The sequence below is a fragment of the Schistocerca americana genome, chromosome 8 (genome assembly GCF_021461395.2).
Source record: "Schistocerca americana isolate TAMUIC-IGC-003095 chromosome 8, iqSchAmer2.1, whole genome shotgun sequence".
Taxonomy (NCBI): Eukaryota; Metazoa; Arthropoda; class Insecta; order Orthoptera; family Acrididae; genus Schistocerca; species Schistocerca americana.
In genome coordinates, this window is record NC_060126.1 from 12,682,740 (window position 1) to 12,971,097 (window position 288,358).

Below are 288,358 nucleotides of genomic sequence, written 5' to 3' on the forward strand. Positions count from 1 at the left end.
CTCTCCTGTGAGTCCAGTTTTAGATTCCGATGCTTCACTTCAGGTATATACCTTGCACCTTCTTATGGACGATGAAACACAGAAATTTCATCGGAAATTAATACAAAAGGCACAATGCCGACTTAAGTAAAAGAGGACTGTCACTCTCTCTTTCTATGATTTGAACCTCTCCTGTGAGTCCAGTTTTAGATTCCGATGCTTCTCTTCAGGTTTACTGTATACCTTGCACATTCTTATTGACGATGAAAGACAGAAATTGCATCGGAATTAAATTCAAAAGGCACAATGCAAACTAAAGTACAACAGGACTGACACTCTCACTTTCTATGATTTGAACCTCTCCTGTGATTCCAGTTTTAGATTCCGATGCTTCTCTTCAGGTTTACTGTATCCCTTGCACCCTCTTATTGACGATGAAACACAGAAATTGCATCGGAATTAAATTCAAAAGGCACAATGCCGATTTAAGTACAAGAGGACTGACACTCTAACTCTCTATGATTTGAACCTCTCCTGTGAGTCCAGTTTTCGATTCCGATGCTTCACTTCAGGTTTACTATATATCTTGCACCTTCTTATTGACGATGAAACACAGAAATTGCATCGGAATTAAGATCAAAATGCACAATGCCGACTTAAGTACAAGAGGACTGACACTCTAACTTTCTATGATTTGAATCTCTCCTTTGAGTCCAGTTTTAGATTCCGATGCTTCACTTCAGGTTTACAGTAACCCTTGGACCTTCTGATTGACGATGAAATACAGAAATTGTATCCGAATTTAATACAAAAGGCACAATGCCGATTTAAGTACAAGAGGACTGACCCTCTCAATTTCTATGATTTGAACCTCTCCTGTGAGTCCAATTTTAGATTCCGATGCTTCACTTCACGTTTACTGTATACCTTGCACCTTCTTATTGACGATGAAACACAGAAATTGATTCCGAATTTAATACAAAAGGCACAATGACGACTTAAGTACAGGAGTACTGACACTCTCCCTTTCTATGATTTGAACCTCTCCTGTGAGTCCAGTTTTAGATTCCGATGCTTCACTTCAGGTTTACCGTACCCCTTAGACCTTATTATTGACGATGAAACACAGAAATTTTATCGGAATTTAATACAAAAGGCACAATGCCGACTTAAATACAAGAGGACTAACACTCGCAATTTCTATGATTTGAACCTCTGCTGTGAGTCCAGTTTTAGATTCCGATGCTTCACTTCAGGTTTACCTTATACCTTGGACCTTCTTATTGACGATGACATACAGAAATTGCATCCGAATTTAATACAAAAGGCACAATGCCGTCTTAAGTAAAAGAGGACTGACACTCTCTCTTTCTATGATTTGTACTTCTCCTGTGAGTCCAGTTTTAGATTCCGATGCTTCACTTCAGGTTTACTGTATACCATGCACCTTCTTATTGACGATGAAACACAGAAATTGCATGGGAATCAAATTTAAAAGGCACTATACCGACTTAAGTACAAGAGGACTGACACTCTAACTCTGTATGATTACAACCTCTCCTGTGAGTCCAGTTTTAGATTCCGATGCTTCATTTCTGGTTTACTGTTTACCTTGCACCTTCTTATTGACGATGAAACACAGAAATTGCATCAAAACTAAATTCAAAAGACACAATGCCGACTTAAGTACAAGAGGACAGACACTTTAACTATCTATGATTTGAACCTCTCCTGTGGGTGCAGTTTTAGATTCCTGTGCTTCATTTCAGGTTTACTGTATCCCTTGGTCCTTCTTATTGACGATGAAACACAGATATTTCATCGGAATTTAATACAAAAGGCACAATGCCGACTTACGTAAAAGAGGACTGTCACTCTCTCTTTCTATGATTTGAACCTCTCCTGTGAGTCCAGTTTTAGATTCCGATGCTTCACTTCAGGTTTACTGTATACCTTGCACCTTCCTATTGACGATGAAACACAGAAATTGCATCGGAATTAAATTCAAAAAGCAAAATGCCGATTTAATTACAAGAGGACTGACACTCTAACTCTCTATGATATGAACCTCGCCTGTGAGTCCAGTTCTGGATTCCGATGCCTCACTTCAGGTTTACTGTATACCTTGCACCTTCTTCTTGACGATGAAACACAGAAATTGCATCGGAATTTAGTTCAAAAGGCACAATGCCGACTTAAGTACAAGAGGACTAACACTCTAACTTCTTGTGATTTGAACTTCTCCTGTGAGTCCAATTTTAGATTCCGATACTTCACTTCAGGTTTACTGTAACCCTTGGACTTTCTTATTGACGCTGACATATAGAAATTACATCCGAATTTAATACAAAAGGCACAATACCGACTAGTGTACAAGAGGACTGACACTCTCCATTTCTATGATTTGAACCTCTCCTGTGAGTCCAGTTTTAGATTCCGATGCTTCACTTCAGGTTTACTGTATCCCTTAGACCTTCTTATTGACGATGAAACACAGAAAATTCATCGGAATTTAGTACAAAAGGCACAATGCCAACTTAAGTACAAGAGGACTAACACTCTCACTTTCTATTATTTGAACCTCTCCTGTTTGTCCAGTTTTAGATTCCGATGCTTCACTTCAGGTTTACTGTATACCTTAGACGACCTTGTTGGCGATGAAATACAGAAATTGCATCCGAATTTAATACAAAAGGCACAATGCCCACTTAAGTAAAAGAGGACTGACACTCTCTCTTTCTGTGATTTGAACCTCTCCTGTGAGTCCAGTTTTAGATTCCGATGCTTCACTTCAGGTTTACTGTATACCTTGCACCTTCTTATTGACGATGAAACATAGAAATTGCATGGGAATTAAATTTAAAAGGCACAATGCCAACTTAAGTACAAGAGGACTGACACTCTAACTCTCTATAACTTGAAACTCTCCTGTGAGTCCTGTTTTAGATTCCGATGCTTCACTTCTGGTTTACTGTATACCTTGCACGTTCTTATTGACGATGAAACACAGAAATTGCATCGGAATTAAATTCAAAAGACACAATGCCGACTTAAGTACAAGGGGACAGACACTCTAATTTTCTATGATTTGAACCTCTCCTGTGAGTCCAGTTTTGGATTCCGATGCTTCACTTCAGGTTCACTGAATCCCTTGGACCTTCTTATTGACGATGAAACACAGAAATTTCATCGGAATTTAATACAAAAGGCACAATGCCGACTTAAGTACAAGAGGACTGACACTCCAACTTTCTATGATTTGAACCTGTCCTATGAGTCCGGTTTTAGATTCCGATGATTCACTTCAGGTTTACTGTATACCTTGCACATTCTTATTGACGATGAAACACAGAAATTGCATCGGAATTAAGTTCAAAAGGCACAATGCCGACTTAAGTACAAGAGGACTGACACTCTCCCTTTCTATGATTTGAACCTCTCCTGTGAGTCCAGTTTTAGATTCCGATGCTTCACTTCAGGTATATACCTTGCACCTTCTTATGGACGATGAAACACAGAAATTTCATCGGAAATTAATACAAAAGGCACAATGCCGACTTAAGTAAAAGAGGACTGTCACTCTCTCTGTCTATGATTTGAACCTCTCCTGTGAGTCCAATTTAGATTCCGATGCTTCTCTTCAGGTTTACTGTATACCTTGCACATTCTTATTGACGATGAAACACAGAAATTGCATCGGAATTAAATTCAAAAGGCACAATGCCGACTTAAGTACAACAGGACTGACACTCTCACTTTCTTTGATTTGAACCTCTCCTGTGATTCCAGTTTTAGATTCCGATGCTTCTCTTCAGGTTTACTGTATCCCTTGCACCTTCTTATTGACGATGAAACACAGAAATTGCATCGGAATTAAATTCAAAAGGCACAATGCCGATTTAAGTACAAGAGGACTGACACTCTAACTCTCTATGATTTGAACCTCTCCTGTGAGTCCAGTTTTAGATTCCGATGCTTCACTTCAGGTTTACTGTATACCTAGGTCCATCTTATTGACGAGGAAACACAGATATTTCATCGAAATTTAATACAAAAGGCACAATGCCGACTTAAGTAAAAGAGGACTGTCACTCTCTCTTTCTATGATTTGAACCTCTCCTGTGAGTCCAGTTTTAGATTCCGATGCTTCACTTCAGGTTCACTGAATCCCTTGGACCTTCTTATTGACGATTAAACACAGAAATTTCATCGGAATTAAATTCAAAAGGCACAATGCCGACTTAAGTACAAGAGGACTGACACTCTAACTCTCTATGCTTTAAACCTCTCCTGTGAGGCCAGTTTTTAATTCCGATGCTTCAATTCTGGTTTACTGTATACCTTGCACCTTCTTATTGACGATGAAACACAGAAATTGCATCGGAATTAAATTCAAAAGGCACAATGCCGACTTAAGTACAAGAGGACTGACACTCTAACTTTCTGTGATTTGAACCTCTCCTGTGAGTCCAGTTTTAGATTCCGATGCTTCACTTCAGGTTTACTGTATACCTTGCACCTTCTTATTGACGATGAAACACAGAAATTGCATCGGAATTAAATTCAAAAAGCACAATGCCGATTTAATTACAAGAGGACTGACACTCTAACTCTCTATGATTTGAACCTCGCCTGTGAGTCCAGTTCTGGAATCCGATGCCTCACTTCATGTTTACTGTATACCTTGCACCTTCTTCTTGACGATGAAACACAGAAATTACATCGGAATTAAGTTCAAAAGGCACAATGCCGACTTAAGTACAAGAGGACTAACACTCTAACTTTCTATGATTTGAACATCTCCTGTGAGTCCAATTTTAGATTCCGATACTTCACTTCAGGTTTACTGTAACCCTTGGACTTTCTTATTGACGATGACATACAGAAATTACATCCGAATTTAATACAAAAGGCACAATACCGACTAGTAAACAAGAGGACTGACACTCTCCATTTCTATGATTTGAACCTCTCCTGTGAGTCCAGTTTTAGATTCCGATGCTTCACTTCAGGTTTACTGTATCCCTTAGACCTTCTTATTGACGATGAAACACAGAAAATTCATCGGAATTTAGTTCAAAAGGCACAATGCCAACTTAAGTACAAGAGGACTAACACTCTCACTTTCTATGATTTGAACCTCTCCTGTTTATCCAGTTTTAGATTCCGATGCTTCACTTCAGGTTTACTGTATACCTTGGACGACCTTGTTGGCGATGAAATACAGAAATTGCATCCGAATTTAATACAAAAGGCACAATGCCGACTTAAGTAAAAGAGGACTGACACTCTCTCTTTCTGTGATTTGAACCTCTCCTGTGAGTCCAGTTTTAGATTCCGATGCTTCACTTCCGGTTTACTGTATACCTTGCACCTTCTTATTGACGATGAAACATAGAAATTGCATGGGAATTAAATTTAAAAGGCACAAAGCCAACTTAAGTACAAGAGGACTGATACTCTAACTCTCTATGACTTGAAACTCTCCTGTGAGTCCTGTTTTAGATTCCGATGCTTCACTTCTGGTTTACTGTATACCTTGCACGTTCTTATTGACGATGAAACACAGAAATTGCATCGGAATTAAATTCAAAAGACACAATGCCGACTTAAGTACAAGAGGGCAGACACTCTAATTTTCTATGATTTGAACCTCTCCTGTGAGTCCAGTTTTGGATTCCGATGCTTCACTTCAGGTTCACTGAATCCCTTGGACCTTCATATTGACGATGAAACACAGAAATTTCATCGGAATTTAATACAAAAGGCACAATGCCGACTTAAGTACAAGAGGACTGACACTCCAACTTTCTATGATTTGAACCTGTCCTATGAGTCCGGTTTTAGATTCCGATGCTTCACTTCAGTTTTACTGTATACCTTGCACATTCTTATAGACGATGAAACACAGAAATTGCATCGGAATTAAGTTCAAAAGGCACAATGCCGACTTAAGTACAAGAGGACTGACACTCTCCCTTTCTATGATTTGAACCTCTCCTGTGAGTCCAGTTTTAGATTCCGATGCTTCACTTCAGGTATATACCTTGCACCTTCTTATGGACGATGAAACACAGAAATTTCATCGGAAATTAATACAAAAGGCACAATGCCGACTTAAGTAAAAGAGGACTGTCACTCTCTCTTTCTATGATTTGAACCTCTCCTGTGAGTCCAGTTTTAGATTCCGATGCTTCTCTTCAGGTTTACTGTATACCTTGCACATTCTTATTGACGATGAAAGACAGAAATTGCATCGGAATTAAATTCAAAAGGCACAATGCAAACTAACGTACAACAGGACTGACACTCTCACTTTCTATGATTTGAACCTCTCCTGTGATTCCAGTTTTAGATTCCGATGCTTCTCTTCAGGTTTACTGTATCCCTTGCACCCTCTTATTGACGATGAAACACAGAAATTGCATCGGAATTAAATTCAAAAGGCACAATGCCGATTTAAGTACAAGAGGACTGACACTCTAACTCTCTATGATTTGAACCTCTCCTGTGAGTCCAGTTTTGGATTCCGATGCTTCACTTCAGGTTTACTATATATCTTGCACCTTCTTATTGACGATGAAACACAGAAATTGCATCGGAATTAAGATCAAAATGCACAATGCCGACTTAAGTACAAGAGGACTGACACTCTAACTTTCTATGATTTGAATCTCTCCTGTGAGTCCAGTTTTAGATTCCGATGCTTCACTTCAGGTTTACTGTAACCCTTGGACCTTCTGATTGACGATGAAATACAGAAATTGTATCCGAATTTAATACAAAAGGCACAGTGCCGATTTAAGTACAAGAGGACTAACCCACTCAATTTCTATGATTTGAACCTCTCCTGTGAGTCCAATTTTAGATTCCGATGCTTCACTTCACGTTTACTGTATACCTTGCACCTTCTTATTGACGATGAAACACAGAAATTGCATCGGAATTAAGTTCAAAAGGCACAATGCCGACTTAAGTACAAGAGGACTGACACTCTCCCTTTCTATGATTTGAACCTCTCCTGTGAGTCCAGTTTTAGATTCCGATGCTTCACTTCAGGTATATACCTTGCACCTTCTTATGGACGATGAAACACAGAAATTTCATCGGAAATTAATACAAAAGGCACAATGCCGACTTAAGTAAAAGAGGACTGTCACTCTCTCTGTCTATGATTTGAACCTCTCCTGTGAGTCCAATTTAGATTCCGATGCTTCTCTTCAGGTTTACTGTATACCTTGCACATTCTTATTGACGATGAAACACAGAAATTGCATCGGAATTAAATTCAAAAGGCACAATGCCGATTTAAGTACAAGAGGACTGACACTCTAACTCTCTATGATTTGAACCTCTCCTGTGAGTCCAGTTTTAGATTCCGATGCTTCACTTCAGGTTTACTGTATACCTAGGTCCATCTTATTGACGAGGAAACACAGATATTTCATCGAAATTTAATACAAAAGGCACAATGCCGACTTAAGTAAAAGAGGACTGTCACTCTCTCTTTCTATGATTTGAACCTCTCCTGTGAGTCCAGTTTTAGATTCCGATGCTTCACTTCAGGTTCACTGAATCCCTTGGACCTTCTTATTGACGATTAAACACAGAAATTTCATCGGAATTAAATTCAAAAGGCACAATGCCGACTTAAGTACAAGAGGACTGACACTCTAACTCTCTATGTTTTAAACCTCTCCTGTGAGGCCAGTTTTTAATTCCGATGCTTCAATTCTGGTTTACTGTATACCTTGCACCTTCTTATTGACGATGAAACACAGAAATTGCATCGGAATTAAATTCAAAAGGCACAATGCCGACTTAAGTACAAGAGGACTGACACTCTAATTTTCTGTGATTTGAACCTCTCCTGTGAGTCCAGTTTTAGATTCCGATGCTTCACTTCAGGTTTACTGTAAACCTTGGACTTTCTTATTGACGATGACATACAGAAATTACATCCGAATTTAATACAAAAGGCACAATACCGACTAGTGTACAAGAGGACTGACACTCTCCATTTCTATGATTTGAACCTCTCCTGTGAGTCCAGTTTTAGATTCCGATGCTTCACTTCAGGTTTACTGTATCCCTTAGACCTTCTTATTGACGATGAAACACAGAAAATTCATCGGAATTTAGTACAAAAGGCACAATGCCAACTTAAGTACAAGAGGACTAACACTCTCACTTTCTATGATTTGAACCTCTCCTGTTTGTCCAGTTTTAGATTCCGATGCTTCACTTCAGGTTTACTGTATGCCTTGGACGACCTTGTTGGCGATGAAATACAGAAATTGCATCCGAATTTAATACAAAAGGCACAATGCCGACTTACGTAAAAGAGGACTGACACTCTCTCTTTCTGTGATTTGAACCTCTCCTGTGAGTCCAGTTTTAGATTCCGATGCTTCACTTCTGGTTTACTGTATACCTTGCACCTTCTTATTGACGATGAAACATAGAAATTGCATGGGAATTAAATTTAAAAGGCACAAAGCCAACTTAAGTACAAGAGGACTGATACTCTAACTCTCTATGACTTGAAACTCTCCTGTGAGTCCTGTTTTAGATTCCGATGCTTCACTTCTGGTTTACTGTATACCTTGCACGTTCTTATTGACGATGAAACACAGAAATTGCATCGGAATTAAATTCAAAAGACACAATGCCGACTTAAGTACAAGAGGGCAGACACTCTAATTTTCTATGATTTGAACCTCTCCTGTGAGTCCAGTTTTGGATTCCGATGCTTCACTTCAGGTTCACTGAATCCCTTGGACCTTCTTATTGACGATGAAACACAGAAATTTCATCGGAATTTAATACAAAAGGCACAATGCCGACTTAAGTACAAGAGGACTGACACTCCAACTTTCTATGATTTGAACCTGTCCTATGAGTCCGGTTTTAGATTCCGATGCTTCACTTCAGGTTTACTGTATACCTTGCACATTCTTATAGACGATGAAACACAGAAATTGCATCGGAATTAAGTTCAAAAGGCACAATGCCGACTTAAGTACAAGAGGACTGACACTCTCCCTTTCTATGATTTGAACCTCTCCTGTGAGTCCAGTTTTAGATTCCGATGCTTCACTTCAGGTATATACCTTGCACCTTCTTATGGACGATGAAACACAGAAATTTCATCGGAAATTAATACAAAAGGCACAATGCCGACTTAAGTAAAAGAGGACTGTCACTCTCTCTTTCTATGATTTGAACCTCTCCTGTGAGTCCAGTTTTAGATTCCGATGCTTCTCTTCAGGTTTACTGTATACCTTGCACATTCTTATTGACGATGAAAGACAGAAATTGCATCGGAATTAAATTCAAAAGGCACAATGCAAACTAACGTACAACAGGACTGACACTCTCACTTTCTATGATTTGAACCTCTCCTGTGATTCCAGTTTTAGATTCCGATGCTTCTCTTCAGGTTTACTGTATCCCTTGCACCCTCTTATTGACGATGAAACACAGAAATTGCATCGGAATTAAATTCAAAAGGCACAATGCCGATTTAAGTACAAGAGGACTGACACTCTAACTCTCTATGATTTGAACCTCTCCTGTGAGTCCAGTTTTGGATTCCGATGCTTCACTTCAGGTTTACTATATATCTTGCACCTTCTTATTGACGATGAAACACAGAAATTGCATCGGAATTAAGATCAAAATGCACAATGCCGACTTAAGTACAAGAGGACTGACACTCTAACTTTCTATGATTTGAATCTCCTCTGTGAGTCCAGTTTTAGATTCCGATGCTTCACTTCAGGTTTACTGTAACCCTTGGACCTTCTGATTGACGATGAAATACAGAAATTGTATCCGAATTTAATACAAAAGGCACAATGCCGATTTAAGTACAAGAGGACTAACCCACTCAATTTCTATGATTTGAACCTCTCCTGTCAGTCCAATTTTAGATTCCGATGCTTCACTTCACGTTTACTGTATACCTTGCACCTTCTTATTGACGATGAAACACAGAAATTGATTCCGAATTTAATACAAAAGGCACAATGACGACTTAAGTACAGGAGTACTGACACTCTCCCTTTCTATGATTTGAACCTCTCCTGTGAGTCCAGTTTTAGATTCCGATGCTTCACTTCAGGTTTACCGTACCCCTTAGACCCTATTATTGACGATGAAACACAGAAATTTTATCGGAATTTAATACAAAAGGCACAATGCCGACTTAAATACAAGAGGACTAACACTCGCAATTTCTATGATTTGAACCTCTGCTGTGAGTCCAGTTTTAGATTCCGATGCTTCACTTCAGGTTTACCTTCTACCTTGGACCTTCTTATTGACGATGACATACAGAAATTGCATCCGAATTTAATACAAAAGGCACAATGCCGTCTTAAGTAAAAGAGGACTGACACTCTCTCTTTCTATGATTTGTACTTCTCCTGTGAGTCCAGTTTTAGATTCCGATGCTTCACTTCAGGTTTACTGTATACCATGCACCTTCTTATTGACGATGAAACACAGAAATTGCATGGGAATCAAATTTAAAAGGCACTATACCGACTTAAGTACAAGAGGACTGACACTCTAACTCTGTATGATTTCAACCTCTCCTGTGAGTCCAGTTTTAGATTCCGATGCTTCACTTCTGGTTTACTGTTTACCTTGCACCTTCTTATTGACGATGAAACACAGAAATTGCATCAAAACTAAATTCAAAAGACACAATGCCGACTTAAGTACAAGAGGACAGACACTTTAACTATCTATGATTTGAACCTCTCCTGTGGGTGCAGTTTTAGATTCCAGTGCTTCATTTCAGGTTTACTGTATCCCTTGGTCCTTCTTATTGACGATGAAACACAGATATTTCATCGGAATTTAATACAAAAGCACAGTGCCGACTTAAGTAAAAGAGGACTGTCACTCTCTCTTTCTATGATTTGAACCTCTCCTGTGAGTCCAGTTTTAGATTCCGATGCTTCACTTCAGGTTTACTGTATACCTTGCACCTTCTTATTGACGATGAAACACAGAAATTGAATCCGAATTTAATACAAAAGGCACAATGCCGACTTAAGTACAAGAGTATTGACACTCTCCCTTTCTATGATTTGAACCTCTCCTGTGAGTCCAGTTCTGGATTCCGATGCCTCACTTCAGGTTTTATAAAATAAATAAAATAAAATAAAATAAAATAAAATATTAATTATTTTTTATCTGTCTGATTGGCTCTCCTATGAGTCGTCAGGTTTTGATTATTCGGTATCAGACGCTTGACAATGGCTTTTTCGTAAAGGCAATGTTACTCGTAGTTGACCGTGAAATAAAACTGAAATAATCGGACTTCGTAATTAAATCGTTTCCAAAGACTGCTGCGGTAGGTGCGGACTCATAATCTAAATCTCAATATTACAATAATTTGCCAGCCATGCCAAAACGTCGTACAGAGGTGATTGTCTACTAAACAAAAAATTACACAGTTAGTTAAATCAGATATATTCAATGAATAAGCCTACAGTTCATAATCCTACTTACTTTTATAAATATAAATTCTTTACAGAATCGAGTGCCTAGTATGGTTGCAATTTTCTATATCATGAAATATGGCGGTGTGCCAGACAATAAACTAAAATACGTGCTTCTCGCACCACTTCAACGAGAGCTCTCCCTTTTTTTTTTAATCAAACATACGACTAACGAAAATGTACTTTTGTTTTATCAGCGACACAGCGCTGCAGTTGTGTGCCATAGGCTTTATTTATTTGTCACTGATTATTTATTTAATTAATATCTCGCGTTTCCGAGGAAACTCACGCTCGGCATGCAAATGTGCCTTTATATTGCCCCCTGAATTGCGAGGCGAAAGGACACACCTGCAGGCGAGCAATTCACCTAAAGGCACAAGAAAATCTAAAGTTATCTACAACTATTTACATGACTTACATTATACTGTATATTATACACAAAATTTGAATGACGCGCGTGCGCCGAAAAAGTTCTTATGTTGGCAAAACAGAGTGCGCGCATGCGCAGAAGCGTCTGTGTAACTACGGCACTGCCGTTATTTCGTAAATTTAGATCACGCGGCACAGTATTGCAGTTCATATTGTTCGTGTGCGCGCGCATTTCTTAGTCGTTGCACAAAGAAAATATTCCACCAAGATTACATATGAAGACTACATTCTATGACAGGTAACTTAGTTTTAAAATTACAATATTTGTTATAATACAATACAACTTTAGATTGTTGAATGTTCTTAGTTACATAGCATTGCAATGAAATGCTTCAAAGAAAAATGTCCGTATTTTTCAGGTGCGTTGACCTATACACATGGTGTCGTTATCACAGTTCATATTCATCTGCTGCACAATAATTTTTTACAGGTTAGTATCGTCGTGGTAAAGTTTTTTTGATCACAGTAACATCGTTGTATAACAACGTGATTGATACATAAGCATGTCCATTTCCTATTTCCATTATAGTCGTTGTGATGCAGTTCGTTGTGACAAAAAGCATTGTTTATTACAGATCAGACGTGACCCGTCGAGTAATTAGTCCATATGCAGTTCGTTTTCGATATTCCGTGGAAGCTTGGTTGCAGAACCTCGGACGGCACATAGCTGGCGTCGATCCTTGGACAGTCCAGGTAAGCGTGTCCGTCACATTTCGAGAACATTTCATTCCCTGAAGTTCCAACCAAAATTCTTCCACCCGTCGTGTTGTTTTCTGGACAGGCACTTTGTGTCCATTTAATCCAGTTAACATCTTGAAGTTGGGTACTGTAGTAATGTCGCTAGACGATGCACGAATTATGCACTTCACATATTCAGTTTTTTTTTTTTTAAATATAGCTCACCTAAATGTTCGTGGTTACTCATCAAAGAAATCGTTCATCGCGTTAACAAAGGTACGATGCATCATGAATGTCATTAACAGTTTCTTTCACATAGGTTTCTGCGTAGTTGCAGACTTAGTAATGTACGTTAATGTCCGTGAATAGTGGTTCACTACGCAATTTTTTTTTTTTTTTTAAAAAAAGTTTTTCACATTTTGGCACTCGTTATCGTTCAAATTTTCACACAGTAACAGTTACATTATACATCAGTTTAAAAAAAACATAAGTAATAATACATACACACGTCACATATTTTCTTAGCATAAACATAATACAGTTGCACATAAACATGTTTACATCATCATTACATAGCTATAGGTTATTACATTGTGTCATATTTGATTACATGAATTGCAGATATTTACATCCTCTTTAGCGGTTTTGCTGGGATATTATCGATGTTTTTTGTGATGTCATCTGAAATTAAGATAGGTTAGACACAACATTCATTACATCAGTAGGCAAGACCAGGCGTTTTCGCTACTCAATAAATATTCAAAATAGTAAGAGAGAGAAAATGTTCGATTCCTCGCGTTTTGTGCGTGTGTGTAGAGTGTCTGTGTGGCCTTGACTACTGATAGATGCTTTTCGTGTTGAGAGATGTGCGTCTAATCTATTTCTCAAAGTAAAAGATCGCTTCACAGATGACGTCTGTCAGTTCGTCAGGTGTCATACCAAGTCAGTGGTACCTACAATAACAAATGTTCCGTGAAAAATTAATATGTCATTCACTGCTACGTAATCATAAATTTTACTTTAATATTCAGTCTTCTCGGTGGAGCCGCGGCGTTGAAAGATAAGTTCTTCTGTCTTCAACTGCGACTCTGGAACGCTGAAATGAAAATTTCTATACTACTTATTATCTGTGTTGTAGCAACAGAGTTTTTCGAGTTGCTTAGCAATATTTTGATGGGTATGACTTTTACATTATTCAGCATGAAATGCTCTAAGATCTCGGTGTGCGTATAGCCCAATAATTTTGTTAGTTCTACGATGTTGTAACAGATACGCACCAGGGTGCGGTATGTTAACAATTATATAAGGTCCTTCATATAGCAGACGCCACTTAGCGTTGCGTCGTTTGAGTGCAACAGATTTATGATGAGTACGAAGTAGTACAAGCATTCCTACCTCGAATTTTTGTTTTCTTTTTATTATGTTTCTGTGATGTTTGTTTCGTATCTGTGCGTGATGTGTCAGCGTAGTCAATACTTCTTTTATTTTCTGTTCAGGTGTGATTTCCTTGTCTGACAACTTAGGTAATGGTTCTATCCACTGATCGTTCTGTTTGCAATTGAACATGATCTCGTTAGGTGTGTAATTTGTATCGTAAATATTTAAGTTATAGTGTACGTCTTCGAAAAGACTTAGGTAGGACACCCAATTAGTATGTTTTGATGAAATATAGGTCCTCATGAATCGATTTAATTCTCGGAAAAGTCTCTCAGTCGCGTTACATTGTGGACTAAACCTCGAAATAAATATACTCTTAATGTTATTGTCCTTCAAGAAATTTCTCCATTTGTACCCAGAGTAGTATGCTGCATTATCTGACAGAATTGCTTTAGGTTTTCCCACGTGCGTCAGGTAATCACTTGAGAATCTTCGTATTATAGCATTTGCAGTGGCGGATTTTAAAGCATAAAGTTTTACGTGTTTAGAAAATATATCGTAAAAAGCTAAGATATATTTGACGCCTCCAGAGCTTGCTGGATGCGGTCCACTAATGTCAGTACACAGAATTTCCAGGGGTCTACCAGGTAAAATAGAATGTAAATCTGTTTTTGTGGATAAATTCTGAGGTTTTGATTTTTGACATATGACACATGTTTTTAGTTCCCTGTAAATTTTTCTTCTCATATTGCTAAAATAACAGTATGTACTGAGCTTTGCCAAACACTTTTTCGTCCCATAATGACCCCAAACTAAGTGTGTGTGCCAAATTAGATTACGTTCAGACTCTTTGGGAATGCATACACACCAGTTAGTAGCATTTGGATGTCGGCGGTAAAATAACACATCATTGTGTAACTCGTAATACTGAGTCAAAGGATGGTTGTGTTTTTCTACCAGTAATGTTATTATCTTATACCAGTGAGGATCAGATTTTTGTAATTCAGCCATGTTTCTGCACATATCAATATAATATTGGTGATACTGCTTGTCTTGCATTAAGAGAATCCTGTAGTCATTTATATTTTCTAAGTCACTGTTGGTATCATTCATACCTTGTGGAAGTCTAGACAAAGTGTCTGGAATGGTGTTGTCCTTACCTCTTATGTACTTAATTTCAAAAGAGTAGTTCTGAAGTGTAACTGCCCATCGTGATAGTCTAGGATGTACAAGTTTACAAGTTAACAAAAATGTCAGGGCCTGGTGATCGGTGTAAATTACCGTATGTTTTCCAAATAAATAATAATTGAATTTCTTGAATGCCCATACTATGGAAAGTGTTTCTAACTCAGTAGTGGAGTATGTACGCTCACATTCAGTTAGAGTGCGACTCGCAAACCCAATAATTCTTATCTGTTCCTCCTCTTTATTCTTTACAACTTGAAATAAGCAACAGCCCAAGCCAGTACGTGAAGCGTCACAAGTCATACAAAAATCTAAATTGAAATCTGGATGGCTCAAAATGTTAGCATTCACTAAAGCATGTTTAATTGTATTAAAGTCATTCTGGCACTGTTCTGACCAGATCCAAACTTGATTCCTTCTGAGTAGATTTAGCAGATGTTTACTGTTCAAAAGTGGTTGTGGCAAAAAACGTCTGAAAAATGAACATAGCCCAAGGAATGATTTTAACTGCTTTTTAGTTCGAGGGCTAGGAAAGTTTCTGATAGCATCTAATTTACTGGGATCCGGACGTATGCCCTGTGAATTAATGATATGTCCTAAATACTTTATCTCACTGCAACCAAATTTTGATTTTCTTAGGTTGGCTGTGACTCCAGCTTGTGCAAATTTTTCTAAAATTCTTTGAAGTGTGTCAACGTGTTCATTCCAGGATTGTGTAGCTATCAGTATATCATCTACATAGTGTGTGACTGTCTCAACTAAATCGTCGCCAAGCACGGTATCCAGGGCTGTAATGAATACCCCAGAGCTGACATTCAGTCCGAAGGGTAGAACACAAAACTGATAGGTTCGCCCCCCGAACATAAATGCAGTATATTTCCGAGAATCAGGAGTGATACCCACCTGCCAAAACGAATTAGCGAGATCTATTGTGGAAAAATATTTTGCATCTAGAAATTTCTGTAATTGCTCTTCTAAATTTTCAGGTTTTGTGTGAACCGGTAAAATTATTTCATTAATAGCTCGTGCGTCTAACACTAACCTAATGCCTCCATTTGATTTTTTGACAACAAGTAGAGGACTACAATAAGGTGAGGTGGATGGTTCAATGACCTTCCAGTCTAACATTTGTTTTAATTCTTGCCACACAGCAGGTCGTTGAGATAACGGTACGTTATATGTCTTATGGTAGAAGATCTTGTGAGGCTTAACTTCAATCTTGTACACATACGTGTTGATAACACCTAATCGTTTGGTAAAAACTTGTAAATATTTGGATAACACTTCCTGTAGTTTTATACGTTCATGTACACTGAGAGCTGTAGCTTCACTTATCTTATGATCAAGCAATGTTTTCAAGTCCATTAGCTCTCTGTCAGATGAGTGTGTTTGCATGTCTTGAATGTCTTTGTCAAGTACTAACTGTACCTTGTACCCTGTACAGTGTTTGTCATGCTTTAGAGTTCTCCTGTCCAAATCAATAATAATTACCCTGCTTTTATCATTTAAAATACATTTACCTTTGGAGAAGTCTATAATGCAGTCCTTCTCGCTCATAATATCTATTCCTAATATGCAATTAGTCACAAGGTTTTGTACAACCAGGAATGGCCATTGTACGGTTCCATTACCTATTTTAACGTTTACAAAAACTTGCTTCGTAACCCTACATGACTTATTACCTAGTGCAGTAGTTATTTTACAGTTTTGGGCAGGAAACTCAGGCACAGGTTCCAATTCACACATCTTTTTATAAAAATTAAAAGATAAAACGCTCACAGCTGCACCTGTATCTAGGATAATAGTAGTTGGAATCCCACCTACTACACCAGTAGTGGATGCTAAAACAATTTCATTTGTGTTTAAACGACATTGTGTACTGTCTTGTAAAAGTTCATCTGATATATTGTTATTGTGGTTGTATCTTATAAATAAAACAGGTAGTTTTTGTTTAGAATTACTCGGCATATCATTATTCTGTTGTTCAAGTGTGATGTCAAATAACTGATTAACATTGAAGCCGCCCCCCAAGGATTCTTCAGCCACGACCTGGGGCAAAGTAGTGACTGTTTCTAGTTTGTTGGATTATCATTTGTACTAGGTACTGACACAGATTGAGGTTGTGCATCAGGTGTCATTTCTATTATATTCACATTCGGATATTGCCTATTATGATCTCCAAACTTTTGCGGTTGTTGTTGCTGTTGCGCATTATAACTTACCTGTCGGTCGTAAGGTATGCTCCAATTTTGACCTGGTGGCTGCTGTGGTAAAGCAGAGTTTGAATGAAAGTACTGATCGTTACGAGTCCAACCTTGATGCTGTCTTGGCTCGTAGTTATTATTATTTCTATTTCTGTTTGTGTTTTTGTTATTACCTTTGTATCCGTTGTTACCGTTGCAGTTATTACCGCGGTGCCTTTTGTATGGATTGCCGCATGAAATGTTATTACTGTTGTAACTATTGTTCGTATTGGAATACGCGTGTTGATTTTGATTTCCGTACTGAGACGGCATGTGAGTTTGCTGTTTTTGTTGTACCGCGTATCCAACTGTGGGCGCGCCAGAATTGTGTTGGCAAGCCTGCATGTTTTGCATACCACTAGTGTAAACATTGTGGCTGCTGTTTTGCCGCGCGAAGCGCTGATCTTCAAGTAACATGTCAACCGAATCTAAAGCTGTTAAAAAATAATCTGAATCGTCATCCGGGATATGTAGAAGTTTTTCCTTAATGTTGAAAGGCAATTTGGCCTTCAACGCTCGGAGTATATCACGTGTTGCGACTGGTTCGTCTAAAAAATGTCCCATGTTCAAGTATTTTTCAAAATATCTGCGTAAGTTACCATTTTTACTGTTAAAAGTTTCAGGTTCTAAAATTTGTCTCCTGAGTTGCTCCTGGACGGATTGCGACCAGAATTTGTTCAGAAAGGCACGCTCAAACTCACTGTACGTGGTACATACGTCAGCTTGACTGTATGCCCAGACAGCTGCATCGCCTTGGATGTAACCGACAATATATGAAATCTTTTTCCGGTCACTCCAAGTGCGTGGAAATGCGTTACTAAAAGATTTAAGAAAAATCACCGGATGAATGGTTCGTTTCTCTGGGATAAAAGCCTGAAATTGCCTGTGTTTTATTAAGCTTTCGTCTTCCTTTGCATTATGATATGGATTTGTTCCACTGTAATTACTGCAATGCTCAGCTGGCGAGTAATTACGATAATGTTGCTGTGGTTTACCATGATAATAGCTTGTGTTTGTGGTTGCACGTCGTGGTATGTGTTGTAGTCGTGGTGTGTTTTGTTCTTGTGTGTTTGTGGTGTGCGGTATGTGTGCGTCATACTCGAATGTATATTGGTTTCTGAACTGTACATTTTGACTGATATTTTCGTTACATTCAGACTGTGGTTGATCGGTGAATTGTCTCATGGGTGCAGTGACGGATTGTACTGCGTCACTAATCAGCTGTTTGTTATTAGTGATGTATTCCGCTACGGAGTCGTGCACAATTGTTGGTAAATTTTCACGTATGCATCTATCAAAATGTTTGTCTTTGTTCTCTACCCAATCATGAAATTCTTTATTAATATTTTGAAAATGAGCTGTGGCATCAGATTGTAAGATGTCAGTCAGGTGTTGTTCAACATCGTCAAATTTATTCTGCACGTCAGTAATTCGTTTTTCAAGGTTGTCGTGTACTGAAGGATATGTTTGAATTTGTTCAGTAAGAGCTTCACACGTGACATTAAGGTTTTTTAATTGTGTCTGTAAAAGTGCTACGTCATTTGTAGTCTTTTCTTGTCTCGTATTAAGCTTGGAAAATTTCGTACTGAGTTCAGTCATCTGTTCGGTCAGTGTGGCGTCTATAAGTTCCACACGTTTACACAAAGTGTCATTACATGCCTTGATTGCTATGAGATCAGATTTAATTTCGTCATTTTGTGTCTTTAACTGTTCATTTTGTGTCTTTAAGGTTGCCATGTTTTCCGCGTTCTGCATCCTTAAGGTTGCCATATTTTCTGCGTTTTGTTTCATTAGCATTTGTAACATGTTGGCAATGTTTACTGTTTGCAAGGTCTCTGCCCCCGCCGCGTCATTAGACGTGACGTCATGTATTAACATGGGCTCTGACTGAGACTTTGAAATTTTTGTGGTGGACGGCCTATTGTCAAAATTTCCGTTGACACTTGCGTCAATATTTGATGTATCGTCACTACCGGTTGCTGTCGTAAAGTCATTTTCTAACATTTGTCTCTCGTCCGAGTCGGATTGCGTCTGAATAGTACGTCTTTGCTGTTCCATTTTTGCGTATTGTTTTCTAGTTATTACCATGCCACACGTGCTATATATTTCAAGAAATTAATGTTTGACACTGGTTTTAAAATAAAATGCAGTTGAGCATGAATCGGTCGTAGCAACAATGGCTGTCTGTTAATTTAAAAATATAAACTGAATTTGAGATTATTGGTAATGGCTGCTGGCCATGTTACATGATGTCGTACAGAAGTCGGCCATATTGTACACTCGTGTATTGGTATTCTTGCATACGTTATTGTTTAAGGAAAAATACTGAGAATGGAATTTATCACTGAAACTGTTATGCGGAAAAGAAACACTACAGAATTTTACTGAAAAGCTAATACACTGAATTATACGTCTGGTCAAGCCTGCTAATGCAAAGATGCTGCGTCTTACCTTATTTTGCTGGAAGCTTCTTTGCGTCTTCCCGCAAAATTTTATAATTGGCAAATATCTTCTGATTTTTTTTTTATTTCTCATATAGTCAAGTCCAGGACCAGAAGGTTGATTTTTCACATGAAACAAAGAGAACAATGTAACAAATGACAAAATAACAAGTCCGACACGCAGTCGCCAATATAAAATAAATAAAATAAAATAAAATAAAATATTAATTATTTTTTATCTGTCTGATTGGCTCTCCTATGAGTCGTCAGGTTTTGATTATTCGGTATCAGACGCTTGACAATGGCTTTTTCGTAAAGGCAATGTTACTCGTAGTTGACCGTGAAATAAAACTGAAATAATCGGACTTCGTAATTAAATCGTTTCCAAAGACTGCTGCGGTAGGTGCGGACTCATAATCTAAATCTCAATATTACAATAATTTGCCAGCCATGCCAAAACGTCGTACAGAGGTGATTGTCTACTAAACAAAAAATTACACAGTTAGTTAAATCAGATATATTCAATGAATAAGCCTACAGTTCATAATCCTACTTACTTTTATAAATATAAATTCTTTACAGAATCGAGTGCCTAGTATGGTTGCAATTTTCTATATCATGAAATATGGCGGTGTGCCAGACAATAAACTAAAATACGTGCTTCTCGCACCACTTCAACGAGAGCTCTCCCTTTTTTTTTTAATCAAACATACGACTAACGAAAATGTACTTTTGTTTTATCAGCGACACAGCGCTGCAGTTGTGTGCCATAGGCTTTATTTATTTGTCACTGATTATTTATTTAATTAATATCTCGCGTTTCCGAGGAAACTCACGCTCGGCATGCAAATGTGCCTTTATAGTTTACTGTATACCTTGCACCTTCTTCTTGACGATGAAACACAGAAATTGCATCGGAATTTAGTTCAAAAGGCACAATGCCGACTTAAGTACAAGAGGACTAACACTCTAACTTTCTGTGATTTGAACTTCTCCTGTGAGTCCAATTTTAGATTCCGATACTTCACTTCAGGTTTACTGTAACCCTTGGACTTTCTTATTGACGCTGACATATAGAAATTACATCCGAATTTAATACAAAAGGCACAATACCGACTAGTGTACAAGAGGACTGACACTCTCCATTTCTATGATTTGAACCTCTCCTGTGAGTCCAGTTTTAGATTCCGATGCTTCACTTCAGGTTTACTGTATCCCTTAGACCTTCTTATTGACGATGAAACACAGAAAATTCATCGGAATTTAGTACAAAAGGCACAATGCCAACTTAAGTACAAGAGGACTAACACTCTCACTTTCTATGATTTGAACCTCTCCTGTTTGTCCAGTTTTAGATTCCGATGCTTCACTTCAGGTTTACTGTATACCTTGGACGACCTTGTTGGCGATGAAATACAGAAATTGCATCCGAATTTAATACAAAAGGCACAATGCCGACTTAAGTAAAAGAGGACTGACACTCTCTCTTTCTGTGATTTGAACCTCTCCTGTGAGTCCAGTTTTAGATTCCAATGCTTCACTTCAGGTTTACTGTATACCTTGCACCTTCTTATTGACGATGAAACATAGAAATTGCATGGGAATTAAATTTAAAAGGCACAATGCCAACTTAAGTACAAGAGGACTGACACTCTAACTCTCTATAACTTGAAACTCTCCTGTGAGTCCTGTTTTAGATTCCGATGCTTCACTTCTGGTTTACTGTATACCTTGCACGTTCTTATTGACGATGAAACACAGAAATTGCATCGGAATTAAATTCAAAAGACACAATGCCGACTTAAGTACAAGGGGACAGACACTCTAATTTTCTATGATTTGAACCTCTCCTGTGAGTCCAGTTTTGGATTCCGATGCTTCACTTCAGGTTCACTGAATCCCTTGGACCTTCTTATTGACGATGAAACACAGAAATTTCATCGGAATTTAATACAAAAGGCACAATGCCGACTTAAGTACAAGAGGACTGACACTCCAACTTTCTATGATTTGAACCTGTCCTATGAGTCCGGTTTTAGATTCCGATGCTTCACTTCAGGTTTACTGTATACCTTGCACATTCTTATTGACGATGAAACACAGAAATTGCATCGGAATTAAGTTCAAAAGGCACAATGCCGACTTAAGTACAAGAGGACTGACACTCTCCCTTTCTATGATTTGAACCTCTCCTGTGAGTCCAGTTTTAGATTCCGATGCTTCACTTCAGGTATATACCTTGCACCTTCTTATGGACGATGAAACACAGAAATTTCATCGGAAATTAATACAAAAGGCACAATGCCGACTTAAGTAAAAGAGGACTGTCACTCTCTCTGTCTATGATTTGAACCTCTCCTGTGAGTCCAATTTAGATTCCGATGCTTCTCTTCAGGTTTACTGTATACCTTGCACATTCTTATTGACGATGAAACACAGAAATTGCATCGGAATTAAATTCAAAAGGCACAATGCCGACTTAAGTACAACAGGACTGACACTGTCACTTTCTTTGATTTGAACCTCTCCTGTGATTCCAGTTTTAGATTCCGATGCTTCTCTTCAGGTTTACTGTATCCCTTGCACCTTCTTATTGACGATGAAACACAGAAATTGCATCGGAATTAAATTCAAAAGGCACAATGCCGATTTAAGTACAAGAGGACTGACACTCTAACTCTCTATGATTTGAACCTCTCCTGTGAGTCCAGTTTTAGATTCCGATGCTTCACTTCAGGTTTACTGTATACCTAGGTCCATCTTATTGACGAGGAAACACAGATATTTCATCGAAATTTAATACAAAAATCACAATGCCGACTTAAGTAAAAGAGGTCTGTCACTCTCTCTTTCTATGATTTGAACCTCTCCTGTGAGTCCAGTTTTAGATTCCGATGCTTCACTTCAGGTTCACTGAATCCCTTGGACCTTCTTATTGACGATTAAACACAGAAATTTCATCGGAATTAAATTCAAAAGGCACAATGCCGACTTAAGTACAAGAGGACTGACACTCTAACTCTCTATGTTTTAAACCTCTCCTGTGAGGCCAGTTTTTAATTCCGATGCTTCAATTCTGGTTTACTGTATACCTTGCACCTTCTTATTGACGATGAAACACAGAAATTGCATCGGAATTAAATTCAAAAGGCACAATGCCGACTTAAGTACAAGAGGACTGACACTCTAACTTTCTGTGATTTGAACCTCTCCTGTGAGTCCAGTTTTAGATTCCGATGCTTCACTTCAGGTTTACTGTATACCTTGCACCTTCTTATTGACGATGAAACACAGAAATTGCATCGGAATTAAATTCAAAAAGCACAATGCCGATTTAATTACAAGAGGACTGACACTCTAACTCTCTATGATTTGAACCTCGCCTGTGAGTCCAGTTCTGGAATCCGATGCCTCACTTCATGTTTACTGTATACCTTGCACCTTCTTCTTGACGATGAAACACAGAAATTGCATCGGAATTAAGTTCAAAAGGCACAATGCCGACTTAAGTACAAGAGGACTAACACTCTAACTTTCTATGATTTGAACTTCTCCTGTGAGTCCAATTTTAGATTCCGATACTTCACTTCAGGTTTACTGTAACCCTTGGACGACCTTGTTGGCGATGAAATACAGAAATTGCATCCGAATTTAATACAAAAGGCACAATGCCGACTTAAGTAAAAGAGGACTGATACTCTCTCTTTCTGTGATTTGAACCTCTCCTGTGAGTCCAGTTTTAGATTCCGATGCTTCACTTCAGGTTTACTGTATCCCTTAGACCTTCTTATTGACGATGAAACACAGAAAATTCATCGGAATTTAGTACAAAAGGCACAATGCCAACTTAAGTACAAGAGGACTAACACTCTCACTTTCTATGATTTGAACCTCTCCTGTTTGTCCAGTTTTAGATTCCGATGCTTCACTTCAGGTTTACTGTATACCTTGGACGACCTTGTTGGCGATGAAATACAGAAATTGCATCCGAATTTAATACAAAAGGCACAATGCCGACTTAAGTAAAAGAGGACTGACACTCTCTCTTTCTGTGATTTGAACCTCTCCTGTGAGTCCAGTTTTAGATTCCGATGCTTCACTTCCGGTTTACTGTATACCTTGCACCTTCTTATTGACGATGAAACATAGAAATTGCATGGGAATTAAATTTAAAAGGCACAATGCAAACTTAAGTACAAGAGGACTGATACTCTAACTCTCTATGACTTGAAACTCTCCTGTGAGTCCTGTTTTAGATTCCGATGCTTCACTTCTGGTTTACTGTATACCTTGCACGTTCTTATTGACGATGAAACACAGAAATTGCATCGGAATTAAATTCAAAAGACACAATGCCGACTTAAGTACAAGAGGACTGACACTCCAACTTTCTATGATTTGAACCTGTCCTATGAGTCCGGTTTTAGATTCCGATGCTTCACTTCAGGTTTACTGTATACCTTGCACATTCTTATAGACGATGAAACACAGAAATTGCATCGGAATTAAGTTCAAAAGGCACAATGCCGACTTAAGTACAAGAGGACTGACACTCTCCCTTTCTATGATTTGAACCTCTCCTGTGAGTCCAGTTTTAGATTCCGATGCTTCACTTCAGGTATATACCTTGCACCTTCTTATGGACGATGAAACACAGAAATTTCATCGGAAATTAATACAAAAGGCACAATGCCGACTTAAGTAAAAGAGGACTGTCACTCTCTCTTTCTATGATTTGAACCTCTCCTGTGAGTCCAGTTTTAGATTCCGATGCTTCTCTTCAGGTTTACTGTATACCTTGCACATTCTTATTGACGATGAAAGACAGAAATTGCATCGGAATTAAATTCAAAAGGCACAATGCAAACTAAAGTACAACAGGACTGACACTCTCACTTTCTATGATTTGAACCTCTCCTGTGATTCCAGTTTTAGATTCCGATGCTTCTCTTCAGGTTTACTGTATCCCTTGCACCCTCTTATTGACGATGAAACACAGAAATTGCATCGGAATTAAATTCAAAAGGCACAATGCCGATTTAAGTACAAGAGGACTGACACTCTAACTCTCTATGATTTGAACCTCTCCTGTGAGTCCAGTTTTGGATTCCGATGCTTCACTTCAGGTTTACTATATATCTTGCACCTTCTTATTGACGATGAAACACAGAAATTGCATCGGGATTAAGATCAAAATGCACAATGCCGACTTAAGTACAAGAGGACTGACACTCTAACTTTCTATGATTTGAATCTCTCCTGTGAGTCCAGTTTTAGATTCCGATGCTTCACTTCAGGTTTACTGTAACCCTTGGACCTTCTGATTGACGATGAAATACAGAAATTGTATCCGAATTTAATACAAAAGGCACAATGCCGATTTAAGTACAAGAGGACTGACCCTGTCAATTTCTATGATTTGAACCTCTCCTGTGAGTCCAATTTTAGATTCCGATGCTTCACTTCACGTTTACTGTATACCTTGCACCTTCTTATTGACGATGAAACACAGAAATTGATTCCGAATTTAATACAAAAGGCACAATGACGACTTAAGTACAGGAGTACTGACACTCTCCCTTTCTATGATTTGAACCTCTCCTGTGAGTCCAGTTTTAGATTTCGATGCTTCACTTCAGGTTTACCGTACCCCTTAGACCTTATTATTGACGATGAAACACAGAAATTTTATCGGAATTTAATACAAAAGGCACAATGCCGACTTAAATACAAGAGGACTAACACTCGCAATTTCTATGATTTGAACCTCTGCTGTGAGTACAGTTTTAGATTACGATGCTTCACTTCAGGTTTACCTTATACCTTGGACCTTCTTATTGACGATGACATACAGAAATTGCATCCGAATTTAATACAAAAGGCACAATGCCGTCTTAAGTAAAAGAGGACTGACACTCTCTCTTTCTATGATTTGTACTTCTCCTGTGAGTCCAGTTTTAGATTCCGATGCTTCACTTCAGGTTTACTGTATTCCATGCACCTTCTTATTGACGATGAAACACAGAAATTGCATGGGAATCAAATTTAAAGGGCACTATACCGACTTAAGTACAAGAGGACTGACACTCTAACTCTGTATGATTTCAACCTCTCCTGTGAGTCCAGTTTTAGATTCCGATGCTTCACTTCTGGTTTACTGTTTACCTTGCACCTTCTTATTGACGATGAAACACAGAAATTGCATCAAAACTAAATTCAAAAGACACAATGCCGACTTAAGTACAAGAGGACAGACACTTTAACTATCTATGATTTGAACCTCTCCTGTGGGTGCAGTTTTAGATTCCAGTGCTTCATTTCAGGTTTACTGTATCCCTTGGTCCTTCTTATTGACGATGAAACACAGATATTTCATCGGAATTTAATACAAAAGCACAATGCCGACTTAAGTAAAAGAGGACTGTCACTCTCTCTTTCTATGATTTGAACCTCTCCTGTGAGTGCAGTTTTAGATTCCGATGCTTCACTTCAGGTTTACTGTATACCTTGCACCTTCTTATTGACGATGAAACACAGAAATTGAATCCGAATTTAATACAAAAGGCACAATGCCGACTTAAGTGCAAGAGTATTGACACTCTCCCTTTCTATGATTTGAACCTCTCCTGTGAGTCCAGTTTTAGATTCCGATACTTCACTTCAGGTTTACTGTATCCCTTGGACCTTCTTAATGACGATGAAACACAGAAATTTCACCGGAATTTAATACAAAAGGCACAATGCCGACTTAAGTAAAAGAGGACTGTCACTCTCTCTTTCTATGATTTGAACCTCTCCTGTGAGTCCAGTTTTAGATTCCGATGCTTCACTTCAGGTGTATACCTTGCACCGTCTTATGCACGATGAAACACAGAAATTTCATCGGAATTTAGTACAAAAGGCACAATGCCGACTTAAGTAAAAGAGGACTGTCACTCTCTCGTTCTATGATTTGAATCTCTCCTGTGAGTCCAGTTTTAGATTCCGATGCTTCTCTTCAGGTTTACTGTATACCTTGCACCTTCTTATTGACGATGAAACACAGAAATTGCATCGGAATTTAATACAAAAGGCACAATGCCGACTTAAGTACAAGAGGACTGACACTCTCACTTTCTATGATTTGAACCTCTCCTGTGATTCCAGTTTTAGATTCTATTGCTTCACTTCAGGTTTATACCTTGCACGGTCTTATGGACGATGAAACACAAATATTGCATCGGAATGAAATTCAAAAGGCACAATGCAGACTTAAGTACAAGAGGACTGACACTCTAACTCTCTATGATTTGAACCTCTCCTGTGAGTCCAGTTTGTGATTCCGATGCTTCACTTAAGGTTTACTGTATACCTTGCACCTTCTTATTGACGACGAGACATAGAAATTGCATCGGAATTAAGTTCAAAAGGCACAATGCCGACTTAAGTACAAGAGTTCTGACACTCTCCCTTTCTATGATTTGACCCTCTCGTGTGAGTCCAGTTTTAGATTCCGAAGCTTGACTTCACGTTTACTGTATCCCTTAGACCTTCTTATTGACGATGAAACACAGAAATTTCATCGGAATTTAATACAAAAGGCACAATGCCGACTTAAGTACAAGAGGACTAAAACTCGCACTTTCTATGATTTGAACCTCTCCTGTGAGTCCAGTTTTAGATTCCGATGCTTCACTTCAGGTTTACTGTATACCTTGGACCTTCTTATTGACGAAGAAATACAGAAATTGCATTCGAATTTCATACAAAAGGCACAATGCCGCCTTAAGTAAAAGAGGACTGACACTCTCTCTTTCTATGATTTGAACCTCTCCTGTGAGTCCAGTTTTAGATTCCGATGCTTCACTTCAGGTTTACTGTATACCATGCACCTTCTTATTGACGATGAAATTTAGAAATTGCATGGGAATTAAATTTAAAAGGCACAATGCCGACTTAAGTACAAGAGTACTGACACTCTCCCTTTCTATGATTTGAACCTCTCCTGTGAGTCCAGTTCTAGATTCCGATGCTTCACTTCAGGTTTACCGTATCCCTTAGACCTTCTTGTTGACGATGAAACACAGAAATTTCATCGGAATTTAATAGAAAAGGCACAATGCCGACTTAAGTACAAGAGGACTAACACTCGCACTTTCTATGATTTGAACCTCTGCTGTGAGTCCAGTTTTAGATTCCGATGCTTCACTTCAGGTTTACTGTATACCTTGGACCTTCTTATTGACGATGAAATACAGAAATTGCATCCGAATTTAATACAAAAGGCACAATGCCGACTTAAGTAAAAGAGGACTGACACTCTCTCTTTCTATGATTTGAACTTCTCCTGTGAGTCCAGTTTTAGATTCCGATGCTTCACTTCAGGTTTACTGTATACCATGCACCTTCTTATTGACGATGAAACACAGAAATTGCATGGGAATCAAATTTAAAAGGCACTATACCGACTTAAGTACAAGAGGACTGACACTCTAACTCTGTATGATTTCAACCTCTCCTGTGAGTCCAGTTTTAGATTCCGATGCTTCACTTCTGGTTTACTGTTTACCTTGCGCCTTCTTATTGACGATGAAACACAGAAATTGCATCAAAACTAAATTCAAAAGACACAATGCCGACTTAAGTACAAGAGGACAGACACTTTAACTATCTATGATTTGAACCTCTCCTGTGGGTGCAGTTTTAGATTCCAGTGCTTCATTTCAGGTTTACTGTATCCCTTGGTCCTTCTTATTGACGATGAAACACAGATATTTCATCGGAATTTAATACAAAAGCACAATGCCGACTTAAGTAAAAGAGGACTGTCACTCTCTCTTTCTATGATTTGAACCTCTCCTGTGAGTCCAGTTTTAGATTCCGATGCTTCACTTCAGGTTTGCTGTATAACTTGCACCTTCTTATTGACGATGAAACACAGAAATTGAATCCGAATTTAATACAAAAGGCACAATGGCGACTTAAGTACAAGAGTATTCACACTCTCCCTTTCTATGATTTGAACCTCTCCTGTGAGTCCAGTTTTAGATTCCGATACTTCACTTCAGGTTTACTGTATATCTTGGACCTTCTTAATGACGATGAAACACAGAAATTTCATCGGAATTTAATACAAAAGGCACAATGCCGACTTAAGTAAAAGAGGACTGTCACTCTCTCTTTCTATGATTTGAACCTCTCCTGTGAGTCCAGTTTTAGATTCCGATGCTTCACTTCAGGTTTTCTGTATACCTTGCCCCTTCTTATTGACGATGAATCACAGAAATTGCATCGGAATTTAATACAAAAGGCACAATGCTGACTTAAGTACAAGAGGACTGACACTCTCACTTTCTATGTTTTAAACCACTCCTGTGATTCCAGTTTTAGATTCCGATGCTTCACTTCAGGTCTATACCTTGCACCGTCTTATTGACAATGAAACACAAAAATTTCATCGGAATGAAATTCAAAAGGCACAATGCCGACTTAAGTACCAGAGGACTGACACTCTAACTTTCTATGATTTGAACCTCTCCTGTGAGTCCAGTTTTAGATTCCGATTCTTCACTTCAGGTTTACTGTATCCCTTGGACCTTCTTATTGACGATGAAACACAGAAATTTCATCGGAATTTAATACAAAAGGCACAATGCCGACTTCAGTACAAGAGGACTGACACTCTCCCTTTCTATGATTTGAACCTCTCCTGTGAGTCCAGTTTTATATTCCAATGCTTCACTTCTTGTTTACTGTATACCTTGCACCTTCTTATTGACGATGAAATAGAGAAATTGCATCAGAACTAAATTCAAAAGACACAATGCCGACTTAAGTACAAGAGGACAGACACTTTAACTATCTATGATTTGAACCTCTCCTGTGGGTGCACTTTTAGATTCCAATGCTTCATTTCAGGTTTACTGTATCCCTTGGTCCTTCTTATTGACGATGAAACACAGAAATTTCATCGGAATTTAATACAAAATGTACAATGCCGACTTAAGTAAAAGAGGACTGTCACTCTCTCTTTCTATGATTTGAACCTCTCCTGTAAGTCCAGTTTTAGATTCCGATGCTTCACTTCAGGTTTACTGTATACCTTGCACCTTCTAATTGACGATGAAACACAGAAATTGAATCCGAATTTAATACAAAATTCACAATGCCGACTTAAGTACAAGAGTACTGTCATCCTCCCTTTCTATGATTTGAACCCCTCCTGTGAGTCCAGTTTAAGATTCCGATACTTTACTTCAGGTTTACTGTATCCCTTGGACCTTCTTATTGACGATGAAAACAGAAATTTCATCGGAATTTAATACAAAAGGCACAATGCCGACTTAAGTAAAAGAGGACTGTCACTCTCTCTTTCTATGATTTGAACCTCTCCTGTGAGTCCAGTTTTAGATTCCGATGCTTCACTTCACGTTTACTGTATACCTTGCACCTTCTTATTGACGATGAAACACAGAAATTGAATCCGAATTTAATACAAAAGGCACAATGACGACTTAAGTACAGGAGTACTGACACTCTCCCTTTCTATGATTTGAAATTCTCCTGTGAGTCCAGTATTAGATTCCGATGCTTCACTTCAGGTTTACCGTATCCCTTAGACCTTATTATTGACGATGAAACACAGAAATTTTTTCGGAATTTAATACAAAAGGCACAATGCCGACTTAAATACAAGTGGACTAACACTCGCAATTTCTATGATTTGAACCTCTGCTGTGAGTCCAGTTTCAGATTCCGATGCTTCACTTCAGGTTTACCTTATACCTTGGACCTTCTTATTGACGATGACATACAGAAATTGCATCCGAATTTAATACAAAGGGCACAATGCCGTCTTAAGTAAAAGAGGACTGACACTCTCTCTTTCTATGATTTGTACTTCTCCTGTGAGTCCAGTTTTAGATTCCGATGCTTCACTTCAGGTTTACTGTATACCATGCACCTTCTTATTGACGATGAAACACAGAAATTGCATGGGAATCAAATTTAAAAGGCACTATACCGACTTAAGTACAAGAGGACTGACACTCTAACTCTGTATGATTTGAACCTCTCCTGTGAGTCCAGTTTTAGATTCCGATGCTTCACTTCTGGTTTACTGTATACCTTGCACCTTCTTATTGACGATGAAACACAGAAATTGCATCAGAACTACATTCAAAAGACACAATGCCGACTTAAGTACAAGAGGACAGACACTTTAACTATCTATGATTTGAACCTCTCCTGTGGGTGCAGTTTTAGATTCCAATGCTTCATTTCAGGTTTACTGTATCCCTTGGTCCTTCTTATTGACGACGAAACACAGATATTTCATCGGAATTTAATACAAAAGCACAATGCCGACTTAAGTAAAAGAGGACTGTCACTCTCTCTTTCTATGATTTGAACCTCTCCTGTGAGTCCAGTTTTAGATTCCGATGCTTCACTTCAGGTTTACTGTATACCTTGCACCTTCTTATTGACGATGAAACACAGAAATTGAATCCGAATTTAATACAAAAGGCACAATGCCGACTTAAGTACAAGAGTACTGACACTCTCCCTTTCTATGATTTGAACCTCTCCTGTGAGTCCAATTTTAGATTCCGATACTTCACCTCAGGTTTACTGTATCCCTTGGACCTTCTTAATGACGATGAAACACAGAAATTTCATCGGAATTTAACACCAAAGGCACAATGCCGACTTAAGTAAAAGAGGACTGTCCATCTCTCTTTCTATGATTTGAACCTCTCCTGTGAGTCCAGTTTTAGATTCCGATGCTTCACTTCAGGTTTACTGTATACCTTGCCCCTTCTTATTGACGATGAATCACAGAAATTGCATCGGAATGTAATACAAAGGGCACAATGCTGACTTAAGTACAGGAGGACTGACACTCTCACTTTCTATGATTTGAACCACTCCTGTGATTCCAGTTTTAGATTCCGATGCTTCACTTCAGGTTTATACCTTGCACCGTCTTATTGACAATGAAACACAAAAATTGCATCAGAATGATATTCAAAAGGCACAATGCCGACTTAAGTACCAGAGGACTGACACTCTAACTTTCTATGATTTGAACCTCTCCTGTGAGTCCAGTTTTAGATTCCGATTCTTCACTTCAGGTTTACTGTATCCCTTGGACCTTCTTATTGACGATGAAACACAGAAATTTCATCGGAATTTAATACAAAAGGCACAATGCCGACTTCAGTACAAGAGGACTGACACTCTCCCTTTCTATGATTTGAACCTCTCCTGTGAGTCCAGTTTTAGATTCCGATGCTTCACTTCAGGTGTATACCTTGCACCGTCTTATGCACGATGAAACACAGAAATTTCATCGGAATTTAATACAAAAGGCACAATGCCGACTTAAGTAAAGGAGGACTGTCACTCTCTCGTTCTATGATTTGAATCTCTCCTGTGAGTCCAGTTTTAGATTCCGATGCTTCTCTTCAGGTTTACTGTATACCTTGCACCTTCTTATTGACGATGAAACACAGAAATTGCATCGGAATTTAATACAAAAGGCACAATGCCGACTTAAGTACAAGAGGACTGACACTCTCACTTTCTATGATTTGAAGCTCTCCTGTGATTCCAGTTTTAGATTCTATTGCTTCACTTCAGGTTTATACCTTGCACGGTCTTATGGACGATGAAACACAAATATTGCATCGGAATGAAATTCAAAAGGCACAATGCCGACTTAAGTACAAGAGGACTGACACTCTAACTCTCTATGATTTGAACCTCTCCTGTGAGTCCAGTTTGTGATTCCGATGCTTCACTTCAGGTTTACTGTATACCTTGCACCTTCTTATTGACGACGAAACATAGAAATAGCATCGGAATTAAGTTCAAAAGGCACAATGCCGACTTAAGTACAAGAGTACTGACACTCTCCCTTTCTATGATTTGAACCTCTCCTGTGAGTCCAGTTTTAGATTCCGATGCTTCACTTCAGGTTTACTGTATCCCTTAGACCTTCTTATTGACGATGACACACAGAAATTTCATCGGAATTTAATACAAAATGCACAATGCCGACTTAAGTACAAGAGGACTAAAACTCGCACTTTCTATGATTTGAACCTCTCCTTTGAGTCCAGTTTTAGATTCCATTGCTTCACTTCAGGTTTACTGTATACCTTGGACCTTCTTATTGACGAAGAAATACAGAAATTGCATTCGAATTTCATACAAAAGGCACAATGCCGCCTTAAGTAAAAGAGGACTGACACTCTCTCTTTCTATGATTTGAACCTCTCCTGTGAGTCCAGTTTTAGATTCCGATGCTTCACTTCAGGTTTACTGTATACCATGCACCTTCTTATTGACGATGAAACTTAGAAATTGCATGGGAATTAAATTTAAAAGGCACAATGCCGACTTAAGTACAAGAGTACTGACACTCTCCCTTTCTATGATTTGAACCTCTCCTGTGAGTCCAGTTTTAGATTCCGATGCTTCACTTCAGGTTTACCGTATCCCTTAGACCTTCTTATTGACGATGAAACACAGAAATTTCATCGGAATTTAATAGAAAAGGCACAATGCCGACTTAAGTACAAGAGGACTAACACTCGCACTTTCTATGATTTGAACCTTTGCTGTGAGTCCAGTTTTAGATTCCGATGCTTCACTTCAGGTTTACTGTATACCTTGGACCTTCTTATTGACGATGAAATACAGAAGTTGCATCCGAATTTAATACAAAAGGCACAATGCCGACTTAAGTAAAAGAGGACTGACACTCTCTCTTTCTATGATTTGAACTTCTCCTGTGAGTCCAGTTTTAGATTCCGATGCTTCACTTCAGGTTTACTGTATACCATGCACCTTCTTATTGACGATGAAACACGGAAATTGCATGGGAATCAAATTTAAAAGGCACTTTGCCGACTTAAGTACAAGAGGACTGACACTCTAACTCTGTATGATTTGAACCTCTCCTGTGAGTCCAGTTTTAGATTCCGATGCTTCACTTCTGGTTTACTGTATACCTTGCACCTTCTTATTGACGATGAAATAGAGAAATTGCATCAGAACTAAATTCAAAAGACACAATGCCGACTTAACTACAAGAGGACAGACACTTTAACTATCTATGATTTGAACCTCTCCTGTGGGTGCAGTTTTAGATTCCAATGCTTCATTTCAGGTTTACTGTATCCCATGGTCCTTCTTATTGACGATGAAACACAGAAATGTCATCCGAATGTAATACAAAATGCACAATGCCGACTTAAGTAAAAGAGGACTGTCACTCTCTCTTTCTATGATTTGAACCTCTCCTGTGAGTCCAGTTTTAGATTCCGATGCTTCACTTCAGGTTTACTGTATACCTTGCACCTTCTAATTGACGATGAAACACAGAAATTGAATCCGAATTTAATACAAAAGGCACAATGCCGACTTAAGTACAAGAGTACTGTCATCCTCCCTTTCTATGATTTAAACCCCTCCTGTGAGTCCAGTTTTAGATTCCGATACTTTACTTCAGGTTTACTGTATCCCTTGGACCTTCTTATTGACGATGAAAACAGAAATATCATCGGAATTTAATACAAAAGGCACAATGCCGACTTAAGTAAAAGAGGACTGTCACTCTCTCTTTCTATGATTTGAACCTCTCCTGTGAGTCCAGTTTTAGATTCCGATGCTTCACTTCAGGTTTACTGTATACCTTGCCCCTTCTTATTGACGATGAATCACAGAAATTGCATCGGAATTTAATACAAATGGCACAATGCCGACTTAAGTACAAGAGGACTGACACTCTCACTTTCTATGATTTGAACCACTTCTGTGATTCCAGTTTTAGATTCCGATGCTTCACTTCAGGTTTATACCTTGCACCGTCTTATTGACAATGAAACATAAAAATTCCATCGGAATGAAATTCAAAAGGCACAATGCCGACTTAAGTACCAGAGGACTGACACTCTAACTTTCTATGATTTGACCCTCTCCTGTGAGTCCAGTTTTAGATTCCGATTCTTCACTTCAGGTTTACTGTATCCCTTGGACCTTCTTATTGACGATGAAACACAGAAATTTCATCGGAATTTAATACAAAATGCACAATGCCGACTTCAGTACAAGAGGACTGACACTCTCCCTTTCTATGATTTGAACCTCTCCTGTGAGTCCAGTTTTAGATTCCGATGCTTCACTTCAGGTGTATACCTTGCACCGTCTTATGCACGATGAAACACAGAAATTTCATCGGAATTTATTACAAAAGGCACAATGCCGACTTAAGTAAAAGAGGACTGTCACTCTCTCGTTCTATGATTTGAATCTCTCCTGTGAGTCCAGTTTTAGATTCCAATGCTTCTCTTCAGGTTTACTGTATACCTTGCACCTTCTTATTGACGATGAAACACAGAAATTGCATCGGAATTTAATACAAAAGGCACAATGCCGACTTAAGTACAAGAGGACTGACACTCTCACTTTCTATGATTTGAACCTCTCCTGTAAGTCCAGTTTTAGATTCCGATGCTTCACTTCAGGTTTACTGTATCCCATAGACCTTCTTATTGACGATGCAACACAGAAATTTCATCGGAATTTAATACAAAAGGCACAATGCCGACTTAAGTACAAGAGGACTAAAACTCGCACTTTCTATGATTTGAACCTCTCCTGTGAGTCAAGTTTTTGATTCCGATGCTTCACTTCAGGTTTACTGTATACCTTGGACCTTCTTATTGACGAAGAAATACAGAAATTGCATTCGAATTTAATACAAAAGGCACAATGCCGACTTAAGTAAAAGAGGACTGACACTCTCTCTTTCTATGATTTGAACCTCTCCTGTGAGTCCAGTTTTAGATTCCGATGCTTCACTTCAGGTTTACTGTATACCATGCACCTTCTTATTGACGATGAAATTTAGAAATTGCATGGGAATTAAATTTAAAAGGCACAATGCCGACTTAAGTACAAGAGGACTGACACTCTAACTCTCTATGTCTTTAACCTCTCCTGTGAGTCCAGTTTTAGATTCCGATACTTCACTTCTGGTTTACTGTATACCTTGCACCTTCTTATTGACGATGAAACACAGAAATTGCATCAGAACTAAATTCAAAAGACACAATGCCGACTTAACTACAGGAGGACAGACACTTTAACTATCTATGATTTGAACCTCTCCTGTGTGTCCAGTTTTAGAATCCAATGCTTCATTTCAGGTTTACTGTATCCCTTTTTCCTTCTTATTGACGATGAAACACAGAAATTTCATCGGAATTTAATACAAAAGGCACAATGCCGACTTAAGTAAAAGAGGACTGTGACTCTCTCTTTCTATGATTTGAACCTCTCCTGTGAGTCCAGTTTTAGATTCTATTGCTTCATTTCAGGTTTATACCTTGCACCGTCTTATTGACAATGAAACACAAAAATTGCATCGGAATGAAATTCAAAAGGCACAATGCCGACTTAAGTACCAGAGGACTGACACTCAAACTTTCTATGATTTGAACCTCTCCTGTGAGTCCAGTTTTAGATTCCGATTCTTCACTTCAGGTTTACTGTATCCCTTGGACCTTCTTATTGACGATGAAACACAGAAATTTCATCGGAATTTAATACAAAAGGCACAATGCCGACATAAGTAAAAGAGGACTGTCACTCTCTCTTTTTATTTTTTGAACCTCTCCGGTGAGTCCAGTTTTAGATTCCGATGCTTCACTTCAGGTTTACCGTATACCTTGCCCCTTCTTATTGACGATAAATCACAGAAATTGCATCGGAATTTAATACAAAAGGCACAATGCCGACTTAAGTACAAGAGGACTGACACTCTAACTTTCTATGATTTGAACCTTTCCTGTGAGTCCAGTTTTAGATTCCGATGCTTCACTTCAGGTTTACTGTATCCCTTGGACCTTCTTATTGACGATGAAATACAGAAATTGCATCCGGATTTAATACAAAAGGCACAATGCCGACTTAAGTACAAGACGACTGACATTCTAACTTTCTATAATTTGAACCTCTCCTGTGAGTCCAGTTTTAGATTCCGATGCTTCACTTCAGGTTTGCTGTATACCTTGGACCTTCTTATTGACGATGAAATACAGAAATTGCATCCGAATTTAATACAAAAGGCACAATGCCGACTTAAGTAAAAGAGGACTGACACTCTCTCTTTCTATGATTTGAACTTCTCCTGTGAGTCCAGTTTTAGATTCCGATGCTTCACTTCAGGTTTACTGTATACCATGCACCTTCTTATTGACGATGAAACACAGAAATTGCATGGGATTCAAATTTAAAAGGCACTATGCCGACTTAAGTACAAGAGGACTGTCACTCTAACTCTGTATGATTTGAACCTCTCCTGTGAGTCCAGTTTTAGATTCCGATGCTTCACTTCTGGTTTACTGTATACCTTGCACCTTCTTATTGACGATGAAACAGAGCAATTGCATCAGAACTAAATTCAAAAGACACAATGCCGACTTAAGTACAAGAGGACAGACACTTTAACTATCTATGATTTGAACCTCTCCTGTGGGTGCAGTTTTAGATTCCAATGCTTCATTTCAGGTTTACTGTATCCCATGGTCCTTCTTATTGACGATGAAACACAGAAATTTCATCGGAATTTAATACAAAAGGCACAATGCCGACTTAAGTAAAAGAGGACTGTCACTCTCTCTTTCTATGATTTGAACCTCTCCTGTGAGTCCAGTTTTAGATTCCGATGCTTCACTTCAGGTTTACTGTAAACCTTGCACCTTCTTATTGACGATGAAACACAGAAATTGAATCCGAATTTAATACAAAAGGCACAATGCCGACTTAAGTACAAGAGTACTGTCACTCTCCCTTTCTATGATTTGAACCCCTCCTGTGAGTCCAGTTTTAGATTCCGATACTTTACTTCAGGTTTACTGTATCCCTTGGACCTTCTTATTGACGATGAAAATAGAAATTTCATCGGAATTTAATACAAAAGGTACAATGCCGACTTAAGTAAAAGAGGACTGTCACTCTCTCTTTCTATGATTTGAACCTCTCCTGTGAGTCCAGTTTTAGATTCCGATGCTTCACTTCAGGTTTACTGTATACCTTGCCCCTTCTTATTGACGATGAATCACAGAAATTGCATCGGAATTTAATACAAAAGGCACAAAGCCGACTTAAGTACGGGAGGACTGACACTCTCACTTTCTATGATTTGAACCACTCCTGTGATTCCAGTTTTAGATTCCGATGCTTCACTTCAGGTTTATACCTTGCACCGTCTTATTGACAATGAAACACAAAAATTGCATCGGAATGAAATTCAAACGGCACAATGCCGACTTAAGTACCTGAGGACTGACACTCTAACTTTCTATGATTTGAACCTCTCCTGTGAGTCCAGTTTTAGGTTCCGATGCTTCACTTCAGGTGTATACCTTGCACCGTCTTATGCACGATGAAACACAGAAATTTCATCGGAATTTAATACAAAAGGCACAATGCCGACTTAAGTAAAAGAGGACTGTCACTCTCTCGTTCTATGATTTGAATCTCTCCTGTGAGTCCAGTTTTAGATTCCAATGCTTCTCTTCAGGTTTACTGTATACCTTGCACCTTCTTGTTGACGATGAAACACAGAAATTGCATCGGAATTTAATACAAAAGGCAAAATGCCGACTTAAGTACAAGAGGACTGACACTCTCACCTTCTATGATTTGAACCTCTCCTGTGATTCTAGTTTTAGATCCAATTGCTTCACTTCAGGTTTATACCTTGCACCGTTTTATGGACGATGAAACACAAATATTGCATCGGAATGAAATTCAAAAGGCACAATGCCGACTTAAGTACAAGAGGACTGACACTCTCCCTTTCTATGATTTGAACCTCTCCTGTGAGTCCAGTTTTAGATTCCGATGCTTAACTTAAGGTTTACTGTATCCCATAGACCTTCTTATTGACGATGAAACACAGATATTTCATCGGAATTTAATACAAAAGGCCAATGCCGACGTAAGTACAAGAGGACTAAAACTCGCACTTTCTATGATTTGAGCCTCTCCTGTGAGTCCAGTTTTAGATTCCGATGCCTCACTTCAGGTTTACTGTATCCCTTGGACCTTCTTATTGACGATGAAATACAGAAATTGCATCCGGATTTAATCCAAAAGGCACAATGCCGACTTAAGTACAAGACGACTGACACTCTAACTTTCTATAATTTGAACCTCTCCTGTGAGTCAAGTTTTAGATTCCGATGCTTCACTTCAGGTTTACTGTATACCTTGGACCTTCTTATTGACGATGAAACACAGAAATTGCAACGGAATTTAATACAAAAGGCACAATTCCGACTTAAGTACAAGAGGACTGACACTCTCACTTTCTATGATTTGGACCTCTCCTGTGAGTCCAGTTTTAGATTCCGAAGCTTCACTTCAGGTTTACTGTATACCTTGCACCGTCTTATTGACGATGAAACATAAAAATTGCATCGGAATTAAATTCAAAAGGCACAATGCCGACGTAGGTACAAGAGGACTGACACTCTAACTTTCTATGATTTGAACCTTTCCTGTGGGTCCAGTTTTAGATTCCGATGCTTCACTTCAGGTTTACTGTATACCTTGCACCGTCTTATTGACGATGAAACACAGAAATTGCATCCGAATTAAATTCAAAAGGCACAATGCCGACAAGTACAAGAGGACTGATACTCTAACTTTCTATGATTTGAACCTCTCCTGTGAGTCCAGTTTTAGATTCCGATGCTTCTCTTCAGGTTTACTGTATACCATGCACCTTCTTATTGACGATGAAACACAGAAATTGCATCGGAATTAAATTCAAAATGCACAATGCCTTCTTAAGTACAAGAGGACTGACACTCTATGATCTGAACCTCTCCTGTGAGTCCAGTTTTAGATTCCGATGCTTCACTTCAGGTTTACTGTATACCTTGCACCTTCTAATTGACTATGAAATACAGAAATTGCATCCGAATTTAATAAAAAAGGACCAATGCCGACGTAAGTACAAGACGACTGACACTCTAACTTTCTATAATTTGAACCTCTCCTGTGAGTCAAGTTTTAGATTCCGATGCTTCACTTCAGGTTTACTGTATACCTTGGACCTTCTTATTGACGATGAAACACAGAAATTGCAACGGAATTTAATACAAAAGGCACAATTCCGACTTAAGTACAAGAGGACTGACACTCTCACTTTCTATGATTTGGACCTCTCCTGTGAGTCCAGTTTTAGATTCCGAAGCTTCACTTCAGGTTTACTGTATACCTTGCACCGTCTTATTGACGATGAAACATAAAAATTGCATCGGAATTAAATTCAAAAGGCACAATGCCGACGTAGGTACAAGAGGACTGACACTCTAACTTTCTATGATTTGAACCTTTCCTGTGAGTCCAGTTTTAGATTCCGATGCTTCACTTCAGGTTTACTGTATACCTTGCACCGTCTTATTGACGATGAAACACAGAAATTGCATCCGAATTAAATTCAAAAGGCACAATGCCGACAAGTACAAGAGGACTGACACTCTAACTTTCTATGATTTGAACCTCTCCTGTGAGTCCAGTTTTAGATTCCGATGCTTCTCTTCAGGTTTACTGTATACCATGCACCTTCTTATTGACGATGAAACACAGAAATTGCATCGGAATTAAATTCAAAATGCACAATGCCTTTTTAAGTACAAGAGGACTGACACTCTATGATCTGAACCTCTCCTGTGAGTCCAGTTTTAGATTCCGATGCTTCACTTCAGGTTTACTGTATACCTTGCACCTTCTAATTGACTATGAAATACAGAAATTGCATCCGAATTTAATAAAAAAGGACCAATGCCGACTTAAGTACAAGACGACTGACACTCTAACTTTCTATGATTTGAACCTCTGCTGTGAGTCCAGTTTTGGATTCCGATGCTTCACTTCAGGTTTACTGTATGCCTTGCACCTTCTTATTGACGATGAAACACAGAAATTGCAACGGAATTTAATTCAAAAGGCACAATGCCGTCTTAAGTACAAGACGACTGACACTCTAACTCTCTATGATTTGAACCTCTCCTGTGAGTCCAGTTTTGGATTCCGATACTTCCCTTCAGGTTTACTGTCTACCTTGCACCTTCTTATTGACGATGAAACACAGAAATTGCATCGGAATTAAATTCAAAAGGCACAATGCCGACTTAAGTACAAGAGGACTGACACTCTAACTTCCTATGATTTGAACCTCTGCTGTGAGTCCAGTTTTAGATTCCGATGCTTCACTTCAGGTTTACTGTATACCTTGCACCTTGTTATTGACGATGAAACACAGAAATTGCATCGGAATTTAATACAAAAGGCACATTGCCGACTTAAGTACAAGAGGACTTACACTCTCACTTTCTATGATTTGAACCTCTCCTGTGATTCCAGTTTTAGATTCCGATGCTTCACTTCAGGTTCATACCTTGCACCGTCTTATTGACGATGAAACACAAAAATTGCATCGGAATTAAATTCAAAAGGCACAATGCCGACTTAAGTACAAGAGGACTGACACTCTAACTTTCCATGATTTGAACCTCTCCTGTGGGTCCAGTTTTAGATTCCGATTCTTCACTTCAGGTTTACTGTATCCCTTGGACCTTCTTATTGACGATGAAATACAGAAATTGCATCCGCATTTAATACAAAAGGGCACAATGCCGACTTAGGTACAAGAGGACTGACACTCTAACTTTCTATGATTTGAACCTCTCCTATGAGTCCAGTTTTAGATTCCGTTGTTTCACTGCAGGTTTACTGTATACCTTGCACCTTCTTATTGACGATGAAACTTTGAAATTGCATAGGAATTAAATTCAAAATCACAATGCCGACTTAAGTACAAGGGGACTGACACTCTAACTCTCTATGATTTGAACCTCTCCTGTGAGTCCAGTTTTGGATTCTGATGCCTCACTTCAGGTTTACTGTATACCTTGCACCTTCTTATTGACGATGAAACACTGAAATTGCATCGGAATTAAATTCAAAAGGCACAAAGCCGACTTCAGTACAAGAGGACTGACACTCTCACTTTCTATGATTTGAACCTCTCCTGTGAGTCCAGTTTTAGATTCTGATGCTTAACTTCAGGTTTACTGTATACCTTGCACCGTCTTATTGACGATGAAACATAAAAATTGCATCGGAATTCAATTCAAAAGGCACAATGCCGACGTAAGTACAAGAGGACTGACACTCTACCTTTTTATGATTTGAACCTCTCCTGTGAGTCCAGTTTTAGATTCCGATGCTTCACTTCAGGTTTACTGTATACTTTGCACCTTCTAATTGACTATGAAATACAGAAATTGCATCCGAATTTAATACAAAAGGCACAATGCCGACTTAAGTACAAGAGGACTGACACTCTAACTTTCTATGATTTGAACCTCTGCTGTGAGTCCACTTTTGGATTCCGATGCTTCCCTTCAGGTTTACTGTCTACCCTGCACCTTCTTATTGACGATGAAACACAGAAATTGCAACGGAATTAAATTCAAAAGGCACATTGCCGACATAAGTACAAGACGACTGACACTCTAACTCTCTATGATTTGCACCTCTCCTGTGAGTCCAGTCTTGGATTCCGATGCTTCCCTTCAGGTTTACTGTCTACCCTGCACCTTCTTATTGACGATGAAACACAGAAATTGCATCGGAATGAAATTCAAAAGGCACAATGTAGACTTTAGTACAAGAGTACTGACACTCTAACTTTCTGTGATTTGAACCTCTGCTGTGAGTCCAGTTTTAGATTCAGATGCTTCACTTCAGGTTTACTGTATACCTTGGACCTTCTTATTGACGATGAAATACAGAAATTGCATCCGAATTTAATACAAAAGGCACAATGCCGACTTCAGTAAAAGAAGACTGACACTCTCCTTTCTATGATTTGAACCTCTCCTGTGGGCCCAGTTTTAGATTCCGATGCTTCACTTCAGGTTTACTGTATACCTTGCACCTTCTTATTGACGACGAAACACAGAAATTGCATCGGAATTAAATTTAAAAGGCACAATGCCGACTTGAGTACAACAGTACTGACTTTCTAACTATCTATGATTTGAACCACTCCTGTGGGTCCAGTTTTAGATTCCGATGCTTCACTTAAGGTTTACTGTATCCCTTGGTCCTCCTTATTGCCGATGAAACATAGAAATTGTATCCGAATTTAATACAAAAGGCACAATGCTGACTTAAGTAAAAAAGGACTGACACACTCCCTTTCTATGATTTGAACCTCTCCTGTGAGTCCAGTTTTAGATTCCGATGCTCAGTTCAGGTTTACTGCATACCTTGCACCTTCTTATTGACGAAGAAACACAGAAATTGAATCCGAATTTAATACAAAAGGCACAATGCCGACTTAAGTACAAGAGGACTGACACTCTCCCTTTCTATGATTTGAACTTCTCCTGTGAGTCCAGTTTTAGATTCCGATGCTTCACTTCAGGTTTACTGAATCCCTTGGACCTTCTTATTGACGATGGAACACAGAAATTTCATCGGAATTTAATACAAAAGGCACAATGCCGACCTAAGTAAAAGAGGACTGTCACTCTCTCTTTCTATGGTTTGAACCTCTCCGGTGAGTCCTGTTTTAGATTCCGATGCTTCACTTCAGGTTTACTGTATACCTTGCCCCTTCTTATTGACGATGAATCACAGAAATTGCATCGGAATTTAATACAAAAGGCACAATGCCGACTTAAGTAAAAGAGGACTGACACTCTAACTTTCTATGATTTGAACCTCTCCTGTGAGTCCAGTTTTAGATTCCGATGCTTCACTTCAGGTTTACTGTATACCTTTGACCTTCTTATTGACGATGAAACACAGAAATTGCAACGGAATTTAATACAAAAGGCACAATTCCGACTTAAGTACAAGAGGACTGACACTCTCACTTTCTATGATTTGGACCTCTCCTGTGAGTCCAGTTTTAGATTCCGATGCTTCACTTCAGGTTTACTGTATACCTTGCACCGTCTTATTGACGATGAAACATAAAAATTGCATCGGAATTAAATTCAAAAAGCACAATGCTGACGTAGGTACAAGAGGACTGACACTCTAACTTTCTATGATTTGAACCTTTCCTGTGAGTCCAGTTTTAGATTCCGATGCTTCACTTCAGGTTTACTGTATACCTTGCACCGTCTTATTGACGATGAAACACAGAAATTGCATCCGAATTAAATTCAAAAGGCACAATGCCGACAAGTACAAGAGGACTGACACTCTAACTTTCTATGATTTGAACCTCTCCTGTGAGTCCAGTTTTAGATTCCGATGCTTCTCTTCAGGTTTACTGTATACCATGCACCTTCTTATTGACGATGAAACACAGAAATTGCATCGGAATTAAATTCAAAATGCACAATGCCTTCTTAAGTACAAGAGGACAGACACTCTATGATCTGAACCTCTCCTGTGAGTCCAGTTTTAGATTCCGATGCTTCACTTCAGGTTTACTGTATACCTTGCACCTTCTAATTGACTATGAAATACAGAAATTGCATCCGAATTTAATAAAAAAGGACCAATGCCGACTTAAGTACAAGACGACTGACACTCTAACTTTCTATGATTTGAACCTCTGCTGTGAGTCCAGTTTTGGATTCCGATGCTTCACTTCAGGTTTACTGTATACCTTGCACCTTCTTATTGACGATGAAACACAGAAATTGCAACGGAATTTAATTCAAAAGGCACAATGCCGTCTTAAGTACAAGACGACTGACACTCTAACTCTCTATGATTTGAACCTCTCCTGTGAGTCCAGTTTTGGATTCCGATACTTCCCTTCAGGTTTACTGTCTACCTTGCACCTTCTTATTGACGATGAAACACAGAAATTGCATCGGAATTAAATTCAAAAGGCACAATGCCGACTTAAGTACAAGAGGACTGACACTCTAACTTCCTATGATTTGAACCTCTGCTGTGAGTCCAGTTTTAGATTCCGATGCTTCACTTCAGGTTTACTGTATACCTTGCACCTTCTTATTGACGATGAAACACAGAAATTGCATCGGAATTTAATACAAAAGGTACATTGCCGACTTAAGTACAAGAGGACTTACACTCTCACTTTCTATGATTTGAACCTCTCCTGTGATTCCAGTTTTAGATTCCGATGCTTAACTTCAGGTTCATACCTTGCACCGTCTTATTGACGATGAAACACAAAAATTGCATCGGAATTAAATTCAAAAGGCACAATGCCGACTTAAGTACAAGAGGACTGACACTCTAACTTTCCATGATTTGAACCTCTCCTGTGGGTCCAGTTTTAGATTCCGATTCTTCACTTCAGGTTTACTGTATCCCTTGGACCTTCTTATTGACGATGAAATACAGAAATTGCATCCGCATTTAATACAAAAGGGCACAATGCCGACTTAGGTACAAGAGGACTGACACTCTAACTTTCTATGATTTGAACCTCTCCTATGAGTCCAGTTTTAGATTCCGTTGTTTCACTGCAGGTTTACTGTGTACCTTGCACCTTCTTATTGACGATGAAACACTGATATTGCATAGGAATTAAATTCAAAATCACAATGCCGACTTAAGTACAAGGGGACTGACACTCTAACTCTCTATGATTTGAACCTCTCCTGTGAGTCCAGTTTTGGATTCTGATGCTTCACTTCAGGTTTACTGTATACCTTGCACCTTCTTATTGACGATGAAACACTGAAATTGCATCGGAATTGAATTCAAAAGGCACAATGCCGACTTCAGTACAAGAGGACTGACACTCTCACTTTCTATGATTTGAACCTCTCCTGTGAGTTCAGTTTTAGATTCTGATGCTTAACTTCAGGTTTACTGTATACCTTGCATCGTCTTATTGACGATGAAACATAAAAATTGCATCGGAATTCAATTCAAAAGGCACAATGCCGTCGTAAGTACAAGAGGACTGACACTCTACCTTTTTATGATTTGAACCTCTCCTGTGAGTCCAGTTTTAGATTCCGATGCTTCACTTCAGGTTTACTGTATACTTTGCACCTTCTAATTGACTATGAAATACAGAAATTGCATCCGAATTTAATACAAAAGGCACAATGCCGACTTAAGTACAAGAGGACTGACACTCTAACTTTCTAAGATTTGAACCTCTGCTGTGAGTCCACTTTTGGATTCCGATGCTTCCCTTCAGGTTTACTGTCTACCCTGCACCTTCTTATTGACGATGAAACACAGAAATTGCAACGGAATTAAATTCAAAAGGCACATTGCCGACATAAGTACAAGACGACTGACACTCTAACTCTCTATGATTTGCACCTCTCCTGTGAGTCCAGTGTTGGATACCGATGCTTCCCTTCAGGTTTACTGTCTACCCTGCACCTTCTTATTGACGGTGAAACACAGAAATTGCATCGGAATTAAATTCAAAAGGCACAATGCCGACTTAAGTACAAGTGTACTGACACTCTAACTTTCTGTGATTTGAACCTCTGCTGTGAGTCCAGTTTTAGATTCAGATGCTTCACTTCAGGTTTACTGTATAACTTGGACCTTCTTATTGACGATGAAATACAGAAATTGCATCCGAATTTAATACAAAAGGCACAATGCCGACTTCAGTAAAAGAGGACTGACACTCTCCTTTCTATGATTTGAACCTCTCCTGTGGGTCCAGTTTTAGATTCCGATGCTTCACTTCAGGTTTACTGTATACCTTGCACCTTCTTATTGACGACGAAACACAGAAATTGCATCGGAATTAAATTTAAAAGGCACAATGCCGACTTGAGTACAACAGTACTGACTTTTTAACTATCTATGATTTGAACCACTCCTGTGGGTCCAGTTTTAGATTCCGATGCTTCACTTAAGGTTTACTGTATCCCTTGGTCCTCCTTATTGCCGATGAAACATAGAAATTGCATCTGAATTTAATACAAAAGGCACAATGCTGACTTAAGTAAAAAAGGACTGACACACTCCCTTTCTATGATTTGAACCTCTCCTGTGAGTCCAGTTTTAGATTCCGATGCTCAGTTCAGGTTTACTGCATACCTTGCACCTTCTTATTGACGATGAAACACAGATATTGAATCCGAATTTAATACAAAAGGCACAATGCCGACTTAAGTACAAGAGGACTGACACTCTCCCTTTCTATGATTTGAACTTCTCCTGTGAGTCCAGTTTTAGATTCCGATGCTTCACTTCAGGTTTACTGAATCCCTTGGACCTTGTTATTGACGATGGAACACAGAATTTCATCGGAATTTAATACAAAAGGCACAATGCCGACTTAAGTAAAAGAGGACTGTCACTCTCTCTTTCTATGGTTTGAACCTCTCCGGTGAGTCCAGTTTTAGATTCCGATGCTTCACTTCAGGTTTACTGTATACCTTGCCCCTTCTTATTGACGATGAATCACAGAAATTGCATCGGAATTTAATACAAAAGGCACAATGCCGACTTAAGTAAAAGAGGACTGACACTCTAACTTTCTATGATTTGAACCTCTCCTGTGAGTCCAGTTTTAGATTCCGATGCTTCACTTCAGGTTTACTGTATCCCTTGGACCTTCTTATTGACGTTGAAATACAGAAATTGCATCCGCATTTAATACAAAAGGGCACAATGCCGACTTAGGTACAAGAGGACTGACACTCTAACTTTCTATGATTTGAACCTCTCCTATGAGTCCAGTTTTAGATTCCGTCGTTTCACTGCAGGTTTACTGTATACCTTGCACCTTCTTATTGACGATGAAACACAGAAATTGCATCGTAATTAAATTCAAAAGGCACAATGCCGACTTCAGTACAAGAGGACTGACACTCTCACTTTCTATGATTTGAACCTCTCCTGTGAGTCCAGTTTTAGATTCCGATGCTTAACTTCAGGTTTACTGCATACCTTGCACCGTCTTATTGACGATGAAACATAAAAATTGCATCGGAATTAAATTCAAAAAGAACAATGCCGACGTAAGTACAAGTGGACTGACACTCTAACTTTCTATGATTTGAACCTCTCCTGTGGGTCCAGTTTTAGATTCCGATGCTTCACTTCAGGTTTACTGTATACCTTGCACCGTCTTATTGACGATGAAACACAGAAATTGTATCCGAAATAATTCAAAAGGCACAATGCCGAAAAGTACAAGAGGACTGACACTCTAACTTTCTATGATTTGAACCTCTCCTGTGAGTCCAGTTTTAGATTCCGATGCTTCTCTTCAGGTTTACTATATACCATGCACCTAATTATTGACGATGAAACACAGAAATTGCATCGGAATTAAATTCAAAATGCACAATGTCTTCTTAAGTACAAGAGGACTGACACTCTATGATCTGAACCTCTCCTGTGAGTCCAGTTTTAGATTCCGATGCTTCACTTCAGGTTTACTCTATACCTTGCACCTTCTTATTGACGAAGCATCATAGAAATTGCATCGGAGTTATATTCAAAAGGCACAATGCCGACTAAAGTACAAGAGGACTGACACTCTAACTTTCTATGGTTTGAACATCTCCTGTGAGTCCAGTTAAAGATTCCGATGCTTCACGTCAGGTTTACTGTATACCTTGGACCTTCTTATTGACGATGAAACACAGAAATTGCATCGGAAATAAATTCAAAAGGCACAATGCCGACTTAAGTACAAGATTACTGACACTCTAAATTTCTATGATTTGAACCTCTCCTGTGGGTCCAATTTTAGATTCCGTTGCTTCACTTCAGTCTTACTGTATACCTTGCACCTTCTTATTGACGATGAAACACAGAAATTGCATCCGATTTTAATACAAAAGGGACAATGCCGACATAAGTACAAGAGGACTGACAATCTCCCTTTCTATGATTTAAACCTCTCCTGTGAGTCCAGTTTAAGTTTCCGATGGTTCACTTCAGGTTTACTGTATCCCTTGAACCGTCTTATTGACGATGAAACACAGTACTTGCATCCGAATTTAATACAAAAGGCACAATGCTGACTTAAGTAAAAGAGCACTGACACTCTCACTTTCTGAGATTTGAACCTCTCCTGTGTGTCCAGTTCTTGATTCCGATGCTTCACTTCAGGTTTACTGTATTCCTTGGACCTTCGTATTGACGATGAAACACAGAAATTGCATCTGAATTTAGTACAAAAGACACAATGCCGACTTAACTACAAGAGGACTGACACTCTCACTTTTTATGAATTGAACCTCCCTGTGAGTCCAGTTCTAGATTCCGATGCTTCACTTCTGGTTTACTGTATCCCTTGGACCTTCTTATTGACGTTGAAACATAGAAATTGCATCCGAATTTAATACAAAAGGCACAATGCCGACTTAAGTAAAAGAGGACTGACACTCTCTCTTTCTATGATTTGAACCCCTCCTGTGGGTCCAGTTTTAGATTCCGATGCTTCACTTCCGGTTTACTGTATACCTTGCACCTCCTTATTGACGATGAAACACAGATGTTGCATCCGAATTTAATACAAAAGGCACAATGCCGACTTAAGTACAAGAGGACTGACAATCTCCCTTTCTATGATTTGAACCTCTCCTGTGAGTCCAGTTTAGGTTTCCGATGGTTCACTTCAGGTTTACTGTCTACCCTGCACCTTCTTATTGACGACGAAACACAGTAATTGAATCAGAATTTAATACAAAAGGCACAAGGCCGACTTAAGTACAAGAGGACTGACACTCTCCTTTCTATGATTTGAACCTCTCCTGTGGGTCCAGTTTTAGATTCCGATGCTTCACTTCATGTTTCCTGTATACCTTGCACATTCTTATTGACGACGAAACACAGAAATTGCAACGGAATTAAATTCAAAAGGCACATTGCCGACTTAAGGACAAGACGACTGACACTCTAACTCTCTATGATTTGCACCTCTCCTGTGAGTCCAGTTTTGGATTCCGATGCTTCCCTTCAGGTTTACTGTCTACCCTGCACCTTCTTATTGACGATGAAACACAGAAATTGAATCCGAATGTAATACAAAAGGCACAATGCCGACTTAAGTACAAGAGGACTGACACTCTCCTTTCTATGATTTGAACCTCTCCTGTGGGTCCAGTTTTAGATTCCGATGCTTCACTTCATGTTTCCTATATACCTTGCACATTCTTATTGACGACGAAACACAGAAATTGCATCGGAAGTAAATTTAAATGACACAATGCCGACTTGAGTACAACAGTACTGACTTTCTAACTATCTATGATTTGAACCACTCCTGTGGGTCCAGTTTTAGATTCCGATGCTTCACTTAAGGTTTACTGTATCCCTTGGTCCTCCTTATTGCCGATGAAACATAGAAATTGCATCCGAATTTAATACAAAAGGCACAATGCTGACTTAAGTAAAAAAGGACTGACACTCTCCCTTTCTATGATTTGAACCTCTCCTGTGAGTCCAGTTTTAGATTCCGATGCTTCAGTTCAGGTTTACTGTGCATACCTTGCACCTTCTTATTGACGATGAAACACAGAAATTGAATCCGAATTTAATACAAAAGGCACAATGCCGACTTAAGTACAAGAGGACTGACACTCTCCCTTTCTATGATTTGAACCTCTCCTGTGAGTCCAATTTAGATTCCGATGCTCACTTCTGGTTTACTGAATCCCTTGGACCTTCTTATTGACGATGAAACACAGAAATTTCATCGGAATTTAATACAAAAGGCACAATGCCGACTTAAGTAAAAGAGGACCGACACTCCAACTTTCTATGATTTGAACCTCTCCAGTTAGTCCAGTTTTAGAACCCGATGCTTCACTTCAGGTTTACTGTATTCCTTGCACCTTCTTATTGACGATGAAACACAGGAATTGCAACGGAATTAAATTCAAAAGGCACATTGCCGCCTTAAGTACAAGACGACTGACACTCTAACTCTCTATGATTTGCACCTCTCCTGTGAGTCCACTTTTGGATTCCGATGCTTCCCTTCAGGTTTACTGTCTACCCAGCACCTTCTTATTGACGATGAAACACAGAAATGGCATCGGAATTAAATTCAAAAGGCACAATGCCGACTTAAGTACAAGAGGACTGACACTCTAACTTTCTGTGATTCGAACCTCTGCTGTGAGTCCAGTTTTAGATTCAGATGCTTCACTTCAGGTTTACTGTATTCCTTGGACCTTCTTATTGACGATGAAATACAGAAATTGCATCCGAATTTAATACAAAAGGCACAATGCCGACTTCAGTAAAAGAGGAGTGACACTCTCCTTTCTATGATTTGAACCTCTCCTGTGGGTCCAGTTTTAGAGTCCGATGCTTCACTTCAGGTTTACTGTATACCTTGCACATTCTTATTGACGACGAAACACAGAAATTGCATCGGAATTAAATTTAAAAGACACAATGCCGACTTGAGTACACCAGTACTGACTTTCTAACTATCTATGATTTGAACCGATCCTGTGGGTCCAGTTTTAGATTCCGATGCTTCACTTAAGGTTTACTGTATCCCTTGGTCCTCCTTATTGCCGATGAAACATAGAAATTGTATCCGAATTTAATACAAAAGGCACAATGCTGACTTAAGTAAAAAAGGACTGACACTCTCCCTTTCTATGATTTGAACCTCTCCTGTGAGTCCAGTTTTAGATTCCGATGCTCAGTTCAGGTTTACTGCATACCTTGCACCTTCTTATTGACGATGAAACACAGAAATTGAATCCGAATTTAATACAAAAGGCACAATGCCGACTTAAGTACAAGAGGACTGACACTCTCCCTTTCTATGATTTGAACCTCTCCTGTGAGTCCAGTTTTAGATTCCGATGCTTCACTTCAGGTTTACTGAATCCCTTGGACCTTCTTGTTGACGATGAAACACAGAAATTTCATCGGAATTTAATACAAAAGGCACATGGCCGACTTAAGTAAAGGAGGACTGTCACTCTCTCTTTCTATGATTTGAACCTCTCCTGTTAGTCCAGTTTTAGATTCCGATGCTTCACTTCAGGTTTACTGTATACCTTGCACCTTCTTATTGACGATGAAACACAGTAATTGCATCGGAATTTAATACAAAAGGCACATTGCCGACTTATGTACAAGAGGACTGACACTCTCACTTTCTATAATTTGAACCTCTCCTGTGATTCCACTTTTAGATTCCGATGCTTCACTTCAGGTTTACTGTATACCTTACACCTTCTTATTGACGATGAGACACAAAAATTGCATCGGAATTAAATTTAAAAGGCACAATGCCGACTTAAGTACAAGAGGACTGACACTCTTACTCTCTATGATTTGATCCTCTCCTGTGAGTCCAGTTTTAGATTCCGATGCTTCACTTCAGGTTTATACCTTGCACCGTCTTATTGGCAATGAAACACAAAAATTGCATCGGAATGAAATTCAAAAGGCACAATGCCGACTTAAGTACCAGAGGACTGACACTCTAACTTTCTATGATTTGAACCTCTCCTGTGAGTCCAGTTTTAGTTTCCGATTCTTCACTTCAGGTTTACTGTATCCCTTGGACCTTCTTATTGACGATGGGACACAGAAATTTCATCGGAATTTAATACAAAAGGCACAATGCCGACTTAAGTAAAAGAGGACTGTCACTCTCTCTTTCTATGGTTTGAACCTCTCCGGTGAGTCCAGTTTTTGATTCCGATGCTTCACTTCAGGTTTACTGTATACCTTGCCCCTTCTTATTGACGATGAATCACAGAAATTGCATCGGAATTTAATACAAAAGGCACAATGCCGACTTAAGTACAAGAGGACTGACACTCTCCCTTTCTATGATTTGAACCTCTCCTGTGAGTCCAGTTTTAGATTCCGATGCTTCACTTCAGGTTTACTAAATCCCTTGGACCTTCTTATTGACGATGAAACACGGAAATTTCATCGGAATTTAATACAAAAGGCACAATGCCGACTTAAGTAAAGGAGGACTGTCACTCTCTCTTTCTATGATTTGAACCTCTCCTGTGATTCCAGTTTTTGATTCCGATGCTTCACTTCAGGTTTACTGTATACCTTACACCTTCTTATTGACGATGAGACACAAAAATTGCATCGCAATTAAATTTAAAAGGCACAATGCCGACTTAAGTACAAGAGGACTGACACTCTTACTCTCTATGATTTGATCCTCTCCTGTGAGTCCAGTTTTAGATTCCGATGCTTCACTTCAGGTATATACCTTGCACCGTCTTATTGGCAATGAAACACAAAAATTGCATCGGAATGAAATTCAAAAGGCACAATGCCGACTTAAGTACCAGAGGACTGACACTCTAACTTTCTATGATTTGAACCTCTCCTGTGAGTCCAGTTTTAGATTCCGATTCTTCACTTCAAGTTTACTGAATCCCTTGGACCTTCTTATTGACGATGAAACACAGAAATTTCATCGGAATTTAATACAAAAGGCACAATGCCGACTTAAGTAAAAGAGGACTGTCACTCTCTTATTCTATGGTTTGAACCTCTCCTGTGAGTCCAATTTTAGATTCCGATGCTTCACTTCACGTTTACTGTATACCTTGCACCTTCTTATTGACGATGAATCACAGAAATTGCATCGGAATTTAATACAAAAGGCACAATGCCGACTTAAGTAAAAGAGGACTGACACTCTAACTTTCTATGATTTGAACTTCTCCTGTGAGTCCAGTTTTAGATTCCGATGCTTCACTTCAGGTTTACTGTATCCCTTGGAACTTCTTATTGACGTTGAAATACAGAAATTGCATCCGCATTTAATACAAAAGGGCACAATGCCGACTTAGGTACAAGAGGACTGACACTCTAACTTTCTATGATTTGAACCTCTCCTATGAGTCCAGTTTTAGATTCCGTTGTTTCACTGCAGGTTTACTGTATACCTTGCACCTTCTTATTGACGATGAAACACAGAAGTTGCATAGGAATTAAATTCAAAAGCACAATGCCGAGTTAAGTACAAGAGGACTGACACTCTAACTCTCTATGATTTGAACCTCTCCTGTGAGTCCAGTTTTGGATTCTGATGCTTCACTTCAGGTTTACTGTATACCTTGCACCTTCTTATTGACGATGAAACAAAGAAATTGCATCGTAATTATATTCAAAAGGCACAATGCCGACTTCAGTACAAGAGGACTGACACTCTCACTTTCTATGATTTGAACCTCTCCTGTGAGTCCAGTTCTAGATTCCGATGCTTAACTTCAGGTTTACTGTATACCTTGCACCGTCTTATTGACGATGAAACATAAAAATTATATCGGAATTAAATTCAAAAGGCACAATGCCGACGTAAGTACAAGAGGACTGACACTCTAACTTTCTATGATTTGAACCTCTCCTGTGAGTCCAGTTTTAGATTCCGATGCTTTACTTCAGGTTTACTGTATACCTTGCTCCGTCTTATTGACGATGAAACACAGGAATTGTATCCGAAATAATTCAAAAGGCACAATGCCGACAAGTACAAGAGGACTGACACTCTAACTTTCTATGATTTGAACCTCTCCTGTGAGTCCAGTTTTAGATTCCGATGCTTCTCTTCAGGTTTACTATATACCATGCACCTTCTTATTGACGATGAAACATAGAAATTGCATCGGAATTAAATTCAAAAAGCACAATGTCTTCTTAAGTACAAGAGGACTGACACTCTATGATCTGAACCTCTCCTGTGAGTCCAGTTTTAGATTCCGATGCTTCACTTCAGGTTTACTCTATACCTTGGACCTTCTTATTGACGATGAATTACAGAAATTGCATCCGAATTTAATACAAAAGGCACAATGCCGACTTAATTAAAGAGGACTGACACTCTCTCCTTCAATGATTTGATCCTCTCCTGTGAGTCCAGTTTTAGATTCCGATGCTTCACTTCAGGTTTACTCTATACCTTGCACCTTCTTATTGACGATGCAACATAGAAATTGCATCGGAGTTAAATTCAAAAGGCACAATGCCGACTAAAGTACAAGAGGACTGACACTCTAACTGTCTATGGTTTGAACCTCTCCTGTGAGTCCAGTTAAAGATTCCGATGCTTCACGTCAGGTTTACTGTATACCTTGGACCATCTTATTGACGATGAAACACAGAAATTGCATCGGAAATAAATTCAAAAGGCACGATGCCGACTTAAGTACAAGATTACTGAAACTTTAACTTTCTATGATATGAACCTCTCCTGTGGGTCCAGTTTTAGATTCCGTTGCTTCACTTCAGTCTTACTGTATACCTTGCACCTTCTTATTGACGATGAAACACAGAAATTGCATCCGATTTTAATACAAAAGGGACAATTCCGAATTAAGTACAAGAGGACAGACAATCTCCCTTTCTATGATTTGAACCTCTCCTGTGAGTCCAGTTTAAGTTTCCGAAGGTTCACTTCAGGTTTACTGTATCCCTTGAACCTTCTTTTTGACGATGGAACACAGTACTTGCATCCGAATTTAATACAAAAGGCACAATGCTGACTTAAGTAAAAGAGGACTGACACTCTCACTTTCTGCGATTTGAACCTCTCCTGTGTGTCCAGTTCTTGATTCCGATGCTTCACTTCAGGTTTACTGTATACCTTGGACCTTCGTATTGACGATGAAACACAGAAATTGCATCTGAATTTAGTACAAAAGGCACAATGCCGACTTAACTACAAGAGGACTGACACTCTCACTTTCTATGATTTGAACCTCCCCTGTGCGTCCAGTTCTAGATTCCGATGCTTCACTTCTGGTTTACTGAATCCCTTGGACCTTCTTATTGACGTTGAAACACAGAAATTGCATCCGAATTTAATACAAAAGGCACAATGCCGACTTAAGTAAAAGAGGACTGACACTCTCACTTTCTAGGATTTGAACTTCTCATGTGAGTCCAGTTATAGATTCCGATGCGTCACTTCAGGTTTACCGTATACCTTGCACCTTCTTATTGACGATGACACACAGAAATTGCATCCGAATTTAATACAAAAGGCACAATGCTGACATAAGTACAAGAGGACTGACACTCTAATTTTCTATGATTTCAACCTCTCCTGTGAGTCCAGTTTTAGATTCCGATGCTTCACTTCGGGTTTACTGTATACCTTGCACCTTCTTATTGACGATGAAACACAGAAATTGCATCGGAATTAAATTCAAAAGGCACAATGCCGACTTAAGTACAAGAGGACTGACACTCTAACTTTCTATGATTTGAACCTCTCCTTTGAGTCCAGTTTTAGATTCCGATGCATCAATTCAGCTTTACTGTATCCCTTGGACCTTCTTATTGAAATACAGAAATTGCATCCGAATTTAATACAAAAGGCACAATGCTGACTTAATTAAAGAAGACTGACACTCTCTCTTTCAATGATTTGAACCTCTCCTGAGAGTCCAGTTTTAGATTCCGATGCTTCACACAGGTTTACTGTATACCTTGCACCTTCTTATTGACGATGAAACACAGAAATTGCATCGGAATTAAATTCAAAAGGCACAATGCCGACTTAAGTACAAGAGGATTGACACTCTAACTTTCTAAGATTTGAACCTCTCCTGTGAGTCCAGTTCTAGATTCCGATGATTGACTTCAGTTTTACTGTATACCTTGCACCTTCTTATTGACGATGAAACATAGAAATTGCACCGGAACTAAATTCAAAAGGCACAATGCCGACTTAAGTAAGGAGGACTGACACTCTCACTTCCTATGACTTGAACTTGTCCTGTGAGTCCAGTTATAAATTCCGATGCGTCACTTCAGGTTTACCGTATACCTTGCACCTTCTTATTGACGATGAAACACAGAAATTGCATCGGAATTTAATATACAAAAGGCACAATGCCGACATGAGTACAAGAGGACTGACACTCTAATGTTCTATGATTTCAACCTCTCCTGTGAGTCCAATTTTAGATTCCGATGCTTCACATCAGGTTTAATGTATACCTTGCACCTTCTTATTGACGATGAAACACAGAAATTGCATCGGAATTAAATTCAAAAGGCACAATGCCGACTTAAGTACAAGAGGACTGACACTCTAACTTTCTAAGATTTGAACCTCTCCTGTGAGTCCAGTTCTAGATTCCGATGATTGACTTCAGTTTCACTGTATACCTTGCACCTTCTTATTGACGATGAAACATAGAAATTGCATCGGAACTAAATTCAAAAGGCACAATGCCGACTTAAGTACAAGAGGACTGACACTCTCACTTCCTATGGTTTGAACTTGTCCTGTGAGTCCAGTTATAAATTCCGATGCGTCACTTCAGGTTTACTGTATACCTTGCACCTTCTTATTGACCATGAAACACAGAAATTGCATCGGAATTTAATACAAAAGCCACAATGCCGACATAAGTACAAGAGGACTGACACTCTCTCTTTCTATGATTTGAACCTCTCCTGTGAGTCCAGTTTTAGATTCCGATGCTTCACTTCAGGATTAATCTATACCTTGCACCTTCTTATTGACGATTAAACATAGAAATTGCATCGGAGTTAAATTCAAAAGGCACAATGCCGACTAAAGTACAAGAGGACTTACACTCAAACTTTCTATGGTTTGAACGTCTCCTGTCAGTCCAGTTAAATATTCCGATGCTTCGCGTCAGGTTTACTGTATACCTTGCACCTTCATATTGACGATGAAACACAGAAATTGCATCGGAATTAAATTCAAAAGGCACAATGCCGATTTAAGTACAAGATTACTGACACTCTAACTTTCTATGATTTGAACCTCCCCTGTGGGACCAGTTTTAGATTCCGTTGCTTGACTTCAGGTTTACTGTATACCTTGCACCTTATTATTGACGATGAACCACAGAAATTGCATCCGAATTTAATACAAAAGGCACAATGCCAAATTAGGTACAAGAGGACTGACAATCTCCCTTTCTATTATTTGAACCTCTCCTGTGAGTCCAGTTTAAGTTTCCGATGTTTCACTTCAGGTTTACTGTATCACTTGAACCTTCTTATTGACGATGAATCACAGTAATTGCATCCGAATTTAATACAAAAGGCACAATGCTGACTTAAGTAAAAGAGGACTGACACTCTCACTTTCTGTGATTTGAACGTCTCCTGTGAGTCCAGTTTTAGATTCCGATGCTTCACTTCTGGTTTACTGTATCCCTTGGAACTTCTTATTGACGATAAAACACAGAAATTGCATCCGAATTTAATACATAAGGCACAATGCCGACTTAAGTAAAAGAGGACTGACACGCTCACTTTCTATGATTTGAACTTCTGCTGTGAGTTCAGTTTTAGAATCCGATGCGTCACTTCAGGTTTACCGTATACCTTGCACCTTCTTATTGACGATGACACACAGAAATTGCATCGGAATTTAATACAAAAGGCAAATTGCCGACATAAGTACAAGAGGACTGACACTCTAACTTTCTATGATTTCAACCTCTCCTGTGAGTCCAGTTTTAGATTCCGATGCTTCACTTCAGGTTTACTGTATCCCTTGGACCTTCTTATTGACGATGAAATACAGAAATTGCATCCGAATTTAATACGAAAGGCACGATGCCGACTTAAGTAAAAGAGGACTGACACTCTCACTTTCTATGATTTTAACCTCTCATGTGAGTCCAGTTTTAGATTCCGATGCTTCACTTCAGGTTTACTGTATACCTAGCACCTTCGTATTGACGATGAAACACAGAAATTGCATCGGAATTTAATACAAACGGCACAATGCCGACTTAAGTAAAATAGGACAGACACTCTCACTGTCTATGATTTGAACCACTCCTGTGAGTCCAGTTTTAGATTCCGATGCTTCACTTCAGGTTTACTGTATACCTTGCACCTTCTTATTGACGATGAAACGCAGAAATTGCATCCGAATTTAATACAAAAGCCACAATGGCGACTAAAGTACAAGAGGACTGATACTCTCACTTTCTAGGATTTAAACCTCTCCTGTGGGTCCAGTTTTAGATTCCGATGCTTCATTTCAGGTTTACTGAATCCCTTGGACCTTCTTGTTGACGATGAAACTAAGAAATTGCATCCGAACTTAATACAAAAGGCACAATGCCGACTTAAGTAAAAGAGGATTGAGACTCTCCCTTTCTATGATTTGAACCTCTCCTGTGAGTCCAGCTTTAGATTCCGATGCTTCACTTATGGTTTACTGTATCCCTTGGTCCTTCTTATTGACGATGAAAGACAGAAATTTCATCGGAATTTAATTCAAAAGGCACATTGCCGATATATGTAAAAGAGGACTGTCACTCTCTCTTTCTATGATTTGAATCTCTCCTGTGAGTCCAGTTTTGGATTCCGATGCTACACTTCAGGTTTACTGTATCCCTTGGACCTTCTCATTGACGATGAAACACAGAAATTGCATCCGAATTTAATACATAAGTCACAATGCCGACATAACTACAAGATGAATGACACTCTAACTTTCTATGATTTGAAATTCTCCTGTGAGTCCAGTTTTAGATTCCGATGCGTCACTTCGGGTTTACCGTATACCTTGCACCTTCTTATTGGCGATCAAACACAGAAATTGCATCGGAATTTAATACAAAAGGCACAATGCCGACATAACTACACGATGAATGACACTGTAACTTTCTAAGATTTGAACCTCTCCTGTGAGTCCAGTTTTAGATTCCGATGCTTCACGTCAGGTTTACTGTATCCCTTGGACCTTCTTATTGACGATGAAATACAGAAATTGCATCCGAATTTAATACAAAAGGCACAATGCCGACTTAAGTAAAAGAGGACTGACACTCTCTCTTTCTATGATTTGAACCTCTCCTGTGAGTCCAGTTTTAGGTACCGATGATTCACTTCAGGTTTACTGTATACCTTGCACCTTCTTATTGACGATGGAATACGGAAATTGCATCCGAATTTCATACAAAAGGCACAATGCCGACTTAAGTGAAAGAGGACTGATACTCTCTCTTTCTATGATTTGAACCTCTCCTGTGAGTCCAGTTTTAGATTCCGATGCTTCATTTCAGGTTTACTGAATCCCTTGGACCTTCTTATTGACGATGAAACTAAGAAATTGCATCCGAATTTAATACAAAAGGCACAATGCCGACTTAAGTAAAAGAGGAGTGACACTCTCCCTTTCTATGATTTGAACCTTTCCTGTGAGTCCAGCTTTAGATTCCGATGCTTCACTTATGGTTTACTGTATCCCTTGGTCCTTCTTATTGACGATGAAAGACAGAAATTTCATCGGAATTTAATTCAAAAGGCACATTGCCGACATAAGTAAAAGAGGACTGTCACTCTCTCTTTCTATGATTTGAATCTCTCCTGTGAGTCCAGTTTTGGATTCCGATGCTACACTTCAGGTTTACTGTATCCCTTGGACCTTCTCATTGACGATGAAACACAGAAATTGCATCCGAATTTAATACATAAGTCACAATGCCGACTTAAGTAAAAGAGGACTGACACTCTCACTTTCTATGATTTGAAATTCTCCTGTGAGTCCAGTTTTAGATTCCGATGCGTCACTTCGGGTTTACCATATACCTTGCACCTTCTTATTGGCGATCAAACACAGAAATTGCATCGGAATTTAATACAAAAGGCACAATGCCGACATAACTACAAGATGAATGACTTTCTAACTTTCTATGATTTGAACCTCTCCTGTGAGTCCAGTTTTATATTCCGATGCTTCACGTCACGTTTACTGTATCTCTTGGACCTTCATATTGACGATGAAATACAGAAATTGCATCCGAATATAATACAAATGGCACAATGCCGACTTAAGTAATAGAGGACTGACACTCTCTCTTTCTATGATTTGAACCTCTCCTGTGAGTCCAGTTTTAGGTACCGATGATTCACTTCAGGTTTACTGTATACCTTGCACCTTCTTATTGACGATGAAACACAGAAATTGCATCGGAATGAAATTCAAAAGGCACAATGCCGTACAAGAGGACTGACACTCTAACTTTCTAAGATTTGAACCTCTCCTGTGTGTCCAGTTCTTGATTCCGATGCTTCACTTCAGGTTTACTGTATACCTTGGACCTTCGTATTGACGATGAAACACAGAAATTGCATCTGAATTTAGTACAAAAGCCACAATGCCGCCTTAACTACAAGAGGACTGACACTCTCACTTTCTATGATTTAAACCTCCCCTGTGAGTCCAGTTCTAGATTCCGATGCTTCACTTCTGGTTTACTGTATCCCTTGGACCTTCTTATTGACGTTGAAACACAGAAATTGCATCCGAATTTAATACAAAAGGCACAATGCCGACTTAAGTAAAAGAGGACTGACACTCTCACTTTCTAGGATTTGAACTTCTCATGTGAGTCCAGTTTTAGATTCCGATGCGTCACTTCAGGTTTACCGTATACCTTGCACCTTCTTATTGACGATGACACACAGAAATTGCATCGGAATTTAATACAAAAGGCACAATGCCGACATAAGTACAAGAGGACTGACACTCTAATTTTCTACGATTTCCACCTCTCCTGTGAGTCCAGTTTTAGATTAAGATGCTTCACTTCAGGTTTACTGTATACCTTGCACCTTCTTATTGACGATGAAACACAGAAATTGCATCGGAATTAAATTCAAAAGGCACAATCCCGACTTAAGTACAAGAGGACTGACACTCAAACTTTCTATGATTTGAACCTCTCCTTTGAGTCCAGTTTTAGTTTCCGATGCATCAATTCAGCTTTACTGTATCCCTTGGACCTTCTTATTGAAATACAGAAATTGCATCCAAATTTAATACAAAAGGCACAATGCTGATTAATTAAAGAGGACTGACACACTAACTTTCAATGATTTGAACCTCTCCTGAGAGTCCAGTTTTAGATTCCGATGCCTCACACAGGTTTACTGTATACCTTGCACCTTCTTATTGACGATGAAACACAGAAATTGCATCGGAAGTTAATTCAAAAGGCACAATGCCGACTTAAGTACAAGAGGACTGACACTCAAACTTTCTAAGATTTGAACCTCTCCTGTGAGTCCAGTTCTAGATTCCAATGATTGACTTCAGTTTTACTGTATACATTGCACCTTCTTATTGACGATGAAACATAGAAATTGCATCGGAACTAAATTCAAAAGGCACAATGCCGACTTAAGTACAAGAGGACTGACACTCTCACTTCCTATAATTTGAACTTGTCCTGTGAGTCCAGTTATAAATTCCGATGCGTCACTTCAGATTTACCGTATACCTTGCACCTTCTTATTGACGATGAAACACAGAAATTGCATCGGAATTTAATACAAAAGGAACAATGCCGACATGAGTACAAGAGGACTGACACTCTAATTTTCTATGATTTGAACCTCTCCTTTGAGTCCAGTTTTAGATTCCGTTGCTTCAATTCAAGTTTACTGTATCCCTTGGACATTCTTATTGACGATGAAATATAGAAATTGCATCCGAATTTAATACAAAAGGCACAATGCCGACTTAATTAAAGAGGACTGACACTCTCTCTTTCTATGATTTGAACCTCTCCTGTGAGTCCAGTTTTAGATTCCGATGCTTCACTTCAGGATTAATCTACACCTTGCACCTTCTTATTGACGATGAAACATAGAAATTGCATCGGAGTTAAATTCAAAAAGCACAATGCCGACTAAAGTACAAGAGGACTTACACACTTACTTTCTATGGTTTGAACCTCTCCTGTGAGTCCAGTTAAATATTCCGATGCTTCACGTCAGGTTTACTGTATACCTTGCACCTTCTTATTGACGATGAAACACAGAAATTGCATCGGAATTAAATTCAAAAGGCACAATGCCGACTTAAGTACAAGATTACTGACACTCTAACTTTCTATGATTTGAACCTCCCCTGTGGGTCCAGTTTTAGATTCCGGTGCTTGACTTCAGGTTTACTGTATACCTTGCACCTTCTTATTGACGATGAAACACAGAAATTGCATCCGAATGTAATACAAAAGGCACAATGCCGACTTATTTACAAGAGGACTGACAATCTCCCTTTCTATTATTTGAACCTTTCCTGTGAGTCCAGTTTAAGTTTCCGATGGTTCACTTCAGGTTTACTGTATCACTTGAACCGTCTTATTGACGATGAAACACAGTAATTGCATCCGAATTTAATACAAAAGGCACAATGCTGACTTAAGTAAAAGAGGACTGACACTCTCACTTTCTGTGATTTGAACCTCTCCTGTGAGTCCAGTTTTAGATTCTGATGCTTCACTTCAGGTTTACTGTATGCCCTGCACCTTCTTATTGACGATGAAATACAGAAATTGCATCCGAATTTAATACAAAAGCCACAATGCCGACTTAAGTGCAAGAGGACTGATACTCTCTCTTTCTAGGATTTAAACCTCTCCTGTGAGTCCAGTTACAGATTCCGATGCTTCACTTCAGGTTTACTGTATCCCTTTGACCTTCTTATTGACGATGGAATACAGAAATTGCATCCGAATTTAATACAAAAGGCACAATGCCGACTTAAGTAAAAGAGGACTGATACTCTCTCTTTCTATGATTTGAACCTCTCCTGTGAGTCCAGTTTTAGATTCCGATGCTTCATTTCAGGTTTACTGAATCCCTTAGACCTTCTTATTGACGATGAAACTAAGAAATTGCATCCAAATTTAATACAAAAGGCATAATGCCGACTTAAGTAAAAGAGGATTGACACTCTCCCTTTCTATGATTTGAACCTCTCCTGTGAGTCCAGCTTTAGATTCCGATGCTTCACTTATGGTTTACTGTATCCCTTGGACCTTCTTATTGACGATGAAATACAGAAATTGCATCCGAATTTAATACAAAAGGCACAATGCCGACTTAAGTAAAAGAGGACTGACACTCTCACTTTCTATGATTTGAAATTCTCGTGTGAGTCCAGTTTTAGATTCCGATGCGTCACTTCAGGTTTACCGTATACCTTGCACCTTCTTATTGACGATCAAACACAGAAATTGCATCGGAATTTAATAAAAAAAGGCACAATGCCGACATAACTGCAAGATGAATGACACTCTAACTTTCTATGATTTGAACCTCTCCTGTGAGTCCAGTTTTAGATTCCGTTGCTTCACGTCAGGTTTACTGTATCCCTTGGACCTTCTTATTGACGATGAAATACAGAAATTGCATCCGAATTTAATACAAAAGGCACAATGCCGACTTAAGTAAAAGAGGACTGACACTCTCTCTTTCTATGATTTGAACCTCTCCTTTGAGTCCAGTTTTAGGTACCGATGATTCACTTCAGGTTTACTGTATACCTTGCACCTTCTTAAATGACGATGAAACATAGAAATTGCATCGGAATTAAATTCAAAAGGCACAATGCCGTTTTAAGTACAAGAGGACTGACACTCTAACCCTTTTGTGATTTGAACCTCTCCTGTGAGTCCAGTTTTAGATTCCGATGCTTCACTTCAGGTTTACTGTATACCTTGGATCTTCATATAGACGATGAAACACACTAATTGCATCCGAATTTAATACAAAAGGCACAACGCCGACTTAAGTAAAAGAGGACTGACGCTCTCACTTTCTATGATATGAACTTCTCCTGTGAGTCCAGTTTTAGATTCCGATGCGTCACTTAAGGTTTACCATATACCTTGCACCTTCTTATTGACGATGAAATCCAGAAATTGCATCCGAATTTAATACAAAAGGCACAATGCCGACTTAAGTAAAAGAGGACTGACACTCTCTCTTTCTATGATTTGAACCTCAACTGTGAGTCCAGTTTTAGGTACCGATGATTCACTTCAGGTTTACTGTATACCTTGCACCTTCTTATTGACGATGGAATACGGAAATTGCATCCGAATTTCATACAAAAGGCACAATGCCGACTTAAGTAAAAGAGGACTGATACTCTCTCTTTCTATGATTTGAACCTCTCCTGTGAGTCCAGTTTTAGATTCCGATGCTTCATTTCAGGTTTACTGAATCCCTTGGACCTTCTTATTGACGATGAAACTAAGAAATTGCATCCGAATTTAATACAAAAGGCACAATGCCGACTTAAGTAAAAGAGGATTGACACTCTCCCTTTCTATGATTTGAACCTCTCCTGTGAGTCCAGCTTTAGATTCCGATGCTTCACTTATGGTTTACTGTATCCCTTGGTCCTTCTTATTGACGATGAAAGACAGAAATTTCATCGGAATTTAATTCAAAAGGCACATTGCCGACATAAGTAAAAGAGGACTGTCACTCTCTCTTTCTATGATTTGAATCTCTCCTGTGAGTCCAGTTTTGGATTCCGATGCTACACTTCAGGTTTACTGTATCCCTTGGACCTTCTCATTGACGATGAAACACAGAAATTGCATCCGAATTTAATACATAAGTCACAATGCCGACTTAAGTAAAAGAGGACTGACACTCTCACTTTCTATGATTTGAAATTCTCCTGTGAGTCCAGTTTTAGATTCCGATGCGTCACTTCGGGTTTACCGTATACCTTGCACCTTCTTATTGGCGATCAAACACAGAAATTGCATCGGAATTTAATACAAAAGGCACAATGCCGACATAACTACAAGATGAATGACTTTCTAACTTTCTATGATTTGAACCTCTCCTGTGAGTCCAGTTTTATATTCCGATGCTTCACGTCACGTTTACTGTATCTCTTGGACCTTCTTATTGACGATGAAATACAGAAATTGCATCCGAATTTAATACAAATGGCACAATGCCGACTTAAGTAATAGAGGACTGACACTCTCTTTTTCTATGATTTGAACCTCTCCTGTGAGTCCAGTTTTAGGTACCGATGATTCACTTCAGGTTTACTGTATACCTTGCACCTTCTTATTGACGATGAAACATAGAAATTGCATCGGAATTATATTCAAAAGGCACAATGCCGTTTTAAGTACAAGAGGACTGACACTCTAACCCTTTTGTGATTTGAACCTCTCCTGTGAGTCCAGTTTTAGATTCCGATGCTTCACTTCAGGTTTACAGTATACCTTGGATCTTCATATTGACGATGAAGCACACTAATTGCATCCGAATTTAATACAAAAGGCACAACGCCGACTTAAGTAAAAGAGGACTGACGCTCTCACTTTCTATGATATGAACTTCTCCTGTGAGTCCAGTTTTAGATTCCGATGCGTCACTTCAGGTTTACCGTATACCTTGCACCTTCTTATTGACGATGAAATACAGAAATTGCATCCGAATTTAATACAAGAGGCACAATGCCGACTTAAGTAAAAGAGGACTAACACTCTCACTTTCTACGATTTGAACTTCTCATGTGAGTCCAGTTTTAGATTCCGATGCGTCACTTCAGGTTTACCGTATACCTTGCACCTTCTTATTGACGATGACACACAGAAATTGCATCGGAATTTAATACAAGAGGCACAATGCCGACATAAGTACAAGAGGACTGACACTCTAATTTTCTATGATATCAACCTCTCCTGTGAGTCCAGTTTTAGATTCCGATGCTTCACTTCAGGTTTACTGTATACCTTGCACCTTCTTATTGACGATGAAACACAGAAATTGCATCGGAATGAAATTCAAAAGGCACAATGCCGTACAAGAGGACTGACACTCTAACTTTCTAAGATTTGAACCTCTCCTGTGTGTCCAGTTCTTGATTCCGATGCTTCACTTCAGGTTTACTGTATACCTTGGACCTTCGTATTGACGATGAAACACAGAAATTGCATCTGAATTTAGTACAAAAGCCACAATGCCGCCTTAACTACAAGAGGAATGACACTCTCACTTTCTATGATTTAAACCTCCCCTGTGAGTCCAGTTCTAGATTCCGATGCTTCACTTCTGGTTTACTGTATCCCTTGGACCTTCTTATTGACGTTGAAACACAGAAATTGCATCCGAATTTAATACAAAAGGCACAATGCCGACTTAAGTAAAAGAGGACTGACACTCTCACTTTCTAGGATTTGAACTTCTCATGTGAGTCCAGTTTTAGATTCCGATGCGTCACTTCAGGTTTACCGTATACCTTGCACCTTCTTATTGACGATGACACACAGAAATTGCATCGGAATTTAATACAAAAGGCACAATGCCGACATAAGTACAAGAGGACTGACACTCTAATTTTCTACGATTTCCACCTCTCCTGTGAGTCCAGTTTTAGATTAAGATGCTTCACTTCAGGTTTACTGTATACCTTGCACCTTCTTATTGACGATGAAACACAGTAATTGCATCGGAATTAAATTCAAAAGGCACAATGCCGACTTAAGTACAAGAGGACTGACACTCAAACTTTCTATGATTTGAACCTCTCCTTTGAGTCCAGTTTTAGATTCCGATGCATCAATTCAGCTTTACTGTATCCCTTGGACCTTCTTATTGAAATACAGAAATTGCATGCAAATTTAATACAAAAGGCACAATGGTGACTTAATTAAAGAGGACTGACACTCTAACTTTCAATGATTTGAACCTCTCCTGAGAGTCCAGTTTTAGATTCCGATGCCTCACACAGGTTTACTGTATACCTTGCACCTTCTTATTGACGATGAAACACAGAAATTGCATCGGAAGTTAATTCAAAAGGCACAATGCCGACTTAAGTACAAGAGGACTGACACTCAAACTTTCTAAGATTTGAACCTCTCCTGTGAGTCCAGTTCTAGATTCCAATGATTGACTTCAGTTTTACTGTATACCTTGCACCTTCTTATTGACGATGAAAGATAGAAATTGCATCGGAACTAAATTCAAAAGGCACAATGCCGACATAAGTACAAGAGGAGTGACACTCTCACTTCCTATAATTTGAACTTGTCCTGTGAGTCCAGTTATAAATTCCGATGCGTCACTTCAGATTTACCGTATACCTTGCACCTTCTTATTGACGATGAAACACAGAAATTGCATCGGAATTTAATACAAAAGGGACAATGCCGACATGAGTACAAGAGGACTGACACTCTAATTTTCTATGATTTGAACCTCTCCTTTGAGTCCAGTTTTAGATTCCGTTGCTTCAATTCAAGTTTACTGTATCCCTTGGACATTCTTATTGACGATGAAATATAGAAATTGCATCCGAATTTAATACAAAAGGCACAATGCCGACTTAATTAAAGAGGACTGACACTCTCTCTTTCTATGATTTGAACCTCTCCTGTGAGTCCAGTTTTAGATTCCGATGCTTCACTTCAGGATTAATCTACACCTTGCACCTTCTTATTGACGATGAAACATAGAAATTGCATCGGAGTTAAATTCAAAAGGCACAATGCCGACTAAAGTACAAGAGGACTTACACACTTACTTTCTATGGTTTGAACCTCTCCTGTGAGTCCAGTTAAATATTCCGATGCTTCACGTCAGGTTTACTGTATACCTTGCACCTTCTTATTGACGATGAAACACAGAAATTGCATCGGAATTAAATTCAAAAGGCACAATGCCGACTTAAGTACAAGATTACTGACACTCTAACTTACTATGATTTGAACCTACCCTGTGGGTCCAGTTTTAGATTCCGGTGCTTGACTTCAGGTTTACTGTATACCTTGCACCTTCTTATTGACGATGAAACACAGAAGTTGCATCCGAATTTAATACAAAAGGCACAATGCCGACTTATTTACAAGAGGACTGACAATCTCCCTTTCTATTATTTGAACCTCTCCTGTGAGTCCAGTTTAAGTTTCCGATGGTTCACTTCAGGTTTACTGTATCACTTGAACCGTCTTATTGACGATGAAACACAGTAATTGCATCCGAATTTAATACAAAAGGCACAATGCTGACTTAAGTAAAAGAGGACTGACACTCTCACTTTCTGTGATTTGAACCTCTCCTGTGAGTCCAGTTTTAGATTCTGATGCTTCACTTCAGGTTTACTGTATGCCCTGCACCTTCTTATTGACGATGAAATACAGAAATTGCATCCGAATTTAATACAAAAAGCACAATGCCGACTTAAGTAAAAGAGGACTGACACTCTCTCTTTGTATGATTTGAACCCCTCCTGTGGCTCCAGTTTTAGATTCCGATGCTTTACTTCAGGTTTACTGTATACCTTGCACCTTCTTATTGACGATGAAACACAGATGTTGCATCCGAATTTAATACAAAAGGCACAATGCCGACTTAAGTACAAGAGGACTGACAATCTCCCTTTCTATGATTTGAACCTCTCCTGTGAGTCCAGTTTAGGTTTCCGATGGTTCACTTCAGGTTTACTGTATACCTTGGACCTTCTTATTGACGATGAAACACAGAAATTGCATCCGTATGTAGTACAAAAGGCACAATGCCGACTTAAGTACAAGAGGACTGATGCTCTCAGTTTCTATGATTTGAACCTCTCCTGTCAGTCCAGTTTTAGATTCCGATGCTTCACTTCTGGTTTACTGTATCCCTTGGAACTTCTTATTGACGATAAAACACAGAAATTGCATCCGAATTTAATATATAAGGCACAATGCCGACTTAAGTAAAAGAGGACTGACACGCTCACTTTCTATAATTTGAACTTCTCCTGTGAGTTCAGTTTTAGAATCCGATGCGTCACTTCAGGTTTACCGTATACCTTGCACCTTCTTATTGACGATGACACACAGAAATTGCATCGGAATTTTATGCAAAAGGCAAATTGCCGCCATAAGTACAAGAGGACTGACACTCTAACTTTCTATGATTTCAACCTCTCCTGTGAGTCCAGTTTTAGAGTCCGATGCTTCACTTCAGGTTTACTGTATCCCTTGGACCTTCTTATTGACGATGAAATAAAGAAATTGCATCCGAATTTAATACGAAAGGCACAATGCCGACTTAAGTAAAAGTGGACTGACACTCTCACTTTCTATGATTTAAACCTCTCATGTGAGTCCAGTTTTAGATTCCGATGCTTCACTTCAGGTTTACTGTATACCTAGCACCTTCGTATTGACGATGAAACACAGAAATTGCATCGGAATTTAATACAAAAGGCACAATGCCGACTTAAGCAAAATAGGACAGACACTCTCACTTTCTATGATTTGAACCTCTCCTGTGAGTCCAGTTTTAGATTCCGATGCTTCACTTCAGGTTTACTGTATACCTTGCACCTTCTTATTGACGTTGAAACACAGAAATAGCATCCGAATTTAATACAAAAGCCACAATGCCGACTTAAGTACAAGAGGACTGATACTCTCTCTTTCTAGGATTTAAACCTCTCCTGTGAGTCCAGTTACAGATTCCGATGCTTCACTTCAGGTTTACTGTATCCCTTTGACCTTCTTATTGACGATGGAATACAGAAATTGCATCCGAATTTAATACAAAAGGCACAATGCCGACTTAAGTAAAAGAGGACTGATACTCTCTCTTTCTATGATTTGAACCTCTCCTGTGAGTCCAGTTTTAGATTCCGATGCTTCATTTCAGGTTTACTGAATCCCTTAGACCTTCTTATTGACGATGAAAGTAAGAAATTGCATCCAAATTTATTACAAAAGGCATAATGCCGACTTAAGTAAAAGAGGATTGACACTCTCCCTTTCTATGATTTGAACCTCTCCTGTGAGTCCAGCTTTAGATTCCGATGCTTCACTTATGGTTTACTGTATCCCTTGGACCATCTTATTGACGATGAAATACAGAAATTGCATCCGAATTTAATACAAAAGGCACAATGCCGACTTAAGTAAAAGAGGACTGACACTCTCACTTTCTATGATTTGAAATTCTCGTGTGAGTCCAGTTTTAGATTCCGATGCGTCACTTCAGGTTTACCGTATACCTTGCACCTTCTTATTGACGATCAAACACAGAAATTGCATCGGAATTTAATACAAAAGGCACAATGCCGACATAACTGCAAGATGAATGACACTCTAACTTTCTATGATTTGAACCTCTCCTGTGAGTCCAGTTTTAGATTCCGTTGCTTCACGTCAGGTTTACTGTATCCCTTGGACCTTCTTATTGACGATGAAATACAGAAATTGCATCCGAATTTAATACAAAAGGCACAATGCCGACTTAAGTAAAAGAGGACTGACACTCTCTCTTTCTATGATTTGAACCTCTCCTTTGAGTCCAGTTTTAGGTACCGATGATTCACTTCAGGTTTACTGTATACCTTGCACCTTCTTAAATGACGATGAAACATAGAAATTGCATCGGAATTAAATTCAAAAGGCACAATGCCGTTTTAAGTCCAAGAGGACTGACACTCTAACCCTTTTGTGATTTGAACCTCTCCTGTGAGTCCAGTTTTAGATTCCGATGCTTCACTTCAGGTTTACTGTATACCTTGGATCTTCATATAGACGATGAAACACACTAATTGCATCCGAATTTAATACAAAAGGCACAACGCCGACTTAAGTAAAAGAGGACTGACGCTCTCACTTTCTATGATATGAACTTCTCCTGTGAGTCCAGTTTTAGATTCCGATGCGTCACTTCAGGTTTACCATATACCTTGCACCTTCTTATTGACGATGAAATCCAGAAATTGCATCCGAATTTAATACAAAAGGCACAATGCCGACTTAAGTAAAAGAGGACTGACACTCTCACTTTCTGTGATTTGAACCTCTCCTGTAAGTCCAGTTTTAGATTCTGATGCTTCAATTCAGGTTTATTGTATATCTTGCACCTTCTTATTGACGATGAAACACAGAAATTGCTTTGGAATTAAATTCAAAAGGCACAATGCCGATTTAAGTACATGAGGACAGACACTCTAACTTTCTAAGATATGAACCTCTCCTGTGAGTCCAGCTCTAGATTCCGATGCTTCACATCAGGTTTACTGTATACCATGGACCTTCTTATTGACGATGAAACACAGAAATTGCATACGAATTTGGTACAAAAGGCACAATGCCGACTTAAGTACAAGAGGACAGACACTCTCACTTTCTATGATTTGAACCTCTCCTTTGAGTCCAGATTTAGGTTCCGATGCATCAATTAAGGTTTACTGTATCCCTTGCACCTTTTATTGAAATACAGTAATTGCATCCGAATTTAATACAAAAGGCACAATGCTGACTTAAATAAAGAGGAATGACACTCTCTCTTTCAATGATTTGAACCTCTCCTGTGAGTCCAGTTTTAGATTCCGATGCTTTACACAGGTTTACTGTATACCTTGCACCTTGTTATTGACGATGAAACACAGAAATTGCATCGGAAGTTAATTCAAAGGGCACAATGCCGACTTAAGTACATGAGGACTGACACTCTAACTTTCTAAGATTTGAACCTCTCCTGTGAGTCCAGTTCTAGATTCCGATGATTGACTTCAGTTTTTCTGTATACCTTGCACCTTCTTATTGACGATGAAACATGGAAATTGCATCGGAACTAAATTCAAAAGGCACAATGCCGACTTAAGTACAAGAGGACTGACACTCTCACTTCCTATGATTTGAACTTGTCCTGTGACTCCAATTATAAATTCTGATGTGTCACTTCGGGTTTACCGTATACCTTGCACCTTCTTATTGACGATGAAATACAGAAATTGCATCCGAATTTAATACAAAAGGCACAATGCCGACTTAAGTAAAAGAGGACTGAAACTCTAATTTTCTATGATTTGAACCTCTCCTTTGAGTCCAGTTTTAGATTCCGATGCCTCAATTCAAGTTCACTGTATCCCTTGGACCTTCTTATTGACGATGAAATACAGAAATTGCATCCGAATTTAATACAAAAGGCACAATGCCGACTTAATTAAAGAGGACTGACACTCTCTCTTTCAATGATTTGAACCCCTCCTGTGAGTCCAGTTTTAGATTCCGATGCTTCACTTCAGATTTACTCTATACCTTGCACCTGTTTATTAACGATGAAACATAGAAATTGCATCGAAGTTAAATTCAAAAGGCACAATGCCGACTTAAGTACAAGAGGACTGACACTCTAACTTTCTATGGTTTGAACCTATCCTGTGAGTCCTGTTAAATATTCCGATACTTCACGTCAGGTTTACTGTATACCTTGCACCTTCTTATTGACAATGAAACATAGAAATTGCATCGGAATGAAATTCAAAAGGCACAATGCTGACTTAAGTACAAGACTACTGACACTCTAACTTTCAATGATTTGAACCTCACCTGTGGGTCCAGTTTTAGATTCCGTTGCTTGACTTCAGGTTTACTGTATACCTTGCACCTTCTTATTGACGATGAAACACAGAAATTGCATCCGAATTTAATACAAAAGGCACAATGCCGACTTAAGTAAAAGAGGACTGACACTCTCACTTTCTATGATTTCAATTTCTCCTGTGAGTCCAGTTTTAGATTCCGATGCGTCACTTCAGGTTTACCGTATACCTTGCACCTTCTTATTGACGATCAAACACAGAAATTGCATCGGAATTTATATACAAAAGGCACAATGCCGACATAACTACAAGATGAATGACACTCTAACTTTCTATGATTTGAACCTCTCCTGTGAGTCCATTATTAGATTCCGATGCTTCACGTCAGGTTTACTGTATCCCTTGGACCTTCTTATTGACGATGAAACTAAGAAATTGCATCCAAATTTAATACAAAAGGCATAATGCCGACTTAAGTAGAAGAGGATTGACACTCTCCCTTTCTATGACTTGAACCTCTCCTGTGAGTCCAGCTTTAGATTCCGATGCTTCACTTATGGTTTACTGTATCCCTTGGACCTTCTTATTGACAATGAAATACAGAAATTGCATCCGAATTTAATACAAAAGGCACAATGCCGACTTAAGTAAAAGAGGACTGACACTCTCACTTTCTATGATTTGAAAATCTCGTGTGAGTCCAGTTTTAGATTCCGATGCGCCACTTCAGGTTTACCGTATACCTTGCACCTTCTTATTGACGATCAAACACAGAAATTGCATCGGAATTTAATACAAAAGGCACAATGCCGACATAACTACAAGATGAATGACACTCTAACTTTCTATGATTTGAACCTCTCCTGTGAGTCCAGTTTTAGATTCCGATGCTTCACGTCAGGTTTACTGCATCCCTTGGACCTTCTTATTGACGATGAAATACAGAAATTGCATCCGAATTTAATACAAAAGGCACAATGCCGACTTAAGTAAAAGAGGACTGACACTCTCTCTTTCTATGATTTGAACCTCTCCTTTGAGTCCAGTTTTAGGTACCGATGATTCACTTCAGGTTTACTGTATACCTTGCACCTTCTTAAATGACGATGAAACATAGAAATTGCATCGGAATTAAATTCAAAAGGCACAATGCCGTTTTAAGTAAAAGTGGACTGACACTCTCACTTTCTATGATTTAAACCTCTCATGTGAGTCCAGTTTTAGATTCCGATGCTTCACTTCAGGTTTACTGTATACCTAGCACCTTCGTATTGACGATGAAACACAGAAATTGCATCGGAATTTAATACAAAAGGCACAATGCCGACTTAAGCAAAATAGGACAGACACTCTCACTTTCTATGATTTGAAATTCTCGTGTGAGTCCAGTTTTAGATTCCGATGCGTCACTTCAGGTTTACCGTATACCTTGCACCTTCTTATTGACGTTGAAACACAGAAATAGCATCCGAATTTAATACAAAAGCCACAATGCCGACTTAAGTACAAGAGGACTGATACTCTCTCTTTCTAGGATTTAAACCTCTCCTGTGAGTTCAGTTACAGATTCCGATGCTTCACTTCAGGTTTACTGTATCCCTTTGACCTTCTTATTGACGATGGAATACAGAAATTGCATCCGAATTTAATACAAAAGGCACAATGCCGACTTAAGTAAAAGAGGACTGATACTCTCTCTTTCTATGATTTGAACCTCTCCTGTGAGTCCAGTTTTAGATTCCGATGCTTCATTTCAGGTTTACTGAATCCCTTAGACCTTCTTATTGACGATGAAACTAAGAAATTGCATCCAAATTTATTACAAAAGGCATAATGCCGACTTAAGTAAAAGAGGATTGACACTCTCCCTTTCTATGATTTGAACCTCTCCTGTGAGTCCAGCTTTAGATTCCGATGCTTCACTTATGGTTTACTGTATCCCTTGGACCTTCTTATTGACGATGAAATACAGAAATTGCATCCGAATTTAATACAAAAGGCACAATGCCGACTTAAGTAAAAGAGGACTGACACTCTCACTTTCTATGATTTGAAATTCTCGTGTGAGTCCAGTTTTAGATTCCGATGCGTCACTTCAGGTTTACCGTATACCTTGCACCTTCTTATTGACGATCAAACACAGAAATTGCATCGGAATTTAATACAAAAGGCACAATGCCGACATAACTGCAAGATGAATGACACTCTAACTTTCTATGATTTGAACCTCTCCTGTGAGTCCAGTTTTAGATTCCGTTGCTTCACGTCAGGTTTACTGTATCCCTTAGACCTTCTTATTGACGATGAAATACAGAAATTGCATCCGAATTTAATACAAAAGGCACAATGCCGACTTAAGTAAAAGAGGACTGACACTCTCTCTTTCTATGATTTGAACCTCTCCTTTGAGTCCAGTTTTAGGTACCGATGATTCACTTCAGGTTTACTGTATACCTTGCACCTTCTTAAATGACGATGAAACATAGAAATTGCATCGGAATTAAATTCAAAAGGCACAATGCCGTTTTAAGTCCAAGAGGACTGACACTCTAACCCTTTTGTGATTTGAACCTCTCCTGTGAGTCCAGTTTTAGATTCCGATGCTTCACTTCAGGTTTACTGTATACCTTGGATCTTCATATAGACGATGAAACACACTAATTGCATCCGAATTTAATACAAAAGGCACAACGCCGACTTAAGTAAAAGAGGACTGACGCTCTCACTTTCTATGATATGAACTTCTCCTGTGAGTCCAGTTTTAGATTCCGATGCGTCACTTCAGGTTTACCATATACCTTGCACCTTCTTATTGACGATGAAATCCAGAAATTGCATCCGAATTTAATACAAAAGGCACAATGCCGACTTAAGTAAAAGAGGACTGACACTCTCACTTTCTGTGATTTGAACCTCTCCTGTAAGTCCAGTTTTAGATTCTGATGCTTCAATTCAGGTTTATTGTATATCTTGCACCTTCTTATTGACGATGAAACACAGAAATTGCTTTGGAATTAAATTCAAAAGGCACAATGCCGATTTAAGTACATGAGGACAGACACTCTAACTTTCTAAGATATGAACCTCTCCTGTGAGTCCAGCTCTAGATTCCGATGCTTCACATCAGGTTTACTGTATACCATGGACCTTCTTATTGACGATGAAACACAGAAATTGCATACGAATTTGGTACAAAAGGCACAATGCCGACTTAAGTACAAGAGGACAGACACTCTCACTTTCTATGATTTGAACCTCTCCTTTGAGTCCAGATTTAGGTTCCGATGCATCAATTCAGGTTTACTGTATCCCTTGCACCTTTTATTGAAATACAGAAATTGCATCCGAATTTAATACAAAAGGCACAATGCTGACTTAAATAAAGAGGAATGACACTCTCTCTTTCAATGATTTGAACCTCTCCTGTGAGTCCAGTTTTAGATTCCGATGCTTCACACAGGTTTACTGTATACCTTGCACCTTGTTATTGACGATGAAACACAGAAATTGCATCGGAAGTTAATTCAAAGGGCACAATGCCGACTTAAGTACATGAGGACTGACACTCTAACTTTCTAAGATTTGAACCTCTCCTGTGAGTCCAGTTCTAGATTCCGATGATTGACTTCAGTTTTTCTGTATACCTTGCACCTTCTTATTGACGATGAAACATGGAAATTGCATCGGAACTAAATTCAAAAGGCACAATGCCGACTTAAGTACAAGAGGACTGACACTCTCACTTCCTATGATTTGAACTTGTCCTGTGACTCCAATTATAAATTCTGATGTGTCACTTCGGGTTTACCGTATACCTTGCACCTTCTTATTGACGATGAAATACAGAAATTGCATCCGAATTTAATACAAAAGGCACAATGCCGACTTAAGTAAAAGAGGACTGAAACTCTAATTTTCTATGATTTGAACCTCTCCTTTGAGTCCAGTTTTAGATTCCGATGCCTCAATTCAAGTTCACTGTATCCCTTGGACCTTCTTATTGACGATGAAATACAGAAATTGCATCCGAATTTAATACAAAAGGCACAATGCCGACTTAATTAAAGAGGACTGAGACTCTCTCTTTCAATGATTTGAACCCCTCCTGTGAGTCCAGTTTTAGATTCCGATGCTTCACTTCAGATTTACTCTATACCTTGCACCTGTTTATTAACGATGAAACATAGAAATTGCATCGAAGTTAAATTCAAAAGGCACAATGCCGACTTAAGTACAAGAGGACTGACACTCTAACTTTCTATGGTTTGAACCTATCCTGTGAGTCCTGTTAAATATTCCGATACTTCACGTCAGGTTTACTGTATACCTTGCACCTTCTTATTGACAATGAAACATAGAAATTGCATCGGAATGAAATTCAAAAGGCACAAAGCTGACTTAAGTACAAGACTACTGACACTCTAACTTTCTATGATTTGAACCTCACCTGTGGGTCCAGTTTTAGATTCCGTTGCTTGACTTCAGGTTTACTGTATACCTTGCACCTTCTTATTGACGATGAAACACAGAAATTGCATCCGAATTTAATACAAAAGGCACAATGCCGACTTAAGTAAAAGAGGACTGACACTCTCACTTTCTATGATTTCAATTTCTCCTGTGAGTCCAGTTTTAGATTCCGATGCGTCACTTCAGGTTTACCGTATACCTTGCACCTTCTTATTGACGATCAAACACAGAAATTGCATCGGAATTTATATACAAAAGGCACAATGCCGACATAACTACAAGATGAATGACACTCTAACTTTCTATGATTTGAACCTCTCCTGTGAGTCCGTTATTAGATTCCGATGCTTCACGTCAGGTTTACTGTATCCCTTGGACCTTCTTATTGACGATGAAACTAAGAAATTGCATCCAAATTTAATACAAAAGGCATAATGCCGACTTAAGTAAAAGAGGATTGACACTCTCCCTTTCTATGACTTGAACCTCTCCTGTGAGTCCAGCTTTAGATTCCGATGCTTCACTTATGGTTTACTGTATCCCTTGGACCTTCTTATTGACAATGAAATACAGAAATTGCATCCGAATTTAATACAAAAGGCACAATGCCGACTTAAGTAAAAGAGGACTGACACTCTCACTTTCTATGATTTGAAAATCTCGTGTGAGTCCAGTTTTAGATTCCGATGCGCCACTTCAGGTTTACCGTATACCTTGCACCTTCTTATTGACGATCAAACACAGAAATTGCATCGGAATTTAATACAAAAGGCACAATGCCGACATAACTACAAGATGAATGACACTCTAACTTTCTATGATTTGAACCTCTCCTGTGAGTCCAGTTTTAGATTCCGATGCTTCACGTCAGGTTTACTGCATCCCTTGGACCTTCTTATTGACGATGAAATACAGAAATTGCATCCGAATTTAATACAAAAGGCACAATGCCGACTTAAGTAAAAGAGGACTGACACTCTCTCTTTCTATGATTTGAACCTCTCCTTTGAGTCCAGTTTTAGGTACCGATGATTCACTTCAGGTTTACTGTATACCTTGCACCTTCTTAAATGACGATGAAACATAGAAATTGCATCGGAATTAAATTCAAAAGGCACAATGCCGTTTTAAGTACAAGAGGACTGACACTCTAACCCTTTTGTGATTTGAACCTCTCCTGTGAGTCCAGTTTTAGATTCTGATGCTTCACTTCAGGTTTACTGTATACCTTGGATCTTCATATAGACGATGAAACACACTAATTGCATCCGAATTTAATACAAAAGGCACAACGCCGACTTAAGTAAAAGAGGACTGACGCTCTCACTTTCTATGATATGAACTTCTCCTGTGAGTCCAGTTTTAGATTCCGATGCGTCACTTCAGGTTTACCATATACCTTGCACCTTCTTATTGACTATGAAATCCAGAAATTGCATCCGAATTTAATACAAAAGGCACAATGCCGACTTAAGTAAAAGAGGACTGACACTCTCACTTTCTGTGATTTGAACCTCTCCTGTGAGTCCAGTTTTAGATTCTGATGCTTCAATTCAGGTTTACTGCGTATCTTGCACCTTCTTATTGACGATGAAACACAGAAATTGCTTTGGAATTAAATTCAAAAGGCACAATGCCGATTTAAGTACATGAGGACAGACACTCTAACTTTCTAAGATTTGAACCTCTCCTGTCAGTCCAGCTCTAGATTCCGATGCTTCACTTCAGGTTTACTGTATGCCATGGACCTTCTTATTGACGATGAAACACAGAAATTGCATACGAATTTGGTACAAAAGGCACAATGCCGACTTAAGTACATGAGGACTGACACTCTAACTTTCTAAGATTTGAACCTCTCCTGTGAGTCCAGTTCTAGATTCCGATGATTGACTTCAGTTTTTCTGTATACCTTGCACCTTCTTATTGACGATGAAACATGGAAATTGCATCGGAACTAAATTCAAAAGGCACAATGCTGACTTAAGTACAAGATTACTGACACTCTAACTTTCTATGATTTGAACCTCACCTGTGGGTCCAGTTTTAGAGTCCGTTGCTTGACTTCAGGTTTACTGTATACCTTGCACCTTCTTATTGACGATGAAACACAGAAATTGCATCCGAATTTAATACAAAAGGCACAATGCCGACTTAAGTAAAAGAGGACTGACACTCTCGCTTTCTATGATTTCAATTTCTCCTGTGAGTCCAGTTTTAGATTCCGATGCTTCACGTCAGGTTTACTGTATCCCTTGGACCTTCTTATTGACGATGAAATACAGAAATTGCATCCGAATTTAATACAAAAGGCACAATGCCGACTTAAGTAAAAGAGGACTGACACTCTCTCTTTCTATGATTTGAACCTCTCCTTTGAGTCCAGTTTTAGGTACCGATGATTCACTTCAGGTTTACTGTATACCTTGCACCTTCTTAAGTGACGATGAAACATAGAAATTGCATCGGAATTAAATTCAAAAGGCACAATGCCGTTTTAAGTACAAGAGGACTGACACTCTAACCCTTTTGTGATTTGAACCTCTCCTGTGAGTCCAGTTTTAGATTCCGATGCTTCACTTCAGGTTTACTGTATACCTTGCATCTTCATATAGACGATGAAACACACTAATTGCATCCGAATTTAATACAAAAGGCACAACGCCGACTTAAGTAAAAGAGGACTGACGCTCTCACTTTCTATGACATGAACTTCTCCTGTGAGTCCAGTTTTAGATTCCGATGCGTCACTTCAGGTTTACCATATACCTTGCACCTTCTTATTGACGATGAAATCCAGAAATTGCATCCGAATTTAATACAGAAGGCACAATGCCGACTTAATTAAAGAGGACTGACACTCTCTCTTTCAATGATTTGAACCCCTCCTGTGAGTCCAGTTTTAGATTCCGATGCTTCACTTCAGGTTTACTCTATACCTTGCACCTGCTTATTAACGATGAAACATAGAAATTGCATCGGAGTTAAATTCAAAAGGCACAACGCCGACTTAAGTACAAGAGGACTGACACTCTAACTTTCTATGGTTTGAACCTATCCTGTGAGTCCTGTTAAGTATTCCGATGCTTCACGTCAGGTTTACTGTATACCTTGCACCTTCTTATTGACAATGAAACATAGAAATTGCATCGGAATGAAATTCAAAAGGCACAATGCTGACTTAAGTACAAGATTACTGACACTCTAACTTTCTATGATTTGAACCTCACCTGTGGGTCCAGTTTTAGATTCCGTTGCTTGACTTCAGGTTTACTGTATACCTTGCACCTTCTTATTGACGATGAAACACAGAAATTGCATCCGAATTTAATACAAAAGGCACAATGCCGACTTAAGTAAAAGAGGACTGACACTCTCGCTTTCTATGATTTCAGTTTCTCCTGTGAGTCCAGTTTTAGATTCCGATGCGTCACTTCAGGTTTACCGTATACCTTGCACCTTCTTATTGACGATCAAACACAGAAATTGCATCGGAATTTATATACAAAACGCACAATGCCGACATAACTACAAGATGAAAGACACTCTAAGTTTCTATGATTTGAACCTCTCCTGTGAGTCCAGTTTTAGATTCCGATGCTTCACGTCAGGTTTACTGTATCCCTTGGACCTTCTTATTGACGATGAAATACAGAAATTGCATCCGAATTTAATACAAAAGGCACAATGCCGACTTAAGTAAAAGAGGACTGACACTCTCTCTTTCTATGATTTGAACCTCTCCTGTGAGTCCAGTTTTAGATTCCGATGATTCACTTCAGGTTTACTGTATACCTTGCACCTTCTTATTGACGATGAAACATAGAAATTGCATCGGAATTAAATTCAAATGGCACAATGCCGTTTTAAGTACAAGAGGACTGACACTCTAACCCTTTATGATTTGAACCTCTCCTGTGAGTCCAGTTTTAGATTCCGATGCTTCACTTCAGGTTTACTGTATACCTTGGATCTTCTTATTGACGATGAAATACAGAAATTGCATCCGAATTTAATGCAAAAGGCACAATGCCGACTTAATTAAAGAGGACTGACCCTCTCTCTTTCAATGATTTGAACCCCTCCTGTGGGTCCAGTTTGAGATTCCGATGCTTCACTTCAGGTTTACTGTATAAATTGCACCTTCTTATTGACGATGAAACATAGAAATTGCATCGGAACTAAATTCAAAAGGCACAAGCCGACTTAAGTACAAGAGGACTGACACTCTCACTTTCTGTGATTTGAACCTCTCCTGTGAGTCCAGTTTTAGATTCCGATGCTTCAATTCAGGTTTACTGTATACCTTGCACCTTCTTATTGACGATGAAACACAGAAATTGCATTGGAATTAAATTCAAAAGGCACAATGCCGACTTAAGTACAAGAGGACTGACACTCTAACTTTCTAAGATTTGAACCTCTCCTGTGAGTCCAGTTCTAGATTCCGATGATTGACTTCAGTTTTACTGTATAAATTGCACCTTCTTATTGACGATGAAACATAGAAATTGCATCGGAACTAAATTCAAAAGGCACAATGCCGACGTAAGTACAAGAGGACTGACACTCTCACTTCCTATGATTTGAACTTGTCCTGTGAGTCCAGTTATAAATTCCGATGCGTCACTTCAGGTTTACCGTATACCTTGCACCTTCTTATTGACGATGAAACACAGAAATTGCATCGGAATTTAATACAAAAAGCAAAATGCCGACATGAAAACAAGAGGACTGACACTCTAATTTTCTATGATTTGAACCTCTCCTTTGAGTCCAGTTTTAGATTCCGATGCTTCAATTCAAGTTTACTGTATCCCTTGGACCTTCTTATTGACGATGAAATACAGAAATTGCAACCGAATTTAATACAAAAGGCATAATGCCGACTTAATTAAAGAGGACTGACCCTCTCTCTTTCAATGATTTGAACCCCTCCTGTGAGTCCAGTTTTAGATTCCTATGCTTCACTTCAGGTTTACTGTATCCCTTGGACCTTCTTATTGACGATGAAACACAGAGTTTGCATCCGAATTTAATACAAAAGGCACAATGCCGACTGAGGTACAAGAGGGCAGACACTGTAACTTTCTATGATTTGAACCTCTCCTGTGAGTCCAGTTTTAGATTCCGATGCTTCATTTCAGGTTTACTGTATCCCTTGGATCTTCTTATTGACGATGAAACAAAGAAATTGCATCCGAATTTAATACAAAGGGCACAGTGCCGACTTAAGCAAAATAGGACAGACACTCTCCTTTTCTATGATTTGAACCTCTCCTGGGAGTCCAGTTTAAGTTTCCGATGATTCACTTCAGGTTTACTGCATCCCTTGAACCTTCTTATTGACGATAAAACACAGTAATTGCATCATTATTTAATAAAAAAGGCACAGTGCTGACTTAAGTAAAAGAGGACTGACACTCTCACTTTCTGTGATTTGAACCTCTCCTGTGAGTCCAGTTTTAGATTCCGATGCTTCACTTCAGGTTTACTGTTGCCTTGCACCTTCTTATTGACGATGAAACACAGAAATGGCATCGGAATTAATTTCAAAAGGCACAATGCCGACTTAAGTACAAGAGGACTGACACTCTAACTTTCTAAGATTTGAACCCCTCCTGTGAGTCCAGTTCTACATTCCGATGCTTCACTTCAGGTTTACTGTATACCATGGACCTTCTTATTGACGATGAAACACAGAAATTGCATACGAATTTATTACAAAAGGCACAATGCCGACTAAAGTACAAGAGGACTGACACTCTCACTTTCTATGATTTGAATCTCTCCTGTGAGTCCAGTTTTAGATACCGATGCTTCACTTCTGGTTTACTGTATCCCTTGGACCTTCTTATTGACGATGAAACACAGAAATTGCATACGAATTTAATACAAAAGGCACAATGCTGACTTAAGTGAAAGAGGACTGGCACTCTCACTTTCTGTGATTTGAACCTCTCCTGTGAGTCCAGTTTTAGATTCCGATGCTTCACTTCAGGTTTACTGTATGCCTTGCACCTTCTTATTGACGATGAAATACAGAAATTGCATCCGAATTTAATACAAAAGGCACAATGCCGACTTAAGTAAAAGAGGACTGACACTCTCTCTTTCTATGATTTGAACCCCTCCTGTGAGTCCAGTTTTAGATTCCGATGCTTCACTTCAGGTTTACCGTATACCTTGCACCTTCCTATTGACGATGAAACACAGAAATTGCATCGGAATTTAATACAAAAAGCAAAATGCCGACATGAGTACAAGAGGACTGACACTCTAATTTTCTATGATTTGAACCTCTCCTTTGAGTCCAGTTTTAGATTCCGATGCTTCAATTCAAGTTTACTGTATCCCTTGGACCTTCTTATTGACGATGAAATACAGAAATTACATCCGAATTTAATACAAAAGGCAGAATGCCGACTTAATTAAAGAGGACTGACCCTTTCTCTTTCAATGATTTGAACCCCTCCTGTGAGTCCAGTTTTAGATTCCGATGCTTCACTTCAGGTTTACTGTATCCCTTGGACGTTCTTATTGACGACGAAACACAGAGTTTGCATCCGAATTTAATACAAAAGGCACAATGCCGACTGAAGTACAAGAGGGCAGACACTCTAACTTTCTATGATTTGAACCTCTCCTGTGAGTCCAGTTTTTGATTCCGATGCTTCATTTAAGGTTTACTGTATGCCTTGTACCTTCTTATTGACGATGAAACACAGAAATTGCATCGGAATTAAATTCAAAGGGCACAATGCCGACTTAAGTACAAGAGGACTGACACTCTAACTTTCTAAGATTTGAACCTCTCCTGTGAGTCGAGTTTTAGATTCCGATGCTTCACTTCAAGATTACTGTATACCATGGACCTTCTTATTGACGATGAAACACAGAAATTGCATACGAATTTATTACAAAAGGCACAATGCCGACTTAAGTACAAGAGGACTGACGCTCTCACTTTCTATGATTTGAATCTCTCCTGTGAGTCCAGTTTAAGTTTCCGATGGTTCACTTCAGGTTTACTGTATCACTTGACCCTTCTTATTGACGATGAAACACAGTAATTGCATCCGAATTTAATACAAAAGGCACAATGCTGACTTAAGTAAAAGAGGACTGACACTCTCACTCTCTGTGATTTGAACCTCTCCTGTGAGTCCAGTTTTAGATTCCGATGCTTCACTTCAGGTTTACTGTATGCCTTGCACCTTCTTATTGACGATGAAATACAGTAATTGCATCCGAATTTAATACAAAAGGCACAATGCCGACTTAAGTAAAAGAGGACTGGCACTCTCTCTTTCTATGATTTGAACCCCTCCTGTGAGTCCAGTTTTAGATTCCGATGCTTCACTTCAGGTTTACCGTATACCTTGCACCTTCTTATTGACGATGAAACACAGAAATTGCATCGGAATTTAATACAAAAAGCAAAATGCCGACATGAGTACAAGAGGACTGACACTCTAATTTTCTATGATTTGAACCTCTCCTTTGAGTCCAGTTTTAGATTCCGATGCTTCATTTCAAGTTTACTGTATCCCTTGGACCTTCTTATTGACGATGAAATACAGAAATTACATCCGAATTTAATACAAAAGGCACAATGCCGACTTAATTAAAGAGGACTGACCCTTTCTCTTTCAATGATTTGAACCCCTCCTGTGAGTCCAAATTTAGATTCCGATGCTTCACTTCAGGTTTACTGTATCCCTTGGACGTTCTTATTGACGATGAAACACAGAGTTTGCATCCGAATTTAATACAAAAGGCACAATGCCGACTGAAGTACAAGAGGGCAGTCACTCTAACTTTCTATGATTTGAACCTCTCCTGTGAGTCCAGTTTTAGAATCCGATGCTTCATTTCAGGTTTACTGTATCCCTTGGACCTTCTTATTGACGATGAAAGACAGAAATTTCATCGGAATTTAATTCAAAAGGCAGAATGCCGACATAAGTAAAAGAGGACTGTCACTCTCCCTTTCTATGATTTGAACCTCTCCTGTGAGTCGAGTTTAGGTTTCCGATGGATCACTTCAGGTTTACTGTATACCTTGGACGTTCTTATTGACGATGAAACACAGAAATCGCATCCGAATGTAGTACAAAAGGCACAATGCCGACTTAAGTACAAGAGGACTGATGCTCTCAGTTTCTATGATTTGAACCTCTCCTGTGAGTCCAGTTTTAGATTCCGATGCTTCACTTCTGGCTTCCTGTATCCCTTGGTCCTTCTTATTGACGATGAAAGACAGAAATTTCATCGGAATTTAATTCAAAAGGCAGAATGCCGACATAAGTAAAAGAGGACTGTCACTCTCTCTTTCTATGATTTGAATCTCACCTGTGAGTCCAGTTTTGGATTCCGATGCTTCACTTCAGGTTTACTGTATCCCTTGGACCGTCTCATTGACGATGAAACACAGAAATTGCATCCGAATTTAATACATAAGGCACAATGCCGACTTAAGTAAAGGAGGACTGACACTCTCAGTTTCTATGATTTGAAATTCTCCTGTGAGTCCAGTTTTAGATTCCGATGCGTCACTTCAGGTTTACCGTATACCTTGCACCTTCTTATTGACGATCAAACACAGAAATTGCATCGGAATGAAATTCAAAAGGCACAATGCTGACTTAAGTACAACATTACTGACACTCTAACTTTCTATGATTTGAACCTCACCTGTGGGACCAGTTTTAGATTTCGTTGCTTGACTTCAGGTTCACTGTATACCTTGCACCTTTTTATTGACGATTAAACACAGAAATTGCATCCGAATTTAATACAAAAGGCACAATGCCGACTTAAGTAAAAGAGGACTGACACTCTCACTTTCTATGATTTGAAATTCTCCTGTGAGTCCAGTTTTAGATTCCGATGCGTCACTTCAGGTTTACCGTATACCTTGCACCTTCTTATTGACGATCAAACACAGAAATTGCATCGGAATTTATATACAAAAGGCACAATGCCGACATAACTACAAGATGAATGACACTCTAACTTTCTATGATTTGAACCTCTCCTGTGAGTCCAGTTTTAGATTCCGATGCTTCACGTCAGGTTTACTGTATCCCTTGGACCTTCTTATTGACGATGAAATACAGAAATTGCATCCGAATTTAATACAAAAGGCACAATGCCGACTTAAGTAAAAGAGGACTGACACTCTCTCTTTCTATGATTTGAACCTCTCCTGTGAGTCCAGTTTTAGATTCCGATGATTCACTTCAGGTTTACTGTATACATTGCACCTTCTTATTGACGATGAAACATAGAAATAGCATCGTAATTAAATTCAAAAGGCACAATGCCGTATTAAGTACAAGAGGACTGACACTCTAAACCTTTATGATTTTAACCTCTCCTGTGAGTCCAGTTTTAGATTCCGATGCTTCATTTCAAGTTTACTGTATCCCTTGGACCTTCTTATTGACGATGAAATACAGAAATTACATCCGAATTTAATACAAAAGGCACAATGCCGACTTAATTAAAGAGGACTGACCCTTTCTCTTTCAATGATTTGAACCCCTCCTGTGAGTCCAAATTTAGATTCCGATGCTTCACTACAGGTTTACTGTATCCCTTGGACGTTCTTATTGACGATGAAACACAGAGTTTGCATCCGAATTTAATACAAAAGGCACAATGCCGACTGAAGTACAAGAGGGCAGTCACTCTAACTTTCTATGATTTGAACCTCTCCTGTGAATCCAGTTTTAGATTCCGATGCTTCATTTCAGGTTTACTGTATCCCTTGGACCTTCTTATTGACGATGAAACAAAGAAATTGCATCCGAAATTAATACAAGGGGCACAATGCCGACTTAAGCAAAATTGGACAGACACTCTCACTTTCTATGATTTGAACCTCTCCTGCGAGTCCAGTTTAAGTTTCCGATGGTTCACTTCAGGTTTACTGTATCCCTTGAACCTTCTTATTGACGATAAATTACAGTAATTGCATTCGTATTTGATACAAAAGGCAATATGCTGACTTAAGTAAAAGAGGACTGACACTCTCACTTTCTGTGATTTGAACCTCTCCTGTGAGTCCAGTTTTAGATTCCGATGCTTCACTTCAGGTTTACTGTATGCCTTGCACCTTCTTACTGACGATGAAACACAGAAATTGCATCGGAATTAAATTCGAAGGGCACAATGCCGACTTAAGTACAAGAGGACTGACACTCTAACTTTCTAAGATTTGAACCTCTCCTGTGAGTCCAGTTCTAGATTCCGATGCTTCACTTCAGGATTACTGTATACCATGGACCTTCTTATTGACGATGAAACACAGAAATTGCATACGAATTTATTACAAAAGGCACAATGCCGACTTAAGTACAAGAGGACTGACACTCTCACTTTCCGTGATTTGAATCTCTCCTGTGAGTCCAGTTTAAGTTTCCGATGGTTCACTTCAGGTTTACCGTATCACTTGACCCTTCTTATTGACGATGAAACACAGTAATTGCATCCGAATTTAATACAAAAGGCACAATGCTGACTTAAGTAAAAGAGGACTGACACTGTCACTTTCTGTGATTTGAACCTCTCCTGTGAGTCCAGTTTTAGATTCCAATGCTTCACTTCAGGTTTACTGTATGCCTTGCACCTTCTTATTGACGATAAAATACAGAAATTGCATCCGAATTTAATACAAAAGGCACAATGCCGACTTAAGTAAAAGAGGACTGACACTCTCTCTCTCTATGATTTGAACCCCTCCTGTGGGTCCAGTTTTAGATTCCTATGCTTCACTTCAGGTTTACTGTATACCTTGCACCTTCTTATTGACGATGAAACACAGATGTTGCATCCGAATTTAATACAAAAGGCAAAATGCCGACTTAAGTACAAGAGCACTGACAATCTCCCATTCTATGATTTGAACCTCTCCTGTGAGTCCAGTTTAGGTTTCCGATGGATCACTTCAGGTTTACTGTATACCTTGGACCTTCTTATTGACGATGAAACACAGAAATTGCATGCGAATGTAGTACAAAAGGCACAATGCCGACTTAAGTACAAGAGGACTGATGCTCTCAGTTTCTATGATTTGAACCTCTCCTGTGAGTCCAGTTTTAGATTCCGATGCTTCACTTCTGGTTTACTGTATCCCTTGGTCCTTCTTATTGACGATGAAAGACAGAAATTTCATCGGAATTTAATTCAAAAGTCAGAATGCCGACATAAGTAAAAGAGGACTGTCACTCTCTCTTTCTATGATTTGAATCTCACCTGTGAGTCCAGTTTTGGATTCCGATGCTTCACTTCAGGTTTACTGTATCCCTTGGACCGTCTCATTGACGATGAAACACAGAAATTGCATCCGAATTTAATACATAAGGCACAATGCCGACTTAAGTAAAAGAGGACTGATACTCTCACTTTCTATGATTTGAAATTCGCCTGTGAGTCCAGTTTTAGATTCCGATGCGTCACTTCAGGTTTACCGTATACCTTGCACCTTCTTATTGACGATCAAACACAGAAATTGCATCGGAATTTATATACAAAAGGCACAATGCCGACATAACTACAAGATGAATGACACTCTAACTTTCTATGATTTGAACCTCTCCTGTGAGTCCAGTTTTAGATTCCGATGCTTCACGTCAGGTTTACTGTATCCCTTGGACCTTCTTATTGACGATGAAATACAGAAATTGCATCCGAATTTAATACAAAAGGCACAATGCCGACTTAAGTAAAAGAGGACTGACACTCTCTCTTTCTATGATTTGAACCTCTCCTGTGAGTCCAGTTTTAGATTCCGATGATTCACTTCAGGTTTACTGTATACCTTGCACCTTCTTATTGACGATGAAACATAGAAATTGCATCGGAATTAAATTCAAAAGGCACAATGCCGTATTAAGTACAAGGGGACTGACACTCTAACCCTTTATGATTTGAACCTCTCCTGTGAGTCCAGTTTTAGATTCCGATGCTTCACTTCAGGTTTACTGTATACCTTGGATCTTCTTATTGACGATGAAACACACTAATTGCATCCGAATTTAATACAAAAGGCACAACGCCGACTTAAGTAAAAGAGGACTGACGCTCTCACTTTCTATGATATGATCTTCTCCTGTGAGTCCAGTTTTAGATTCCGATGCGTCACTTCAGGTTTACCGTATACCTTGCACCTTCTTATTGACGATGAAATACAGAAATTGCATCCGAATTTAATACAAAAGGCACAATGCCGACTTAAGTACAAGAGGACAGACACTCTCACTTTCTTTGATTTGAACCTCTCCTTTGAGTCCAGTTTTAGATTCCGATGCATCAATTCAGGTTTACTGTATCCCTTGCACTTTCTTATTGAAATACAGAAATTGCATCCGAATTTAATACAATAGGCACAATGCTGACTTAATTAAAGAGGACTGACACTCTCTCTTTCAATGATTTGAACCTCTCCTGTGAGCCCAGTTTTAGATTCCGATGCTTCACACAGGTTTACTGTATACCTTGCACCTTCTTATTGACGATGAAACATAGAAATTGCATCGGAACTAAATTCAAAAGGTACAATGCCGACTTAAGTACAAGAGGACTGACACTCTCACTTCCTATGATTTGAACTTGTCCTGTGAGTCCAGTTATAAAATCCGATGCGTCACTTCAGGTTTACCGTATACCTTGCACCTTCTTATTGACGATGAAACACAGAAATTGCATCGGAATTTAATACAAAAAGCAAAATGCCGACATGAGTACAAGAGGACTGACACTCTAATTTTCTATGATTTGAACCTCTCCTTTGAGTCCAGATTTAGATTCCGATGCTTCATTTCAGGTTTACTGTATCCCTTGGACCTTCTTATTGACGATGGAACAAAGAAATTGCATCCAAATTTAATACAAAGGGCACAATGCCGACTTAAGCAAAATAGGACAGACACTCTCACTTTCTATGATTTGAACCTCTCCTGTGAGTCCAGTTTTAGATTCCGATGCTTCACACAGGTTTACTGTATACCTTGAACCTTCTTATTGACGATAAAACACAGTAATTGCATCCGAATTTAATACAAAAGGCACAATGCTGACTTAAGTAAAAGAGGACTGACACTCTCACTTTCTGTGATTTGAACCTCTCCTGTGAGTCCAGTTTTAGATTCCGATGCTTCACTTCAGGTTTACTGTATGCCTTGCACCTTCTTATTGACGATGAAACACAGAAATTGCATCGGAATTAAATTCAAAAGGCACAATGCCGACTTCAGTACAAGAGGACTGACACTCTAACTTTCTAAGATTTGAACCTCTCCTGTGAGTCCAGTTCTAGGGTCCGGTGCTTCACTTCAGGTTTACTGTATACCAAGGACCTTCTTATTGACGATGAAACACCGAAATTGCATACGAATTTATTACAAAAGGCACAATGCCGACTTAAGTACAAGAGGACTGATACTCTCACTTTCTATGATTTGAATCTCTCCTGTGAGTCCAGTTTTAGATACCGATGCTTCACTTCTGGTTTACTGTATCCCTTGGATCTTCTTATTGACGATGAAACACAGAAATTGCATACGAATTTAATACAAAAGGCACAATGCTGACTTAAGTAAAAGAGGACTGACACTCTCACCTTCTGTGATTTGAACCTCTCCTGTGAGTCCAGTTTTAGATTCCGATGCTTCACTTCAGGTTTACTGTATGCCTTGCACCTTCTTATTGACGATGGAATACAGAAATTGCATCGGAACGTAATTCAAAAGGCACAATGCCGACTTAAGTAAAAGAGGACTGACACTCTCTCTTTCTATGATTTGAACCCCTCCTGTGAGTCCAGTTTTAGATTCCGATGCTTCACTTCAGGTTTACCGTATACCTTGCACCTTCTTATTGACGATGAAACACAGAAATTGCATCGGAATTTAATACAAAAAGCAAAATGCCGACATGAGTACGAGAGGACTGACACTCTAATTTTCTATGTTTTGAACCTCTCCTTTGAGTCCAGTTTAAGTTTCCGATGCTTCAATTCAAGTTTACTGTATCCCTTGGACCTTCTTATTGACGATGAAATACAGAAATTGCATCCGAATTTAATACAAAAGTCACAATGCCGACTTAATTAAAGAGGACTGACCCTCTCTCTTTCAATGATTTGAACCCCTGCTGTGAGTCCAGTTTTAGATTCCGATGCTTCATTTCAGGTTTACTGTATCCCTTGGACCTTCTTATTGACGATGAAACAAAGAAATTGCATCCGAATTTAATACAAAGGGCACAATGCCGACTTAAGCAAAATAGGACAGACACTCTTACTTTCTATGATTTGAACCTCTCCTGGGAGTCCAGTTTAAGTTTCCGATGGTTCACTTCAGGTTTACTGTATCCCTTGAACCTTCTTATTGAGGATAAAACACAGTAATTGCATCCGAATTTAATACAAAAGCACAATGCTGACTTAAGTGAAAGAGGACTGACACTCTCACTTTCTGTGATTTGAACCTCTCCTGTGAGTCCAGTTTTAGATTCCGATGCTTCACTTCAGGTTTACTGTATGCCTTGCACCTTCTTATTGACGATGAAACACCGAAATTGCATCGGAATTAAATTCAAAAGGCACAATGCCGACTTAAGTACAAGAGGACTGACACTCTAACACTCTAAGATTTGAACCTCTCCTGTGAATCCAGTTCTAGATTCCGATGCTTCACTTCAGGTTTAGTGTATACCATGGACCTTCTTATTGACGATGAAACACCGAAATTGCATACGAATTTATTACAAAAGGCACAATGCCGACTTAAGTACAAGAGGACTGACACTCTCACTTTCTATGATTTGAATCTTTCCTGTGAGTCCAGTTTAAGTTTCCGATGGTTCACTTCAGGTTTTCTGTATCACTTGATCCTTCTTATTGACGATGAAACACAGTAATTGCATCCGAATTTAATACAAAAGGCACAATGCTGACTTAAGTAAAAGAGGACTGACACTCTCACTTTCTGTGATTTGAACCTCTCCTGTGAGTCCAGTTTTAGATTCCGATGCTTCACTTCAGGTTTACTGTATGCCTTGCACCTTCTTATTGACGATGAAATACAGAAATTGCATCCGAATTTAATACAAAACGCACAATGCCGACTTAAGTAAAAGAGGACTGACACTCTCCCTTTCTATGATTTGAACCTCTCCTGTGAGTCCAGCTTTAGATTCCGATGCTTCACTTATGGTTTACTGTATCCCTTGGTCCTTCGTATTGACGATGAAAGACAGATATTTCATCGGAATTTAATTCAAAAGGCACAATGCCGACATAAGTAAAAGAGGACTGTCACTTTCTCTTTCTATGATTTGTATCTCTCCTGTGAGTCCAGTTTTGGATTCCGATGCTTCACTTCAGGTTTACAGTATCCCTTGGACCTTCTCATTCACGATGAAACACATAAATTGCATCCGAATTTAATACATTAGGCACAATGCCGACTTAAGTAAAAGAGGACTGACACTCTCACTTTCTATGATTTGAAATTCTCCTGTGAGTCCAGTTTTAGATTCCGATGCGTCACTTCAGGTTTACCGTATACCTTGCACCTTCTTATTGACGATCAAACACAGAAATTGCATCGGAATTTAATACAAAAGGCACAATGCCGACATAACTACAAGACGAATGACACTCTAACTTTCTATGATTTGAACCTCTCCTGTGAGTCCAGTTTTAGATTCCGATGCTTCACGTCAGGTTAACTGTATCCCTTGGACCTTCTTATTGACGATGAAATACAGAAATTGCATCGGAATTAAATTCAAAAGGCACAATGCCGTTTTAAGTACAAGAGGACTGACACTCTAACCCTTTTGTGTTTTGAACCTCTCCTGTGAGTCCAGTTTTAGATTCCGATGCTTCACTTCAGGTTTACTGTATACCTTGGATCTTCATATTGACGATGAAACACACTAATTGCATCAGAATTTAATTCAAAAGGCACAACGCCGACTTAAGTAAGAGAGGACTGACGCTCTCACTTTCTATGATATGAACTTCTCCTGTGAGTCCAGTTTTAGATTCCGATGCGTCACTTCAGGTTTACCATATACCTTGCACCTTCTTATTGAAGATGAAATACAGTAATTGCATCCGAATTTAATACAAAAGACACAATGCCGACTTAAGTAAAAGAGGACTGACGCTCTCACTTTCTGTGATTTGAACCTCTCCTGTGAGTCCAGTTTTAGATTCCGACGCTTCAATTCAGGTTTACTGTATACCTTGCACCTTCTTATTGACGATGAAACACAGAAATTGCATTGGAATTAAATTCAAAAGGCACAATGCCGATTTAAGTACATGAGGACTGACACTCTAACTTTCTAAGATTTGAACCTGTCCTGTGAGTCGAGCTCTAGATTCCGATGCTTCACTTCAGGTTTACTGTATACCATGGACCTTCTTATTGACGATGAAACACAGAAATTGCATACGAATTTGGTACAAAAGGCACAATGCCGACTTAAGTACAAGAGGACAGACACTCTGACTTTCTATGATTTGAACCTCTCCTTTGAGTCCAGTTTGAGATTCCGATGCATCAATTCAGGTTTACTGTATCCCTTGCACCTTCTTATTGAAATACAGAAATTGCATCCGAATTTAATACAAAAGGCACAATGCTGACTTAATTAAAGAGGACTGACACTCTCTCTTTCAATGATTTGAACCTCTCCTGTGAGTCCAGTTTTAGATTCCGATGCTTCACACAGGTTTACTGTATACCTTGCACCTTCTTATTGACGATGAAACACAGAAATTGCATCGGAATTAAATTCAAAAGGCACAATGCCGACTTAAGTACATGAGGAGTGACACTCTAACTTTCTAAGATTTGAACCTCTCCTGTGAGTCCAGTTCTAGATTTCGATGATTGACTTCAGTTTTTCTGTATACCTTGCACCTTCTTATTGACGATGAAACATAGAAATTGCATCGGAACTAAATTCAAAAGGCATAATGCCGACTTAAGTACAAGAGGGCTGACACTCTCAGTTCCTATGATTTGAACTTGTCCTGTGAGTCCAGTTATAAATTCCGATGCGTCACTTCAGGTTTGCCGTATAACTTGCACCTTCTTATTGACGATGAAACACAGAAATTGCATCGGAATTTAATACAAAAGGCACAATGCCGACATAACTACAAGATGAATGACACTCTAACTTTCTATGATTTGAACCTCTCCTGTGAGTCCAGTTTTAGATTCCGATGCTTCTCTTCAGTTTTACTGTATCCCTTGGACCATCTTATTGACGATGATACACAGAAATTGCATCCGAATTTAATACAAAAGTCACAATGCCGACTTAAGTACAAGAGGACTGACACTCTAACTTTCTATGATTTGAACCTCTCCTGTGTGTCCGGTTTTAGATTACGATGCTTCACTTCAGGTATACTTTATCCCTTGGACCTTCTTATTGACGATGAAACACAGAAAATGCATCCGAAGTTAATACAAAAGGCACAATGTCGACTTAAGTACAAGGGGAGTGACACTCTAACTTTCTATGATTTGAACCTCTCCTGTGAGTCCAGTTTTAGATTCCTATGCTTGACTTCAGGTTTACTGTATCCCTTGGACCTTCTTATTGACGATGAAACACAGAAATTGCATCCGAATTTAATACAAAAGGCACAATGCAAACTTAAGTACAAGAGGACAGACACTCTAACTTCTTTGATTTAAACCTCTTCTGTGAGTTCATTTTCAGATTCCGTTGCTTCACTTCAGGTTTACTGTATCCCTCGGACCTTCTTATTGACGATGAAACACAGAAATTGCATCCGAATTTAATTCAAAAGGCACAATGCCGACTTAAGTACAAGAGGACAGACACTCTAACTTTCTTTGATTCAAACCTCTCCTGTGAGTCCAGTTTTTGATTCTGATGCTTCACTTCAGGTTTACTGTATCCCTTGGGCCCTCTTATTGACGATGAAACACAGAAATTGCATCCGAATTTAATACAAAAGGCACAATGCCGACTTATGTACAAGAGGACCGACACTCTATCTTTCTTTGTTTTAAACCTCTCTTGTGAGTCCAGTTTTAGATTCCGAAGCTTTACTTCAGGTTTACTGTATCCGTTGGACCTTCTTATTGACGATGAAGCACAGAAATTGCATCCGAATTTAATACATAAGGCACAATACTGACTTAAGTACAAGAGGACTGACACTCTAACATTCTATGATTTGAACCTCTCCTGTGAGTCCAGTTTATATTCCGATGCTTCACTTCAGGTTTACTGTATCCCTTGGACCTTCTTATTGACGATGAAACGCAGAAACTGCATCAAAATTTAATACTAAAGGCACAATGCCGACTTAAGTACAAGAGGACTGACTCTCTAACTTTCTATGATTGGAACCTCTCCTGTGAGTTGAGTTTTAGATTCCGATGCTTCAGTCAGGTCTACTGTATACCTTGGACCTTCTTATTAACGATGAAGCACAGAAATTGCATCCGAATTTAATACAAAAGGCACAATGCCGACCTTAGTACAAGAGGACTGACACTCTAACTTTCTATGATTTGAGCCTCTCCTGTGGGTCTAGTTTTAGATGACGATGCTTCACTTCAGGTTTACTGTATCCCTTGGAAGTTCGTATTGACGATGAAACACAGAGATTGCTCCCGAATTTAATACAAAAGGCACAATGCCGACTTAAGTACAAGAGGACTGACAGTCTAACTTTCTATGATTTGAACCTCTCCTTTTAGTCCAGTTTTAGATTCCGAATCCTCAATTCAAGTTCACTGTATCCCTTGGACCTTCTTATTGACGATGAAATACAGAAATTGCATCGGAATTTAATACAAAAGGCACAATGCCGACATAACTACAAGATGAATGACACTCTAACTTTCTATGATTTGAACCTCTCCTGTGAGTCCAGTTTTAGATTCCGATGCTTCTCTTCAGTTTTACTGTATCCCTTGGACCATCTTATTGACGATGATACACAGAAATTGCATCCGAATTTAATACAAAAGTCACAATGCCGACTTAAGTACAAGAGGACTGACACTCTAACTTACTATGATTTGAACCTCTCCTGTGTGTCCGGTTTTAGATTACGATGCTTCACTTCAGGTATACTTTATCCCTTGGACCTTCTTATTGACGATGAAACACAGAAAATGCATCCGAAGTTAATACAAAAGGCACAATGTCGACTTAAGTACAAGGGGAGTGACACTCTAACTTTCTATGATTTGAACCTCTCCTGTGAGTCCAGTTTTAGATTCCTATGCTTGACTTCAGGTTTACTGTATCCCTTGGACCTTCTTATTGACGATGAAACACAGAAATTGCATCCGAATTTAATACAAAAGGCACAATGCAAACTTAAGTACAAGAGGACAGACACTCTAACTTCTTTGATTTAAACCTCTTCTGTGAGTTCATTTTCAGATTCCGTTGCTTCACTTCAGGTTTACTGTATCCCTCGGACCTTCTTATTGACGATGAAACACAGAAATTGCATCCGAATTTAATACAAAAGGCACAATGCCGACTTAAGTACAAGAGGACAGACACTCTAACTTTCTTTGATTCAAACCTCTCCTGTGAGTCCAGTTTTTGATTCTGATGCTTCACTTCAGGTTTACTGTATCCCTTGGGCCCTCTTATTGACGATGAAACACAGAAATTGCATCCGAATTTAATACAAAAGGCACAATGCCGACTTATGTACAAGAGGACCGACACTCTATCTTTCTTTGTTTTAAACCTCTCTTGTGAGTCCAGTTTTAGATTCCGAAGCTTTACTTCAGGTTTACTGTATCCGTTGGACCTTCTTATTGACGATGAAGCAGAGAAATTGCATCCGAATTTAATACATAAGGCACAATACTGACTTAAGTACAAGAGGACTGACACTCTAACATTCTATGATTTGAACCTCTCCTGTGAGTCCAGTTTATATTCCGATGCTTCACTTCAGGTTTACTGTATCCCTTGGACCTTCTTATTGACGATGAAACGCAGAAACTGCATCAAAATTTAATACTAAAGGCACAATGCCGACTTAAGTACAAGAGGACTGACTCTCTAATTTTCTATGATTGGAACCTCTCCTGTGAGTTGAGTTTTAGATTCCGATGCTTCAGTCAGGTTTACTGTATACCTTGGACCTTCTTATTGATGATCAAACACAGAAATTGCATCCGAGTTTAAAACAAAAGGCACAATGCCGACTTAAAACAAGAGGACTGACACTCTCACTTTCTATGATTTGAAGCTCTCCTGTGAGTCCAGTTTTAGATTCCGATGCTTGACTTCAGGTTTACAGAATACCTAACACCTTCTTATTCACGATGAAACATAGCAATTGCATCCGAATTTAATACAAAAGGCACAATGCCGACTTAAGTACAAGAGGACTGACACTCTAACTTTCTATGATTAGAACCTCTCCTGTGAGTCCAGTTTTTGATTCCGATGCTTCACTTCAGGTTTACTGTGTACTTTGGACCTTCTTATTGACGACGAAACACAGAAATTGCATCCGAATTTAATACAAAAGTTACAATGCCGACTTAAGTACAAGAGGACAGACACTCTAACTTTCTTTGATTTAAACCTCTCCCGTGAGTCCAGTTTTTGATTCCGATGTTTCACTTCAGGTTTACTGTATCCCTTGACCTTCTTATTGACGATGAAGCACAGAAATTGCATCCGAATTTAATACAAAAGGCACAATGCCGACCTTAGTACAAGAGGACTGACACTCTAACTTTCTATGATTTGAGCCTCTCCTGTGGGTCTAGTTTTAGATGACGATGCTTCACTTCAGGTTTACTGTATCCCTTGGACCTTCGTATTGACGATGAAACACAGAGATTGCTCCCGAATTTAATACAAAAGGCACAATGCCGACTTAAGTACAAGAGGACTGACAGTCTAACTTTCTATGATGTGAACCTCTCCTGTGAGTCCAGTTTTAGAATCCGATGCTTCTCTTCAGTTTTACTGTATCACTTGGACCATCGTATTGACGATGAAACACAGAAATTGCATCCGAATTTAATACAAAAGTCACAATGCCGACTGAAGTACATGAGGACTGACACTCTAACTTTCTATGATTTCAACCTCTCCAGTGTATCCAGATTTAGATGACGATGCTTCACTTCAGGTATACTGTATCCCTTGGACCTTCTTATTGACGATGAAACACAGATATTGCATCCGTAGTTAATACAAAAGGCACAATGTCGACTTAAGTACAAGGGGAGTGACACTCTAACTTTCTATGATGTGAACCTCTCCTGTGAGACCACTTTTATATTTCCGATGCTTCACTTCAGGCTTACTGTATCCCTTGACCTTCTTATTGACGATGAAGCTCAGAAATTGCATCCGAATTGAAAACAAAAGGCACAATGCTGACCTTAGTACAAGAGGACTGACACTCTAACTTTCTATGAATTGAACCTCTCCTGTGAGACCACTTTTATATTTCCGATGCTTCACTTCAGGCTTACTGTATCCCTTGACCTTCTTATTGACGATGAAGCACAGAAATTGCATCCGAATTTAATACAAAAGGCACAATGCCGACCTTAGTACAAGAGGACTGACACTCTAACGTTCTATGATTTGAACCTCTCCTGTGGGTGTAGTTTTAGATGACGATGCTTCACCTCAGGTTTACTGTATCCCTTGGACCTTCTTATTGACGATGAAACACAGAGATTGCTATCGAATTTAATACAAAAGGCACAATGCCGACTTAAGTACAAGAGGACTGACAGTCTAACTTTCTATGATGTGAACCTCTCCTGTGAGTCCAGTTTTAGATTCCGATGCTTCTCTTCAGTTTTACTGTATCCCTTGGACCATCTTATTGACGATGAAACACAGAAATTGCATCCGAATTTAATACAAAAGTCACAATGCCGACTGAAGTACAAGAGGACTGACACTCTAACTTTCTATGATTTGAACCTCTCCTGTGTGTCCAGTTTTGGATTACGATGCTTCACTTCAGGTATACTGTATCCCTTGGACCTTCTTATTGTTGATCAAACACAGAAATTGCATCCGAATTTAATTCAAAATGCACAAAGACGGCTTACGTACAAGAGGACTGACACTCTCATTTTCTATGTTTTGAACCTCTCCTTTGAATCCAGTTTCAGATTCCGATGCTTCACTCCAGGTTTACTGTATCCCTTGGACCTTCTTATTGATGATGAAACACAGAAATTGCATCCGATTTTAATACAAAAGGCACAATGAGGACTTAAGTACAAGAAAACAGACACTCTCACTTTCTTTGATTTAAACCTCTCCTGAGAGTTCATTTTTAGATTCCGTTGCTTCACTTCAGGTTTACTGTATCCCTTGGACCTTCTTATTTACGATGAAACACAGAAATTGCATCCGAATTTAATACATAAGGCACAATGCTGACTTAAGTACAAGAGGACTGACACTCTAACATTCTATGATTGGAACTCTCCTGTGAGTCCAGTTTAAATTCCGATGCTTCACTTCAGGTTTACTGTTTTCCTTGGACCTTCTCACTGACGATGAAACGCATAAATTGCATCCGAATTTAATACAAAAGGCACAATGCCGACTTAAGTACAGGAGGACTGACACTCTAACTTTCTATGATTGGAACCTCTCCTGTGAGTCCAGTTTTAGATTCCGATGCTTCACTTCAGGTTTACAGTATACCTAAGACCTTCTTATTGACGATGAAACACAGAAATTGCATCCGAATTTAATACAAAAGGCACAATGCCGATTTAAGTACAAGAGGACTGGCACTCTAACTGTCTATGATTTGAACCTCTCCTGTGAGTCCAGTTTTAGATTCCGATGCTTCACTTCAGGTTTCCTGTATACCTGGGACCTTCTTATTGACGATGAAACACAGAAATTGCATCCGAATTTAATACAAAAGTCACAATGCCGACTGAAGTACAAGAGGACTGACACTCTAACTTTCTATGATTTCAACCTCTCCAGTGTGTCCAGTTTTAGATGACGAAGCTTCACTTCAGGTATACTGTATCCCTTGGACCTTCTTATTGACGATGAAACACAGATATTGCATCCGTAGTTAATACAAAAGGCACAATGTCGACTTAAGTACAAGGGGAGTGACACTTTAACTTTCTATGATGTGAACCTCTCCTGTGAGACCACTTTTATATTTCCGATGCTTCACTTCAGGCTTACTGTATCCCTTGACCTTCTTATTGACGATGAAGCTCAGAAATTGCATCCGAATTGAATACAAAAGGCACAATGCCGACCTTAGTACAAGAGGACTGACACTCTAACTTTCTATGATTTGAACCTCTCCTGTGAGACCACTTTTATATTTCCGATGCTTCACTTCAGGCTTACTGTATCCCTTGACCTTCTTATTGACGATGAAGCACAGAAATTGCATCCGAATTTAATACAAAAGGCACAATGCCGACCTTAGTACAAGAGGACTGACACTCTAACGTTCTATGATTTGAACCTCTCCTGTGGGTCTAGTTTTAGATGACGATGCTTCACTTCAGGTTTACTGTATCCCTTGGACCTTCTTATTGACGATGAAACACAGAGATTGCTATCGAATTTAATACAAAAGGCACAATGCCGACTTAAGTACAAGAGGACTGACAGTCTAACTTTCTATGATGTGAACCTCTCCTGTGAGTCCAGTTTTAGATTCCGATGCTTCTCTTCAGTTTTACTGTATGCCTTGGACCATCTTATTGACGATGAAACACAGAATTTGCATCCGAATTGAATACAAAAGTCACAATGCCGACTGAAGTACAAGAGGACTGACACTCTAACTTTCTATGATTTGAACCTCTCCTGTGTGTCCAGTTTTAGATTACGATGCTTCACTTCAGGTATACTGTATCCCTTGGACCTTCTTATTGACGCTGAAACACAGAAATTGCATCCGAAGTTAATACAAAAGGCACATTGTCGACTTAAGTACAAGGGGAGTGACACTCTAACTTTCGATGATTTGAATCTCTCCTGTGAGTCCAGTTTTAGATTCCTATGCTTCACTTTAGGTTTACTGTATCCCTTGGACCTTCTTATTGATGATCAAACACAGAAATTGCATCCGAATTTAATTCAAAATGCACAAAGACGGCTTACGTACAAGAGGACTGACACTCTCATTTTCTATGTTTTGAACCTCTCCTTTGAATCCAGTTTCAGATTCCGATGCTTCACTTCAGGTTTACTGTATCCCTTGGACATTCTTATTGATGATGAAACACAGAAATTGCATCCGAATTTAATACAAAAGGCACAATGCCGACTTAAGTACAAGAGGACAGACACTCTCACTTTCTTTGATTTAAACCTCTCCTGAGAGTTCATTTTTAGATTCCGTTGCTTCACTTCAGGTTTACTGTATCCCTTGGACCTTCTTATTGACGATGAAACACAGAAATTGCATCCGAATTTAATACATAAGGCACAATGCTGACTTAAGTACAAGAGGACTGACACTGTAACATTTATGATTGGAACTCTCCTGTGAGTCCAGTTTAAATTCCGATGCTTCACTTCAGGTTTACTGTATCCCTTGGACCTTCTTACTGACGATGAAACGCATAAATTGCATCCGAATTTAATACAAAAGGCACAATGCCGACTTAAGTACAGGAGGACTGACACTCTAACTTTCTATGATTGGAACCTCTCCTGTGAGTCCAGTTTTAGATTCCGATGCTTCTCTTCAGGTTTACAGTATACCTAAGACCTTCTTATTGACGATGAAACACAGAAATTGCATCCTAATTTAATACAAAAGGCACAATGCCGATTTATGTACAAGAGGACTGACACTCTATCTTTCTTTGTTTTAAACCTCTCCTGTGAGTCCAGTTTTAGATTCCGATGCTTCACTTAAGGTTTACTGTATCCGTTGGACCTTCTTATTGACGATGAAGCACAGAAATTGCATCCGAATTTGATACATAAGGCAAAATGCTGACTTAAGTACAAGAGGACTAACACTCTAACATTCTATGATTGGAACACTCCTGTGAGTCCAGTTTAAATTCCGATGTTTCACTTCAGGTTCACTGTATCCTTTGGACCATCTTACTGACGATGAAACGCAGAAATTACATCCGAATTTAATACAAAAGGCACAATGCCGATTTAAGTACAAGAGGACTGACACTCTAACTCTCTATGATTTGAACCCCTCCTGTGAGTCCAGTTTTAGATTCCGATGCTTCACTTCAGGCTTCCTGTATACCTGGGACCTTCTTATTGACGATGAAACACAGAAATTGCATCCGAATTTAATACAAAAGGCACAATGCCGACTTAAGTAAAAGAGGACTGACACTATATCTTACTATGATTTGAACCTCTCCTGTGAGTTGAGTTTTAGATTCCGATGCTTCACTTCAGGTTTACTGTATACCTTGGACCTTCTTATTCATGATCAAACACAGAAATTACATCCGAATTTAATACAAAAGGCACAATGCCGACTTAAGTAAAAGAGGACTGACACTCTCACTTTCTATGATTTGAACCTCTCCGGTGTGTCCAGTTTTAGATTCCGATGCTTCACTTCAGGTTTAATGTATACCTAAGACCTTCTTATTGACGATGAAACACAGAAATTGCATCCGAATTTAATACAAAAGGCAAAATGCCGACTTAAGTACAAGAGCACCGACATTCTAACTTTCTATGATTTGAACCTCTCCTGTGAGTCCAGTTTTAGATTCTGATGCTTCACTTCAGGTTTACTGTATACTTTGGACCTTCATATTGACGATGAAATACAGAAATTGCATCCGAACTTAATACAAAAGGCACAATGCCGACTTAAGTACAAGAGGGCTGACACTCTAACTTTCTATGATTGGAACCTCTCCTGTGAGTCCAGTTTTAGATTCCGATGCTTCACTTCAGGTTTACTGTATACTTTGGACCTTCATATTGACGATGAAATACAGAAATTGCATCCGAACTTAATCCAAAAAGCACAATGCCGACTTAAGTACAAGAGGACTGACACTCTAACTTTCTATGATTTGAACCTCTCCTGTGAGTCCAGTTTTAGATTCCGATGCTTCACTTAAGGTTTACTGTATACCTCGGACCTTCTTATTGACGATGAAACACAGAAATTGCATCCGAATTTAATACAAAAGGCACAATGATGACTTAAGTACAAGAGGGCAGACACTCTAACATTCTTTGATTTAAACCTCTCCCGTGAGTCCAGTTTTTTATTCCGATGCTTCACTTCAGGTTTACTGTATCCCTTGGAACTTCTTATTGACGATGAAACACAGAAATTGCATCCGAATTTAATACAAAAGGCACAATGCCAACTTAAGTACAAGAAGACAGACATTCTAACTATCTTTGATTTAAACCTCTCCTGTGAGTCCAATTTTAGATTCCGATGCTTCACTTCAGGTTTACAGTATACCCAAGACCTTCTTATTGACGATGAAATACAGAAATGGCGACCGAATTTAATACAAAAGGCACAATGCCGACTTAAGTACAAGAGGACTGACACTCTAACTTTCTATGATTTGAACCTCTCCTGTGAGTCCAGTTTTAGATTCCGATGCTTCACTTCAGGTTTACTGTATCCTTTGGACCTTTTTATTGACTATGAAACACAGAAATTGCATCCGAATTTAATACAAAAGGCACAATGCCAACTTAAGTACAAGAGAACAGACACTCTAACTATCTTTGATTTAAACCTCTCCAGTGAGTCCAGTTTTAGATTCCGATGCTTCACTTCAGGTGTAGAGTATACCTATGACCTTGTTATTGACGATGAAATACAGAAATTGCATCCGAATTTAATACAAAAGGGACAATGCAGACTTAAGTACAAGAGGCCTGACACTCTAACTTTCTATGATTTGAACGTCTCCTGTGAGTCCAGTTTTAGATACCGATGCTTCACTTCAGGTTTACTGTATACCTTGGACATTCGTATTGACGATGAAACACAGAAATTGCATCCGAACTTAATACAAAAGGCACAATGCCGACTTAAGTACAAGAGGACAGACACTATAACTTTCTTTGATTTAAACCTCTCCAGTGAGTCTAGGTTTAGATTGCGATGCTTCAGTTCAGGTTTACTGTATCCCTTGGACCTTCTTATTGACGATGAAACACAGAAATTACATCCGAATTTAATACAAAAGGCACAATGCCGACTTAAGTACAAGAGGACCGACACTCTATCTTTCTTTGTTTTAAACCTCTGCTGTGAGTCCAGTTTTAGATTCCGATGCGTTACTTCAGGTTTACTGTATCCCTTGGACCTTCTTATTGCCGATGAAACACAGAAACTGCATCCGAATTTAATACAAAAGGCACAATGCCGACTGAAGTGCAAGTGGACTAACACTCTAACTTTCGATGATTGGAACCTCTCCTGTGAGTGCAGTTTTAGATTCCGGTGCTTCACTTCAGGTTTACAGTATACCTAAGACCTTCTTATTGACGATGAAACACAGAAATTGCATCAGAATTTATTACAAAAGGCACAATGCCGACTTAAGTACAAGAGGACTGACACCGTAACTTTCCATGATTTGAACCTCTCCTGTGAGTCCAGTTTTAGATTCCGATGCTTCACTTCAGGTTTACTGTCTCCCTTGGACCTTCTTGTTGACGATGAAACACAGAAATTGCATCCGAATTTAATACAAAAGGCACAATGCCAAATTAAGTACAAGAGGACAGACGCTCTATCTTTCTTTGATTTAAACCTCTCCTGTGAGTCCAGTTTTAGATTCCGATGCTTCACTTCACGTTTACTGTATACCTTGGACCGTCTTTTTGACGATGAAATACAGATATTGCATCCGAATTTATAACAAAAGGCACAATGCTGACATAAGTACAAGAGGACTAACACTCTATCTTTCTATGATTTAAACCTCTCCTGTGAGTCCAGTTTTAGAATCCGATGCTTCACTTCAGGTTTACTGTATCCTTTGGACTTTTTATTGACGATGAAACACAGAAATTGCATCCGAATTTAATACAAAAGGCACAATGCTGACATAAGTACAAGAGGACTGACACTCTATCTTTCTATGATTTAAACCTCTCCTGTGAGTCCAGTTTTAGATTCCGATGCTTCACTTCAGGTTTACTGTATACCTTGGCCCTTCTTATTGACGATGAAACACAGAAATTGCATCCGAATTTAATACAAAAGGCACAATGCCGACTTAAGTACAAGAGGACAGACACTCTAACTTTCTTTGACTTAAACCTCTCCTGTGAGTCCAGTTTTTGATTCAGATGCTTCACTTTAGGTTTACTGTATCCCTTGGGCCTTCTTATTGACGATGAAACACAGAAATTGCATCCGAATTTAATACAAAAGGCACTATGCCGACTTATGTACAAGAGGACCGACACTCTACCTTTCTTTGTTTTAAACCTCTCCTGTGAGTCCACTTTTAGATTCCGATGCTTTACTTCAGGCTTACTGTATCCCTTGGACCTTCTTATTGACGATGAAACACAGAAATTGCATCCGAATTTAATACAAGAGGCACAATGCCGACTTAAGTGCAAGAGGACTGACACTCTAACTTTCGATGATTGGAACCTCTCCTGTGAGTCCAGTTTTAGATTCCGATGCATCACTTCAGGTTTACAGTATACCTTGGACCTTCTTATTGACGATGAAACACAGAAAATGCATCCGAATTTAATACAAAAATCACAATGATGACTTAAGTACAAGAGGACAGACACTCTAACATTCTTTGATTTAAACCTCTCCCGTGAGTCCAGTTTTTTATTCCGATGCTTCACTTCAGGTTTACTGTATCCCTTGGAACTTCTTATTGACGATGAAACACAGAAATTGCATCCGAATTTAATACAAAAGGCACAATGCCAACTTAAGTACAAGAAGACAGACATTCTAACTATCTTTGATTTAAACCCCTCCTGTGAGTCCAATTTTAGATTCCGATGCTTCACTTCAGGTTTACAGTATACCCAAGACCTTCTTATTGACGATGAAATACAGAAATTGCAACCGAATTTAATACAAAAGGCACAATGCCGACTTAAGTACAAGAGGACTGACACTCTAACTTTCTATGATTTGAACCTCTCCTGTGAGTCCAGTTTTAGATTCCGATGCTTCACTTCAGGTTTACTGTATCCTTTGGACCTTTTTATTGACTATGAAACACAGAAATTGCATCTGAATTTAATACAAAAGGCACAATGCCAACTTAAGTACAAGAGAACAGACACTCTAACTATCTTTGATTTAAACCTCTCCAGTGAGTCCAGTTTTAGATTCCGATGCTTCACTTCAGGTGTAGAGTATACCTATGACCTTGTTATTGACGATGAAATACAGAAATTGCATCCGAATTCAATACAAAAGGGACAATGCAGACTTAAGTACAAGAGGCCTGACACTCTAACTTTCTATGATTTGAACCTCTGCTGTGAGTCCAGTTTTAGATTCCGATGCGTTACTTCAGGTTTACTGTATCCCTTGGACCTTCTTATTGCCGATGAAACACAGAAACTGCATCCGAATTTAATACAAAAGGCACAATGCCGACTGAAGTGCAAGTGGACTAACACTCTAACTTTCGATGATTGGAACCTCTCCTGTGAGTCCAGTTTTAGATTCCGGTGCTTCACTTCAGGTTTACAGTATACCTAAGACCTTCTTATTGACGATGAAACACAGAAATTGCATCCGAATTTATTACAAAAGGCACAATGCCGACTTAAGTACAAGAGGACTGACACCGTAACTTTCTATGATTTGAACCTCTCCTGTGAGTCCAGTTTTAGATTCCGATGCTTCACTTCAGGTTTACTGTCTCCCTTGGACCTTCTTGTTGACGATGAAACACAGAAATTGCATCCGAATTTAATACAAAAGGCACAATGCCAACTTAAGTACAAGAGGACAGACGCTCTATCTTTCTTTGATTTAAACCTCTCCTGTGAGTCCAGTTTTAGATTCCGATGCCTTACTTCACGTTTACTGTATACCTTGGACCGTCTTTTTGACGATGAAATACAGATATTGCATCCGAATTTATTACAAAAGGCACAATGCTGACATAAGTACAAGAGGACTGACACTCTATCTTTCTATGATTTAAACCTCTCCTGTGAGTCCAGTTTTAGATTCCGATGCTTCACTTCAGGTTTACTGTATCCTTTGGACCTTTTTATTGACGATGAAACACAGAAATTGCATCCGAATTTAATTCAAAAGGCACAATGCTGACATAAGTACAAGAGAACTGACACTCTATCTTTCTATGATTTAAACCTCTCCTGTGAGTCCAGTTTTAGATTCCGATGCTTCACTTCAGGTTTACTGTATACCTTGGCCCTTCTTATTGACGATGAAACACAGAAATTGCATCCGAATTTAATACAAAAGGCACAATGCCGACTTAAGTACAAGAGGATAGACACTCTAACTTTCTTCGACTTAAACCTCTCCTGTGAGTCCAGTTTTTGATCCAGATGCTTCACTTTAGGTTTACTGTATCCCTTGGGCCTTCTTATTGACGATGAAACACAGAAATTGCATCCGAATTTAATACAAAAGGCACTATGCCGACTTATGTACAAGAGGACCGACACTCTACCTTTCTTTGTTTTAAACCTCTCCTGTGAGTCCACTTTTAGATTCCGTTGCTTTACTTCAGGCTTACTGTATCCCTTGGACCTTCTTATTGACGATGAAACACAGAAATTGCATCCGAATGTAATACAAAAAGCACAATGCCGACTTAAGTACAAGAGGACTGACACTCTAATTTTCTATGATTTAAACCACTCCCGTGGGTACAGTTTTTGATTCCGATGCTTCACTTCAGGTTTACTGTATCCCTTGGACCTTCTTATTGACGATGAAACTCAGAAATTGCATCCGAATTTAATACAAAAGGCACAACGCCGACTTAAGTACAAGAGTACCGACACTCTATCTTTCTTTGATTTAAACCTCTCCTGTGAGTCCAGTTTAAATTTCGATGCTTCACTTCAGGTTTACTGTATCCCTTGGACCTTCTTTTTGACGATGAAATACAGAAATTGCATCCGAATTTAATACAAAAGGCACAATGCCGACGTACGTACAAGAGGACTGACACTCTAACTTTCTGTGTTTTGAACCTCGCCTGTGACTCCAGTTTTAGATTCCGATGCTTCACTTCAGGTTTACTCTATCCTTTGGACCTTTTTATTGACGATGAAACACAGAAATTGCATCCGAATTTAATGCAAAAGGCACAATGCCAACTTAAGTACAAGAGGACAGACACTCTAACTATCTTTGATTTGAACCTCTCCTGCGAGTCCAGTTTTAGATTCCGACGCTTCACTTCAGGTTTAGAGTATACCTATGACCTTGTTATTGACGATGAAATACAGAAATTGCATCCGAATTTAATACAAAAGGCACAATGCCGACTTAAGTACAAGAGGACAGACACTCTATCTTTCTTTGATTTAAACCTCTCCTGTGAGTCCAGTTTTTGATTCCGATGCTTCACTTTCAGTTTACTGTATCCCTTGGGCCATCTTATTGACGATGAAACACAGAAATTGCATCCGAATTTAATACAAAAGGCACTATGCCGACTTATGTACAAGGGGACCGACACTCTATCTTTCTTTGTTTTAAACCTCTCCTGTGAGTCCAGTTTTAGATTCCGATGCTTTACTTCAGGTTTACTGTATCCCTTGGACCTTCTTATTGACGATGAAACACAGAAACTGCATCGGAATTTAATAGAAAAGGCACAATGCCGACTTAAGTGCAAGTGGACTGACACTCTAACTTTCAATGATTGGAACCTCTAATGTGAGTCCAGTTTTAGATTACGATGCTTCACTTCAGGTTTACAGTATACCTAAGACCTTCTTATTGACGATGAAACACAGACATTGCATCCGAATTTAATACAAAAGGCACAATGCCGACTTAAGTACAAGAGGACAGACGCTCTAACTTTCTATGATTTGAACCTCTCCTGTGATTCCAGTTTTAGATTCCGATGCTTCACTTCAGGTTTACTGTATACCATGGCCCTTCTTATTGACGATGAAACACAGAAATTGCATCCGAGTTTAATACAAAAGGCACAATGCCGACTTAAGTAAAAGAGGACAGACACTCTAACTTTCTTTGATTTAAACCTCTCCAGTGAGTCCAGTTTTAGATTCCGACGCTTCACTTCAGGTTTACTGTATCCCTTGGACCTTCTTATTGACGATGAAACACAGAAATTGCATCCGAATTTAATACAAAAGGCAAAATGCCGACTTAAGTACAAAAGGACAGACACTCTAACTTTCTTTCATTTAAACCTCTCCCGTGATTCCAGTTTTTGATTCCGATGCTTCACTTCAGGTTTACTGTATCCCTTGGACCTTCTTATTGAGATGAAACACAGAAATTGCATCCGAATTTAATACAAAAGCCACAATGCCAACTTAAGTACAAGAGGATAGACACTCTAACTATCTTTGATTTAAACCTCTCCTGTGAGTCCAGTTTTAGATTCCGATGCTTCACTTCAGGTTTACTGTATCCCTTGGACCTTCTTATTGACGATGAAAGACAGAAAATGCATCCGAATTTAATACTAAAGTCACAATGCCGACTTAAGTACAAGAGGACTGACACTCTAACTTTCTATGATTGGAACCTCTCCTGTGAGTCCAGTTTTAGATTTTGATGCTTCACTTCAGGTTTACAGTATACCCAAGATTTTCTTATTGACGATGAAATACAGAAATTGTATCCGAATTTAATACAAAAGGCACAATGCCGACTTACGTACAAGAGGACTGACACTCTAACTTTCTGTGATTTGAACCTCGCCTGTGAGTCCAGTTTTAGATTCCGATGCTTCACTTCAGGTTTACTGTATACCTTGGACCTTCGTATTGACGATGAAACACAGAAATTGCATCCGAACTTAATACAAAAGGCACAACGCCGACTTAAGTACAAGAGGACAGACACTCTAACTTTCTTTGATTTAAACCTCTCCAGTGAGTCTAGTTGTAGATTGCGATGCTTCACTTCAGGTTTACTGTATCTTTTGGACCTTCTTATTGACGATGAAACACAGAAATTGCATCCGAATTTAATACAAAAGGCACAATGCCGACTTAAGTACAAGAGGACAGACACTCTAACTTTCTTTGATTTAAACCTCTCCTGTGAGTCCAGTTTTTGATTCCGATGCTTCACTTTCAGTTTACTGTATCTCTTGGGCCATCTTATTGACGATGAAACACAGAAATTGCATCTGAATTTAATGCAAAAGGCACTATGCCGACTTATGTACAAGGGGACCGACACTCTATCTTTCTTTGTTTTAAACCTCTCCTGTGCGTCCAGTTTTAGATTCCGATGCTTTACTTCAGGTTTACTGTATCCCTTGGACCTTCGTATTGACGATGAAACACAGAAACTGCGTCCGAATTAAATACAAAAGGCACAATGCCGACTTAAGTACAAGAGGACTGACGCTCTAACTTTCTATGATTTGAACCTCTCCTGTGAGTCCAGTTTTACATTCCGATGCTTCACTTCAGGTTTACTGTATACCATGGCCCTTCTTATTGACGATGAAACACAGAAATTGCATCCGAATTTAATACAAGAGGCACAATGCCGACTTAAGTACAAGAGGACAGACACTCTAACTTTCTTTGATTTAAACCTCTCCAGTGAGTCCAGTTTTAGATTCCGATGCTTCACTTCAGGTTTACTGTATCCCTTGGACCTTCTTATTGACGATGAAACACAGAAATTGCATCCGAATTCAATACAAAAGGCACAATGCCGACTTAAGTACAAAAGGACAGACACTCTAACTTTCTTTCATTTAAACCTCTCCCGTGATTCCAGTTTTTGATTCCGATGCTTCACTTCAGGTTTACTGTATCCCTTGGACCTTCTTATTGAAGATGAAACACAGAAATTGCATCCGAATTTAATACAAAAGGCACAATGCCAACTTAAGTACAAGAGGATAGACACTCTAACTATCTTTGATTTAAACCTCTCCTGTGAGTCCAGTATTAGATTCCGATGCTTCACTTCAGGTTTACTGTATCCCTTGGACCTTCTTATTGACGAAAAAGACAGAAACTGCATCCGAATTTAATACTAAAGTCACAATGCCGACTTAAGTACAAGAGGACTGACACTCTAACTTTCTATGATTGGAACCTCTCCTGTGAGTCCAGTTTTAGATTTTGATGCTTCACTTCAGGTTTACAGTATACCCTAGACTTTCTTATTGACGATGAAATACAGAAATTGTATCCGAATTTAATACAAAAGGCACAATGCCGACTTAAGTACAAGAGGACAGACACTCTAACCTTCTTTGATTTAAACCACTCCCGTGGGTCCAGTTTTTGATTCCGATGCTTCACTTCAGGTTTACTGTATCCCTTGGACCTTCTTATTGACGATGAAACACAGAAATTGCATCCGAATTTAATACAAAAGTGACAATGCCGACTTAAGTACAAGAGGACTGACACTCTAACTTTCAATGATATGAACCACTCCTGTGAGTCTAGTTTTAGATTCCGAAGCTTCACTTCAGGTTTACTGTATCCCTTCGACCTTCTTATTGACGATGAAACACAGTAATTGCTACCGAATTTAACACAAACGGCACAATGCCGACTTAAGTACAAGAGGACAAACACTCTAACTTACTTTGAGTTAAACTTCTCCTGTGAGTCCAGTTTTAGATTCCAATGCTTCACTTCACGTTTACTGTATCCCTTGGACCTACTTATTGTCGACGAAGCACAGAAATTGCATCCGAATTTAATACCAAAGGCACAATGTCGACTTAAGTACAAGGGGAGTGACACCCTAACTTTCTATGATTTGAACCTCTCCTGTGAGTCCAGTTTTAGATTCCGATGCTTCACTTCAGGTTTACTATATACCTTGGACCTTCTTACAGACGATGAAACACAGATATTGCATCCAAATTTAGTACAAAAGGCACAATGCCGACTTAAGTACAAGAGGACTGAAACTAGAACTTTCTATGATTTGAACCTCTCCTGTGAGTTGAGTTTTAGATTCCGATGCTTCGCTTCAGGTTTACTGTATAACTTGGACCTTCTTATTGATTATCAAACACAGAATTTGCATCCGAATTTAATACAAATGGCACAATGCCGACTTAAGTACAAGAGGACTGACACTCTTACTATCCATGATTTGAACCTCTCCTGTGAGTCCAGTTTTAGATTCCGATGCTTCACTTCAGGTTTACTGTATCCCTTGGACATTCTTATTGACGATGAAGCACAGGAATTGCTTCCGAATTTAATACAAAAGGCACAATGCCGACTCAAGTACAAGAGGACAGACACTCTAACTTTCTTTGATTTAAACCACTCCTGTGAGTCCAGTTTTAGATTCCGATGCTTCACTTCAGGTTTACTGTATCCCATGGACATTCTTATTGACGATGAAACACAGAAATTGCATCCGAATTTAATACAAAAGGCACAATGCCGACTTAAGTACAAGAGGACTGACACTCTAACTTTCTATGATTGGAACCTCTCCTGTGAGTCTAGTTTTAGATTCCGATGCTTCACTTCAGGTTTACAGTATACCTAAGACCTTCTTATTGACGATGAAACACAGAAATTGCATCCGAATTTAATACAAAAGGCACAATGCCGACTTAAGTACAAGAGGACTGACACTCTAACTTTCTATGATTTGAACCTCTCCTGTGAGTCCAGTTTTAGATTCCGATGCTCCACTTCAGGTTTACTGTATCCCTTGGACCTTCTTATTGACGATGAAACACAGAAATTGCTACCGAATTTAATACAAACGGCACAATGCCGACTTAAGTACAAGAGGACTGACACTCTAACTTTTTATGATGTGAACCTCTCCTGTGAGTCCAGTTTTAGATTCCGATGCTTCTCTTCAGTTTTACAGAATACCTTGGACCTTCTTATTGACAATGAAACATAGAAATTGCATCCGAATTTAATACAAAAGGCACAATGCCGACTTAAGTACAAGACGACTGACACTCTATTTTTCTGTGATTTGAATCTTTCTTGTGAGTCCAGTTTTAGACTCCGATGATTCAGTTCAGATTGACTGTATCCCTTGGACTTTCTTATTGACGATGAAACACAGAAATTGCATCCGAATTTAATACAAAAGGCACAATGCCGACTTCAGTACAAAAGGACTGACACTCTAACTTTCTGTGATTTGAACCTCTCCTGTGAGTCCAGTTTTAGATTCCGATACTTCACTTCAGGTTTACTGTATCCTTTGGACCTTTTTATTGACGATGAAACACAGAAATTGCATCGAAATTTAATACAAAAGGCACAATGCCGACTTAAGTACAAGAGGACTGACACTCTACCTTTCTATAATTTGAACCTCTCCTGTGAGTCCAGTTTTGAATTCCGATGCTTCACTTTAGGTTTACTGTATACCTTGGACCTTCTTATTGTCGATGAAACACAGAAATTGCATCCGAATTTTTTACAAAAGGCACAATGCCGACTTAAGTACAAGAGGACAGACACACTAACTTTCTTTGATTTAAACCTCTCCTGTGAGTCCAGTTTTTGATTCCGATGCTTCACTTCAGGTTTACTGTATCCCTTGGACCTTCTTATTGACGATGAAACACAGAAACTGCATCCGAATTTAATACAAAAGGCACAATGCCGCCTTAAGTGCGAGAGGACTGACACTCTAACTTTCGATGATTGGAACCTCTCCTGTGAGTCCAATTATAGATTCCGATGCTTCACTTCACGTTTACAGTAATACCTAAGACCTTCTAATTGACGATGAAACACAGAAATTGCATCCGAATTTAATACAAAAGGCACAATGCCGACATAAGTACAAGAGGACTGACACTCTAACTTTCTATGATTTGAATCTCCCCTGTGAGTCCAGTTTTAGATTCCGATGCTTCACTTCAGGTTTACTGTATACCTTGGACCTTCTTATTGACGATGAAACACAGAAATTGCATCCGAATTTAATACAAAAGGCACAATGCCGACTTAAGTACAAGAGGACAGACACTGTAACTTTCTTTGATTTAAACCACTCCAGTGAGTCCAGTTTTAGATTCCGATGCTTCACTTCAGGTTTACTGTATCCCTTGGACCTTCTTATTGACGATGATACACAGAAATTGCATCCGAATTTTATACAAAAGGCACAATGTCGACTTAAGTACAAAAGGACAGACACTCTAACTTTCTTTGATTTAAACCTCTCCCGTGATTCCAGTTTTTGATTCCGATGCTTCACTTCAGGTTTACTGTATCCCTTGGCCCTTCTTATTGACGATGAAACACAGAAATTGCACCCGAATTTAATACATAAGGCACAATGCCAACTTAAGTACAAGAGGACAGACCCTCTAACTATCTTTGATTTAAACCTCTCCTGTGAGTCCAGTTTTAGATTCCGATGCTTCACTTCAGGTTTACTGTATCCCTTGGACCTTCTTATTGACGATGAAACACAGAAACTGCATCCGAATTTAATACTAAAGTCACAATGCCGACTTAAGTACAAGAGGACTGACACTCTAATTTTCAATGATTGGAACCTCTCGTGTGAGTCCAGTTTTAGACTCCGATGCTTCACTTCAGGTTTACGGTATACCCAAGACTTTCTTAATGAGGATGAAATACAGAAATTGCATCCGAATTTAATACAAAAGGCTCAATATCGACTTAAGTACAAGAGGACTGACACTCTAACTTCCTATGATTTGAACCTCTCCTGTGAGTCCAGTTTTAGATTCCGATGCTTTACTTCAGGTTTACTGTATACCTTGGACCTTCTTATTGACGATGAAACACAGAAATTGCATCCGAATTTAATACAAAAGGCACAATGCCGACTTAAGTACAAGAGGACAGACACTCTAACTTTCTTTGATTTAAACCTCTCCAGTGAGTGCGGTTTTAGATTCCGATGCTTCAATTCAGGTTTACTGTATCCCTTGGACCTTCTTATTGTCGATGATTCACAGAAATTGCATCCGAATTTAATACAAAAGGCACAATGCCGACTTATGTACAAGAGGACAGACACTCTAACCTTCTTTGATTTAAACCAGTCCCGTGGGTCCAGTTTTTGATTCCGATGCTTCACTTCAGGTGTAATGTATCCCTTGGACCATCTTATTGACGATGAAACACAGAAATTGCATCCGAATTTAATACAAAAGGCACAATGCTGACTTAAGTAAAAGAGGACCGACACTCTATCTTTCTTTGATTTAAACCTCTCCTGTGAGACCAGTTTAAATTTCGATGCTTCACTTCAGGTTTACTGTATCCGTTGGACCTTCTTATTAACGATGAAACACAGAAATTGCATCCGAATTTAATACAAAAGGCACAATGCCGACTTCAGTACAAAAGGACTGACACTCTAACTTTCTGTGATTTGAACCTCTCCTGTGAGTCCAGTTTTAGATTCCGATACCTCACTTCAGGTTTACTGTATCCTTTGGACCTTTTTATTGACGATGAAACACAGAAATTGCATCGAAATTTAATACAGAAGGCACAATGCCGACTTAAGTACAAGCGGACTGACACACTAACTTTCTTTGATTTAAACCTCTCCTGTGAGTCCAGTTTTTGATTCCGATGCTTCACTTTAAGTTTACTGTATCCCTTGGGCCTTCTTATTGACGATGAAACACAGAGATTGCATCCGAATTTAATACAAAAGGCACTATGCCGACTTATGTACAAGAGGACCGACACTCTATATTTCTTTGTTTTAAACCTCTCCTGTGAGCCCAGTTTTAGATTCCGATGCTTTACTTCAGGTTTACTGTATCCGTCGAACATTCTTATTGACGATGAAACACAGAAACTGCATCCGAATTTAATACAAAAGGCACAATGCCGACTTAAGTGCGAAAGGACTGACACTCTAACTTTCGATGATTGGAACCTCTCCTGTTAGTCCAGATTTAGATTCCGATGCTTCACTTCAGGTTTACAGTATACCTAAGACCTTCTTATTGACGACGAAACACAGAAATTGCATCCGAATTTAATACAAAAGACACAATGCCGACTTAAGTACAAGAGGACTGACACTCTAACTTTCTATGATTTGAGTCCCTCCTGTGAGTCCAGTTTTAGATTCCGATGCTTCACTTCAGGTTTACTGTATACCTTGGACCTTCTTACTGACGATGAAATACAGAAATTGCATCCGAATTCAATACAAAAGGCACAATGCCGACTTAAGTACAAGAGGACAGACACTCTAACTTTCTTTGATTTAAACCTCTCCAGTGAGTCCAGTTTTAGATTCCGATGCTTCTCTTCAGGTTTACTGTATCCCTTGGACCTTCTTATTGACGATGAAACACAGAAATTGCATCCGAATTTAATACAAAAGCACAATGCCGACTTAAGTACAAAAGGACAGACACTCTAACTTTCTTTGATTTAAACCTCTCCCGTGATTCCAGTTTTTGATTCCGATGCTTCACTGCAGGTTTACTGTATCCCTTGGACCTTCTTATTGACGATGAAACACAGAAATTGCATCCGAATTTAATACAAAAGGCACAATGCCAACTTAAGTACAAGAGGACAGACACTCTAACTATCTTTGATTTAAACCTCTCCTGTGAGTCCAGTTTTAGATTCCGATGCTTCACTTCAGGTTCACTGTATCCCTTGGACCTTCTTATTGACGATGAAACACAGAAACTGCATCCGAATTTAATACTAAAGTCACAATGCCGACTGAAGTACAAGAGGACTGACACTCTAGCTTTCTATGATTGGAACCTCTCCTGTGAGTCCAGTTTTAGATTCCGATGCTTCACTTCAGGTTTACAGTATACCCAAGACTTTCTTATTGAGGATGAAATACAGAAATTGCATCCGAATTTAATACAAAAGGCACAATATCGACTTAAGTACAAGAGGACTGACACTCTAACTTTCTATGATTTGAACCTCTCCTGTGAGTCCAGTATTAGATTCCGATGCTCCACTTCAGGTTTACTGTATACCTTGGACCTTCTTATTGACGATGAAACACAGAAATTGCATCCGAATTTAATACAAAAGGCACAATGCCGACTTAAGTACAAGGGGACTGACACTCTAACATTCTATGATTTGAACCTCTCCTGTGAGTCCAGTTTAAATTCCGATGCTTCACTTCAAGTTTACTGTATCCGTTGGACCTTCTTATTGACGATGAAACACAGAAATTGCATCCGAATTTAATACAAAAGGCAGAATGCCGACTTAAGTACAAGAGGACTGACACTCTCACTTTCTATGATATGATCCTCTCCTGTGAGTCCAGTTTTAGATTCCGATGCTTCACATCAGGTTTACTGTATCCCTTGACCTTCTTATTGACGATGAAGCACAGAAATTGCATCCGAATTTAATACAAAAGGCACCATGCCGACTTAAGTACAAGAGGACTGACACTCTAACTTTCTGTGATTTGAACCTCGCCTGTGAGTCCAGTTTTAGATTCCGATGCTTCACTTCAGGTTTACTGTATGCTTTGCACCTTTTTATTGACGATGAAACACAGAAATTGCATCCGAATTTAATACAAAAGGCACAATGCTGACTTAAGTACAAGAGGACTGACACTCTATCTTTCTATGATTTGAACCTCTCCTGTGAGTCCAGTTTTAGATTCCGATGCTTCACTTCACGTTTACTGTATTCCTTGGACCTTCTTATTGACGACGAAACACAGAAATTGCATCCGAATTTAATACCAAAGGCACAATGTCGACTTAAGTACAAGGGGAGTGACACTCTACCTTTCTATGATTTGAACCACTCCTGTGAGTCCAGTTTTATATTCCGATGCTTCACATCAGGTTTACTATATACCTTGGACCTTCTAATAGACGATGAAACACAGAAATTGCATCCAAATTTAATACAGAAGGCACAATGCCGACTTAAGTACAAGAGGACTGACACTAGAACATTCTATGATTTGAAGCTCTTCTGTGAGTCCAGTTTTTGATTCCGATGCTTCACTTTAAGTTTACTGTATCCCTTGGGCCTTCGTATTGACGATGGAACAGAAATTGCATCCGAATTTAATATAATAGGTACAAGGCCGACTTATGTACAGGGGGACCGACACTCTATCTTTCTTTGTTTTAAACCTCTCCTGTGAGTCCAGTTTTACATTCCGATGCTTTACTTCAGGTTTACTGTATACCTTGGACCTTCTTATTGACGATGAAACACAGAAATTGCATCCGAATTTAATACAAAAGGCACAATGCCGACTTAAGTACAAGAGGACAGACACTCTAACTTTCTTTGATTTAAACCTCTCCAGTGAGTGCGGTTTTAGATTCCGATGCTTCAATTCAGGTTTACTGTATCCCTTGGACCTTCTTGTTGTCGATGATTCACAGAAATTGCATCCGAATTTAATACAAAAGGCACAATGCCGACTTATGTACAAGAGGACAGACACTCTAACCTTCTTTGATTTAAACCAGTCCCGTGGGTCCAGTTTTTGATTCCGATGCTTCACTTCAGGTGTAATGTATCCCTTGGACCATCTTATTGACGATGAAACACAGAAATTGCATCCGAATTTAATACAAAAGGCACAATGCTGACTTAAGTAAAAGAGGACCGACACTCTATCTTTCTTTGATTTAAACCTCTCCTGTGAGTCCAGTTTAAATTTCGATGCTTCACTTCAGGTTTACTGTATCCGTTGGACCTTCTTATTAACGATGAAACACAGAAATTGCATCCGAATTTAATACAAAAGGCACAATGCCGACTTCAGTACAAAAGGGCTGACACTCTAACTTTCTGTGATTTGAACCTCTCCTGTGAGTCCAGTTTTAGATTCCGATACCTCACTTCAGGTTTACTGTATCCTTTGGACCTTTTTATTGACGATGAAACACAGAAATTGCATCGAAATTTAATACAGAAGGCACAATGCCGACTTAAGTACAAGCGGACTGACACACTAACTTTCTTTGATTTAAACCTCTCCTGTGAGTCCAGTTTTTGATTCCGATGCTTCACTTTAAGTTTACTGTATCCCTTGGGCCTTCTTATTGACGATGAAACACAGAGATTGCATCCGAATTTAATACAAAAGGCACTATGCCGACTTATGTACAAGAGGACCGACACTCTATATTTCTTTGTTTTAAACCTCTCCTGTGAGCCCAGTTTTAGATTCCGATGCTTTACTTCAGGTTTACTGTATCCGTCGAACATTCTTATTGACGATGAAACACAGAAACTGCATCCGAATTTAATACAAAAGGCACAATGCCGACTTAAGTGCGAAAGGACTGACACTCTAACTTTCGATGATTGGAACCTCTCCTGTTAGTCCAGATTTAGATTCCGATGCTTCACTTCAGGTTTACAGTATACCTAAGACCTTCTTATTGACGACGAAACACAGAAATTGCTTCCGAATTTAATACAAAAGACACAATGCCGACTTAAGTACAAGAGGACTGACACTCTAACTTTCTATGATTTGAATCCCTCCTGTGAGTCCAGTTTTAGATTCCGATGCTTCACTTCAGGTTTACTGTATACCTTGGACCTTCTTATTGACGATGAAATACAGAAATTGCATCCGAATTCAATACAAAAGGCACAATGCCGACTTAAGTACAAGAGGACAGACACTCTAACTTTCTTTGATTTAAACCTCTCCAGTGAGTCCAGTTTTAGATTCCCATGCTTCACTTCAGGTTTACTGTATCCCTTGGACCTTCTTATTGACGATGAAACACAGAAATTGCATCCGAATTTAATACAAAAGCACAATGCCGACTTAAGTACAAAAGGACAGACACTCTAACTTTCTTTGATTTAAACCTCTCCCGTGATTCCAGTTTTTGATTCCGATGCTTCACTGCAGGTTTACTGTATCCCTTGGACCTTCTTATTGACGATGAAACACAGAAATTGCATCCGAATTTAATACAAAAGGCACAATGCCAACTTAAGTACAAGAGGACAGACACTCTAACTATCTTTGATTTAAACCTCTCCTGTGAGTCCAGTTTTAGATTCCGATGCTTCACTTCAGGTTTACTGTATCCCTTGGACCTTCTTATTGACGATGAAACACAGAAACTGCATCCGAATTTAATACTAAAGTCACAATGCCGACTGAAGTACAAGAGGACTGACACTCTAACTTTCTATGATTGGAACCTCTCCTGTGAGTCCAGTTTTAGATTCCGATGCTTCACTTCAGGTTTACAGTATACCCAAGACTTTCTTATTGAGGATGAAATACAGAAATTGCATCCGAATTTAATACAAAAGGCGCAATATCGACTTAAGTACAAGAGGACTGACACTCTAACTTTCTATGATTTGAACCTCTCCTGTGAGTCCAGTATTAGATTCCGATGCTCCACTTCAGGTTTACTGTATACCTTGGACCTTCTTATTGACGATGAAACACAGAAATTGCATCCGAATTTAATACAAAAGGCACAATGCCGACTTAAGTACAAGGGGACTGACACTCTAACATTCTATGATTTGAACCTCTCCTGTGAGTCCAGTTTAAATTCCGATGCTTCACTTCAAGTTTACTGTATCCGTTGGACCTTCTTATTGACGATGAAACACAGAAATTGCATCCGAATTTAATACAAAAGGCAGAATGCCGACTTAAGTACAAGAGGACTGACACTCTCACTTTCTATGATTTGATCCTCTCCTGTGAGTCCAGTTTTAGATTCCGATGCTTCACATCAGGTTTACTGTATCCCTTGACCTTCTTATTGACGATGAAGCACAGAAATTGCATCCGAATTTAATACAAAAGGCACCATGCCGACTTAAGTACAAGAGGACTGACACTCTAACTTTCTGTGATTTGAACCTCGCCTGTGAGTCCAGTTTTAGATTCCGATGCTTCACTTCAGGTTTACTGTATCCTTTGCACCTTTTTATTGACGATGAAACACAGAAATTGCATCCGAATTTAATACAAAAGGCACAATGCTGACTTAAGTACAAGAGGACTGACACTCTATCTTTCTATGATTTGAACCTCTCCTGTGAGTCCAGTTTTAGATTCCGATGCTTCACTTCACGTTTACTGTATTCCTTGGACCTTCTTATTGACGACGAAACACAGAAATTGCATCCGAATTTAATACCAAAGGCACAATGTCGACTTAAGTACAAGGGGAGTGACACTCTACCTTTCTATGATTTGAACCACTCCTGTGAGTCCAGTTTTATATTCCGATGCTTCACATCAGGTTTACTATATACCTTGGACCTTCTAATAGACGATGAAACACAGAAATTGCATCCAAATTTAATACAGAAGGCACAATGCCGACTTAAGTACAAGAGGACTGACACTAGAACATTCTATGATTTGAAGCTCTTCTGTGAGTCCAGTTTTTGATTCCGATGCTTCACTTTAAGTTTACTGTATCCCTTGGGCCTTCGTATTGACGATGAAACAGAAATTGCATCCGAATTTAATATAATAGGTACAAGGCCGACTTATGTACAGGGGGACCGACACTCTATCTTTCTTTGTTTTAAACCTCTCCTGTGAGTCCAGTTTTACATTCCGATGCTTTACTTCAGGTTTACTGTATCCCTTGGACCTTCTTATTGACGATGAAACACAGAAACTGCATCCGAATTTAATACAAAAGGCACAATGCCGACTTAAGTGCGAGAGGACTGACACTCTAACTTTCGATGATTGCAAACTCTCCTGTGAGTCCAGTTTTAGATTCCGATGCTTCACTTCAGGTTTACAGTATACCTAAGACTTTCTTAGTGACGATGAAACACAGAAACTGCATCCGAATTTAATACAAAAGGCACAATGCCGACTTAAGTACAAGAGGACTGACACTCTAATTTTTTTCTATGATTTGAACCTCTCCTGTGAGTCCAGTTTTAGATTCCGATGCTTCACTTCAGGATAACTGTATACCTTGGACCTACTTATTGACGATGAAACACAGAAATTGCATCCGAATTTAATACAAAATGCAAAATGCCGACTTAAGTACAAGAGGACAGACACTCTAACTTTCTTTGATTTAAACCTCTCCAGTGAGTCCAGTTTTAGATTCCGATGCTTGACTTCAGGTTTACTGTATCCCTTGTACCTTCTTATTGACGATGAAACACAGAAATTGCATCCGAATTTAATACAAAAGGCACAATGCCGACTTAAGTACAAAAGGACAGACACTCTAACTTTCTTTGATTTAAACCTCTCCCGTGATTCCAGTTTTTGATTCCGATGCTTCACTTCGGGTTTACTGTATCCCTTGGACCTTCTTATTGACGATGAAACACAGAAATTGCATCCGAATTTAATACAAAAGTCACAATGCCAACTTAAGTACAAGAGGACAGACCCTCTAACTATCTTTGATTTAAACCTCTCCTGTGAGTCCAGTTTTAGATTCCGATGCATCACTTCAGGTTTACTGTATACCTTGGACCTTCTTATTGACGATGAAACACAGAAATTGCATCCGAATTTAATACAAAAGGCACAATGCCGACTTAAGTACAAGAGGACAAACACTCTAACTTTCTTTGATTTAAACCTCTCCAGTGAGTCCAGTTTAAATTTCAATGCTTCACTTCAGGTTTACTGTATCCGTTGGACCTTCTTATTGACGATGAAACATAGAAATTGCATCCGAATTTTATACAAAAGGCACAATGCCGACTTAAGTACAAGACGACCGACACTCCAAATTTCTGTTATTTGAACCTCTCCTGTATGTCCAGTTTCAGATTCCGATGCTTCACTTCACGTTTACTGTATCGATTGGACCTTCTTTTTGACGATGAAATACAGAAATTGCATCCGAATTTAATACAAAAGGCACAATGCCGACTTATGTACAAGAGGACTGACACTCTAACTTTCTGTGATTTGAACCTCGCCTGTGAGTTCAGTTTTAGATTCCGATGCTTCACTTCAGGTTTACTGTATCCTTTGGACCTTTTTATTGACGATGGAACACAGAAATTGCATCCGAATTTAATACAAAAGGCACAATGCTGACTTAAGTACAAGAGGACTGACACTCTATCTTTCTATGATTTGAAACTGTCCTGTGAGTCCAGCTTTAGATTCCGATGCTACACATCAGGTTTACTGTATCCCTTGGACCATCTTGTTGACGATGAAACACAGAATATGCATCCGAATTTAATACAAAAGTGACAATGCCGTCTTAAGTACAAGAGGACTGACACTCTAACTTTCTATGATCGGAACGTCTCCTGTGATACCAGTTTTAGATTCCGATGCTTTACTTCAGGTTTACTGTATACCTTGGCCCATCTTGTTATCGATGTAACACAGAAATTGCATCCGAATTTAATACAAAAGGCACAATGCCGACTTAAGTACAAGAGGACAGACACTCTAACTTACTTTGATTTAAATTTCTCCTGTGAGTCGAGTTTTAGATTCCGATGCTTCACTTCAGGTTTACTATATACCTTGGACCTTCTTATGGACGATGAAACACAGAAATTGCATCCAAATTTAATACAAAAGGCACAATGCCGACTTAAGTACAAGAGGACTGACACTAGAACTTTCTATGATTTGAACCTCTCCTGTGAGTTGAGTTTTAGATACCGATGCTTCGCTTCAGGTTTACTGTATAAATTGGACCTTCTTATTGATGATCAACCCAGAAATTGCATCCGAATTTAATACAAAAGGCACAATGCCGACTTAAGTACAAGAGGACTGACACTCTCACTATCTATGATTTGAACCTCTCCTGTGAGTCCAGTTTTAGATTCCGATGCTTCACTTCACGTTTACTGTATCTCTTGGACCTTCTTATTTACGACGAAACACAGAAATTGCATCCGAATTTAATACCAAAGGCACAATGTCGACTTAAGTACAAGGGGAGTGACACTCTAACTTTCTATGATTTGAACCTCTTCTGTGAGACCAGTTTTTGATTCCGATGCTTCACTTTAAGTTTACTGTATCCCTTGGGCCTTCTTATTGACGATGAAACACAGAAATTGCATCCGAATTTAATACAAAAGGTACTATGCCGACTTATGTACAAGAGGACCGACACTCTATCTTTCTTTGTTTTAAACCTCTCCTGTGAGTCCAGTTTTAGATTCCGATGCTTCACTTCAGGTTTACAGTATACCTAAGACCTTCTTAGTGACGATGAAACACAGAAACTGCATCCGAATTTAATACAAAATTCACAATGCCGACTTAAGTACAAGAGGACTGACACTCTAACTTTCTATGATTTGAACCTCTCCTGTGAGTCCAGTTTTAGATTCCGATGCTTCACTTCAGGTTTACTGTATCCCTTGGACCTTCTTATTGACGATGATTCACAGAAATTGCATCCGAATTTAATACAAAGGCACAATGCCGACTTAAGTACAAGAGGACAGACACTCTAACCTTCTTTGATTTAAACCACACCCGTAGGTCCAGTTTTTGATTCGGATGCTTCACTTCAGGTGTACTGTATCCCTTGGACCTTCTTATTGACGATGAAACACAGAAAATGCATCCGAATTTAATAGAAAAGGCACAATGCCGACTTAAGTACAAGAGGACCGACACTCTATCTTTCTTTGATTTAAACCTCTCCTGTGAGTCCAGTTTAAATTTCAATGCTTCACTTCAGGTTTACTGTATCCGTTGGACCTTCTTATTGACGATGAAACATAGAAATTGCATCCGAATTTTATACAAAAGGCACAATGCCGACTTAAGTACAAGACGACCGACACTCCAAATTTCTGTTATTTGAACCTCTCCTGTATGTCTAGTTTCAGATTCCGATGCTTCACTTCACGTTTACTGTATCGATTGGACCTTCTTTTTGACGATGAAATACAGAAATTGCATCCGAATTTAATACAAAAGGCACAATGCCGACTTATGTACAAGAGGACTGACACTCTAACTTTCTGTGATTTGAACCTCGCCTGTGAGTTCAGTTTTAGATTCCGATGCTTCACTTCAGGTTTACTGTATCCTTTGGACCTTTTTATTGACGATGGAACACAGAAATTGCATCCGAATTTAATACAAAAGGCACAATGCTGACTTAAGTACAAGAGGACTGACACTCTATCTTTCTATGATTTGAAACTGTCCTGTGAGTCCAGCTTTAGATTCCGATGCTACACATCAGGTTTACTGTATCCCTTGGACCATCTTATTGACGATGAAACACAGAATATGCATCCGAATTTAATACAAAAGTGACAATGCCGTCTTAAGTACAAGAGGACTGACACTCTAACTTTCTATGATCGGAACGTCTCCTGTGATACCAGTTTTAGATTCCGATGCTTTACTTCAGGTTTACTGTATACCTTGGCCCATCTTATTATCGATGTAACACAGAAATTGCATCCGAATTTAATACAAAAGGCACAATGCCGACTTAAGTACAAGAGGACAGACACTCTAACTTACTTTGATTTAAATTTCTCCTGTGAGTCGAGTTTTAGATTCCGATGCTTCACTTCAGGTTTACTATATACCTTGGACCTTCTTATGGACGATGAAACACAGAAATTGCATCCAAATTTAATACAAAAGGCACAATGCCGACTTAAGTACAAGAGGACTGACACTAGAACTTTCTATGATTTGAACCTCTCCTGTGAGTTGAGTTTTAGATACCGATGCTTCGCTTCAGATTTACTGTATAAATTGGACCTTCTTATTGATGATCAACCCAGAAATTGCATCCGAATTTAATACAAAAGGCACAATGCCGACTTAAGTACAAGAGGACTGACACTCTCACTATCTATGATTTGAACCTCTCCTGTGAGTCCAGTTTTAGATTCCGATGCTTCACTTCACGTTTACTGTATCCCTTGGACCTTCTTATTTACGACGAAACACAGAAATTGCATCCGAATTTAATACCAAAGGCACAATGTCGACTTAAGTACAAGGGGAGTGACACTCTAACTTTCTATGATTTGAACCACTCCTGTGAGTCCAGTTTTGGATTCCGATGCTTCACATCAGGTTTACTATATACCTTGGACCTTCTTATAGACGATGAAACACAGAAATTGCATCCAAATTTAATACAAAAGGCACAATGCCGACTTAAGTACAAGAGGACTGACACTAGATTATTCTATGATTTGAACCTCTTCTGTGAGTCCAGTTTTTGATTCCGATGCTTCACTTTAAGTTTACTGTATCCCTTGAGCATTCTTATTGACGATGAAACACAGAAATTGCATCCGAATTTAATACAAAAGGTACTATGCCGACTTATGTACAAGAGGACCGACACTCTATCTTTCTTTGTTTTAAACCTCTCCTGTGAGTCCAGTTTTAGATTCCGATGCTTCACTTCAGGTTTACAGTATACCTAAGACCTTCTTAGTGACGATGAAACACAGAAACTGCATCCGAATTTAATACAAAATTCACAATGCCGACTTAAGTACAAGAGGACTGACACTCTAACTTTCTATGATTTGAACCTCTCCTGTGAGTCCAGTTTTAGATTCCGATGCTTCACTTCAGGTTTACTGTATACCTTGGACCTACTTATTGACGATGAAACACAGAACTTGCATCCGAATTTAATACAAAATGCACAATGCCGACTTAAGTACAAGAGGAAAGACACTCTAACTTTCTTTAATTTAAACCTCTCCAGTGAGTCCAGTTTTAGATTCCGATGCTTCACTTCAGGTTTACTGTATCCCTTGTACCTTCTTATTGACGATGAAACACAGAAATTGCATCCGAATTTAATACAAAAGGCACAATGCCGACTTAAGTACAAAAGGACAGACACTCTAACTTTCTTTGATTTAAACCTCTCCCGTGATTCCAGTATTTGATTCCGATGCTTCACTTCAGGTTTACTGTATCCCTTGGACCTTCTTATTGACGATGAAACACAGAAATTGCATCCGAATTTAATACAAAAGGCACAATGCCAACTTAAGTACAAGAGGACAGACCCTCTAACTATCTTTGATTTAAACCTCTCCTGTGAGTCCAGTTTTAGATTCCGATGCTTCACTTCAAGTTTACTGTATACCTTGGACCTTCTTATTGACGATGAAACACAGAAATTGCATCCGAATTTAATACAAAAGGCACAATGCCGACTTAAGTACAAGAGGACAGACACTCTAACTTTCTTTGATTTAAACCTCTCCAGTGAGTCCAGTTTTAGATTCCGATGCTTCACTTCAGGTTTACTGTAACCCTTGGACCTTCTAATTGACGATGATTCACAGAAATTGCATCCGAATTTAATACAAAAGGCACAATGCCGACTTAAGTACAAGAGGACAGACACTCTAACCTTCTTTGATTTAAACCACTCCGGTAGGTCCAGTTTTTGATTCCGATGCTTCACTGCAGGTTTACTGTATCCCTTGTACCTTCTTATTGACGATGAAACACAGAAATTGCATCAGAATTTAATACAAAAGGCACAATGCCGACTTAAGTACAAGAGGACTGACACTCTAACTTTCTGTGATTTGAACCTCGCCTGTGAGTTCAGTTTTAGATTCCGATGCTTAACTTCAGGTTTACTGTATCCTTTGGACCTTTTTATTGACGATGTAACACAGAAATTGCATCCGAATTTAATAAAAAAGGCACAATGCTGACTTAAGTACAAGAGGACTGACACTCTATCTTTCTATGATTTGAACCTCTCCTGTGAGTCCAGTTTTAGATTCCGATGCTTCACTTCAGGTTTACTGTATCCCTTGGACCATCTTATTGACGATGAAACACAGAAATTGAATCCGAATTTAATACAAAAGTGACAATGCCGTCTTAAGTACAAGAGGACTGACACTCTAACTTTCTATGATCGGAACGTCTCCTGTGAGTCCAGTTTTAGATTCCGATGCTTCACTTCAGGTTTACTGTATACCTTGGACCTTCTTATTGACGATGAAACACAGAAATTGCATCCGAAATTAATACAAAAGGCACAATGCCGACTTAAGTACAAGAGGACAGACACTCTAACCTTCTTTGATTTAAACCACTCCCGTAGGTCCAGTTTTTGATTCCGATGCTTCACTTCAGGTGTACTGTATTCCTTGGACCTTCTTATTGACGATGAAACACAGAAATTGCATCCGAATTTAATACAAAATGCACAATGCCGACTTAAGTACAAGAGGACTGACACTGTAACTTTCTTTGATTTAAACCTCTCCAGTGAGTCCAGTTTTAGATTCCGATGCTTCACTTCAGGTTTACTGTATCCCTTGTACCTTCTTATTGACGATGAAACACAGAAATTGCATCCGAATTTAATACAAAAGGCACAATGCCGACTTCAGTACAAAAGGACAGACACTCTAACTTTCTTTGATTTAAACCTCTCCCGTGATTCCAGTTTTTGATTCCGATGCTTCACTTCAGGTTTACTGTATCCCTTGGACCTTCGTATTGACGATGAAACACAGAAATCGCATCCGAATTTAATACAAAAGGCACAATGCCAACTTAAGTACAGGAGGACAGACCCTCTAACTATCTTTGATTTAAACCTCTCCTGTGAGTCCAGTTTTAGATTCCGATGCTACACTTCAGGTTTACTGTATCCCTTGGACCTTCTTATTGACGATGAAACACAGAAACTGCATCCGAATTTAATACTAAAGTCACAATGCCGACTTAAGTACAAGAGGACTGACACTCTATCTTTGTATGATTTGAACCTCTCCTGTGAGTCCAGTTTTAGATTCCGATGCTTCACTTCAGGTTTACAGTATACCGAAGACTTTCTTATTGAGGATGAAATACAGAAATTGCATCCGAATTTAATACAAAAGGCACAATGCTGACTTAAGTACAAGAGGACTGACACTCTAACTTTCTATGATTTGAACCTCTCCTGTGAGTCCAGGTTTAGATTCCGATGCTTCACTTCAGGTTTACTGTATACCTTGGACCTTCTTATTGACGATGAAACACAGAAATTGCATCCGAATTTAATACAAAATTCACAATGCCGACTTAAGTACAAGAGGACAGACACTCTAACTTTCTTTGATTTAAACCTCTCCAGTGAGTCCAGCTTTAGATTCCGATGCTTCACTTCAGGTTTACTGTATCCCTTGGACCTTCTTATTGACGATGATTCACAGAAATTGCATTCGAATTTAATACAAACGGCACAATGCCGACTTAAGTACAAGACGACAGACACTCTAAATTTCTGTTATTTGAACCTCTCCTGTACGTCCAGTTTCAGATTACGATGCTTCACTTCACGTTTACTGTATCGATTGGACCTTCTTTTTGACGATGAAATACAGAAATTGCATCCGAATTTAATACAAAAGGCACAATGCCGACTTAAGTACAAGAGGACTGACACTCTAAATTTCTGTGATTTCATCCTCGCCTGTGAGTCCAGTTTTAGATTCCGATGCTTCACTTCAGGTTTACTGTATCCTTTGGACCTTTTTATTGACGATGGAACACAGAAATTGCATCCGAATTTAATACAAAAGGCACAATGCTGACTTATGTACAAGATGACTGACACTCTATCTTTGTATGATTTGAACCTCTCCTGTGAGTCCAGTTTTTGATTCCGATGCTTCACTTCAGGTTTACTATATACCTTGGACCTTCTTATAGACGATGAAACACAGAAATTGAATCCGAAATTAATACAAAAGGCACAATGCCGACTTAAGTACAAGAGGACTGACACTAGAACATTCTATGATTTGAACCTCTCCTGTGAGTCCAGTTTTTGATTCCGATGCTTCACTTTAAGTTTACTGTATCCCTTGGGCCTTCTTATTGACGATGACACACAGAAATTGCATCCGAATTTAATACAAAAGGCACTATGCCGACATATGTACAAGAGGACCGACACTCTATCTTTCTTTGTTTTAAACCTCTCCTGTGAGTCCAGTTTTAGATTCCGATGCTTTACTTCAGGTTTACTGTATCCCTTGGACCTTCTTATTGACGATGAAACACAGAAACTGCATCCGAATTTAATACAAAAGGCACAATGCCGACTTAAGTGCGAGAGGACTGACACTCTACCTTTCGATGATTGGAACCTCTCCTATGAGTCCAGTTTTAGATTCCGATGCTTCACTTCAGGTTTACTGTATACCTTGGACCTACTTATTGACGATGAAACACAGAAATTGCATCCGAATTTAATACAAAATGCACAATGCCGACTTAAGTACAAGAGGACAGACACTCTAACTTTCTTTGATTTAAACCTCTCCAGTGAGTCCAGTTTTAGATTCCGATGCTTCACTTCAGGTTTACTGTATCCCTTGTAATTTCTTATTGACGATGAAACACAGAAATTGCATCCGAATTTAATACAAAGGGCACAATGCCGACTTAAGTACAAAAGGACAGACACTCAAACTTTCTTTGATTTAAACCTCTCCCGTGATTCCAGTTTTTGATTCCGATGCTTCACTTCAGGTTTACTGTATCCCTTGGACCTTCTTATTGACGATGAAACACAGAAATTGCATCCGAATTTAATACAAAAGGCACAATGCCAACTTAAGTACAAGAGGACAGACCCTCTAACTATCTTTGATTTAAACCTCTCCTGTGAGTCCAGTTTAAATTTCGATGCTTCACTTCAGGTTTACTGTATCCGTTGGACCTTCTTATTGACGATGAAACACAGAAATTGCATCCGAATTTAATACAAAAGGCAGAATACCGACTTAAGTACAAGAGGACTGACCCTCACACTTTCTATGATTTGATCCTCTCCTGTGAGTCCAGTTTTAGATTCCGATGCTTCACTTCAGGTTTACTGTATAACTTGACCTTCTTATTGACGATGAAGCACAGAAATTGCATCCGAATTTAATACAAAAGGCACAATGCCGGCTTAAGTACAAGAGGAATGACACTCTAACTTTCTGTTATTTGAACCTCTCCTATGAGTCCAGTTTTAGATTCCGATGCTTCACTTCAGGTTTACTGTATACCTTGGACTTACTTATTGACGATGAAACACAGAAATTGCATCCGAATTTAATTCAAAATGCACAATGCCGACTTAAGTACAAGAGGACCGACACTCTATCTTTCTTTGATTTAAACCTCTCCTGTGAGTCCAGTTTAAATTTCGATGCTTCACTTCAGGTTTACTGTATCCGTTGGACCTTCTTATTGACGATGAAACATAGAAATTGCATCCGAATTTTATACAAAAGGCACAATGCCGACTTAAGTACAAGACGACTGACACTCTACATTTCTGTTATTTGAACCTCTCCTGTACGTCGAGTTTCAGATTCCGATGCTTCACTTCACGTTTACTGTATCGATTGGACCTTCTTTTTGACGATGAAATACAGAAATTGCATCCGAATTTAACACAAAAGGCACAATGCCGACTTAAGTACAAGAGGACTGACACTCTAACTTTCTGTGATTTGAACCTCGCCTGTGAGTCCAGTTTTAGATTCCGATGCTTCACTTCAGGTTTACTGTATCCTTTGGACCTTTTTATTGACGATGGAACACAGAAATTGCATCCGAATTTAATATAAAAGGCACAGTGCTGACTTAAGTACAAGAAGACTGACACTCTATCTTTCTATGACTTGAACCTCTCCTGTGAGTCCAGTTTTAGATTCCGATGCTTCACTTCAGGTTTACTGTATCCGGTGGACCATCTTATTCACCATGAAACACAGAAATTGCATCCGAATTTAATACAAAAGTGACAATGCCGTCTTAAGTACAAGAGGACTGACACTCTAACTTTCTATGATCGGAACGTCTCCTGTGAGACCAGTTTTAGATTCCGATGCTTTACTTCAGGTTTACTGTATACCTTGGCCCTCCTTATTATCGATGAAACACAGAAATTGCATCCGAATTTAATACAAAAGGCACAATGCCGACTTAACTACAAGAGGACAGACACTCTAACTTACTTTGATTTAAACTTCTCCTGTGAGTCCAGTTTTAGATTCCGATGCTTCACTTCAGGTTTACTATACACCTTGGACCTTCTTATAGACGATGAAACACAGAAATTGCATCCAAATTTAATACAAAAGGCACAATGCCGACTTAAGTACAAGAGGACTGACACTAGAACTTTCTATGATTTGAACCTCTCCTGTGAGTTGAGTTTTAGATTCCGATGCTTCGCTGCAGGTTTACTGTATAACTTGGACCTTCTTATTGATGATCAAACCCAGAAATTGCATCCGAATTTAATACAAAAGGCACAATGCCGACTTAAGTACAAGAGGACTGACACTCTCACTATCTATGATTTCAACCTCTCCTGTGAGTCCAGTTTTAGATTCCGATGCTTCACTTCCGGTTTACTGTATCCCATGGACATTATTATTGACGATGAAACACAGAAATTGCATCCGAATTTAATACAAAAGGCACAATGCCGACTTAAGTACAAGAGGACAGACACTCTAACTTTCTTTGATTTAAACCTCTCCTGTGAGTCCAGTTTTAGATTCCGATGCTTCACTTCCGGTTTACTGTATCCCATGGACATTATTATTGACGATGAAACACAGAAATTGCATCCGAATTTAATACAAAAGGCACATTGCCGACTTAAGTACAAGAGAACTGACACTTTAACTTTCTGTGATTGGAACCTCTCCTGTAAGTCCAGTTTTAGATTCCGATGCTTCACTTCAGGTTTACAATATACCTAAGACCTTCATATTGACGATGAAACACAGAAATTGCATCCGAATTTAATACAAAAGGCACAATGTCGACTTAAGTACAAGGGGAGTGGCAGTCTAACTTTCCATGATTTGAACCTCTCCTGTAAGTCCAGTTTTAGATTCCGATGCTTCACTTCAGGTTTACTATATACCTTGGACCTTCTTATAGAGATTGAAACACAGAAATTGCATCCAAATTTAATACAAAAGGCACAATGCCGACTTAAGTACAAGAGGACTGACACTAGAACATTCTATGATTTGAACCTCTCCTGGTCCTCCAGTTTTTGATTCCGATGCTTCACTTTAAGTTTACTGTATCCCTTGGGCCTTCTTATTGACGATGAAACACAGAAATTGCATCCGAATTTAATACAAAAGTCACAATGCCAACTTAAGTACAAGAGGACAGACCCTCTAACTATCTTTGATTTAAACCTCTCCTGTGAGTCCAGTTTTAGATTCCGATGCTTCACTTCAGGTTTACTGTATACCTTGGACCTTCTTATTGACGATGAAACACAGAAATTGCATCCGAATTTAATACAAAAGGCACAATGCCGACTTAAGTACAAGAGGACAAACACTCTAACTTTCTTTGATTTAAACCTCTCCAGTGAGTCCCGTTTTAGATTCGGATGCTTCACTTCAGGTTTACTGTATCCCTTGGACCTTCTTATTGACGATGATTCACAGAAATTGCATCCGAATTTAATACAAAGGCACAATGCCGACTTAAGTACAAGAGGACAGACACTCTAACCTTCTTTGATTTAAACCACACCCGTAGGTCCAGTTTTTGATTCGGATGCTTCACTTCAGGTGTACTGTATCCCTTGGACCTTCTTATTGACGATGAAACACAGAAAATGCATCCGAATTTAATAGAAAAGGCACAATGCCGACTTAAGTACAAGAGGACCGACACTCTATCTTTCTTTGATTTAAACCTCTCCTGTGAGTCCAGTTTAAATTTCAATGCTTCACTTCAGGTTTACTGTATCCGTTGGACCTTCTTATTGACGATGAAACATAGAAATTGCATCCGAATTTTATACAAAAGGCACAATGCCGACTTAAGTACAAGACGACCGACACTCCAAATTTCTGTTATTTGAACCTCTCCTGTATGTCCAGTTTCAGTTCCGATGCTTCACTTCACGTTTACTGTATCGATTGGACCTTCTTTTTGACGATGAAATACAGAAATTGCATCCGAAATTAATACAAAAGGCACAATGCCGACTTATGTACAAGAGGACTGACACCCTAACTTTCTGTGATTTGAACCTCGCCTGTGAGTTCAGTTTTAGATTCCGATGCTTCACTTCAGGTTTACTGTATCCTTTGGACCTTTTTATTGACGATGGAATACAGAAATTGCATCCGAATTTAATACAAAAGGCACAATGCTGACTTAAGTACAAGAGGACTGACACTCTATCTTTCTATGATTTGAACCTGTCCAGTGAGTCCAGCTTTAGATTCCGATGCTACACATCAGGTTTACTGTATCCCTTGGACCATCTTATTGACGATGAAACACAGAATATGCATCCGAATTTAATACAAAAGTGACAATGCCGTCTTAAGTACAAGAGGACTGACACTCTAACTTTGTATGATCGGAACGTCTCCTGTGATACCAGTTTTAGATTCCGATGCTTTACTTCAGGTTTACTGTATACCTTGGCCCTTCTTATTATCGATGAAACACAGAAATTGCATCCGAATTAAATACAAAAGGCACAATGCCGACTTAAGTACAAGAGGACAGACACTCTAACTTACTTTGATTTAAATTTCTCCTGTGAGTCGAGTTTTAGATTCCGATGCTTCACTTCAGGTTTACTATATACCTTGGACCTTCTTATGGACGATGAAACACAGAAATTGCATCCAAATTTAATACAAAAGGCACAATGCCGACTTAAGTACAAGAGGACTGACACTAGAACTTTCTATGATTTGAACCTCTCCTGTGAGTTGAGTTTTAGATACCGATGCTTCGCTTCAGGTTTACTGTATAAATTGGACCTTCTTATTGATGATCAACCCAGAAATTGCATCCGAATTTAATACAAAAGGCACAATGCCGACTTAAGTACAAGAGGACTGACACTCTCACTATCTATGATTTGAACCTCTCCTGTGAGTCCAGTTTTAGATTCCGATGCTTCACTTCACGTTTACTGTATCCCTTGGACCTTCTTATTTACGACGAAACACAGAAATTGCATCCGAATTTAATACCAAAGGCACAATGTCGACTTAAGTACAAGGGGAGTGACACTCTAACTTTCTATGATTTGAACCACTCCTGTGAGTCCAGTTTTGGATTCCGATGCTTCACATCAGGTTTACTATATACCTTGGACCTTCTTATAGACGATGAAACACAGAAATTGCATCCAAATTTAATACAAAAGGCACAATGCCGACTTAAGTACAAGAGGACTGACACTAGATTATTCTATGATTTGGACCTCTTCTGTGAGTCCAGTTTTTGATTCCGATGCTTCACTTTAAGTTTACTCTATCCCTTGGGCCTTCTTATTGACGATGAAACACAGAAATTGCATCCGAATTTAATACAAAAGGTACTATGCCGACTTATGTACAAGAGGACCGACACTCTATCTTTCTTTGTTTTAAACCTCTCCTGTGAGTCCAGTTTTAGATTCCGATGCTTTACATCAGGTTTACTGTATCCCTTGGACCTTCATATTGACGATGAAACACAGAAACTGCATCCGAATTTAATACAAAAGGCACAATGCCGACTTAAGTGCGAGAGGACTGACACTCTAACTTTCGATGATTGGAAACCCTCCTGTGAGTCCAGTTTTAGATTCCGATGCTTCACTTCAGGTTTACAGTATACCTAAGACCTTCTTAGTGACGATGAAACACAGAAACTGCATCCGAATTTAATACAAAATTCACAATGCCGACTTAAGTACAAGAGGACTGACACTCTAACTTTCTATGATTTGAACCTCTCCTGTGAGTCCAGTTTTAGATTCCGATGCTTCACTTCAGGTTTACTGTATACCTTGGACCTACTTATTGACGATGAAACACAGAACTTGCATCCGAATTTAATACAAAATGCACAATGCGACTTAAGTACAAGAGGAAAGACACTCTAACTTTCTTTAATTTAAACCTCTCCAGTGAGTCCAGTTTTAGATTCCGATGCTTCACTTCAGGTTTACTGTATCCCTTGTACCTTCTTATTGACGATGAAACACAGCAATTGCATCCGAATTTAATACAAAAGGCACAATGCCGACTTAAGTACAAAAGGACAGACACTCTAACTTTCTTTGATTTAAACCTCTCCCGTGATTCCAGTATTTGATTCCGATGCTTCACTTCAGGTTTACTGTATCCCTTGGACCTTCTTATTGACGATGAAACACAGAAATTGCATCCGAATTTAATACAAAAGGCGCAATGCCAACTTAAGTACAAGAGGACTGACCCTCTAACTATCTTTGATTTAAACCTCTCCTGTGAGTCCAGTTTTAGATTCCGATGCTTCACTTCAAGTTTACTGTATACCTTGGACCTTCTTATTGACGATGAAACACAGAAATTGCATCCGAATTTAATACAAAAGGCACAATGCCGACTTAAGTACAAGAGGACAGACACTCTAACTTTCTTTGATTTAAACCTCTCCAGTGAGTCCAGTTTTAGATTCCGATGCTTCACTTCAGGTTTACTGTAACCCTTGGACCTTCTTATTGACGATGATTCACAGAAATTGCATCCGAATTTAATACAAAAGGCACAATGCCGACTTAAGTACAAGAGGACAGACACTCTAACCTTCTTTGATTTAAACCACTCCGGTAGGTCCAGTTTTTGATTCCGATGCTTCACTGCAGGTTTACTGTATCCCTTGTACCTTCTTATTGACGATGAAACACAGAAATTGCATCCGAATTTAATACAAAAGGCACAATGCCGACTTAAGTACAAGAGGACTGACACTCTAACTTTCTGTGATTTGAACCTCGCCTGTGAGCTCAGTTTTAAATTCCTATGCTTAACTTCAGGTTTACTGTATCCTTTGGACCTTTTTATTGACGATGTAACACAGAAATTGCATCCGAATTTAATAAAAAAGGCACAATGCTGACTTAAGTACAAGAGGACTGACACTCTATCTTTCTATGATTTGAACCTCTCCTGTGAGTCCAGTTTTAGATTCCGATGCTTCACTTCAGGTTTACTGTATCCCTTGGACCATCTTATTGACGATGAAACACAGAAATTGCATCCGAATTTAATACAAAAGTGACAATGCCGTCTTAAGTACAAGAGGACTGACACTCTAACTTTCTATGATCGGAACGTCTCCTGTGAGTCCAGTTTTAGATTCCGATGCTTCACTTCAGGTTTACTGTATACCTTGGACCTTCTTATTGACGATGAAACACAGAAATTGCATCCGAAATTAATACAAAAGGCACAATGCCGACTTAAGTACAAGAGGACAGACACTCTAACTTTCTTTGATTTAAACACCTTAAAGTGAAGCATCGGAATCAAAAACTGGACTCACAGGAGAGGTTCAAATCATAGAATGTTCTAGTGTCAGTCCTCTTGTACTTAAGTCGGCATTGTGCCTTTTGTATTAAATTCGGATGCTACTTCTGTGTTTCATCGTCAATAAGAAGGTCTTAGGTATACTGTAAACCAGAAGTAAATCATCGGAATCTAAAACTGGACTCACAGGAGAGGTCCCAATCATTGAAATTTAGAGTGTCAGTCCTCTCGCACTCAAGTCGGCATTGTGCCTTTTGTATTAAATTCGGATGCAGTTTCTGTGTTTCATCGTCAATAAGAAGGTCCAAGGGATACAGTAAACCTGAAGTAAAGCATCGGAATCTAAAACTGGACTCACAAGAGAGGTTTAAAACAAAGAAAGGTAGAGTGTCGGTCCTCTTGTACATATGTCGGCATAGTGCCCTTTGTATTAAATTCGGATGCAATTTCTGTGTTTCATCGTCAATAAGAAGGCCCAAGGGATACAGTAAACTTAAAGTGAAGCATCGGAATCAAAAACTGGACTCACAGGAGAGGTTCAAATCATAGAATGTTCTAGTGTCAGTCCTCTTGTACTTAAGTCGGCATTGTGCCTTTTGTCTTAAATTTGGATGCAATTTCTGTGTTTCAATCTCTATAAGAAGGTCCAAGGTATATAGTAAACCTGAAGTGAAGCATCGGAATCTAAAACTGGACTTACAGGAGAGGTTCAAATCATGGAAAGTTAGACTGTCACTCCCCTTGTACTTAAGTCGACATTGTGCCTTTTGTATTAAATTCGGATGCAATTTCTGTGTTTCATCGTCAATATGAAGGTCTTAGGTATACTGTAAACCTGAAGTGAAGCATCGGAATCTAAAACTGGACTTACAGGAGAGGTTCCAATCACAGAAAGTTAAAGTGTCAGTTCTCTTGTACTTAAGTCGGCAATGTGCCTTTTGTATTAAATTCGGATGCAATTTCTGTGTTTCATCGTCAATAATAATGTCCATGGGATACAGTAAACCTGAAGTGAAGCATCGGAATCTAAAACTGGACTCACAGGAGAGGTTTAAATCAAAGAAAGTTAGAGTGTCTGTCCTCTTGTACTTAAGCCGGCATTGTGCCTTTTGTATTAAATTCGGAACAATTTCTGTGCTTCATCGTCAATAAGAAAGTCCAAGGGATACAGTAAACCTGAAGTGAAGCATCGGAATCTAAAACTGGACTCACAGGAGAGGTTGAAATCATAGATAGTGAGAGTGTCAGTCCTCTTGTACTTAAGTCGGCATTGTGCCTTTTGTATTAAATTCGGATGCAATTTCTGGGTTTGATCATCAATAAGAAGGTCCAAGTTATACAGTAAACCTGCAGCGAAGCATCGGAATCTAAAACTCAACTCACAGGAGAGGTTCAAATCATAGAAAGTTCTAGTGTCAGTCCTCTTGTACTTAAGTCGGCATTGTGCATTTTGTATTAAATTTGGATGCAATTTCTGTGTTTCATCGTCTATAAGAAGGTCCAAGGTATATAGTAAACCTGAAGTGAAGCATCGGAATCTAAAACTGGACTCACAGGAGAAGTTTAAATCAAAGTAAGTTAGAGTGTCTGTCCTCTTGTAGTTAAGTCGGCATTGTGCCTTTTGTATTAAATTCGGATGCAATTTCTGTGTTTCATCGATAATAAGGAGGGCCAATTATACAGTAAACCTGAAGTAAAGCATCGGAATCTAAAACTGGTCTCACAGGAGACGTTCCGATCATAGAAAGTTAGAGTGTCAGTCCTCTTGTACTTAAGACGGCATTGTCACTTTTGTATTAAATTCGAATGCAATTTCTGTGTTTCATGGTCAATAAGATGGTCCACGGGATACAGTAAACCTGAAGTGAAGCATCGGAATCTAAAACTGGACTCACAGGAGAGGTTCAAGTCATAGCAAGATAGAGTGTCAGTCTTCTTGTACTTAAGTCAGCACTGTGCCTTTTATATTAAATTCGGATGCAATTTCTGTGTTCCATCGTCAATAAAAAGGTCCAAAGGATACAGTAAACCTGAAGTGAAGCATCGGAATCTAAAACTGGACTCACAGGCGAGGTTCAAATAACAGAAAGTTAGAGTGTCATTCCTCTTGTACTTAAGCCGGCATTGTGCCTTTTGTATTAAATTCGGATGCAATTTCTGTGCTTCATCGTCAATAAGAAGGTCAAGTTATACAGTAAACCTGAAGTGAAGCATCGGAATCTAAAACTGGACTCACAGGAGAGGATCAAATCATAGAACGTGTGAGGGTCAGTCCTCTTGTACTTAAGTCGGTATTCTGCCTTTTGTATTAAATTCGGATGCAATTTCTGTGTTTCATCGTCAATAAGAAGGTCCAACGGATACAGTAAACCTGAAGTGAAGCATCGAAATTTAAACTGGACTCACAGGAGAGGTTTAAATCAAAGATAGTTAGAGGGTCTGTCCTCTTGTACTTAAGTTGGCATTGTGCCTTTTCTATTAAATTCTAACTTTCTGTGATTTGAACCTCTCCTGTGAGTCCAGTTATAGATTCCGATGCTTCACTTCAGGTTTACTGTATACCTTGGACTTACTTATTGACGATGAAACACAGAAATTGCATCCGAATTTAATACAAAATGCACAATGCCGATTTAAGTACAAGAGGACCGACACTCTATCTTTCTTTGATTTAAACCTCTCCTGTGAGTCCAGTTTAAATTTCGATGCTTCAGTTCAGGTTTACTGTATCCGTTGGACCTTCTTATTGACGATGAAACATAGAAATTGCATCCGAATTTTATACAAAAGGCACAATGCCGACTTAAGTACAAGACGACTGACACTCTACATTTCTGTTATTTGAACCTCTCCTGTACGTTGAGTTTCAGTTTCCGATGCTTCACTTCACGTTTACTGTATCGATTGGACCTTCTTTTTGACGATGAAATACAGAAATTGCATCCGAATTTAACACAAAAGGCACAATGCTGACTTAAGTACAAGAGGACTGACACTCTAACTTTCTGTGATTTGAACCTCGCCTGTGAGTCCAGTTTTAGATTCCGATGCTTCACTTCAGGTTTACTGTATCCTTTGGACCTTTTTATTGACGATGGAACATAGAAATTGCATCCGAATTTAATATAAAAGGCACAATGCTGACTTAAGTACAAGAAGACTGACACTCTATCTTTCTATGATTTGAACCTCTCCTGTGAGTCCAGTTTTAGATTCCGATGCTTCACTTCAGGTTTACTGTATCCCGTGGACCATCTTATTGACCATGAAACACAGACATTGCATCCGAATTTAATACAAAAGTGACAATGCCGTCTTAAGTACAAGAGGACTGACACTCTAACTTTCTATGACCGGAACGTCTCCTGTGAGACCAGTTTTTAATTCCGATGCTTTACTTCAGGTTTACTGTATACCTTGGCCCTCCTTATTATCGATGAATCATAGAAATTGCATCCGAATTTAATACAAAAGGCACAATGCCGACTTAAGTACAAGAGGACAGACACTCTAACTTACTTTGATTTAAACTTCTCCTGTGAGTCCAGTTTTAGATTCCGATGCTTCACTTCAGGTTTACTATATACCTTGGACCTTCTTATAGACCATGAAACACAGAAATTGCATCCAAATTTAATACAAAAGGCACAATGCCGACTTAAGTACAAGAGGACTGACACTAGAACTTTCTATGATTTGAACCTCTCCTGTGAGTTGAGTTTTAGATTCCGATGCTTCGCTGCAGGTTTACAGTATAACTTGGACCTTCTTATTGATGATCAAACCCAGAAATTGCATCTGAATTTAATACAAAAGGCACAATGCCGACTTAAGTACAAGAGGACTGACACTCTCACTATCTATGATTTCAACCTCTCCTGTGAGTCCAGTTTTAGAATCCGATGCTTCACTTCAGGTTTACTGTATCCCTTGGACTTTCTTATTGACGATGAAACACAGAAATTGCATCCGAATTTATTACAAAAGGCACAATGCCGACTTAAGTGCAAGAGGACAGACACTCAAATTTCCTTTGATTTAAACCTCTCCTGTGAGTCGTGTTTTTGATTCCGATGCTTCACTTCAGGTTTACTGTATACCTTGGACTTTCTTATTGACGATGAAACACAGAAATTGCATCCGAATTTAATACAAAAGGCACAATGCCGACTTAAGTACAAGAGGACAGACACTCTATTTTCCTTTGATTTAAACCTCTCCTGTGAGTCCAGTTTTAGATTCCGATGCTTCACTTCAGGTTTACTGTATCCCATGGACATTCTTATTGACGATGAAACACAGAAATTGCATCCGAATTCAATACAAAAGGCACATTGCCGACTTAAGTACTAGAGAACTGACACTTTAACTTTCTGTGATTGGAACCTCTCCTGTAAGTCCAGTTTTAGATTCCGATGCTTCACTTCAGGTTTACAGAATGCCTAAGACCTTCATATTGACGATGAAACACAGAAATTGCATCCTAATTTAATACAAAAGGCACAATGTCGACTTAAGTACAAGGGGAGTGAAAGTCTAACTTTCCATGATTTGAACCTCTCCTGTAAGTCCAGTTTTAGATTCCGATGCTTCACTTCAGGTTTACTATATACCTTGGACCTTCTTATAGACGATGAAACACAGAAATTGCATCCAAATTTAATACAAAAGGCACAATGCCGACTTAAGTACAAGAGGACTGACACTAGAACATTCTATGATTTGAACCTCTCCTGTGAGTCCAGTTTTTGATTCCGATGCTTCACTTTAAGTTTACTGTATCCCTTGGGCCTTCTTATTGACGATGAAACACAGAAATTGCATCCGAATTTAATACAAAGGGCACTATGCCGACATATGTACAAGAGGACCGACACTCTACCTTTCTTTGTTTTAAACCTCTCTTGTGAGTCCAGTTTTAGATTCCGATGCTTTACTTCAGGTTTACTGTATCCCTTGGACCTTCTTATTGACGATGAAACACAGAAACTGCATCCGAATTTAATACAAAAGGCACAATGCCGACTTGAGTGCGAGAGGACTGACACTCTAACTTTCGATGATTGGGACCTCTCCTGTGAGTCCAGTTTTAGATACCAATGATTTACTTCTGGTTTACAGTATACCTAAGACCTTCTTATTGACGATGAAACACAGAAATAGCATCCGAATTTAATACAAAAGGCACAATGCCGACTTAAGTACAAGAGGACTGACACTCTAACTTTCTATGATTTGAACCTCTCCTGTGAGTCCAGTTTTAGATTCCGATGCTTCACTTCAGGTTTACTGTATACCTTGGACCAACTTATTGACGATGAAACACAGAAATTACATCCGAATTTAATACAAAATGCACAATGCCGACTTCAGTACAAGAGGACAGACACTCTAACTTTCTTTGATTTAAACCTCTCCAGTGAGTCCAGTTTTAGATTCCGATGCTTCACTTCAGGTTTACTGTATCCCTTGTACCTTCTTATTGACAATGAAACACAGAAATTGCATCCGAATTTAATACAAAAGGCACAAGGCCGAGCTAAGTTCAAAAGGACAGACACTCTAACTATCTTTGATTTAAACCTCTCCCGTGATTCCAGTTTTTGATTCCGATGCTTCACTTCAGGTTTACTGTATCCCTTGGACCTTCTTATTGACGATGAAACACAGAAATTGCATCCGAATTCAATACAAAAGGCACAATGCCAACTTAAGTACAAGAGGACAGACCCTCTAACTATCTTTGATTTAAACCTCTCCTGTGAGTCCAGTTGTAGATTCCGATGCTACACTTCAGGTTTACTGTATCCCTTGGACCTTCTTATTGACGATGAAACACAGAAACTGCATCCGAATTTAATACTAAAGTCACAATGCCGACTTAAGTACAAGAGGACTGACACTCTAAATTTCTATGATTGGAACCTCTCCTGTGAGTCCAGTTTTAGATTCCGATGCTTCACTTCAGGTTTACAGTATACCCAAGACTTTCTTATTGAGGATGAAATACAGAAATTGCATCCGAATTTAATACAAAAGGCACAATGCCGACTTAAGTACAAGACGACTGACACTCTAACTTTCTATGATTTGAACCTCTCCTGTGAGTCCAGTTTTAGATTCCGATGCTTCACTTCAGGTTTACTGTATACCTTGGACCTTCTTATTGACGGTGAAACACAGAAATTGCATCCGAATTTAATACAAAAGGCACAATGCCGACTTAAGTACAAGAGGACAGACACTCTAACTTTCTTTGATTTGAACCTCGCCTGTGAGTCCACTTTTAGATTCCGATGCTTCACTTCAGGTTTACTGTATCCCTTGGACCTTCTTATTGACGATGATTCACAGAAATTGCATCCGAATTTAATACAAAAGGCACAATGCCGACTTAAGTACAAGAGGACAGACACTCTAACCTTCTTTGATTTAAACCACTGCCGTGGGTCCAGTATTTGATTCCGATGCTTCACTTCAGGTGTACTGTATCCCTTGGACCATCTTATTGACGATGGAACACAGAAATTGCATCCGAATTTAATACAAAAGGAACAATGCCGACTTAAGTACAAGAGGACCGACACTCTATCTTTCTTTGAATTAAACCTCTCCTGTGAGTCCAGTTTAAATTTCGATGCTTCACTTCAGGTTTACTGCATCCGTTGGACCTTCTTATTGACGATGAAACATAGAAATTGCATCCGAATTTTATACAAAAGGCACAATGCCGACTTAAGTACAAGACGACTGAGACTCTAAATTTCTGTTATTTGAACCTCTCCTGTACGTCCAGATTCAGATTCCGATGCTTCACTTCACGTTTACTGTATCGATTGGACCTTCTTTTTGACGATGAAATACAGAAATTGCATCCGAATTTAATACAAAAGGCACAATGCCGACTTAAGTACAAGAGGACTGACACTCTAACTTTCTGTGATTTGAACCTCGCCTGTGAGTCCAGTTTTAGATTCCGATGCTTCACTTCAGGTTTACTGTATCCTTTGGACCTTTTTATTGACGATGGAACACAGAAATTGCATCCAAATTTAATACAAAAGGCACAATGCCGACTTAAGTACAAGAGGACTGACACTAGAACATTCTATGATTTGAACCTCTCCTGTGAGTCCAGTTTTTGATTCCGATGCTTCACTTTAAGTTTACTGTATCCCTTGGGCCTTCTTATTGACGATGAAACACAGAAATTGCATCTGAATTTAATACAAAAGGCACTATGCCGACTTATGTACAAGAGGACCGACACTCTATGTTTCTTTGTTTTAAACCTCTCCTGTGAGTCCAGTTTTAGATTCCGATGCTTTACTTCAGGTTTACTGTATCCCTTGGACCTACTTATTGACGATGAAACACAGAAACTGCATCCGAATTTAATACAAAAGGCACAATGCCGACTTAAGTGCGAGAGGACTGACACTCTATCTTTCGAAGATTGGAACCTCTCCTGTGAGTCCAGTTTTAGATTCCGATGCTTCACTTCAGGTTTACAGTATACCTAAGACCTCCTTATTGACGATGAAACACAGAAATTGCATCCGAATTTAATACAAAAGGCACAATGCCGACTTAAGTACAAGAGGACTGACACTCTAACTTTCTATGATTTGAACCTCTCCTGTGAGTCCAGTTTTAGATTCCGATGCTTCACTTCAGGTTTACTGTATACCTTGGACCTACTTATTGACGATGAAACACAGAAATTGCATCCGAATTTAATACAAAATGCACAATGCCGACTTCAGTACAAGAGGACAGACACTCTAACTTTCTTTGATTTAAACCTCTCCCGTGATTCCAGTTTTTGATTCCGATGCTTCACTTCAGGTTTACTGTATCCCTTGGACCTTCTTATTGACGATGAAACACAGAAATTGCATCCGAATTTAATACAAAAGGCACAATGCCAACTTAAGTACAAGAGGACAGACCCTCTAACTATCTTTGATTTAAACCTCTCCTGTGAGTCCAGTTTTAGATTCCGATGCTACACTTCAGGTTTACTGTATCCCTTGGACCTTCTTATTGAGGATGAAATACAGAAATTGCATCCGAATTTAATACAAAAGGCACAATGCCGACTTAAGTACAAGAGGACTGACACTCTAACTTTCTATGATTTGAACCTCTCCTGTGAGTCCAGTTTTAGATTCCGAAGCTTCACTTCAGGTTTACTGTATACCTTGGACCTTCTTATTGACGATGAAACACAGAAATTGCATCCGAATTTAATACAAAAGGCACAATGCCGACTTAAGTACAAGAGGACAGACACTCTAACTTCCTATGATTTAAACCTCTCCAGTGAGTCCAGTTTTAGATTCCGATGCTTCACTTCAGGTTTACTGTATCCCTTGGACCTTCTTATTGACGATGATTCACAGAAATTGCATCCGAATTTAATACAAAAGGCACAATGCCGACTTAAGTACAAGAGGACAGACACTCTAACCTTCTTTGATTTAAACCACTCCCGTGGGTCCAGTTTTTGATTACGATGCTAAACTTCAGGTGTACTGTATCCCTTGGACCTTCTTATTGACGGTGAAACACAGAAAGTGCATCCGAATTTAATACAAAAGGCACAATGGCGACTTAAGTACAAGAGGACCGACACCCTATCTTTCTTTGATTTAAACCTCTCCTGTGAGTTCAGTTTCAATTTCGATGCTTCACTTCAGGTTTACTGTATCCGGTGGACCTTCTTATTGACGATGAAGCACAGAAATTGCATCCGAATTTAATACAAAAGGCACAATGCCGACATAAGTACAGGAGGACAGACACTCTAACTTTCTTTGATTTAAACCTCTCCAGTGAGTCCAGTTTTAGATTCCGATGCTTCACTTCAGGTTTACTGTATCCCATGGACATTTTTGTTGACGATGAAACACAGAAATTGCATCCGAAATTAATACAAAAGGCACAATGCCGACTTAAGTACAAGAGGACAGACACTCTAACTTTCTATGATTTGAACCGCTAGTGTGAGTCCAGTTTTAGAATCCGATGCTTCACTTCAGGTTTACAGTATACCTAAGACCTTCTTATTGACGATGAAACACAGAAATTGCATCCAGATTTAATACAAAAGGCACAATGCCGACTTAAGTGCAATAGGAGTGACACTCTAACTTTCTATGATTTGAACCTCTCCTGTGGGTCCAGTTTTAGATTCCGATGCTTCACTTCAGGTTTACTGTATCCCTTGGACCTTCTTATTAACGATGAAACACAGAAATTGCATCCGAATTTAATACAAAAGGCACAATGCCGACATAAGTACAAGATGATTGACACTCTAACTTACTATGATTTGAACCTCTCCAGTGAGTCCAGTTTTAGATTCCGATGTTTCACTTCAGGTTTACTGTATACCTTGTCCCTTCTTATTGTCGATGAAGCACAGAAATTGCATCCGAATTTTATACAAAAGGCACAATGCCGACTTAAGTACAAGAGGACAGGCACTATAAATATCTTTGAATTAAACTTCTCCTGTGAGTCCAGTTTTAGATTCGAATGCTTCATTTCAGGTTTACTGTATCCCTTGGACATTCCTATTGACGACGAAACACAGAAATTGCTCCGAATTTAATACAAAAAGGAAATGTCGACTTAAGTGCAAGGGGAGTGACACTCTTACTTTCTATGATTTGAACCTCTCCTGTGAGTCCAGTTTTAGATTCCGATGCTTCACTTCAGGTTTACTGTATACCTTGGACATTCTGATTGACGACGAAACACAGAAATTGCATCCCAATTTAATACAAAAGGCACAATGCCGACTTAAGTACAAGAGGACAGACACTCTAACTTTCTATGATTTAAACCTCTCCAGTGAGTCCAGTTTTAGATTCCGATGCTTCACTTCAGGTTTACTGTATACCTTGGACCTTCTTATTGACGATGATTCACAGAAATTGCATCCGAATTTAATACAAAAGGCACAATGCCGACTTAAGTACAAGAGGACAGACACTCTAACCTTCTTTGATTTAAACCACTCCCGTGGGTCCAGTTTTTGATTCCGATGCTTCACTTCAGGTGTACTCTATCCCTTGGACCTTCTTATTGACGGTGAAACACAGAAATTGCATCCGAATTTAATACAAAAGGCACATTGCCGACTTAAGTACAAGAGAACTGACACTTTAACTTTCTGTGATTGGAACGTCTCCTGTAAGTCCAGTTTTAGATTCCGATGCTTCACTTCAGGTTTACAGTATACCTAAGACCTTCATATTGACGATGAAACACAGAAATTGCATCCGAATTTAATACAAAAGGCACAATGTCGACTTAAGTACAAGGGGAGTGACAGTCTAACTTTCCATGATTTGAACCTCTCCTGTAAGTCCAGTTTTAGATTCCGATGCTTCACTTCAGGTTTACTATATACCTTGGACCTTCTTATAGACGATGAAACACAGAAATTGCATCCAAATTTAATACAAAAGGCACAATGCCGACTTAAGTACAAGAGGACTGACACTAGAACATTCTATGATTTGAACCTCTCCTGTGAGTCCAGTTTTTGATTCCGATGCTTCACTTTAAGTTTACTGTATCCCTTGGGCCTTCTTATTGACGATGAAACACAGAAATTGCATCCGAATTTAATACAAAGGGCACTATGCCGACATATGTACAAGAGGACCGACACTCTACCTTTCTTTGTTTTAAACCTCTCTTGTGAGTCCAGTTTTAGATTCCGATGCTTTACTTCAGGTTTACTGTATCCCTTGGACCTTCTTATTGACGATGAAACACAGAAACTGCATCCGAATTTAATACAAAAGGCACAATGCCGACTTGAGTGCGAGAGGACTGACACTCTAACTTTCGATGATTGGGACCTCTCCTGTGAGTCCAGTTTTAGATACCGATGATTTACTTCTGGTTTACAGTATACCTAAGACCTTCTTATTGACGATGAAACACAGAAATAGCATCCGAATTTAATACAAAAGGCACAATGCCGACTTAAGTACAAGAGGACTGACACTCTAACTTTCTATGATTTGAACCTCTCCTGTGAGTCCAGTTTTAGATTCCGATGCTTCACTTCAGGTTTACTGTATACCTTGGACCAACTTATTGACGATGAAACACAGAAATTGCATCCGAATTTAATACAAAATTCACAATGCCGACTTCAGTACAAGAGGACAGACACTCTAACTTTCTTTGATTTAAACCTCTCCAGTGAGTCCAGTTTTAGATTCCGATGCTTCACTTCAGGTTTACTGTATCCCTTGTACCTTCTTATTGACGATGAAACACAGAAATTGCATCCGAATTTAATACAAAAGGCACATGGCCGAGCTAAGTACAAAAGGACAGACACTCTAACTATCTTTGATCTAAACCTCTCCCGTGATTCCAGTTTTTGATTCCGATGCTTCACTTCAGGTTTACTGTATCCCTTGGACCTTCTTATTGACGATGAAACACAGAAATTGCATCCGAATTTAATACAAAAGGCACAATGCCAACTTAAGTACAAGAGGACAGACCCTCTAACTATCTTTGATTTAAACCTCTCCTGTGAGTCCAGTTGTAGATTCCGATGCTACACTTCAGGTTTACTGTATCCCTTGGACGTTCTTATTGACGATGAAACACAGAAACTGCATCCGAATTTAATACTAAAGTCACAATGCCGACTTAAGTACAAGAGGACGGACACTCTAAATTTCTATGATTGGAACCTCTCCTGTGAGTCCAGTTTTAGATTCCGATGCTTCACTTCAGGTTTACAGTATACCCAAGACTTTCTTATTGAGGATGAAATACAGAAATTACATCCGAATTTAATACAAAAGGCACAATGCCGACTTAAGTACAAGACGACTGACACTCTAACTTTCTATGATTTGAACCTCTCCTGTGAGTCCAGTTTTAGATTCCGATGCTTCACTTCAGGTTTACTGTATACCTTGGACCTTCTTATTGACTGTGAAACACAGAAATTGCATTCGAATTTAATACAAAAGGCACAATGCCGACTTAAGTACAAGAGGACAGACACTCTAACTTTCTTTGATTTAAACCTTTCCAGTGAGTCCAGTTTTAGATTCCGATGCTTCACTTCAGGTTTACTGTATCCCTTGGACCTTCTTATTGACGATGATTCACAGAAATTGCATCCGAATTTAATACAAAAGGCACAATGCCGACTTAAGTACAAGAGGACAGACACTCTAACCTTCTTTGATTTAAACCACTGCCGTGGGTCCAGTATTTGATTCCGATGCTTCACTCCAGGTGTACTGTATCCCTTGGACCATCTTATTGACGATGAGACACAGAAATTGCATCCGAATTTAATACAAAAGGAACAATGCCGACTTAAGTACAAGAGGACCGACACTCTATCTTTCTTTGATTTAAACCTCTCCTGTGAGTCCAGTTTAAATTTCGATGCTTCACTTCAGGTTTACTGCATCCGTTGGACCTTCTTATTGACGATGAAACATAGAAATTGCATCCGAATTTTATACAAAAGGCACAATGCCGACTTAAGTACAAGACGACTGAGACTCTAAATTTCCGTTATTTGAACCTCTCCTGTACGTCCAGATTCAGATTCCGATGCTTCACTTCACGTTTACTGTATCGATTGGACCTTCTTTTTGACGATGAAATACAGAAATTGCATCCGAATTTAATACAAAAGGCACAATGCCGACTTAAGTACAAGAGGACTGACACGCTAACTTTCTGTGATTTGAACCTCGCCTGTGAGTCCAGTTTTAGATTCCGATGCTTCACTTCAGGTTTACTGTATTCTTTGGACCTTTTTATTGACGATGGAACACAGAAATTGCATCCAAATTTAATACAAAAGGCACAATGCCGACTTAAGTACAAGAGGACTGACACTAGAACATTCTATGATTTGAACCTCTCCTGTGAGTCCAGTTTTTGATTCCGATGCTTCACTTTAAGTTTACTGTATCCCTTGGGCCTTCTTATTGACGATGAAACACAGAAATTGCATCTGAATTTAATACAAAAGGCACTATGCCGACTTATGTACAAGAGGACCGACACTCTATGTTTCTTTGTTTTAAACCTCTCCTGTGAGTCCAGTTTTAGATTCCGATGCTTTACTTCAGGTTTACTGTATCCCTTGGACCTACTTATTGACGATGAAACACAGAAACTGCATCCGAATTTAATACAAAAGGCACAATGCCGACTTAAGTGCGAGAGGACTGACACTCTATCTTTCGAAGATTGAAACCTCTCCTGTGAGTCCAGTTTTAGATTCCGATGCTTCACTTCAGGTTTACAGTATACCTAAGACCTCCTTATTGACGATGAAACACAGAAATTGCATCCGAATTTAATACAAAAGGCACAATGCCGACTTAAGTACAAGAGGACTGACACTCTAACTTTCTATGATTTGAACCTCTCCTGTGAGTCCAGTTTTAGATTCCGATGCTTCACTTCAGGTTTACTGTATACCTTGGACCTACTTATTGACGATGAAACACAGAAATTGCATCCGAATTTAATACAAAATGCACAATGCCGACTTCAGTACAAGAGGACAGACACTCTAACTTTCTTTGATTTAAACCTCTCCCGTGATTCCAGTTTTTGATTCCGATGCTTCACTTCAGGTTTACTGTATCCCTTGGACCTTCTTATTGACGATGAAACACAGAAATTGCATCCGAATTTAATACAAAAGGCACAATGCCAACTTAAGTACAAGAGGACAGACCCTCTAACTATCTTTGATTTAAACCTCTCCTGTGAGTCCAGTTTTAGATTCCGATGCTACACTTCAGGTTTACTGTATCCCTTGGACCTTCTTATTGAGGATGAAATACAGAAATTGCATCCGAATTTAATACAAAAGGCACAATGCCGACTTAAGTACAAGAGGACTGACACTCTAACTTTCTATGATTTGAACCTCTCCTGTGAGTCCAGTTTTAGATTCCGAAGCTTCACTTCAGGTTTACTGTATACCTTGGACCTTCTTATTGACGATGAAACACAGAAATTGCATCCGAATTTAATACAAAAGGCACAATGCCGACTTAAGTACAAGAGGACAGACACTCTAACTTTCTATGATTTAAACCTCTTCAGTGAGTCCAGTTTTAGATTCCGATGCTTCACTTCAGGTTTACTGTATCCCTTGGACCTTCTTATTGAGGATGATTCACAGAAATTGTATCCGAATTTAATACAAAAGGCACAATGCCGACTTAAGTACAAGAGGACAGACACTCTAACCTTCTTTGATTTAAACCACTCCCGTGGGTCCAGTTTTTGATTCCGATGCTAAACTTCAGGTGTACTGTATCCCTTGGACCTTCTTATTGACGGTGAAACACAGAAAGTGCATCCGAATTTAATACAAAAGGCACAATGGCGACTTAAGTACAAGAGGACCGACACTCTATCTTTCTTTGATTTAAACCTCTCCTGTGAGTTCAGTTTAAATTTCGATGCTTCACTTCAGGTTTACTGTATCCGGTGGACCTTCTTATTGACGATGAAGCACAGAAATTGCATCCGAATTTAATACAAAAGGCACAATGCCGACATAAGTACAGGAGGACAGACACTCTAACTTTCTTTGATTTAAACCTCTCCAGTGAGTCCAGTTTTAGATTCCGATGCTTCACTTCAGGTTTACTGTATCCCATGGACATTTTTGTTGACGATGAAACACAGAAATTGCATCCGAAATTAATACAAAAGGCACAATGCCGACTTAAGTACAAGAGGACAGACACTCTAACTTTCTATGATTTGAACCGCTAGTGTGAGTCCAGTTTTAGAATCCGATGCTTCACTTCAGGTTTACAGTATACCTAAGACCTTCTTATTGACGATGAAACACAGAAATTGCATCCGGATTTAATACAAAAGGCACAATGCCGACTTAAGTGCAATAGGAGTGACACTCTAACTTTCTATGATTTGAACCTCTCCTGTGGGTCCAGTTTTAGATTCCGATGCTTCACTTCAAGTTTACTGTATCCCTTGGACCTTCTTATTAACGATGAAACACAGAAATTGCATCCGAATTTAATACAAAAGGCACAATGCCGACATAAGTACAAGATGATTGACACTCTAACTTACTATGATTTGAACCTCTCCAGTGAGTCCAGTTTTAGATTCCGATGCTTCACTTCAGGTTTACTGTATACCTTGTCCCTTCTTATTGTCGATGAAACACAGAAATTGCATCCGAATTTTATACAAAAGGCACAATGCCGACTTAAGTACAAGAGGACAGGCACTATAAATATCTTTGAATTAAACTTCTCCTGTGAGTCCAAGTTTAGATTCGAATGCTTCATTTCAGGTTTACTGTATCCCTTGGACATTCCTATTGACGACGAAACACAGAAATTGCATCCGAATTTAATACAAAAGGCACAATGTCGACTTAAGTGCAAGGGGAGTGACACTCTTACTTTCTATGATTTGAACCTCTCCTGTGAGTCCAGTTTTAGATTCCGATGCTTCACTTCAGGTTTACTGTATACCTTGGACATTCTGATTGACGACGAAACACAGAAATTGCATCCCAATTTAATACAAAAGGCACAATGCCGACTTAAGTACAAGAGGACAGACACTCTAACTTTCTATGATTTAAACCTCTCCAGTGAGTCCAGTTTTAGATTCCGATGCTTCACTTCAGGTTTACTGTATACCTTGGACCTTCTTGTTGACGATGATTCACAGAAATTGCATCCGAATTTAATACAAAAGGCACAATGCCGACTTAAGTACAAGAGGACAGACACTCTAACCTTCTTTGATTTAAACCACTCCCGTGGGTCCAGTTTTTGATTCCGATGCTTCACTTCAGGTGTACTCTATCCTTGGACCTTCTTATTGACGGTGAAACACAGAAATTGCATCCGAATTTAATACAAAAGGCACAATGCCGACTTAAGTACAAGAGGACCGACACTCTTTCTTTCTTTGATTTAAACCTCTCTTGTGAGTCCAGTTTAAATTTCGATGCTTCACTTCAGGTTTACTGTATCCGTTGGACCTTCTTATTGACGATGACACATAGATATTGCATCCGAATTTTATACAAAAGGCACAATGCCGACTTAAGTACAAGACGACTGACACTCTAAATTTCTGTTATTTGAACTTCTCCTGTACGTCCAGTTTCAGATTACGATGCTTCACTTCACGTTTACTGTATCGATTGGACCTTCTTTTTGACGATGAAATACAGAAATTGCATTCGAATTTAATACAAAAGGCACAATGCCGACTTAAGTACAAGAGGACTGACACTCTAACTTTCTGTGATTTGAACCTCGCCTGTGAGTCCAGTTTTAGATTGCGATGCTTCACTTCAGGTTTACTGTATCCTTTGGACCTTTTTATTGACGATGGAACACAGAAATTGCATCCGAATTTAATACAAAAGGCACAATGCTGACTTAAGTACAAGAGGACTGACACTCTATCTTTCTATGATTTGAACCCCTCCTGTGAGTCCAGTTTTAGATTCCGATGCTTCAATTCAGGTTTACTGTATCCCTTGGACCATCTTATTGACGATGAAACACAGAAATTGCATCCGAATGTAACACAAAAGTGACAATGCCGTCTTAAGTACAAGAGGACTGACACTCTAACTTTCTATGATCGGAACGTCTCCTGTGAGACCAGTTTTAGATTCCGATGCTTTACTTCAGGTTTACTGTACACCTTGGCCCTTCTTATTATCGATGAAACACAGAAATTGCATCCGAATTTAGTACAAAAGGCACAATGCCGACTTAAGTACAAGAGGACAGACACTCAAACTTACTTTGATTTAAACTTCTCCTGTGAGTCCAGTTTTACATTCCGATGCTTCACTTCATATTTACTATATACCTTGGACCTTCTTATAGACGATGAAACACAGAAATTGCATCCAAATTTAATACAAAACGCACAATGCCGACTTAAGTACAAGAGGACTGACACTAGAACTTTCTATGATTTGAACTTCTCCTGTGAGTTGAGTTTTAGATTCCGATGCTTCGCTTCAGGTTTACTGTATAACTTGGACCTTCTTATTGATGATTAAACCCAGATATTGCATCCGAATTAATACAAAAGGCACAATGCCGACTTAAGTACAAGAGGACTGACACTCTAACTTTCTGTGATTTGAACCTCTCCTGTGAGTCCAGTTTCAGATTCCGTGGCTTCACTTCAAGTTTACTGTATCCTTTGGACCTTTTTATTGACGATGAAACACAGAAATTGCATCCGAATTTAATACAAAAGGCACAATGCCGACTTAAGTACAAGAGGACTGACACTCTATCTTTCTATGATTTGAACCTCTCCTGTGAGTCCAGTTTTAGATTCCGATGCTTCACTTCAGGTTTACTGTATCCCTTGGACCATCTTATTGTCGATGAATTTAATACAAAAGTGACAATGCCAACTTAAGTACAAGAGGACTGACACTCTAACTTTCTATGATTTGAACCTCTCCTGTGAGTTGAGTTTTAGATTCCGATGCTTCACTTCAGGTTTACAGTATAACTTGGATCTTCTTATTGATGATCAAACACAGAAATAGCATCCAAATTTAATACAAAAGGCACAATGCCCACTTAAGTACAAGAGGACTGACACTCTCACTATCTATGATTTGAACCCTCCAGTGAGTCCAGTTTTAGATTCCGATGCTTCACTTCAGGTTTACTGTATCCCTTGGACCTTCTTATTGACGATGAAGCACAGAAATTGCATCCGAATGTAATACAAAAGGCACAATGCCGACATAAGTACAGGAGGACAGACACTCTAACTTTCTTTGATTTAAACCTCTCCAGTGAGTCCAGTTTTAGATTCCGATGCTTCACTTCAGGTTTACTGTATCCCATGGACATTTTTGTTGACGATGAAACACAGAAATTGCATCCGAATTTAATACAAAAGGCACAATGCCGACTTAAGTACAAGAGGACAGACACTCTAACTTTCTATGATTTGAACCTCTAGTGTGAGTCCAGTTTTAGATTCCGATGCTTCACTTCAGGTTTACAGTATACCTAATACCTTCTTATTGACGATGAAACACAGAAATTGCATCCGAATTTAATACAAAAGGCACAATGCCGACTTAAGTGCAATAGGACTGACACTCTAACTTTCTATGATTTGAACCTCTCCTGTGGGTCCAGTTTTAGATTCCGATGCTTCACTTCAGGTTTACTGTATCCCTTGGACCTTCTTATTGACGATGAAACACAGAAATTGCATCCGAATTTAATACAAAATTCACAATGCCGACATAAGTACAAGAGGATTGACACTCTAACTTTCTATGATTTGAACCTCTCCAGTGAGTCCAGTTTTAGATTCCGATGCTTCACTTCAGGTTTACTGTATACCTTGTCCCTTCTTATTGTCGATGAAACACAGAAATTGCATCCGAATTTTATACAAAAGGCACAATGCCGACTTAAGTACAAGAGGACAGGCACTATAAATATCTTTGATTTAAACTTCTCCTGTGAGTCCAGTTTTAGATTCGAATGCTTCACTTCAGGTTTACTGTATCCCTTGGACATTCTTATTGACGACGAAACACAGAAATTGCATCCGAATTTCATACAAAAGGCACAATGTCGATTTAAGTACAAGGGGAGTGACACTCTTACTTTCTATGATTTGATTCTCTCCTGTGAGTCCAGTTTTAGATTCCGATGCTTCACTTCAGGTTTACTTTATACCTTGGACATTCTGATTGACGACGAAACACAGAAATTGCATCCGTATTTAATACAAAAGGCACAATGCCGACTTAAGTACAAGAGGACAGACACTCTAACTTCCTTTGACTTAAACCTCTCCAGTGAGTCCAGTTTTAGATTCCGGTGCTTCACTTCAGGTTTACTCTACCCCTTGGACCTTCTTATTGACGATGAATCACAGAAATTGCATCCGAATTTAATACAAAAGGCACAATGCCGACTTAAGTACAAGAGGACAGACACTCTAACCTTCTTTGATTCAAACCACTCCCGTGGGTCCAGTTTTTGATTCCGATGCTTCACTTCAGGTTTACTGTATCCCTTGGACCTTCTTATAGACGATGAAACACAGAAATTGCATCCGAATTTAATACAAAAGGCACAATGCCGACTTAAGTACAAGAGGACCGACACTCTGTCTTTCTTTGATTTAAACCTCTGCTGTGAGTCCAGTTTTAGATTTCGAAGCTTCACTCAGGTTTACTGTATCCGTTGGACCTTCATATTGACGATGAAACACAGAAATTGCATCCTAATTTAATACAAAAGGCACAATGCCGACTTAATTACAAGAGGACTGACACTCTAACTTTCAATGATTTGAACCTCTCCTGTGAGTCCAGTTTTAGGTTCCGATGCTTCACTTCAGCTTTCCTGTATACCTTGGACCTTCTTATTGACGATGAAACACAGAAATTGCATCTGAATTTAATACAAAAGGCACAATGCCGACTTAAGCACAAGAGGACTGACACTCTCACTTTCTATGATTTGAACCTCTCCAGTGAGTCCAGTTTTAGATTCCGATGCTTCACTTCAGGTTTACTGTCTCCCTTGACCTTCTTATTGACGATGAAGCACAGAAATTGCATCCGAATTTAATACAAAAGGAACAATGCTGACTTAAGTACAAGAGGACTGACACACTAACTTTCTATGATTTTAACCTCTCCTGTGAGTCTAGTTTTAGATTCCGATGCTTCACTTCAGGTTTACTGTATCCCTTGGACCTTCTTATTGACGATGAAACACAGAAATTGCTACCGAATTTAATACAAACGGCACAATGCCGACTTCAGTACAAGAGGTCTAACTCTCTAACTTTCTATGATGTAAACATCTCCTGTGAGTCCAGTTTTAGATTCCGATGCTTCTCTTCAGTTTTACAGTATACCTTGGACGTTCTTATTGACGATGAAACATAGAAATTGCATCCGAATTTTATACAAACGGCACAATACCGACTTAAGTACAGGAGGACTGACACTCTATTTTTCTGTGATTTGAACCTCTCCTGTACGTCCAGTTTTAGATTCCGATGTTTCAGTTCAGGTTTACTGTATATCTTGGACCATCTTATTGACGATGAAATACAGAAATTGCATCCGAATTTAATACAAAAGGCACAAAGCCGACTTAAGTACAAGAGGACTGACACTCTAATTTTCTGTGATTTGAACCTCTCCTGTGAGTCCAGTTTTAGATTCCGATGCTTCACTTCAGGTTTACGGTATCCTTTGGACCTTTTTATTGACGATGAAACACAGAAATTGCATCCGAATTTAATACAAAAGGCACAATGCCGACTTATGTACAAGAGGACTGACACTCTAACTTTCTATTATTTGAACCTCTCCTTTGAGTCCAGTTTTAGATTCCGATGCTTCACTTCAGGTTCACTGTATCCCTTGGACCATCTTATAGACGATGAAACACAGAAATTACATCCGAATTTAATACAAAAGTGACAATGCCGACTTAAGTACAAGAGCACTGACACTCTAACTTTCTATGATGGGAACGTCTCCTGTGAGACCAGTTATAGATTCCGATGTTTCACTTCAGGTTTACTGTATACCTTGGCCCTTCTTATTGTCGATGAAACACAGAAATTGCATCCTAATTTAATACAAAAGGCACAATGCCGACTTAAGTACAAGAAGACAGACACTCTAACTTACTTTCATTTAAACTTCTCCTGTGAGTCCAGTTTTAGGTTCCGATGCTTCGCTCCACGTTTACTGCATCCCTTGTACCTTCTTATTGGCGACGAAACACAGAAATTGCATCCGAATTTAATACCAAAGGCACAATGTCGACTTAAGTACAAGGGGAGTGACACTCTATCTTTCTATGATTTGAACCTCTCCTGTGAGTCCACTTTTAGATTCCGATGCCCCACTTCAGGTTTACTATATAGCTTAAACCTTCTTATAGACGATGAAACAGAGAAATTGCATCCGAATTGAATACAAAAGACACAATGCCGACTTAAGTACAAGAGGACAGACACTTTAACTTTATTTGATTTAAACCTCTCCTGTGAGTCCAGTTTTAGATTACGATGCTTCACTTCAGGTTTACTGTATCCCATGGACATTCTTATTGACGATGAAACACAGAAATTGCATCCGAATTAAATACAAAAGGCACAATGCCGACTTAAGTACAACAGGACTGACACTCTAACTTTCTATGATTGGAACCTCTCCTGTGAGTCCAGTTTTAGATTCCGATGCTTCACTTCAGGTTTACGGTTTACCTAAGACCTTCTTATTGACGATGACACACAGAAATTGCATCCGAATTAATTACAAAAGGCACAATGCCGATTTAAGTACAAGAGGACTGACACTCTACCTTTCTATGATTTGAATCTCTCCTGTGAGTCCAGTTTTAGATTCCGATGCTTCACCTCAGGTTTACTGTATCCCTTGGCCCTTCTTATTGACGATGAAACACAGAAATTGCTACCGAATTTAATACAAACGGCACAATGCCGACTTAAGTACAAGAGGACTGACACTCTAACTTTCTGTGATTTGAACCTCTCCTGTGAGTCAAGTTTTAGATTCCGATGCTTCAGTTCAGGTTTACTGTATCCCTTGGACTTTATTATTGACGATGAAACACAGAAATTGCATCCGAATTTAATACAAAAGGCACAAAGCCGACTTAAGTACAATAGGACTTACACTCTAACTTTCTATGATTTGAACATCTCCTATGAATCCAGTTGTATATTACGATGCTTCTCTTCGGTTTTACAGTATACCTTGGACCTTCTTATTGACGACGAAACACAGAAATTGCATCCGAATTGAATACAAATGTGACAATGCCGACTTAAGTACAAGAGGACTGGCACTCTAACTTTCTATGATCGGAACGTCTCCTGTGAGAGCAGTTTTCGATTGCGATGCTTAACTTCAGGTTTACTATATACCTTGGCCCTTCTTATAGACGATGAAACACAGAAATTGCATTAGAATTTAATACAAAAGGCACAATGCCGACTTAAGTACAAGAGGACTGACGCTATAACTTTCTATGATTTGAACCTCTAATGTGAGTTGAGTTTTAGATTCCGATGCTTCACTTGAGGTTTACTGTATAACTTGGACCTTCTTATTGATGATCAAACACAGAAATAGCATCCAAATTTAATACCAAAGGCACAATGCCGACTTAAGTACAAGAGGACTGACATTCTCACTATCTATGATTTGAACCTCTCCAGTGAGTCCAGTTTTAGATTCCGATGCTTCACTTCAGGTTTACTGTATCCCTTGGACCTTCTTATTGACGATGAAGCACAGAAATTGCATCCGAATTTAATACAAAAGGCACAATGCCGACTTAAGTACAGGAGGACAGACACTCTAACTTTCTTTGATTTAAACCTCTTCTGTGAGTCCAGTTTTAGATTCCGATGCTTCACTTCAGGTTTACTGAATCCCATGGACATTTTTGTTGACGATGAAACACAGAAATTACACCCGAATTTAATACAAAAGGCACAATGCCGACTTAAGTACAAGAGGACTGACACTCTAACTTTCTATGATTGGAACCTCTCCTGTGAGTCCAGTTTTAGATTCCGATGCTTCACTTCAGGTTTACAGTGTACCTAAGACCTTCTTATTCGCGATGAAACACAGAAATTGCATCCGAATTTAATAGAAAAAGCACAATGCCGACTTAAGTACCAGAGAACTGTCACTCTAACTTTCTATGATTTGAACCTGTCCAGTGGGTCCAGTTTTAGATTCCGATGCTTCACTTCAGGTTTACTGTATCCCTTGGACCCTCTTATTGACGATGAAACACAGTAATTGCTACCGAATTTAATACAAACAACACAATGCCGACTTAAGTACTAGAGGACTAACACTCTAACTTTCTATGATGTGAACCTCTCCTGTGAGTCCAGTTTTAGATTCCGATGGTTCTCTTCATTTTTACAGAATACCTTGGACCTTCTTATTGACGATGAAACATAGAAATTCCATCCGAATTTTATACAAAAGGCACAATGCCGACTTAAGTACAAGACGACTGACACTCTAACTTACTGTGATTTGAACCCCTCCTGTGAGTCCAGTTTTAGATTCCGATGCTTCACTTCTTGTTTACTGTATACCTTGGCCCTTCTTATTGTCGATGAAACACAGAAATTGCATCCGAATTTAATACAAAAGGCACAATGCCGACTTAAGTACAAGAGGACAGGCACTATAAATATCTTTGATGTAAACTTCTCCTGTGAGTCCAGTTTTAGATTCGAATGCTTCACTTCAGGTTTACTGTATCCCTTGGACATTCTTATTGACGACGAAACACAGAAATTGCATCCGAATTTAATACAAAAGGCGCAATCCTGACTTAAGTACAAGGGGAGTGACACTCTAACTTTCTATGATTTGAACCTCTCCTGTGAGTCCAGTTTTAGATTCCGATGCTTCACTTCAGGTTTACTGTATACCTTGGACATTCTTATTGACGACGAAACATAGAAATTGCATCCGAATTTAATACAAAAGGCACAATGCCGATATAAGTACAAGAGGACAGACACTCTAACTTCCTTTGATTTAAACCTCTCCAGTGAGTCCAGTTTTAGATTCCGATGCTTCACCTCAGGTTTACTGTATCCCTTGGCCCTTCTTATTGACGATGAAACACAGAAATTGCTACCGAATTTAATACAAACGGCACAATGCCGACTTAAGTACAAGAGGACTGACACTCTAACTTTCTGTGATTTGAACCTCTCCTGTGAGTCAAGTTTTAGATTCCGATGCTTCAGTTCAGGTTTACTGTATCCCTTGGACTTTATTATTGACGATGAAACACAGAAATTGCATCCGAATTTAATACAAAAGGCACAAAGCCGACTTAAGTACAATAGGACTTACACTCTAACTTTCTATGATTTGAACATCTCCTATGAATCCAGTTGTATATTACGATGCTTCTCTTCGGTTTTACAGTATACCTTGGACCTTCTTATTGACGACGAAACACAGAAATTGCATCCGAATTGAATACAAATGTGACAATGCCGACTTAAGTACAAGAGGACTGGCACTCTAACTTTCTATGATCGGAACGTCTCCTGTGAGAGCAGTTTTCGATTGCGATGCTTAACTTCAGGTTTACTATATACCTTGGCCCTTCTTATAGACGATGAAACACAGAAATTGCATTAGAATTTAATACAAAAGGCACAATGCCGACTTAAGTACAAGAGGACTGACGCTATAACTTTCTATGATTTGAACCTCTAATGTGAGTTGAGTTTTAGATTCCGATGCTTCACTTGAGGTTTACTGTATAACTTGGACCTTCTTATTGATGATCAAACACAGAAATAGCATCCAAATTTAATACCAAAGGCACAATGCCGACTTAAGTACAAGAGGACTGACATTCTCACTATCTATGATTTGAACCTCTCCAGTGAGTCCAGTTTTAGATTCCGATGCTTCACTTCAGGTTTACTGTATCCCTTGGACCTTCTTATTGACGATGAAGCACAGAAATTGCATCCGAATTTAATACAAAAGGCACAATGCCGACTTAAGTACAGGAGGACAGACACTCTAACTTTCTTTGATTTAAACCTCTTCTGTGAGTCCAGTTTTAGATTCCGATGCTTCACTTCAGGTTTACTGAATCCCATGGACATTTTTGTTGACGATGAAACACAGAAATTACACCCGAATTTAATACAAAAGGCACAATGCCGACTTAAGTACAAGAGGACTGACACTCTAACTTTCTATGATTGGAACCTCTCCTGTGAGTCCAGTTTTAGATTCCGATGCTTCACTTCAGGTTTACAGTGTACCTAAGACCTTCTTATTCGCGATGAAACACAGAAATTGCATCCGAATTTAATAGAAAGAGCACAATGCCGACTTAAGTACCAGAGAACTGTCACTCTAACTTTCTATGATTTGAACCTCTCCAGTGGGTCCAGTTTTAGATTCCGATGCTTCACTTCAGGTTTACTGTATCCCTTGGACCCTCTTATTGACGATGAAACACAGTAATTGCTACCGAATTTAATACAAACAACACAATGCCGACTTAAGTACTAGAGGACTAACACTCTAACTTTCTATGATGTGTACCTCTCCTGTGAGTCCAGTTTTAGATTCCGATGGTTCTCTTCATTTTTACAGAATACCTTGGACCTTCTTATTGACGATGAAACATAGAAATTCCATCCGAATTTTATACAAAAGGCACAATGCCGACTTAAGTACAAGACGACTGACACTCTAACTTACTGTGATTTGAACCTCTCCTGTGAGTCCAGTTTTAGATTCCGATGCTTCACTTCTTGTTTACTGTATACCTTGGCCCTTCTTATTGTCGATGAAACACAGAAATTGCATCCGAATTTAATACAAAAGGCACAATGCCGACTTAAGTACAAGAGGACAGGCACTATAAATATCTTTGATGTAAACTTCTCCTGTGAGTCCAGTTTTAGATTCGAATGCTTCACTTCAGGTTTACTGTATCCCTTGGACATTCTTATTGACGACGAAACACAGAAATTGCATCCGAATTTAATACAAAAGGCGCAATCCTGACTTAAGTACAAGGGGAGTGACACTCTAACTTTCTATGATTTGAACCTCTCCTGTGAGTCCAGTTTTAGATTCCGATGCTTCACTTCAGGTTTACTGTATACCTTGGACATTCTTATTGACGACGAAACATAGAAATTGCATCCGAATTTAATACAAAAGGCACAATGCCGATATAAGTACAAGAGGACAGACACTCTAACTTCCTTTGATTTAAACCTCTCCAGTGAGTCCAGTTTTAGATTCCGGTGCTTCACTTCAGGTTTACTCTATCCCTTGGACCCTCTTATTGACGATGAATCACAGAAATTGCATCCGAATTTAATACAAAATGCACAAAGCCGACTTAAGTACAAGAGGGCAGACACTCTAACCTTCTTTGATTTAAACCACTCCTGTGGGTCCAGTTTTTGATTCCGATGCTTCACTTCAGGTTTACTGTATCCCTTGGACCTTCTTATTGACGATGAAACACAGTAATTGCATCCGAATTTAATACAAAAGGCACAATGCCGACTTAAGTACAAGAGGACTGACACACTAACTTTCCATGATTTGAACCTCTCCTGTGAGTCGAGTTTTAGATTCCGATGCTTCACTTCAGGTTTACTGTATCCCTTGATCATTCTTATTGACGATGAAACACAGAAATTGCTACCGAATTTAATACAAACGGCACAATGCCGACTTAAGCACTAGAGGTCTAACACTCTAACTTTCTATGATGTGAACATCTCCTGTGAGTCCAGTTTTAGATTCCGATGCTTCTCTTCATTTTTACAGTATACCTTGGACCTTCTTATTGACTATGAAACATAGAAATTGCATCCGAAATTTATACAAAAGGCACAATGCCGACTTAAGTACAAGAGGACTGACACTCTAACTTTCTGTGATTTGAACCTCTCCTGTACGTCCAGTTTTAGATTCCGATGCTTCAGTTCAGGTTTACTGTATATCTTGGACCTTCTTATTGACGATTAAACACAGAAATTGCATCCGAATTTAATACAAAAGGCACAATGCCGACTTAAGTACAAGAGGACTGACACTCTAACTTTCTGTGATTTGAACCTCTCCTGTGAGTCCAGTTTTTGATTCCGATGTTTCACTTCAGGTTTACTGTATCCCTTGGACCCTTTTATTGACGATGAAACACAGAAATTGCATCCGAATTTAATACAAAACTCACAATGCCGACTTAAGTACAAGAGGACTGACACTCTATCTTTCTATGATTTGAACCTCTCCTGTGAGTCCAGTTTTCGATTCCGATGCTTCACTTCAGGTTTACTGTATCCCTTGGACCATTATATTGACGATGAAACACATAAATTACATCCGAATTTAATACAAAAGTGACAATGCCGACTTAAGTACAAGAGGACTGACACTCTAACTTTCTATGATTGGAACGCCTCCTGTGAGACCAGTTTTAGATTCCGATGTTTCACTTCAGGTTTACTGTATACCTTGGCCCTTCTTATTGTCGATGAAACACAGAAATTGCATCCGAATTTAATACAAAAGGCACAATGCCGACTTAAGTACAAGAGGACAGACACTCTAACTTACTTTGATTTCAACTTCTCCTGTGAGTCCAGTTTTAGGTCCCGATGCTTCGCTCCACGTTTACTGTATCACTTGGACCTTCTTATTGGCGACGAAACACAGAAATTGCATCCGAATTTAATACCAAAGGCACAATGTCGACTTAAGTACAAGGGGAATGACACTCTATCTTTCTATGAGTTGAACCTTTCCTGTGAGTCCACTCTTAGATTCCGATTCTTCACTTCAGGTTTACTATATACCTTGGACCTTCTTATAGACGATGAAACACAGAAATTGCATCCAAATTTAATACAAAAGGCACAATGCCGACTTAAGTACAAGAGGTCTGACACTCTAACTTTCTATGATGTGAACCTCTCCTGTGAATCCAGTTTTAGATTCCGATGCTTCTCTTAAGCTTTACAGTATACCTTGGACCTTCTTAATGACGATGAAACATAGAAATTGCATTAGAAATTTTATACAAAGGGCACAATGCCGATTTAAGTACAAGACGACTGACACTCTAAATTTCTGTGATTTGAACCTCTCCTGTACGTCCAGTTTTAGATTCCGATGCTTCAGTTCAGGTTTACTGTATAGCTTGGACCTTCATATTGATGATCAAACACAGAAATTGCATCCGAATTTAATACAAAAGGCACAATGCCGTCTTAAGTACAAGAGGACTGACACTCTAAAATTCTGTGATTCGAACCTCTCCTGTGAGTCCAGTTTTAGATTCCGATGCTTCACTTCAGGTTTACAGTATCCTTTGGACCTTTTTATTGACGATGAAATACAGAAATTGCATCCGAAATTAATACAAAAGGCACAATGCCGACTTAAGTACAATAGGACTGACACTCTAACTTTCTATGATTTGAACATCTCCTGTGAATCCAGTTGTATATTCCGATGCTTCACTTCAGGTTTACTGTATCCCTTGGACCATCTGATTGACGGTGAAACACAGAAATTGCATCCGAATTTAATACAAAAGTGACAATGCCGACTTAAGTACAAGAGGTCTGACACTCTAACTTTCTATGATGTGAACCTCTCCTGTGAATCCAGTTTTAGATTCCGATGCTTCTCTTAAGCTTTACAGTATACCTTGGACCTTCTTAATGACGATGAAACATAGAAATTGCATTAGAAATTTTATACAAAGGGCACAATGCCGATTTAAGTACAAGACGACTGACACTCTAAATTTCTGTGATTTGAACCTCTCCTGTACGTCCAGTTTTAGATTCCGATGCTTCAGTTCAGGTTTACTGTATCCCTTGGACCTTCTTCTTGACGATGAAACACAGAAATTGCATCCGAATTTAATACAAAAGGCACAGTGCTGACTTAAGTACAAGAAGACTGACACTCAAACTTTCTGTGATTTGAACCTCTCCTGTGAGTCCAGTTTTAGATTCAGATGCTTCACTTCAGGTTTACTGTATCCTTTGGACCTTTTTATTGACGTTGAAACACAGAAATTGCATCCGAATTTAATACAAAAGGCACAATGCCGACTTAAGTACAAGAGGACTGACACTCTATCTTTCTATGATTCGAACCTCTCCAGTGAGGCCAGTTTTAGATTCCGATGCTTCACTTCAGGTTTACTGTATCCCTTGGACCATCTTATTGACGATGAAACACAGAAATTGCATCCGAATTTAATACAAAAGTGACAATGCCGACTTAAGTACAAGAGGTCTGACACTCTAACTTTCTATGATCGGAACGTCTCCTGTGAGACCAGTTTTAGAGTCCGATCCTTCACTTCAGGTTTACTGTATACCTTGGCCCTTCTTATTATCGATGAAACACAGAAATTGCATCCGAATTTAATACCAAAGGCACAATGTCGACTTAAGTACGAGGGGAGTGACACTCTAACTTTCTATCATTTGAACCTCTCCTGTGAGTCCAGTTTTAGATTGCGATGCTTCACTTCAGGTTTACTATTTACCTTGGACCTTCTTATAGACGATGAAACACAGAAATTGCATCCGAATTGAATACAAAAGGCACAATGCCGACTTAAGTACAAGGGGACTGACACTATAACTTTCTATGATTTGAACCTCTCCTGTGAGTTGAGTTTTAGATTCCGATGCTTCACTTCAGGTTTACTGTATAACTTGGACCTTCTTATTGATGATCAAACACAGAAATAGCATCCAAATTTAATACAAAAGGCACAATGCCGACTTAAGTACAAGAGGACTGACATTCTCTCTATCTATGATTTGTACCTCTCCAGTGAGTCTAGTTTTAGATTCCGATGCTTCACTTCAGGTTTACTGTTTCCCTTGGACCTTCTTATTGACGATGAAGCACAGAAATTGCATCCGAATTTAATACAAAAGGCACAATGCCGACTTAAGTACATTAGGACAGACACTCTAACTTTCTTTGATTTAAACCTCTTCTGTGAGTCCAGTTTTAGATTCCGATGCTTCACTTCAGGTTTACTGTATCCCATGGACATTTTTATTGACGATGAAACACAGATATTGCACCCGAATTTAATACAGAAGGCACAATGCCGACTTAAGCACAAGAGGACTGACACTCTAACTTTCTATGATTGGAACCTCTCCTGTGAGTCCAGCTTTAGATTCCGATGCTTCACTTCAGGTTTACAGTATACCTAAGACCTTCTTATTGGCGATGAAACACAGAAAATGCATCTGAATTTAATACAAAAGTCACAATGACGACTTAAGTACCAGAGGACTGACACTCTAACTTTCTATGATTTGAACATCTCCTGTGGGTCCAGTTTCAGATTCCGATGCTTCACTTCAGGTTTACTGTACCCCTTGGACCTTCTTATTGACGATGAAACACAGTAATTGCTACCGAATTTAATACTAACAACACAATGCCGACTTAAGTACTAGAGGACTAACACTCTAACTTTCTATGATGTGAACCTCTCCTGTGAGTCCAGTTTTAGATTCCGATGGTTCTCTTCATTTTTAGAGAATACCTTGGACCTTCTTATTGACGATGAAACATAGAAATTCCATCCGAATTTTATACAAAAGGCACAATGCCGACTTAAGTACAAGACGACTGACACTCTAACATTCTGTGATTTGAACCTCTCCTGTGAGTCCAGTTTTCGATTCCGATGCTTCACTTCAGGTTTACTGTATACCTTGGCCTTTCGTATTGTCGATGAAACACAGAAATTGCATCCGAATTTAATACAAAAGGCACAATGCCGACTTAAGTACAAGAGGACAGGCACTATAAATATCTTTGATGTACACTTCTCCTGTGAGTCCAGTTTTAGATTCGAATGCTTCACTTCAGGTTTACTGTATCCCTTGGACATTCTTATTGACGACGAAACACAGAAATTGCATCCGAATTTAATACAAGAGGCACAATCTCGACTTAAGTACAAGGGGAGTGACACTCTAACTTTCTATGATTTGAGCCTCTCCTGTGAGTCCAGTTTTAGATTCCGATGCTTCACTTCAGGTTTACTGTATACCTTGGACATTCTTATTGACGACGAAACACAGAAATTGCATCCGAATTTAATACAAAAGGCACAATGCCGACTTAAGTACAAGAGGACAGACACTCTAACTTCCTTTGATTTAAACCTCTCCAGTGAGTCCAGTTTTAGATTCCGATGCTTCTTTTCAGGTTTACACTATCCCTTGGACCTTCTTATTGACGATGAATCACAGAAAAATGCATCCGAATTTAATACAAAAGGCACAATGCCGACTTAACTACAAGAGGACAGACACTCTAACCTTCTTTGATTTAAACCACCCCCGTGGGTCCAGTTTTTGATTCCGATGCCTCACTTCAGGTTTACTGTATCCCTAGGACCTTGTTATAAACGATAAAACACAGAAATTGCATCCGAATTTAATACAAAAGGCACAATGCCGACTTAAGTACAAGAGGAGCGACACTCTATCTTTCTTTGATTTAAACCTCTCCTGTGAGTCCAGTTTTAGATTTCGGTGCTTCACTCAGGTTTACTGTATCCGTTGGACCTTCTTATTGACGATGATTCACAGAAATTGCATCCGAATTTAATACAAAAGGCACAATGCCGGCTTAATTACAAGAGGACTGACACTCTAACTTTCAATGATTTGAAACTGTCCTGTGAGTCCAGTTTTAGATTCCGATGCTTCACTTCAGCTTTCCTGTATACCTTGGACCTTCTTATTGACGATGAAACACAGAAATTGCCTCCGAATTTAATACAAAAGGCACAATGCCGACTTAAGTACAAGAGGACTGACACTCTCACTTTCTATGATTTGAACCTCTCCTGTGTGTCCAGTTTTAGATTCCGTTGCTTCACTTCAGGTTTGCTGTATCCCTTGACCTTCTTATTGACGATGAAGCACAGAAATTGCATCCGAATTTAATACAAAAGGCACAATGCCGACTTAAGTACAAGAGGACTGACACACTAACTTTCTATGATTTGAACGTCTCCTGTGAGTCTAGTTTTAGATTCCGATGCTTCACTTCAGGTTTACTGTATCCCTTGGACCTTCTTATTGACGATGAAACACAGAAATTGCTACCGAATTTAATACAAACGGGACAATGCCGACTTAAGTACAAGAGGTCTGACACTCTAACTTTCTATGATGTGAACATCTCCTGTGAGTCCAGTTTTAGATTCCGATGAATCACTTCAGTTTTACAGTATACCTTGGACCTTCTTATTGACGATGAAACATAGAAATTGCGTCCGAATTTTATACAAAAGATACAATGCCGACTTAAGTACAAGAGGACTGACACTCTAAATTTCTGTGATTTGAACCTCTCCTGTACGTCCAGTTTTAGATTCCGATGCTTCAGTTCAGGTTTACTGTATCCCTTGGACCTTCTTATTGACGATAAAACACAGAAATTGCATCCGAATTTAATACAAAAGGCACAATGCCGACTTAAGTACAAGAGGACTGACACTCTATCTTTCTATGATTTGAACCTCTCCTGTGAGCCCAGTTTTAGATTCCGATGCTTCTCTTCAGGATTACTGTATCCCTTGGACCATCTTATTGACGATGAAACACAGAAATTGCATCCGAATTTAATTTAAAATGACAATGCCGACTTAAGTACAAGAGGACTGACACTCTACCTTTCTATGATCGGAACGTCTCCTGTGAGACCAGTTTTAGATTCCGATGCTTCACTTCAGGTTTACTGTATCCCTTGGCCCTTCTTATTGTCGATGAAACACAGAAATAGCATCCGAATTTAATACAAAAGGCACAATGCCGACTTAAGTACAAGATTACTGACACTATAACTTTCTACGATTTGAACCTCTCCTGTGAGTCCAGTTTTAGTTTCCGATGCTTCAGTTCAGGTTTACTGTATAACTTGGACCTTCTTATTATTGATCAAACACAGAAATTGCATCCGAATTTAATACAAAAGGCACAATGCCGACTTAAGTACAAGAAGACTGACACTCTCACTATCTATGATTTGAACCTCTCCTGTGAGTCCAGTTTTAGATTCCGATGCCTCACTCCAGGTTTACTGTATCCCTTGGACCTTCTTATTGACGGGGAAGCACAGAAATTGCATCCGAATTTAATACAAAAGACACAATGCCGAGTTAAGTACAAGAGGACAGACACTTTAATTTTACTTGATTTAAACCTCTCCTGTGAGTCCAGTTTCAGATTACGATGCTTCACTTCAGGTTTAGTGTATCCCTTGGACCTTCTTATTGACGATGAAACACAGAAATTGCTATAGAATTTAATACAAAAGGCACAATGCCGACTTAAGTACAAGAGGACTGACACTATAACTTTCTATGATTTGAACCTCTCCTGTGAGTTGAGTTTTACATTCCGATGCTTCACTTCAGGTTTACTGTATAATTTGGACCTTGTTATTGATGATGACACACAGAAATTGCATCCGAATTTAATACAGAAGGCACAATGCCGACTTAAGTACAAGAGGACTGACACTGTCACTTTCTATGATTTGAACCTCTCCTGTGAGTCCAGTTTTAATTTCCGATGCTTCACTTCAGGTTTACTGTATCCCTTGGAACTTCTTATTGACGATGAAGCACAGAAATTGCATCCGAATTTAATACAAAAGGCACAATGCCGACTTAAGTACAAGAGGATAGATACTCTAACTTACTTTGATTTAAATCTCTCCTGTAGTCCAGTTTTAGATTCCGATGCTTCACTTGAGGTTTACTGTATCCCTTGGAACTTCTTGTTGACGATGAAACACAGAAATTGCATCCGAAATTAATACAAAAGGCACAATGCCGACGTAAGTACAAGAGGACTGACACTCTAACTTTCTATGATTGGAACCTCTCGTGTGAGTCCAGATTTAGATTCCGATGCTTCACTTCAGGATTACAGTATACCTAAGACCTTCCTATTGACGATGAAACACAGAAATTGCATCCGAAATTAATACAAAATTCACAATGCCGACTTAATTACAAGAGGACTGACACTCTAACTTTCTATGATTGGAACCTCTCGTGTGAGTCCAGATTTAGATTCCGATGCTTCACTTCAGGATTACAGTATACCTAAGACCTTCCTATTGACGATGAAACACAGAAATTGCATCCGAATTTAATACAAAAGGCACAATGCCGACTTAAGTACAAGTGGACTGACACCTTAACTTTCTATGATTTGAACCTCTCCTGTGGGTCCAGTTTTAGATTCCGATGCTTCACTTCAGGTTTACTGTATCCCTTGGACATTCTTATTGACGATGAAACACAGTAATTGCTACCGAATTTCATACAAACAACACAATGCTGACTTAAGTACTAGACGACTAACATTCTAACATTCTATGATGTGAACCTCTCCTGTGAGTCCAGTTTTAGATTCCGATGCTTCTCTTCATTTTTACAGAATACCTTGGCCCTTCTTATTGTGGATGAAACACAGAAATTGCATCCGAATTTAATACAAAAGGCACAATGGCGACTTAAGTACAAGAGGACAGGCACTATAAATATCTTTGATGTAAACTTCTCCTGTGAGTCCAGTTTTAGATTCGAATGCTTCACTTCAGGTTTACTGTATCCCTAGGACATTCTTATTGACGACGAAACACAGAAATTGCATCCGAATTTAATACAAAAGGCACAATCTCGACTTAAGTACAAGGGGAGTGACACTCTAACTTTCTATGACTTCAACCTCTCTAGTGAGTACAGTTATAGATTCCGATGCTTCACTTCAGGTTTACTGTATACCTTGGACATTCTTATTGACGACGAAACACAGAAATTGCATCCGAATTTAATACAAAAGGCACAATGCCGACTTAAGTACAAGAGGACAGACACTCTAACTTCCTTTGATTTAAACCTCTCCAGTGAGTCCAGTTTTAAATTCCGATGCTTCTTTTCAGGTTTACACTATCCCTTGGACCTTCTTATTGACGATGAATCACAGAAAAATGCATCCGAATTTAATACAAAAGACACAATGCCGACTTAAGTACAAGAGGACAGACACTCTAACCTTCTTTGATTTAAACCACTCCCGTGGGTCCAGTTTTTGATTCCGATGCTTCACTTCAGGTTTACTGTATCCCTTGGACCTTGTTATGGACGATTAAACACAGAAATTGCATCCGAATTTAATACAAAAGGCACAATGCCGACTTAAGTACAAGAGGACCGACACTCTATCTTTCTTTGATTTAAACCTATCCTGTGAGTCCAGTTTTAGATTTTGGTGCTTCACTCAGGTTTACTGTATCCGTTGGACCTTCTTATTGACGATGAAACACAGAAATTGCATCCGAATTTAATACAAAAGGTACAATGCCGACTTAATTACAAGAGGACTGACACTCTAACTTTCAATGATTTGAACCTCTCCAGTGAGTCCAGTTTTAGTTTCTAATGCTTCACTTCAGCTTTCCTGTATACCTTGGACCTTCTTATTGACGATGAAACACAGAAATTGCTATAGAATTTAATACAAAAGGCACAATGCCGACTTAAGTACAAGAGGACTGACACTATAACTTTCTATGATTTGAACCTCTCCTGTGAGTTGAGTTTTACATTCCGATGCTTCACTTCAGGTTTACTGTATAATTTGGACCTTGTTATTGATGATGACACACAGAAATTGCATCCGAATTTAATACAGAAGGCACAATGCCGACTTAAGTACAAGAGGACTGACACTGTCACTTTCTATGATTTGAACCTCTCCTGTGAGTCCAGTTTTAATTTCCGATGCTTCACTTCCGGTTTACTGTATCCCTTGACCTTCTTATTGACGATGAAGCACAGAAATTGCATCCGAATTTAATACAAAAGTGACAATGCCGACTTAAGTACAAGAGGACTGACACACTAACTTCCTATGATTTGAACCTCTCCTGTGATTCTAGTTTTAGATTCCGATGCTTCACTTCAGGTTTACTGTATCTCTTGGACCTTCTTATTGACGATGAAACACAGAAATTGCTACCGAATTTAATACAAACGGGACAATGCCGACTTAAGTACAAGAGGTCTGACACTCTAACTATCTGTGATGTGAACATCTCGTGTGTGTCCAGTTTTAGATTCCGATGATTCACTTCAGTTTTACAGTATACCTTGGACCTTCTTATTGACGATGAAACATAGAAATTGCCTCCGAATTTTATACAAAAGGCACAATGAAGACTTAAGTACAAGAGGACTGACACTCTAAATTTCTGTGATTTGAACCTCTCCTGTACGTCCAGTTTTAGATTCCGATGCTCAGTTCAGGTTTACTGTATCCCTTGGACTTTCTTATTGACGATGAAACACAGAAATAGCATCCGAATTTAATACAAAAGTGACAATGCCGACTTAGTACAAGAGGACTGACACTCTAACTTTCTATGAATGGAACGTCTCCTGTGAGATCTGTTTTAGATTCCGATGCTTCACTTCAGGTTTACTGTACACCTTGGCCCTTCTTATTGTCGATGAAACACAGAAATTGCATCCGAATTTAATACAAAAGGCACAATGCAGACTTAAGTACAAGAGGACTGACACTCCAACTTACTTTGATTTATACTTCTCCTGTGAGTTTAGTTTTAGGTTCCAATGCTTCACTCCACGTTTACTGTATCCCTTGAACCTTCTTATTGGCGACGAAACACAGAAATTGCATCCGAATTTAATACCAAAGGCTCAATGTCAACTTAAGTACAAGGGGAGTGACGCTCTGTCTTTCTATGATTTGAACCTCTCCTGTGAGTCCACTTTTAGATTCCGATGCTTCACTTCAGGTTTGCTATATACCTTATACCTTCTTATAGACGATGAAACACAGAAATTGCATCCGAATGTAATACAAAAGGCACAATGCCGACTTAAGTACAAGAGGACTGACACTATAACTTTATATGATTTGAACCTATCCTGTGAGTCCAGTTTTAGTTTCCGATGCTTCAGTTCAGGTTTACTGTATATCTTGGACCTTCTTATTGATGATCAAACACAGAAATTGCATCCGAATTTAATACAAAAGGCACAATGCCGACTTAAGTACAAGAGGACTGACACTCTCACTATCTATGATTTGAACCTCTCCTATGAGTCCAGTTTTAGATTCCGATGCTTCACTTCAGGATTACTGTATCCCTTGGACCTTCTTATTGACGATGAAGCAGAGAAATTGCATCCGAATTTAATACAAAAGACACAATGCCGACATAAGTACAAGAGGACAGACACTTTAACTTTATTTGATTTAAACCTCACCTGTGAGTCCAGTTTTAGATTACGATGCTACACTTCAGGTTTACTGTATCCCATGGACATTCTTATTGACGATGAAACACAGAAATTGCATCCGAATTTAATACAAAAGGCACAATGCCGACTTAAGTACAACAGGACTGACACTCTAACTTTCTATGATTGGAACCTCTCCTGTGAGTCCAGTTTTAGATTCCGATGCTTCACTTCAGGTTTACAGTTTACCTAAGACCTTCTTATTGACGATGAAAGACAGAAATTGCATCCGAATTAAATACAAAAGTCACAATGCCGACTTAAGTGCAAGAGGACTGACACTCTAACTTTCTATGATTTGAACCTCACCTGTGAGTCCAGTTCTAGATTCCGATGCTTCACTTCAGGTTTACTGTATCCCTTGAACGTTGTTATTGACGATGAAACACAGAAATTGCATCCGAATTAAATACAAAAGGCACAATGCCGACTTAAGTACAATAGGACTGACACTCTAACTTTCTATGATTTGAACATCTCCTGTGAATCCAGTTGTATATTCCGATGCTTCACTTCAGGTTTACTGTATACCTTGGCTCTTCTTATTCTCGATTAAACACAGAAATTGCACCCGAATTTAATACAAAAGGCACAATGCCGACTTAAGTACAAGAGGACAGGCACTCTAACATTCTTTGATTTAAACTTCTCCTGTAAGTCCAGTTTTAGATTCGATTGCTTCACTTCAGGTTTACTGTATCCCTTGGACATTCTTATTGACGACGAAACACAGTTATTGCATCTGAATTTAATACAAAAGGCACAATGTCGACTTAAGTACAAGGGGAGTCACACTCTAACTTTCTATGATTTGAACCTCTGCTGTGAGTCCAGTTTTAGATTCCGATGCTTCACTTCAGGTTTACTATATACCTTGGACCTTCTTATTGACGATGAAACACAGAAATTGCATCCGAATTTAATACAAAAGGCACAATGCTGACTTAAGTACAAGAGGACTGACACTCTAACTTTCTATGATTTGAACCTCTGCTGTGAGTCCAGTTTTAGATTCCGATGCTTCACTTCAGGTTTACTGTATCCCTTGGAACTTCTTATTGACGATGAAGCACAGAAATTACATCCGAATTTAATACAAAAGGCACAATGCCGACTTAAGTACAAGAGGACAGATACTCTAATTTTCTTTGATTTAAACCTCTCCTGTAGTCCAGATTTAGATTCCGATGCTTCACTTCAGGATTACAGTATCCCTAAGACCTTCCTATTGACGATGAAACACAGAAATTGCATCCGAAATTAATACAAAAGGCACAATGCCGACTTAAGTACAAGACGACTGACACTCTAACTTTCTATGATTGGAACCTCTCGTGTGAGTCCAGATTTAGATTCCGATGCTTCACTTCAGCATTACAGTATACCTAAGACCTTCCTATGGACGATGAAACACAGAAAGTGCATCCGAATTTAATACAAAAGGCACAATGCCGACTTAAGTACAAGAGGACTGACACTCTAACTTTCTATGATTTGAACCTCACCTGTGAGTCCAGTTTTAGATTCCGATGCTTCATTTCAGGTTTACTGTATCCCTTGGACGTTCTTATTGACGATGAAACACAGAAATTGCATTTGAATTAAATACAAAAGGCACAATGCCGACTTAAGTACAATAGGACTGACACTCTATCTTTCTATGATTTGAACATCTCCTGTGAATCCAGGTGTATATTCCGATGCTTCACTTCAGGTTTACTGTATACCTTGGCCCTTCTTATTCTCGATGAAACACAGAAATCGCATCCGAATTTAATACAAAAGGCACAATGCCGACTTAAGTACAAGAGGACAGACACTCTAACTTACTTTGATTTATACTCCTCCTGTGAGTCCAGTTTTAGGTTCCGATGCTTCACTCCACGTTTACTGTATCCCTTGGACCTTCTTATTGGCGACGAAACACAGAAATTGCATCCGAATTTAGTACCAAATGCACAATGTCGACTTAAGTACATGGGGAGTGACACTCTATCTTTCTATGATTTGAACCTCTCCTGTGAGTCCACTTTTAGATTCCGATGCTTCACTTCAGGTTTACAGTTTACCTAAGACCTTCTTATTGACGATGAAAGACAGAAATTGCATCCGAATTAAATACAAAAGTCACAATGCCGACTTAAGTACAAGAGTACTGACACTCTAACTTTCTATGATTTGAACCTCACCTGTGAGTCCAGTTTTAGATTCCGATGCTTCACTTCAGGTTTACTGTATCCCTTGGACGTTCTTATTGACGACGAAACACTGAAATTGCATCCGAATTTAATACAAAAGGCACAATGCCGACTTAAGTACAATAGGACTGACACTCTAACTTTCTATGATTTGAACATCTCCTGTGAATCCAGTTGTATATTCCGATGCTTCACTTCAGGTTTACTGTATACCTTGGCCCTTCTTATTCTCGATGAAACACAGAAATCGCATCCGAATTTAATACAAAAGGCACAATGCCGACTTAAGTACAAGAGGACAGACATTCTAACTTACTTTGATTTATACTCCTCCTGTGAGTCCAGTTTTAGGTTCCGATGCTTCACTCCACGTTTACTGTATCCCTTGGACCTTCTTATTGGCGACGAAACACAGAAATTGCATCCGAATTTAGTACCAAATGCACAATGTCGACTTAAGTACATGGGGAGTGACACTCTATCTTTCTATGATTTGAACCTCTCCTGTGAGTCCACTTTTAGATTCCGATGCTTCACTTCAGGTTTACAGTTTACCTAAGACCTTCTTATTGACGATGAAAGACAGAAATTGCATCCGAATTAAATACAAAACTCACAATGCCGACTTAAGTACAAGAGGACTGACACTCTAACTTTCTATGATTTGAACCTCACCTGTGAGTCCAGTTTTAGATTCCGATGCTTCACTTCAGGTTTACTGTATCCCTTGGACGTTCTTATTGACGATGAAACACAGAAATTGCATCCGAATTTAATACAAAAGGCACAATGCCGACTTAAGTACAATAGGACTGACACTCTAACTTTCTATGATTTGAACATCTCCTGTGAATCCAGTTGTATATTCCGATGCTTCACTTCAGGTTTACTGTATCCCTTGGACCATCTGATTGACTTTGAAACACAGAAATTGCATCCGAATTTAATACAAAAGTGACAATGCCGACTTAAGTACAAGAGGACTGACACTCTAACTTTCTATGATTGGATCGTCTCCTGTGATTCCAGTTTTATATTCCGATGCTTCACATCAGGTTTACTGTATACCTTGGCCCTTCTTATTGCCTATGAAACACAGAAATTGCATCCGAATTTAATACAAAAGGCACATTGCCGACTTAAGTACAAGAGGACAGGCACTCTAACTTTCTTTGATTTAAACTTCCCCTGTAAGTCCAGTTTTAGATTCGATTGCTTCACTTCAGGTTTACTGTATCCCTTGGTCATTCTTATTGACGACGAAACACAGTAATTGCATCCGAATTTAATACAAAAGGCACAATGTCGACTTAAGTACAAGGGGAGTCACACTCTAACTTTCTATGATTTGAACCTCTGCTGTGAGTTGAGTTTTACATTCCGATGCTTCACTTCAGGTGTACTGTATAAGTTGGACCATGTTATTGATGATCAAACACAGAAATTGCATCCGAATTTAATACAAAAGGCACAATGCCGACTTACGTACAAGAGGACTGACACTCTGACTTTCTATGATTTGAACCTCTCCTGTGAGTCCAGTTTTAAATTCCGATGCCTCACTTCAGGTTTACTGTATCCCTTGGAACTTCTTATTGACGATGAAGCACAGAAATTGCATCCGAATTTAATACAAAAGGCATAATGCCGACTTAAGTACAAGAGGACAGATACTCTAATTTTCTTTGATTTAAACCTCTCCTGTAGTCCAGATTTAGATTCCGATGCTTCACTTCAGGATTACAGTATACCTAAGACCTTCCTATTGACGATGAAACACAGAAATTGCATCCGAAATTAATACAAAAGGCACAATGCCGACTTAAGTACAAGACGACTGACACTCTAACTTTCTATGATTGGAACCTCTCGTGTGAGTCCAGATTTAGATTCCGATGCTTCACTTCAGCATTACAGTATACGTAAGACCTTCCTATTGACGATGAAACACAGAGAGTGCATCCGAATTTAATACAAAAGGCACAATGCCGACTTAAGTACAAGAGGACTGACACTCTATCTTTCTATGATTTGAACCTCTCCTGTGAGTCCAGTTTTAGATTCCGATGCTTCACTTCAGGTTTACTGTATCTTTTGGACCATCTTATTGACGATGAAACACAGAAATTGCATCCGAATTTAATACAAAAGGCTCAATGCCGACTTAAGTACAAGAGGACAGACACTCTAACTTACTTTGATTTATACTCCTCCTGTGAGTCCAGTTTTAGGTTCCGATGCTTCACTCCACGTTTACTGTATCCCTTGGACCTTCTTATTGGCGACGAAACACAGAAATTGCATCCGAATTTAGTACCAAATGCACAATGTCGACTTAAGTACATAGGGAGTGACACTCTATCTTTCTATGATTTGAACCTCTCCTGTGAGTCCACTTTTAGATTCCGATGCTTCACTTCAGGTTTACTATATACCTTGGACCTTCTTATAGACGATGAAACACAGAAATTGCATCCGAATTTAATACAAAAGGCACAATGCCGACTTAAGTACAAGAGGACTGACACTATAACTTTCTATGATTTGAACCTCTCCTGTGAGTCCAGTTTTAGATTCCGATGCTTCACTTCAGGTATACTGTATCCCTTGGACCTTCTTATTGACGATGAAGCACAGAAATTGCATCCGAATTTAGTACAAAAGACACAATGCCGACTTAAATACAAGAGGACAGATACTTTAACTTTATTTGATTTAAACCTCTCCTGTGAGTTCAGTTTTAGATTACGATGCTTCACTTCAGGTTTATTGTATCCCATGGACATTCTTATTGACGATAAAACACAGAAATTGCATCCGAATTTAATACAAAAGGCACAATGCCGACTTAAGTACAACAGGACTGACACTCAAACTTTCTATGATTGGAACCCCTCCTGTGAGTCCAATTTTAGATTCCGATGCCTCACTTCAGGTTTACAGTTTACCTATGACCTTCTTATTGACGATGAAACACAGAAATTGCATCCGAATTTAATACAAAAGGCATAATGCCGACTTAAGTACAAGAGGACAGGCACTCTAACTTTCTTTGATTTAAACTTCTCCTGTGCGTCCAGTTTTAGATTCGAATGCTTCACTTCGGGTTTACTGTATCCCTTGGACATTCTTATTGACGACGAAACACAGTAATTGCTTCCGAATTTAATTCCAAATGCACAATGTCGACTTAAGTACAAGGGGAGTCACACTCTAACTTTCTATGATTTGAACCTCTGCAGTGAGTCCAGCTTTGGATTCCGATGCTTCACTTCAGGTTTACTGTATCCCTTGGACGTTCTTATTGACGATGAAACACAGAACTTGCTACCGAATTTAATACAAACGGCACAATGAAGACTTAAGTACAAGAGGACTGACACTCAAACTTTCTATGATTGGAACCCCTCCTGTGAGTCCAATTTTAGATTCCGATGCCTCACTTCAGGTTTACAGTTTACCTATGACCTTCTTATTGACGATGAAACACAGAAATTGCATCCGAATTTAATACAAAAGGCTCAATGCCGACTTAAGTACAAGAGGACAGACACTCTAACTTACTTTGATTTATACTCCTCCTGTGAGTCCAGTTTTAGGTTCCGATGCTTCACTCCACGTTTACTGTATCCCTTGGACCTTCTTATTGGCGACGAAACACAGAAATTGCATCCGAATTTAGTACCAAATGCACAATGTCGACTTAAGTACATAGGGAGTGACACTCTATCTTTCTATGATTTGAACCTCTCCTGTGAGTCCACTTTTAGATTCCGATGCTTCACTTCAGGTTTACTATATACCTTGGACCTTCTTATAGACGATGAAACACAGAAATTGCATCCGAATTTAATACAAAAGGCACAATGCCGACTTAAGTACAAGAGGACTGACACTATAACTTTCTATGATTTGAACCTCTCCTGTGAGTCCAGTTTTAGATTCCGATGCTTCACTTCAGGTATACTGTATCCCTTGGACCTTCTTATTGACGATGAAGCACAGAAATTGCATCCGAATTTAGTACAAAAGACACAATGCCGACTTAAATACAAGAGGACAGATACTTTAACTTTATTTGATTTAAACCTCTCCTGTGAGTTCAGTTTTAGATTACGATGCTTCACTTCAGGTTTATTGTATCCCATGGACATTCTTATTGACGATAAAACACAGAAATTGCATCCGAATTTAATACAAAAGGCACAATGCCGACTTAAGTACAACAGGACTGACACTCAAACTTTCTATGATTGGAACCCCTCCTGTGAGTCCAATTTTAGATTCCGATGCCTCACTTCAGGTTTACAGTTTACCTATGACCTTCTTATTGACGATGAAACACAGAAATTGCATCCGAATTTAATACAAAAGGCATAATGCCGACTTAAGTACAAGAGGACAGGCACTCTAACTTTCTTTGATTTAAACTTCTCCTGTGCGTCCAGTTTTAGATTCGAATGCTTCACTTCGGGTTTACTGTATCCCTTGGACATTCTTATTGACGACGAAACACAGTAATTGCATCCGAATTTAATTCCAAATGCACAATGTCGACTTAAGTACAAGGGGAGTCACACTCTAACTTTCTATGATTTGAACCTCTGCAGTGAGTCCAGCTTTGGATTCCGATGCTTCACTTCAGGTTTACTGTATCCCTTGGACGTTCTTATTGACGATGAAACACAGAACTTGCTACCGAATTTAATACAAACGGCACAATGAAGACTTAAGTACAAGAGGACTGACACTCAAACTTTCTATGATTGGAACCCCTCCTGTGAGTCCAATTTTAGATTCCGATGCCTCACTTCAGGTTTACAGTTTACCTATGACCTTCTTATTGACGATGAAACACAGAAATTGCATCCGAATTTAATACAAAAGGCACAATGCCGACTTAAGTACAAGAGGACTGACACTATAATTTTCTATGATTTGAACCTCTCCTGTGAGTTGAGTTTTACATTCCGATGCTTCACTTCAGGTGTAATGTATAACTTGGACCTTGTTATTGATGATAAAACACAGAAATTGCACCCGAATTTAATACAAAAGGCACAATGCCGACTTAAGTACAAGAGGACTGACACTCTCACTTTCTATGATTTGAACCTCTCCTGTGAGTCCAGTGTTAATTTCCGATGCTTCACTTCAGGTGTACTGTATCCCTTGGAACTTCTTATTGACGATGAAGCACAGAAATTGCATCCGAATTTAATACAAAAGGCACAATGCCGACTTAAGTACAGGAGGACAGATACTGTAACTTTCTTTGATTTAAACCTCTCCTGTAGTCCAGTTTTAGATTCCGATTCTTCACTTCAGGTTTACTGTATCCCTTGGACCTTCTTATTGACAATGAAACACAGAAATTGCACCGAAATTAATACAAAAGGCACAATCCCGACTTAAGTACAAAAGGACTGACACGTTAACTTTTTATGATTTGAACCTCTCCTGTGAGTCCAGTTTTAGATTCCGATGCTTCACTTCAGGTTTACTGTATACCTTGGACCTTCTTCTTGACGATGAAACAAAGAAATTGCATCCGAATTTAATACAAAAGGCACAAGGAAGACCTAAGTACAAGAGGACTGACACTCAAACTTTCTATGATTCGAAAATCTCCTGTGAGTCGAGTTTTAGATTCCGATGCTTCACTTCAGGTTTGCTGTATACCTTGAACGTTCGTATTGACGATGAAAACCAGAAATTGCATCCGAATTTATTACAAAAGGCACAATGCCGACTTAAGTACAAGAGGACTGACACTCTACCTTTCTATGATGTGAACCTCTTCTGTGAGTCCAGTTTTAGATTCCGATGCTTCACTTCAGGTTTACTGTATCCCTTGGACCATCTTATTGACGATGAAACACAGAAATTGCATCCGAATTTAATACAAAAGTGACAATGCCGACTTAAGTACAAGAGGACTGACACTCTAACTTTCTATGATCGGAACGTCTCCTGTGAGACCAGTTTTAGATTCCGATGCTTCTCTTCAGGTTTACTGTTTACCTTGGCCCTTCTTATTGTCGATGAAACACAGAAATTGCATCCGAATTTAATACAAAAGCACAATGCCGACTTAAGTACAAGAGGACAGACACTCTAACTTACTTTGATTTATACTTCTCCTGTGAGTCCAGTTTTAGGTTCCAATGCTTCACTCCACGTTTACTGTATCCCTTAGACCTTCTTATTGGCGACGAAACACAGATATTGCATCCGAATTCAATACCAAAGGCACAATGGCGACTTATGTACAAGGGGTGTGACACTCTATCTTTCTATGATTTGAACCTCTCCTGTGAGTCCACTTTTAGATTCCGATGCTTCACTTCAGGTTTACTATATACCTTGGACCTTCTTATAGACGATGAAACACAGAAATTGCATCCGAATTTAATACAAAAGGCACAATGCCGACTTAAGTACAAGAGGACTGACACTATAACTTTCTATGATTTGAACCTCTCCTGTGAGTCCAGTTTTAGTTTCCGATGCTTCAGTTCAGGTTTACTGTATAACTTGGACCTTCTTATTGATGATCAAACACAGAAATTACATCCGAATTTAATACAAAAGGCACAATGCCGACTTAAGTACAACAGGACTGACACTCTAACTTTCTATGATTGGAACCTCTCCTGTGAGTCCAGTTTTAGATTCCGATGCTTCACTTCAGGTTTACTATATACCTTGGACCGTCTTATTGACGATGAAACACAGAAATTGCATCCGAATTTAATACAAAAGGCACAATGCCGACTTAAGTACAAGAGGACTGACACTATAATTTTCTATGATTTGAACCTCTCCTGTGAGTCCAGTTTTAGTTTCCGATGCTTCAGTTCAGGTTTACTGTATAACTTGGACCTTCTTATTGATGATGAAACACAGAAATTACATCCGAATTTAATACAAAAGGCACAATGCCGACTTAAGTACAACAGGACTGACACTCTAACTTTCTATGATTGGAACCTCTCCTGTGAGTCCAGTTTTAGATTCCGATGCTTCACTTCAGGTTTACTATATACCTTGGACCGTCTTATTGACGATGAAACACAGAAATTGCATCCGAATTTAATACAAAAGGCACAATGCCGTCTTAAGTACAAGAGGACTGACACCATAATTTTCTATGATTTGAACCTCTCCTGTGAGTTGAGTTTTACATTCCTATGCTTCACTTCAGGTTTACTGTATAACTTGGACCTTGTTATTGATGATCAAACACAGAAATTGCATCCGAATTTAATACAAAAGGCACAATGCCAACTTAATTACAAGAGGACTGACACTCTAACTTTCTACGATTGGATCGTCTCCTGTGATTCCAGTTTTATATTCCGATGCTTCACTTCAGGTTAACTGTATACCTTGGCCCTTCTTATTGTCGATGAAACACAGAAATTGCATCCGAATTTAATACAAAAGGCACAATGCCGACTTAAGTACAAGAGGACAGGCACGCTAACTTTCTTTGATTTAAACTTCTCCTGTGAGTCCAGTTTTAGATTCGAATGCTTCACTTCAGGTTTACTGTATCCCTTGGACATTCTTAATGACGACGAAACACAGTAATTGCATCCGAATTTAATACAAAAGGCACAATGTCAACTTAAGTACAAGGGGAGTCACACTCTAACTTTTATTGATTTGAACCTCTGCTGTGAGTCCAGTTTTAGATTCCGATGCTTCACTTCAGGTTTACTATGTACCTTGGACCTTCTTATTGACGATGAAACACAGAAATTGCATCCGAATTTAATACAAAAGGCACAATGCCGACTTAAGTTCAAGAGGACTGACACTTTAACTTTCTATGATTTGAAGCTCTCCTGTGAGTTGAGTTTTACATTCCGATGCCTCACTTCAGGTTTACTGTGTAACTTGGACCTTGTTATTGATGATCAAACACAGAAATTGCATCCGAATTTAATACAAAAGGCACAATGCCGACTTAAGTACAAGAGGTCTGACACGCTCACTTTCTATGATTTGAACCTCTCCTGTGAGTCCAGTTTTAATTTCCGATGCTCCACTTCAGGTTAACTGTATCCCTTGGAACTTCTTATTGACGATGAAGCACAGAAATTGCATCCGAATTTAATTCAAAAGGCACAATGCCGACTTAAGTACAAGAGGACTGACACTCTAACTTTCTATGATTGGAACCTTTCGTGTGAGTCCAGATTTAGATTCCGATGCTTCACTTCAGGTTTACAGTATACCTAAGACCTTCCTATTGACGATGAAACACAGAAATTGCATCCGAATTTAATACAAAAGGCACAATGCCGCCTTAAGTACGAGAGGACTGACACCGTAACTTTCTATGATTTGAACCTCTCCTGTGAGTCCAGTTTTAGATTCCGATGCTTCACTTCAGGTTTACTGTATACCTTGGACCTTCTTATTGACGATGAAACACAGAAATTGCATCCGAATTTAATACAAAAGGCACAATGAAGACTTAAGTACAAGAGGACACACACTGTAACTTTCTATAATTCGAAAATCTCCTGTGAGTCGAGTTTTAGATTCCGATGCTTCACTTCAGGTTTGCTGTATACCTAGCACCTTCTAATTGACGATGAAACACAGAAATTGCATCAGAATTTAATACAAAAGGCACTATGCCGACTTAAGTAGAAGAGGACTGACACTCTAACTTTCTATGATTTGAACCTCTCCTGTGAGTCCAGTTCTAGATTCCGATGCATCACTTCAGGTTTACTGTATACCTTGGACCATCTTATTGACGATGAAACACGGAATTTGCATCCGAATATAATACAAAAGGCGCAATGCCGACTTAAGTACAAGAGGACTGACACTCTAAATTTCTATGATGTGTACCACTCCTGTGAGTCCACTTTTAGATTCCGAAGCTACACTTCAGGTTTACTGTATACCTTGGACATTCTTATTGACGATGAAACATAGAAATTGCATCCGAATTTAATACAAAAGGCACAATGCAGACTTAAATACAAGACGACTGACACTCTAACTTTCTGCGATTCAAACCTCTCCTGTGAGTCCGGTTTTACATTCCGATGCTTCACTTCAGGTTTACTGTATCCCTTGGACCTTCTTATTGACGATGAAGCACAGAAATAGCATACGAATTTAATACAAAGGGCACAATGCCGACTTATGTACAAGAGGACTGACACTCTAACTTTCTGTGATTTGAACCTCTCCTGTGAGTCCAGTTTTAGATTCCGATGCTTCACTTCAGGTTTACTGTATCCCTTGGACCTTCTTATTCACGATGAAACACAGAAATTGCATCCGAATTTAATACAAAAGGCACAATGCCGACTTAAGTACCAGAGGACAGGCACTCTAACTTTCTTTGATTTAAACTTCTCCTGTGAGTCCAGTTATAGATTCCGATGCTTCACTTCAGGTTTACTGTATCCCTTGGACCTTCCTATTGACGATGAAACACGGAAATTGCATCCGAATTTAATACAAAAGGCACAATGTCGACTTAAGTACAAGGGGAGTGACACTCCAACTTTCTATTATTTGAACCTCTCCTGTGAATCCAGTTTTAGATTCCGATGCTTCACTTAAGGTTTACTGTTTACCTTGGACCTTCTTATTGACGATGAAACACAGAAATTGCATCCGAATTTAATACAAAAGGCACAATGTCGACTTAAGTACAAGAGGACAGACACTCTAACTTTCTTTGATTTAAACTTCTCCTGTGAGTCCAGTTTCAGATTCCGATGCTTCACTTCAGGTTTACTGTATCCCTTGGACCTTCTTATTGACGATGAAACATAGAAATTGCATCCGAATTTAATACAAAAGGCACAATGTCGACTTAAGTCCAAGAGGAGTGACACTCTAACTTTCTATGATTTGAACCGCTCCTGTGAGTCCAGTTTTAGATTCCGATGCTTCACTTCAGGTTTACTGTATACCTTTGACCTTCTTATTGACGATGAAACACAGAAATTGTAACCGAATTTAATACAAAAGGCACAATGCCGTTTTAAGTAGAAGAGGACTGACACTATAACTTTCTATGATTTGAACCTCTCCTGTGAGTCCAGTTTTAGATTCCGTTGCTTCACTTCAGGTTTACTTTATACCTTGGCCCTTCTTATTGACGATGAAACACAGAAATTGCGTCCGAAATTAATACAAAAGGCACAATGCCGACTTAAGTACAAGAGGACAGACACTCTAATTTTCTTTGATATAAACCTCTCCTGTGAGTCCAGTTTTAGATTCCGATGCTTCATTTCAGGTTTACTGTATCCCTTGGACCTTCCTATTGACGATGAAATACAGAAATTGCATCCGAATATAATACAAAAGGCACAATGTCGACTTAAGTACAAGAGGAGTAACACTCTAACTTTCTATGATTTGAACCGCTCCTGTGAGTACAGTTTTAGATTCCGATGCTTCACTTCAGGTTTACTATATACCTTTGACCTTCTTATTGACGATGAAGCACAGAAATTGCATCCGAATTTAATACAAAAGGCACAATGCCGACTTAAGTACAAGAGGACAGACACTCTAACTTCCTTTGATTTAAACCTCTCCTGTGAGTCCAGTTTCAGATTCCGATGCTTCACTTTAGGTTTCCTGTATACCTTGGACCTTCTTATTGACGATGAAACACTGAAATAGCATCCGAAATTAATACAAAAGGCACAATGCCGACGTAAGTAGAAGAGGACTGACACCTTAACTTTCTATGATTTGAACCTCTCCTGTGAGTCCAGTATTAGATTCCGATGCCTCACTTCAGGTTTACTGTATACCTTGGACCTTCTTATTGACGATGAAATACAGAAATTGCATCCGAATTTAATACAAAAGGCACAATGAAGCCTTAAGTACAAGAGGACTGACACTTTAACTTTCTATGATTTGAACCTCTCCTGTGAGTCGAGTTTTAGATTCCGATGCATCACCTCAGGTTTGCTGTATACCTTGGACGTTCTTATTGACGATGAAACACAGAAATTGCATCCGAATTTATTACAAAAGGCACAATGAAGACTTAAGTACAAGAGGACACACACTGTAACTTTCTATAATTCGAAAATCTCCTGTGAGTCGAGTTTTAGATTCCGATGCTTCACTTCAGGTTTGCTGTATACCTTGAACGTTCGTATTGACGATGAAACACAGAAATTGCATCCGAATTTATTACAAAAGGCACAAGGCAGACTTAAGTACAAGAGGACTGACACTATAACTTTCTATGAATTGAACCTCTCCTGTGAGTCCAGTTTTAGATTCCGATGCATCACTTCAGGTTTACTGTATACCTTGGACCATCTTATTGACAATGAAACACGGAATTTGCATCCGAATTTAATACAAAAGGCGCAATGCCGACTTAAGTACAAGAGGATTGACACTCTAAATTTCTATGATGTGTACCACTCCTGTGAGTCCACTTTTAGATTCCGAAGCTACACTTCAGGTTTACTGTATACCTTGGACATTCTTATTGACGATGAAACATAGAAATTGCATCCGAATTTAATACAAAAGGCACAATGCAGACTTAAATACAAGACGACTGACACTCTAACTTTCTGCGATTCAAACCTCTCCTGTGAGTCCGGTTTTACATTCCGATGCTTCACTTCAGGTTTACTGTATCCCTTGGACCTTCTTATTGACGATGAAGCACAGAAATAGCATACGAATTTAATACAAAGGGCACAATGCCGACTTATGTACAAGAGGACTGACACTCTAACTTTCTGTGATTTGAACCTCTCCTGTGAGTCCAGTTTTAGATTCCGATGCTTCACTTCAGGTTTACTGTATCCCTTGGACCTTCTTATTCACGATGAAACACAGAAATTGCATCCGAATTTAATACAAAAGGCACAATGCCGACTTAAGTACCAGAGGACAGGCACTCTAACTTTCTTTGATTTAAACTTCTCCTGTGAGTCCAGTTATAGATTCCGATGCTTCACTTCAGGTTTACTGTATCCCTTGGACCTTCCTATTGACGATGAAACACGGAAATTGCATCCGAATTTAATACAAAAGGCACAATGTCGACTTAAGTACAAGGGGAGTGACACTCCAACTTTCTATGATTTGAACCTCTCCTGTGAATCCAGTTTTAGATTCCGATGCTTCACTTAAGGTTTACTGTTTACCTTGGACCTTCTTATTGACGATGAAACACAGAAATTGCATCCGAATTTAATACAAAAGGCACAATGCCGACTTAAGTTCAAGAGGACTGACACTTTAACTTTCTATGATTTGAAGCTCTCCTGTGAGTTGAGTTTTACATTCCGATGCCTCACTTCAGGTTTACTGTGTAACTTGGACCTTGTTATTGATGATCAAACACAGAAATTGCATCCGAATTTAATACAAAAGGCACAATGCCGACTTAAGTACAAGAGGTCTGACACGCTCACTTTCTATGATTTGAACCTCTCCTGTGAGTCCAGTTTTAATTTCCGATGCTCCACTTCAGGTTAACTGTATCCCTTGGAACTTCTTATTGACGATGAAGCACAGAAATTGCATCCGAATTTAATTCAAAAGGCACAATGAAGACTTAAGTACAAGAGGACACACACTGTAACTTTCTATAATTCGAAAATCTCCTGTGAGTCGAGTTTTAGATTCCGATGCTTCACTTCAGGTTTGCTGTATACCTTGAACGTTCGTATTGACGATGAAACACAGAAATTGCATCCGAATTTATTACAAAAGGCACAAGGCAGACTTAAGTACAAGAGGACCGACACTATAACTTTCTATGACTTGAACCTCTCCTGTGAGTCCAGTTTTAGATTCCGATGCTTCACTTCAGGTTTGCTGTATACCTAGCACCTTCTAATTGACGATGAAACACAGAAATTGCATCAGAATTTAATACAAAAGGCACTATGCCGACTTAAGTAGAAGAGGACTGACACTCTAACTTTCTATGATTTGAACCTCTCCTGTGAGTCCAGTTTTAGATTCCGATGCATCACTTCAGGTTTACTGTATACCTTGGACCATCTTATTGACGATGAAACACGGAATTTGCATCCGAATATAATATAAAAGGCGCAATGCCGACTTAAGTACAAGAGGACTGACACTCTAAATTTCTATGATGTGTACCACTCCTGTGAGTCCACTTTTAGATTCCGAAGCTACACTTCAGGTTTACTGTATACCTTGGACATTCTTATTGACGATGAAACATAGAAATTGCATCCGAATTTAATACAAAAGGCACAATGCAGACTTAAATACAAGACGACTGACACTCTAACTTTCTGCGATTCAAACCTCTCCTGTGAGTCCGGTTTTACATTCCGATGCTTCACTTCAGGTTTACTGTATCCCTTGGACCTTCTTATTGACGATGAAGCACAGAAATAGCATACGAATTTAATACAAAGGGCACAATGCCGACTTATGTACAAGAGGACTGACACTCTAACTTTCTGTGATTTGAACCTCTCCTGTGAGTCCAGTTTTAGATTCCGATGCTTCACTTCAGGTTTACTGTATCCCTTGGACCTTCTTATTCACGATGAAACACAGAAATTGCATCCGAATTTAATACAAAAGGCACAATGCCGACTTAAGTACCAGAGGACAGGCACTCTAACTTTCTTTGATTTAAACTTCTCCTGTGAGTCCAGTTATAGATTCCGATGCTTCACTTCAGGTTTACTGTATCCCTTGGACCTTCCTATTGACGATGAAACACGGAAATTGCATCCGAATTTAATACAAAAGGCACAATGTCGACTTAAGTACAAGGGGAGTGACACTCCAACTTTCTATGATTTGAACCTCTCCTGTGAATCCAGTTTTAGGTTCCGATGCTTCACTTAAGGTTTACTGTTTACCTTGGACCTTCTTATTGACGATGAAACACAGAAATTGCATCCGAATTTAATACAAAAGGCACAATGTCGACTTAAGTACAAGAGGACAGACACTCTAACTTTCTTTGATTTAAACTTCTCCTGTGAGTCCAGTTTCAGATTCCAATGCTTCACTTCAGGTTTACTGTATCCCTTGGACCTTCTTATTGACGATGAAACATAGAAATTGCATCCGAATTTAATACAAAAGGCACAATGTCGACTTAAGTCCAAGAGGAGTGACACTCTAACTTTCTATGATTTGAACCGCTCCTGTGAGTCCTGTTTTAGATTCCGATGCTTCACTTCAGGTTTACTGTATACCTTTGACCTTCTTATTGACGATGAAACACAGAAATTGTAACCGAATTTAATACAAAAGGCACAATGCCGTTTTAAGTAGAAGAGGACTGACACTATAACTTTCTATGATTTGAACCTCTCCTGTGAGTCCAGTTTTAGATTCCGTTGCTTCACTTCAGGTTTACTTTATACCTTGGCCCTTCTTATTGACGATGAAACACAGAAATTGCGTCCGAAATTAATACAAAAGGCACAATGCCGACTTAAGTACAAGAGGACAGACACTCTAACTTTCTTTGATATAAACCTCTCCTGTGAGTCCAGTTTTAGATTCCGATGGTTCATTTCAGGTTTACTGTATCCCTTGGACCTTCCTATTGACGATGAAATACAGAAATTGCATCCGAATATAATACAAAAGGCACAATGTCGACTTAAGTACAAGAGGAGTAACACTCTAACTTTCTATGATTTGAACCGCTCCTGTGAGTACAGTTTTAGATTCCGATGCTTCACTTCAGGTTTACTGTATACCTTTGACCTTCTTATTGACGATGAAGCACAGAAATTGCATCCGAATTTAATACAAAAGGCACAATGCCGACTTAAGTACAAGAGGACAGACACTCTAACTTCCTTTGATTTAAACCTCTCCTGTGAGTCCAGTTTCAGATTCCGATGCTTCACTTTAGGTTTACTGTATACCTTGGACCTTCTTATTGACGATGAAATACAGAAATTGCATCCGAATTTAATACAAAAGGCACAATGAAGCCTTAAGTACAAGAGGACTGACACTTTAACTTTCTATGATTTGAACCTCTCCTGTGAGTCGAGTTTTAGATTCCGATGCATCACCTCAGGTTTGCTGTATACCTTGGACGTTCTTATTGACGATGAAACACAGAAATTGCATCCGAATTTATTACAAAAGGCACAATGAAGACTTAAGTACAAGAGGACACACACTGTAACTTTCTATAATTCGAAAATCTCCTGTGAGTCGAGTTTTAGATTCCGATGCTTCACTTCAGGTTTGCTGTATACCTTGAACGTTCGTATTGACGATGAAACACAGAAATTGCATCCGAATTTATTACAAAAGGCACAAGGCAGACTTAAGTACAAGAGGACTGACACTATAACTTTCTATGAAATGAACCTCTCCTGTGAGTCCAGTTTTAGATTCCGATGCTTCACTTCAGGTTTGCTGTATACCTAGCACCTTCTAATTGACGATGAAACACAGAAATTGCATCAGAATTTAATACAAAAGGCACAATGCCGACAAAGTAGAAGAGGACTGACACTCTAACTTTCTATGATTTGAACCTCTCCTGTGAGTCCAGTATTAGATTCCGATGCATCACTTCAGGTTTACTGTATACCTTGGACCATCTTATTGACGATGAAACACGGAATTTGCATCCGAATTTAATACAAAAGGCGCAATGCCGACTTAAGTACAAGAGGACTGACACTCTAAATTTCTATGATGTGTACCACTCCTGTGAGTCCACTTTTAGATTCCGAAGCTACACTTCAGGTTTACTGTATCCCTTGGACATTCTTATTGACGATGAAACATAGAAATTGCATCCGAATTTAATACAAAAGGCACAATGCAGACTTAAATACAAGACGACTGACACTCTAACTTTCTGCGATTCAATCCTCTCCTGTGAGTCCGGTTTTACATTCCGATGCTTCACTTCAGGTTTACTGTATCCCTTGGACCTTCTTATTGACGATGAAGCACAGAAATAGCATACGAATTTAATACAAAGGGCACAATGCCGACTTATGTACAAGAGGACTGACACTCTAACTTCCTTTGATTTAAACCTCTCCTGTGAGTACAGTTTTAGATTCCGATGCTTCACTTCAGGTTTACTGTATACCTTTGACCTTCTTATTGACGATGAAGCACAGAAATTGCATCCGAATTTAATACAAAAGGCACAATGCCGACTTAAGTACAAGAGGACAGACACTCTAACTTCCTTTGATTTAAACCTCTCCTGTGAGTCCAGTTTCAGATTCCGATGCTTCACTTTAGGTTTACTGTATACCTTGGACCTTCTTATTGACGATGAAATACAGAAATTGCATCCGAATTTAATACAAAAGGCACAATGAAGCCTTAAGTACAAGAGGACTGACACTTTAACTTTCTATGATTTGAACCTCTCCTGTGAGTCGAGTTTTAGATTCCGATGCATCACCTCAGGTTTACTGTATCCCTTGGACCTTCTTATTCACGATGAAACACAGAAATTGCATCCGAATTCAATACAAAAGGCACAATGCCGACTTAAGTACCAGAGGACAGGCACTCTAAGTTTCTTTGATTTTAACTTCTCCTGTGATTCCAGTTTTATATTCCGATGCTTCACTTCAGGTTAACTGTATACCTTGGCCCTTCTTATTGTCGATGAAACACAGAAATTGCATCCGAATTTAATACAAAAGGCACAATGCCGACTTAAGTACAAGAGGACAGGCACGCTAACTTTCTTTGATTTAAACTTCTCCTGTGAGTCCAGTTTTAGATTCGAATGCTTCACTTCAGGTTTACTGTATCCCTTGGACATTCTTAATGACGACGAAACACAGTAATTGCATCCGAATTTAATACAAAAGGCACAATGCCGACTTAAGTTCAAGAGGACTGACACTTTAACTTTCTATGATTTGAAGCTCTCCTGTGAGTTGAGTTTTACATTCCGATGCCTCACTTCAGGTTTACTGTGTAACTTGGACCTTGTTATTGATGATCAAACACAGAAATTGCATCCGAATTTAATACAAAAGGCACAATGCCGACTTAAGTACAAGAGGTCTGACACGCTCACTTTCTATGATTTGAACCTCTCCTGTGAGTCCAGTTTTAATTTCCGATGCTCCACTTCAGGTTAACTGTATCCCTTGGAACTTCTTATTGACGATGAGCACAGAAATTGCATCAGAATTTAATTCAAAATTCACAATGCCGACTTAAGTACAAGAGGACTGACACTCTAACTTTCTATGATTGGAATCTTTTGTGTGAGTCCAGATTTAGATTCCGATGCTTCACTTCAGGTTTACAGTATACCTAAGACCTTCCTATTGACGATGAAACACAGAAATTGCATCCGAATTTAATACAAAAGGCACAATGCCGACTTAAGTACAAGAGGACCGACACCGTAACTTTCTATGATTTGAACCTCTCCTGTGAGTCCAGTTTTAGATTCCGATGCTTCACTTCAGGTTTACTGTATACCTTGGACCTTCTTATTGACGATGAAACACAGAAATTGCATCCGAATTTAATACAAAAGGCACAATGAAGACTTAAGTACAAGAGGACACACACTGTAACTTTCTATAATTCGAAAATCTCCTGTGAGTCGAGTTTTAGATTCCGATGCTTCACTTCAGGTTTGCTGTATACCTTGAACGTTCGTATTGACGATGAAACACAGAAATTGCATCCGAATTTATTACAAAAGGCACAAGGCAGACTTAAGTACAAGAGGACTGACACTATAACTTTCTATGAATTGAACCTCTCCTGTGAGTCCAGTTTTAGATTCCGATGCTTCACTTCAGGTTTGCTGTATACCTAGCACCTTCTAATTGACGATGAAACACAGAAATTGCATCAGAATTTAATACAAAAGGCACTATGCCGACTTAAGTAGAAGAGGACTGACACTCTAACTTTCTATGATTTGAACCTCTCCTGTGAGTCCAGTTTTAGATTCCGATGCATCACTTCAGGTTTACTGTATACCTTGGACCATCTTATTGACGATGAAACACGGAATTTGCATCCGAATATAATACAAAAGGCGCAATGCCGACTTAAGTACAAGAGGACTGACACTCTAAATTTCTATGATGTGTACCACTCCTGTGAGTTCACTTTTAGATTCCGAAGCTACACTTCAGGTTTACTGTATACCTTGGACATTCTTATTGACGATGAAACATAGAAATTGCATCCGAATTTAATACAAAAGGCACAATGCAGACTTAAATACAAGACGACTGACACTCTAACTTTCTGCGATTCAAACCTCTCCTGTGAGTCCGGTTTTACATTCCGATGCTTCACTTCAGGTTTACTGTATCCCTTGGACCTTCTTATTGACGATGAAGCACAGAAATAGCATACGAATTTAATACAAAGGGCACAATGCCGACTTATGTACAAGAGGACTGACACTCTAACTTTCTGTGATTTGAACCTCTCCTGTGAGTCCAGTTTTAGATTCCGATGCTTCACTTCAGGTTTACTGTATCCCTTGGACCTTCTTATTCACGATGAAACACAGAAATTGCATCCGAATTTAATACAAAAGGCACAATGCCGACTTAAGTACCAGAGGACAGGCACTCTAACTTTCTTTGATTTAAACTTCTCCTGTGAGTCCAGTTATAGATTCCGATGCTTCACTTCAGGTTTACTGTATCCCTTGGACCTTCCTATTGACGATGAAACACGGAAATTGCATCCGAATTTAATACAAAAGGCACAATGTCGACTTAAGTACAAGGGGAGTGACACTCCAACTTTCTATGATTTGAACCTCTCCTGTGAATCCAGTTTTAGATTCCGATGCTTCACTTAAGGTTTACTGTTTACCTTGGACCTTCTTATTGACGATGAAACACAGAAATTGCATCCGAATTTAATACAAAAGGCACAATGTCGACTTAAGTACAAGAGGACAGACACTCTAACTTTCTTTGATTTAAACTTCTCCTGTGAGTCCAGTTTCAGATTCCGATGCTTCACTTCAGGTTTACTGTATCCCTTGGACCTTCTTATTGACGATGAAACATAGAAATTGCATCCGAATTTAATACAAAAGGCACAATGTCGACTTAAGTCCAAGAGGAGTGACACTCTAACTTTCTATGATTTGAACCGCTCCTGTGAGTCCAGTTTTAGATTCCGATGCTTCACTTCAGGTTTACTGTATACCTTTGACCTTCTTATTGACGATGAAACACAGAAATTGTAACCGAATTTAATACAAAAGGCACAATGCCGTTTTAAGTAGAAGAGGACTGACACTATAACTTTCTATGATTTGAACCTCTCCTGTGAGTCCAGTTTTAGATTCCGTTGCTTCACTTCAGGTTTACTTTATACCTTGGCCCTTCTTATTGACGATGAAACACAGAAATTGCGTCCGAAATTAATACAAAAGGCACAATGCCGACTTAAGTACAAGAGGACAGACACTCTAACTTTCTTTGATATAAACCTCTCCTGTGAGTCCAGTTTTAGATTCCGATGCTTCATTTCAGGTTTATGTATCCCTTGGACCTTCCTATTGACGATGAAATACAGAAATTGCATCCGAATATAATACAAAAGGCACAATGTCGACTTAAGTACAAGAGGAGTAACACTCTAACTTTCTATGATTTGAACCGCTCCTGTGAGTACAGTTTCAGATTCCGATGCTTCACTTCAGGTTTACTGTATACCTTTGACCTTCTTATTGACGATGAAGCACAGAAATTGCATCCGAATTTAATACAAAAGGCACAATGCCGACTTAAGTACAAGAGGACAGACACTCTAACTTCCTTTGATTTAAACCTCTCCTGTGAGTCCAGTTTCAGATTCCGATGCTTCACTTTAGGTTTACTGTATACCTTGGACCTTCTTATTGACGATGAAACACTGAAATAGCATCCGAAATTAATACAAAAGGCACAATGCCGACGTAAGTAGAAGAGGACTGACACCTTAACTTTCTATGATTTGAACCTCTCCTGTGAGTCCAGTATTAGATTCCGATGCCTCACTTCAGGTTTACTGTATACCTTGGACCTTCTTATTGACGATGAAATACAGAAATTGCATCCGAATTTAATACAAAAGGCACAATGAAGCCTTAAGTACAAGAGGACTGACACTTTAACTTTCTATGATTTGAACCTCTCCTGTGAGTCGAGTTTTAGATTCCGATGCATCACCTCAGGTTTGCTGTATACCTTGGACGTTCTTATTGACGATGAAACACAGAAATTGCATCCGAATTTATTACAAAAGGCACAATGAAGACTTAAGTACAAGAGGACACACACTGTAACTTTCTATAATTCGAAAATCTCCTGTGAGTCGAGTTTTAGATTCCGATGCTTCACTTCAGGTTTGCTGTATACCTTGAACGTTCGTATTGACGATGAAACACAGAAATTGCATCCGAATTTATTACAAAAGGCACAAGGCAGACTTAAGTACAAGAGGACTGACACTATAACTTTCTATGAATTGAACCTCTCCTGTGAGTCCAGTTTTAGATTCCGATGCTTCACTTCAGGTTTGCTGTATACCTAGCACCTTCTAATTGACGATGAAACACAGAAATTGCATCAGAATTTAATACAAAAGGCACAATGCCGACAAAGTAGAAGAGGACTGACACTCTAACTTTCTATGATTCGAACCTCTCCTGTGAGTCCAGTTTTAGATTCCGATGCATCACTTCAGGTTTACTGTATACCTTGGACCATCTTATTGACGATGCAACACATAATTTGCATCCGAATTTAATACAAAAGGCGCAATGCCGACTTAAGTACAAGAGGACTGACACTCTAAATTTCTATGATGTGTACCACTCCTGTGAGTCCACTTTTAGATTCCGAAGCTACACTTCAGGTTTACTGTATACCTTGGACATTCTTATTGACGATGAAACATAGAAATTGCATCCGAATTTAATACAAAAGGCACAATGCAGACTTAAATACAAGACGACTGACACTCTAACTTTCTGCGATTCAAACCTCTCCTGTGAGTCCGGTTTTACATTCCGATGCTTCACTTCAGGTTTACTGTATCCCTTGGACCTTCTTATTGACGATGAAGCACAGAAATAGCATACGAATTTAATACAAAGGGCACAATGCCGACTTATGTACAAGAGGACTGACACTCTAACTTTCTGTGATTTGAACCTCTCCTGTGAGTCCAGTTTTAGATTCCGATGCTTCACTTCAGGTTTACTGTATCCCTTGGACCTTCTTATTCACGATGAAACACAGAAATTGCATCCGAATTTAATACAAAAGGCACAATGCCGACTTAAGTACCAGAGGACAGGCACTCTAACTTTCTTTGATGTAAACTTCTCCTGTGAGTCCAGTTATAGATTCCGATGCTTCACTTCAGGTTTACTGTATCCCTTGGACCTTCCTATTGACGATGAAACACGGAAATTGCATCCGAATTTAATACAAAAGGCACAATGTCGACTTAAGTACAAGGGGAGTGACACTCCAACTTTCTATGATTTGAACCTCTCCTGTGAATCCAGTTTTAGATTCCGATGCTTCACTTAAGGTTTACTGTTTACCTTGGACCTTCTTATTGACGATGAAACACAGAAATTGCATCCGAATTTAATACAAAAGGCACAATGTCGACTTAAGTACAAGAGGACAGACACTCTAACTTTCTTTGATTTAAACTTCTCCTGTGAGTCCAGTTTCAGATTCCGATGCTTCACTTCAGGTTTACTGTATCCCTTGGACCTTCTTATTGACGATGAAACATAGAAATTGCATCCGAATTTAATACAAAAGGCACAATGTCGACTTAAGTCCAAGAGGAGTGACACTCTAACTTTCTATGATTTGAACCGCTCCTGTGAGTCCAGTTTTAGATTCCGATGCTTCACTTCAGGTTTACTGTATACCTTTGACCTTCTTATTGACGATGAAACACAGAAATTGTAACCGAATTTAATACAAAAGGCACAATGCCGTTTTAAGTAGAAGAGGACTGACACTATAACTTTCTATGATTTGAACCTCTCCTGTGAGCCCAGTTTTAGATTCCGTTGCTTCACTTCAGGTTTACTTTATACCTTGGCCCTTCTTATTGACGATGAAACACAGAAATTGCGTCCGAAATTAATACAAAAGGCACAATGCCGACTTAAGTACAAGAGGACAGACACTCTAACTTTCTTTGATATAAACCTCTCCTGTGAGTCCAGTTTTAGATTCCGATGCTTCATTTCAGGTTTACTGTATCCCTTGGACCTTCCTATTGATGATGAAATACAGAAATTGCATCCGAATATAATACAAAAGGCACAATGTCGACTTAAGTACAAGAGGAGTAACACTCTAACTTTCTATGATTTGAACCGCTCCTGTGGGTACAGTTTTAGATTCCGATGCTTCACTTCAGGTTTACAGTATACCTAAGACCTTCCTATTGACGATGAAACACAGAAATTGCGTCCGAATTTAATACAAAAGGCACAATGCCGACTTAAGTACAAGAGGACTGACACCGTAACTTTCTATGATTTGAACCTCTCCTGTGAGTCCAGTTTTAGATTCCGATGCTTCACTTCAGGTTTACTGTATACCTTGGACCTTCTTATTGACGATGAAACACAGAAATTGCATCCGAATTTAATACAAAAGGCACAATGAAGACTTAAGTACAAGAGGACACACACTGTAACTTTCTATAATTCGAAAATCTCCTGTGAGTCGAGTTTTAGATTCCGATGCTTCACTTCAGGTTTGCTGTATACCTTGAACGTTCGTATTGACGATGAAACACAGAAATTGCATCCGAATTTATTACAAAAGGCACAAGGCAGACTTAAGTACAAGAGGACTGACACTATAACTTTCTATGAATTGAACCTCTCCTGTGAGTCCAGTTTTAGATTCCGATGCTTCACTTCAGGTTTGCTGTATACCTAGCACCTTCTAATTGACGATGAAACACAGAAATTGCATCCGAATTTAATACAAAAGGCACAATGTCGACTTAAGTAGAAGAGGACTGACACTCTAACTTTCTATGATTTAAACTTCTCCTGTGAGTCCAGTTTCAGATTCCGATGCTTCACTTCAGGTTTACTGTATCCCTTGGACCTTCTTATTGACGATGAAACATAGAAATTGCATCCGAATTTAATACAAAAGGCACAATGTCGACTTAAGTCCAAGACGAGTGACACTCTAACTTTCTATGATTTGAACCGCTCCTGTGAGTCCAGTTTTAGATTCCGATGCTTCACTTCAGGTTTACTGTATACCTTTGACCTTCTTATTGACGATGAAACACAGAAATTGTAACCGAATTTAATACAAAAGGCACAATGCCGTTTTATGTAGAAGAGGACTGACACTATAACTTTCTATGATTTGAACCTCTCCTGTGTGTCCAGTTTTAGATTCCGTTGCTTCACTTCAGGTTTACTTTATACCTTGGCCCTTCTTATTGACGATGAAACACAGAAATTGCGTCCGAAATTAATACAAAATGCACAATGCCGACTTAAGTACAAGAGGACAGACACTCTAACTTTCTTTGATATAAACCTCTCCTGTGAGTCCAGTTTTAGATTCCGATGCTTCATTTCAGGTTTACTGTATCCCTTGGACCTTCCTATTGACGATGAAATACAGAAATTGCATCCGAATATAATACAAAAGGCACAATGTCGACTTAAGTACAAGAGGAGTAACACTCTAACTTTCTATGATTTGAACCGCTCCTGTGAGTACAGTTTTAGATTCCGATGCTTCACTTCAGGTTTACTGTATACCTTTGACCTTCTTATTGACGATGAAGCACAGAAATTGCATACGAATATAATACAAAAGGCACAATGCCGACTTAAGTACAAGAGGACAGACACTCTAACTTCCTTTGATTTAAACCTCTCCTGTGAGTCCAGTTTCAGATTCCGATGCTTCACTTTAGGTTTACTGTATACCTTGGACCTTCTTATTGACGATGAAATACAGAAATTGCATCCGAATTTAATACAAAAGGCACAATGAAGCCTTAAGTACAAGAGGACTGACACTTTAACTTTCTATGATTTGAACCTCTCCTGTGAGTCGAGTTTTAGATTCCGATGCATCACCTCATGTTTGCTGTATACCTTGGACGTTCTTATTGACGATGAAACACAGAAATTGCATCCGAATTTATTACAAAAGGCACGAGGCAGACTTATATACAAGAGGACTGACACTATAACTTTCTATGAGTTGAACCTCTCCTGTGAGTCCAGTGTTAGATTCCGATGCTTCACTTCAGGTTTACTGTATACATTGGATCTTCTTATTGACGATAAAAAAACACAGAAATTGCATCCGAATGTAATACAAAAAGCACAATGCCGACTTAAGTACAAGTGGACTGACACTCTATCTTTCTATGATTTGAACCTCTCCTGTGAATCCAGTTGTAGATTCTGATGCGTCACTTCAGGTTTACTGTATCCCTTGGACCATCTTATTGACGATAAAAGACAGAAATTGCATCCGAATTAAATACAAAAGTCACAATGCCGACTTAAGTACAAGAGGGCTGACACTCTAACTTTCTATGATTGGAACCATTCCTGTGAGTCCAGTTTTGGATTCCGATGCTTCACTTCAGGTTTACCATATACCTTGGCCCTTCTTATTGACGATGGAACACAGAAATTGCATCCGAATTTAATACAAAAGGCACAATGCCGACTTAAGTAGAAGAGGACTGACACTCTAACTTTCTATGATTGGAACCTCACCTGTGAGTCCAGTTTTAGATTCCGATGCTTCACTTCAGGTTTACAGTATACCTAAGACCTTCTTATTGACGATGAAACACAAAAATTGCATCCGAATTTAATACAAAATGCACAATGTCGACTTAAGTACAAGAGGACAGACACTCTAACTTTCTTTGATTTAAACTTCTCCTGTGAGTCCAGTTTTAGATTCCGATGCTTCACTTCAGGTTTACTGTATCCCTTGGACCTTCTTATTGACGATGAAACATAGAAATTGCATCCGAATTTAATACAAAAGGCACAATGTCGACTTAAGTCCAAGAGGAGTGACACTCTAACTTTCTATGATTTGAACCGCTCCTGTGAGTCCAGTTTTAGATTCCGATGCTTCACTTCAGGTTTACTGTATACCTTTGACCTTCTTATTGACGATGAAACACAGAAATTGTAACCGAATTTAATACAAAAGGCACAATGCCGACTTAAGTAGAAGAGGACTGACACTATAACTTTCTATGATTTGAACCTCTCCTGTGAGTCTAGTTTTAGATTCCGTTGCTTCACTTCAGGTTTACTTTATACCTTGGCCCTTCTTATTGACGATGAAACACAGAAATTGCGTCCGAAATTAATACAAAAGGCACAATGCCGACTTAAGTACAAGAGGACAGACACTCTAACTTTCTTTGATATAAACCTCTCCTGTGAGTCCAGTTTTAGATTCCGATGCTTCATTTCAGGTTTACTGTATCCCTTGGACCTTCCTATTGACGATGAAATACAGAAATTGCATCCGAATATAATACAAACGGCACAATGTCGACTTAAGTACAAGAGGAGTAACACTCTAACTTTCTATGATTTGAACCGCTCCTGTGAGTACAGTTTTAGATTCCGATGCTTCACTTCAGGTTTACTGTATACCTTTGACCTTCTTATTGACGATGAAGCACAGAAATTGCATCCGAATTTAATACAAAAGGCACAATGCCGACTTAAGTACAAGAGGACAGACACTCTAACTTCCTTTGATTTAAACCTCTCCTGTGAGTCCAGTTTCAGATTCCGATGCTTCACTTTAGGTTTACTGTATACCTTGGACCTTCTTATTGACGATGAAACACTGAAATAGCATCCGAAATTAATACAAAAGGCACAATGCCGACGTAAGTAGAAGAGGACTGACACCTTAACTTTCTATGATTTGAACCTCTCCTGTTAGTCCAGTATTAGATTCCGATGCCTCACTTCAGGTTTACTGTATACCTTGGACCTTCTTATTGACGATGAAATACAGAAATTGCATCCGAATTTAATACAAAAGCCACAATGAAGCCTTAAGTACAAGAGGACTGACACTTTAACTTTCTATGATTTGAACCTCTCCTGTGAGTCGAGTTTTAGATTCCGATGCATCACCTCAGGTTTGCTGTATACCTTGGACGTTCTTATTGACGATGAAACACAGAAATTGCATCCGAATGTATTACAAAAGGCACGAGGCAGACTTATATACAAGAGGACTGACACTATAACTTTCCATGAATTGAACCCCTTCTGTGAGTCCAGTGTTAGATTCCGATGCTTCACTTCAGGTTTACTGTATACCTTGGATCTTCTTATTGACGATAAAAAAACACAGAAATTGCATCCGAATGTAATACAAAAAGCACAATGCCGACTTAAGTACAAGTGGACTGACACTCTATCTTTCTATGATTTGAACCTCTTCTGTGAATCCAGTTGTAGATTCTGATGCGTCACTTCAGGTTTACTGTATCCCTTGGACCATCTTATTGACGATGAAAGACAGAAATTGCATCCGAATTAAATACAAAAGTCACAATGCCGACTTAAGTACAAGAGGGCTGACACTCTAACTTTCTATGATTGGAACCTTTCCTGTGAGTCCAGTTTTGGATTCCGATGCTTCACTTCAGGTTTACCATATACCTTGGCCCTTCTTATTGACGATGAAACACAGAAATTGCATCCGAATTTAATACAAAAGGCACAATGCCGTCTTAATTACAAGAGGACAGACACTCTAACTTTCTTTGATTTAAACTTCTCCTGTGAGTCCAGTTTTAGATTCCGATGCTTCACACCAGGTTTACTGTATCCCTTCGACCTTATTATTGACGATGAAGCACATAAATTGCATCCGAATTTAATACAAATCGCACAATGCCGACTTTAGTACAAGAGGACAGACACTCTAACTTTCTTTGATTTAAACCTCTCCTGCGAGTCCAGTTTTAGATTCAGATGCTTCACTTCAGGGTTAACTTATACCTTGGCCCGTCTTATTGACGATGAAACACAGAAATTGCATCCGAATTTCATACAAAAGGCACAATGCCGACTTAAGTACAAGAGGACTGACACTCTAACTTTCCATGATTGGAACCTCACCTGTGAGTCCAGTTTTAGATTCCGATGCTTCACTTCAGGTTTACTGTATACCTTGGATCTTCTTATTGACGATGAAACACAGAAATTGCATCCAAATTTAATACAAAAGGCACAATGCCGACTTAAGTAGAAGAGGACTGACACTCTAACTTTCTATGATTGGAACCTCACCTGTGGGTCCAGTTTAAGATTCCGATGCTTCACTTCAAGTTTACTGTATACCTTGGATCTTCTTATTGACGATGAAACACAGAAATTGCATCCGAATTTAATACAAAAGACACAATGCCGACTTAAGTACAAGAGGACAGACACTCTAACTTTCTTTAATATAAATTTCTCCTGTGAGTCCAGTTTTACTTTTCGATGCTTCACTTGAGGTTTACTGTATCCCTTGGACCTTCTTATTGACGATGAAACACAGAAATTGCATCCGAATTTAAAACAAAAGGCATAATGCCGACTTAAGTAGAAGAGGACTGACACTCTAACTTTCTATGATTGGAACCTCACCTGTGAGTCCAGTTTTAGATTCCGATTCTTCACTTCAGGTTTACAGTATACCTAAGACTTTCTTATTGACGATGAAACACAAAAATTGCATCCGAATTTAATACAAAAGGCACAATGCCGACTTAAGTAGAAGAGGACTGACACTCTAACTTTTAATGATTTGAACCTCTCCTGTGAGTCCAGTTTTAGATTCCGATGCTTCTCTTCAAGTTTACTGTATACCTTGGACCTTCTTATTGACGATGAAACACAGAAATTGCATCCGAATTTAATACAAAAGTCACAGTGACGACTTGAGTACAAGAGGACAGACACTGTAACTTTCTTTGGTTTAAACCTCTCCTGTGAGTCCAGTTTTAGAATCCGATGCTTCACTTCAGGTTTACTGTATCCCTTGGACCTGCTTATTGACGATGAAACACAGAAATTGCATCCGAATATATTACAAAAGGCACAATGCCGACTTAAGTACAAGAGGACTGACACTATAACTTTCTATGAATTGAACCTCTCCTGTGAGTCCAGTTTTAGATTCCGATGATTCACTTCAGGTTTACTGTATACCTTGGACCTTCTTATTGACGATGAAGCACAGAAATTGCATCCGAATTGAATACAAAAGGCACAGTGCCGACTTAAGTTCAAGAGGAGAGACACTCTAAATTTCTTTGATTTAAACTTCTCCTGTGATTCCAGTTTTAGATTCCGATGCTTCACTTCAGGTTTACTGTATCCCTTGGACCTTCTTATTGACGATGAAACACGTAAATTGCATAAGAATTTAATACAAAAGGCACAATGCCGACTTAAGTACATGAGGACAGACACTCTAATTTTCTATGATTGGAACCTCTCCTGTGAGTCCAGTTTTAGATTCCGATGATTCACTTCAGGTTTACTGTATACCTTTGACCTTCTTATTGATGTTGAAACACAGAAATTGTATCCGAATTAATTACAAAAGGCACAATGCCGACTTAAGTAGAAAAGGACTGACACTATAACTTACTGTGATTTAAACCTCTCCTGTGAGTTGAGTTTTGGATTCCGATGCTTCACTTCAGGTTTACTGTATCCCTTGGACCTTCTTATTGATGATCAAACACATAAATTGCATCCGAATTTAATACAAAAAGCACAATGCCGACGGAAGTAGAAGACGACTGACACTCTATCTTTCTATGATTTGAACCTCTCCTGTGAGTCCAGTTTTAGATTCTGATGCTTCACTTCAGGTTTACTGTATACCTTGGACCATCTCATTGACGATGAAGCACAGAAATTTCATTCGTATTTAATACAAAAGGCACAATTCCGACTTAAGTACAAGAGGACTGACACTCTAACATTCTATGATATGAACCTCTCCTGTGAGTCCAGTTTTAGATTCCGATGCTACACTTCAGGTTATCTGTATCCCTTGGACCTTCTTACTGAAGATGAAGCACAGAAATTGCATCCGAATTTAATACAAAAAGCACAATGCCGACTTAAGTACAAGAGGACAGACACTCTAACATTCTTTGATTTAAACCTCTCCTGTGAGTCCAGTTTTAGATTCCGATGCTTCACTTCAGGTTTACTGTATACCTTGGACCTTCTTATTGACGATGAAATACAGAAATTGCATCCGAATTTAATACAAAAGGCACAATGCCGACTTAAGTACATGAGGACTGACACTCTAACTTTCTATAATTGGAACCTCTCCTGTGTGTCCAGTTTTAAATTCCGATGCTTCACATCAGGTTTACAGTATACCTAAGACCTTCTTATTGACGATGAAACACAGATATTGCATCCGAATTTAATACAAAAGGCACAATGCCGACTTAAGTACAAGAGGACTGACACTCTAACTTTCTATGATTTGAACCTCTCCTGTGAGTCCAGTTTTAGATTCCGATGATTCACTTCAGGTTTACTGTATCCCTTGGACCTTCTTATTGACGATGAAACACAGAAATTGCATCCGAATTTAATACAAACGGCCCAATGCCGACATAAGTTCAAGAGGACTGACACTCTATCTTTCTATGATTTGAACCCTTCCAGTGAGTCCAGTTTTAGATTCCGATGCTTCTCTTCAGGTTTACTGTATACCTGGGACCTTCTTATTAACAATGATACACAGGAATTGCATCCGAATTTAATACAAACGGCACAATTCCGACTTAAGTACAATAGGACTGAAACTCTATCTTTCTGTTATTTGAACCTCTCCTGTGAGTCGAGTTTTAGATTCCGATGCTTCACTTCAGGTTTCCTGTACACCTCGGACGTTCTTATTGACGATGAAACACAGAAATTGCATCCGAATTTATTACAAAAGGCACAAGGCAGACTTAAGAACAAGAGGACTGACACTCTAACTTTCTATGAATTGAAAATATCCTGTGAGTCAAGTTTTAGATTCCGATGCTTCACTTCAGGTTTGCTGTATACCTTGGACCTTCTTAATGACGATGAAACACAGGAATTGCATCCGAATTTAATACAAAAGGGACAATGCCGACTAAAGTACAATAGGACTGACACTCTAACTTTCTACGATTTGAACCTCTCCTGTGAGTCCAGTTACAGATTCCGATGATTCACTTAAGGTTTACTGTATCCCTTGGACCATCTTATTGACGATGAAACACAGAAATTGCATCCGAATTTAATACAAAAGTCACAATGCCGACTTAAGTACAAGGGGACTGACACTCTAACTTTCTATGATTTGAACCTCTCCTGTGAGTCCAGTTTTAGATTCCGATGTTTCACTTCAGGTTTACTGTATACCTTGGACCTCCTTATTGACGATGAAACACAGAAATTGCATTCGAATTTAATACAGATGTCACAATGCCGACTTAAGTACAAGAGGACCGACACTCTAACTATTTATGATTGGAACGTCTCCTGTGAGTCCAGTTTTAGATTCCGATGCTTCACTTCAGGTTTACTATATACCTTGGACCTTCTTATTGACGATGAAACACAGAAATTGCATCCGAGTTTAATACAAAAGGCACAATGCCGACTTAAGTACAAGAGGACTGACACTATAACTTTCTATGATTTAAACCTCTCCTGTGAGTCCAGTTTTAGATTCCGATGCTTCACTTCGGGTTTACTGTATCCCTTGGACCTTCTTATTGACGATGAAACACAGAAATTGTATCCGAATTTAAAACAAAAAGCACAATGCCGACTTAAGTACAAGAGTACTGACTCTCTAACAATCTATGATTGGAACCTCTCCTGTGAGTCCAGTTTTAGATTCCAATCTTCATTTCAGGTTTACTGTATACCGTTGACCTTGTTATTGACGATGAATCACAGAAATTGTATCCGAATTTAATACAAAAGGCACAATGAAGACTTAAGTAGATGAGGACTGACACTATAACATTCTATGATTTGAACCTCTCCTGTGAGTTGAGTTTTGGATTCCGATGCTTCACTTCAGGTTTACTGTAAACCTTGGACCTTCTTATTGATGATCAAACACAGAAATTGCATCCGAATTTAATACAAAAGGCACAATGCCGACGAAAGTAGAAGATGACTGACACTCTAACTTCCTTTGATTTAAACCTCTCCTGTGAGTCCAGTTTCAGATTCCGATGCTTCACTTTAGGTTTACTGTATACCTTGGACCTTCTTATTGACGATGAAACACTGAAATAGCATCCGAAATTAATACAAAAGGCACAATGCCGACGTAAGTAGAAGAGGACTGACACCTTAACTTTCTATGATTTGAACCTCTCCTGTTAGTCCAGTATTAGATTCCGATGCCTCACTTCAGGTTTACTGTATACCTTGGACCTTCTTATTGACGATGAAATACAGAAATTGCATCCGAATTTAATACAAAAGCCACAATGAAGCCTTAAGTACAAGAGGACTGACACTTTAACTTTCTATGATTTGAACCTCTCCTGTGAGTCGAGTTTTAGATTCCGATGCATCACCTCAGGTTTGCTGTATACCTTGGACGTTCTTATTGACGATGAAACACAGAAATTGCATCCGAATGTATTACAAAAGGCACGAGGCAGACTTATATACAAGAGGACTGACACTATAACTTTCCATGAATTGAACCCCTTCTGTGAGTCCAGTGTTAGATTCCGATGCTTCACTTCAGGTTTACTGTATACCTTGGATCTTCTTATTGACGATAAAAAAACACAGAAATTGCATCCGAATGTAATACAATAAGCACAATGCCGACTTAAGTACAAGTGGACTGACACTCTATCTTTCTATGATTTGAACCTCTTCTGTGAATCCAGTTGTAGATTCTGATGCGTCACTTCAGGTTTACTGTATCCCTTGGACCATCTTATTGACGATGAAAGACAGAAATTGCATCCGAATTAAATACAAAAGTCACAATGCCGACTTAAGTACAAGAGGGCTGACACTCTAACTTTCTATGATTGGAACCTTTCCTGTGAGTCCAGTTTTGGATTCCGATGCTTCACTTCAGGTTTACCATATACCTTGGCCCTTCTTATTGACGATGAAACACAGAAATTGCATCCGAATTTAATACAAAAGGCACAATGCCGTCTTAATTACAAGAGGACAGACACTCTAACTTTCTTTGATTTAAACTTCTCCTGTGAGTCCAGTTTTAGATTCCGATGCTTCACACCAGGTTTACTGTATCCCTTCGACCTTATTATTGACGATGAAGCACATAAATTGCATCCGAATTTAATACAAATCGCACAATGCCGACTTTAGTACAAGAGGACAGACACTCTAACTTTCTTTGATTTAAACCTCTCCTGCGAGTCCAGTTTTAGATTCAGATGCTTCACTTCAGGGTTAACTTATACCTTGGCCCGTCTTATTGGCGATGAAACACAGAAATTGCATCCGAATTTCATACAAAAGGCACAATGCCGACTTAAGTACAAGAGGACTGACACTCTAACTTTCCATGATTGGAACCTCACCTGTGAGTCCAGTTTTAGATTCCGATGCTTCACTTCAGGTTTACTGTATACCTTGGATCTTCTTATTGACGATGAAACACAGAAATTGCATCCAAATTTAATACAAAAGGCACAATGCCGACTTAAGTAGAAGAGGACTGACACTCTAACTTTCTATGATTGGAACCTCACCTGTGGGTCCAGTTTAAGATTCCGATGCTTCACTTCAAGTTTACTGTATACCTTGGATCTTCTTATTGACGATGAAACACAGAAATTGCATCCGAATTTAATACAAAAGACACAATGCCGACTTAAGTACAAGAGGACAGACACTCTAACTTTCTTTAATATAAATTTCTCCTGTGAGTCCAGTTTTACTTTTCGATGCTTCACTTGAGGTTTACTGTATCCCTTGGACCTTCTTATTGACGATGAAACACAGAAATTGCATCCGAATTTAAAACAAAAGGCATAATGCCGACTTAAGTAGAAGAGGACTGACACTCTAACTTTCTATGATTGGAACCTCACCTGTGAGTCCAGTTTTAGATTCCGATTCTTCACTTCAGGTTTACAGTATACCTAAGACTTTCTTATTGACGATGAAACACAAAAATTGCATCCGAATTTAATACAAAAGGCACAATGCCGACTTAAGTAGAAGAGGACTGACACTCTAACTTTCAATGATTTGAACCTCTCCTGTGAGTCCAGTTTTAGATTCCGATGCTTCTCTTCAAGTTTACTGTATACCTTGGACCTTCTTATTGACGATGAAAGACAGAAATTGCATCCGAATTTAATACAAAAGTCACAGTGACGACTTGAGTACAAGAGGACAGACACTGTAACTTTCTTTGGTTTAAACCTCTCCTGTGAGTCCAGTTTTAGAATCCGATGCTTCACTTCAGGTTTACTGTATCCCTTGGACCTGCTTATTGACGATGAAACACAGAAATTGCATCCGAATATATTACAAAAGGCACAATGCCGACTTAAGTACAAGAGGACTGACACTATAACTTTCTATGAATTGAACCTCTCCTGTGAGTCCAGTTTTAGATTCCGATGATTCACTTCAGGTTTACTGTATACCTTGGACCTTCTTATTGACGATGAAGCACAGAAATTGCATCCGAATTGAATACAAAAGGCACAGTGCCGACTTAAGTTCAAGAGGAGAGACACTCTAAATTTCTTTGATTTAAACTTCTCCTGTGATTCCAGTTTTAGATTCCGATGCTTCACTTCAGGTTTACTGTATCCCTTGGACCTTCTTATTGACGATGAAACACGTAAATTGCATAAGAATTTAATACAAAAGGCACAATGCCGACTTAAGTACATGAGGACAGACACTCTAACTTTCTATGATTGGAACCTCTCCTGTGAGTCCAGTTTTAGATTCCGATGATTCACTTCAGGTTTACTGTATACCTTTGACCTTCTTATTGATGTTGAAACACAGAAATTGTATCCGAATTAATTACAAAAGGCACAATGCCGACTTAAGTAGAAAAGGACTGACACTATAACTTACTGTGATTTAAACCTCTCCTGTTAGTTGAGTTTTGGATTCCGATGCTTCCCTTCAGGTTTACTGTATCCCTTGGACCTTCTTATTGATGATCAAACACATAAATTGCATCCGAATTTAATACAAAAAGCACAATGCCGACGGAAGTAGAAGACGACTGACACTCTATCTTTCTATGATTTGAACCTCTCCTGTGAGTCCAGTTTTAGATTCTGATGCTTCACTTCAGGTTTACTGTTTACCTTGGACCATCTCATTGATGATGAAGCACAGAAATTTCATTCGTATTTAATACAAAAGGCACAATTCCGACTTAAGTACAAGAGGACTGACACTCTAACATTCTATGATATGAACCTCTCCTGTGAGTCCAGTTTTAGATTCCGATGCTACACTTCAGGTTATCTGTATCCTTTGGACCTTCTTACTGACGATGAAGCACAGAAATTGCATCCGAATTTAATACAAAAAGCACAATGCCGACTTAAGTACAAGAGGACAGACACTCTAACATTCTTTGATTTAAACCTCTCCTGTGAGTCCAGTTTTAGATTCCGATGCTTCACTTCAGGTTTACTGTATACCTTGGACCTTCTTATTGACGATGAAATACAGAAATTGCATCCGAATTTAATACAAAAGGCACAATGCCGACTTAAGTACATGAGGACTGACACTCTAACTTTCTATAATTGGAACCTCTCCTGTGTGTCCAGTTTTAAATTCCGATGCTTCACTTCAGGTTTACAGTATACCTAAGACCTTCTTATTGACGATGAAACACAGATATTGCATCCGAATTTAATACAAAAGGCACAATGCCGACTTAAGTACAAGAGGACTGACACTCTAACTTTCTATGATTTGAACCTCTCCTGTGAGTCCAGTTTTAGATTCCGATGATTCACTTCAGGTTTACTGTATCTATTGGACCTTCTTATTGACGATGAAACACAGAAATTGCATCCGAATTTAATACAAACGGCCCAATGCCGACATAAGTTCAAGAGGACTGACACTCTATCTTTCTATGATTTGAACCCTTCCAGTGAGTCCAGTTTTAGATTCCGATGCTTCTCTTCAGGTTTACTGTATACCTGGGACCTTCTTATTAACAATGATACACAGGAATTGCATCCGAATTTAATACAAACGGCACAATTCCGACTTAAGTACAATAGGACTGAAACTCTATCTTTCTGTTATTTGAACCTCTCCTGTGAGTCGAGTTTTAGATTCCGATGCTTTACTTCAGGTTTCCTGTACACCTCGGACGTTCTTATTGACGATGAAACACAGAAATTGCATCCGAATTTATTACAAAAGGCACAAGGCAGACTTAAGAACAAGAGGACTGACACTCTAACTTTCTATGAATTGAAAATATCCTGTGAGTCAAGTTTTAGATTCCGATGCTTCACTTCAGGTTTGCTGTATACCTTGGACCTTCTTAATGACGATGAAACACAGGAATTGCATCCGAATTTAATACAAAAGGGACAATGCCGACTAAAGTACAATAGGACTGACACTCTAACTTTCTACGATTTGAACCTCTCCTGTGAGTCCAGTTACAGATTCCGATGATTCACTTAAGGTTTACTGTATCCCTTGGACCATCTTATTGACGATGAAACACAGAAATTGCATCCGAATTTAATACAAAAGTCACAATGCCGACTTAAGTACAAGGGGACTGACACTCTAACTTTCTATGATTTGAACCTCTCCTGTGAGTCCAGTTTTAGATTCCGATGTTTCACTTCAGGTTTACTGTATACCTTGGACCTCCTTATTGACGATGAAACACAGAAATTGCATTCGAATTTAATACAGATGTCACAATGCCGACTTAAGTACAAGAGGACCGACACTCTAACTATTTATGATTGGAACGTCTCCTGTGAGTCCAGTTTTAGATTCCGATGCTTCACTTCAGGTTTACTATATACCTTGGACCTTCTTAATGACGATGAAACACAGAAATTGCATCCGAGTTTAATACAAAAGGCACAATGCCGACTTAAGTACAAGAGGACTGACACTATAACTTTCTATGATTTAAACCTCTCCTGTGAGTCCAGTTTTAGATTCCGATGCTTCACTTCAGGTTTACTGTATCCCTTGGACCTTCTTATTGACGATGAAACACAGAAATTGTATCCGAATTTAAAACAAAAAGCACAATGCCGACTTAAGTACAAGAGTACTGACTCTCTAACAATCTATGATTGGAACCTCTCCTGTGAGTCCAGTTTTAGATTCCAATCTTCATTTAGGTTTACTGTATACCGTTGACCTTGTTATTGACGATGAATCACAGAAATTGTATCCGAATTTAATACAAAAGGCACAATGAAGACTTAAGTAGATGAGGACTGACACTATAACATTCTATGATTTGAACCTCTCCTGTGAGTTGAGTTTTGGATTCCGATGCTTCACTTCAGGTTTACTGTAAACCTTGGACCTTCTTATTGATGATCAAACACAGAAATTGCATCCGAATTTAATACAAAAGGCACAATGCCGACGAAAGTAGAAGATGACTGACACTCTAACTTTCTATGATTTGAACCTCTCCTGTGAGTCCAGTTTTAGATTCCGATGCTTCACTTCAGGTTTACTGTATACCTTAACCATCTTATTGACGATGAAACACAGAAATTGCATCCGAATTTAATACAAAAGGCACAATGCCGACTTAAGTACAAGAGGACTGACACTCTAACTTTCTATGATGTGAACCACTCCTGTGTGTCCAGTTTTAGATTCCGATGATCCTCTTCAGTTTTACTGTATACCTTGCACCTTCTTATTGACGATGAAACACAGGAATTGCATCCGAATTTAATACAAATGTCACAATGCCGACTTAAGTACAAGAGGACTGACACACTAACGATCTATGATTGGAACGTCTCCTGTGAGTCCAGTTTTAGATTCCGATGCTTCACTTCAGGTTTACTATATACCTTGGCCCTTCTTATTGTCGATGAAACACAGAAATCGCATCCGTATTTAATACAAAAGGGACAATGCCGACTTAAGTACAAGTGGACTGACTCTCTCACATTCTATGATTTGAACCTCTCCTGTTAGTCCAGTTTTAGATTCCGATGCTTCTTTTCAGGTTTACTGTATCCCTTGGACCTTCTTATTGACGATGAAGCACAGAAATTGCATCCGAATGTAAAACAAAAGGCACAATGCCGACATAAGTACAAGAGGACAGACACTCTAACTTTCTTTGATTTAAACCTCTCCTGTGAGTCCAGTTTTAGATTCCGATGCTTCACTTCAGGTTTACTGTATACCTTGGACCTTCTTAATGACGATGAAACACAGAAATTGCATCCGAATTTAATACAAAAGGCACAATGAAGACTTAAGTACAAGAGGACTGACACTCTAACTTTCTTTGATTTAAACCTCTCCTGTGAGTCCAGTTTTAGATTCCGATGCTTCACTTCAGGTTTACTGTATACCTTGGACCTTCTTATTGTCGATGAAACACAGAAATTGCATCCGAAATTAATACAAAAGGCACAATGCCGGCGTAAGTAGAAGAGGACTGACACCTTAACTTTCTATTATTTGAACCTCTCCTGTGAGTCCAGTTTTAGATTCCGATGCTTCACTTCACGTTTACTGTATACCTTGGACCTTCTTATTGACGATGAAACACAGAAATTGCATCCGAATTTAATACAAAAGGCACAATGAAGACTTAAGTACAAGAGGACTGACACTCTAACTTTCTATGATTGGAACCTCTCCTGTGAGTCCAGTTTTAAATTCCGATGCTTCACTTCAGGTTTGCTGTATACCTAAAACCTTCTTATTGACGATGAAACACAGAAACTGCATCCGAATTGAATACAAATGTCACAATGCCTACTTAAGTACAAGAGGACTGACACTATAACTTTCTATGATTTGAACCTCTCCTGTGAGTTGAGTTTTAGGTTCCGATGATTCACTTAAGGTTTACTGTATACTTGGGACAATCTTTTTGCTTATCAATCACAGAAATTGCATCCGAATTTAATACAAAAGGCACAATGCCGACTTAAGTACAAGAGGACTGACACTATAACTTTCTATGATTTAAACCTCTCCTGTGAGTCCAGTTTTAGATTCCGATGCTTCACTTCAGGTTTACTGTATCCCTTGGACCTTCTTATTGACGATGAAACACAGAAATTGTATCCGAATTTAAAACAAAAAGCACAATGCCGACTTAAGTACAAGAGAACTGACTCTCTAACAATCTATGATTGGAACCTCTCCTGTGAGTCCAGTTTTAGATTCCAATCTTCATTTCAGGTTAACTGTATACCGTTGACCTTGTTATTGACGATGAATCACAGAAATTGTATCCGAATTTAAAACAAAAGGCACAATGAAGACTTAAGTAGATGAGGACTGACACTATAACATCCTATGATTTGAACCTCTCCTGTGAGTTGAGTTTTGGATTCCGATGCTTCACTTCAGGTTTACTGTAAACCTTGGACCTTCTTAATGATGATCAAACACAGAAATTGCATCCGAATTTAATACAAAAGGCACAATGCCGACGAAAGTAGAAGAGGACTGACACTCTAACTTTCTATGATTTGAACCTCTCCTGTGAGTCCAGTTTTAGATTCCGATGCTTCACTTCAGGTTTACTGTATACCTTGGACCATCTTATTGACGATGAAACACAGAAATTGCATCCGAATTTAATACAAAAGGCACAATGCCGTTTTAAGTACAAGAGGACTGACACTCTAACTTTCTATGATGTGAACCACTCCTGTGTGTCCAGTTTTAGATTCCGATGATTCTCTTCAGTTTTACTGTATACCTTGCACCTTCTTATTGACGATGAAACACAGGAATTGCATCCCAATTTAATACAAATGTCACAATGCCGACTTAAGTACAAGAGGACTGACACACTAACTATCTATGATTGGAACATCTCCTGTGAGTCCAGTTTTAGATTCCGATGCTTCACTTCAGGTTTACTATATACCTTGGCCCTTCTTATTGTCGATGAAACACAGAAATCGCATCCGTATTTAATACAAAAGGCACAATGCCGACTTAAGTACAAGCGGACTGACACTCTCACATTCTATGATTTGAACCTCTCCTGTGAGTCCAGTTTTAGATTCCGATGCTTCTTTTCAGGTTTACTGTATCCCTTGAACCTTCTTATTGACGATGAAGCACAGAAATTGCATCCGAATGTAAAACAAAAGGCACAATGCCGACATAAGTACAAGAGGACAGACACTCTAACTTTCTTTGATTTAAACCTCTCCTGTGAGTCCAGTTTTAGATTCCGATGCTTCACTTCAGGTTTACTGTATACCTTGGACCTTCTTATTGACGATGAAACACAGAAATTGCATCCGAATGTAATACAAAAGGCACAATGAAGACTTAAGTACAAGAGGACTGACACTCTAACTTTCTTTGATTTAAACCTCTCCTGTGAGTCCAGTTTTCGATTCCGATGCTTCACTTCAGGTTTACTGTATACCTTGGACCTTCTTATTGACGATAAACACAGAAATTGCATCCGAAATTAATACAAAAGGCACAATGCCGGCGTAAGTAGAAGAGGACTGACACCTTAACTTTCTATGATTTGAACCTCTCCTGTGAGTCCAGTTTTAGATTCCGATGCTTCACTTCACGTTTACTGTATACCTTGGACCTTCTTATTGACGATGAAACACAGAAATTGTATCCGAATTTAATACAAAAGGCACAATGAAGACTTAAGTACAAGAGGACTGACACTCTAACTTTCTGTGATTTGAACCTCTCCTGTGAGTCGAGTTTTAGATTCCGATGCTTCACTTCAGGTTTGCTGTATACCTTGGACGTTCTTATTGACGATGGAACAAAGAAATTGCATCCGAATTTATTACAAATGGCACAATGCCGACTTAAGTACAAGAGGACTGAGACTATAACTTTCTATGAATTGAACCTCTCCTGTGAGTCCAGTTTTAGATTCCGATGCTTCACTTCAGGTTTACTGTATACCTTGGACCTTCTTATTGACGATGAAACACAGATATTGCATCCGAATTTAGTACAAAAGGCACAATGCCGACTTAAGTACAAGAGGACAGACACTCTAACTTTTTTGATTTAAACTTCTCCTGTGAGTCCAGTTTTAGATTCCGATGCTTCACTTCAGGTTTACTGTATCCCTTGGACCTTCTTATTGACGATGAAACACAGAAATTGCATCCGAATTTAATACAAAAGGCACAACGTCGACTTAAGTACAAGAGGAGAGACACTTTAACTTTCTATGATTTGAACCGCTCCTGTGATTCCAGTTATAGATTCCGATGCTTCACTTCAGGTTTACTGTATACCGTTGACCTTCTTATTGACGATGAAACACAGAAATTGTATCCGAATTTAATACAAAAGGCACAATGAAGACTTAAGCAGAAGAGGACTGACACTATAACTTTCTATAATTTGAACCTCTCCTGTGAGTTGAGTTTTGGATTCTGATGCTTCACTTCAGGTTTACTGTATACCTTGGACCTTTTTATTGATGATCAAACACAGAAATTGCATCCAAATTTAATACAAAAGGCACAATGCCGACGAAAGTAGAAGAGGACTGACACTCTAACTTTCTATGATTTGAACCTCTCCTGTGAGTCCAGTTTTAGATTCTGATGCTTCACTTCAGGTTTACACTATACCTTGGACCATCTTATTGACGATGAAACACAGAAATTGCATCCGAATGTAATACAAAGGGCACAATGCCGACTTAAGTAACAGAGGACTGTCACTCTAACTTTCTATGATGTGAACCACTCCTGTGAGTCCAGTTTTAGATTCCGATGATTCTCTTCAGTTTTACTGTATACCTTGGTCCTACTTATTGACGATGAAACACAGGAATAGCATCCGAATTTAATACAAATGTCACAATGCCGACTTAAGTATAAGAGGACTGACACTCTAACTATCTATGATCGGAACGTCTCCTGTGAGTCCAGTTTTAGATTCCGATGTTTCACTTCAGGTTTACTGTATACCTTGGCCCTTCTTATTGGCGATGAAACACAGAAATCGCATCCGAATTTAATACAAAAGGCACAATGAAGACTTAAGTACAAGAGGACTGACACTCTAACTTTCTTTGATTTAAACCTCTCCTGTGAGTCGAGTTTTAGATTCCGATGCTTCACTTAAGGTTTGCTGTATACCTTGGACGTTCTTATTGACGATGGAACAAAGAAATTGCATCCGAATTTATTACAAAAGGCACAATGCCGACTTAAGTACAAGAGGACAGACACTCTAACTTTCTTTGATTTAAACCTCTCCTGTGAGTCCAGTTTTAGATTCCGATGTTTCACTTCAGGTTTGCTGTATACCTTAGACCTTCTTATTGACGATGAAACACAGAAATTGCATCCGAATTTAATACAAAAGGCACAATGCCGACTTAAGTACAAGAGGACTGACACTCTAACTTTCTATGATTGGAACCTCTCCTGTGAGTCCAGTTTTAAATTCCGATGCTTCACTTCAGGTTTACGGTATACCTAAAACCTTCTTATTGACGATGAAACACAGAAACTGCATCCGAATTTAATACAAATGTCACAATGCCTACTTAAGTACAAGAGGACTGACACTATAACTTTCTATGATTTGAACCTCTCCTGTGAGTTGAGTTTTAGGTTCCGATGATTCACTTAAGGTTTACTATATACTTGGGACAATCTTTTTGCTTATCAAACACAGAAATTGCATCCGAATTTAATACAAAAGGCACAATGCCGACTTAAGTACAAGAGGACTGACACTATAACTTTCTATGATTTAAACCTCTCCTGTGAGTCCAGTTTTAGATTCCGATGCTTCACTTCAGGTTTATTGTATCCCTTGGACCTTCTTATTGACGATGAAACACAGAAATTGTATCCGAATTTAATACAAAAAGCACAATGCCGACTTAAGTACAAGAGGACTGACTCTCTAACTATCTATGATTGGAACCTCTCCTGTGAGTCCAGTTTTAGATTCCAATCTTCATTTCAGGTTTATTGTATACCGTTGACCTTGTTATTGACGATGAATCACAGAAATTGTATCCGAATTTAATACAAAAGGCACAATGAAGACTTAAGTAGATGAGGACTGACACTCTAACTTTCTATGATTTGAACCTCTCCTGTGAGTTGAGTTTTGGATTCCGATGCTTCACTTCAGGTTTACTGTAAACCTTGGACCTTCTTATTGATGATCAAACACAGAAATTGCATCCGAATTTAATACAAAAGGCACAATGCCGACGAAAGTAGGAGAGGGCTGACTCTCTAACTTTCTATGATGTGAACCTCTCCTGTGAGTCCAGTTTTAGATTCCGATGCTTCACTTCAGGTTTACTGTATACCTTGGACCATCTTATTGACGATGAAACACAGAAATTGCATCCGAATTTAATACAAAAGGCACAATGACGACTTAAGTACAAGAGGACTGACACTCTAACTTTCTATGATGTGAACCACTCCTTTGTGTCCAATTTTAGATTCCGATGATTCTCTTCAGTTTTACTGTATACCTTGCACCTTCTTATTGACGATGAAACACAGGAATTGCATCCGAATTTAATACAAATGTCACAATGCCGACTTAAGTACAAGAGGACTGACACACTAACTATCTATGATTGGAACGTCTCCTGTGAGTCCAGTTTTAGATTCCGATGTTTCACTTCAGGTTTACTGTATACCTTGGCCCTTCTTATTGGCGATGAAACACAGAAATCGCATCCGAATTTAATACAAAAGGCACAATGATGACTTAAGTACAAGCGGACTGACACTCTCAATTTCTATGATTTGAACCTCTCCTGTGAGTCCAGTTTTAGATTCCGATGCTTCACTTCAGGTTTACTGTATCCCTTGGACCTTCTTATTGACGATGAAGCACAGAAATTGCATCCAAATTTAATACAAAAGGCACAATGCCGACATAAGTACAAGAGGACAGACACTCTAACTTTCTATGATTTAAACCTCTCCTGTGAGTCCAGTTTTAGATTCCGATGTTTCACTTCAGGTTTGCTGTATACCTTAGACCTTCTTATTGACGACGAAACACAGAAATTGCATCCGAATTTAATACAAAAGGCACAATGCCGACTTAAGTACAAGAGGACTGACACTCTAACTTTCTATGATTGGAACCTCTCCTGTGAGTCCAGTTTTAAATTCCGATGCTTCACTTCAGGTTTACGGTATACCTAAAACCTTCTTATTGACGATGAAACACAGAAACTGCATCCGAATTTAATACAAATGTCACAATGCCGACTTAAGTACAAGAGGACTGACACTATAACTTTCTATGATTTGAACCTTTCCTGTGAGTTGAGTTTTAGGTTCCGATGATTCACTTAAGGTTTACTGTATACTTGGGACAATCTTTTTGCTTATCAAACACAGAAATTGCATCCGAATTTAATACAAAAGGCACAATGCCGACTTAAGTACAAGAGGACTGACACTATAACTTTCTATGATTTAAACCTCTCCTGTGAGTCCAGTTTTAGATTCCGATGCTTAACTTCAGGTTTACTGTATCCCTTGGACCTTCTTATTGACGATGAAACACAGAAATTGTATCCGAATTTAATACAAAAAGCACAATGCCGACTTAAGTACAAGAGGACTGACTCTCTAACAATCTATGATTGGAACCTCTCCTGTAAGTCCAGTTTTAGATTCCAATCTTCATTTCAGGTTTACTGTATACCGTTGACCTTGTTATTGACGATGAATCACAGAAATTGTATCCGAATTTAATACAAAAGGCACAATGAAGACTTAAGTAGATGAGGACTGACACTATAACTTTCTATGATTTGAACCTCTCCTGTGAGTTGAGTTTTGGATTCCGATGCTTCACTTCAGGTTTACTGTAAACCTTGGACCTTCTTATTGATGATCAAACACAGAAATTACATCCGAATTTAATACAAAAGGCACAACGCCGACGAAAGTAGAAGAGGACTGACACTCTAACTTTCTATGATTTGAACCTCTCCTGTGAGTCCAGTTTTAGATTCCGATGCTTCACTTCAGGTTTACTGTATACCTTGGACCATCTTATTGACGATGAAACACAGAAATTGCATCCGAATTTAAAACAAAAGGCACAATGCCGACTTAAGTACAAGAGGACTGACACTCTAACTTTCTATGATGTGAACCACTCCTGTGTGTCCAGTTTTAGATTCCGATGATTCTCTTCAGTTTTACTGTATACCTTGCACCTTCTTATTGACGATGAAACACAGGAATTGCATCCGAATTTAATACAAATGTCACAATGCCGACTTAAGTACAAGAGGACTGACACACTAACTATCTATGATTGGAACGTCTCCTGTGAGTCCAGTTTTGGATTCCGATGCTTCACTTCAAGTTTACTATATACCTTGGCCCTTCTTATTGTCGATGAAACACAGAAATCGCATCCGTATTTAATACAAGAGGCACAATGCCGACTTAAGTACAAGCGGACTGACACTCTCACATTCTATGATTTGAACCTCTCCCGTGAGTCCAGTTTTAGATTCCGATGCTTCTTTTCAGGTTTACTGTATCCCTTGGACCTTCTTATTGACGATGAAACACAGAAATTGTATCCGAATTTAATACAAAAGGCACGATGAAGACTTAAGTAGAAGAGGACTGACACTATACCTTTCTATGATTTGAACCTCTCCTGTGAGTTGAGTTTTGGATTCTGATGCTTCACTTATGGTTTACTGTATACCTTGGACCTTCTTATTGATGATCAAACACAGAAATTGCATCCGAATATAATACAAAAGGCACAATGCCGACGAAAGTAGAAGAGGACTGACACTCTAACTTTCTATGATTTGAACCTCTCCTGTGAGTCCAGTTTTAGATTCCAAAGCTTCACTTCAGGTTTACTGTATACCTTGGACCATCTTATTGACGATGAAACACAGAAATTGCATCCGAATTTAATACTAAGGGCACAATGCCGACTTAAGTAACAGAGGACTGTCACTCTAACTTTCTATGATGTGAACCTCTCCTGTGAGTTGAGTTTTAGATTCCGATGATTCACTTAAGATTTACTGTATACTTGGGACAATCTTTTTGCTTATCAAACACAGAAATTGCATCGGAATTTAATACAAAAGGCACAATGCCGACTTAAGTACAAGAGGACTGACACTATAACTTTCTAAGATTTAAACCTCTCCTGTGAGTCCAGTTTTAGATTCCGATGCTTCACTTCAGGTTTACTGTATCCCTTGGACCTTCTTATTGACGATGAAACAAAGAAATTGTATCCGAATTTAATATAAAAAGCACAATGCCGACATAAGTACAAGAGGACTGACTCTCTAACAATCTATGATTGGAACCTCTCCTGTGTGTCCAGTTTTAGATTCCAATCTTCATTTCAGGTTTACTGTATACCGTTGACCTTGTTATTGACGATGAATCACAGAAATTGTATCCGAATTTAATACAAAAAGCACAATGAAGACTTAAGTAGATGAGGACTGACACTATAACTTTCTATGATTTGATCCTCTCCTGTGAGTTGAGTTTTGGATTCCGATGCTTCACTTCAGGTTTAGTGTAAACCTTGGACCTTCTTATTGATGATCAAACAGCGAAATTGCATCCGAATTTAATACAAAAGGCACAATGCCGACGAAAGTAGAAGAGGACTGACACTCTAACTTTCTATGATTTGAACCTCTCCTGTGAGTCCCGTTTTAGATTCCGATGCTTCACTTCAGGTTTACTGTATCCCTTGGACCATCTTATTGACGATGAAACACAGAAATTGCATCCGAATTTAATACAAAAGGCACAATGCCGACATAAGTACAAGAGGACAGACACTCTAACTTTCTTTGATTTAAACCTCTCCTGTGAGTCCAGTTTTAGATTATGATGCTTCACTTCAGGTTTACTGTATACCTTGGACCTTCTTATTGACGATGAAACACAGAAATTGCATCCGAATTTAATACAAAAGGCACAATGAAGACTTAAGTACAAGAGGACTGACACTCTAACTTTCTATGATTTGAGACTCTCCTGTGAGTCCAGTTTTATATTCCGATGCTTTACTTCAGGTTTACTGTTTACCTTGTACCTTCTTATTGACGATGAAACACAGAAAATGCATCCGAATTTAATACAAAGTCACAATGACGACTTAAGTACAAGAGGACAGACACTGTAAATTTCTTTGATTTAAACCTCTCCTGTGAGTCCAGTTTTAGATTCCGATGCTTCACTTCAGGTTTACTGTATCCCTTGGACCTCCTTATTGACGATGAAACACAGATATTGCATCCAAATTTCATACAAAAAGCACAATGCCGACTTAAGTACAAAATGACAGACACTCTAACTTTCTTCGATTTAAACCTCTCCTGTGAGTCCAGTTTTAGATTCCGATGCTTCACTTCAGGTTTACTGTGTACCTTGGACCTTCTTATTGACGATGAAACACAGAAATTGCATCCGAAATTAATACAAAAGGCACAATGCCGGCGTAAGTAGAAGAATACTGACACCTTAACTTTCTATGATTTGAACCTCTCCTGTGAGTCCAGTTTTAGATTCCGATGCTTCACTTCAGGTTTACTGTATACCTTGGACCTTCTTATTGACGATGAAACACAGAAATTGCATCCGAAATTAATACAAAAGGCACAATGAAGACTTAAGTACAAGAGGACTGACACTCTAACTTTCTATGATTTGAACCTCTCCTGTGAGTCGAGTTTTAGATTCCGATGCTTCACTTCAGGTTTGCTGTATACCTTGGACGTTCTTATTGACGATGAAACACAGAAATTGCATCCGAATTTTTTACAAAAGGCACAATGCCGACTTAAGTACAAGAGGACTGACACTATAACTTTCTATGATTTGAGACTCTCCTGTGAGTCCAGTTTTAGATTCCGATGCTTTACTTCAGGTTTACTGTTTACCTTGTACCTTCTTATTGACGATGAAACACAGAAAATGCATCCGAATTTAATACACAGTCACAATGCCGACTTAAGTACAAGAGGACTGACACTCTAACTTTCTATGATTGGAACCTCTCCTGTGCGTCCAGTTTTAAATTCCGATGCTTCACTTCAGGTTTACGGTAAACCTAAGACCTTCTTATTGACGATGAAACACAGAAACTGCATCCGAATTTAATACAAATGTCACAATGCCGACTTAAGTACAAGAGGACTGACACTATAACTTTCTATGATTTGAACCTCTCCTGTGAGTTGAGTTTTAGATTCCGATGATTCACTTAAGGTTTACTGTATACTTGGGACAATCTTTTTGCTTATCAAACACAGAAATTGCATCCGAATTTAATACAAAAGGCACAATGCCGACTTAAGTAAAAGAGGACTGACACTATAACTTTCTATGATTTAAACCTCTCCTGTGAGTCCAGTTTTATATTCCGATGCTTCACTTCAGGTTTACTGTATCCCTTGGACCTTCTTATTGACGATGAAACACAAAAATTGTATCCGAATTTAATACAAAAAGCACAATGCCGACTTAAGTACAAGAGGACTCACTCTCTAACAATCTATGATTGGAACCTCTCCTGTTAGTCCAGTTTTAGATTCCAATCTTCATTTCAGGTTCACTGTATCCTGTTGACCTTGTTATTGACGATGAATCACAGAAATTGTATCCGAATTTAATACAAAAGTCACAATGAAGACTTAAGTAGATGAGGACCGACACTATAACTTTCTATGATTTGAACCTCTCCTGTGAGTTGAGTTTTGGATTCCGATGCTTCACTTCAGGTTTACAGTAAACCTTGGACCTTCTTATTCATGATCAAACACAGAAATTGCTTCCGAATATAATACAAAAGGCACAATGCCGACGAAAGTAGAAGAGGACTGACACTCTAACTTTCTATGATTTGAACCTCTCTTGTGAGTCCAGTTTTAGATTCCGATGCTTCACTTCAGGTTTACTGTATACCTTGGACCATCTTATTGACGATGAAACACAGTAATTGCATCCGAATTTAATACAAAAGGCACAACGCCGACTTAAGTACAAGAGGACTGACACTCTAACTTTCTATGATGTGAACCACTCCTGTGTGTCCTGTTTTAGATTCCGATGATTCTCTTCAGTTTTACTGTATACCTTGCACCTTCTTATTGACGATGAAACACAGGAATTGCATCCGAATTTAATTCCAAAAGCACAATGCCGACTTAAGTACAAGCGGACTGACACTCTCACTTTCTATGATTTGAACCTCTCCTGTGAGTCCAGTTTTAGATTCCGATGCTTCTTTTCAGGTTTACTGTATCCCTTGGACCTTCATATTGACGATGAAGCACAGAAATTGCATCCGAATGTAAAACAAAAGGCACAATGCCGACAAAAGTACAAGAGGACAGACACTCTAACTTTCTATGATTTGAGACTCTCCTGTGAGTCCAGTTTTAGATTCCGATGCTTTACTTCAGGTTTACTGTATACCTTGCACCTTCTTATTGACGATGAAACACAGAAAATGCATCCGAATTTAATACAAAAGTCACAATGACGACTTAAGTACAAGAGGACAGACACTGTAAATTTCTTTGATTTAAACCTCTCCTGTGAGTCCAGTTTTAGATTCCGATGCTTCTCTTCAGGTTTACTGTATCCCTTGGACCTCCTTATTGACGATGAAACACAGATATTGCATCCGAAATTCATACAAAAACACAATGCCGACTTAAGTACAAAATGACAGACACTCTAATTTTCTTTGATTTAAACCTCTCCTGTGAGTCCAGTTTTAGATTCCGATGCTTCACTTCAGGGTTACTGTGTACCTTGGACCTTCTTATTGACGATGAAACTCAGAAATTGCAACCGAAATTAATACAAAAGGCACAATGCCGGCGTAAGTAGAAGAGGACTGACACCTTAACTTTCTATGATTTGAACCTCTCCTGTGAGTCCAGTTTTAGATTCCGATGCTTCACTTCAGGTTTACTGTATACCTTAGACCTTCTTATTGACGATGAAACACAGAAATTGCATCCGAATTTAATACAAAAGGCACAATGAAGACTTAAGTACAAGTGGACTGGCACTCTAACTTTCTATGATTTGAACCTCTCCTGTGAGTCGAGTTTTAGATTCCGATGCTTCACTTCAGGTCTGCTGTATACCTTGGACGTTCTTATTGACGATGAAACACAGAAATTGCATCCGAATTTATTACAAAGGCACAATGCCGACTTAAGTACAAGAGGACTGAGACTATAACTTTCTATGAATTGAACCTCTCCTGTGAGTCCAGTTTTAGATTCCGATGCTTCACTTCAGGTTTACTGTATACCTTGGACCTTCTTATTGACGATGAAACACAGATATTGCATCCGAATTTAGTACAAAAGGCACAATGCCGACTTAAGTACAAGAGGACAGACACTCTAACTTTTTTGATTTAAACTTCTCCTGTGAGTCCAGTTTTAGATTCTGATGCTTCACTTCAGGTTTACTGTATCCCTTGGACCTTCTTATTCACGATGAAACACAGAAATTGCATCCGAATTTAATACAAAAGGCACAATGTCAACTTAAGTACAAGAGGAGAGACACTCTAACTTTCTATGATTTGAACCGCTCCTGTGATTCCAGTTATAGATTCCGATGCTTCACTTCAGGTTTACTGTATAGCGTTAACCTTCTTATTGACGATGAAACACAGAAATTGTATCCGAATTTAATACAAAAGGCACAATGAAGACTTAAGTAGAAGAGGACTGACACTATAACTTTCTATGATTTGAACCTCTCCTGTGAGTTGAGTTTTGGATTCCGATGCTTCACTTTAGGTTTACTGTATACCTTGGCCCTTCTTATTGTCGATGAAACACAGAAATCGCATCCGAAATTAATACAAAAGGCACAATGCCGACTTAAGTACAAGCGGACTGACACTCTCAATTTCTATGATTTGAACCTCTCCTGTGAGTCCAGTTTTAGATTCCGATGCTTCACTTCAGGTTTACTGTATCCCTTGGACTTTCTTATTGACGATGAAGCACAGAAATTGCATCCGAATTTAATACAAAAATCACAATGCCGACATAAGTACAAGAGGACAGACACTCCAACTTTCTTTGATTTAAACCTCTCCTGTGAGTCCAGTTTTAGATTATGATGGTTCACTGCAGGTTTGCTGTATACCTTGGACCTTCTTATTGACGATGAAACACAGAAATTGCATCCGAATTTAATACAAAAGGCACAATGCCGACTTAAGTACAAGAGGACTGACACTCTAACTTTCTATGATTGGAACCTCTCCTGTGAGTCCAGTTTTAAATTCCGATGCTTCACTTCAGGTTTACTGTATCCCTTGGACCTTCTTATTGACGATGAAACACAGAAATTGTATCCGAATATATTACAAAAAGCACAATGTCGACTTAAGTACAAGAGGACTAACTCTCTAACATTCTATGATTGGAACCTCTCCTCTGAGTCCAGTTTTAGTTTCCAATCTTCATTTCAGGTTTACTGTATACCGTTGACCTTCTTATTGACGATGAAACACAGAAATTGTATGCGATTTTAATACAAAAGGCACAATGAAGACATAAGTAGAAGAGGACTGACACTATAACTTTCTATGATTTGAACCTCTCCTGTGAGTTGAGTTTTCGATTCCGATGCTTCACTTCAGGTTTACTGTATACCTTGGACCTTCTTATTGATGATCAAGCACAGAAATTGCATCCGAATTTATTACAAAAGGCACAATGCCGACGAAAGTAGAAGAGGACTAACACTCTAACTTTCTATGATTTGAACCTCTCCTGTGAGTCCAGTTTTAGATTCCGATGCTTCACTTCAGGTTCACTGTATACCTTGGACCATCTTATTGTCGATGAAACACAGATATCGCATCCGAATTTAATACAAAAGGCACAATGACGACTTAAGTACAAGCGGACTGACACTCTCACTTTCTATGATTTGAAACTCTCCTGTGAGTCCAGTTTTAGATTCCGATGCTTCACTTCAGGTTTACTGTATCCCTTGGACCTTCTTATTGACGATGAAGCACAGAAATTGCATCCGAATTTAATACAAAAGGCACACTGCCGACTTAAGTACAAGAGGACTGACACTGTAACTTTCTATGATTTGAACCTCTCCTGTGAGTTGAGTTTTAGATTCCGATGATTCACTTAAGGTTTACTGTATACTTTGGACAATCTTTTTGCTTATCAAACACAGAAATTGCATCCGAATTTAATACAAAAGGGACAATGCCGACTTAAGTACAAGAGGACTGACTCTATAACTTTCTATGAATAGAACCTCTCCTGTGAGTTGAGTTTGAGATTCCGATGAATCACTTAAGGTTTACTGTATACTTTGGACAATCTTTTTGCTTATCAAACACAGAAATTGCATCCGAATTTAACACAAAAGGCACAATGCCGACTTAAGTACAAGAGGACTGACTCTCTAACATTCTATGTTTTGAACCACTCCTGTGAGATGAGTTTTGGATTCCGATGCTTCACTTCAGGTTTACTATATACCTTAAACATTCTTATTGATGATCAAACACAGAAATTGCATCCGAATTTAATACAAAAGGCACAATGCCGACGAAAGTAGAAGAGGACTGACACTCTAACTTTCTATGATTTGAACCTTTCCTGTGACTCCAGTTTTAGATTCCGATGCTTCACTTCAGGTTTACTGTATACCTTGGACCATCTTGTTGACGATGAAACACAGAAATTGCATCCGAATTAAATACAAAAGGCACAATGCCGACTTAAGTACAAGAGGACTGACAGTCTAACTATCTATGATTGGAACGTCTCCTGTGAGTCCAGTTTTCGATTCCGATGCTTCACTTCAAGTTTACTGTATACCTTGGCCCTTCTTATTGTCGATGAAACACAGAAATCTCATCCGAATTTAATACAAAAGGCACAATGCCGACATAAGTAAAAGCGGACTGACGCTCTCACTTTCTGTGATTTGAACCTCTCCTTTGAGTCCAGTTTTAGATTCCGATGCTTCACTTCAGGTTTACTGTATCCCTTGGACCTTCTTATTGACGATGAAGCACAGAAATTGCATCCGAATTTAATGAAAAAGGCACAATGCCGACATAAGTATAAGAGGACAGACACTCAAACTTTCTTTGATTTAAACCTCTCCTGTGAGTCCAGTTATAGATTCCGATGCTTCACTTTATTTTTGCTGTATACCATCTACCTTCTGATTGACGATGAAACACAGAAATTGCATCCGAATTTAATACAAAAGGCACAATGCCGACTTAAGTACAAGAGGACTGACTCTCTAACATTCTATGATTGGAAACTCTCCTGTGAGTCCAGTATTAGATTCCAATCTTTATTTCAGGTTTACTGTATACCTTGGCCCTTCTTATTGTCGATGAAACACAGAAATCGCATCCGAATTTAATACAAAAGGCACAATGCCGACTTAAGTACAAGCGGACTGACACTCTCACTTTCTCTGATTTGAACCTCTCCTGTGAGTCCAGTTTTAGATTCCGATGCTTCACTTCAGGTTTACTGTATCCCTTGGACCTTCTTATTGACGATGAAGCACAGAATTTGCATCCGAATTTAATACAAAAGGCACAATGCCGACATAAGTACAAGAGGACTGACTCTCTAACATTCTATGATTGGAACCTCTCCTGTGAGTCCAGTTTTAAATTCCGATGCTTCACTTCAGGTTTACGGTATACCTTAGACCTTCTTACTGACGATGAAACACAGTAACTGCATCCGAATTTAATACAAAAGGCACAATGCGGACTTAAGTACAAGAGGACTGACACTATAACTTTCTATGATTTGAACCTCTCCTGTGAGTTGAGTTTTAGATTCCGATGATTCACTTAAGGTTTACTGTATACTTTGGACAATCTTTTTGCTTATCAAACACAGAAATTGCATCCGAATTTAATACAAAAGGCACAATGCCGACTTAAGTGCAAGAGGACTGACACCATAACTTTCTATGATTTAAACCTCTCCTGTAAGTCCAGTTTTAGATTCCGATGCTTCACTTCAGGTTTACTGTATCCCTTGGACATTCTTATTGACGATGAAACAGAGAAATTGTATCCGAATTTAATACAAAAGGCACAATGCCGACATAAGTACGAGAGGACTGACTCTCTAACATTCTATGATTGGAACCTCTCCTGTGAGTCCCGTTTTAGATTCCAATCTTCATTTTAGGTTTACTGTATACCGTTGACCTTCTTATTGACGATGAAACACAATAATTGTATCCGAATTTAATACATAAGGCACAATGAAGACTTAAGTAGAGGAGGACTGACACTATAACTTTCTATGATTTGAACCTCTACTAAGAGTTGAGTTTTGGATTCCGATGCTTCACTTCAGGATTAATGTATACCTTGGACCTTCTTATTGATGATCAAACACAGAAATTGCATCCGAATTTTATACAAAAGGCACAATGCCGACGAAAGTGGAAGAGGACTGACACTCTAGCTTTCAATGATTTGAACCTCTCCTGTGAGTCCAGTTTTAGATTCCGATGCTTCACTTCAGGTTTACGGTATACCTTGGACCATCTTATTGACGATGAAACACAGTAATTGCATCCGAATTTAATACAAAAGGCACAATGAAGACTTAAGTACAAGAAGACTGACACTCTAACTTTCTATGATTTAAGACTCTCCTGTGAGTCCAGTTTTAGATTCCGATGCTGTACTTCAGGTTTACTGTATACCTTGGACTTTCTTATTGACGATGAAACACAGAAAATGCATCCGAATTTAATACAAAAGTCACAATGTCGACTTAAGTACAAGAGGACAGACACTGTAAATTTCTTTGATTTAAACCTCTCCTGTGAGTCCAGTTTTGGATTCCGATGCATCTCTTCAGGTTTACTGTATACCTTGGACCTTTTTATTGACGATGAAACACAGAAATTCATCCGAATTTAATACAAAAGGCACAATGAAGACTTAAGTACAAGAGATCTGACACTCTATCTTTCTATGATTTGAACCTCTCCTGTGAGTTGAGTTTTAGATTCCGATGATTCACTTAAGGTTTACTGTATACTGTGGACAATCTTTTTGCTTATCAAACACAGAAATTGCATCCGAATTTAATACAAAAGGCACAATGCCGACTTAAGTGCAAGAGGACTGACACCATAACTTTCTATGATTTAAACCTCTCCTGTAAGTCCAGTTTTAGATTCCGATGCTTCACTTCAGGTTTACTGTATCCCGTGGACATTCTTATTGACGATGAAACAGAGAAATTGTATCCGAATTTAATACAAAAGGCACAATGCCGACATAAGTACAAGAGGACTGACTCTCTAACATTCTATGATTGGAACCTCTCCTGTGAGTCCCGTTTTAGATTCCAATCTTCATTTCAGGTTTACTGTATACCGTTGACCTTCTTATTGACGATGAAACACAATAATTGTATCCGAATTTAATACATAAGGCACAATGAAGACTTAAGTAGATGAGGACTGACACTATAACTTTCTATGATTTGAACCTCTACTAAGAGTTTAGTTTTGGATTCCGATGCTTCACTTCAGGATTAATGTATACCTTGGACCTTCTTATTGATGATCAAACACAGAAATTGCATCCGAATTTTATACAAAAGGCACAATGCCGACGAAAGTGGAAGAGGACTGACACTCTAGCTTTCAATGATTTGAACCTCTCCTGTGAGTCCAGTTTTAGATTCCGATGCTTCACTTCAGGTTTACGGTATACCTTGGACCATCTTATTGACGATGAAACACAGTAATTGCATCCGAATTTAATACAAAAGGCACAATGAAGACTTAAGTACAAGAAGACTGACACTCTAACTTTCTATGATTTAAGACTCTCCTGTGAGTCCAGTTTTAGATTCCGATGCTTTACTTCAGGTTTACTGTATACCTTGGACTTTCTTATTGACGATGAAACACAGAAAATGCATCCGAATTTAATACAAAAGTCACAATGTCGACTTAAGTACAAGAGGACAGACACTGTAAATTTCTTTGATTTAAACCTCTCCTGTGAGTCCAGTTTTGGATTCCGATGCATCTCTTCAGGTTTACTGTATACCTTGGACCTTTTTATTGACGATGAAACACAGAAATTCATCCGAATTTAATACAAAAGGCACAATGAAGACTTAAGTACAAGAGATCTGACACTCTATCTTTCTATGATTTGAACCTCCCTGTGAGTCGAGTTTTAGATTCCGATGCATCACTTCAGGTTTGCTGTATACCTTGCAAGTTCTTATTGACGATGAAACACAGAAATTGCATTCGAATTTATTACAAAAGGCACAATGCCGACTTAAGTACAAGTGGTCTGAGACTATTACTTTATATGAATTGAACCTCTCCTGTGAGTCCAGTTTTAGATTCCGATGCTTCACTTCAGGTTTACTGTATACCTTGGACCTTCTTATTGACGATGAATCACAGAAATTGCATCCGAATTTAGTACAAAAGGCACAATGCCGACTTAAGTACAGGAGGACAGACACTCTAACTTTCTTTGATTTAAACTTCTCCTGTGAGTCCAGTTTTAGATTCCGATGCTTCACTTCAGATTTACTGTATCCCTTGGACCTTCTTATTGACGATGAAACACAGAAATTGCATCCGAATTTAATACAAAAGGCACAATGCCGACTTAAGTACAAGAGGACTGACTCTCTAACATTCTATGATGGGAACCTCTCCTGTGAGTCCAGTATTAGATTCTAATCTTTATTTCAGGTTTACTGTATACCTTGGCCCTTCTTATTGTCGATGAAACACAGAAATCGCATCCGAATTTAATACAAAAGGCACAATGCCGACTTAAGTACAAGCGGACTGACACTCTCACTTTCTCTGATTTGAACCTCTCCTGTGAGTCCAGTTTTAGATTCCGATGCTTCACTTCAGGTTTACTGTATCCCTTGGACCTTCTTATTGACGATGAAGCACAGAATTTGCATCCGAATTTAATACAAAAGGCACAATGCCGACATAAGTACAAGAGGACTGACTCTCTAACATTCTATGATTGGAACCTCTCCTGTGAGTCCAGTTTTAAATTCCGATGCTTCACTTCAGGTTTACGGTATACCTTAGACCTTCTTATTGACGATGAAACACAGTAACTGCATCCGAATTTAATACAAAAGGCACAATGCGGACTTAAGTACAAGAGGACTGACACTCTAACTTTCTATGATGTGAACCACTGCTGTGAGTCCAGTTTTAGATTCCGATGATTCTCTTCAGTTTTACTATATACCTTGGACCTTCTTATTGACGATGAAACACAGGAATTGCATCCGAATTTAATACAAATATCAGAATGCCTACTTAAGTACAAGAGGACTGACACTCTAACTATCTATGATTGGAACGTCTCCTGTGAGTCCAGTTTTAGATTCCGATGCTTCACTTCAGGTTTACTGTATACCTTGGCCCTTCTTATTGTCGATGAAACACAGAAATCGCATCCGAATTTAATACAAAGGGCACAATGCCGACTTAAGTACAAGCGGACTGTCACTCTCACTTTCTATGATTTGAACCTCTCCTGTGAGTCCAGTTTTAGATTCCGATGCTTCACTTCAGGTTTACTGTATCCCTTGGACCTTCTTATTGACGAAGAAGCACAGAAATTGCATCCGAATTTAATACAAAAGGCACAATGCCGACATAAGTACTAGAGGACAGACACCCTAACTTTCTTTGATTTAAACCTCTCCTGTGAGTCCAGTTTTAGATTCCGATGCTTCACTTCAGGTTTGCTGTATACCTTGGACCTTCTTATTGACGATGAAACACAGAAATTGCATCCGAATTTAATACAAAAGGCACAATGCCGACATATGTACAAGAGGACTGACACTCCAACTTTCTATGATTGAAACCTCTCCTGTGAGTCCAGTTTTAAATTCCGATGCTTCACTTCAGGTTTACGGTATACCTTAGACCTTCTTATTGACGATGAAACACAGAAATTGCATCCGAATTTAATACAAAAGGCACAATGCCGACATAAGTACAAGAGGACAGACACTCTAACTTTCTTTGATTTAAACCTCTCCTGTGAGTCCAGTTTTAGATTCCGATGCTTCACTTCATTTTTGCTGTATACCTTCTACCTTCTTATTGACGATGAAACACAGAAATTGCATCCGAATTTAATACAAACGGCACAATGCCGACTTAAGTACAAGAGGACTGACTCCCTAACATTCTATGATTGGAACCTCTCCTGCGAGTCCAGTTTTAGATTCCGATGCTTCACTTCAGGTTTACTGTATCCCTGGGACCTTCTTATTGACGATGAAGCACAGAAATTGCATCCGAATTTAATACAAAAGGCACAATGCCGACATAAGTTCAAGAGGACTGACTCTCTAACATTCTATGATTGGAACCTCTCCTGTGAGTCCAGTTTTAAATTCCGATGCTTCACTTCAGGTTTACGGTATACCTTAGACCTTCTTATTGACGATGAAACACAGTAACTGCATCCGAATTTAATACAAAAGGCACAATGCGGACTTAAGTACAAGAGGACTGACACTATAACTTTCTATGATTTGAACCTCTCCTGTGAGTTGAGTTTTAGATTCCGATGATTCACTTAAGGTTTACTGTATACTTTGGACAATCTTTTTGCTTATCAAACACAGAAATTGCATCCGAATTTAATACAAAAGGCACAATGCCGACTTAAGTGCAAGAGGACTGACACCATAACTTTCTATGATTTAAACCTCTCCTGTAAGTCCAGTTTTAGATTCCGATGCTTCACTTCAGGTTTACTGTATCCCTTGGACATTCTTATTGACGATGAAACAGAGAAATTGTATCCGAATTTAATACAAAAGGCACAATGCCGACATAAGTACAAGAGGACTGACTCTCTAACATTCTATGATTGGAACCTCTCCTGTGAGTCCCGTTTTAGATTCCAATCTTCATTTCAGGTTTACTGTATACCGTTGACCTTCTTATTGACGATGAAACACAATAATTGTATCCGAATTTAATACATAAGGCACAATGAAGACTTAAGTAGAGGAGGACTGACACTATAACTTTCTATGATTTGAACCTCTACTGTGAGTTGAGTTTTGGATTCCGATGCTTCACTTCAGGATTAATGTATACCTTGGACCTTCTTATTAATGATCAAACACAGAAATTGCATCCGAATTTTATACAAAAGGCACAATGCCGACGAAAGTAGATGAGGACTGACACTCTAGCTTTCAATGATTTGAACCTCTCCTGTGTGTCCAGTTTTAGATTCCGATGCTTCACTTCAGGTTTACTGTATACCTTGGACCATCTTATTGACGATGAAACACAGTAATTGCATCCGAATTTAATACAAAAGGCACAATGAAGACTTAAGTACAAGAAGACTGACACTCTAACTTTCTATGATTTGAGACTCTCCTGTGAGTCCAGTTTTAGATTCCGATGCTTTACTTCAGGTTTACTGTATACCTTGGACTTTCTTATTAACGATGAAACACAGAAAATGCATCCGAATTTAATACAAAAGTCACAATGACGACTTAAGTACAGGAGGACAGACACTGTAAATTTCTTTGATTTAAACCTCTCCTGTGAGTCCAGTTTTGGATTCCGATGCATCTCTTCAGGTTTACTGTATACCTTGGACCTTTTTATTGACGATGAAACACAGAAATTCATCCGAATTTAATACAACAGGCACAATGAAGGCTTAAGTACAAGAGATCTGACACTCTATCTTTCTATGATTTGAACCTCCCTGTGAGTCGAGTTTTAGATTCCGATGCATCACTTCAGGTTTGCTGTATACCTTGGAAGTTCTTATTGGCGATGAAACACAGAAATTGCATTCGAATTTATTACAAAAGGCACAATGCCGACTTAAGTACAAGTGGTCTGAGACTATAACTTTATATGAATTGAACCTCTCCTGTGAGTCCAGTTTTAGATTCCGATGCTTCACTTCAGGTTTACTGTATACCTTGGACCTTCTTATTGACGATGAATCACAGAAATTGCATCCGAATTTAGTGCAAAAGGCACAATGCCGACTTAAGTACAGGAGGACAGACACTCTAACTTTCTTTGATTTAAACTTCTCCTGTGAGTCCAGTTTTAGATTCCGATGCTTCACTTCAGATTTACTGTATCCCTTGGACCTTCTTATTGACGATGAAACACAGAAATTGCATCCGAATTAAATACAAAAGGCACAATGTCGACTTAAGTACAAGAGGAGAGACACTCTAACTTTCTATGATTTGAACCGCTCCTGTGAGTCCAGTTTTAGATTCCGATGCTTCACTTCAGGTTTACTGTATACCGTTGACCTTCTTATTGACGATGAAACACAGAAATTGAATCCGAATTTAATACAAAAGACACAATGAAGACTTAAGTAGAAGAGGACTGACACTATAACTTTCTATGATTTTAACCTGTCCTGTGAGTTGAGTTTTGGATTCCGATGCTTCACTTCAGGTTTACTGTATACCTTGGACCTTCTTATTGACGATCAAACACAGAAATTGCATCCGAATTTAATACAAAAGGCAAAATGACGACTTACGTACAAGAGGACTGACACTCTAACTTTCTGTGATGTGAACCACTGCTGTGAGTCCAGTTTTAGATTCCGATGATTCTCTTCAGTTTTACTATATACCTTGGACCTTCTTATTGACGATGAAACACAGGAATTGCGTCCGAATTTAATACAAATATCAGAATGCCTACTTAAGTACAAGAGGACTGACACTCTAACTATCTATGATTGGAACGTCTCCTGTGAGTCCAGTTTTAGATTTCGATGCTTCACTTCAGGTTTACTGTATACCTTGGCCCTTCTTATTGTCGATGAAACACAGAAATCGCATCCGAATTTAATACAAAGGGCACAATGCCGACTTAAGTACAAGCGGACTGTCACTCTCACTTTCTATGATTTGAACCTCTCCTGTGAGTCCAGTTTTAGATTCCGATGCTTCACTTCAGGTTTACTGTATCCCTTGGACCTTCTTAATGACGAAGAAGCACAGAAATTGCATCCGAATTTAATACAAAAGGCACAATGCCGACATAAGTACAAGAGGACAGACACCCTAACTTTCTTTGATTTAAACCTCTCCTGTGAGTCCAGTTTTAGATTCCGATGCTTCACTTCAGGTTTGCTGTATACCTTGGACCTTCTTATTGACGATGAAACACAGAAATTGCATCCGAATTTAATACAAAAGGCACAATGCCGACATAAGTACAAGAGGACTGACACTCCAACTTTCTATGATTGAAACCTCTCCTGTGAGTCCAGTTTTAAATTCCGATGCTTCACTTCAGGTTTACGGTATACCTAAGACCTTCTTATTGACGATGATACACAGAAACTGCATCCGAATTTAATACAAATGTCACAATGCCGACTTAAGTACAAGAGGACTGACACTATAACTCTCTATGATTTGAACCTCTCCTGTGATTTGAGTTTTAGATTCCGATGATTCACTTAAGGTTTACTGTATACTTGGGACAATCTTTTTGCTTATCAAGCACAGAAATTGCATCCGAATTTAATACAAAAGGCACAATGCCGACTTGAGTACAAGAGGACTGACACTATAACTTTCTATGATTTAAACCTCTCCTGTGAGTCCAGTTTTAGATTCCGATGCTTCACTTCAGGTTTACTGTATCCCTTGGACCTTCTTATTAACGATGAAACACAGAAATTGTATCCGAATTTAGTACAAAAAGCACAATGCCGATTTAAGTACAAGAGGACTGACTCTCTAACAATCTATGATTGGAACCTCTCCTGTGAGTCCAGTTTTAGATTCCAATCTTCATTTCAGGTTTACTGTATACCGTTGACCTTGTTATTGACGATGAATCACAGAAATTGTATCCGAATTTAATACAAAAGGCACAATGAAGACTTAAGTAGATGAGGACTGACACTATAACTTTCTATGATTTGAACCTCTCCTGTGAGTTGAGTTTTGGATTCCGATGCTTCACTTCAGGTTTACTGTAAACCTTGGACCTTCTTATTGATGATCAAACACAGAAATTGCATCCGAATTTAATACAAAAGGCACAATGCCGACGAAAGTAGAAGAGGACTGACACTCTAACTTTCTATGATGTGAACCACTCCTGTGTGTCCAGTTTTAGATTCCGATGCTTCACTTCAGGTTTACTGTATACCTTGGCCCTTCTAATTGTCCATGAAACACAGAAATCGCATCCGTATTTAATACAAAAGGCACAATGCCGACTTAAGTACAAGCGGACTGACACTCTCACTTTCTACGATTTGAGACTCTCCTGTGAGTCAAGTTTTAGATTCCGTTGTTTTACTTCAGTTTTACTGTATACCTTGGACCTTCTTATTGACGATGAAACACAGAAAATGCATCCAAATTTAATACAAAAGTCACAATGACGACTTAAGTACAAGAGGACAGACACTGTAAATTTCTTTGATTTAAACCTCTCCTGTGAGTCCAGTTTATATTCCGATGCTTCTCTTCAGGTTTACTGTATCCCTTGGACCTCCTTATTGACGATGAAACACAGATATTGCATACAAATTTCATACAAAAAGCACAATGCCGACTTAAGTACAAAATGACAGACACTCTAACTTTCTTTGATTTAAACCTCTCCTGTGAGTCCAGTTTTAGATTCCGATGCTTCACTTCAGATTTACTGTGTACCTTGGACCTTCTTATTGACGATGAATTACAGAAATTGCATCCGAATTTAATACAAAATTCACAATGCCGGCGTAAGTAGAAGAGGACTGACACCTTAACTTTCTATGATTTGAACCCCTCCTGTGAGGCCAGTTTTAGATTCCGATGCTTCACTTCAGGTTTACTGTTTACCTTGGACCTTCTTATTGACGATGAAACACAGAAATTGCATCCGAATTTAATACAAAAGGCACAATGAAGACTTATGTACAAGAGGACTGACACTCTAACTTTCTATGATTTGAACCTCTCCTGTGAGTCGAGTTTTAGATTACGATGCTTCACTTCAGGTTTGCTGTATACCTTGGACCTTCTTATTGACGATGAAACACAGAAATTGCATCCGAATTTATTACAAAAGTCACAATGCCGACTTAAGTACAAGAGGACTGAGACTATAACTTTCAATGAATTGAAACACTCCTGTGAGTCCAGTTTTAGATTCCGCTGCTTCACTTCATGTTTACTGTATACCTTGGACCTTCTTATTGACGATGAAACACAGATATTGCATCCGAATTTAGTACAAAAGGCACAATGCCGACTTAAGTACAAGAGGACAGACACTCTAACTTTTTTGATTTAAACTTCTCCTGTGTGTCCAGTTTTAGATTCCGATGCTTCACTTCAGGTTTACTGTATCCCTTGGACCTTCTTATTGACGATGAAACACAGAAATTGCACCCGAATTTAATACAAAAGGCACAATGTCGACTTAAGTACAAGAGGAGAGACACTCTAACTTTCTATGATTTGAACCTCTCCTGTGAGTCCAGTTTTAGATTCCGATGCTTCACTTCAGGTTTACTGTACACCTTGGACCATCTTATTGACGATGAAACACAGAAATTGCATCCGAAATTAATACAAATGTCACAATGCCGACTTAAGTATAAGAGGACTGACACTCTAACTATCTATGAATGGAACGTCTCCTGTGAGTCCAATTTTAGATTCCGATGTTTCACTTCAGGTTTACTGTATATCTTGGCCCTTCTTATTGTCGATGAAACACAGAAATCGCATCCGAATTTAATACAAAAGGCACAATGCCGACTTAAGTACAAGCGGACTGACACACTCAATTTCTATGATTTGAACCTCTCCTGTGAGTCCAGTTTTAGATTCCGATGCTTCACTTCAGGTTTACTGTAACCCTTGGACCTTCTTACTGACGATGAAGCACAGAAATTGCATCCGAATTTAATACAAAAATCACAATGCCGACATAAGTACAAGAGGACAGACACTCCAACTTTCTTTGATTTAAACCTCTCCTGTGAGTCCAGTTTTAGATTACGATGGTTCACTTCAGGTTTGCTGTATACCTTGGACCTTCTTATTGAGGATGAAACACAGAAATTGCATCCGAATTTAATACAAAAGGCACAATGCCGACTTAAGTACAAGAGGACTGACACTATAACTTTCTATGATTTGAACCTCTCCTCTGAGTCCAGTTTTAGTTTCCAATTTTCATTTCAGGTTTACTGTATACCGTTGACCTTCTTATTGACGATGAAACACAGAAATTGTATGCGAATTTAATACAAAAGGCACAATGAAGACGTAAGTAGAAGAGGACTGACACTATAACTTTCTGTGATTTGAACCTCTCCTGTGAGTTGAGTTTTGGATTCCGATGCTTCACTTCAGGTTTACTGTATACCTTGGACCTTCTTATTGATGATCAAACACAGAAATTGCATCCGAATTTATTACAAAAGGCACAATGCCGACGAAAGTAGAAGAGGACTAACACTCTAACTTTCTATGATTTGAACCTCTCCTGTGGTCCAGTTTTAGATTCCGATGCTTCACTTCAGGTTTACTGTATACCTTGGACCATCTTATTGTCGATGAAACACAGATATCGCATCCGAATTTAATACAAAAGGCACAATGCCGGCTTAAGTACAAGCAGACTGACACTCTCACTTTCTATGATTTGAAACTCTCCTGTGAGTCCAGTTTTAGATTCCGATGCTTCATTTCAGGTTTACTGTATCCTTTGGACCTTCTTATTGACGATGAAGCACAGAAATTGCATCCGAATTTAGTACAAAAGGCACAATGCCGACTTAAGTACAAGAGGACTGACACTATAACTTTCTATGATTTGAACCTATCCTGTGTGTTGAGTTTTAGATTCCGATGATTCACTTAAGGTTTACTGTATACTTTGGACAATCTTTTTGCTTATCAAACACAGAAATTGCATCCGAATTTAATACAAAAGGCACAATGCCGACTTAAGTACAAGAGGACTGACACTATAACTTTCTATGAATAGAACCTCTCCTGTGAGTTGAGTTTTAGATTCCGATGAGTCACTTAAGGTGTACTGTATACTTTGGACAATCTTTTTGCTTATCAAACACAGAAATTGCATCCGAATTTAACACAAACAGCACAATGCCGACTGAAGTACAAGAGGACTGACTCTCTAACATTCTATGATTTGAACCTCTCCTGTGAGTTGAGTTTTGGATTCCGATGCTTCAGTTCAGGTTTACTGTGTACCTTAAACCTTCTTTTTGATGATCAAACACAGAAATTGCATCCGAATTTAATACAAAAGGCACAATGCCGACGAAAGTAGAAGTGGACTGACACTCTAACTTTCTATGATTTGAACCTTTCCTGTGAGTCCAGTTTTAGATTCCGAAGTTTCGCTTCAGGTTTACTGTATACCTTGGACCATCTTGTTGACGATGAAACACAGAAATTGCATCCGAATTTAATACAAAAGGCACAATGCCGACTTAAGTACAAGAGGACTGACACTCTAAATTTCTATGATGTGAACCACTCCTGTGAGTCCAGTTTAAGATTCCGATGATTCTCTTAAGTTTTACTGTATACCTTGGACCTTCTTATTGACGATGAAACACAGGAATTGCATCCGAATTTAATACAAAAGGCACAATGCCGACTTAACTACAAGCAGACTGACACTCTCAATTTCTATGATTTGAACCTCTCCTGTGAGTCCAGTTTTAGATTCCGATGCTTCACTTCAGGTTTACTGTATCCCTTGGACCTTCTTATTGACGATGAAACACAGAAATTGCACCCGAATTTAATACAAAAGGCACAATGTCGACTTAAGTACAAGAGGAGAGACACTCTAACTTTCTATGATGTGAACCGCTCCTGTGAGTCCAGTTATAGATTCCGATGCTTCACTTCAGGTTTACTGTATACCGTTGACCTTCTTATTGACGATGAAAAACAGAAATTGTATCCGAATTTAATACAAAAGGCACAATGAAGACTTAAGTAGAAGAGGACTGACACTATAACTTTCTATGATTTGAACCTCTCATGTGAGTTGAGTTTTGGATTCCGAAGCTTCACTTCAGGTTTACTGTATACCTTGGACCTTCGTATTGATGATCAAACACAGAAATTGCATCCGAATTTAATACAAAAGGCACAATGCCGACGAAAGTAGAAGAGGACTGACACTCTAACTTTCTATGATTTGAACCTCTCCTGTGAGTCCAGTTTTAGATTCCGATGCTTCACTTCAGGTTAACTGTATACCTTGGACCATCTTATTGACGATGAAACACAGAAATTGCATCCGAAATTAATACAAATGTCACAATGCCGACTTAAGTATAAGAGGACTGACACTCTAACTATCTATGATTGGAACGTCTCCTGTGAGTCCAGTTTTAGATTCCGATGTTTCACTTCCGGTTTACTGTATACCTTGGCCCTTCTTATTGTCGATGAAACACAGAAATCGCATCCGAATTTAATACAAAAGGCACAATGCCGACTTAACTACAAGCAGACTGACACTCTCAATTTCTATGATTTGAACCTCTCCTGTGAGTCCAGTTTTAGATTCCGATGCTTCACTTCAGGTTTACTGTATCCCTTGGACCATCTTATTGATGATCAAACACAGAAATTGCATCCGAATTTATTACAAAAGGCACAATGCCAACTTAAGTACAAGAGGACTGACACTCTAACTTTCTATGATTGGAACCTCTCCTGTGAGTCCAGTTTTAAATTCCGATGCTTCACTTCAGGTTTACTGTATCCCTTGGAGCTTCTTATTGACGATGAAACACAGAAATTGTATCCGAATATATTACAAAAAGCACAATGTCGACTTAAGTACAAGAGGACTGACTCTCTAACATTCTATAATTGGAACCTCTCCTCTGAGTCCAGTCTTAGTTTCCAATCTTCATTTCAGATTTACTGTATACCGTTGACCTTCTTATTGACGATGAAACACAGAAATTGTATGCGAATTTAATACAAAAGGCACAATGAAGACGTAAGTAGAAGAGGACTGACACTATAACATTCTATGATTTCAACCGCTCCTGTGAGTTGAGTTTTGGATTCCGATGCTTCACTTCAGGTTTACTGTATACCTTGGACCATCTTATTGATGATCAAACACAGAAATTGCATCCGAATTTATTACAAAAGGCAAATGCCGACGAAAGTAGAAGAGGACTAACACTCTAACTTTCTATGATTTGAACCTCTCCTGTGGTCCAGTTTTAGATTCCGATGCTTCACTTCAGGTTTACTGTATACCTTGGACCATCATATTGTCGATGAAACACAGATATCGCATCCGAATTTAATACAAAAGGCACAATGCTGACTTAAGTACAAGCAGACTGACACTCTCACTTTCTATGATTTGAAACTCTCCTGTGAGTCCAGTTTTAGATTCCGATGCTTCACTTCAGGTTTACTGTATCCCTTGGACCTTCTTATTGACGATGAAGCACAGAAATTGCATCCGAATTTAATACAAAAGGCACAATGCCGACTTAAGTACAAGAGGACAGACACTATAACTTTCTACGATTTGAACCTCTCCTGTGAGTTGAGTTTTAGATTCCGATGATTCACTTAAGGTTTACTGTATACTTTGGACAATCTTTTTGCTTATCAAACACAGAAATTGTATCCGAATTTAATACAAAAGGCACAATGCCGACGAAAGTAGAAGAGGACTGACACTCTAACTTTCTATGATTTGAACCTTTCCTGTGAGTCCAGTTTTAGATTCCGAAGCTTCGCTTCAGGTTTACTGTATACCTTGGACCATGTTGTTGACGATGAAACACAGAAATTGCATCCGAATTTAATACAAAAGGCACAATGCCAACTTAAGTACAAGAGGACTGACACTCTAACTTTCTTTGATGTGAACCACTCCTGTGAGTCCAGTTTAAGATTCCGATGATTCTCTTCAGTCTTACTGTATACCTTGAACCTTCTTATTGACGATGAAACACAGGAATTGCATCCGAATTTAATACAAATGTCACAATGCCGACTTAAGTACAAGAGGACTGACACTCTAACTAACTATGATTGGAACGTCTCCTGTGAGTCCAGCTTTAGATTCCGATGCTTCACTTCAGGTTTACTGTATACCTTGGCCCTTCTTATTGTCGATGAAACACAGAAATCGCATCCGAATTTAATACAAAAGGCACAATGCCGACTTAAGTACAAGCGGACTGACACTCTCACTTTCTATGATTTGAACCTCTCCTGTGAGTCCAGTTTTAGATTCCGATGCTTCACTTCAGGTTTACTGTATAACTTGGACGCTCTTATTGACGATGAAGCACAGAAATTGGTGCCGAATTTAATACAAAAGGCACAATGCCGACATAAGTACAAAAGGACAGACACTCTAACTTTCTTTCAATTAAACCTCTCCTGTGAGTCCAGTTTTAGATTCCGATTCTTCACTTCAGGTTTGCTGTATACCTTGGACCTTCTTATTGACGATGAAACACAGAAATTGCATCCGAATTTAATACAAAAGGCACAATGCCGACTTAAGTACAGGACGACTGACACTCTAACTTTCTATGATTGGAACCTCTCCTGTGAGTCCAGTTTTAAATTCCGATGCTTCACTTCAGGTTTACTGTATCCCTTGGACCTTCTTATTGACGATGATTCACAGAAATTGCATTCGAATTTAATACAAACGGCACAATGCCGACTTAAGTACAAGAGGACAGACACTCTAACCTTCTTTGATTTAAACCACTCCCGTGGGTCCAGTTTTTGATTCCGATGCTTCACTTCAGGTGTACTGTATCCCTTGGACCTTCTTATTGACGATGAAACACAGAAATTGCATCCGAATTTAATACAAAAGGCACAATGCCAACTTAAGTACAAGAGGACTGACACTCCAACTTTCTATGATTGGAACCTCTCCTGTGAGTCCAGTTTTAAATTCCGATGCTTTACTTCAGGTTTACAGTACACCTAAGACCTTCTTATTGACGATGAATCACAGTAACTGCATCCGAATTTAATACAAAAGGCACAATGCCGACTTAAGTACAAGATGACTGACACTATAACTTTCTATGATTTGAACCTCTCCTGTGAGTTGAGCTTTAGATTCCGATGATTCACTTAAGGTTTACTGTATACTTTGGACAATCTTTTTGCTTATCAAACACAGAAATTGCATCCGAATTTAATACAAAAGGCACAATGCCGACTTGAGTACAAGAGGACTGACACTATAACTTTCTATGATTTAAACCTCTCCTTTAAGTCCAGTTTTAGATTCCGGTGCTTCACTTCAGGTTTACTGTATCCCTTGGACATTCTTATTGACGATGAAACACAGAAATTGTATCCGAATTTGATACAAAAAGCACAATGCCAACTGAAGTACAAGAGGACTGACTCCTTAACATTCTATGACTGGAACCTCTCCTGTGCGTCCAGTTTTAGATTCCAATCTTCATTTCAGGTTTACTGTATACCGTGTACCTTCTTATTGACGATGAAACACAGGAATTGCATCCGAATTTAATACAAATGTCTCAATGCCGACTGAAGTACAAGAGGACTGACACTCTAACTTTCTTTGATTTAAACCTCTCCGGTGAGTCAAGTTTTAGATTCCGATGCTTCACTTCAGGTTTGCTGTATACCTTGGACCTTCTTATTGACGATGAAACACAGAAATTGCATCCGAATTTAATACAAAAGGCACAATGCCAACTTAAGTACAAGAGGATTGACACTCCAACTTCCTATGATTGGAACCTCTCCTGTGAGTCCAGTTTTAAATTCCGATGCTTTACTTCAGGTTTACAGTATACCTAAGACCTTCTTATTGACGATGAAACACCGAAACTGCATCCGAATTTAATACATGAGGCACAATGAAGACTTAAGTAGAAGAGGACTGACACTATAACTGTCTATGATTTGAACCTCTCCTGTGAGTCCAGTTTTAGATTCCGATGCTTCACTTCAGGTTTACTGTATACCTTGGACCATCTTATTGACGATGAAACACAGTAATTGCATCCGAATTTAATACAAAAGATACAATGCCGACTTAAGTACAAGAGGACTGACACTCTAACTTTCTATGATGTGAACCACTCCTGTGAGTCCAGTTTTAGATTCCGATGATTCTCTTCAGTTTTACTGTATACCTTGGACCTTCTTGTTGACGATGAAGCACAGGAATTGCATCCGAATTTAATACAAATGTCACAATGCCGACTTAAGTACAAGAGGACTGACACTCTAACTATCTATGTTTGGAACGTCTCCTGTGAGTCCAGTTTTAGATTCCGATGCTTCACTTCAGGTTTACTGTATACCTTGGCCCTTCTTATTGTCGATGAAACACAGAAATCGCATCCGAATTTAATACAAAAGGCACAATGCCGACTTAAGTACAAGCGGACTGACACTCTCACTTTCTATGATTTGAACCTCTCCTGTGCGTCCAGTTTTGGATTCCGATGCTTCACTTCAGGTTTACTGTATCCCTTGGACCTTCTTATTGACGATGAAGCACAGATATTGCATCCGAATTTAATACAAATGGCACAATGCCGACATAAGTACAAGAGGACAGACACTCTAACTTGCTTTGATTTAATCCTCTCCTGTGAGTCCAGTTTTAGATTCCGATGCTTCACTTCAGGTTTACTGTATACCTTGGACCTTCTTATTGACGGTGGAACACAGAAATTGCATCCGAATTTAATATCAAAGGCACAATGCCGACTTAAGTACAAGAGGACTGACACTCTAACTTTCTATGATTGGAACCACTCCTGTGAGTCCAGTTTTAGATTCCAATCTTCACTTCAGGTTTTCTGTATACCAATGACCGTCTTATTGACGATGAAACACAGAAATTGTATCCGAATTTAATACAAAAGGCACAATGAAAACTTAAGTACAAGAGGACTGAAACTATAACTTTCTTTGATTTGAACGTCTCCTGTGAGTTGAGTTTTGGATTCCGATGCTTCACTTCAGGTTTACTGTATACCTTGGACCTTCTTATTGATGATCAAACACAGAAATTGCATCCGAATTTAATACAAAAGGCACAATGCCGACGAAAGTAGAAGAGGACTGACACTCTAACTTTCTATGATTTGAACCTCTCCTGTGCGTCCAGTTTTCGATTCCGATGCTTCACTACAGGCTTACTGTATCCCTTGGACCTTCTTATTGACGATGAAGCACAGAAATTGCATTCGAATTTAATACAAAAGGCACAATGCCGACATAAGTACAAGAGGACAGACACTCTAACTTTCTTTGATTTAGACCTCTCCTGTGAGTCCAGTTTTAGATCCGATGCTTCACTTCAGGTTTACTGTATACCTTGGATCTTCTTATTGACGATGAAACACAGAAATTGCATCCGAATTTAATACAAAATGCACAATGCCGACTTAAGTACAAGAGGACTGACACACTAACTTTCTATGATTTGAACCTCTCCTGTGAGTCCAGTTTTAAATTCCGATGCTTCACTTCAGGTTTACAGTATACCCAAGAACTTCTTATTGACCATAAAACACAGAAACTGCATCCGAATTTAATACAAATGGCGCGATGCCGACTTAAGTACAAGAGGACTGACACTATAACTTTCTATGATTTGAACCTCTCCTGTGAGTTGAGTTTTAGATTCCGATGATTCACTTAAGGTTTACTGTTTACTTTGGACAATCTTTTTATTTATCAAACCCAGAAATTGCATCCGAATTTAATACAAAAGGCACAATGCCGACTTAAGTACAAGAGAACTGACACTATAATTTTCTATGATTTAAACCTCTCCTGTGGGTCCAGTTTTAGATTCCGATGCTTCACTTCCGGATTACTGTATACCTTGGACCTTTATATTGACGATGAAACACAGAAATTGCATCCGAATTTAATACAAAAGGCACAATGCAGACTTAAGTACAAGAGGACTGACACTCTTACTTTCTATGATTTGAACCTCTCCTGTGAGTCCAGTTTTAGATTCCGAAGCTTCACTTCAGGTTTACTGTATACCTTGGACCTTTTTATTGACGATGAAATACAGAAATTGCATCCGAATTTGATACAAAAGGCACAATGCCGTCTTAAGTACAAGAGGACTGACACACTAACTTTCTATGATTTGAACCTCTCCTGTGAGACCAGTTTTAGATTCCGAAGCTTCACTTCAGGTTTACCGTATAACTTGGACCTTCTTATTGACGATGAAATACAGAAATTGCATCCGAATTTAATACAAAAGGCACAATGCAGACTAAAGTACAAGAGGACTGACACTATAACTTTCTATGATTTTAACCTCTCCTGTGAGTCCAGTTTTATATTCCGATGCTTCACTTCAGGTTTACTGTATCCCTTGGACATTCTTATCGACGATGAAACACAGATATTGCATCCGAATTTAATACAAAAGGCTCAATGCCGACTTAAGTACAAGAGGACTGACACTCTAACTTTCTATGATTGGAACCTCTCCTGTGAGCCCAGTTTTAGATTCCAAAGCTTCACTTCTGGTTTACTGTATCCCTTGGACTTTCGTATTGACGATGAATCATAGAAATTGCATCCGAATTTAATACAAAAGGCACAATGCCGACTTAAGTACAACAGGACTGACACTCCAACTTTCTATGATTGGAACCTCTCCTGTGAGTCCAGTTTTAGATTCCTATCTTCACTTCAGGTTTACAGTATACCTAAGACCTTCCTTTTGACAATGAAACACAGAAATTGCATCCGTATTTAATACAAAAGGCACAATGCCGAATTAAGTTCAAGAGGACTGACACTCTAACTTTCTATGATTTGAACCTCTCCTGTGAGTCCAGTTTTAGTTTCTGATGCTTCACTTCAGGCTTACTGTATACCATAAAGCTTCTTATTGACGATGAAACACGGAAATTGCATCCGAATTTAATACAAAAGGCACAATGCCGTCTTAAGTACAAGAGGACTGACACTCTAACTTCCGTTTGATTTAAACCACACCTGTGAGTCCAGTTTTAGATTCCGATGCTTCACTTCAGGTTTACAGTATACCTTGGACTTTCTTATTGACGATGAAACACAGAAATTGCATCCGAATTTAATACGAAAAGCACAATGCCAACAAAAGTACAGGAGGACAGCACTCTAAATTTCTTTGATTTAAACTTCTCCTGTGAGTCCAGTTTTAGATTCCGATGCTTCACTTCAGGTTTACTGTATCCCTTGGACCTTCCTATTGACGATGAATCACAGAAATTGCATCCGAATTTTATACAAAAGGCACAATGCCGACATAAGTACAAGAGGACTGACACTCTAACTTTCTATGATTGGAACCTCTCCTGTGAGTGCAGTTTTAGATTCCAATCTTCACTTCAGGTTTACAGTATACCTAAGAGCTTCTTATTGACGATGAAACACAGAAATTGCATCCGAATTTAATACAAAAAGCACAATGCCGTCTTAAGTACAAGAGGACTGACACTCTAACTTTCTTTGATTTAAACCTCTCCTGTGAGTCCAGTTTTAGATTCCGATGCTTCACTTCAGGTTTACTGTATCCCTTGGACCTTCTTATTGAAGATGAAACACAGAAATTGCATCCGAATTTATTAGAAAAGGCACAATGCGGACTTAAGTGCAAGAGGACTGACACTGTAACTTCCTTTGATTTAAACCACACCTGTGAGTCCAGTTTTAGATTCCGATGCTTCACTTCAGGTTTACAGTATACCTTGGACTTTCTTATTGACGATGAAACACAGAAATTGCATCCGAATTTAATACAAAAAACACAATGCCGACTTAAGTACAATAGGACAGACACTCTAACTTTCTTTGTTTAAACCTCTACTGTGAGTCCAGTTTTAGATTCCGATGCTTCACTTCAGGTTTACTGTATACCTTGGACCTTCTTATTGACGATGAAACACAGAAATTGCATCCGAATTTAATACAAAAGGCACAATGCCGTCTTAAGTACAAGAGGACTGACACTCTAACTTTCTATGATTTGAATCTCTCCTGTGAGTCCAGTTTTTGATTCCGAAGCTTGACTTCAGGTTTACTGTATACCTTGGACCTTCTTATTGACGATGATATACAGAAATTGCATCCGAAATTAATACAAAAGGCACAATGCAGACATAAGTATGAGAATACTGACACTCTAATTTTCTGTGATTTGATCCTCTCCTGTGAGTCCAATTTTAGATTCCGATGCTTCACTTCAGGTTTACTGTATACCTGGGACCTTCTTATTGACGTTGAAACACAGAAATTGCATCCGAATTTAATACAAAAGGTACAATGCCGACTTAAGTACAAGAGGGCAGACACTCTAACTTTCTTTGTTTAAACCTCTCCTGTGAGTCCAGTTTTAGATTCCGATGCTTCACTTCAGGTTTTCTGTATACCTTGGTTCTTCTTATTGACGATGAAACACAGAAATTGCATCCGAATTTAATACAAAAGGCACAATGCCGACATAAGTCCAAGAGGACAGACACTCTAACTTTCTTTGATTTAAACCTGTCCTGTGAGTCCAGTTTTAGATTCCGATGCTTCACTTCAGGTTTACTGTATACCTTGGACCTTCTTATTGACGATGAAACACAGAAATTGCATCCGAATTTAAAACAAAAGGCACAATGCCGACTTAAGTACAAGAGGACTGACGCTCTAACTTTCTATGATTTGAACCTCTCCAGTGAGTCCAGTTGTAGATTCCGATGCTTCACTTCAGCTTTACTGTATACCTTGGACCATCTTATTGACGATGAAACACAGAAATTGCATCCGAATTTAATACTAAAGGCACAATGCAGACTTAAGTACAAGAGGACTGACACTCTCACTTCCAATGATTTGAACCTCTCCTGTGAGTCCAGTTTTTGATTCCAATCTTTATTTCGGGTTTACAGTATACCTAAGACCTTCTTATTGACGATGAAACACAGAAATTGCGTCCGAATTTCATACAAAAGGCGCAATGCCGACTTAAGTACAAGAGGACTGACACTCTAACTTTCTTTGATTTAAACCTGTCCTGTGAGTCCAGTTTTAGATTCCGATGCATCACTTCAGGTTTACTGTATACCTTGGACCTTCTTATTGACGATGAAACACAGAAATTGCATCTGAATTTAATACAAAAGGCACAATGCCGACTTAAGTACAAGAGGACAGAAACTCTACTTTCTTTGATTTAAACCTCTCCTGTGAGTCCAGTTTTAGATTCCGATGCTTCACTTCAAGTTTACTGTATACCTTGGACCTTCTTATTGTCGATGAAACACAGAAATTGCATCCGAATTTTAATACAAAAGGCACAATGCCGACTTAAGTACAAGAGGACTGACACTCTAACTTTCTATGATTTCAACCTCTCCTGTGAGTCCAGTTGTAGCTTCCGATGCATCACTTCAGGTTTACTGTATCCCTTGGACCATCTTATTGACGATGAAACACAGAAATTGCATCCGAATTTAATACAAAAGGCATCATGCCGACATAAGTACAAGAGGACAGACATTCTAAACTTCTTTGAATTATACTTCTCCTGTGAGTCCACTTTTAGATTCCGATGCTTCACTTCAGGTTTACTGTATCCCTTGGACCTTCTTATTGACGATGAAACACAGAAATTGCATCCGAATTTAATACAAAAGGCACAATGCCGACTTCAGTACAAGAGGACTGACACTCTCACTTCCAATGATTTGAACCTCTCCTGTGAGTCCAGTTTTATATTCCGATGCTTCACTTCAGGTTTACTGTATCCCTTGGACATTCTTATCGACGATGAAACACAGATATTGCATCCGAATTTAATACAAAAGGCTCAATGCCGACTTAAGTACAAGAGGACTGACACTCTAACTTTCTATGATTGGAACCTCTCCTGTGAGCCCAGTTTTAGATTCCGAAGCTTCTCTTCTGGTTTACTGTATCCCTTGGACTTTCGTATTGACGATGAATCATAGAAATTGCATCGGAATTTAATACAAAAGGCACAATGCCGACTTAAGTACAACAGGACTGACACTCCAACTTTCTATGATTGGAACCTCTCCTGTGAGTCCAGTTTTAGATTCCTATCTTCACTTCAGGTTTACAGTATACCTAAGACCTTCCTTTTGACAATGAAACACAGAAATTGCATCCGTATTTAATACAAAAGGCACAATGCCGAATTAAGTTCAAGAGGACTGACACTCTAACTTTCTATGATTTGAACCTCTCCTGTGAGTCCAGTTTTAGTTTCTGATGCTTCACTTCAGGCCTACTGTATACCATAAAGCTTCTTATTGACGATGAAACACAGAAATTGCATCCGAATTTAATACAAAAGGCACAATGCCGTCTTAAGTACAAGAGGACTGACACTCTAACTTCCTTTTGATTTAAACCACACCTGTGAGTCCAGTTTTAGATTCCGATGCTTCACTTCAGGTTTACAGTATACCTTGGACTTTCTTATTGACGATGAAACACAGAAATTGCATCCGAATTTAATACGAAAAGCACAATGCCAACAAAAGTACAGGAGGACAGCACTCTAAATTTCTTTGATTTAAACTTCTCCTGTGAGTCCAGTTTTAGATTCCGATGCTTCACTTCAGGTTTACTGTATCCCTTGGACCTTCCTATTGACGATGAATCACAGAAATTGCATCCGAATTTTATACAAAAGGCACAATGCCGACATAAGTACAAGAGGACTGACACTCTAACTTTCTATGATTGGAACCTCTCCTGTGAGTGCAGTTTTAGATTCCAAACTTCACTTCAGGTTTACAGTATACCTAAGAGCTTCTTATTGACGATGAAACACAGAAATTGCATCCGAATTTAATACAAAAAGCACAATGCCGTCTTAAGTACAAGAGGACTGACACTCTAACTTTCTTTGATTTAAACCTCTCCTGTGAGTCCAGTTTTAGATTCCGATGCTTCACTTCAGGTTTACTGTATCCCTTGGACCTTCTTATTGAAGATGAAACACAGAAATTGCATCCGAATTTATTAGAAAAGGCACAATGCGGACTTAAGTGCAAGAGGACTGACACTGTAACTTCCTTTGATTTAAACCACACCTGTGAGTCCAGTTTTAGATTCCGATGCTTCACTTCAGGTTTACAGTATACCTTGGACTTTCTTATTGACGATGAAACACAGAAATTGCATCCGAATTGAATACAAAAAACACAATGCCGACTTAAGTACAATAGGACAGACACTCTAACTTTCTTTGTTTAAACCTCTACTGTGAGTCCAGTTTTAGATTCCGATGCTTCACTTCACGTTTACTGTATACCTTGGACCTTCTTATTGACGATGAAACACAGAAATTGCATCCGAATTTAAAACAAAAGGCACAATGCCGACTTAAGTACAAGAGGACTGACGCTCTAACTTTCTATGATTTGAACCTCTCCAGTGAGTCCAGTTGTAGATTCCAATGCTTCACTTCAGCTTTACTGTATACCTTGGACCATCTTATTGACGATGAAACACAGAAATTGCATCCGAATTTAATACTAAAGGCACAATGCAGACTTAAGTACAAGAGGACTGTCACTCTCACTTCCAATGATTTGAACCTCTCCTGTGGGTCCAGTTTTTGATTCCAATCTTTATTTCAGGTTTACAGTATACCTAAGACCTTCTTATTGACGATGAAACACAGAAATTGCATCCGAATTTCATACAAAAGGCGCAATGCCGACTTAAGTACAAGAGGACTGACACTCTAACTCTCTTTGATTTAAACCTGTCCTGTGAGTCCAGTTTTAGATTCCGATGCTTCACTTCAAGTTTACTGTATACCTTGGACCTTCTTATTGACGATGAAACACAGAAATTGCATCCGAATTTAATACAAAAGGCACAATGCCGACTTAAGTACAAGAGGACAGAAACTCTACTTTCTTTGATTTAAACCTCTCCTGTGAGTCCAGTTTTAGATTCCGATGCTTCACTTCAAGTTTACTGTATACCTTGGACCTTCTTATTGTCGATGAAACACAGAAATTGCATCCGAATTTAATACAAAAGGCACAATGCCGACTTAAGTACAAGAGGACTGACACTCTAACTTTCTATGATTTCAACCTCTCCTGTGAGTCCAGTTGTAGCTTCCGATGCATCACTTCAGGTTTACTGTATCCCTTGGACCTTCTTATTGACGATGAAACACAGAAATTGCATCCGAATTTAATACAAAAGGCACAATGCCGACTTCAGTACAAGAGGACTGACACTCTCACTTCCAATGATTTGAACCTCTCCTGTGAGTCCAGTTTTTGATTCCATTCTTCATTTCAGGTTTACAGTATCCCTAAGACCTTCTTATTGACGATGAAACACAGAAATTGCATCCGAATTTAAAACAAAAGGCACAATGCCGACTTAAGTACAAGAGGACAGACACTCTCACTTTCTATGAATTGAACCTCCACTGTGAGTCCAGTTTTAGATTCCGATGCCTCACTTCAGGTTTACTGTATCCCTTGGACCATCTTATTGACGATGAAACACAGAAATTGCATCCGAATTTAATACAAAAGGCATCATGCCGACATAAGTACAAGAGGACAGACATTCTAAACTTCTTTGAATTATACTTCTCCTGTGAGTCCACTTTTAGATTCCGATGCTTCACTTCAGGTTTACTGTATCCCTTGGACCTTCTTATTGACGATGAAACACAGAAATTGCATCCGAATTTAATACAAAAGGCACAATGCCGACTTAAGTACAAGAGGACAGACACTCTAACTTTCTTTGATTTGAACCTCTCCTGTGAGTCCAGTTGTAGATTCCGATGCTTCACTTCAGGTTTACTGTATACCTTTGACCATCTTATTGACGATGAAACACAGAAATTGCATTCGAATTTAATACAAAAGGCACAATGCAGACTTAAGTACGAGAGGACTGACACTCTCACTTCCTATGATTTGAACCTCTCCTGTGAGTCAAGTTTTTGATTCCAATCTTTATTTCAGGTTTACAGTATACCTAAGACCTTCTTATTGACGGTGAAACACAGAAATTGCGTCCGAAATTCATACAAAAGGCGCAATGCCGACTTAAGTACAAGAGGACTGACACTCTAACTTTCTATGATTTGAACCTCTCCTGTGAGTCCAGTTGTAGATTCCGATGCTTCACTTCAGGTTTACTGCATACCTTGGACCTTCTTATTGACGATGAAACACAGAAATTGCATCCGAATTTCATACAAAAGGCACAATGCCGTCTTAAGTACAAGCGGACAGACACTCTAACTTTCTTTGATTTAAACCTCTCCTGTGAGTCCAGTTTTAGATTCCAATCTTCCCTTCAGGTTTGCAGTATACCTAAGACTTTCTTATTGACGATGAAACACAGAAATTGCATCCGAATTTAATACAAAAGGCACAATGCCGACTTAAGTACAAGAGGATTGACACTCTAACTTCCTATGATTGGAACCTCTCCTGTGAGTCCAGTTTTGGATTCCGATGCTTCACTTCAGGTTTACTGTATCCCTTGGACCTTCTTATTGACGATGAATCACAGAAATTGCATCCGAATTTAATACAAAAGGCACAATGCAGACTTATGTACAAGACGACTGACACTCTGACTTTCTATGATTTGAACCTCTCCTGTGAGTCCAGTTTTAGATTCCGATGCTTCACTTCAGGTTTATTGTATACCTTGGACCTTCTTATTGACGATGAAACACAGAAATTGCATCCGAATTTATTACAAAAGGCACAATGCCGACTTAAGTGCAAGAGGACAGACACTCAAATTTCCTTTGATTTAAACCTCTCCTGTGAGTCGTGTTTTTGATTCCGATGCTTCACTTCAGGTTTACTGTATACCTTGGACTTTCTTATTGACGATGAAACACAGAAATTGCATCCGAATTTAATACAAAAGGCACAATGCCGACTTAAGTACAAGAGGACAGACACTCTATCTTCCTTTGATTTAAACCTCTCCTGTGAGTCCAGTTTTAGATTCCGATGCTTCACTTCAGGTTTACTGTATACCTTGGACCTCCTTTTTGACGATGAAACACAGAATTTGCATCTGAATTTAATACAAAAGGCACAATGCCGTCTTAAGTACAAGAGGTCTGCCACTCTAACTTCCTATGATTTGAACCTCTCCTGTGAGTCGAGTTTTAGATTCCGAAGCTTCACTTCAGATTTACTGTATACCTTGGACCTTCTTATTGACGATGAAATACAGAAATTGCATCCGAAATTAATACAAAAGGCACAATGCAGACTTAAGTATAAGAGGACTGACACTCTAACTTTCTATGATTTGAACCTCTCCTGCCAGTCCAGTATTAGATTCCGATGCTTCACTTCAGGTTTACTGTATACCTTGGACCTACTTATTGTCGTTGAAACACAGAGATTGCATCCGAATTTAATACAAAATGCACAATGCCGACTTAAGTACAAGAGGACTGACACTATAAATTTCTATGATTTAGACCTCTCCTGTGAGTTGAGTTTTAGATTCTGATGCTTCACTTCAGGTTTACTGTATACCTTGGACATTCTTATTGATGATCAAACGCAGACACTGGATCCGAATTTAATACAAAAGGCATAACGCCGACTTAAGTACAAGAGGACTGACACTCTCACTTTCTATGATTTGAACCTCTCCTGTGATTACAGTTTTAGATTCCGATGCCTCACTTCAGGTTTACTGTATCCTTCGGACTTTCTTAATGACGATAAAACACAGAAATTGCATCCGGATTTAATACAAAAGGCACAATGCCGACTTAAGTACAAGAGGACGGACACTCTAAGCTTCATTGATTTAAATATCTCCTGTGAGTCCAGTTTTAGTATCCGATGCTTCACTTCAGGTTTACTGTATTGCTTGGACCTTCTTATTGACGATGAAATACAGAAATTGCATCCGAAATTAATACAAAAGGCACAATGCAGACTTAAGTATAAGAGGACTGACACTTTAACTTTCTATGATTTGAACCTCTCCTGTGAGTCCAGTTTTAGATTCCGATGGTTCACTTCAGGTTTACAGTATACCTAAGACCTTCTTATTGACGATGAAACACAGAAATTGCATCCGAATTTAATACAAAATGCATAATGTCGACTTAAGTACAAGAGGACTGACACTCTAAATTTCTATGATTTGAACTTCTCCAATGAGTCCAGTTTCAGATTCCGATGCTTCACTTCAGGTTTACTGTATACCTTGGACCTTCTTATTGACGATGAAACACAGAAATTGCATCCGAATTTAATACAAAATGCATAATGTCGACTTAAGTACAAGAGGACTGACACTCTAAATTTCTATGATTTGAACTTCTCCAATGAGTCCAGTTTCAGATTCCGATGCTTCACTTCCGGTTTACTGTATCCCTTGGACCTTCTTATAGACGATGAATCATAGAAATTGCATCCGACTTTAATACAAAAGGCACAATGCCGACTTAAGTACAAGAGGAGGGACACTCTAACTGTGTATGATTGGAACCTCTCCTGTGAGTCCAGTTTTAGATTCCAATCTTCACTTCAGGTTTACAGTATACCTAAGACCTTCTTATTGACGATGAAACACAGAAATTGCATCCGAATTTAATACAAAAGGCACAATGCCGACTTAAGTACAAGAGGACTGACACTATAACTTTCTATTGTTTGAACCTCTCCTGTGAGTTGAGTTTCAGATTCCGATGATTCAGTTCAGGTTTACTGTATACCTTGGACCTTCGTTTAGATGATCAAATACAGATATTACATCCGAATTTAATACAAAAGGCACAATGCCGACTTAATTACAAATGGACTGACACTCTAACTTTCTATGATTTGAACCTCCCCTGTGAGTCCAGTTTTAGATTCCGATGCTTCACTTCAGGTTCACTGTATACCTTGGACCTTCTTACTGATGATCAAAGGCAGAAATTGGATCCGAATTTAATACAAAAGGCACAATGCCGACTTCAGTACAAGAGGACTGACTCTCTCACTTTCTATGATTTGAACCTCTCCATTGATTCCAGTTTTAGATTCCGATGGTTCACTTCAGGTTTACTGTATACTTTGGACCTTCTTAATGACGATAAAACACAGAAATTGCATCCGAATTTAATACAAAAGGCACTATGCCGACTTTAGTACAAGAGGACGGACACTCTAAGTTTCTTTGATTTAAACCTCTCCTGTGAGTCCAGTTTTAGATTCCGATGTTTCACTTCAGATTTACTGTATTGCTTGGACCTGCTTATTGACGATGAAACACAGAAATTGCATCCGAATTTAATACAAAAGGCACAATGCCGACTTAAGTACAAGAGGACTGACACTCCAAATTTCTATGATTTGAACCTCTCCTGTGAGTCCAGTTTTAGATTCCGATGCTTCACTTCAGGTTTACAGTATACCTAAGACCACCTTATTGACGAAGAAACACAGAAATTGCATCCGAATTTAATACAAAATGCATAAAGTCGACTTAAGTAAAAGAGGACTGACACTCTAACTTTCTATGATTGGAACCTCTCCTGTGAGCCCAGTTTTAGATTCCGATGCTTCACTTCCGGTTTACTGTATCCCTTGGACCATCTTATTGACGATGAAACACAGAAATTGCATCCGAATTTAATACAAAAAGCATAATGCCGACATAAGTACAAGAGGACAGACACTCTAAATTTCTTTGATATAAACTTCTCCTGTGAGTCCAGTTTTGGATTCCGATGCTTCACATCAGGTTTACTGTATACCTTGGACCTTCTTTTTGATGATCAAAAACAGAAATTACATTCGAATTGAATACAAAAGGCACAATGCCGACATAAGTACAAGAGGACTAACACTATAATTTTCTATGATTTGAACCTCTCCTGTGAGTTGAGTTTTAGATTCCGATGATTCACATCAGGTTTACCGTATACCTTGGACTTTCTTTTTGATGATCATAAACAGAAATTACATTCGAATTTAATACAAAAGGCACAATGCCGACTTAAGTACAAGAGGACTGACACTCTCACTTTGTATGCTTTGAACCTCTCCTGTGAGTCCAGTTTTACATTCCGATGCTTCACTTCAGGTTTACTGTATCCCTTGGACCTTCTTATTGACGATGAAACACAGAAATTGCATCCGAAATTAATACAAAATGCACAATGCCGACTTAAGTACAAGAGGACTGACACTCTAACTTTCTTTGATTTAAACCTCTCCTGTGAGGCCAGTTTTAGATTCCGATGCTTCACTTCAGGTTTACTGTATCCCTTGGACCATCTTATTGACGATGAAACACAGAAATGGCATCCGAATTTAATACAAAAGGCACAATGCCGACGTAAGTAGTGGAGGACTGACACTTCAACTTTCTATGATTTGAACCTCTCCTGTGAGTCCAGTTTTAGATTCCGATGCTTCACTTCAGGTTTACTGTATACCTTGGACCTTCTTATTGATGATCAAACGCAGACACTGGATCCGAATTTAATACAAAAGGCATAATGCCGACTTAAGTACAAGAGGACTGACTCTCTCACTTTCTATGATTTGAACCTCTCCTGTGATTCCAGTTTTAGATTCCGATGCTTCACTTCAGGTTTACTGTATAATTCAGACATTCTTAATGACGATAAAACACAGAAATTGCATGCGGATTTAATACAAAAGGCATTATGCCGACTTAAGTACAAGAGGACGGACACTCTAAGTTTCTTTGATTTAAACCTCTCCCGTGAGTCCAGTTTTAGTATCCGATGCTTCACTTCAGGTTTACTGTATTGCTTGGACCTTCCTATTGACGATGAAACACAGAAATTGCATCCGAATTTAATACAAAAGGCACAATGCCGACCTAAGTACAAGAGGACTGACACTCTAACTTTCTATGATTTGAACCTCTCCTGTGAGTCCAGTTTTAGATTCCGATGGTTCACTTCAGGTTTACAGTATACCTAAGACCTTCTTATTGACGATGAAACACAGAAATCGCATCCGAATTTAATACAAAATGCATAATGTCGATTTAAGTACAAGAGGACCGACACTCTAAATTTCTACGATTTGAACTTCTCCTATGAGTCCAGTTTCAGATTCCGATGCTTCACTTCAGGTTTACTGTATACCTTGGACCTTCTTATTGACGATGAAACACAGAAATTGCATTCGAATTTAATACATATGGCACAATGAAGACTAAGTGCAAGAGGACAGACACTCTAACTGTCTATGATTTGAACCACTCCTGTGAGTCCAGTATTAGTTTCCGATGCTTCACCTCAGGTTTCCTGTATACCTTGGACCATCTTATTGACGATGAAACACAGAAATTGCATCCGAATTTAATACAAAAGGCACAATGCAGACTTATGTACAAGACGACTGACACTCTGACTTTCTATGATTTGAACCTCTCCTGTGAGTCCAGTTTTTGATTCCGATGCTTCACTTCAGGTTTACTGTATTGCTTGGACCTTCTTATTGACGATGAAACACAGAAATTGCATCCGAATTTAATACAAAAGGCACAATGCCGACCTAAGTACAAGAGAACTGACACTCTAACTTTCTATGATTTGAACCTCTCCTGTGAGTCCAGTTTTAGATTCCGATGGTTCACTTCAGGTTTACAGTATACCTAAGACCTTCTTATTGACGATGAAACACATAAATTGCATCCGAATTTAACACAAAATGCATAATGTCGACTTAAGTACAAGAGGACTGACACTATAAATTTCTATGATTTGAACTTCTGCTATGAGTCCAGTTTCAGATTCCGATGCTTCATTTTGGGTTTACTGTATACCTTGGACCTTCTTATTGGCGACGAAACACAGAAATTGCATCCGAATTTATTACAAGAGGCACAATGCCGACTTAAGTGCAAGAGGACAGACACTCTAACTTTCTATGATTTAAACCTCTCCTGTGAGTCCAGTATTAGATAACGATGCTTCACTTCAGGTTTACAGTATACCTAAGACCTTCTTATTGACGATGAAACACAGACATTGCATCCGAATTTAATACAAAAGGCACAATGCCGACTTAAGTACAAGAGGACCGACACTCTTACCTTCTATGATTTGAACCACTCCTGTGAGTCCAGTTTTAGTTTCCGATGCTTCACTTCTGGTTTACTGTATACCTTGGACCATCTTATTGACAATGAAACACAGAAATTGCATCCGAATTTAATACAAAAGGCACAATGCGGACTTAAGTACAAGAGGACAGACACTCTAACTTTCTTTGATTTAAACCTCTCCTGTGAGGCCAGTTTTAGATTCCGATGCTTCACTTCAGGTTTACTGTATCCCTTGGACCATCTTATTGACGATGATACACAGAAATGGCATCCGAATTTAATACAAATGGCACAATGCCGACGTAAGTAGTGGAGGACTGACACTTCAACTTTCTATGATTTCAACCTCTCCTGTGAGTCCAGTTTTAGATTCCGATGCTTCACTTCAGGTTTACTGTATACCTTGGACCATTTTATTGACGATGAAACACAGAAATTGCATCCGAATTTAAGACAAAAGGCACAATGCAGACTTATGTACAAGACGACAGACACTCTGACTTCCTGTGATTTGAACCTCTCCTGTGAGTCCAGTTTTAGATTCCGATGCTTCACTTAAGGTTTACTGTATACCTTGGACCTTCTTATTGACGATGAAACACAGAACTTGCATCCGAATTTAATACAAAAGGCACAATGCCGACTTAAGTACAAGAGGACGGACACTATAAATTTCTATAATTTGAACCTCTCCTGTGAGTTGAGTTTTAGATTCCGATGCTTCACTTCAGGTTTACTGTATACCTTGGACCTTCTTATTGATGATCAAACGCAGACACTGGATCCGAATTTAATACAAAAGGCATAATGCCGACTTAAGTACAAGAGGACTGACTCTCTCACTTTCTATGATTTGAACCTCTCCTGTGATTCCAGTTTTAGATTCCGATGCTTCACTTCAGGTTTACTGTATAATTCCGACATTCTTAATGACGATAAAACACAGAAATTGCATCCGGATTTAATACAAAAGGCACAATGCCGACTTAAGTACAAGAGGACGGACACTCTAAGTTTCTTTGATTTAAACCTCTACCGTAAGTCCAGTTTTAGTATCCGATGCTTCACTTCAGGTTTACTGTATTGCTTGGACCTTCTTATTGACGATGAAACACAGAAATTGCATCCGAATTTAATACAAAATGCATAATGTCGATTTAAGTACAAGAGGACCGACACTCTAAATTTCTACGATTTGAACTTCTCCTATGAGTGCAGTTTCAGATTCCGATGCTTCACTTCAGGTTTACTGTATACCTTGGACCTTCTTATTGACGATGAAACACAGAAATTGCATTCGAATTTAATACATATGGCACAATGCCGACTAAGTGCAAGAGGACAGACACTCTAACTTTCTATGATTTAATCCTTTCCGGTGAGTCCAGTATTAGATTCCGATGCTTCACTTCCGGTTTACTGTATCCCTTGGACCTTCTTATAGACGATGAATCATGGAAATTGCATCCGTCTTTAATACGAAAGGCACAATGCCGACTTAAGTACAAGAGGACTGACACTCTAACTGTCTATGATTGGAACCTCTCCTGTGAGTCCAGTTTTAAATTCCAATCTTCACTTCAGGTTTACAGTATACCTAAGACCTTCTTATTGACCATGAAACACAGAAATTGCATCCGAATTTAATACAAAAGGCACAATGCCGACTTAAGTACAAGAGGACTGACACTCTAACTTTCTATGATTTGAACCACTCCTGTGAGTCCAGTATTAGTTTCCGATGCTTCACCACAGTTTTCCTGTATACCTTGGACCATCTTATTGACGATGAAACTCAGAAATTGCATCCGAATTTAATACAAAAGGCACAATGCAGACTTATGTACAAGACGACTGACACTGACTTTCTATGATTTGAACCTCTCCTGTGAGTCCAGTTTTTGATTCCGATGCTTCACTTCAGGTTTACTGTATTGCTTGGACCTTCTTATTGACGATGAAACACAGAAATTGCATCCGAATTTATTAAAAGAGGCACAATGCCGACTTAAGTGCAAGAAGACAGACACTCAAATTTCCTTTGATTTAAACCTCTCCTGTGAGTCCAGTTTTAGATTCCGATGGTTCACTTCAGGTTTACAGTATACCTAAGACCTTCTTATTGACGATGAAACACAGAAATTGCATCCGAATTTAATACAAAATGCATAATGTCGACTTAAGTACAAGAGGACTGACACTCTAAATTTCTATGATTTGAACTTCTGCTGTGAGTCCAGTTTCAGATTCCGATGCTTCACTTCGGGTTTACTGTATACCTTGGTCCTTCTTATTGACGATGAAACACAGAAATTGCATCCGAATTTATTACAAGAGGCACAATGCCGACTTAAGTGCAAGAGGACAGACACACAAATTTCCTTTGATTTAAACCTCTCCTGTGAGTCCAGTTTTAGATTCCGATTCTTCACTTCAGGTTTACTGTATACCTTGGACCTTCTTATTGACGATGAAACACAGAAATTGCATCCGAATTTAATACAAAATGCACAATGCCGTCATAAGTACAAGAGGTCTGACAATCTAACTTCCGATGATTTGAACCTCTCCTGTGAGTCCAGTTTTAGATTCCGAAGCTTCACTTCAGATTTACTGTATACCTTGGACCTTCTTATTGACGATGAAATACAGAAATTGCATCCGAAATTAATACAAAAGGCACAATGCAGACTTAAGTATAAGAGGACTGACACTCTAACTTTCTATGATTTGAACCTCTCCTGTGAGTCCAGTTTAAGATTCCGATGCTTCACTTCAATTTTACTGTATACCTTGGACCTTCTTATTGATGTTGAAACACAGAAATTGCATCCGAATTAAATATAAAATGCATAATGTCGACTTAAGTACAAGAGGACTGACACTCTAAATCTCTATGATTTGAACTTCTCCTATGAGTCCAGTTTCAGATTTCGATGCTTTACTTCAGGTTTACTGTATACCTTGGACCTTCTTATTGACGATGAAACACAGCAATTGCATTCGAATTTAATACATATGGCACAATGCCGACTAAGTGCAAGAGGACAGACACTCTAACTTTCTATGATTTAAACCTCTCCTGTGAGTCCAGTATAAGATAACGATGCTTCATTTCAGGTTTACAGTATACCTAAGACCTTCTTATTGACGATGAAACACAGACATTGCATCCAAATTTAATACAAAAGGCACAATGCCGACTTAAGTACAAGAGGACCGACACTCTAACTTTCTATGATTTGAACCACTCCTGTGAGTCCAGTTTTAGTTTCCGATGCTTCACTTCAGGTTTACTGTTTACCTTAAACCTTCTTATTGACGATGAAACACAGAAATTGCATCCGAATTTAATACAAAAGGCACAATGAAGACTTAAGTACAAGATAACAGACACTCTAACTTTCTTTGATTTAAACCTCTCCTGTGAGTCCAGTTTTAGATTCCGATGCTTCACTTCAGGTCTACCGTATACCTTGGACCTTCTTATTGACGATGAAACACAGAAATTGCATCCGAATTTAATACAAATTCACAATGCCGACGTAAGTAGTAGAGGACTGACACTTCAACTTTCTATGATTTGAACCTCTGCTGTGAGTCCAGTATTAGATTCCGATGCTTCACTTCAGGTTTACTGTATCCCTTGGACCTTCTTATTGACGATGAAACACAGAAATTGCATCCGAATTTAATACAAAAGGCACAATGCCGACTTAAGTACAAGAGGACTGACACTATAACTTTCTATTGTTTGAACCTCTCCTGTGAGTTGAGTTTTAGATTCCGATGATTCACTTCATTTTTACTATATACCTTGGACCTTCGTTTTGAATATCAAACAGAGATATTACATCCGAATTTGATACAAAAGCACAATGCCGACTTAAGTACAAGTAGACTGACACTCTCACATTCTATGATTTGAACCTCACCTGTGAGTCCAGTTTTAGATTCCGAAGCTTCACTTCAGATTTACTGTATACCTTGGACCTTCTTATTGACGATGAAATACAGAAATTCCATCCGAAATTAAGTATAAGAGGACTGACACTCTAACTTTCTATGATTTGAACCTCCCCTGTGAGTCCAGTTTTAGATTCCGATGCTTCACTTCAGGTTTACTGTATACCTTGGACCTTCTTATTGACGTTGAAACACAGAAATTGCATCCGAATTTAATACAAAAGGCACAATGCCGACTTAAGTACAAGAGGACTGACACTATAACTTTCTATGATTTGAACCTCTCCTGTGAGTTGAGTTTTAGATTCCGATGCTTCACTTCAGGTTTACTGTATACCTTGGACCTTCATATTGATGTTCAAAGGCAGAAATTGGATCCGAATTTAATACAAAAGGCACAATGCCGACTTCAGTACAAGAGGACTGACACTCTCACTTTCTATGATTTGAACCACTCCTGTGATTCCAGTTTTAGATTCCGATGATTCACTTCAGGTTTACTGTACCCTTTGGACCTTCTTAATGACGATAAAACACAGAAATTGCATCCGAATTTTATACAAAAGGCACTATGCCGACTTTAGTACAAGAGGACGGACACTCTAAGTTTCTTTGATTTAAACCTCTCCTGTGAGTCCAGTTTTAGATTCCGATGTTTCACTTCAGGTTTACTGTATTGCTTGGACCTTCTTATTGACGATGAAACACAGAAATTGCATCCGAATTTATTACAAAAGGCACAATGCCGACTTAAGTGCAAGAGGACAGACACTCAAACTTCCTTTGATTTAAACCTCTCCTGTGAGTCCTGTTTTTGATTCCGAAGCTTCACTTCAGGTTTACTGTATACCTTGGACTTTCTTATTGACGATGAAACACAGAAATTGCATCCGAATTTAATACAAAAGGCACAATGCCGACTTAAGTACAAGAGGACAGACACTCTAACTTCCTTTGATTTAAACCTCTCCTGTGAGTCCAGTTTTAGATTCCGATGCTTCACTTCAGGTTTACTGTATCCCTTGGACCTTCTTATTGACGATGAAACACAGTAATTGCATCCGAATTTAATACAAAAGGCACAATGCCGACTTAAGTACAAGAGAACAGACACTCTAACTTTCTTTGATTTAAACCTCTCCTGTGAGTCCAGTTTTAGATTCCGATGCATCACTTCAGGTTTACAGTATACCTAAGACCACCTTATTGACGATGAAACACAGAAAGTGCATCCGAATTTAATACAAAATGCGTAATGCCGACTTAAGTACAAGAGGACTGACACTCTAACTTTCTATGATTTGAACTTCTCCAATGGGTCCAGTTTCAGATTCCGTTGCTTCACTTCAGGTTTACTGTATACCTTGGACCTTCTTATTGACGATGAAACACAGAAATTGCATTCGAATTTAATACAAATCGCACAATGCCGACTAAGTACAAGAGGACAGACACTCTAACTTTCTTTGATTTAAACCTCTCCTGTGAGTCCAGTATTAGATTCCGATGCTTCACTTCCATTTTACTGTATCTCTTGGACATTCTTATTGCCGATGAATCATAGAAATTGCATCCGACTTTAATACAAAAGGCACAATGCCGACTTAAGTACAAGTGGACTGACACTCTAACTGTCTATGATTTGAACCCCTCCTGTGAGTTTAGTTTTAGATTCCGATGCTTCACTTCAGGTTTACTGTATACCTTAAACCTTCTTACAGACGATGAAACGCAGAAATTGCATCCGAATTTAATACAAAAGGAACAATGCCGACTTAAGTACAGGATTACAGACACTCTAACTATCTTTGCTTTAAACCTCTCCTGTGAGTCCAGTTTTAGATTCCGATGCTTCACTTCAGGTTTGCTGTATCCCTTGGACCTTCTTATTGACGATGAAACACAGAAATTGCATCCGAATTTAATACAAAAGGCACAATGCCGACTTAAGTACAAGAGGACAGACACTTTAACTTTCTTTGATTTAAACCTCTCGTGTGAGTCCTGTTTTAGATTCCGATGCTTCACTTCAGGTTTACTGTATACCTTGGACCTTCGTATTGGCGATGAAACACAGAAAGTGCATCCGATTTTAATACAAAAGGCACAATGCCGACGTAAGTAGCAGAGGACTGACACTTCAACTTTCTATGATTTGAACCTCTCCTGTGAGTCCAGTTTTAGATTCCGATGCTTCACTTAAGGTTTACTGTATACCTTGGACCTTCTTTTAGATGATCAAACACAGAAATTACATCCGAATTTAATACAAAACCACAATGCCGACTTAAGCACAAGTGGACTGACACTCTCACTTTCTATGATTTGAACCTCTCCTGTGAGTCCAGTTTTAGATTCCGAAGCTTCACTTCAGATTTACTGTATACCTTGGACCTTCTTATTGACGATGAAATACAGAAATTCCATCCGAAATTAATACAAAAGGCACAATGCAGACTTAAGTATAAGAGGACTGACTCTCTGACTTTCTATGATTTGGACCTCTCCTGTAAGTCCGGTTTTAGATTCCGATGTTTCACTTCAGGTTTACTGTATACCTTGGACCTTCTTATTGACGTTGAAACACAGAAATTGCATCCGAATTTAATACAAAAGGCACAATGCCGACTTAAGTACAAGAGGACTGACACTATAACTTTCAACGATTTGAACGTCTCCTGTGAGTTGAGTTTCAGATTCCGATGCATCACTTCCGGTTTACAGTATACCTAAGACCTTCTTATTGACGATGAAACACAGAAATTGCATTCGAATTTAATACAAAAGGCACAAAGCCGACTTAAGTACAAGAAGACTGACACTCTAACTTTCTATGATTTGAACCTCTCCTGTGAGTCCAGTTTTAGTTTCCGATGCTTCACTTCAGGTTTACTGTATACCTTAAACCTTCTTATTGGCGATGAAACACAGAAATTGCATCCGAATTTAATACAAAAGGCAGAATGCCGACTTAAGTACAAGAGAACAGACACTCTAACTTTATTTGATTTAAACCTCTCCTGTGAGTCCAGTTTTAGATTCCGATGCTTCACTTCAGGTTTACTGTATCCCTTGGACCTTCTTATTGACGATGAAACAAAGAAATTGCATCCGAATTTAATACAAATTCACAATGCCGACGTAAGTAGTAGAGGACTGACACTTCAACTTTTTATGATTTGAACCTCTCCTGTGAGTCCAGTTTTAGATTCCGATGCTACACTTCAGGTTTACTGTATCCCTTGGACCTTCTTATTGACGATGAAACACAGAAATTGCATCCGAATTTAATACAAAAGGCACAATGCCGACTTAAGTACAAGAGGACTGTCACTATAACTTTCTATTGTTTGAACCTCTCCTGTGAGTTGAGGTTTAGATTCCGATGATTCACTTCAGGTTTACTGTATACCTTGGACCTTCGTTTTGATTATCAAACACAGATATTACATCCGAATTTAATACAAAAGGCACAATGCCGACTTAAGTACAAGTAGACAGACACTCTCACTTTCTATGATTTGAACCTCACCTGTGAGTCCAGTTTTAGATTCCGAAGCTTCACTTCAGATTTACTGTATACCTTGGACCTTCTTATTGACGATGAAATACAGAAATTCCATCCGAAATTAAGTATAAGAGGACTGACACTCTGACTTTCTATGATTTGAACCTCCCCTGTGAGTCCAGTTTTAGATTCCGATGCTTCACTTCAGGTTTACTGTATACCTTGGACCTTCTTATTGACGTTGAAACACAGAAATTGCATCCGAATTTAATACAAAAGGCACAATGCCGACTTAAGTACAAGAGGACTGAGACTATAACTTTCTTTGATTTGAACCTCTCCTGTGAGTTGAGTTTTAGATTCCGATGCTTCACTTCAGGTTTACTGTATACCTTGGACCTTCTTATTGATGATCAAAGGCAGAAATTGGATCCGAATTTAATACAAAAGGCACAATGCCGACTTCAGTACAAGAGGACTGACACTCTCTCTTTCTATGATTTGAACCTCTCCTGTGATTCCAGTTTTAGATTCCGATGATTCACTTCAGGTTTACTGTATCCTTTGGACCTTCTTAATGACGATAAAACACAGAAATTGCATCCGAATTTAATACAAAAGGCACAATGCCGACTTAAGTACAAGAGAACAGACACTCTAACTTTCTTTGATTTAAACCTCTCCTGTGAGTCCAGTTTAAGAATTCCGATGCTTCACTTCAGGTTTACAGTATACCTAAGACCACCTTATTGACGATGAAACACAGAAATTGCATCCGAATTTAATACAAAATGCATAATGTCGACTTAAGTACAAGAGGACTGACACTCTAACTTTCTATGATTTGAACTTCTCCAATGGGTCCAGTTTCAGATTCCGTTGCTTCACTTCAGGTTTACTGTATACCTTGGACCTTCTTATTGACGATGAAACACAGAAATTGCATTCGAATTTAATACAAATAGCACAATGCCGACTAAGTACAAGAGGACAGACACTCTAACTTTCTTTGATTTAAACCTCTCCTGTGAGTCCAGTATTAAATTCCGATGCTTCACTTCCAGTTTACTGTATCCCTTGGACATTCTTATTGCCGATGAATCATAGAAATTGCATCCGACTTTAATACAAAAGGCACAATGCCGACTTAAGTACAAGTGGACTGACACTCTAACTGTCTATGATTGGAACCTCTCCTGTGAGTCCAGTTTTAGATTCCAATCTTCACTTCATGTTTAAAGTATACCTAAGACCTTCTTATTGACGTTGAAACACATTAATTGCATCCGAATTTAATACAAAAGGCACAATGCCGACTTAAGTACAAGAGGACTGACACTCTAACTGTCTATGATTTGAACCTCTCCTGTGAGTTTAGTTTTAGATTCCGATGCTTCACTTCAGGTTTACTGTATACCTTAAACCTTCTTACAGACGATGAAACACAGAAATTGCATCCGAATTTAATACAAAAGGCACAATGCCGACTTAAGTACAAGAGGACAGACAGTCTAACTATCTTTGTTTTAAACCTCTCCTGTGAGTCCAGTTTTAGATTCCGATGCTTCACTTCAGGTTTACTGTATCCCTTGGACCTTCTTATTGACGATGAAACACACAAATTGCATCCGAATTTAATACAAAAGGCACAATGCCGACTTATGTACAAGAGGACAGACACTTTAACTTTCTTTGATTGAAACCTCTCCTGTGAGCCCTGTTTTAGATTCCGATGCTTCACTTCAGGTTAACTGTATACCTTGGACCTTCGTATTGGCGATGAAACACAGAAATTGCATCCGAATTTAATACAAAAGGCACAATGCCGACGTAAGTAGCAGAGGACTGACACTTCAACTTTCTAAGATTTGAACCTCTCCTGTGAGTCCAGTTTTAGATTCCGATGCTTCACTTAAGGTTTACTGTATACCTTGGACCTTCTTTTAGATGATCAAACACAGAAATTACATCCGAATTTAATACAAAACCACAATGCCGACTTAAGTACAAGTGGATTGACACTCTCACTTTCTATGATTTGAACCTCTCCTGTGAGTCCAGTTTTAGATTCCAAAGCTTCACTTCAGATTTACTGTATACCTTGGACCTTCTTATTGACGATGAAATACAGAAATTCCATCCGAAATTAATACAAAAGGCACAATGCAGACTTAAGTATAAGAGGACTGACTCTCTGACTTTCTATGATTTGGACCTCTCCTGTAAGTCCAGTTTCAGATTCCGATGCTTCACTTCAGGTTTACTGTATACCATGGACCTTCTTATTGACGTTGAAACACAGAAATAGCATCCGAATTTTATACAAAAGGCACAATGCCGACTTAAGTACAAGAGAACAGACACTCTAACTTTCTTTGATTTTAATGTCTCCTGTGAGTCCAGTTTTAGATTCCGATGCTTCACTTCAGGTTTACTGTGTACCTTGGACCTTCTTATTGACGTTGAAACACAGAAATTGCATCCGAATTAAATACAAAAGGCACAATGCCGACTTAAGTACAAGAGGACTGACACTATAACTTTCTATGATTTAAACGTCTCCTGTGAGTTGAGTTTTAGATTCCGATGCTTCACTTCCGGTTTACTGTATCCCTTGGACCTTCTTATTGACGATGAATCATAGAAATTGCATCCGACTTTAATACAAGAGGCACAATGCCGACTTAAGTACAAGAGGACTGACACTCTAACTGTCTATGATTGGAACCTCTCCTGTGAGTCCAGTTTTAGATTCCAATCTTCACTTCAGGTTTACAGTATTCCTAAGACCTTCTTATTGACGATGAAACACAGAAATTGCATTCGAATTTAATACAAAATGCACAATGCCGACTTAAGTACAAGAGGACTGACACTCTAACTCTCTGTGATTTGAACCTCTCCTGTGAGTCCAGTTTTGGTTTCGATGCTTCACTTCAGGTTTACTGTATACCTTAAACCTTCTTATTGACGATGAAACACAGAAATTGCATCCGAATTTAAAACAAAATGCACAATGCCGACTTAAGTACAAGAGGACAGACACTCTAACTTTATTTGATTTAAACCTCTCCTGTGAGTCCAGTTTTAGATTCCGATGCTTCACTTCAGGTTTACTGTATCCCTTGGACCTTCTTATTGACGATGAAACACAGAAATTGCATCCGAATTTAATACAAAAGGCACAATGCCGACTTAAGTACAAGAGAACAGACACTCTAACTTTCTTTGATTTAAATCTCTCCTGTGAGTCCAGTTTTAGATTCCGATGCTTCACTTCAGGTTTACTGTATACCTTGGACCTTCTTATTGACGATGAAACACAGAAATTGCATCCGAATTTAATACAAAAGGGACAATGCCGACGTAAGTAGTAGAGGACTGACAGTTCAACTTTCTATGATTTGAACCTCTCCTGTGAGTCCAGTTTTAGATTCCGATGCTTTCTCTTCAGGTTTACTGTATCCCTTAGACCTTCTTATTGACGATGAAACACAGAAATGGCATCCGAATTTAATACAAAAGGCACAATGCCGACTTAAGTACAAGAGGACTGACACTATAACTTTCTATGATTTAAACGTCTCCTGTGAGTTGAGTTTTAGATTCCGATGATTAGCTTCAGGTTTACTGTATACCTTGGACCTTCTTTTTGATGATCAAACTCAGAAATTACATTCGAATATAATACAAAAGGCACAATGCCGACTTAAGTACAATTGGACTGACACTCTCAATTTCTATGATTTGAACCTCTCCTGTGAGTCCAGTTTTAGATTCCGATGCTTCACTTCAGGTTTACTGTATACCTTGGACCTTCTTATTGACGATGAAACACAGAAATTGCATCCGAATTTAATACAAAAGGCACAATGCCGACTTAAGTACAATAGGACTGACACTATAACTTTCTATGATTTGAACCTCTCCTGTGAGTTGAGTTTTAGATTCCGATGCTTCACTTCAGGTTTACTGTATACCTTGGACCTTCTTTTTGATGATCAAAGGCAGAAATTGGATCCGAATTTAATACAAAAGGCATAATGCCGACATAAGTACAAGAGGACAGGCACTCTAAATGTCTTTCATTTAAACTTCTCCTGTGAGTCCAGTTTTGGATTCCGATGCTTCACTTCAGGTTTACTGTATCCCTTCGAAATTCTTATTGATGATGAAACACAGAAATTGCATTCGAATTTAATACAAAAGGCACAATGCCGACTAAGTACAAGAGGACAGACATTCTAACTTTCTTTGATTTAAACCTCTCCTGTGAGTCCAGTATTAGATTCCGATGCTTCACTTCCGGTGTACTGTATCCCTTGGACCATCTTATTGACGATGAAACACAGAAATTGCATCCGAATTTGATACAAAAGGCATAATGCCGACATAAGTACAAGAGGACAGCACTCTAAATTTCTTTCATTTAAACTTCTCCTGTAAGTCCAGTTTTGGATTCCGATGGTTCACTTCAGGTTTACAGTATCCCTTCGACCTTCTTATTGACGATGAAACAAAGAAATTGCATCCGAATTTAATACAAAAGGCACAATGCCGACATAAGTACATGAGGACTAACACTATAACATTCTATGATATGAACCTCTCCTGTGAGTTGAGTTTTAGATTCCGATGATTCACATCAGGTTTACTGTATACCTTGGACCTTCTTTTTGATGATCAAAAACAGAAATTACATTCGAATTTAATACAAAAGGCACAATGCCGACTTTAGTACAAGAGGACTGACACTCTCACTTTCTATGTTTTGAACCTCTCCTGTGAGTCCAGTTTTACATTCCGATGGTTCACTTCAGGTTTACTGTATCCCTTGGACCTTCTTATTGACGATGAAACACAGAAATTGCATCCGGAATTAATAAAAAAGGCACAATGCCGACTTAAGTACAAGAGGACTGACACTCTAACTTTCTATAATTTGAACCTCTCCTGTGAGTCCAGTTGTAGATTCCGATGCCTCACTTCAGGTTTACTGTATACCTTGGACCATCTTATTGACGATGAAACACAGAAATTGCATCCGAACTTAATACAAAAGGCACAATGCCGACTTCAGTACAAGAGGACAGACACTCTAACTTTCTTTGATTTAAACCTCTCCTGTGAGGCCTGTTTTAGATTCCGATGCTTCACCTCAGGTTTACTGTATCCCTTGGACCATCTTATTGACGATGAAACACAGAAATTGCATCCGAATTTAATAGAAAAGGCACAATGCCGACGTAAGTTGTAGAGGACTGACACTTTAACTTTCTATGATTTGAACCTCTCCTGTGAGTCCAGTTTTAGATTCCGATGCTTCACTCAGGTTTACTGTATACCTTGGACCATCTTATTGACGATGAAACACAGAAATTGCATCCGAATTTAATACAAAAGGCACAATGCAGACTCATGTGCAAGAGGACTGACACTCTGACTTTCTATGATTTGAACCTCTCCTGTGAGTCCAGTTTTAGATTCCGATGCTTCACGTCAGGTTTACTGTATAGCTTGGACCTTCTTATTGACGATGAAACACAGAAATTGCATCCGATATTATTACAAAAGGCACAATGCCGACATAAGTGCAAGAGGACAGACACTCTAATTTCCTTTGATTTAAACCTCTCCTGTGAGACCTGTTTTAGATTCCGATGCTTCACTTCAGGTTTACTGTATACCTTGGACTTTCTTATTGACGATGAAACACAGAAATTCCATCCGATTTTAATACAAAAGGCACAATGCCGACTTAAGTACAAGAGGACAGACACTCTAACTTCCTTTGATTTAAACCTCTCCTGTGAGTCCAGTTGTAGATTCCGAAGCTTCACTTAAGGTTTACTGTATACCTTGGACCTTCTTATTGACGATGAAACACAGAAATTGCATCCGAATTTAATACAAAAGGCACAATGCCGTCTTAAGTACAAGAGGACTGTCACTCTAACTTCCTATGATTTGAACCTCTCCTGTGGGTCCAGTTTTAGATTCCGAAGCTTCGCTTCAGGTTTACTGTATACCTTGGACCTTCTTATTGACGATGAAATACAGAAATTGCATCCGAAATTAATACAAAAGGCACAATGCAGACTTAAGTATAAGAGGACTGACATTCTAATTTTCTATGATTTGAACCTCTCCTGTGAGTCCAGTTTTAGATTTCAATGCTTCACTTCAGGATTACAGTATACCTTGGACCTTCTTATTGTCGCTGAAACACAGAAATTGCATCTTAATTTAATACAAAAGCACAATGCCGACTTAAGTACAAGAGGACTGACGCTATAAATTTCTATGATTTGAACCTCTCCTGTGAGTTGAGTTTTAGATTCCGATGCTTCACTTCAGGTTTACTGTATACCTTGGACCTCCTTATTGATGACCAAACGCAGAAACTGGATCCGAATACAATACAAAAGGCACAATGCCGACTTAAGTACAAGAGGACTGACACTCTCACTTTCTATGATTTGAACCTCTCCTGTGATTCCAGTGTTAGATTCCGATGCTTCACTTCAGGTTTACTGTATCCCTTGGACCTTCTTATTGACGATGAAACACAGAAATTGCATCCGAATTTAATACAAAAGGCACAATGCCGACTTAAGTACAAGAGGACTGACACTAGAACTTTCTATTGTTTGAACCTCTCCTGTGAGTTGAGTTTTAGATTCCGATGATTCACTTCAGGTTTACTGTATACCTTGGACCTTCGTTTTGATTATCAAACACAGATATTACATCCGAATTTAATACAAATGGCACAATGCCGACTTAAGTACAAGTAGACTGACACTCTCACTTTCTATGATTTGAACCTCACCTGTGAGTCCAGTTTTAGATTCCGATGCTTCACTTCAGATTTACTGTATACCTTGGACCTTCTTATTGACGATGAAATACAGAAATTCCATCCTAAATTAAGTATAAGAGGACTGACACTCTAACTTTCTATGATTTGAACCTCCCCTGTGAGTCCAGTTTTAGATTCCGATGCTTCACTTCAGGTTTACTGTATACCTTGGACCTTGTTATTGACGTTGAAACACAGAAATTGCATCCGAATTTAATACAAAAGGCACAATGCCGACTTAAGTACAAGAGGACTGACACTATAACTTTCTATGATTTGAACCTCTCCTGTGAGTTGAGTTTTAGATTCCGATGCTTCACTTCAGGTTTAATGTATACCTTGGACCTTCTTATTGATGATCAAAGGCAGAAATTGGATCCGAATTTAATACAAAAAGCACAATGCCGACTTCAGTACAAGAGGACTGACACTCTCACTTTCTATGATTTGAACCTCTCCTGTGATTCCAGTTTTAGATTCCGATGATTCACTTCAGGTTTACTAAATCCTTTGGACCTTCTTAATGACGATAAAACACAGAAATTGCATCCGAATTTAATACAAAAGGCACTATGCCGACTTTACTACAAGAGGACGGACACTCTAAGTTTCTTTGATTTAAACCTCTCCTGTGAGTCCAGTTTTAGATTCCGATGTTTCACTTCAGGTTTACTGCATTGCTTGGACCTTCTTATTGACGACGAAACACAGAAATTGCATCCGAATTTATTACAAAAGGCACAATGCCGACTTAAGTGCAAGAGGACAGACACTCAAATTTCCTTTGATTTAAACCTCTCCTGTGAGTCCTGTTTTTGATTCCGATGCTTCACTTCAGGTTTACTGTATACCTTGGACTTTCTTATTGACGATGAAACACAGAAATTGCATCCGAATTTAATACAAAAGGCACAATGCCGACTTAAGTACAAGAGGACAGACACTCTAACTTCCTTTGATTTAAACCACTCCTGTGAGTCCAGTTTTGGATTCCGATGCTTCACTTCCGGTTTACTGTATCCCTTGGACCATCTTATTGACGATGATACACAGAAATTACATCCGAATTTGATACAAAATTCATAATGCCGACATAAGTACAAGAGGACAGCACTCTAAATTTCTTTCATTTAAACTTCTCCTGTGAGTCCAGTTTTGGATTCCGATGCTTCACTTCAGGTTTACTGTATCCCTTTGACCTTCTTATTGACGATGAAACACAGAAATTGCATCCGAATTTAATACAAAAGGCACAATGCCGACATAAGTACATGAGGACTAACACTATAACATTCTATGATTTGAACCTCTCCTGTGAGTTGAGTTTTAGATTCCGATGATTCACATCAGGTTTACTGTATCCCTTGGACCTTCTTTTTGATGATCAAAAACAGAAATTACATTCGAATTTAATACAAAAGGCACAATGCCGACTCAAGTACAAGAGGACTGACACTCTCACTTTCTATGTTTTGAACCTCTCCTGTGAGTCCAGTATTACATTCCGAAGGTTCACTTCAGGTTTACTGTATCCCTTGGACCTTCTTATTGACGATGAAACACAGAAATTGCATCCGGAATTAATACATAAGGCACAATGCCGTCTTAAGTACAAGAGGACTGACACTCTAACTTTCTATAATTTGAACCTCTCCTGTGAGTCCAGTTGTAGATTCCGATGCTTCACTTCAGGTTTACTGTATACCTTGGACCATCTTATTGACGATGAAACACAGAAATTGCATCCGAACTTAATACAAAAGGCACAATGCCGACTTCAGTACAAGAGGACAGACATTCTAACTTTCTTTGATTTAAACCGCTCCTGTGAGGCCAGTTTTAGATTCCGATGCTTCACCTCAGGTTTACTGTATCCCTTGGACCATCTTATTGACGATGAAACACAGAAATTGCATCCGAATTTAATAGAAAAGGCACAATGCCGACGTAAGTTGTAGAGGACTGACACTTTAACTTTCTATGATTTGAACCTCTCCTGTAAGTCCAATTTTAGATTCCGATGCTTCACTTCAGGTTTACTGTATCCTTTGGACCTTCTTAATGACGATAAAACACAGAAATTGCATCCGAATTTAATACAAAAGGCACTATGCCGACTTCACTACAAGAGGACGGACACTCTAAGTTTCTTTGATTTAAACCTCTCCTGTGAGTCCAGTTTTAGATTCCGATGTTTCACTTCAGGTTTACTGTATTGCTTGGACCTTCTTATTGACGATGAAACACAGAAATTGCATCCGAATTTATTACAAAAGGCACAATGCCGACTTAAGTGCAAGAGGACAGACACTCAAATTTCCTTTGATTTAAACCTCTCCTGTGAGTCCTGTTTTTGATTCCGATGCTTCACTTCAGGTTTACTGTATACCTTGGACTTTCTTATTGACGATGAAACACAGAAATTGCATCCGAATTTAATACAAAAGGCACAATGCCGACTTAAGTACAAGAGGACAGACACTCTAACTTCCTTTGATTTAAACCACTCCTGTGAGTCCAGTTTTGGATTCCGATGCTTCACTTCCGGTTTACTGTATCCCTTGGACCATCTTATTGACGATGATACACAGAAATTGCATCCGAATTTGATACAAAATTCTTAATGCCGACATAAGTACAAGAGGACAGCACTCTAAATTTCTTTCATTTAAACTTCTCCTGTGAGTCCAGTTTTGGATTCCGATGCTTCACTTCAGGTTTACTGTATCCCTTCGACCTTCTTATTGACGATGAAACACAGAAATTGCATCCGAATTTAATACAAAAGGCACAATGCCGACATAAGTACATGAGGACTAACACTATAACATTCTATGATTTGAACATCTCCTGTGAGTTGAGTTTTAGATTCCGATGATTCACATCAGGTTTACTGTATAATTTGGACCTTCCTTTTTGATGATCAAAAACAGAAATTACATTCGAATTTAATACAAAAGGCACAATGCCGACTCAAGTACAAGAGGACTGACACTCTCACTTTCGATGTTTTGAACCTCTCCTGTGAGTCCAGTTTTACATTCCGATGGTTCACTTCAGGTTTACTGTATCCCTTGGACCTACTTATTGACGATGAAACACAGAAATTGCATCCGGAATTAATACAAAAGGCACAATGCCGTCTTAAGTACAAGAGGACTGACACTCTTACTTTCTATAATTTGAACCTCTCCTGTGAGTCCAGTTGTAGATTCCGATGCTTCACTTCAGGTTTACTGTATACCTTGGACCATCTTATTGACGATGAAACACAGAAATTGCATCCGAACTTTATACAAAAGGCACAATGCCGACTTCAGTACAAGAGGACAGACACTCTAACTTTCTTTGATTTAAACCTCTCCTGTGAGGCCAGTTTTAGATTCCGATGCTTCACCTCACGTTTACTGTATCCCTTGGACCATCTTATTGACGATGAAACACAGAAATTGCATCCGAATTTAATAGAAAAGGCACAATGCCGACGTAAGTTGTAGAGGACTGACACTTTAACTTTCTATGATTTGAACCTCTCCTGTGAGTCCAGTTTTGGATTCCGATGCTTCACTTCAGGTTTACTGTATACCTTGGACCATCTTATTGACGATGAAACACAGAAATTGCATCCGAATTTAATACAAAAGGCACAATGCAGACTCATGTACAAGAGGACTGACACTCTGACTTTCTATGATTTGAACCTCTCCTGTGAGTCCAGTTTTAGATTCCGATGCTTCACTTCAGGTTTACTGTATACCTTGGACCTTCTTATTGACGATGAAACACAGAAATTGCATCCGATATTATTACAAAAGGCACAATGCCGACATAAGTGCAAGAGGACAGACACACTAATTTCCTTTGATTTAAACCTCTCCTGTGAGTCCTGTTTTAGATTCCGATGCTTCACTTCAGGTTTACTGTATACCTTGGACTTTCTTATTGACGATGAAACACAGAAATTCCATTAGATTTTAATACAAAAGGCACAATGCCGACTTAAGTACAAGAGGACAGACACTCTAACTTCCTTTGATTTAAACCTCTCCTGTGAGTCCAGTTTTAGATTCCGATGCTTCACTTAAGGTTTACTGTATACCTTGGACCTTCTTATTGACGATGAAACACAGAAATTGCATCCGAATTTAATACAAAAGGCACAATGCCGTCTGAAGTACAAGAGGACTGTCACTCTAACTTCCTATGATTTGAACCTCTCCTGTGAGTCCAGTTTTAGATTCCGAAGCTTCACTTCAGGTTTACTGTATACCTTGGACCTTCTTATTGACGATGAAATACAGAAATTGCATCCGAAATTAATACAAAAGGCACAATGCAGACTTAAGTATAAGAGGACTGACACTCTAATTTTCTATGATTTGAACCTCTCCTGTGAGTCCAGTTTTAGATTTCGATGCTTCACTTCAGGATTACAGTATACCTTGGACCTTCTTATTTTCGCTGAAACACAGAAATTGCATCCGAATTTAATACAAAAGGCACAATGCCGACTTAAGTACAAGAGGACTGACACTATAAATTTCTATGATTTGAACCTCTCCTGTGAGTTGAGTTTTAGATTCCGATGCTTCACTTCAGGTTTACTGTATACCTTGGACCTTCTTATTGATGATCAAACGCAGAAACTGAATCCGAATATAATACAAAAGGCACAATGCCGACTTAAGTACAAGAGGACTGACACTCTCACTTTTTATGATTTGAACCTCTCCTGCGATTCCAGTGTTAGATTCCGATGCTTCACTTCAGGTTTAAAGTATCCTTTGGACCTTCTTAATGACGATAAAACACAGAAATTGCATACGAATTTAATACAAAAGGCACAATGCCGACATAAGTACATGAGGACGGACACTCTAAGTTTCTTTGATTTAAACCTCTCCTGTGAGTCCAGTTTTAGTATCCGATGCTTCACTTCAGGTTTACTGCATTGCTTGGACCTTCTTATTGACGATGAAACACAGAAATTGCATCCGAATTTAATACAAAAGGCACAATGCCGACCTAAGTACAAGAGGACTGACACTCTAACTCTCTATGATTTGAACCTCTCCTGTGAGTCCAGTTTTAGATTCCGATGCTTCACTTCAGGTTTACAGTATACCTAAGACCTTCTTATTGACGATGAAACACAGAAATTGCATCCGAATTTAATACAAAAGGCACAATGCCGACTTAAGTACAAGTGGACAGTTACTCTAACTTTATTTGATTTGAACCTCTCCTGTGAGTCCAGTTTTAGGTTCCGATGCTTCACTTCAGGTTTACTGTATGCCTTGTACCTTCTTATTGACGATGAAACACAGAAATTGCATCCGAATATAATACAAAAGGCACAATGCCGACTTAAGTACAAGGGAACAGACACAGTAATTTTCTTTGATTTAAACCTCTCCTTTGAGTCCAGTTTTAGATTCCGATGCTTCACTTCAGGTTTACTGTATAACTTGGACCTCCTTATGGACGATGAAACACAGAAATTGCATCCGAATTTAATACAAATTCACAATGCCGACGTAAGTAGTAGAGGACTGACACTTCAACTTTCTATGATTTGAACCTCTCCTGTGAGTCCAGTTTTAGATTCCGATGCTTCACTTCAGGTTTACTGTAGCCCTTGGAACTTCTTATTGACGATGAAACACAGAAATTGCATCCGAATTTAATACAAAAGGCACAATGCCGACTTAAGTACAAGAGGACTGACACTATAACTTTCTATTGTTTGAATCTCTCCTGTGAGTTGAGTTTTAGATTCCGATGATTCACTTCAGGTTTACTGTATACCTTGGACCTTCGTTTTGATTATCAAAAAAAAAATATTACATCCGAATTTAATACAAAAGGCACAATGGTGACTTAAGTACAAGTAGACTGACACTCTCACTTTCTATGATTTGAACCTCACCTGTGAGTCCAGTTTTAGATTCCGAAGCTTCACTTCAGATTTACTGTATACCTTGGACCTTCTTATTGACGATGAAATACAGAAATTCCATCCGAAATTAAGTATAAGAGGACTGACTTTCTAACTTTCTATGATTTGAACCTCCCCTGTGAGTCCAGTTTTAGATTCCGATGCTTCACTTCAGGTTTACTGTATACCTTGGACCTTCTTATTAACGTTGAAACACAGAAATTGCATCCGAATTTAATACAAATTCACAATGCCGACGTAAGTAGTAGAGGACTGACACTTCAACTTTCTATGATTTGAACCTCTCCTGTGAGTTGAGTTTTAGATTCCGATGCTTTACTTCAGGTTTACTGTATACCTTGGACCTTCTTATTGATGATCAAAGGCAGAAATTGGATCCGAATTTAATACAAAAGGCACAATGCCGACTTCAGTACAAGAGGACTGACACTCTCACTTTCTATGATTTGAACGTCTCCTGTGATTCCAGTTTTAGATTCCGATGATTCACTTCAGGTTTACTGTATCCTTTGGACCTTCTTAATGACGATAAAACACAGAAATTGCATCCGAATTTATTACAAAAGGCACAATGCCGACTTAAGTGCAAGAGGACAGACACTCAAATTTCCTTTGATTTAAACCTCTCCTGTGAGTCCTGTTTTTGATTCCGATGCTTCACTTCAGGTTTACTGTATACCTTGGACTTTCTTATTGACGATGAAACACAGAAATTGCATCCGAATTTAATACAAAAGGCACAATGCCGACTTAAGTACAACAGGACAGACACTCTAACTTCCTTTGATTGAAACCACTCCTGTGAGTCCAGTTTTAGATTCCGATGCTTCACTTCAGGTTTCCTGTATCCCTTGGACCTTCTTATTGACGATGAAACACAGAAATTGCATCCGAATTTAATACAAAAGGCACAATGCCGACTTAAGTACAAGAGAACAGACACTCTAACTTTCTTTGATTTAAACCTCTCCTGTGAGTCCAGTTTTAGATTCCGATGCTTCACTTCAGGTTTACAGTATACCTAAGACCACCTTATTGACGACGAAACACAGAAATTGCATCCGAATTTAATACAAAATGCATAATGTCGACTTAAGTACAAGAGGACTGACACTCTAACTTTCTATGATTTGAACTTCTCCAATGGGTCCAGTTTCAGATTCCGTTGCTTCACTTCAGGTTGACTGTATACCTTGGACCTTCTTATTGACGATGAAACACAGAAATTGCATTCGAATTTAATACAAATTGCACAATGCCGACTAAGTACAAGAGGACAGACACTCTAACTTTCTTTGATTTAAACCTCTCCTGTGAGTCCAGTATTAGATTCCGATGCTTCACTTCCAGTTTACTGTATCCCTTGGACATTCTTATTGCCGATGAATCATAGAAATTGTATCCGACTTTAATACAAAAGGCACAATGCCGACTTAAGTACAAGTGGACTGACACTCTAACTGTCTGTTATAGGAACCTCTCCTGTGAGTCCAGTTTTAGATTCCAATCTTCACTTCAGGTTTTAAGTATACCTAAGACCTTCTTATTGACGATGAAACACATTAATTGCATCCGAATTTAATACAAAAGGCACAATGCCGACTTAAGTACAAGAGGACTGACACTCTAACTGTCTATGATTTGAACTTCTCCTGTGAGTTTAGTTTTAGATTGTATGCTTCACTTCAGGTTTACTGTATACCTTAAACCTTCTTACAGACGATGAAACACAGAAATTGCATCCGAATTTAATACAAAAGGCACAATGCCGACTTAAGTACAAGAGGACAGACACTCTAACTATCTTTGCTTTAAACCTCTCCTGTGAGTTCAGTTTTAGTTTCCGATGCTTCACTTCAGGTTTACTGTATCCCTTGGACCTTCTTATTGACGATGAAACACAGAAATTGCATCCGAATTTAATACAAAAGGCACAATGCCGACTTAAGTACAAGAGGACAGACACTTTAACTTTCTTTGATTTAAACCTCTCCTGTGAGTCCTGTTTTAGATTCCGATGCTTCACTTCAGGTTTACTGTATACCTTGGACCTTCGTATTGGCGATGAAACACAGAAATTGCACCCGAATTTAATACAAAAGGCACAATGCCGACGTAAGTAGCAGAAGACTGACACTTCAACTTTCTATGATTTGAACCTCTCCTGTGAGTCCAGTTTTAGATTCCGATGCTTCACTTAAGGTTTACTGTATACCTTGGACCTTCTTTTAGATGATCAAACACAGAAATTACATCCGAATTTAATACAAAACCACAATGCCGACTTAAGTACAAGTGGACTGACACTCTCACTTTCTATGATTTGAACCTCTCCAGTGAGTCCAGTTTTAGATTCCGAAGCTTCACTTCAGATTTACTGTATACCTTGGACCTTCTTATTGACGATGAAATACAGAAATTCCATCCGAAATTAATACAAAAGGCACAATGCAGACTTAAGTTTAACAGGACTGACTCTCTGACTTTCTATGATTTGGACCTCTCCTGTAAGTCCAGTTTTAGATTCCGATGCTTCACTTCAGGTTTACTGTATACCTTGGACCTTCTTATTGACGTTGAAACACAGAAATAGCATCCGAATTTTATACAAAAGGCACAATGCCGACTTAAGTACAAGAGAACAGACACTCTAATTTTATTTGATTTAAACCTCTCCTGTGAGTCCAGTTTTAGATTCCGATGCTTCACTTCAGGTTTACTGTATCCCTTGGACCTTCTTATTGACGATGAAACACAGAAATTGCATCCGAATTTAATACAAAAGGCACAATGCCGACTTAAGTACAAGAGAACAGGCACTCTAACTTTCTTTGATTTAAACCTCTCCAGTGAGTCCAGTTTTAGATTCCGATGCTTCACTTCAGGTTTACTGTATACCTTGGACCTTCTTATTGACGTTGAAACACAGAAATTGCATCCGAATTAAATACAAAAGGCACAATGCCGACTTAAGTACAAGAGGACTGACACTATAACTTTCTATGATTTGAACGTCTCCTGTGAGTTGAGTTTTAGATTCCGATGCTTCACTTCCGGTTTACTGTATCCCTTGGACCTTCTTATTGACGATGAATCATAGAAATAGCATCCGACTTTAATACAAAAGGCACAATGCCGACTTAAGTACAAGAGGACTGACACTCTAACTGTCTATGATTGGAACCTCTCCTGTGAGTCCAGTTTTAGATTAGAATCTTCACTTCAGGTTTACAGTATTTCTAAGACCTTCTTATTGACGATGAAACACAGAAATTGCATTCAAATTTAATACAAAATGCACAATGCCGACTTAAGTACAAGAGGACTGACACCCTAACTTTCTATGATTTGAACCTCTCCTGTGAGTCCAGTTTTAGTTTCGATGCTTCACTTCAGGTTTACTGTATACCTTAAACCTTCTTATTGACGATGAAACACAGAAATTGCATCCGAATGTAATACAAAAGGCACAATGCCGTCTTAAGTACAAGAGGACTGACACTATAAATTTCTATGATTTGAACCTCTCCTGTGAGTTGAGTTTTAGATTCCGATGCTTCACTTCAGGTTTACTGTATACCTTGGACCTTCTTATTGATGATCAAACGCAGAAACTGGATCCGAATATAATACAAAAGGCACAATGCCGACTTAAGTACAAGAGGACTGACACTCTCACTTTCTATGATTTGAACCTCTCCTGCGATTCCAGTGTTAGATTCCGATGCTTCACTTCAGGTTTAAAGTATCCTTTGGACCTTCTTAATGACGATAAAACACAGAAATTGCATACGAATTTAATACAAAAGGCACAATGCCGACACAAGTACAAGAGGACGGACACTTTAAGTTTCTTTGATTTAAACCTCTCCTGTGAGTCCAGTTTTAGTATCCGATGCTTCACTTCAGGTTTACTGCATTGCTTGGACCTTCTTATTGACGACGAAACACAGAAATTGCATCCGAATTTAATACAAAAGGCACAATGCCGACCTAAGTACAAGAGGACTGACACTCTAACTTTCTATGATTTGAACCTCTCCTGTGAGTCCAGTTTTAGATTCCGATGCTTCACTTCAGGTTTACAATATACCTAAGACATTCTTATTGACGATGAAACACAGAAATTGAATCCGAATTTAATACAAAAGGCACAATGCCGACTTAAGTACAAGTGGACAGACACTCTAACTTTATTTGATTTGAACCTCTCCTGTGAGTCCAGTTTTAGATTCCGATGCTTCAATTCAGGTTTACTGTATCCCTTGGACCTTCTTATTGACGATGAAACACAGAAATTGCATCCGAATATAATACAAAAGGCACAATGCCGACTTAAGTACAAGGGAACAGACACAGTAATTTTCTTTGATTTAAACCTCTCCTTTGTGTCCAGTTTTAGATTCCGATGCTTCACTTCAGGTTTACTGTATAACTTGGACCTCCTTATGGACGTTGAAACACAGAAATTGCATCCGAATTTAATACAAATTCACAATGCCGACGTAAGTAGTAGAGGACTGACACTTCAACTTTCTATGATTTGAACCTCTCCTGTGAGTTGAGTTTTAGATTCCGATGCTTTACTTCAGGTTTACTGTATACCTTGGACCTTCTTATTGATGATCAAAGGCAGAAATTGGATCCGAATTTAATACAAAAGGCACAATGCCGACTTCAGTACAAGAGGACTGACACTCTCACTTTCTATGATTTGAACCTCTCCTGTGATTCCAGTTTTAGATTCCGATGATTCACTTCAGGTTTACTGTATCCTTTGGACCTTCTTAATGACGATAAAACACAGAAATTGCATCCGAATTTATTACAAAAGGCACAATGCCGACTTAAGTGCAAGAGGACAGACACTCTAACTTCCTGTGATTTAAACCACTCCTGTGAGTCCAGTTTTAGATTCCGATGCTTCACTTCAGGTTTACTGTATCCCTCGGACCTTCTTATTGACGATGAAACACAGAAATTGCATCCGAATTTAATACAAAAGGCACAATGCCGACTTAAGTACAAGAGAACAGACACTCTAACTTTCTTTGATTTAAACCTCTCCTGTGAGTCCAGTTTTAGATTCCGATGCTTCACATCAGGTTTACAGTATACCTAAGACCACCTTATTGACGATGAAACACAGAAATTGCATCCGAATTTAATACAAAATGCATAATGTCGACTTAAGTACAAGAGGACTGAAACTCTAACTTTCTATGATTTGAACTTCTCCAATGGGTCCAGTTTCAGATTCCGTTGCTTCACTTCAGGTTTTCTGTATACCTTGGACCTTCTTATTGACGATGAAACACAGAAATTGCATTCGAATTTAATACAAATAGCACAATGCCGACTAAGTACAAGAGGACAGACACTCGAACTTTCTTTGATTTAAACCTCTCCTGTGAGTCCAGTATTAGATTCCGATGCTTCACTTCCAGTTTACTGTATCCCTTGGACATTCTTATTGCCGATGAATCATAGAAATTGCATCCGACTTTAATACAAAAGGCACAATGCCGACTTAAGTACAAGTGGACTGACACTCTAACTGTCTATGATTGGAACCTCTCCTGTGAGTCCAGTTTTAGATTCCAATCTTCACTTCAGGTTTAAAGTATACCTAAGACCTTCTTATTGACGATGAAACACATTAATTGCATCCGAATTTAATACAAAAGGCACAATGCCGACTTAAGTACAAGAGGACTGACACTCTAACTGTCTATGATTTGAACCTCTCCTGTGAGTTTAGTTTTAGATTCCGATGCTTCACTTCAGGTTTACTGTATACCTTAAACCTTCTTACAAACGATGAAACACAGAAATTGCATCCGAATTTAATACAAAAGGCACAGTGCCGACTTAAGTACAAGAGGACAGACACTCTAATTTTATTTGATTTAAACCTCTCCTGTGAGTCCAGTTTTAGATTCCGATGCTTCACTTCAGGTTTACTGTATCCCTTGGACCTTCTTATTGACGATGAAACACAGAAATTGCATCCGAATTTAATACAAAAGGCACAATGCCGACTTAAGTACAAGAGAACAGGCACTCTAACTTTCTTTGATTTAAACCTCTCCAGTGAGTCCAGTTTTAGATTCCGATGCTTCACTTCAGGTTTACTGTATACCTTGGACCTTCTTATTGACGTTGAAACACAGAAATTGCATCCGAATTAAATACAAAAGGCACAATGCCGACTTAAGTACAAGAGGACTGACACTATAACTTTCTATGATTTGAACGTCTCCTGTGAGTTGAGTTTTAGATTCCGATGCTTCACTTCCGGTTTACTGTATCCCTTGGACCTTCTTATTGACGATGAATCAT